The sequence below is a fragment of the Grampus griseus genome, assembly GCF_964374135.1.
Source record: "Grampus griseus genome assembly, chromosome: 18".
NCBI classification, from domain to species: domain Eukaryota; kingdom Metazoa; phylum Chordata; class Mammalia; order Artiodactyla; family Delphinidae; genus Grampus; species Grampus griseus.
This window is the reverse complement of record NC_139012.1, coordinates 59,278,345-59,566,702: the sequence shown is the minus strand read 5'-3', so window position 1 is coordinate 59,566,702 and position 288,358 is coordinate 59,278,345. Positions and strand designations below refer to the sequence as shown.

The following is a 288,358-nucleotide window of genomic DNA, read 5'->3' as shown; positions in this document are numbered from 1 at the left end:
GCCAACAGACTCAGTCCCCAGGCACTGGTGTACCTGAGAGGGAGGAGAGACATAGCCCAATGGTCTTCGTCACAGATGCCCAAGATCCTTTTTCATTTCATGTCTCACAATGGATGTGCGGGCTTTTCTGAAGATTGCTGTACATTTTCCCACTCTGGCCACACTTCCTCAACTGTCAGAAGGTACTTTCCACGATAAGTATTTCAGGCAAGACTAAGCCCAGAGCCCCTTGACCGCTCAGCATGAAATCAGCCAATACCGATGCTGTTGGCTTCTAGCTGGTATCATCTTCTGATTCCGCAACTGCTTTTGAAACTGCCTTCAAGGACTCTGGAGGAGAGATGTGGTACAAGCGCCAGAGCAACCAAGCTAAGATCATTTGAAGATAAAGCGTAGGTGTGAAATCTAGATTTACACCTATCCACACATGTGACATACATACAATTAAGTGTGAATTTTAGACAGTGACTCTAGATAATATTTCATATAGTCTATAGTGGAAATTGGGTTTGTTCCCCAAGATAATTTTGTAAAAGTTCTGTTTTTTTTATTTTCTCCTTCCTTCCTTCTTCCCTCCCTCCCTGCCTCCCTCCCTCCTTCCCTTCCTTCCTTCGCCAAGCACTATTGTATACAATTTAAACACTTTATCTAATTTCATTCTAACACAACTCTTATGGAGTGAGCACCGTGATTGCATTATTAATATCCCCTTTGTACATATGAAGAAACCGAGGCTCAGAAATTTTAAGTAACGTGTATTCAAGCACACAGCAAGAAACGGTTGCATCAGAAAATCCAGCATCTTTTCGCCGTGCCTTGTTGCTTCCTAGTTCATTCTTTTTTATGTATATAGCAAGCTTAATTTCATGAAGGAAGATAAGATCGTTAACGTACAGATGAGGTTTGTGAGACGCCTATGTTGCCTTTTCACACTTGCTTAGACTGGGAGAAAGTGGGTCGTGTTCTAGCACAGGTGAAGCTGTAAACTAAGCCCGTGCTGTTCTTAAAACGAGTGGAAGAAACTCCTCCCCTTGTTCTCTCCATCCACATATTGAAGATGTGAAGTACATTTCATGGATGGTGCATCTCAGGGATTTTTTTTAACCTTTAAGTTGTTTAAATGTTCATTGACTTGTGTTTTTCCCGTACTTTGGTTACACCAAACTAAGCTTCCGGAGGCTCTACTTGTCTTTTCTGACGAGTCACTGACTCACTCTGAGACTTTGGGGAACAACTTCACTTTTCAGAACCCCCATTTTCCCGTTTTCTCGCGCGGCAGGGCCATAATGTCTGAGGCTTCCCCAATTCAGAGCAATGTAACCCTGGGCCAGTTACTTAAATCTCAGTTCCCTCATCTATAAAGAGGAAATCGTCATAATGCCCCATAGAGTTGTGGTGGAATTAAATGTGGTAACGCCTATAAAACATTCAGCACTGGGTAACCACTCAGTAAACATTAGTTCATCTTCCATTTGTCCTTTAGCTATTATTTTCTCTGGCTCCAACATAGATAAACTTCCTGTGGAGAGAATATGGGTTCATCATTCTACATGAATAAGGAAAAGACTGACCTTGAAGCTCTCTCCTCTTCATCTGTGGAAACCCAGGTCACATGTCACTTCTCCCCGGGGCACCACGCGTGGCTCCCCAGGGGAGAGCTGTTTTCCCCATTCCTGTGGATCTAAAAAGTCCCCCAGTATTCTAGTGACGGGTGTCTCTCTCCCCTACTAAACAGGCCAGGACCACATCTTATGTCTGCGTCGCCAGCATCTAACCCACGACCTAGCGTAGAGTAGGTATTTACTTGGCAAATGTTTAGTGAAAGAAGAAACGTACAAATAAATATATGAATCCGCCTAGTGGTGGACATTTAGAATTACCGGAGGATGAATTTCATCGTCCAGATAATGATATGCAAATTACATTCAAGTGAACTCTAACACCCATTCCTAATTCTTTCCTGTGTGTTCCTGGTACATTGAGTTTGTGCATCTCAGCTGATTTTATCCTCCTTTCCGTCCTGCTCTGTCTGCACACCACGGCCCCTTTCCTCCCAGCAGGACTCAGCTCCAAGTCGGACACTGTACACTTAGGTAGAGAGACCTGAGCATCGGCTGCGGCCAGCAGGGTTTACAGAAACTGCCCGGCCCCAGGTTTTGTTACCTCAGCCAGAACCCTCTGGTGGCTGGAGGGTGGGGACCAGGGGGCATCCCCAGCCTAGTTCAGAGACTGCCAAGGGACACTTGCAAAGTCATCTTTCCTGCAAAGTGGTTTTGTATAAACTTGACGCATCCACTTGCCTTGTTCTGTTGTTTGTATATTTCAGTGGGAGGGATATGATAAGTATGTACACAAGAATATTATCGTTAAACTCCTCAAAGAAGGTGATAGTAGACTTCTTTTTTTCATGTTTTTTTATTGTGGTAAAAGTCACATAATATAAAACATACTATTTTAACCATATTTAACTCTACAGTTCAGTGGCACTAAGTACATTCACATTGTTGTGCAACTGTCACCATCATCCGTCTGCCGAATTTTTCACCTTCGTAAACTGAAGCTCTGTCCCCTTTAAACACTAACTCCCCATTCCCCCCACCCCCTGGCCCTTGGCATCTACCAATGTACTTTCTGACTCTATATGAATTTGACTATTCTAGGTACCTCGTATAAGTGGAATCAAACAGTATTTGTCTGCACCTAATGTATATTGGAATGCACTTTTAAGGTTAACTTAATATATGTCCTGCAAACAGATTGTACCTTCTTTTTTTTCCTCCTGTGCTATACAGTAGGCCCTCACCAGCCATCTACTTCATACATAGTAGTGTACATGCGTCGATCCCAGTCTCCCAGTCCATCCTACCCGCCCTCCCACCCTGGTGTCCATACGTTCGTTCTCGATAGTAGACTTCTTAAGCCCTGTATACCATTTGTTTATGGGTTTGTTTGTTCATGGCTACAACTGATTTCCTACGTACTTATACTGCGTGCCAGCCAGGAGGCAGTGCTGTGAGATGATCTCATATAGTTTGTGATCTCATAATCTGCTGGAAGAAATGGAGATGTGGACATGGGGGTCTGAACCAGAGCTCAGAGGAGGAAAGACTCCCAGAGCCCCACCCAACCAACAGAGGACAGAATGTCTGAACCCTTGCTGATCTCAGAACTCTAAGGGTATCATTTTCATATCCATCTATGAATTTGGTGTTTTGTCTTAAGAACATTGTGCCTCAGTGTGAGTTATTTTAATGTGGTTTGCTTTCTGGTTGCTAAGAAATATCAGAGGTCCTTCCTGCAAAGTCAAAAATGAATGTACAGATGAATACAGAGGCCGTTCACCTTGCCTCGGTCATTGTAACCCTGAAGGTGCCAGTAGGATATGTGTGTAGTATTGGGCACGTGTTGTTTGTAGCCCAGACCTGGATGCTGCCTGCTCAATACCCAGATTAAGTTCTCCTTCACGTGTAGGAAATATACATGAAATTATATTCATAAGATATTTGAAATCATGGGGGAATTATACTTTACCATATGTTGAGCAGGTCTTATTTAAAGAACAACATTCCCTCTTAGGTTTGAAAACTTATTATAAAGGAAAGAGGAGAAATAAGGAGCCTTGGACTCCAGTCCCAATGAGCTCGGTGACATTGGTCACATCCATTAACCTGGGTGTTATTTCACTCCTCTGTGACAGGAAGAGAGCGGCCAGATAGAAAATCTGGTGCCTTTACCTCTACATTCTGTGACTCTGTTTTTATTGTGTTATCATTTAAGGAACTTGACATAGATGCAGAAGATAGCAAAGGAAACTATTAAAGATTTGGAGAAAGCCTCCCAAAGCAGGTTAAAAGAATTTTTTTGAAGACCCAGTGGCTGTCACCAACGCACGTGACAGAATTTTTATGAATTGAGCAGCTTCTGTAATTCCCTCTGAGAATAGCCCAAGAGAGGGAGCTTTAATCGTATCAGAAAAGATTTAGGTTACAGGGTTGGGATATGAGACACCAGAGAGGTTGTAGGGTTTCCTTATTTGGATATTTTTGAGAAAATAGTAGATGGCTCTCTTTCTGGGGCAGTTCGCATGCAGTCTTGCCTAGAAACTAGGAGCGAACTGGAGCAGCGGGACTTAAGATGTACGCAGTGACATCCCAGAAAGCTGATCTCACGTGCCGTTCTGGAAACTTCCCTGCTCTGTGCTGAGCAGTCAAGCAGCTGAGCAGTGGGCATCTGCCTTGGTCAGTGAGGAGAATGCATGAGGACAGAGCTTTGCCTGCTGCTGAGGTAAGAGCAGGTGGGGCTGGGAGATGCTGGGTCCACTTCCGAGGAGGTATCTCCCCAGAAGCTGCTTCAGGCCATGGTCACAGCTCCTGATGGCCCCTGGCCCTATTTCTAGGCTCCTCTGAAATACACCTTACCCTGGCTCTAACTTGTACATACACTTGTCAGCTAGTGAACAGACTTTTGGAACTTTTAACGTGGAAGGGACTTCATCTCTCAATTTACAGATGAGGAAACTGAGGCCCAGAGAGGCTAAGTGGAGTCTGACGTTACATAGACAGGTAGCATCCTGGGTCTCCCGACCCCCAGGCGCTCTCTTCTGCCCCCTGCTCGTTATTTTATTCTGATTTCCTTGGAGATGTCCATGTGTATAAATGATCTGATTACTTGTATTGCATGGGCTGATTGAGTTGTTTGATATTTTATTTTTTGAAAAGCTTCTGTGCTAATTTCTTACTCTTATCTGATCTCTTCCCTGCCCCTCCTCCCACCACTGCCCTGTGTTTAGCCTTTCCACCTGTTCATATTTGATCTTCAGAACCTCTTCACTCTATAACCATTTTGCAGTAAGTGAGCTGTAATCTCTGTGTTGCATTTGAAACTTGATGTTTAACGGTGGGTGTCATGAAGCCCCAGTCTTCGTGGCCCCCTTGCTTGTAGCCCAGCAACCAGGGCAGTGCTTTGCACTTAGACTTCTAGGTGGAGTGAATGAATGAATGAATGACGTCTGATATTGAGGTAATGGTGTCACAGTGGATAATCAACTGGCCCATAATAATATTCAGCTTTTTGAAAAGATTATTTTCAAATAATCTTTGGGGTCCCCTGAGCTTTCAGTAGGGGAGGTCTGGATCTTAAGTCCTTGTGGCTGCATGTGAAATGAAGGGTCTAGACATGAACGCCAGGAGTATCACTGTACAGCCCAGGGAAGGAGAGAGAGGCCAAGGCAATGAGGGTCTCCCCAACCCCAGCCTGGAGCATCCCCTTTGCTTGCAAGAGGTTTGCTCTGTGTCCCGTCCTTAATGGGGTTGGACAACTTGGTAGAAAACAGACATCGGGGGGTGCTGGGGGAGAAAACAGGGAGCTGGACACTCCTTAGTTGGGGACAGAGTAGGGCTCTGTGTGCCATGCTAATACAGCTTCAGAAGCCCCTCAACTGAGTGATCAAACCACAGAGACCCCCAGAGAAACATCAGGTTTGGAGTAATCAGTGCTGCTGGCTTCCTTGAGGGGGTGTTTTCATCCCCTGAGATAGACAGCAAACTGCTGAGCCTGTGCTGGGAATAGCCTTCCAAGAGTGCAGAGAGAAGAATTCTCCCCTCTGCAGCAGCCTTGGGAGAATCAGTGTATCTGCAGGGAGAGAAAAGACAATCTCAAAGAGATTTTGACTTGACAGAAGAATTCATAAGAGCCCCCTTAAGTGGCCATCTGTATTTGAGGACATTTATAATTATTTGGTTCTTAAAAACAAAGGCACTTTTAAAATACATTTTGAGAATCGTCCCTTGTGGGAAAGTTTGGAATATCTGTATCCGCAGAGAAATTGTATCCCCAGCATGCATAGTAAGCTATCACCACCACCACCCCGCCTCTGCACAGTGTTCTACTTTGTAAAAGAAAGCGGACAGAATTAACTGAAAGCAAAACTCCTTCCTTATCTAACTGTAGTATGATAGCTTTTAAAAAACATTTATGGGGATTTTATTTGGCTTCGGAATCCTAAGTATTTTATGTTTCACTTCTTTAATCATCAGAGTCTAACGCTAAAGATTACGGGATTCATGATGTTCCAGGTGACACGTTGTTTCGGGTTACTCACTACTCAGTGAGGTGTTCGGAAGTTGTACAATTTTCCCCTGGATACGTACTGAACTTAGGAGGTAAAGGTGGGAATGTGGGTCCTGAGTTTCCAGTTTTACTTTCCCCACTGTGTCAAGTTGCAGGAAAAGTAGGGCACATTCAAAATAGTCCCTTGGCAATGTGATGCCATGTTACAGATGCCACTCTGATCCTAGCAGTTATATAATTGGGTGTCAATCTATCGAATCAAAATACCAGCCCACACAGTGTTACCTCCTTTCAGAAATGATGCCAGTTCAGGAGCCATTTCATTTTGCCAGGTCACCTTTTATCAACCTGTCTACTTCTTTTCATTATCAGTTAGGAAACTCCTCAGAGAAAATTCAGCTTACATTTTTACATTTATTTCAAAGAACTCATTTCCTTCTGTAAATTCTACAGCACTGTGCTCTATAGTAAACTCCTGCAGATTGTTTCTACATTCAGATTTCAGGGAACTTGAGTCAGGTACTTTTATTATAAGAAGTCATTCTCAGAAATTCTCTTTCACTACCCATCTGGAAAATACCAGCCTCCTTGAAACAGAGACTCAGAACTGGCTGACCTAAAGGAATGGACAGGTTTGGTGGCTTTTGCAGTTGGTGGTTATCTGATTTTCTTATGACTTTAAAAATAATCTTATTAAAAAGAACAACTGGTACTTTCTTTGGCCAAATGTCCTGGGATTTTATAATCATTGATTTAATAAATGTAAGTGCTTACAGAGAAAGTAGCCAGACGTGACTTAGATGAATGATTTGAGATGTGTCTTCTTAGATTCATGACTTGGGCAGTGATTCAGAAATGGGGTTCCAAAATTCACCACTGATTTGCAAAAAACCTTAAGATGGTTCTTGGCGAGTCATAGTTAGATGATACAGTCATTGAAAAGGGCCACACTTACTGCAGAAGCAGTAGAGCAGAGCCCAAGAAACTGCTCACTCATGCCCTGAAAGGGACATGCCTTCCTCAGCCACTTCTTTTAAGCTCCAAATGGGAGTATCCAAAAGCCACAGCCCGTCCCATTACTGCAGCGACCTCTCTGGAGTCAGCTGCCAATATGGTGCCGGTAATTTGCAAACAAACCCTTGTCAAGTCTCCTTAAGAATCTTAGTCATATTATAACCCAAACCATCAAACATGCGTGAATTAAAATGGGTGTTTTTTTCAGGTAACCATATTAATAGACTGTGTAAAGTACCTAATACTTGATTCTAGCCCCAGCCATGTCCTTCTTAGAAATGGTCTGATCCACGTGTTTTTCCATCAGTTACCTCCTCTCCCTGCTTCTCTGCTTTGTGAAAATGCTGTCATTTGCACATTCAGTTCAATTAGTTAAAGAGTCTGTTCTCAGTTCTGGATCTTAATGGCCCTGTGAATGGTCAGTCCATCCTTTTCCTGCTCTGCTCTTTCAGCTCTGCATTTACAAACCCTAGCCTGGCAGTGCTTTGAGGACTTGTACATAGACAAAGCATTTCATCTCATTGGACCTTAAGTTTCTTTATTTATAAAATGAGGGAGTTGTACTAAATTATTTCTTAGCTTGCTCTGTCTCTAAAAGTTGGGTTGTGTTTCCAGGACTTACAGCTCACTCTGATGGTAAAAGAGATTCCCTCTCCATATCTATTTGTGTTTGGGGGCAACAAACAACAAACGGTATCAGAGTAATTTAGGCTGGTGAAGCCTTCTTCTCCAATTCACCTCTTAAATTAATTCAATCTATTCTCTTTTCCTTTAGCTATTAAATCACTGGAGGGTTTTGGATTTTTTTAATTTGAAGGCTGTCTCACTATTTGGCTTCTCCCAGTTGATCCTTCCCATTTATGTAAATCTCTTACAAAAATGTGGTTTACCAGATGCTCAAGGTTTTTCATCTTGTCCTACCTGCCATGGTTTAAAAATCACATCGTTTTAAAATAACCCTACTTTCCCTTCCTAGGTCTTTTATTTGAATGGGCCCTGCAATTTTTATTCTAAAATATTTTCTCTGCTTTTTTACTGTACCATGATCTTGAGATTTTCTTTCTTACCCAACACTGTAATTCTTTCCTTTCTTCCCTGGCCCTGCCCTTGATCCTTAAAATACAGTCTCATTCCCTGCCTTTACATATATTTCTCACCAGTGTCTCACAGTGCTCTCAAATCTAAAACTCTTACGTCAAAGGATAGGCCAAGTTTAGATTCGGAGATCCCATTCATTCTCTTTTTTTTTTTTTTTTTTTTCGGTATGCGGGCCTCTCACTATTGTGGCCTCTCCCGGTGCGGAGCACAGGCTCCGGACGCGCAGGCTGAGCGGCCATGGCTCACGGGCCCAGCCGCTCCACGGCATGTGGGATCTTCCCGGACAGGGGCACGAACCCGTGTCCCCTGCATCGGCAGGCGGACTCTCAACCACTGCGCCACCAGGGAAGTCCCAAGCTTTGATTTCTTAACACATGAAAGCGATAGCTTCCTGAGCTAGAACACCTGGATAGAGACCTCATATTATAGTTTTTTAAATCTCCCATAGGCTAGGCATGTTATATACTTAATGAATAATTGCTGAATGAATGAATGAATGGGTGGATGGAATGAGTGTCTAACAGAAATGCAAAGCAACCTAAATAGACAGCATGGGAGAGGAAAAAAGACTTGAGAACTGGAATCTTGCTGCTCCTCTACCTGGCTGTGTGATCTGAACTTCTCTGAGTTTCTGGTTCCTGCTCTATACAGTAGGGCTACATGTACCTATGCCATCAGCCTTCCTTGAGCAACATTATAAGAAACAGAAAACTTGCGTTTACTACATCCCACAAGTGTCCTCTTCTCCAGGCCTAGGTGAAGACATTGTTCTCAGACCTCAGTTCTCCTGCCCTAAGAAGAGTGGTTTGTCTTATGTAAATAGAGTGAATTATGTAACTGATACGTCCTTTCTTCATTGAGCATCTCGAGAACTCAGAGCTAGATTTTCAGCGTACTTCTAGCAAAACGTTCAGTCCTGACCATGTGTTTGAAATATGCAAGCTCTTGCTTGCTGTCCTCTTATTTCACCTAAACTAATTACTCCTTCTCCCTGATCACATGATTTTATTGGTTTACTTCTTAGGTTTGGTTAGATCTTTGTAACTGGGCTCAGATTGTTTTCGGAACAAGGCTTGATTTAAAAAAAAAAAAGAAAGGAAACAAACAAAAAAAAAAGAAAGAAAAGAAGGAAGGAAAGAAGAAAGGAGGGAAGGGGGGGAGGGAGAGAGACAGAGAAACAGACAGACAAAAAAGGAAGGAAAGGAAGTGAAGGCAAGAAAGTCAGAAAGCCAGTAGCTGCCTCTTGAGGGTTATTGTGATGTGTGAGACTGTGTCTCCTTACGCAGTTAAGCCCTCGACAGTTTCTACCTTCCATCAGAGAACCCAATGGACCAGTACATTTTTAGATATAAGGTAAATAATAATACAATAAATCTTTATTGATAATAAAAGATATTTTTAAAGGAATTGAAATAATAACAATATATGTAATTCCACGATTTTTAAATCATGCTCCCTGGAATTCCCACCATGCATAGATGACAAGGAGAAGGAGGTGGAATAGTGGAGGTAAAGTGACCTTCAGGGTCTTTTTCAACCAAAGGCTTTCAGAGTTGGTTTTTTTTTTTTTAATTGAAGTATAGTTGATTTACAATGTTGTATTAGTTTCAGATGTACAGCAAAGTGATTCAGTTATACATATAGAAATATCTATTCTTTTTCAGATTCTTTTCCATTAGAGGTTATTGCAAGATACTGAATATAGTTCCCTGTGCTATACAATAGGTCCTTGTTGTTTATCTATTTTATATATAGTAGTGTGTATCAGTTAATCCCAAACTCCTAATTTATCCCTCCCCAGAGTTATTTTTATTTGTTCGCTGTTATTTACATGTAAGGTTTCTATTCACAGAGGGTTGCTTAGGAAAACAAAAGTTTGAAACTACTGATATATGTGATAAATGGTATGTGACAGGATAGTGAGTTGGTGGATAATGGATGAGGACTTGCAAAATTGAGCATAACGCATTTCTGGCCAACAGGTTTAAGTGCTGAAACTGTTCCCTTTCATGTGTGGTTGTTCATTGTCACTGAGAACAAGTACAGCACTATAAAATGATGTGCAAGTATAGAAAAGGAAATCCGTTTAAAACAGTATCCAGTCACAAATTTTAAATATTTTTAAAAATCAGTAATTTCACGAAAATTCCCCAAATATAATTATGCATAGAAGTACCCCTTCTCCCACACTCTCACCCCACTTATCCCTTCCCCACCAGGAAATCCTATAAGCTTTAATGGAGCTCCTATTTGAAACACGGGCGTGTGAATTAGCTAGAGACAAGAATATAATCCATTTTCTGTTGCAGTCTCTTTCTACCCACTAGAGGGCAGCCGTAAGGCACAGGGAAAGGGAAAATACTCAGGCATTAGCACTGTTTCTCAGCCAACACTAGCCTTTCTGAGAACACATAAAAAGTCCCTCAAATTCCCATATATGAATGATTAGCGAGTCAGATTCCCTTCCTCTTTTCTTAAATATTTAGAGAACTTTGATAACTCCCTTTGAAGTTATAAAATTTATCTGTTGGCTTGGCCAAACATATTCATTTGCAGTATGAACATGAAGATATCTCTTAAAAAGACATTTATATAAAAGTTGTGTTTTGGTTGTATATTTCTGTGTTTCAGACTACTCCAAAACGTGATTTTAAACAACCATCATTTTACCATCTCTCAGTTCTGTTGGTTTCAGAATTCTGGGCAATTCTGCTTCATGTGATGTTGGCTGAGCTTGTGTTCATCTGGGGGCTCAAGTGGGCTGGAATGTCCAAAATGGCCCACTCCGCTGGCTGGTAGTTGATGCTGGCTGTCAGCTGGGGGCACAGCAGCGACTGTTAACCAGAGCATCCAGTTTTCATACTTCATGTGGCTTCTTCCTGTGGCTTAGACATCTCACAGCACAGCAGTTATGTTCCAAGAGGGAACAGCCCAAGGATGAGCATTCCAAAAGGAGGGAGAATTCCAAAAGGCAGGAAGCAGAAGTTTCCAGCCCCAGACATGGCTTCTCCAGCCTTCTAAATGGTCAAAGCAGTCGCAGGATCAGCCCAGATTCAAGGAGAGGGAAATAAGTTCCATCTCCTGATGTGAGGAGAGAATCAAAGGGAGGAGAGAGACTGGTGCAGACCATCTTTGGAGACCACCACAATGAGGGTTAAGAAAAAGGCTATTGCTTACATTTTGGGAAGATAATTATAAGTCATGATGGATGCAGAGGAATATTTCTTTACTTAATAAATGAGAATTGCTTCTCTGTTGTATTTTAAGAAGATACACATCAACCACTCCCTATGTTGTCCCCTCTCTGCAGATCTGTTGCCTAAAGCAATAAAAAAATGGCCAGAGGATCGGTATCTGATGAAGAAATGATGGAGCTCAGAGAAGCTTTTGCCAAAGTTGGTAAGTAAACCTGATACCTCAAGTCACACAATTCTCTTCTTTTTTAGTAGCTTTAGGACAGATGCGGTGACTGGTAACATGAGCAAAATAGCAGAAGGGACAGGAATACAGTGGTATTGGTTAGAGGAGCTGGGAAACATTTTTGAAAGCTGTTCTTCAAGAAGATTACTTCTTTCTCTATCTAAACATGGAATATGGGCCCTTTGTCATCTGTAGCCTTTCCTGGTAATGGCCAACTAAGTCTCATCTTTCATGGCTTGTCTGCTTTCTTTGGTTTCCTTTGTTTTCCTAGTATTCATACTTATTCTTACTCTGTAGCCCCAAACCTGTGATTTATTTTTGCATCTGTTTCTATGAGAGTCTCTTCAGATTCAGCTGTCAGAACCTCTGTTTTGAAATTATGACTCTTGGATGTTGGAAGTGATGCTAATGCCCATATCCAATAGCAACAGGCCTCTTGTGAGATTCTGACTTCGCATGGGGTCAGGCCACAACCCCGAATGACTGCCTCTCCTGCCCGCTCCCCTCCAATCCAGCCTACTCTCACCTCTCTTCATGCTGTGACCCAAATCGCCCCAAACCTTCAGCTCCCTGTTTGCCTTACAGATTCTGACGGCAATGGGTACATCAGCTGCAATGAGCTGAATGATTTGTTCAAGGCTGCCTGCTTGCCTCTGCCTGGGTACAGAGTGAGAGAAATTATAGAAAACATGATGGCTACAGGTGACCTGGACAAGGATGGGAAGATCAGCTTTGATGAGTTTATCAAGGTGAGATCCAAGGAGATGCATTTGAAATGTGGGAGTTCAATTCGGAAAACGTCCAGAAATACATTCCTACCCTCCTTGCTTCAACATTGCTTATTCTTTCCTTTATGGTTTTCTCAATCACAGATGGGGTTTCTAAAGATAAATTATGTTTTTGCAGGTTTTTCTTGGCCTGAAAAGCACAGACGTTGCCAAGACCTTTAGAAAAGCAATCAATAAGAAGGAAGGGATTTGTGCGATCGGGGGTACTTCAGAGCAATCTAGTGTTGGGACCCAACACTCCTATTCAGGTATGTGTACCAGTGTGGGGCGGGGAAGCTGAGGTGGAGAGAGTGTTGGGATGAGCTGAGGGCGGAGGGAGACAGAACCATGTCAGAAGGATCCACGTCTTCTAGGGTTACAGATTCCAAACTCAGTATTCAAACCTAAGGGGTACAAAGAAAGACAGATGTTAACATGAGTTTATTGACTACTGCCTATTTTCCTATGTATAAGTAGGCCAGCAGTTCTGGCTCCAGGTAGGGTCCGATACCAGATAATCTCATCAGCCTTTAAAAAGTACATTAAAGGCTGCCAAAATTCCTTTGTAAATCTTCTGGACAAAAAGAGCTACTCAAGCTTCTACCTCCAAAATGCCTACTGAGCGGTCAAAAAAAAGCTGTGTTTTCATTGATTTGAAGGAAAGTTGTATATTTATTCTGAAGGCTGCCATCCAGCAGCCTTCATGGAAACTTCTCCGGAACAGTACAGTAATCCAATAATTCCCAAACTGAGGTCTCCAAAACATTAGTTGATCTTAAAGATCAGCTCATGGTTAAGCACGATTCTTAATTGCGAAGAAAATTTCACAGCCTCTTACTATGTAAACGTGCGTTAGGAATCTCCAAGTCAATAAAATGCTGTGCGATGTTTCCCAAACTTGTGTGACTTAGGATTCTTCTGAGGGACTCTTTTTTTCAGTGACATGCAATTTGGGAAACACGGTGCTGGGCTGTAAGGCATAACTTGAGGCTTTATTAACATCTCTAAAATCAACTTCTGGCAGCTTTCCTGATAGGAAAGAAATAACATATCACAAATGATTTCATTTCATAGCAAATTTCATTATACAGTTTCCCCCTGCTACCTGAAAGTAGAGTGTTCCTATGAAACCTTTCATAAACTGAAATGGCGTAAAGCAAAGAAGCAGTTACCTTAGGACATATCTTGCTAATGGAATGCACAAAATAAGTTGAGATGAGACAGATGCTCACAGACACAGTTCAAAGCAATGGCCGCTCGATGCTGAGGTGCGGAGTGTAGTTCCCCGGGAAGGAGCTGGGCAGGGCCACTCTCCCTGCTAGGGGTGCCCACCGCCTCTGTAAAACAAACACTGCAAAACAAACACGGACAGCTATTTTTACTTTTAACCTTTTCTCGTAAAAGCAAAAATCCTCTTCGGACTTCTTTTGGTTAACGGAAACAGGTACTGATGTAGGTCTTTTGTAAAAATGAAGTGGCGTACAGCAAGTTTCAAAAAGTGGGGTTACCTGTAATTGTATAAAGAAGCTCAGAGATATTGCAGAGATCGCCTGTGATCATCCCACATTTACATCAGCAGAGCTAGAGCTAAGCATTAAACCACATTCACATTGTATATAAATATAAATAAACATTTAATTATTTATATATATTTACATGTATAAAATACAGATATGTATATATTTACTTCTTTTTAAAAAAATATGTCTTTATTTTTTTAATATTTATTTATTTGGTTGTGCCGGGTCTTAGTTGCCGCAGGTGGGCTCCTTAGTTGTGGCACATGGGCTCCTTAGTTGTGGCATGCGTGTGGGATCTAGTTCCCTGACCAGGTATTGAACCTGGGCCCCCTGCATTGGGAGCGCGGAGTCTTAACCACGGTGCCACCAGGGAAGTCCCTATATATTTACCTCTAAACATAATATATTTGCATATATGTACCTTCTAAATCTGCTTGCTATATATATGTTTTATGATTGGAGTGAACAGAGATTCTGTGCCTATTTCCCCAATCATTTGAGATTTTTAAATGTCAATAAATGTGAGATGATAGGATAATGGATAAGATTAGCCGCACAATGTCTCTCCTAGGCACAAGAATCTAAGATCCATGTGTATAATTTTGTTTGTATCAGATTTTCACTTTGCAAATAAGTCATATTAATCATTTACTTGCAGAGGAAGAGAAGTATGCCTTTGTCAACTGGATAAACATAGCCCTGGAAAGTGACCCCGACTGTCGGCATGTCATCCCAATGAATCCAAACACCAATGATCTCTTCAGCGCTGTTGGAGATGGCATTGTGCTTTGGTAAATAACACAGCCTTCTTGGCTTCTGAAGGTTTCCCTAGAATTTTCTGGAATACCAGCAATTCACTGCATTTATCTTTAGGCTCACTTCCTCTGGTGCTCAGCTGGGTCTGAAATACTTTTCCAGAATTTCACGTGGCAGGTTCAGGAGAGCAAACTGCTTTCAAAAGCAGCTTATAATGAGACATGTAAAACTACCATCACTTGGGTGGAGGAGAGGTATGCACAGCACAGAGACAAACATGAACATAGAGATAGAGTAACACAAGGTCAAAATCAATTATTTTTGGAATATATGTCATTTTGCTTCATCTGAGCATGGCCTGCTGTGAGAGTACATTGAATGATAGAATTGAATGATAATAGCAGCATGATAATTGAAGCATCCAATGCAAATCCTCAAGCAAAAGAACTATTATGTTGAACTACTATTGTGAACTAAATATATGTTGTGTGAAAAAAACAAAAAGAACTATTGAGTGGTGCACAAATGCTGCAGGCGCCTGGAAAAGGAGGGATGTATTCTATGCGGGAACCCTCTCAACACGGTTGGTCAACTCAGGATGGTGCCTTTGAAGATGCCTCTGTGGCTCTTGCTTTGGCAGCCTCTCTGTCATTGTAAGATGTGGCATGAATGAGGAGGCTTGAAAGGCCCGATCTCAGGTGGGCTCGGGAATTGAAGGGAAAGACGTGTGGGCAAGACTTTGAGCCTCCTACCCCTCCTCTGCTCTGACCAGAGCAATTCCACTCTCGGTATTTTGTTTATTAGAGCTCACCATGAGATTTTATTTTTTAAAAGTTCAACGGCTGAAAAAAGACATCAGAAACCTAGCCTGCATGTTCAGGTCCTGACTCTTTAGGTCCTGACTCTTTAAGACCACCCCCTGGTCTTCCCTCAGTCTCTTTCTAGTTGTACCTCCCAAGACCCCCGTGACTCAGGTACCCAGCCCAGGGCACGAGTGAAGGGTTGTAGGAATGATTGGATGCTTCATCAACCATACTCACTCTTCCCCATACACGCCCTGCTTACAACTTGCGACTCTGGCTTTGCCTTTTATTTTCCTTTTTAAGAATGTCCTTCCCCACCCTCTCCTCCTACACAAATCCATTTACTGTAAAACTCCTACCGATCTCTCCCTTCACTGAATTCTTAAAGCACATACTGTTTGTAGTACTTTGGGAGCCATTATAATGTTCTGCTTTGGACTGTTATGTAAATTTTCATATCCATATATTTTGTCTCTGTAATTTGACTCTAAGCTTTTCAAGGGCAGGGATAGCGTATACTTTTTTAAGCCACCCCTCTCTCCTACTGTTTCCCAGAGCTTCTAGTTCACTAGAGTTTCATATTTTTCAAATAATGATTTAGGGGTTTGTTTTGCCTAAATTGCAATAAAGTGCCTTTTATTTAAATATATGTACACACACACACACACACACACACACACAGAGCAAAGTTGTGGAAATACATCTTTATTTAAGCATCTATATGCCTAAAAATTGTTAGAAAAAAAGTTAATGTTGATTTCTCTTATTAAAAAAAGAAATAGTCACTTTCAAGTTTATTATTCTTTGATTTTGTTGTTGTTCCTTTGGATTTTTTCCCAACTTCCTTTCTCTAAATAAGATGGAAGTGACCTAAGGAAATTTATTTTTAATGACCCATTGGAGGTTAAACCAAAGCTAAGTGGGTAAAATAAGTTTTTCATAAATAATAGCTGTTTATTTTGGATGTCTGACCAATGTATTAGATACTTAAGTGGGAGACATTGCTAAAGTACTGATACTATAATGCCTACAGGAGAATATAAAACATTTTATTATATGATCAGTTGAAGGTATAGAGTTTGACCAGCTGTCAAATAGAAATTTAGACATTGTATAAGCTCAAAAGTGTATAGATAATCTTTTATATAGTGGAGCAATTTTCATGGCTAACAATGATGTTGCTGTCCTCTTTGCTTATGGCATTGCTAGAATTTAAACTCAGTGTCACTGGGCTCTTTTATTTAGAAGCCTGCTTTATTTAATTGTTTCTCTTTCAGTAAAATGATCAACCTATCAGTGCCGGACACAATTGATGAAAGAACAATCAACAAAAAGAAACTCACCCCTTTCACCATTCAGGTGTGTCTTCCCTGTGTTACCTTAATGTAGGATTGTGCTTTGAAGAAATGAGTCGCCGTGACTGCTGAGTCAGCCTTTTTCAGGCGCTCAGACATTATTTCCAAAGCCCAGGCTTTGGGCTGGTGATCTGTCATGACTAGTAGGGAGAGGGGGACACATTTCTATTTTGTCTTGTATTAATATAGTGGGGGGGTGAGGGAAGTTAGTGAGTATTAGTAGTTGGGGCAGACTTTGTTCTGGCCACGTATGAATAAAATTCACATCGGCTAAAATTTAACTCAAACTTTCCCTGGCAATTTATCTCGGAGCTGATGCCAACTACACAATATTTTATCTGAAAAGATTAGCCTTTCTAAGAAGTGAGGGGGTAAAAAAAGAGAAGTGCTCTGGCAGCCTTCACGGTGCTATTGGCCACAGACACCCATGTGATAAATATAACTTGCTTTTATGCCTTCAGTTTGTCGATTAACTGGAACAGTGACCGGTAGTAAGTAAGCTGCATTTCTGTCTTATGTTCCAGCATTTTAACATTATTGTAATCTTTTGCTCAGAAACCACATCTCACTTCTTAAATCCTGAGCAATATATTATGTCCTGTTTGGATTTAAGCAACCCTGTGTTCCTAAAAAATGGAAGCCGTGATCAAAGCAAGAGCTATGATTAAACGTACATGAAGGCACTTAACGTCATATATAATCTTGATGTTAAATTTTAGTCTTGGCCGTAAGTGGACGTGATATTTTTTACTTGTCATTTTGAGCTCTACATTAGGGTAAAAACCCAGTTTTCTTCTGATAATCCCCTTCCCAATTCACTGGTGGCCTGTGTTTTGTTTTTAATCTGTCATAAAAACAAGTTCTGTACATCTTTGACTCTGATATCTCCTTCTTTGTGGACTCAAAAATAATAGTAGAGTTGACCCTTGAACCATGGGGGGAAGGGGGTGTGTCAGCCCTCCGCTCGGTCCAAAATCCAAATATAATTTACAGTCTGCCCTTCCTGTACTTGGTTCCTCCATAACCACGGTTCTGCGTCCATGGTGTCAACCAACCATGGATCATGTAGTACTGTAGTATTTACTATCGATAAAAACCTACATATAAGTGGATCCAGCAGTTCAAACCTGTGTTGTTCAAGGATCAACTGTAGAAAGACCCTGGACTGCAAATTTCACTGACCCTATCCCAACTGTATATGAGTTACCTTACATACATTGTTGTTAGTTATAAGAACATATAATCTGTATGCATGTGGATATGCGTGTGTGTGTTTGTGTGTGTGTACTCAAGGTCCCTAGATATTATAGATAATCAATAAATTGTCCTAGTAAAAACCGCTCTGTCTTTTCTAGGAATTTCATTTGAATCTTTTTCATTCCTTCAATATCCAATCTGAATGTCAAAAAGATATTTTGTTACTCTCTTTCATGACCTTGATTTACATCAACAACTGGGTTATTGACAATAGCTAGTCACAAGACAGTGACCGCCCTCAAATGTGCCCCTTCGTTGCTGGCTGATGGAGATGCTGAGAGCAGAGGCTCCATCAGAGAGCAGTATGGAAAGAGAAGACTGGTTAGTTTCATCGGGACCAGGATGAGCCTTCAGCTCAGGGCTCTGGCTTGATGGACTACGCCACTGCCTGAGCCCAGCGTCTGGTTACTGGATTTTACTCCAGTAAAATCCAGGTGTTACTCCCTGCTTTTTTTCAGTGTTAAAAATCTAGTGAAGACAATGCCTATGAACTTTCTAGAAGCAAAACGTTGCTGCTGCCGATCAAGGATGATCATTTGGCAGCTGCAAAGTCAAAAACAAAACTTGCATACTTTTTCCCCTTCAGGAGAATCTGAACCTGGCTCTGAACTCTGCCTCAGCCATCGGCTGCCACGTGGTTAATATCGGGGCTGAGGACTTAAAGGAGGGGAAGCCTTACCTGGTCCTGGGACTGCTGTGGCAGGTCATCAAGATTGGGTTATTTGCCGACATTGAACTCAGCAGAAACGAAGGTACCAGCAAAGCCTCCGACGTTAATAACGGCATGACTTTTTGTTAGTGCGTGTGTTGGGGGCTGTGAGAGGAAGATGTCAGGAGTTGTCAAACTCAGTTTTTGAAACGACAGTTATATCCAATCCATTGTATTAATGTAACACATTCTATCCACACTGCCCAGACTTTTTAAAACAACAGAGCAAAAGCTTTTTTAAGACCACAGGCTTGTTTAGAACCTAGAGCTCAGTCTAGCTGAGCTTGAGGTTGGGACCCCAACCTCAAGAGCTTTTCTGAGCTCACTTTGCCTTTAGACGCTTTGTAACAAATTAGGCTAATTTAAACTTGGATTTTACCAAGTGATTCACATTCGTATACTGCAGTGATAGCACCAGAGTAGAAACTCAGTCTCCTTCTTACCAAGATTATAGGAAATTACATTTAGAGTTTCAGAGTTCTCAACTAAGTATTTGTAGCTGTCATTCTTATCCCACCTGCTGTCAGCGTCCTAAGCATTTAAACAATTCAGCCTGTCCTTTAGACAGTAATAGTAGACCTTGATAAATATACAAAACACACTGTTACCTTTCATTTTTCCTGTACAGATCCTAGTAATATGAAATCTGCAGCCAAAGTCTAACCTTTTATATATATATATATATATATATAAAATTATATTTAATTTACATGTCCAAATCAAAGTAACCAGTGAAGAATCCTGGGGTACCATTTGAAAACCAATATATTAAACAGAATATAAAGAAGAAACAAGCAAATAGGGAACTTAGAACACATTAGAAAGAATATTGATTTGCAAATAATGACGTCAGCTAAATTTAAACCTTCTAGCTGAGCAAAAATGACTTAATTCATCTGGGAAACAGAGGAAAGAGTTAATTACACTTTCTGAGATGCTATAATTAATTATGCAGGTAAGCATTTGAAATATAAAACACCTATGGGAATAAACAAGAGGACATTGTCATGATTATGAAATAGATCTCTTAAAAGCAAAAATGTCATATCGTATCAAACGTGCTCTGACAGACCCCGCAGAGTATTCTGAGTCGATAGTCTGGGTTATTTCCACGGCTCTGCTCCTGTGTTCTGAGGCATAGCACTGATATTCATTGGTGCCTTGACTTCTCCACCCGAAAAATGGGGATAATAACTAGGCTTACAATACCTTACACCTCTTTTTAGGGAATAATAATAAAGTGTTTATTCCATGGGAAAGGCTATATGTCCCTCTATCCCAGAGAGATAACGTGGTATCTTTGACTTCCCAGCAGGGCTTAGTTTAATTTATAACTAATCCCCCCAAATATCCCCTGCATTTATTTTTCTTCGGTTTTTGCGCTTCTTCAGCACTGGCTGCTCTTTTGAGAGAAGGGGAGAGTCTGGAGGATATGATGAAACTCTCCCCTGAGGAGCTCCTGCTGAGATGGGCTAATTACCACCTGGAAAACGCAGGCTGCAGCAAAATCAACAACTTCAGCAGTGACATCAAGGTAGGAGGAGTGGACTTTGTACACGACTAACCACAGGGGTGGAGGGAATTGGGGCATTAACAGAGAAGAGACAAAGATAAAGACAAAGGGGCTTCATCTCTTCAGAAGTTCTGGCGTTAGTTAGAGTGGCCGGTGCTGTTTCGGGGCCCATGCTGTTCTCGAGTCCATGTGCAGCTCCAGCTCAGGGCCACATGCAGACCTGCCCAAGGCCCTAGCAACCACACCACATCAAACGAGATGGGTGTCCCCTGGAGTTTCAACATCAGAACGTAGAGGGATGAGGGTGAGTTAGGGGAAGAGCAAGAGGTAAGACTGATTTTTAGGTAAAGAGAGTCTGTCTAGGATTCTAATGTCTTTCTGATTTTATCAACGGGAGCATCAGATGGGGATTCCTTTAAAAAAAATTAAACCAGGATTACTCTTCTAATTATCCTAATCATAGCAAACAGTATGTACTGCATGCCAGGCACTGTTCTAACTGCTTTATGCATGTATTGACTCATTTAATCCTCACAACAGATCTTTGAGATAAGGATTATTATTTGCTCATTTTGCAGATAAGGAAACCGAGGTAAAGAGAATATAAGTAACTTGTTCGAGTTCACATAGCTGGGGCAGTGGGGTCAGGACTCAAACTGAGCAGTTGACCTCCATACATACTGCTCCTCTAAAACAATTCGTAAATTTCTTGAAAGCTTTTTATTTGTAGAAACTAGAGTGATGTTTAAAAGATAATGATTCTGGAAACCATCTGCAATGAGAATTAACCCCACAAATCGTAGAAGACACAGTTAGTCCTACAACAGCGATCCAGAGGGGGAAAGGCTGAGGGAAGCATGCACTGTAGTTTTCAAGTTTGTGAAAAGTTCCATGCCAAGGTGAAAGGAGCAGCTTGTTAGCATTGATAACAGATGGGCCGACACAGAAAGAGCTTAAGGAGCGGGAAGGAATGTCAGTCCTAGGAGGAAATGGTATGAGATGCTGGAATGCAACATGAGAAAAACATTCCAGTCTCCACTTCCTCAAAAGTTAAAGACATTTTCTCCAAAGAGAAAGAGTCAGAGGAAAGGTCACATGACTCACCAAGTCAACCCAGGCTTGTAATTCTTGAGTGACAACTTCCCCCTGCTGTGGACTTAATGGCTTTTAGAACTCAAGGTCTGCCAGGCACAGTACCAATTAGAGTGAAGCTTCTAGATGGAAAGTCCCCAGTTCCTTAGGACATAAGCTAATAATGCCAAATTTATTTTTTCTAACTACACAACTTTCATTGGTTATTAACATTCTTCTTGCACCACCAGCCAAACTGGGATTAATCAGAAACTGGACAGCATCCCTTTGTGCTCAACACTTAGGTTCTGCAATCATTTCAGCCAAAATTCTCAAACTTTTCAGATAAAATTAGGATGCTTTGTTGGAGCCATAAATTTACCTGAGTTCCTATGACTGAAAGGCTGTGTTCTTTAGACTATGAGATAGGAACTGGCAAGCTGAGCACTTATACAGTGGTTGTGCCTGTTTTCTGGGAGTAGCTGCCTCACCACCAACGTCAGTGCTGTGACATGTAAGTCTGAGCATGTGGCTCAGACTTTGGGAGGGGCCCTTAAATCACACAAAGTCAGCAAAGGAGGGGAGAACCCCCAAAATACAATGAATGAGACAAGTCTCTTAGGGTCTGGTGAAATGAGGTGACTCTTAGCAAAGCTAAACAGATGGGACACATGATGTGCAGATTTTATTCATGCCTAACCCTGCGTGGAACTTTCACTGACTTCGAAATACCTACAGCAAAAAGTAAGAGAAAGGAGAAGGTAGAGAGAAGAGATGAAAATCAGTTTCCCCAGGTACAGCATCCATGGCCGGTGCTCTCTCTTCTCATCTTTCTAATGTCACAGGAGGTGAGCATACCTCTGCTCTCCCTGGGCTCTACCCGGTTTTTAAAAACAAACAGAGCGACAGCTGATTTTTCAGTCTTTAAGAGAAATTAAGATGTCTTTAAATGATTTAAATAAACTACCTGAAAATCTGTATGCTTTCATTGAATGCGAATAAACTTGTAATTTTAAGACTATGATTCAGAAAATTTTTTGTCAATAAGCCTATTTCCAGAATCTAAGAAAACATGAGAATTCAGTATCCATATCTACTCTGCAATAGCTAAACTAAACCACTTTTTCTAGCTTCTTGATAAATAGTAAATGCACTTCCCTTAATATTGCTCCCTTTACATAAAGACTGCTTGTGAATGCTTCAATATTCTGTCTTCGAAATCTTTTTCTTTTGATGATTGTCCATTTAAATGTGTTTTTAAACTCTGCCTTAAACTTCTGCTTCCTTTTTCTGTCACTTTTTTTTTTTTTAACTAAACCTTAGCTGACTGACTTCTACAGCAATATAAAGGTATATATATTTTCCTGTATACAATTTAATACATGTAAACAAATTATTTTTCTCCCCTAAGATCAACAGAATAGCATTTGCCTTTTATGTATGTCCTGTATTTTTAGCTGTTATACTCCTTTTAAAAAGAAAGGCAAATATAATATATAAAGAGATAAATAGAAAATTCAAATTAGTGAATGTTCCCAGCTTTGTTAATTAAGTTGCATTCTTGAATGATAGTTGGATGAGAAATGAAATAGGTTTGCTTTGGGGAAATTATTGTCGTGCTAAGTATGTAATTAGCTGTGCCATTTTGAAATTGTAATTTCCTCATTTCTCACAGGACTCAAAAGCTTATTACCACCTGCTTGAACAGGTGGCTCCAAAAGGAGAAGAAGGAGGTATTCCTGCTGTTGTTATTGACATGTCAGGACTGAGGGTAAGGCCATGCCCCAAGTCGTGTTAGATGTGATGATTCCTCTGCATTGGCTGTTCCATTGCCCTATGTGATGCTGGCTCCAGAGTTCCATGAGTGGACATCTCTGCTTAGAGCCGTGTTAAATTGTTAAAAACTGTTAACAGTTTTGGGTTGTAACTGTGGAAAATTGAATCTGGAATTAAAATTAAGGAAGGAGAGGAATGCTAATTAAATGCCACACACCGTCAGAGGCACTTCTGCATGTGTCCCCTCATTTAACAGGCCCTACAACACCAAGAAGGATTCTTTTTTCCATTTTTAGGTACCTGAATATTATTTCTAGAAATAGACAGGATATTTACACAAATAAATAAATTCCCACTATCACGATGAAAAACAAAATGAGATTCAGAGGGGTTCATTAATATGTTCAAGGTTATGTGACAGATTAGTGGAAGTCATGTGCTCCAAGGCTGGGGCTCTGTCCTCTATTAATCCTAATAAGAGGAAACCCCGCTTGCTGGGTTCTTCCTATGTGCCAGGTGTTATGCTGGGCATGTTGCTTACACTGCCCCTAATCCTTGCAAACATCACTAAAGTAAGTGCTCATAACTCTGTTTTATAATTGAGAAAACTGAAGGTCAGAAAAGTTAAGAATCACCTCATGGCCACAGAGCCAGTATGTGGCATAGCAAGGATTTAAGCCCAGGATGGCTCCGAAATCCACCCAGCCACAGCCCTGCCTCACTACACCCTTGAGGGTCACGGGAGAAAGGGCTGGACAAGACCGTCTGAGTTTTTAGAGGTGTCTGGTATGAGGACCCATTGAAAACAAAGTGGACAGCCTAGAAGAAATGGACAAATTCTTAGAAAGGTATAACCTTCCAAGACTGAACCAGGAAGAAACACAAAATATGAACAGACCAATCACAAGTAATGAAATTGAAACTGTGATTAAAAGTCTTCCAACAAACAAAAGTCCAGGACCAGATGGCTTCACAGGCGAATTCTATCAAACATTTAGAGACGAGTTAACACCCATCCTTTTCAAACTCTTCCAAAAAATTGCAGAAGAGGGAGCACTCCCAAACTCATTCTATGAGGCCACAGTCACCCTGATACCAAAACCAGACAAAGATACTACAAAAAAAGAAAATTACAGACTAAGATCACTGATGAATATAATGCAAAAATCCTCAACAAAATACTAGGAAACAGAATCCAACAATACATTAAAATGATCATACACCATGATCAAGTGGGATTGCATCACAGGGATGCAACGGTTCTTCAATACATGCAAAACAATCAATGTGATACACCATATTAACAAACTGAAGAGTAAAAACCACATGAAAGGATGCTCAACATCACTAATCATTAGAGAAATGCAAATCAAAACTACAATGCAGTATAACCTCACACCAGTTAGAATGGGCATCATCAGAAAATCTACAAGCAACAAATGCTGGAGAGGGTGTGGAGAAAAGGGAACCGTCCTGCACTGTTGGTGGGAATGTAAATTGATACAGCGACTATGGAGAACAGTATGGAGGTTCCTTAAAAAACTAAAAATAGAATTACCATATGATCCAGCAGTCTCACTACTGGGCATATACCCAGAGAAAACCATAATTCAAAAAGACACATGCACCCCAGTGTTCATTGCAGCACTATTTACAATAGTCAGGTCATGGAAGCAACCTAAATGCCCATCAAGAGACGAATGGATAAAGAAGTTGTGGTACATATATACAATGGAATATTACTCAGCCATAAAAAGGAACGAAATTGAGTCATTTGTTGAGACGTGGATGAATCTAGAGACTGTCATACAGAGTGAAGTAAGTCAGAAAGAGAAAAACAAATATTGTATATTAACGCATGTATGTGGAACCTAGAAAAATGGTACAGATGAACTGGTTTGCAGGGCAGAAGTTGAGACACAGATGTAGAGAACAAACGTATGGACACCAAGGGTGGAAAACCGTGGTGGGGTGGGGATGGTGGTGTGCTGAATTGGGCAATTGGGATTGACATGTATACACTGATGTGTATAAAATTGATGACTAATAAGAACCTGCAGTATAAACAAACAAAAAAACAACTAATACTAAACTTTCTTTGGGTTATTTGTATGGAAATATATTAATATAAATGTTTCAGACATTACATGAAATTTCTAAAAATCTTATATGTTCTGGTATAATGTTATAAGTCATAATTCTAGTTATTACTTTAAAATGTATATCTCAGAAATAACTAAATTTCCTTGTCAATTGCATTATTATGAACTTTCATCAAATCTTTAACCGTGGTCATTTTTAAGTCTTTTGTCATTTACAGACAGTTTTGGGTGTACTCTGATGCTTTTGCAAAAATGTTCCTATAAAAGGGTTTCATCTTCAAGGAATTCATGGAAACGACTCTGACAAGTACAGGTTTCTGGTAACTGACTATACTGCTGAACTGAATGAATAAGAGTTTTCAGAACTCTAATGGAAAACTGATGAATTCATAAAAGTACTAACAAAAGATCAAGATGAAAAAAAAATTACATGGGACTGAGTGAACTGATGAAGATGATTATAATTTTTGTGACTTTCTGTTTGAATAAAAAAAAATCCCACAAGGACTCAGAGGTGTAAAAAATATACAAATCAATTTTCACTGCAAGTAAAGGAGCTGTTACAGTGGAGGATTACTGGACTGAATGTCAATATTATGACATAGTATGAGTGTGTTTCGTGTTTGGTAATTGCAATCATTGTTGCTTTTGTTGTGGTCTTCCAAAAAAAAAATTTATTCTTACAGTTGTCTCATCTGTTGTTCAGCCACATTATCTGACACAGATAGGATTTAGAGAGAATAATCTTAGAAAATCAGTATGGTTGAAATCCTCAAGAAAAAAAATCCTGTGGGTCAATCCAAAAGAAAATCTTGATGGAATGTTTTTATCTTATGTAGAAAAACAACTTTGGAAAGAAAATAAAAGATTTTGCCAAAAAAATAAATAGAACCATACAGTATAAAAAAAAAGAAAAGAAAACAAAGGGCACAACAAGGGTCCGATTAAAACTTCAGTTTTGCCAGCACTTTAGTATTGATGTAGAGAAGTTGCCTTACCCATTCTTGTGCCTCATTTCATATCATTAGAGTTAAATCCAATGAGTTAATATTAAAGTTAACTCATTCCTGCATGAGAAGTAGAGCTTCTGAAATGTATAGTGTTATCTAGCAAAGCATCATATTAAGAGATAATTCTAGTTTTAATAAGTTCCAGTTGTCTGAAAATTTGTGGTTTCATACACTTTTAAGAGCGTTAAAGGGCAATGGACCATATTTCAACAAAACTTTAGTTTTCTGGTAAGAGTCTGTTCACAAATGACTGGAGATTCTCTAGAACTATTTGAATAGACTTTTAATACATTAAGGGGGTGATCCTCAATCTGAAGTCTGCAGAAGCCAAATAGATATTATATATTTATCGATGACACTGTGTAGCTTAAATTTATTTTGTCTGAGCTGCAAGTACACCAACTCAGTGTGGGAAAGGCGGTTAAACCAATCAGAAGTTCTTGTTGGCCGATGTAAATAGCTTTGATGAACTGAAAATAGGAATATAATTTATTACTTAATAAATGAACATTTTTCATGAGGTCTATGCAAGAAGATAATAAAAAGGAAACCTAATGGTTGAAAATAATTAAGATGAACTTAAATGACAAAACTGTAGAATCTACTGAATCTCTTTAAAGACAAGACAACCAACTATTCATCTGAAATGGTTCCGTTCTGTATAAAGATGGAAGGACTTGATTACTTAACTTCTGAGATTCCTTTTACTTGTGACTTTCTGATTTTGGTTCAGGCAAATACAAGTGATAATTTGCTGTTTTAAGTGTCCATCTGAGGTTGAATACTAAGGGTTTCAGTAAGATTCCCATCTCTTTTTCATATTATTATCCATGTCTACTTTGTGCCTAGAGAGGCTTTGACCCAGCCTTGAGACGTCCGTCCTTTTTCATTGCAGGAGAAGGATGACATCCAGAGGGCAGAATGCATGTTGCAGCAGGCGGAGAGGCTGGGCTGCCGGCAGTTTGTCACAGCTACAGATGTTGTCCGAGGGAACCCCAAGTTGAACTTGGCTTTTATTGCCAACCTCTTTAACAGATACCCTGCCCTGCACAAACCAGAGAACCAGGACATCGACTGGGGGGCCCTTGAAGGTAACTGGAAATTGGTTGCTTAAATGTTTGGAAAAGCGGTCACAATTCTAATTCAAGGGCAATTCAAAATCACCTCCTACGCAAACATAAGCCCCTCACGTGGAAGATTTGCAAACAGGTCCTCAATTCTCTGGTACATAACAAAGAGAATAAATAGATGAATCAAGTCAGTTACGGACAAACAGGAATAATCAAATACCATTATATCACATCCATTATACATAGGCTTCATCCATTATCAGAATTAAATGTTTTAGGGAAGACAGTGCATTTAATTATCAGATGAAATAAATCCTGAGTTCCAAAAACCTCATTTATGTACTTAATGGACTGAGTGTTAATTCCTAGAGGCAAGAAATTGCAGCCACGCATCATTTAAAAATGATATTTAACTTATGTTAAGAGATGCTCACTGAAATTTTTGTTTTGCTTCTTTGATTTGGATAATGGGGGCCACAAAATAAGATTTTGAGGCAGAATCCATGACCGTTACATTTAGGAGGTTAAAGCCCTAAGACTGGACAAAAAAATCACACAGCTTTAGTCAAGTTCTAATAGGTGATAGTGCCAGAGATGTTTTTCTTTTTTTCATCGTGAATTGTCCCGATATTGAGACAGAAAATCAATACAAAAGTAATAATAAATGAATGTCACCAAAGGAAGAAAATCCAGATTTAAAGAATTGGTTGATCCTTTTCTGCAGTGCTTTACTGTAGCTGGAATGCAAAATCAATCTGTGTTCCAACGCTGCTGCATTTGTATGATTTGATAAACAGTGGTCAGGGGTCTGTGCATTCTGTTGACTACCAAATATGTATGTCAAGCCCTCTAATCACCCGTTTCTAGCTGCCTCTAGATCATCCAGATTTGGGTCCATCGCTATCGCTTGAAATTCAGCATATACAAGACAGAATTGATCATTTCCCCTTCCCGCATTGCCTCTCTACCCCCTGCCCCCATTCCATCTACTCTCCTTTAGAAATTCTCCGTTTCCATTAATCATACCATTTTTTTCTTCAGTTACCAAAACTCTGGGTTCCACTTTGATATCTTCCTCTCCTTCCCGCCAAAATCTCTTGAATCAACAAATACTAATAATTCTTCCCCCAGAATGACCTTTAGATTGTTATTTTTCCTTTCGGCTCTTCCGGACTCTTATTAAATCATACACCAACTATTTCACTAGGTCTTAGGGGCCTACTCCTCCATCCATCAAGCACTTGAATGTGCCCACGTGCTGGTGTCAAACACTATCCCCTCTGTGTGTTTAATTTAAATGCATTTTGCCTTTCAGTAATTCTGCACACTGCTGCTGAGCACATCACAGTGCTGCTTTCGTTACATCTCCGCCTTGCTCAAGAATTTATCATAGTGATAAAAAAAAGAACCCCATAGTGACTGTCATTGTCTAATATATCAACCAAAATCTGCTACCTGGCATCCGAAGATGCCTGATTCTGGTTCCAGCCACTAGACAGCCTTGTCTCTGTGGCCTCTACAACACAGATCCCTGAAAAATCAGTTCCTAATGGTTTTTAAGACAGACCTTGCCTATCGCTCCCTTTGTGTTCATATTTACACAATCTCCTACTTCCACTCCTTACTTATCCCCCCAGATCCTCTCCTCTTTCCTCTTTAGTATCCAGATTTTACTAACCCTCTAAGGTAAAGCTCAGATTGCGCTCCCTCCAAATTTAGCCCATAAAATTCTCTCCTTTATCTCAACTCAAATATAAATATCTACCTCATATTTTAGCCCTCCAGCTTGCATGATCCCTCTTTGATGCCTAAAATACTTGTTTTTCCAGAAAGAATGTAAGCCTTTGAGGGACAGCCCTGAAGAGTTTCCCCACACAGGATCTTGCACCACTAATAGATGCTCTAGAGATACTCATTGAATTGAAGTGGAAAAAAAAAATTAACACAGAATAGCAACCCTCATCCAAATCCATTAGGGTTTTTTTTTCTACTTTCAGTGTTTATTACAGCTTCTTTAGTTAAACTTTGATCATAAAAAAAGGCATATTTTCTAGGTACGTGAAAGATAACTGGTCTTCATTCATTTAGGTGAGACAAGAGAAGAGCGGACATTTAGGAACTGGATGAACTCCTTGGGTGTAAGCCCTCGAGTCAATCATTTGTACAGGTAAGAATATTGGAAGACTCTTCCTTAATATGAGGTACCAAGACCTGGAAAGATCCCCAAGATTTCAAATACCACTGTGGTGTGCAATTCTCTTTACAAAGTGTGTGCACCTCGGTGAGAAGGGGGAAATGCCACGTTGAGCAGCAGATGTGAAGAAACTCACTTCCATACACCAACCTTGCTGTGTATTTAGTACAAAAATCATAACCCAGCAGCCAAAGGACAAATGGAATCCCTGTTGTAAACCCAAGATCTGCTCAGAAGCAGGCCAAACAGTAAATGTTCAGTTTGTGGCTGTGTCTCCTATGCCATTTGTTAGAGCCGTATTTCTTTTTCTGGAGGCTGCATGTTTCTGCTGAAGGAGCAAAGGTGGTCACACCTGGGGGAGACCTCCAGTCAATTCCCTCCCTTTCTCTGAGTCGAGGTTTCTTCACCTCTAAAGATGGAGCTACTGATGCCAGTGTTGCCAATTGCTGGGAATGTTCCTTGAGCTAATATATAAGGAATTGCCTGGCCCGCCGCAGGAGCTTCATAAATGCTGAGTATCTGAGAATTCTTTTGTGTTTGTTTTTGTTCAGTGACTTATCAGATGCCCTGGTCATCTTCCAGCTCTATGAAAAGATTAGAGTCCCTGTTGATTGGAACAGAGTGAACAAACCACCATACCCCAAACTGGGGGGCAATATGAAGAAGGTAAACAATGACTCTTTTTTTTTTTTTTTTTTGGTTGCGTTGGGTCTTCGTTGCCGCATGTGGGCTTTCTCTAGTTGCATCGAGTAGGGGCTACTCTTCATTGCGTTGCGCAGGCTTCTCATTGCAGTGGTTTCTCTTGTTGCGGAGCTCGGGCTTTAGGTGCATGGGCTTCAGTAGTTGTGGCACATGGGCTCAGTAGTTGTGGCTCGCGGGCTCTAGAGCACAGGCTCAGTAGTTGTGGCGCACAGGCTTAGCTGCTCCGCGGCATGTGGCATCTTCCAGACCAGGGCTCAAACTTGTGTCCCCTGCATTGGCAGGCGGATTCTTAACCACTGCGCCACCAGGGAAATCCCAAACAATGACTCTTCTAATGTTCTGGTAGGCAGTTGAAGTCATAAGCCTGCAAGAGTACCTTGTGAATACTTTATCAGGAGGCCAGACTTAGATAACTGTTTATCCATGGATTAAATTAGAGTACTGCAATCAGAAACCTGAATGGTTTTATTAAAGTGAGTTCATTATTTCAGTTGATTACTTAGTTATAATTCCATGTTGGATGTCTTTAAACTTTATGATGTAAAAATTCTAATTAAGATAATTAGAGCAAGCAGAGCTGCAGGGTTGCTTTTGCCCCAGCAAGATCATCATTCTAATTTTCTAAAGAATCGAAGCCTTGTACTAACAGTTTGACTTGTACAAATAGTACGTCTAGTGTCAATGTAATGGGAACACATTGTTTTGTAAAAGCAGCCACGGGGTTGGCACGAACATTTCCCACCATTTCTCATGCCTGTGACCCAATGATGCATGCGTCACAGCCACAGGAATACCTGTCCCACATGTCGGTCTACCGTGTGCGTGTAGGATGGAGAATTCAGATGTTCTCTGTCAATCTCTATGAATTCAGCTATTTTAGGACCATTATAGACAGGTCACTTAGTATGGCTGTCTAGTTCTGTAGTGTGATATAGCCATGAAAATGTTCATCATCATAATTCATTTTGGTTTTGCCCTTAAAGTACACTATGAATATGTTTTTGGTGGGAGTGAGGGGTTCCATTGAAGAAAAGACAGAAAATCATTTGACTAACTTAGCATCCTAGAATTGCAGAACCAGGCAAGGCTGGAGAGATCAATCAATCTCACCTTATTGTTTCATTTTGTGTCTTTATTATCTTATTTTCTCGGGTATTTATCATCATCGAGATGCTGACATTAGATTGTTTCCCTTCCCGCTCATTAACAGCTTGAGAACTGTAACTATGCAGTGGAACTGGGGAAGAATCAAGCGAAATTTTCCCTGGTGGGCATTGGGGGCCAAGATCTCAATGAAGGAAACCGCACCCTGACATTGGCCTTGGTTTGGCAGTTAATGAGAAGGTAATGCAACCCGGGGGAATGACATTTTATTGAATGTATTCTTCATCTAGAAAAATACTTGCAAATTTCAGAGTTGTGATTTAATTTGATAAAACTATATTTTAAGCTAAACTTAAAACCAAAGGAATGTTGGCAGAGCAGTCCTGCTTTATTTTTTTCTTCCATTCAGTTCTGACAGTTCTGTTTCAGGTACTTTGAAACTCTGTTATTAGGTTCGTCAGTGTTTTAGATTGTTATGTTCTCTTAATGAATCACCCTTTTTCATTATGGAGTGACCCTGTTTATGCCTGGTAATATTCTTTTCTCTAAAACCTATTTTTCCTGATATTAATACAGCCAGTCCTGCTTCTTCTTGATTAGTTTAGCGTGGCACATTTTTTTCCATCCTTTAACTTTTAACTGATTTGTGTAAATACAGTCACTTATCTTTTAAAGGGGCTTTCAGAATAAGGGGGGGAATATGCTATATTTACCTACCTATCTGTCATTTCAGGTTCTCTTCTTCCCATGGTGTAGATACAGATTTCGATCTGATGTCATTTGCCTTCTACTTGAAATATTTCTAGCAGTGCGCCATCTGTTGGCGAGGAATTATTTCAGCTTCTGTCTGTCTGAGAATATCTTTATTATATTTTCATTTTTGAAAGGTATTTTATCTGAGTGTGCAATTCTAGGTTGATAGTTTTTTCTTTCGCTATTTTGAAGATGTATTCACTCTCTTCTAGCTTGCATCATTTCCAGTGATAATCTGTTGTCATTCCTGTCTTTGTTCCTCTGTATGTAATATGTCTTTTTTCCTCTGGCTTCTTTTAAGATTTTCTCTTTATCACTCATTTTAAGTAATTTGGTTATGATGTGCTTTGGTGTTTCTTGTGCTTGAGGTTTCTTGAGCTTCTTGAATCTGTGGGCTTACAGTTTTCACCAAATTTGGAAAAATCTTGGCCTTTATTTCTTCAAATATGACTCCTGTACCCACCCTCTAGTTTTTTGGGAACTCCAGGTACACATTTATTTGGTCATCTGAAGTTGTCCCAAAATTCGCTGATGCTCAAATCATCTTTTTCCTTTATATTTCTTTTTTTCCTCTCTCTCTTTCATTTGGGATCATTTCTATTGCCTTGTCTTAAATTCACCACTCCCTTCTTCTACAATGTCTACCATTAATTCCATTTGGTGTATACTTTTTTATCTCCGACATAATAGTTTTCGTGTATAGAAATTTGATGTGGGTCTTTTTGACATCTCCTCTACGTCTTTCCGTAACACGCTTGAACATATAGAATATAATTGTAATAACTGTTATTTCTGGGTCTGTTTCTATTAACTGATTTTTGTCTTCATTATGGGTCATACTTTTCTACTTCTTTGCATGCCTACTGATTTTTCATAGTATGTGAGGCACTGTGAATTTTACCTTGCTGTGTGCTAGATATTTCTGTATTCCTTTAAATATTCTTGACTTTTGTCCTGGGATGCAGTTAAGTTACTTAAGCACAATTTGATCCTTTGGGGGCTTACTTAAAATCTTAATTAATCTCGAGCTAATTTTGTCTCTCAATATTGAGATAATCTCTTCTGAGTACTTTACTTGATGCTCCATATATCATGAGATTTTTCCACTCTGCCTGGTAGGGACCAAATTTATGCCAGCCCCTGTGTGAACTCCAAGCATTGTTCTGCCCATTCATTTCTGAAAGTTCTTTTCCCAGCCTCTGGTAATTTCCTCACATGAATGCTCCAAGTAGCACTCAGCTGAACCCTTGAGGCAAACCCTCTGAAGATCGCGGGAGCTTTCTTTCTAGATGACTGTCCTCTCCGGGCAGCTCTCTTCTCCCTGCTATTCTGCCCCACACATTCTAGCGCCCTGGCTTCCTTAAGTTCTCAACCCTGTCCGCTTGGCTCAGGGTCACTGTCATGCTGTTTGAGTTCTCTCTCCCTGCACTGCAGCCTGGAAACTCTCCATGCAATAATCTGGGACAATCCTAGGGTTTACCACATTTGTTTCCCTTCTCTCGGGGACCACTGTTTTGTGCTTCCTGTTGCCCAATGTCTGAACATCGTTTCATAGTTTTTCACTGTGCTTTATGTGTTTAAGGCAGAAAGGTAAACTGGTCCCTGTTATTCCGTCATGACCAAAAGCAGAATTTCCTGCTACTTCCTTAACAGAGACCTTTAGATACCTTTTCTAGTCAAACATAAAATTGATTAATGTGAGAGCTATGTGGCCATATTATTTAAGCAATAGTCGAATATAATAAGATATACAAATAGAAAATAAATGGTGAGAAAAGTAAACAATTTTGGGTACAAAAGCATGAGCCTGGGAAGAAGTCTAGACAGCAAATCTGTAAGCATGAACTGGTTTACTTTTACATGCTTTGCTCTTTCCCCCTTTACTGATAGCTCTGACCAGGCAGAAGTCTTCCATTCCTTAATTAGAACCTATGTTAGTGTGACTTAATTCATTTTTCTACCTGGAAGGAAGCCCGAGAAACCATATGTCACATTACATTATGTCTAACAAGGTAATGGCAGAGACAAGGGTTTGTCCCTAAGCACTGCCGCTTTATTCCCAGGCCACTGTCTGCAGATCGTAATATTTATAATGGTCCTTGGAGTAATCATGTCAGTGTCTCCAGGTGATGTCGGGTGATCAGAAATGATCATAATCAATTTAACTACCTGATTTACATTTGCTTTATCAAGTATGATGCTCCATTACTCCTTTCTCAACTGGGATCTGTTTAATGATTGAAGGCAGATGTCATAAGGCTTCTCTGGCACAGAAAACTCCAGAGCTAAAGAAACTTTAGCCTCTATTTCACTGCATGTATCTAGAACATCACTGAAAGTTCCTAAGGGCTGTTCTCACTGGTGTATTTGTAGAAACGATTTCTGAACTACTCTCTATTTTCTTTCACGTGTGTTTTTAGTTCTTAACAGACTGGCTTTTGGTACTGATTGCTTTAAAAACCAAAGCAAAAGTCTTTTTAGTTGCAACAGTTACATTGACTCATGGGTTTGAAGATGAAATTATCTTTGATATTTTCTATTTTAGTGACTTTAAAAGGAAAATCAGGGGGGCTTCCCTGGTGGCGCAGTGGTTGAGAGTCTGCCTGTGGCTGCAGGGGAGGCGGGTTCGTGTCCCGGTCCGGGAAGATCCCACACGCCGCGGAGCGGCTGGGCCCGTGAGCCATGGCCGCTGAGCCTGCGCGTCCGGAGCCTGTGCTCCGCAACGGGAGAGGCCACAACAGTGAGAGGCCCGCGTACTGCAAAAAAAAAAAAAAAAAAAATAGAAAAGAAAACTCAGGCCAACTCTATTCTATTTTGAATTTCATAATATCTGAAAATCACTTTGTAATATGATCTTCGTTCTGGAAGTTTTATAAAAATGTGACCCAACATCATAGTTTAAGGCTAGTATATATATGATAAGGGCTAGTTTGCTGCTGTGTCTCTACCTGGTAAATAAGTCATATTTCTCATGTGTCTTTACTCTATAAGAATTGTGCCTATAAGAAAATGGACAGAGAAATACATTACTGTGAAAGGTGATGAAATGACTGACAATTATGTAAATGCCACCAGAAGGATATTTTTTTTTCTCTGTATGCCACACATGAACAGATCTAATAAATTTAGAGCCAGTTCTAGCTGGAATTTGTTTCATTGGGTTTCACAGATGTGCTAATTTGGTCATTTATCTGGACAATAAATGGCATGTCATTTTTCCCTCTAAAAACAAATGAAAGCTTAAACCTCCCTTTCCCCGTCAGTAGCCTGGAAATCATTCTCAGATTGGAAAGGTGGCAAATTGCACGTGTCTAAGTTTGGAGACAAAAGCCTGAGGCAAGCAGGCTGCCAGCAGACAGCCACAATAGTCAGACTCCAACAGATGAATCGAGAGTCTGAGGCAGGCCACGGAGGGAATTCTCCCCAGATCAAACAGGCTGTGGACGGTGAGCTGGGGATAGGTCCCTGAAAAACAAAACACTGAGGTATGTCCCTCTGGGTCACACGTTAAAGAAATAACACAAGTGTTTGACGGCAGGAAATCACACAAGTCATAATCACAGCTTCTCCAGCCCCACACCCCACCCATCGCCTGCTGTTGGATGAGGCCCTGGCTTAAGCTGGAGCTCACGGGGCCATTTCATTTTGACGGAGGGCTTCTCAGCACCGCGTGGTGTGCAAACACCAGAGATACTGGGATCTTGTCTGCAGGGTTCCATTTAATAATAGCACAGTCCCCCCAAAACATGTTTCATGATAAGGAACGATTATCTCACAAGGAAAATCCTAGGAAGACACAAGCCAAATTGATTTTTGTTTTCAGTTTGGAATCTACATTTGGTGCTTGGTGGACTTTCTAGACTGGAGTCTCCAACCTAAATTTTTGCCTTTCTTCCCTTTGTTTTTCTGATGTCCTTACAAGCAGGTGTCTGATTCCTTTTAAACCTCCACATCTCCCTTGAGGTGGCAGAAGGACGACTCTGTGCTCCCTAGCGCTGTGTGCCACCATGAGGGGCTATTCTCAGACCCCTGAATGCAGTCAGCTGCCTCCAGGATGTTCTGTGTCTAAGTTTCCCTGTCCCTTTGTGGCCTTTTATATTTGCATGAATAGACTTTTGTATAAAGATGAGCTTCTCCTCTGCACCATTTTCTTCCCTCACTCAAGGAGTGGCTTGAAAGCACTGCTCCTGTCCACTGGAGAGAGTCAACAAAGCAGCCTGGGCCTCCTGGCAAAGGGAAGTGAGAGTTTGGTCCTGAGATGAGTGAGGCTGCTGGAAGATTAAACCTAGTCTGTTTCTCAGGTTATTTATGGACGTGACCTGACGAAACAAACACTAACCCACCATCTCTTAATGAGCGGACTAGGCAGAAATTCTTACATGGTATAGTAAATGCTGGTAACTTAATGCACATGCTGTTAGGAAACAAGCCGGTTATGACATAAATGATATGATCAAACCTCAGGCCTTTTTCCAAACTAGTAATATTTTGAAAATCTAACTGGAACTTATCCCATTTGTACTCGTTATTCCTTAGAATTTTGGTCCCATCTCTGGGCCCAGACTAAGCATTTCCCATCTTGACTTTCTCCTTGCTTTTCCTGGGAGAAAATCATTCTGTTCGTTTCATCTACGACTCTACTCTTTCATTTGCTAGATGCCCAGTATGTACTGGGCACTCTGCTGACCCGTGAAAGCACTGCGATGAATATGGTCTATGGACTCTGTCCAAGGGCACAAGGTAGGCAGAGAGACATGCACATCAACTCCATGAAAAGCTCTGGGAAACAGGTTGGAAGCAAGTGTAGCAATAATGATTAATATACTGCATGGGTCAGAAAAATGATGCTTGAACTGGGACTTGTTCTCAGGATTAGAAATTCACTAGAGAGGAAGGACATCCAAGGCAGAGCGTGCATCTGAGTCATGGAAGCAGGAGGCAGGAGGATGCATGGTGCGGTCGGTGAGCTGCTGATGGTTCTGTGCAGCTGGGAGAGCATGAGTGTGTGTGACCATAAAGCCTTGAAGAAGGAGGGGAAGGAGGAAATGAGAGAGGCACTGACAAGGGACACTCAGGTCAAATTGCGAAAGGACTCGTGTGCCATTCTAAGGAATTTGATCTGTGTTCTTTGGGCCTCGGAGAGTCACTTTAAATGACATGACCGGAACAGTAGTTTAGAAAAGGCAGAATGAAGAGGAACCAGCTGATGTGAGGGAGTCGGGGGAGGTGTCATTGAGAGGACTTGGATGCCGGATTGGTCCGCACGATTTTACTGTTTTGATAAAGAAAAGTTGCAGAAACCCTCTTCCTCCCCATCGACAATGATAGGAAAGCACTTTCACCTGAAGGAAGCAGGGCATTGCTCCTGTTTCCGAGATTACACTTGGAAACCATTGTGGAAGAACTGTGTTTAGCGCGGAAGCCGTAACTGGAGGAAGATATCCGATGGATTATGTAATGAGCAAAACCCTGGGCACCCAAGTGGAGGGTGACCTCATTTAGGGAGGCCCTCAAGACAGGACTCAATGGCACAATACTAGAGTTTCATTTTGGACAACACACACTGAAATTCTAGTCTTTCGTGGGTAATTTGACTCTCCCCCCGTACAAGACTGAACCGTGAGGCCAGCAGACCTGCCCACCTGCCCTACTGCTTGGCTCTCTCCCTGTGTTTACCCTTTGAGAGAGATTAGCTTGGGGAATGCTGAGTCTTCTCTGCTCCGTGGAATTTTTTTTTTTTGCGGTACGCGGGCCTCTCACTGTTGTGGCCTCTCCCGTTGCGGAGCACAGGCTCCGGACGTGCAGGCTCAGCGGCCATGGCTCACGGGCCCAGCCGCTCCGCGGCATATGGGATCTTCCCGGACCGGGGCACGAACCTGTGTCCCCTGCATCGGCAGGCGGACTCTCAACCACTGCGCCACCAGGGAAGCCCTGCTCCATGGAATTTTAAGAGCTTGAAGCATCTTCTTAATGTTTCCCCTGCACAACCCACTTCTCATAACAGTATGTATCTAAGGCAATTCTTACCCTCAAACTAGAGACTAACTAGAGATTACTGTGTATTCCCAATATTTCTACTTCTGTGATACACAGAGGAAACTCTTTTATATTTTTTCTTTATTATGTTGGCTGCCTGGGCTTTGAAGTATAGCTATTTACAATGTTGTGTTAATTTCTGCTGTACAGCAAAGTGATTCAGTTATATATATATATATATATGTATATATATTATATATATATACATATATATATATTCTTTTTCATATTCTTTTCCATTATGGTTTATCACAGGATATTGACTATAGTTCCCTGTGCTATACAGTAGGACCTTGTTGTTTATCCATTCTATTATAATAGTTTGCATCTCCTAACCCCAAACTCCCAATCCATCCCTCGGTCACCCTCTTCCCCCTTGGCAACCACAAGTCTGTTCTCTATGTCTGAGAGTCTGTTTCTGTTTCATAGACACATTCATTTGTGTCATATTTTAGATTCCACATATAAGTGATATCATATGATATTTGTCTTTGTCTGACTTACTTCACTTAGTATGATAGTCTCTAAGTCCATCCATGTCGCTGCAAATGGCATTATTTCATTCTTTCTATGGCTGAGTAATATTCCGTTGTATATATGCCACATCTTCTTTATCCATTCGTCTGTCGATGGACATTTAGGTTGTTTCCATGTCTTGACTAATGTGAATAGTGCTGCTATGAACATTGGGGTACTTGTAGCTTTTTGAACTATAGTTTTTTCCGGATGTAAGTGCTTGGGCTTTTCTAACGTTGAATTGTTCCTTGATTTTCGTAGTTCCTTTAAGAAAAGCATCACTGGTTCAAATCCTTTATTTCATTTTCCTTTCCCTGCTTCTCTTCTGCTTTCTCTCTGTACAAGGACAGTGGTATTCGCTCTGCACCTGACTCTAAGTATAAAGTTCTATTTTGTTATTTTAAAAGGAACTAGTGTCATTACATATTCTTTTTTCCTCAGATGTAATGGTGTTCATGCCATCTTCTGAGACAGGAAAAAAAAAAAACTTTTCTATGCTGGCGACTCTCTGTGAATAGTGAATTCTTTTTTAAAACATTTTTATTGGAGTATAGTTGATTTAAAATGTTGTGTTACTTTCTGCTGTACAGCAAAGTGAATCACTTATACACATACATACATCCACTCTTTTTTAGATTATTTTCCCATATAGGTCATTACAGAGTATTGAATAAAGTTCTCTGTGCTATACAATAGTGAATTCTTTAGCGACTTTTCTCCAGAAATCATTCTTGATTTTGTTCAGGTACACACTGAATATTCTTGAAGAACTTGGAGGTGGGCAGAAGGTCAACGATGACACTATTGTCCACTGGGTGAATGAAACATTGAAGGAAGCGGAGAAAAGTTCATCCATCTCTAGTTTCAAGGTAACGTGCGTGTCTCCTGCTCGCGGCCATTATGCTTATCTTTATTGCTTCCACTCTGTTTTCAAGACTGACCTTCAGTGTGAGGTCTCTGAGGCTCCCCCTCCCGTTTTGATTTTGCTTGAATGACCCATTATTGTTTTGACATTCATAGGCCATTTCATTGACAGATTTCTTGTCGTTTTCTCCCATAATAATTAATTTAAAAAACCCGATCATGTTTTACACGGGATTTTAGATGTTTTTCTTCCAAAGTAATGTAACATATAATGTTTTTTAAATGTGCATAGCTCCACGGCTCAGATTGTTAACATAATGAGGGTGAAATGTAAAATGCTAAGAGATCTCCCATGGGATGTTTTTTTTTTTTTTCCTGAGAAAAAAGCAGTTGTTTACTTGTATCCAAATCCCATTTTTATTAATAACAGTATGACATTTTATTACATTTCTTCACTCATGTTTTATACATTAGCCGGATCCTTCCTCAAGGGCCCTGTGTACTTGATCGACAGTATAATGTCTGCGTCATATCTTAACTACATTTTCCTGGCTTAAAGGTCAGGGTGGCTGAGAGGGACCCCCTTCAGAGGGTGGGTGAGGCAGTTCATCATGCTATCAATCCTTTCCCTCAAAATCAAGAGAAAAAATGAAAATCTCTCCCCTCCCAGAAAGGGCAGAAGGTATGTCTGTAGGCTGGGCTCTACCAGGAGTGCCCAGTCCCTGTGAGCTCAGCACAGGAACTGGCCAGCTCTGTCCTCCCTCTACTTACCATCCGTTTGGTCTGGAGGTCGAAGTGGAGGCTGGTGACAGATGTGAGCAAGTCCTTCCAGAAGGAGATTTGGGAAGGCGGTGGCGCACAGTACAGTAGAGCGGTGCTCCCACGATGGAGCGTGGTCTCAGTACTAGGGGCTCCTTGTTTGTAACAGGGGGGCTCCTCATTTTCTCTTCACAGACATGATGAAGACAGCTTTACCATTTTCCTGATGTTTTTCTCTTTTTGGCTGCTTTGGGCGGCATGCGGGATCTTAGTTCCCCGACCCGGGATCCCACCCGCGGCCCCTGCAGTGGAAGCGTGAAGTCTTAACCACTGAAGCACCAGGGCAGTCCCAGCATTTTCCTGATTTTATAGTGAGGAAACTGGGGGCTCATCTAACTCCTGAGGTTACAGCTAGTAATTGCAGGTGGTGTCCATCAGGGAGGGGAAAGCACCTTTCACCTGCGAGGGGAGGTTATAGAGTGGAGGGTATCTATAGGTCACTTGACCATGGCTATGAAGTGAATAGCCCCGGGCATGCGTCTCTCTGTAAAACAGTTGCCACTTTACAGGAATGCATCCCATTTCCTTACCCAGCAGCTTCCGGGGTGATCCTGTGGGGATTCACTCTTGGGAATGTTTGGCAATTTTTTTGCTTCTTGTGATGCTCTGGGCTAATTTTCTCCTGTCTTCCCGCTGAGTCACTGCAGAATTGATTAGGTCAAAAGGACCACAGAAGGAAAATGTCAGATTAGCCCCACACTGCTTTTAAGTGAAACCCTTCAAAAACCGAGCACAGCGCACCCCGATTAACCATTGCAGAAACAGTCCTGGGCCCTCCTCACCTATGAACGCTGCCAGCTGCTGGCCATCTCGCTGCCTGTCAGTCCACCAAGACTGTGGGAAGGAAGTGGGAAAGAAGGTGAAACTCAAATCTCTGCATTTTGTTTCCGTTGTGCTTCTTTACCAAAAAGTTCTATGGAGATAGAAGCTCAGGCTAATGGTGGAAATTAGATTACGATTATATGTATATTGGTCTTAATTTTGTGGTAGTTCTTACATAATCCAGAAAATAAATAAAAATGGTCCCGTTCTATCTTTTAAAATAGTATTCTACCTCTACAGAGGGCCAGTGCTGGAGACCTAGCACCTTGCAGGGGTCCTGTGTCTTGTTTCTTTGTTAGAATTGGTTCTGATTTGGACCCGCAAGGTATGAGGTGTTTGAACTTGACTATGCTCAGATGGTGACACACAGTTGCCTCGGCACGTCTGTACTCACAGGTGCAGAGTTTTGTGCATTTACACCTTAAAAGCATCCACAGGGAGTTCCCTGGTGGCGCAGTGGTTAAGAATCTGCCTGCCAACACGGGGGACACAGGTTCGATCCCTGGTCTGGGAAGTTCCCACATGCCGCGGAGCAGCTAAGCCCGTGAGCCACAACTACTGAGCCTGCGCTCTAGAGCCCGTGAGCCACAGCTACTGAGCCCGTGAGCCACAACTACTGAGCCTGCGTGCCTGGAGCCTGTGCTCCGCAACAAGAGAAGCCACCACAATGAGAAACCAGCGCACCACAACGAAGAGTAGCCCCCGCTCGCTGCAACTAGAGAAAGCCTGCGCACAGCAACGAAGACCCAACGCCGCCAAAAAAATAAATAAATAATGTTCCTTTTTTAAAAAAGTCAGGTAGAACCTTAAAAAAAAAAAAGCATTCACAGCTTTGCGTGTGTCCATCAAACTGTTTACAGACGCCAAAGAAAGAGCCCAAGATTTTAAGTCAGAATACCTGGGTTCAGATCCCAGCCCCACCACTTATTAGCAAGCCACTTAACCTCAGAAACTCCCTTTGCTTGCTGTAAATTAAGATTAGATGCCTCCGTCCAAGGCTTGTGGCAATAAGTGAGATAACCTATAAAAAGTGCTGAGCAAACTGTGAGACACCAATGGATATTAGTTGCAGTCATTGCATTTGATCACATAATTGCTGTCACTGTCTACCTGGACCTATGGACCCTTTTCTTTCCCTAAGGTCCCCAGGAAAGGAGCATTCACTGAATCCCATCCAGCTGAGCCCACATCACTCTCCCTGCGTGTCACCTCTGGGATGTCCCCTGAAAATGAATCGGGGTTCCTCTTAATGTCTTTAGTCTCTCTTTTCTGGTGGTTTCTTTTTCAAATCATCCCTTCCTCTACTAATAACCAGTACTTGAATGAAACATACTATATATCAACCTCTCTGCTTTTCTCTAGTTGCTCTAACTTCCTTCCATTCACTATTTGGGAATGACTCCCTGCCTGTTGGCAGACAATGGATTTCCCCCACTTAGTGAACCACCAGGAAGCTACTAGTGATGCCGCTACAGAAATGACGACTGGTTTGAAACACCATGTGCGACACTGTGGCATTTCCCACGCCAGGATGTATATATTCGTACTTAAGAGGAAAGCACCACTTACTTTCCTTGAGCCAAATAGAACTTGGGAGCATATTGTTAAAACCCATGCTTTCTCTCTATGCAGGACCCAAAGATTAGTACAAGTCTGCCCGTCCTGGATCTCATTGATGCCATTCAACCAGGTTCCATTAACTATGACCTCCTGAAGACAGAAAGCCTGAACGATGCAGAGAAACTCAACAATGCAAAGTACGTAAATAAACCTGGGGCCAGGGAGGAAAGGATGAGCCGGCATCTGGGGAGCTGTGAACTCCAGTGCCTGTGCCTTCGTGCAAACACTTCTAGGTTCACTGTCGATGCTTTTTCTTCTCATGACGTACTGTGTCCCATCATCATTATTTTCAATACTGGGCAATAGCAGTTTAAGGCTCCAGGTGTTAGAGGGAACGAGACAAAAACGATTGATAACCGTTGAAACCATTGAAATTGAAAACAGTTGACTTCTGATTGATAAGCAAGCCTGTAATTTCATAAAACCAATTTCCTAATCATAATCTGTGGGAGGCTTCCTGAATAGAGTTTGTACACGGTGAGTGCAAATATAAACATTCTATTTGTGAATATCTGTGGATGTGCCTGGGCAGGGGTGGGGTTCAAGACCAGAGTCTTCACCAGCTTAAGAGCAACTGCTGTTTGCTTTACTTGTAGGATGAGGGTCAGCAGAGCCCAAATTTGGTCTGTTGTCAGCTTTTATACATCAGGTTTTATTTACATAGTTTCTATAGCTCTTTCCTGGATACAGTAGCAGAGTTGAAATAGTTGTGACAAAGCCCACAGAGTCTGAAATATTTGCTATCTGGTCTTTATGGAAAGCTTGCCTTCCTAGAGAGAGAGGCGCCTTTCTCAGAGCAGGCTGTATTAGTTCCTAGGTCTGTCATAACAAAATACCCCAGACGAGGTGACTTCAAAAAACAGAAATTTCTTCTCTCACTGTTCTGGAGGCTAGAAGTCCAAGATCAAGGTGTCGGCAGGGTTGATTCCTCCTGAGGGCCTGGATGGAGAATGTGTCCCACACCTCCCTCATCCTTGGGCTTATAGATGCACCACTCCAATCTCCAACCCTGTCTTCACATGGCCTTCCCTGTGTCTCTGTGACTTCACGTACTGTCTTCTCTGTGTGCGTGTATGTCTGTGTCTCTTCTCCCTCTCTTTTATAAGGACATCAGTCATACTGGATTAGGGCTCCAACCTACCCCAGCATGACCTCATCTGAACTAGCTATACCTTAAATAACACTTTTTCCAAATAGCATCACCATCTGAGGTACCAGGGGTTAGGTCTTCTGCATATGTTTCGTGGGGGGCCGTATTCAACCCATAACACAAGTCCAGGGTTAACGAATGACTAGTGCCCAGCAGCCCTGCTATGTATCTAATCCCAGCAGCGCCCTTCTCTCTGTGCCCAGTTTGGGAAAGTGGGGACGTGCGTTCCTGGTATGCTGATGTCTAGCACAATCTAATGGAGAGAAGGGAAATAATTCAACAGCAGTTACACTAGAGTGTGAGGGATGGTACGGAAGGAGGACCCCAGGGTGCTGTGGAGGGGACAGGAAGCTCTACCAAATAATCTAAGCTGGGATGGATTGAAAGGACAAGTAAGAAGGAGCTGGACCAGGTGAAAGAGCTAGGAAGACTATTCCAGCAGAGGGAAGAACATGGATGAAGACGCAGAAATTAAAAAAAAAAAAAAAAAAAAAGACCTTGAACCTATAGATGTTCAAGAGGGATGTGATTAAGTTTAAGGAACTCGCCCAAGGTTTTACAATTATCAAGTGGTTCAACTGAAATTCAAAGTCTGACCTGAGAGCCCAGGCCCCTAAGCACTGTCCTGTGAGGGCAAAAGGTACAAAATTACTTGGAAAAATGGGTAAAAAGAATTCTATAGAGTCCTAACGGCGGCTATGGTGGCAGGATTGGGCATGGTTTGTTTGGTGTCTGAAGCTCTATTTTCTAACCTTTTCATAATTTTTCCTCTATTTTATAATGGGAAAATTAATTTTATTTCATTAATAATTAATATAGAGGAAGTGATTGAGAGATGGACAAAGAGAAAAAACGGGGTTGCTCTGGCCCCATGCTCTTAAATTAATTTGATCAATAAAGTAAGAGTAAAGTCATTTCAGGAGAGCAAAGGGAGTAGTGGGGCTTTGGGTGGAATGGAGAATCTCTGGAGTAGCCACTGCAAGAAGTGACTAGATAATGAGGAGAAGAAAAGAACTGCCAGGTAATAGTGTGGGCTCATTTGAAAATAGACTGCAGCTAATAAAAATTATCTTCATATAACTATAAACAGAGCAAAACTATTCTGCTACAGCTATGGTAATCTTATGTGAAAAATGTGTAATATAAAACTCTGGTTAGGGGCTTCCCTGGTGGCGCAGTGGTTGAGTGTCCGCCTGCCGATGCAGGGGACGTGGGTTCGTGCCCCGGTCCGGGAAGATCCCGTATGCCGCGGAGCGGCTGGGCCCGTGAGCCATGGCCGCTGAGCCTGCGCGTCCGGAGCCTGTGCTCCGCAACGGGAGAGGCCACAACAGTGAGAGGCCCGCGTACTGCAAAAAAAAAAAAACCAAACAACTCTGGTTATTCTACTATTATAGTATCATAAATAAATACACATACATGTAGGCGAGGATTAGAATGGAACAAGGAAGAAAGGACTTGATGGGTAAGGTCGAGGTATTACAGATGCATTTCCCCTTTTTCTGCCTTGTAAAAACGTTTCTGTAGTTGAAATGGTGTCTGCAGACTTTCCCTAGCACACACTCTTGTTCAGTTCTATGACATTTTCTGCACTGTACAGCCCAAGCGAATAAGCATGCTGTAGGCACCAAAAGTGGTGCTAGCTAGGAAGCTCTGTAAGGACAAATAATAAATTTGGTCATTATCACGAGGCTGGACAGCAAGTCTGATGGAGTCAGGAGCTTTGTCAGGCCAGCATCTGCCCTCGAATCTCAGGAGGAACCCAGTGATTGGCTCCAGCCATACCAGGAATGAGCTCTGTCTAGCAGCTAGTTTATAGTGCAGAGTAGAGAGTATATAGTATAGATTATATAGAATGACTATAACTATGATCCTCAGGGGTCCGCTTCATAATTGCTTGGGCTCCCCTCATTCCCCCTCTTTTCTCTTTTAGGTATGCCATCTCTATGGCCCGCAAAATTGGAGCACGAGTATATGCCCTTCCAGAAGACTTGGTGGAAGTGAACCCCAAGATGGTCATGACAGTGTTTGCTTGCCTCATGGGGAAAGGAATGAAGAGGGTGTAAGGCCCAGAGGGCAGGACTGGAGGCGCGCATGCGTTTCTGACTGCTCAGCACTGGGTGCTCCCGGGAAACACGGGGACAAGTCAAACCATTCCGAAGTTTTCAACTTGGTGACGTTATACAAGGTTCCAAAAATCACGTGTATCTGATCAGCCAAGTAGCCTTCGTGTATTTAACAAAAAGTGCTTTATTCTTTGCAAAAGACCCAGTCTCTTACAAAGTTTTTTTTATGATTGAATTGATTGCTTTGAAAATCTAGAGACAAAAAGAACTTATTTTCCAGGCACCCTTTCTGCTTTTGCCATTATAGCCAAGCATAGAAGCTGTATGTAGTGTTGTTAACTTTAACATAATCTTTCGAACCAGCTTAAATCGGCTGCTTTCTTGTTTAGGGTGAGAACCAGGTGGGGAGAATCATCAGACCAGCCCTAAAACTGGCTTCTGGAGGCCAGCGTTTGATCTGTTACGAGCCTCCTTCGTGTAGCCCTTCTGCACTCTGTCTCCCTGTGACTCTGCCATCCACTCTGTCAGAACTCTGCCTTCTCTGTGGCCGACGTCTGCTGGCCATCCTTCTCTTGGGGCCATTTGGATCATCTGACAAATCAGGCTGTTGGGATCTCCAAGGGTCTCTGGTAACCTGAAGACCCAAGACTCATCATCAGAGCCTTTTCTCAGAACTAGGGTCCCAAATGTCATCAGATTTTATTTTTTCAGCCAATAGGAAGCCCTCTGTTTTTAACCCTACGATTTGGGCTCTGACCAGATCTAACATCTTGAACACTGTGCCTTCAAATAGATTCTTACTTAACTCTTGGTGGAAGGTTCTATCCAAGGAGGGTGTCATTGAGCAGCAAGACACTAGGGGGCAGTGCAGAGCCATAAAAAAAAGCATCTGTTCTTGGGTGCTGCCTCTCCGTGTATTTAGCTCTGTGTGTTAGATCTAGTATGGCTGGATATCTGGTGACTGGGAACCACCTTGCTCTGATTTCATTTGCTCTTAGATCATAGTGCACGTGATTACTGCCAGGCCATAGGACCGATGTTTACTTTTTTGGTACCCTCAAGTTCCCAGGGGCCATATGTGCCAATGACCGGTTACCCGGACCTCACCCCCATACGCCAACACACACACACACACACTCACATACACACATACCTAGCCAGGTGTCAAGCTGGGTAAGAACTGGCTGCATTGCTTTGCAAAGAGCTAATGACTGGATAGTTAAAGAATTCCAAAATAAAACCAGAGGAACAGTGTGAATTTGAGCAGCTCTAATAGACTATGCAATTTCCTTGAAAACTTACCAAAGGCTAAATAGCAACAGAGCACTGGGCACCAACACTAGACCCCCTCTATGGTGGTGGAAGGGCTCGTCAATGAGGTATCTTCTTTAGGGGTGGTATGTAGTGGAACTTAGCCATTTTTCAAAGCAATTGAAATGCATCTCCCCAGATCTGCTCCTTGGCAGTGGGCTCAGGAAGCCGACATGGGGCTTCTCCCAGCCCATAACCTGTGTTTCTGCTGCATCCAAATGCAAAGTGGTTGGCTTTGTCTTAATCTGCACTTCACCATGTAGCCTCAGACAATTCTCCCCCATCTGCCTCCAGGAAGCATGTTACTGCCTTAAAGGACAATGAAAATGAAGTAATGCTCAAGTTCTCTCCAAATAAAATGTTCCCTGTATTGGATGTCTTCTGAAGGTTTCGTAAGAGTGTGCTCTAACTTATTCAGCCAACACGCACTGAGGGCTGAAACGTGTCAGGCACTGCGCACGGTTTTGGGAATACACCGTAAATGAGGCAGGCATTGCGCTCAGCTGATCAGGAAAGGCTGAGGATAAACAACTCCACTGACAGCTGTGATGAGCGATTGACGCGGGCAGGGTGAGACAGGCTTACAACAGAGGAAGCCGTCTAAAGAGAAATATTTTAGCTGAAAGCTGAAGAGTGAGTTGGAGGGGGTTGGACAAAAAGCAGGCCAGAATGAAAGGTTTAAGACACAAATTCTCAGACACACATTGAACCCAGTCATGGGCAAAAGCCAGACTTGGGAATTGGTGCAAAACGGTTTCTAGAATGATTCGAGGAGGAATCTTTAGGGCTGGCGGTGCCTGGGGTTTCCTCTCTAGCCTGTCTGGGCCTCACTTTGGCCGGCACGGGGTGGGAGGCAAGGCGTCTGCTGAGGAATTCTGCTGCAGCCGGCCCCCGCGGGTGGGCTGCTGGGACAGAAAAGCATCTGTTTGGCAGGGTCACATCCTGCGCTGCACAGATGTCACTCGCCCACACAGCTGCTAGGAAGCTGGGCTTTTATGCTTAAGCTGTGCGTCCTGGCTTCACCAGCAGCAGCTCTTTGGAGACGGCTCTTTCCTGGCCTGACATTCCTACAGCTCCTACACTTAGGAGGTAGCGGCCTGCCCTACATATCAAGAGGTTACCAATATTAAGTGTGTTTTTGTGTGTATAAGACTGCACTGATAGGTCCTGACCAGAAAGACTGAACAGGTACAGGAAAGCAGAATACTATCAAGGGAAGAAAACTAAGACTCTTGGAGAACAAGAAGGCTAAAGGAATACAGCCATCTGAACACGATAATTTTTCTAAATTTAAAAGTTTATTGTTACATTTTAGCCCATCCAAGTATGACGTCAGAAAGTAAAATTGTACCAAAGGGTCCACAGTGGGAAGCAGGCCACCTTCCCACCCCCGTGTCTAGTGATGTGCTTTGAAGCCAGCTCGTATTGGCTCCAACTGGCTCCGATGTTAAACCATTGTTATCTTGAAATTGGCCATGGTGGGCGTATTTACAGCATAGAAATAATCAGACTCTACAAATAGGGGTTTTTATCCCCAGAGATCTGGTTTACCAACCCACCACTACCTCTGTCCCGAAACCTCAGTTCCCCTCCTCGTCAGCGACCACTGTTACCAATTTCTTTTGTATCTTTCTAGAAATAGTCTATGCACATGTTACACACACACACACACACGCCCCTTTTTATTGCAAATATTAGCATACCATACACATCATTCTGCATCTCATTTTCTTCACACCAAACCTTGGAGACTGTTCCACGTTGCCAAATATAGACCTGCCTCAATCTTTTCAACAGGTGCACAGTATTCTGTTGAATGGACGTGCCAACCTGTATTTAACCAGTGGCCTATCAATGGGTGTTTAGGTTGTTTCAATCCTTTGCTACAGCAGATAAAGCCACAGTGAATATTATGTCCACTTCTTGTGCTCAGAATGTTCATTTTAATGTAACAGGTACTTAAGTTGCTGCTCTAGCAAAGGTATTAAACACTGTAGCGTCACACATCAATCCTCCTCTGAAGTTTCCTTGAAGGATTTGACAAAGAGCCCTGAGCTGGGATGGGCCCTTGAGCCCCTCCCATCTTCTCCATTTCACATCTAAAGTATGTTAATCCAGTGGGGGGATAATGTGCACATGCAAAATGTACTCAAAAGCAGAATGTGATAAATGCTTTAACAAATTTGTAAAGTATGGGAGCTCAGGGGAAAGAGTAATTCTGAAGGAAGGATTAGCAACATTTTGCAGAAGATCTGAGCCCCGACTAATGAGAAGTGGGCAGGCACCATGCCTCACCGTGTTGATGTCTCCAGCAGTGCCAAGCACTTTCTAGATTTTTAAGGAGAGCTGGGTAACTGAAAAATGGATTTGTATTAGACATGAACAAATGTTTCCTGACTGTGGGAGATTCCAGAGAGAAGTCATTGTGAGAAAAGTTGTGAAACAGACCTACCTGCAGAGTTTTTAGAAGGGGATGGATTCCTGTTTGTTTGGAAATTATGCCATTAGAGCCTGTCTTGAGACAATGCATAGGACTAGATGGGCTCTTCAAGTCTCAGCCAATTTGGCGATTTTATCCACCGAAATGCACACACACAATCTAGTCTGTCCCTTGGAGCACAACTGCGGTCTCGATGATAAAAAGTACAGAAACTCAGCCCACCTTAACACCAGCCCCTCTCAGACCGATACTTAATGCACGAGAGACATTCTCCTGTGCTCCCAGTGTCCCTGGGCGGCTCCGAGGCCCACCTTCCCTGCAGTTACTGTACCTGTTGTCATTCAGCAGCTGCTGAGATAGCATCGACTTTGCTCTCTGTCCCCCCCCAACCCCCCAGGGTACCAGTGCGCTTGGATGAAATGCTGGCGGTGCTGTCTTAGTGAGCCAGACATGGCACGTCTCTGCCGGCCTCATGATCCAGGAACCAGAGCTGGTGCTCAGCACAAGTCAGGAGTGCTGACCGATCCTCTTGTGAAATCTAGTTCCTTTGATGGTTTCCTAACAAAATTCCGGGAATTAAACTCTCGCCTGCCAAGGACTGCTCTTTCCACGGTGTCCTCGCCCCCTATTTTCCAGAAGCCAGAGTTTACCAACTGTGGCTGTGTGTAGGTGACCAAAAAAAAAAAGGAAAAGGAAAATTGTGTAAATGTTTTCTCATGTCTAAAGTCTACATATACTTAATAACCCACCTTAGGTCAGACACAAAAGCACGGATAAGCTAGTCAGCACCCACAGTCTCACCTTTAACAACTCAGAGAGAGGTCGGCAAAACGGCGGGGATTTTTATATTATCTGGCGTGTCCAAAGTGGGGAGTTCCATTTCAATAAGTATTTTGGTGAATAAAGAGCTACCATGTCTAATTTTTGGAGGATTAGAATGCATGCAAATATTTCATTCTAAAGCTCTGTGCAATACAACAGAAAAGTGAGTGATTCAAGCAGGCACTTTTGGATTGGGCCAGACCACGGGCCCACTGTTAAGAGTCGGAATGTTCAAACCTCCTTGCTCTAAGTTTGGGGCCAAGACCAGGGGTGCTTGGAAGCTGGTTAGAGATGCAGCATCTCAGCCCCACCCCAGACCTACTGAATCAGAATCTGCAGTTCAATAAGATCACCACTTAATTCATGTGCACATGAAAGTTTGAGAAATGCTGTCCTAAAAGAAGATCTGCAGTTGATAGTCAGTTGCCTTTGAACCAACTTTAAATCAGATCACACTTTCCCAGTAACACGAGACTTGAGAGATGGAAAAAACCCTCCACTAACATTTCCCCATCATCACTGTTCACTGGAGGTAGCCAAAGTGGCTCTGCCCTCCATCTGGGTATATCCCCCATCACCCAGCCTTGTCCTTTGCTGTCCCTCTCCCCCATGGCCCCTCTCTCCCCTGTGGCACCCACTGCCAGCCACAGGCTCCAAAAGCTTCATGTCCCTGGTCCTGCTGGGTAACTTAAGGTGTCTCCTGGCACTGCCTTCTCTTACCTGCAGCCCAGGGCTGCTGCATTCATGCATCTGACCCAGTTGGTGCACATCACTTAAGTCTTCTCTCTTGTTCCTTCGATACCTCCATCAAACCTACTGACTTTTCTCCCACCATCTCTGGAGCAACCTCTCTATGACTCCCAGTGACAGCTAGCTGACTTAGTAAACCAAACTGTCCCGGGGGAGGGGATTGTGGCCCTTCGGTGCCTACTCTTTTCTCCTCCAAAACATGCACTTTACGATGATTTTCTAGGGCTATAGCTTCATCATTGTTATCTTTGCCAATTTCCTAATGGCAAAGAGAGAGCAAAATGCCTTCCAGATAAACAGCTATAATAGGCAAAGGTCCAGAGGATGGAAGAAGATGGTTATCTTTGAGGAACTGAAAGACTAGTATGGCTGAAGGAAAGGGAAAATTACCATATCATGAGAAACAGATGGACTAGAGAAAGGTTTAGAGCTGATTCTGAGACTCAAGTGTGCTTGAGAATCACCTGGGGAAGTTGTTAAAACACAGACTTTCCAGATCCCACCTTGAGGTTCAGTGCTGAGAGGGCTGGTGGGTCCAGGAGTCTGCATTTTCCACAGATACTCTCAGAGATTCTGGGACTCACAGGCCACCCCTGGAGAAGCGCTAGTGCAACCCAGCTGTTCTCACCTCTGGCTGCACAATGGAATCAGCTCAGGAGATTTACAAGAAGCTGGTGTCTATGCCCCGCCCTCTGAGGTTTTGATATAATTGATCTGATGTGTGGCCAGGGCAGCTGGAGATTTAAAAGATGCGCAGGTGACTCTAATTACCAGTCAAGTTTGAGAACCAATGGGATACAGCCTGGGGTGCTCTTCAAAGGGGCGGCCTGGCTGCAGCATCTTAAAAAGCGGATAGACGCATAAGAGGGAGTAATGGTTAGAAACGGGGAATGAAGGGATGGAAGTATTTCAAGGACAAACCCTGCTTTCTTCACAATTGAACCATCCAGCCGACGAGCATTTGCCTCTCTGGGTGTCTAGTAACCTTCCTGGTGCCACGACTCCCAGGCTCAGTATTTGTAGCCAAAGCGAGGGCATGAGAACCCGAGATGGAGTTCTCTGCCTTGGGGCTTAAATCCCCCTCTTCAATGACTCCCAAGATGGCATCATCTCTCCTCCCCCCTCAGAAACACAGGGGGCCGGATATGCCAACCCTTTGTGCAAATTCTAAAACTGCTTCGCTCTGCATGAATAAACATGAGAGAGAGTGTGTGGAGGAAAACACATTTATCAATTATGTGTCCTCCAAACCTCCCAAGATTATGCAGCTTTAATGGCTGAAAGACTTTGAAAGGAAAACTTGTAAATTGAGCTGCACCTAAACTCATGACAAAATGCCATGAAATTGACTGACTCTCTCAGCGCTTACCTAACAGTAAGCCTGAGCTGCATATCCAAGTCCTAGCCCATCCAGGTCACGGTGGCGTTGCCTTTATCCTCAGCCCACTCCAATTGAGAGAAGGCAAAGCAGCCACTATTCACAGGGGAGGTTATCCTTTTAGGCACCGTCTTAATAAAGGCAGAGGGTTACGGCTCTTGAAGAAACACACTTGCCATATTATTTTTGCCACCTAATGTTCCAAATTGACTGGAGAGCAAATGTACAAATTAGCTGGTCCCTAGGGGACATGATTCAGGGAGATCGATCCACCAGGACCAGATTGGCTTCTGGGGCAGTGACTCATCCCCTAACTCTTTGGGAGCAGCCGAAGAAGAGGACAGCTGTCACCAAGGTTCACCTGACCTGGGTAAGGCTCCGGGAAGAGAACACATTGGCCCCTCTCAGCTCCCTTCCTGGTTTATCTTTTTTTTTAATGAATGGGACATACTAAACACCTGGGGTTTTTTTGTTTTTTTTTTGGTACGCGGGCCTCCCACTGTTGTGGCCCCTCCCATTGCAGAGCACAGGCTCCGGACGCGCAGGCCCAGCGGCCATGTTTCACGGGCCCAGCTGCTCCGTGGCATGTGGGATCTTCCCGGACCGGGGCACGAACCCGTGTCCCCTCCATCGGCAGGCGGACTCTCAACCACTGCGCCACCAAGGAAGCGCTAAACACCTGTTTTGCCGGTCACTTTCAGCTGCTATCCCATTGAATTCCCACAACAGCCCTCAGAGGTAGGTTATCATTAACCTCATTTTTCTGCAGGGGAAACTGCACCTCTGAGAAGCTAAGAGATTTGCCTGTGAGCCAGGATGGAGTCCATCTGATCAAGCTGTTGTGTTCTTCTCTCTCTCTCTTCATGCAATAAATTCAACTTAAGAGTTCAGTTTGAGGAATTTTGCCTGTACACAGCGTAAATACCACCACAATCAAAACAGAGAATTTTCCCACCACTCCAAAAACTTCTCCTGTACCTCTTTGTAGGTTAATCCCTTCCTCCCCAGCCTCAGGCCCTGGCAACAACTAACCTATTTTCTGTATCTGTAATTTTGCCTTTTATTGTGTCATATAGATGTCCAGAGTATATAAATACCTCTACAAATCAGTAATAAGACAAACCATCTGATTAAAAATCAGGCAAACGATTGGAACTCACATACACACACATATGCTTATCGCCAATGAGCACAAAAAAGGTTCTCAACATTCTTAACCATCTCAGAAATTTAAATGAAAGCCAAATTAGACACCACCATACACTTACTAGAATGGCTGAAATGAAAAAGACTGCGTCAGGTAACAAGGATGTGGACCAACTAGAACTCTAATATATTGTTGGTGGGCGTATAAAATGATACAACTACCTAGAAAAAAGGCACAGGAGTTGCTTATAAAACTAAATATCTTTATGACCTAGCAATTCCATTCCTAGATATCTACCCAAGAGAAACAAAAATGTTTGTCCATCAAAAAAGCCTTGTGGGTCTTCCGTGGTGGCGCACTGGTTGAGAGTCCGCCTGCCAATGCAGGGGACGTGGGTTCGTGCCCTGGTCCGGGAGGATCCCACGTGCCGTGAAGCGGCTGGGCCCGTGAGCCATGGCCACTGGGCCTGCGCATCCGGAGCCTGTGCTCCGCAACGGGAGAGGCCACAACAGTGAGAGGCCCGTGCACCACAAAAAAAAAAAAAAAAAAAGTTCACTTTGGTTAGTTTTTCCCCCTCTCCACTTCAGTGTGGTTATGTTATTTATTTGAAACAAAATTACATTCATTTGGTTTGGTTTGTATTCACTTTATTTACTTGACCGGTTGTTTTGAGTATGTGAAAAATTAACACGGTTCTAAAATACAGAGGTATTCAAACAGTTTTACTCGAAGAAATGTCCCTCCCCCCATCTCTTCTACCCGGTTCTTATTCCCTCTTCTACCCACTTCTTATTCCCACTGTTTTTCACTCACCTGCTGGAGGTAACCCATCTCATTGATTTCTGGTCTATCCTGCCTGTGTTTCTTTCTCCACAAATGAGGAGAAACACATGTATCTTCTTTTTTCTCCTTCTTTCTTATATAAAATGTATTGGGTTGGCCAGAAAGCTCGTTCGGGTTTTTCCGTAAGATGTTATGGAATGGAAAAACATGAACAAGCTTTCTGGCCAACGCAGCGTTTCACCTCGATCCATTAAATATGTTTCAATACCTTTGAATCCCAGAGAGAGATTTGAACTCTCAATCCTTTCCTTCTCAGAAGTCCACTGAAGGGAGGATGATTTATTTTGCAAATTTGCCTGCCCTGACCTCAAGGGCATTCAAATGCACTTACCAGTGGGAATGTAGGAAGGGGACCAGGGTCCTTCCACTTACAGAGGTTAGATGTGGCCTCACACCAGACAATATGTTAGATGGTGCTACCTTCAGAATGACGTACGGTAGGCTTTGATTCAGACTGTTATGGTGTTATGGCTGTTATGGTGAGCTTCCCTAAATAAACATGATTCACAACTACCTGATTTTTTTACTTCTCAGAAGAGCTCCCCACACATAGCATTCTTATTCTTTTACGGGTGGAGCATCATTCCACATGGACAAGGAAAACTCTCTTTGGATGGAGATCCTATAATCCTCCATATAATCTCTCCTTCTCAGCCATAAATTTGAAAAACTCACCTTTTATGTCTTCATCTAAGTTGAAAATGTTGCAAAAGAGAAAAGCAACGGAAGACCTAATGAGTTAGTACTCCACAGGAGACCTCGCTCAGCATGGGCTGAGATCCATGGGTCAATACTCTATGTTTTGTTCAACAAACAAGACACGTTTCCACTGTATTACTATCCTTTTATTCTTGGCCTCATCTTCCCTGAAGAGTTAAATATTTTCTAGTTAGTCTACAATGAGAATAACAACTCTCATCATACTTTCTTTTTGAGGGTGGGAATGGAAGCGAAGTCGAATGAGCACAGAAACGACAGGGAACATGCCATTATATTTTAACCAGTGTGCAAAGAAGGCTCTTAAGTAATCAGCTATCTGGACCCTTCTCTTCAGAGAGTTTTGTTTTATAGCAAATCGCTGTGGGGATGAAGCTTTATAGCTTTGGAGTCCTTGTGGCCACCATCCTGTTCTGTGAGCAGCATGCCTTCGCGTTTCAGAGGTAACCCGCTAGAATCCTAGATGGTGGGGGGTCGTTTCCCCCACTTGTTTGCCCCTCACGGAATCCAATCAGTGCGTTGGACTGGGGAGCAGAACATTCAAGTCTGAAGGTCAGCTCTTTCTGAAACTTTCCATGTTGCCCTTCCAAATTGTAGATGTCAGTATAATAAGGCTCTCACTAGATCTAGGGTCTTTTTTTCTTTTCTGGCTCTAGTTTTATTACTGAGAAAATTCTGGATGACATGTATATCCAGTAGCTATGAAAATTAAAGAAATAGACTCTTGATTTTTTAAAATATGTAATTATTTACACCTTAACACTTCACATGATTTATGTTTTTCTTGTCTTCACATGTACTATGCATTGACTATGGATAATTTACTTTTTTCTTGTACATAGAACATGGGAGGGAGAAGAGGATAAAGGTATCAGAGAGGAGGTTTGGGTTGTGCATGGGTGTTCAGCATGGAGTAGGAAAGGAAGAACAGTTGTGTTATAAAGAACACACACATGAATATATCTAGTTCTTATTTTGCTTGGTAGAGTGAATCCCTTAGGATTTTCTACTATAAACCACTTGACAGAACACAAACAAACTCATGCCCTAGCATATATAAAACATGGTGTAAATAGTTTTGAGGCTATATGTATTATTGTAATTCATTAGTCAACTTTTAGGCTTTTCAAAATTGATGTTGTTTCCTTTGGAATTATTTTTTTTTTCCTGCTGTTTTTTTCTATGATCCTTTTCTCCTCCAGTTGTCTCTGAGATGTATTCTTCTCCTCAGTGAATGGCAAAGAGGGAAGGGACATACCAGGGGCAGGGAAAATTCTGCCAAAGAAACTGAGTCATAAAGAGCCATAGGACAGCATTTAAGAAAACAGAGTTTGGGAATTTCCTGGCGGTCCAGTAGTTAGGACTCAGCACTTTCACTGCTGAGGGCCCGAATTCAATCCCCAGTTGGGGAACTAAGATCCCACAAGCTGCACAGCGCGGCCACAAAAAAAAGTTTGACTTGTGAGTTGGAAGCTGTGTTTGCCCATTATGACTAAACTAAGAAGAGTTGGTTGATTCTTTTTTGTTGAATATAATCGCCAAGTATCAAATTTCACGACCAAATGATTGTTACTGAAATTGACACGGGAGACAAATTGCTAGGAGAATTGGTGACTTATGTCTCTATGTATTGTCAATAAATCAGAAGGCTATGATTTCTAAGGTTCTTGCTAGTTCTAATATCCAATTACTTGGCAGTTGGCTTTAATTAAGGGTAAAGGAGAGGGAAGGAGAAAAACTGCTCTCAACATGTTCAACCTGGACACTGTAGGCAATGGCAGTGTCGTTGCCAGAGAGGGAAAGGGGAGGAAGTGAGGGATTATTCAGCATCTGTGTTGTCCCAGGCACTGGGATAGGCACTTAGAAATGTTAACCTGTTAAGTGCCCACAATCCTCCAGTCTTTTTTACTGACACTTTACAGAGGAGGAAAATAAGCCTCAGGGAGAAGAACACCGGCTCCCAATCAAACAACAAATGTTGAGTTTGTATTCAACCCCATTTTCACCTCATTTCTACTCTTTTCACTGCACAGCATTGCCTCTAAAAGTTATAGAAATTAGGAAGAGAGCCAATTTGAAGGGAGGTCAGATTTAGTCACAGTGAATTGACAGAGACAGGCAGTCTGGAAGGCAGCCCGGAAGAGAGGCCGGGGCTGCAAGTCCGGTCTCAAGGTCCTCACTACGGCAGGGCTAAAGGTGGCCTCAGCGGCAGCCTGGCACAAGCATCATAACAGCTGGCTGTGTCAGAGGTTAGCAGGCTCGCCTACAGACCACCATCTGCATCATATAGTAAACTAAACTCCTTGATAAGACAACCACTAGCAAGATATACCAAAGCTTGACCATGTTGCTGCAAAACGAATAAGCTTATAACAGTTCAGTGGAACTACACGTTAGGCAAATAAAGGAAATACACAGAAAGAAAATAGTAAGAAATGAATGAGAAAAATTCCCTCACGCATGGCTCTTCTTACTATTTTTTGCTTCAGCATATGCTTTGAAGTCTGATTGATACCTGTGCTTGAAGAGAGGGGTGAGACTATGACTATATTTTAATCAAATAATATCATGTTGAAAATATTTAATACTTTGTACCTATCGTAATGGTCCCCACGTACTGGGGAAGGGGAACTGCAGCTCTGTGGGCAGATGCATATCTGATTCCTGGGTCCCATTCCCCCACTAGAAATAAAATCGCAAACTCTCTTTCTGTGAGTAAACATATGTATATATATATACATTTTTTACCAAATGTTTCTGAGCATTGCTTTTCCACGACTTGCCTATTACCAAAGCTAAAAGAAAACTCTAATTTTATTCAGGGCAACAGACTTTGATGAATTATTTCTGGGGGTAAAAAATATAACCCCTCCTAAAAAGAGCTGAGGGTCTGGCTTTTTTAAAGCTGCTCTTTGTTATTGTTTTCTTGTCATGATCATTCTCCTAATAGCACTTTGTGTTCAGACAATCAATGGCGGATCTGCAGTTGCATTTTGATAAATCTCATCAGTAAAAGGTTCTGGAATGAAAACAAAAAAAGTTTTAAAGGCATAAATACCATATGTCAAAGAGAAAGACAGCCAAAAAAAAAGTCTCCATGTTCACTTGATTTTAAAGGCCAAACACTATAAAGGGTAAAAAAATACTAGCAAGAATCTTGTAAACAGTCATTAATTGCATTGTGCTCTGATTACCTAAGTGTGGCCAGTCAGCTGAGGCTGTTTATTTGGAAAGAAGATGAAATAGGATGAAAAGAAGGAAAAGGAGTTGGAGGAGAGTAGAGGAGGCTTTTGAATTATTAATAGACCACGGGAAGAGCTCCTTTTGTTGACTCCATATACTGTCTGCCACCTGGAGACCAGCTTGTTCTCTTTGACTTAGCTCCTACTGATATATTACTTTCATCTTAGAGAACAGGGCACTAGGGGCTTTAAAATGCTGTAATGCATAAAACAAAACTGCAGCCTTGGGCTACATTCCATTGTTCAGAGCCATCTCACCAGCTTTTTAAATTCAAAAATCATCTTTCAGAGCTATGGCGAGTGTGACTCATCCCTGTAAACCACAGCAGGGAACAGACCTTGAGGACCATAATCATATTCTTAGAGGGGAAGCAGCAGAGGAAATGTTGCCTAGGTATTAAAAGCTCAGGAGTTGGAGAGTTGAGTTGAAACCTAGGTCTGCTACTTACGAGTCATGCAGTCTTGAACAATTTGAGCCCTCCTTGAGCCTCGTTTTACTTTTTGTGTAAAGTGACCTGTTATCTCACTGTGCTTGTATTTTTAACTTTATTTTTGGTGCAAGCCTTTTTTTTTCCTAAATGGTTATTGGTTACATCTGTAACTGTATCCCTTCGGAGTCATCATCAAAACACATCTTTACAAAACAGAAATAGATACAGATATAGAAAACAAACTTTTGGTGGGGGGGAAGGGGGGGAGGGATAAATTGGGAAATTGGGATTGACATATACACACTACTATATATAAAATAGATAACTAATAAGGACCTACTGTATAGCACAAGGAAGTCTACTCAATACTCTGTAATGACCTATATGGAAAAAGAATATAAAAAAGAGTGGATGTATATAACTGATTCACTTTGCTGTAAACCTGAAACTAACACAACATTGTAAATCAACTTTACTTCAATAAAAATTAAAACAAACAAACAAAAAAAACCCACACCTTTATTTTTCATCTCCCATTGTCCCAATATATTCTATGTGTCAGAGTAATCTTTCCCCGCCCTTGCATGGAAAGTTAGAAAATTCTATGGCTTTTTAGCCCACTCTTAAGTAATTGGTAGTCCTTGGGTCATGTTGAAATGCAAACCTCAATTCAGAAACTAGAATGTCTACTCCAACCAAGGCATTATTCAAATATTTCAATCTTTGTAGGAAAACAACCCCTCACCCCTCTCCACACACACACACACACACACACACACACACACCTGACTCCTTTTCTCATTAGTCCTTTTTCTTGGGTTTTAAGTTCTTAGAGATTTCTGAGATTCTCTTGCTGGGAAATTCTGCAGACCAGGATAGAGGCAGCTGTTTCTAGGTAGCCACTTGTGACTCCATCTTTCATTCTAAGAATTTTGCCTTCACCTCCAGGTTCTTGCTGCTGTGAGCTCTCCACTCCTTTAGGTGGCGCTATTGGACGGCATCTGAGCCATAACGGATACATAACATGAAGTGCCTTTTCTTCTGATATTCATGGCTAATCTAGTCAACTGGAGGCCAGCCCATGCAGGTTTAGCTTTCTCAGAAGCAAGTCAGGCACCGGTGCTTGTGTCAGTTAAACTTGAGGGAACATGCTTAGACTCACCCCTCCCCCTCCCCCACTAGGCTGAGTTGAAGGAAGTAACATCCCCAAACTTCATCCCCTTGGGGAGAGTGGGGATTCAGAGAATCGCAACAATTTGATGCAAAGAAATACACTCACAAATTCTCCCCGTCTCCCCTCTGAACACTTTTCACATCCTCTCTCTGACTTAAGGGGGCACGGAGCCAGGAAACTGATTTGAAAAAATGGTAAGCCCTACATAAGGTGATCTTGTTACCGAATGAGATGTGAGCCCGCCCCCTCTTGGGGCCCCGGCTGAACCGAAGCCCCCCTGGCTGGGTCAGGGAGCTCTTTCCGGCTCAGGTTTGTGCTGCCAATGATGAAACTGTTTGGTGCAAGCAAGACAGGCTTTTACTCAATGGCCAGAGAATGGAGAAGGGGAGCTCGAGCTCTAAAGACACCTTCTCCCAGAAGCGAGGGCAGTAAGGGAACTTTAAGGGTTAGGAGGCAGAGAGGTCATCTGGGCTCGAGGAAGGGGGCGGAGACTTCCAGGGGCAGCCAGGCATGCGCAGTCTTCCATGCTCCTTTGCGCACGGCACAAACTGCTCGCAGAGTACAAATCCCCTCTTAGGGCGGAGATACAAGCATGGTGATGAAGCAAAGCGCATTCTCTGACACCTCCAGATTTCATCTACGTAGGTGTGTTCCTGTGGTCTAGTCAGAGCCGGTTCGGGGCGGTTGACCGTTGTGTATCTCTCAAAGTACAGCTGCAAAACATCTCTGCCGAACACCAGGTACTTTTGAAACAAACACAAAGATAAATCAAGTTCAGGAAAGCGGTGACCTTTAGCCTATTTTGCCCTCTATCTAGGATCTCGCTGGTTCAGTCTGGTTTTGTTGTGGGCCTTTGCAGCATCCTGTTGATAAAACCCAACTAGCCTGTGTGGTTAAAACCAGTTTCTATGCCTGGGTTTCATAGCCTCTGACTGACCCCCATCTCATTATTTGATTATGTTGTGTTGGCACTTTTGTCAAACTTGAGATAGGAAGAGTCCAGCTCACCACAGTTTGAACTTGGACATATTAATATATTTTGGTAAATTTATATCCCCATGATTTTACTCCTCCACATTTCCTAATTTATTTTTTATATTTCCTTAATTTTTTTTCTCCTTAAGAAAGAGACCCATTTAGATAACACATTTTTTACCTTTAATTTTCTTTCCCCTTCTGTTGACTTTGTTACTTTCTTGTCTTCTAATACATATGAAAAATGCCCAAGCATCTTATCTTCTAGTCAACACAAAATTTCCTTTATGCGAAATTGAAATTCAGCCTCTATTTTTTTTTTAACTTTTTATTTTATATTGGAGTATAATTGATTAGCAATACTGTGTTAGTTTCAGGTGTACAGCAAAGTGATTCAGTTATACATATACACACATCTATTCTTTTTCAAATTCTTTTCCCATTTAGGTTGGTACATAATACTGAGCAGAGCTCCCTGTGCTATGCAGCAGGTCCTTGTTGATTATCCTTCTTTTTTTAAATAGATCTTTATTGGAGTATAATTGCTTCACAATACCGTGTTAGTTTCTGTTGCACAACAAAGCGAATCAGCCATGTGCATACACATGTCCCCATATCCCCTCCCTCTTGAGCCTCCCTCCCATCCTCCCTATCCCACCCCTCTAGGTCCTCGCAAAGTACCGAGCCCATCTCCCTGTGCTGTGCTGCTGCTTCCCACCAGCCAACTATTTTACATTCGGTAGTGTATATATGTCGATACTACTCTCATCGCGCGCCAGCTTTGCCCTCCCACCCCATGTCATCAAGTCCATTCTCTATGCCTACCTCTATGCCCTGCCACTAGGTTTATCAGTACCATTTTTTTCTTTTTAGATTCCATATATATGCGTTAGCATATGGTATTTGTTTTTCTCTTTCTGACTTACTTCCCTCTGTATGACAGACTCTAGGTCCATCCACCTCACTACAAATAACTCAATTTCGTTTCTTTTTATGGCTGAGTAATATTCCACTGTATATATGTGCCACATCTTCTTTATCAGTTCATCTGTTGATGGACACTTAGGTTGCTTCCATGTCCTGGCTATTGTAAATAGTGCTGCAATGAACATTGTGGTGCATGTCTCTTTTTGAATTATGGTTTTCTCAGGGTATATGCCCAGTAGTGGGATTGCTGGGTCATATGGTAGTTCTATTTTTAGGTTTTTAAGGAACCTCCGTACTGTTTTCCATAGTGGTTGTATCAATTTACATTCCCACCAACAGTGCAGGAGGGTTCCCTTTTCACCACACCCTTTCCAGCATTTATTGTTTCTAGCTTTTTTGATAATGGCCATTCTGACTGGTGTAGGTGATACCTCATTGTAGTTTTGATTTACATTTCTGTAATAATTAGTGATGTTGAGCATCTTTTCATGTGCCTCTTGGCCATCTGTATGTCTTCCTTGCTGAAATGTCTATTTAGGTCTTCTACCCATTTTTTAACTGGGTTGTTTGTTTATTTGCTATTGAGCTCCATGAGCTGTTTGTATATTTTGGAGATTAATCCTTTGCCTGTTGTTTCATTTGCAAATACTTTCTCCCATTCTGAGGGCTGTCTTTTTGTTTTGTTTCCTTTGCTGTACAAAAAGTTTTAGATTTAATTAAGTCCCATTTGTTTATTTTTGCTTTTATTTCTGTTACTCTAGGAGGTGGGTCAAAAAGGATCTTGCTGCCGTTTATGTCAAAGAGTGTTATTCCTATGTTTTCCTCTAAAGTTTTATACTGTCTGGTCTTACATTTAAGGCTTTATTTAATCCCTTTGGAGTTTACTTTTGTGTATGGTGTTAGGTAGTGTTCTAATTTCATTCTTTTACATGTAGCTGTCCAGTTTTCCCAGCACGACTTATTGAAGAGGCTGTCTTTTCTCCATTGTATGTTCTTGCCTCCTTTGTGGCTGTGGCTAGGACTTCCAAAACTATGTTGAACAAGAGAGGTGACAGTGGACATCCTTGTCTTGTTCCTGATCCTAGTGGAAATGCTTTCAGTTTTTCACCATTGAGTATGATGCTTGCTGTGGGTTTGACATATATGGCCTTATTATGTTGAGGGAGGTTCCCTATGCCCATTTTCTGGAGAGTTTTTATCATAAGTGGGTGTTGAGTTTTCTCAAAAGCTTTTTCTGCATCTATTGAGATGATCATATGGTTTTTACTCCTTAATTTGTTAGTGTGCATTGATTTGCGTATATTGCGTATATTGAAGAATCCTTGCATATCTGGGATAAATCCCACTTGATCATGGTGTATAATCCTTTTAATGTGTTGTTGGATTCTGTTTGCTAGTACTTTGTTCAGGATTTTTGCGTCTCTGTTCATCAGTGATATTGGTCTATAATTTTCTTTTTTTGTGATATCTTTTTCTGGTTTTGGTATCAGGGTGATGGTGGCTTCATAGAATGAATTTTGGAGTGTTTCTCCCTCAGCAATTTTCTGGAAGAATTTGAGAGCGATTGGTGTTAGCTCTTCTCTAAATGTTTGATAGAATTTGCCTGTGAAGCCATCTGGTCCTGGACTTTTGTTTGTTGGAAAATTTTTAATTATGGTTTCAGTTTTGTTACTTATGTTAGGTCTGTTTATATTTTCTAATTCTTCCTGGTTCAGTCTTGGAAAATAGTACCTTTCCAAGAATTTGTCCATTTCTTCACGGTTGTCCATTTTATTGGCATATAGTTGTTTGTAGTAGTCTCTTATAATCCTTTGTATTTCTGCAGTGTCAGTTGTGATTTCTCATTTTTCATTTCTAATTTTATTGAGTTACATCCTCTCCCTTTTTTTCTTCATGAGTCTGGCTAAGGGTTTATCAATTTTGTTTATCTTCTCAAAGAAGCAGTTTTTAGTTTTATTGATCTTTGCTATTGTTTTCTTTGTTTCTATTTCATTTATTTCTGCTCTGATCTTTTTTTTTTCGGTACGCGGGCCTCTCACTGTTGTGGCCTCTCCCGTTGCGGAGCAACAGGCTCCGGACGCGCACGCTCAGTGGCCATGGCTCATGGGCCCAGCCGCTCAGCGGCATGTGGGATCTTCCCAGACTGGGGCACGAACCCGTGTCCCCTGCATCGGCAGGTGGACTCTCAACCACTGCACCACCAGGGAAGCCCCTGCTCTGATCTTTATGATTTTTTTCCTTTTACTGACTTTGGGTTTTCTTTGTTCTTCTTTCTCTAGTTGTTTTAAGTGTAGGGTAAATTGTTTATTTGAGATTTTTCTTGTTTCTTGAGGTGAGATTGAATTGCTATAAACTTCCCTCTTAGAACTGCTTTTGCTGTGTCCCATAGGTTTTGGATCATCGTGTTTTCATTGTCATTTGTTTCTATGTATTTTTAAACTTCTTCTTTGATTTCTTCAGTGATCTCTTGGTTATTTAGTAGCACACTGTTTAGCCTCCATGTATTTGTGTTTTATACAGTTTTTCCTGTAATTGATTTCTAACCTCGTAGTGTTGTGGTCAGAAAAGATGCTTAATACAATTTCAATTTTCTTGAATTTTCTGAAGCTTGATTTGTGACCGAAGATGTGATCTATCCTGGAGAATATTCCATGTGCACTTGAGAAGAAATTGTAATCTTCTGTTTTGGGATGGAATGTCCTATAAATAACAATTAAATCTATCTGGTCTATTGTGTCATTTAAAGCTTGTGTTTCCTTGTTTATTTTCTGTTTGGATGATCTGTCCACTGGTGTAAGTGGGGTGTTAAAGACCCCTACTATTATTGTGTTACCGTCGATTTCCTCTTTTATAGCTGTCAGCAGTTGCCTTATGTATTGAGGTGCTCCTATGTTGGGTACATATATATTTACAATTGTTATATATTCTTCTTGGATTGATCCCTTGATCATTAGTGTCCTTCCTTGTCTCTTGTAACATTCTTTATTTTAAAGTCTATTTTATCTGATATGATTATTGCTACTCCAGCTTTCTTTTGATTTCCATTTTCATGGAATATCTTTTTCCATCCCCTCACTTTCAGTCTTTATGTGTCCCTAGGTCTGAAGTGGGTCTCTTGTAGACAGCATATAGATGGGTCTTGTTTTTGTATCCATTCAACAAGCCTGTGTCTTTTGGTTGGAGCACTTAATCCATTCACGTTTAAGGTAATTATCAATATGTATGTTCCTATGACCATTTTCTTAATTGTTTTGGGTTTGTTTTTGTACGTCCTTATCTTTTCTTGTGTTTCCCACTTAGAGAAGTTCCTTTAGAGCTGGTTTGGTGGTGCTGAATTCTCTTAGCTTTTGCTTGTCTGTAAAGCTTTTGATTTCTCCATCGAATCTGAGTGAGATCCTTGCTGGGTCAAGTAATCTTGGTTGTAAGTTCTTCCCTTTCATCACTTTAAGTATATCATGTCACTCCTTTCTGGCTTGTAGAATTTCTGCTGAGAAATCAGCTGTTATCCTTATGGGAGTTCCCTTGTATGTTATTTGTCGTTTTTCCCTTGCTGCTTTCAATAATTTTTCTTTGTCTTTAGTTTTTGCCAATTTGATTACTATGTGTCTCAGTGTGTTTCTCCTTGGGTTTATCCTGTATGGGACTCTCTGCGCTTCCTGGACTTGGGTGGTTATTTCCGTTCCCATATTAGGGAAGTTTTCAACTATAATCTCTTCAAATGTTTTCTCGGGTCCTTTCTCTCTCTCTTCTCCTTCTGGGACCCCTATAATATGAATGTTGTTGCATTTAATGTTGTCCCAGAGGTCTCTTAGGCTGTCTTCATTTCTTTTCATTCTTTTTTCTTTATTCTGTTCCGCAGCAGTGAATTCCACCACTCTGTCCTCCAGGTCACTTATCCGTTCTTCTTCCTCAGTTATTCTGCTATTGATTCCTTCTAGTGTATTTTTCGTTTCAGTTATTGTATTGTTCATCTCTGTTTGTTTGTTCTTTAATTCTTCTAGGTCTTTGTTAAACATTTCTTGCATCTCCTCGATCTTTGCCTCCATTCTTTTTCTGAGGTCCTGGATCATCTTCCCTATCATTATTCTGAATTCTTTTTCTGGAAGGTTGCCTATCTCCACTTCATTTAGTTGTTTTTCTGGGGTTTTATCTTGTTCCTCCCTCTGGTCCATAGCCCTCTGCCTTTTCATCTTGTCTATCTTTCTGTGAATGTGGTTTTTGTTCCACAGGCTGCAGGATTGTAGTTCTTCTTGCTTCTGCTGTCTGCTCTCTCATGGATGAAGCTGTTTTCTCCTGCTTTTAACACTTATAAGTTTCCTTTTTCTTTCTAACTTATTTTTTTACAAAAATGGGATAATATTTCTTACAATTCTCCACTCACTTCTTGCTTCTTTCTCTTAATGCATCACGTAAATCTCCCCCAAGTTAACTATTTTAACTAACTCTTTCTTTATAATGGCTACAAAACATTCTAGAATGTGGAGACATCACCAACATTCAACAATTCTGTTACTGATAAGCGCTCATGTGGTTCCCAGTTATTCTTACTGTGAATCATCTTGTGATACATATCCTTGGACATATGTCATTTATCACTAGTTGAATAGTTTACGCTTAACTGTACCAGTGATTGGCACCAAATCTCTGAATCTATTGTTTCTGGGAGCTCCTCCTTCTCTTTTTTGATAATCAAGTCTCCATAGGCTCATTTCCAGAGTTTAGAATCTTTTCATCAGGCTTTCCAAAATAAACCATCCTCCACCCTGGCATCAAAATTATTCTTGTAAATCACAAGTCAAATGATGTCACTTTCTAACTCCTAACTGCCTGCTAGATAAAGGCCAAATTTCTCAGCGTGCATTGGAAAACTTCTCTAGGGGAGAACTAACATAAGTTTCCAAACTCACTTCTGTTTGGCTACCATTCTTCTCTTGCCCTAAATACCTAAATCCTACACCTGGCAAAAATAAACAGCTTGCCGTTTCCCCAACAATGCCCTTTTGTCTCCTGCCAGTCTGCCATTACACTGCTTACTTACCCAGTTACCTCTTCCATGAAGCCTTTGCTCATAATGACAAGCAGAAATTATCATAAACTTTTGTGCTTCTGGAGTTCTCAGTACATGATTTTGTTTTATTTTTTAAATAAAATTTTATTTGAAATATTTTTAGATTTACAGAAAGGTTGCAAAGATATTACAGAGAGTTTCTCTATACCGTGCACCCAGTTTCGCCTGCATTTTATATTATCATGGTATGTTTGTCAAAACTAAGAAACCAACATTGGTACACTACTCTTAACAAAACTGCAGGCTTTCTATAGATGACACCAGTTTTTCCACGATTCTGTTCCAAGACCCAATCCAGGATACAATGTTTCGTCATATTACAGATGTTCAATTTCTTGAGTGACATACATTGTCCAGTGTTTTATTTGTTTCAAGCAGGAGGGTAAACTTGGTCCCTGTTTCTCCATCTTGACTGGAAGCAAAATCTAAGGTTATTTTAAAATCTGTGGTGAGATCCTCTTTTCTTTCAACATTTTGTTTCCTTTTTACAATTTCCTAGAAGCCCCTCCCAATATAATTTATCTTATTTTCACTTTTTGTTTAAGATCAAAATCCTGTTTTTTTTTTTCCCCCAGTGGCCAGGTTTTAACTGCTCTTCCTAGAACGTCCAGGCAAGTTCAAATTCTGCAGAATACTACTACAACATACGAGGTAAGTTCTCCCTCATTTATCTTCTTATTGTTTATATTTTATACAAGTCTGGTGTGCCATGTTCTCTCCTATATGTCGTCTGACTTATATACAGCTGGTATAAACCCCTCTCCTTGTAGCCTTCTTCTCCTTCCCATAATCATATGATTTTACTGGTTCCCCAAATCAAACTTTCTTCATTTATGCTATTGGCTTTTCAGCAAATTACATGACAGTACCTAGGCATTGAAAGTGTGAACTTACTGGTTCATTCCTGGGTTTCAGCACCAAAGAATAAAAGGGGGGGGTACTTACAAAGATGCTACAGTAACAGAAATCCAATAGATCTTTGTTTAAAAAGCAATAATACTTAACCAAGGTGTAAGCATCAAAAACACAAAGGAAAATTTATTAAAATTTTCATGCCTGGGACTCAACTCCCCAGAAAATAGAAAACTGATACATTACAAAATATCCTGATAGAATATTGATGGCTCCATGGTTGTTGGGTTAGGGCTCTCTGAGAAGCAGAGGTCAAAACTATATTAGAGATGTGTGAGACTTGTTATGGGGGCTGCTTGTGAAGGATGAAGAGGAGGGAGCTGGAGGTGGCAGGGAGTACCCCCAGACCATCAAGCAGCTCTGACATGTGTGCAGAAAGGAGGGTTGTGTGTGGACAACCTCTAGACCACAGGGCAGTCCCAATGAAGGTTTGCCCGGACCATGATAAGTCCTTAAGCCAAAGACATCTGTAAGAGGAGACCGTAATCTAGCAGGAACGGGGCTGCAATAATACACCCGCAGTGCTCTGTCACTGGCTGGCTGCAGCCCTGGAGAAGCCGGGGGGAATCAAGAGGGACAACGGTGGGGAAGGTTAGTGAACTAAGCCCCTCCCAACAGAAGAGCTGCCCGGCACGTCCTCACAGCCACCACACTGTGGACAGAGGAAATACTGCCAGAGGAAGCATCTGAGATTCAGGACTTAGATCTTGTTCTGCCACTTCTTGGTGTGTGATTTTAGGCGACTTAGCTTCGAGCCTTAATTCCTTCATCTGAACAATGAAAATAATAACACCTGCTTGGTTTATGGCAAAATGTTGTTATAATGATCAAAGACAATGAGTGTGAAAGTGCTTTAAAAAAGCTCAGTAAACTAGAAAAAAAAATGTAAATATTATGTATGGGAAGACATTTCCCAAAGGCAATTAGATTAAAGAAAAGGCATAATAGTATCAAGGATATGGAATTTTTATTAAAGAAAAGCAACATTTAATCAACTTTCTAGACAAACTTTCGTTTCTCTTTAAACATGTGACATACACATCCAGTTCTACAGTTGGGCCATAAATATATTCATTCATGAATTCATTCATTAGTTCGTTGCCTCGCCAAATATTTATTGAGTACCTAGTAAGTTCCAGGCCCTCTTTAGCTACTGGGGTTACAGAAAAGAATAAAACTAGCCCCCTGTAAAATAAATGCTTACACTACCACATGTGTTAATGGGGACCAGTCACCAGGAATGTCTTTTTTACTTCCCTTATAAAAACCCTTTTATGGCTTTAGCTACAGACGAGAATGATGTGAAAAACTGTCTTTGTTTTTATCAATTTTCCTCCTTGAAACTGCAGATTGTCCTCTGGCAGCCAGTAACAGCTGAATTTATTACGAAGAGCAAAGAAGTCCATTTTTTTGTGAATGCGTCTGATGTAAGCAACGTGAAAGCCCGTTTAAATGAGAGCAGAATTCCGTTCAGGTAGAGGCATGATTCCATATTTACTGAGCAGCTATTCTAAGCACCTATGATGCATTTTACTAGTGGATGGTGTCATTGCTTCCTGGAAAAAATATTTACATTAAACATGGCAACATGGAAATCTCTGGAACAGATTGGTGATGAAGCCCAAGGGGCTAGCTCTGTGACCCTGGACAAGTGGTTTACCTCTCATGACCTTGGTCCCTTATCTGCAAAGCACTGTGAGACTCAACGATCTGAGGAGCCTCTTACCATTCCTCCCAGTTGCTTCCTTCTTGTAGTTCCTCTACTCTGTGCCTGGACTCGGGGAGCAAAATTGTCCTTCACTTTAGTAGGCTTTGTGGTATCTCTTGAAAAAGCAGCTGCTGAAGGAGATTTTGCTTCCTTCACAAGGTCAGTGAACATTCTGGAACGTCTGGCCCTAAACTAAAATTTGCATTAGGTATGATTTCTGTTCAGAGTCCATGCCTTCTTCCTTTTGGAGTCTCCTGTCCACATCTCCTTTCTGTATCCATTGCCCAAGCGCCAGTGTCCCTTTGCTGCCCTGACACTTCCTGAAGGCCATGCTCTCTTCTGTGTATCAATGGGCAACCTTTGGATAATACACTATGATTAGTATTAATAATATGTTATTGGTGTTTTCTGCCTTCCTGGAAAGGTGCTGAGCCTTTCTATACATTGTATCATTTAATCCTTATTTAATCCTGTGAGGTAAATACTATCCTCATTGTGTGTATGAAAAAATTTTCAAAGGAGTTTCTCAAGGTCAGCCAGCTGGAACGTGGCAGAGCTAGGAGTCATACTCAGACCTTTCTGATGTCAAAGGCTTGGCTTTTACCCCCTGACCTAAGTAAAAGTAAAGAAAGCTTTATTAGAATGACAGCTAACTTTCAATTGTTCATCCCAGGTAACAGAATGGCTTCAGTCTGTCTTAATTAAGATGTTTGTGCCTAGTTAACTGTGTGATCCTTTGCAAGAGAAATTAAATGAGATCACTTTCCTGTACCTTCCCTGTTCCTCTGTTCTTATTTCTCTAGAGATTTGACCAACTTTGGCCATGCAGAACCTATACATGCATATATATACCTATACATGCATCTGGTGTAGGTCAGTGACTCACAGGGAAAAATAAAATGAGAAGGCTTTCTGCTTCTCCTCGGTCCTTAACTGAAAACAGAATAATACATTGTTCCTCTGGATTGAAGAACATTGTCCATTAACCTGTATGTTCACATAAAACACACTAATGAGTCACAGTCGAGAAATGTTCATAATGTTGGAGAAGGGGTGAGATTTTGGAGGCCCTGAAAACATACCCCATAGGAGCCAGTATCCCTCCAATGCCCATGAGGCTCTACCCAGAGGGCTTGTGTATTTCAGCTCATCATAATGTTAGCTGGCAGTGCTTTCACCTTGTGCTTGTTAGATTTCTTAGTGACTTTTCCCCCTTGCTCACCTGTTGTGTGTGCGATGGGCCATGCAGGAAAATCAGAGCCCTCTTTGGCAACCAGCTCATGCCCTGTTTCATAACCCAGGGTCTTGTTGGAAAATGTGGAAGATCTTATCCGGCAGCAGACTTCCAATGACACCATCAGCCCCCGGGCCTCCTCCTCCTACTATGAACAGTATCACTCACTAAATGAGGTAAGCTGTCACATTTCTCTGGAAAATTCCTATTTTTGTTTAACGAGCTTTGCCATTTCAGCCATGGGAAATTATTAGAGAATCAAAATTGGTGGAAGAGGGTGAAAAAAAAATCACAATGAGGTTGATTATACAGAAGTAATTCATCCTTTTGTAGATATCTTCCCTGGGAAGATTGCATCGTATTTTGGAAATTGCCTCTAAGCAGCCTGTTTGTCCATAGCTAAGAGTATCTCTGTTAGGAGTAACACTGCATTCTAAGGAACAACAGGAAATTAAAAATAGGGCCTTTTTATTGAAACTGCCACAAAAAAATTAACAGTCCAATTAATCATGTCTCCTTAGACCATTATCCTAATTGTACTCTTACTGAATAATCACCATATTATCTCACTGAATTAAAGGAATTTATTCACTTATATTTAGTACACAATAAAGTATTTAAGTGCATTTTATTCCTCTCAGAAAGAACCTATTTAAGTAATAATAGTAATAATAATAATGTTGATAATGCCTGTGTTTTAATATTTAAGAAATTGGGTTTTTTCCTATTAGTACTTATAGGTTCTGATTTTTCTAGAGGGAACCTAAGCAAGATATCAATGTTCAATTGGCCTCAGTAAGCTTTCACATCATACTCTAAGAGCCATTTCCCCATATTTGTTAGTTCAACCCCTTGGAGTACTTTCTTTTCAATATAATATACTCCAAGTAGTACAAATCCCTTGATACCTTCTATTCTTTCATAGGAGTATGCTGCTATATTCCTTAATACAAGTATTTTTATCCTCTTTGGCTAGGTGCCCAGAAACTGTTAAGAACCATATCCATATTTTTAAGACATCTAAGGCTTAAGTAATAAAGTTTTCTATTGAATCTTCAAAAGCATCTGTTCTTTTCCAGTTAGTTAAACCAGAACTCAGTGTGCTTCTAGAATTGATGTACCTGGCTGGTTGACGGGGATCTTAAAATTGCAACCCTCTCCTTTCTCTCTCCTACCTTGCCTCTGTCTATTCCACCTAGACCACCTCCCTCCAGCCTCCTACATCAGCCCTGCATCAGCAAACTTGGGGTCCAGAGTGGAGAGGCTGGGTAGGCACAATTTGCAAATGGAGAACCTAACTATGTCAATGCTGTGTTGGGTTTGGTGGGAAGAGTGGAATGCCTTATACAGAGGTATTTAAAAACATTTTTCTGGGAATTCCCTGGCAGTCCAGTGGTTAGGACTCTGTGCTTTCACTGCCGAGGAGCTAAGATCCTACAAGCTGCATGGTGTAGCCTAAATAAATCAATAAAGGATATGGACATTAAAAAATTTTTTTTCTGGTATATTTTAAATACTTTGTTCAAAGGGCTTATTTTTTTCTTACCCTCACCCCAGGAAAGAGTTGGAAAGACACGGCAGGAAAAAGTATTAGGTTGCCATACACTGTATTAGTCGGTCATAACAAAGTGACATATACGGAGTGGCTTAAACAACAGAATTTTACTCTCTCACAGTTCTGGAGGCTGGAAGTCCAAGGTCAAGGTGTCAGCAGGGCTGATTTATTCTGAGGCCTCTCTCCTTGACCTGCAGGTGGCTACCTCCTTGCTGTGTCCTCACACGGCCATTTCTCTGTGTGTGCACATCCCTGGCGGCTCTCTGTCCATGCTAATCTCCACTGCTTATAAGAACACCAGTCAGGTTGGATTAGGGTCCATACCAACAGCCTCATTTCAACTTAATTACCTCTTTAAAGGCCCTATCTCCAAATGCAGTCACATTCTAAGGTACTGGAGGTTAAGGCTTCAACATATGAATTTGAGGGGGGACACAATTCATTTCATTACAATGATGTTCCAGAAAACAATTTGGACCTCTCCTCGCTCCCACGCCCGATCCTTTCTAAGAGGTTTGTAGGAACCATGGCAATCTTGCTCCCCGGAAATTCTGCCAAGTCCTTTCTTCCCCTTCAACACTGATCTCTCCTTCAGTCCTCACCACATGTTCACTTGAGGGGCAAGAGGGGTTTCTTTTGTCATTGACTCTCACTAGGAAATTTTCAGTAATCCCCTGCAGGGGAGAAAAACAAATGACTGAAAAACATCACTTAGAACAAATGGCAAAAGAAGAGAGTTATTCAAAGGATGTGACCATCATTACCGCAGATTGTGAAATGAATAAAGTTTTCCGTAAAGCTGCCTTTATATAACACAGCCTCCCTGTTGGAGGAAATCTACTGAACCATCAATGCTGTAACACAAAATAGTTTGATGTAGTAGTTCTCTCAGGTGTATGCATGCCTTAGAGGAGTAACACAGTAAACAGAGGCCCAATGAGGAAATCCTGATAGTTAAATTTCCGGCACCTCAGACACTGACAGCACTGGTACTTGGCAGCAGGTAGGCCTTCCAGGAGCATCTGAACTCTCGGCACAAGGCAACCACTCCCACATACCACTCACCCTAGTTATGTTCCTCTAAGAGGATCCAAGGGCAAACGGTGCTCGCATTCCCATCAGCTAGGATTGCTATTTGAAATTACCTCTAGAAAAATTCCCAGAGATAAGGCCATTGGGTTGGTCATTCCCACTGCAGAAGGTGTAAAAGTTTAAAAATCGCCCCTGAGAAGTTAGTCTACATTAAACATGGCCAGACTCCATCATTCAATGCCTGCTTTCAGGTGGGCACTAGCCTAAAATCAGACCCAGAAATTTTTGTTTTTTCTTTCATAATCTTGACAGAATCACAGACCACTAGACTTCCACCCAGGAGAGAGGTCCAGAATCAAACTCCTTCCCTGGGTAGAAGAGAAATTTTTCTTCTCCAGACTGTTTTCCCCTTTGCCTCTCATCATTTCACAGATTTTGTTGTGAGTCCACAGGTCTTCAGTAAGAAATAATGACACCTCGATTTATCCTGTTCAAAGGCAGCGCCCAGGACTTCCTTAGGTTACTCTTGAAAAGTGGATATTTAAAAAAAAATTCCATATAGAAATGAACTCTTGAATGGTAAAGAGGATTTCATGCACAGAGGCAGGGATTCAATGTGATGAGCCTTTAAAAATAACTTAAGGAGCACTGCTTTGAAGATTATCTTTTCCTAATTTGTTGTAAGTTTCTTAGTACTTTTTCCCTAAACCTTGATGTTTTTCAAAACTTTAGTTTTATTGGTTTTTCTAAACAGCAGAAGAAACACCCTACCCCAAGTGTTTTAGTCCCTCATTCTCTCCACATACAAGTGTTTTCGAGGATTGCCCTTCCTCGAAGAAGTGGTCTGTTTCCTTTGTCAGGAAAATGCTTTGAACTTGCTCTGTGACTGCTGGTTTCTGCTCTGATAGATCTATTCTTGGATCGAAGTTATGACTGAGTTGTATCCTGATATGGTTGAAAAAATCCACATTGGATCCTCATATGAGAAGTACCCACTTTATGTTTTAAAGGTATGTTGGGGGAAGAGTCGTTGACCTTTCAACTTTGGGGGATGTGTTAATTCTCCAGCAGTGCTTGTTATTACTTGGATTGTTTTTTTGAGTTCTGGAAATATGTGTGTTATAAGTGTTCCTCAACTTTATTATCCAGCTATTTAGGGATTGGTTATTACCTTTAAATTTTTTTCCTTTACTAATGTAGTGTTGGTCTAACAGTATCAACTCTGTGACATAGATAAGCCATTTAACCTTCCTGGGCTTTAATGCCTACCTTCATAAAATGAGGGGAGTGGTCTAGATTAAATTTCAATCCTGTTTTATTAACACCACCACCTCTGACTAACTGACTTAGGCAAAAAAAAAAAAAAAGAGTAGGGGAATCTGTGATTGAACAGATATTGACATTGATACAGTTTTTAGAAACAAAGAAAGAGTTGAACAGCGAAACTTAGGAAGGGATAGGAACCAGGGCAATGCTGGGATTTGGGGCAGCAGGGCTGATATGATAGCTTTTGCCTCAATCACCACCTGTCTGGTTCTTTATTTTCAGTTGAATAAATTGGCCTTAGTAAAGTCAATGAATGTGGCCACAGGAAGAATATTGGGAGCCGTGAAACTAAACTAATTCCTGCCTGTTAAGTTCTAATTCTGCAGTTCTGTTTTTTTAACCACTCTTTCCCCGGAAGAAAAAAAAATAAAAATAAATGAAAAAGAAGCTCTGGAAAACAATTTAATCATTGGAAAAATACATCCGATTTAGGAACATTTAATTTATACATAGTTTCCCAACATTATCTAAATTGTGATAGGTGGGCCTCTTCGATCATCCAAAGATAAGATTTTGACTCAGGATTTCTGGGTTTTCATCTGTTCTGACAAGAACTTGCAGTGCACACTCAAGGCAGACGTAGGAAAATTGGGTGCTCTTGACAGCTGAGTTGGTCAACCAGACTGGATCCGTGTAATCATGGCCTACCCACTCACGACATTTACTTTCAGCCGTGTTGTGTGTACTCTTCGGAACTTGTGTTCCTGGGACCTAATGTACATGTTGGAGAACCATGCTTTCTGCATGCATTACTCCCAATCGTACTCAACCAAGGATGTGCACATCATGTGAGTCTCTGGGATTCCTCCATCTTCCCAGCGTCAGGACTGGCACCAAGAGACTTTGCTCAGCACAGTAAAACAGAAGGTCGAGTAAGGCAACTAGTGCAGACAACTCAGGATTTCTTTTACACTGAGTGGATTAAATCAGCTGGGTAGTTCTCCTCTTTGTACAATTTGACCCTTTGTGGCCAAAGCCATCTGACTTTCTCACTTGCCTTCTTATTGGATATCACGAGCTCCGGGTTGGTTAAGAAGAACCTCCCTGAGTGGCATAGATGGCAGTTTAAAAATCGAACTCTCTCTTTTTCTTGTTTTGGAATTCCAACTCCACATATTTGTTTGAGTTTGCAACACTCTTCTCCCTTCCCTCCATACTCTAACATGTGTGTCTAACTAATGTTTAAAAGCAAATGAATTATGATTCATTTTGCTTGGAGGCGTTTTTGAGAATTCTGAAGACATCAAAGCCTATCATGGAGGAAAGGTGGGGAGTTCTTATTCCAGGAAGCTGGCAGCTCCACTAGTCCCCCAGATGGTAAATCAGAATGAGGGCCCTGTCCCCAGATCTGTTGGTAATAAATTGGCGTGAAGCTAGATGTGTGCTTATTTTGGGGTGACATAGGGAAATAATCTACACATTAAGGGTGTGCACCCGGGGAAAATGGTGAGGGAATCCAAGTTTATCTTGGACCACTGGCTTTCCTCTCCCAAGCCTTTCTCTGTCCCACCCCTCCCACAGAAAGCTGTGTACCCAACACATAACCACTTAATTCTAACTAGAGTGTGAAGGTATGGCCTGAAACACTAGTTCTCTGCTGTCTACTTCTACACCCACCTCATGCAGCTCTGGTATCGCAGGGGGATTGTGAGGGAATAAAAAGAGCTTTACACAAGACTAAATCAACTATACTTCAATAAAAAAATGTAAACATTAAAAAAAATAAAAGTTAAAGAAAAAAGAGTTTTAAATCGAGTCCTGGCTTCAGACCTCAGTCCCAACCCTCATCAGCTATGTGACCTTAGCTACTATCCTTTAATTACACCAGCTTTTAATTTCCCTTGAGAATTCTCAAAGGCATGCAGAGAATAATGCGCATTTCATAGATTTGCTAAAAGGATTAAGTAGAAGCACTATATATATGGAAGTTATTATCCTGACGCGTCTTATTACTGTTTTTTTATTTCCTCTGTGCAGGTTTCTAGGAAAGAACAAAGGGCCAAAAATGCCATGTGGATTGACTGTGGAATCCATGCCAGAGAGTGGATCTCCCCTGCTTTCTGCTTGTGGTTCATAGCCTCTGTAAGTATTCACATTCTCTTAAGCCAGAGTTTCCCAATATGTGGCCTAAAACCACTTGCATCAGAATCAACTGGCCTGTTTTTTAGATGCATTTTCCCAGGTCACATCCTAGAATTCGTGACTTAAAATGTCTGGAGGTGAGACTCGAGTATCTACAATCTTCACAATCTTCTCAGGTGACTTTTATGCATATTAAGTTTGAGAACCAAGACTTTAAGCATTTAAATTACACTAAAGATTGTCTTATCCTTTCTACATTTCTGGCTGGTGCTAAACACTGGAACATAATTAAGAAATAGTATGCCATTGTGGTATGTTTCCTAAGTAAGAGAAAGAACTGAAGCAATTATCGGAATTGAGTCCCAATGAATTTTTTTCTTTTGATTTGAATCATGCAGATACCTTTTGCCATATTCTGCCCTTAGAAATTGAACATAAAGCAACATTACAGAGCAGATCGTATTATCCCATATATCATAGTAGGGAATTTTGTCCCCGAAGAAGGCCTCGGCATCAAAAACTCCATATATGAGACAAAGAGTACACCATAAAAGTAAAAATTATAATGACTGTAAACCTCTATAATAAAACCGTTCAGAAAATTTTTGCAAATCATATATATGATCAGGGACTCATATCCAAAATATATAAATAACTTTTACAAATAAACAGTAAGAAGACAAATAAAAGACAATTTTGAATGGGCAAAATATCTGAAAGGACAATTCTCCAAAGAAGATATACAAATAGCCAATAAGCATTATGAAAAGATGCTCAACATCATTAGTCATTAGGGAAATATGAATCAAAACCACAATGAGATACCACTTCATACCCACCAGGGTGGCTAAAATTTTAAAAAGACAGATAATAGCAAATATTGGTAAGAGTGTGGAAAAATTGGAACTCTCATCCACTGCTGTTGGGATCACAAAATGGTGCAGACACTTTAGAAAATAGTTTGGCAGTTCCTCAAAAGTTTAAGCATAGAGTTACCATTTGACCCTGCAATTCCACTCCTAGGTGTATAGCCAAGAGACTTGAACACGTATGTTTACAAATGTTCAAAGCAACATTATTCATAAGTCAAAAAGTGGAAACAATCCAAACGTCCATCAACTTATGAGTGGATAAATGGAATACAATGGAATACCATTCAGCAATGAAAAGGAATGAAGTACTGATTCATGCTACAACATGGATGAATCTTGAAAACATTATGCTAAGTGATAGAAGCCAGACACAAAAGGCCATATATTTTATTATTCCACTTACATGAAATGTCCAGAATGGGCATATCCACAGAGACAGAAAGTTAATTAGTGGTTGCCAGGCTGGGGGAAGAGGAGAAAGGAGAAGGGGGGTAATTCCTAATGGCTAAGGGGTTTTTGGTTTTTGGTGTTGGTGGGCGGGATGATAAAAATATTCTACAGATAGTGGTGATGGTTGCATAACTCTGTGGTATAAAATCCAGTGAATTGTGCACTTAAAAATGGTGAATTTTCTGGCATGTGAATTATATCTCAATAAAGCTGTTAAAAGCTAAGCACCCCTTCCTCTGGGATTTCAGCTGCAACCACACATGAAGGTAGGGCTTGACACACAGAGTATAGGCTATATTTCAGCCCTCACTCACCCATTCTGTTCGGAGCCCTGCTTATGAGACAAGAAATTCTCAGACTAACGTTGATCATCTCTCAGAGACTAACTTTTTGCTGAAAGACTCCCATCCAACCATAAAGAGAGTGAAAAGGACAAAAAAAAAACAACCATAGCACATCTATTAAAATTTCAGCAAACATTGTAGAAATAAAAATGATAAATGCTTTATTATTTGAAAGAAAATAAGATCTCCTAATGTTTTTTTTCTGATAATGAATGCCACGTTATTACTGAAAAATGACTCTAACATAAATTTACAAATTTGTAGCATAAAAATGTAATTAACTAGTCGCTCAACTATTTAAAAGATTGCCTCTTTCATTCTATAAAATTACTTCCTTTTCATTAAGTTTTTGTTTCTGACCTATAGTAGATTAAAAAGTAACTTGTACTTTTGCTTTCCTTTCTCCCATATTTACTAAGGGGTTATCTATGGCAAATAATTTAAATTTGACTATTATGGTTGTTCTAGGAAAATATGGATATAATATTTTAAATATTTAAAGAAAAGATGGTAAAGTTTTAGCTATAGCAAAGGTAAGATTTAAAAGACATTTTTCTTGGATATTAGCCCTTTATTGGTCATATCATTTGCAAATATTTTCTCACATTCAGTAGGTTGTCTTCTAGTTTTGTCGATGGTTTCCTTTTTTCTTTTTTTTTTTGTGAACCACTATATTATACACCTGTAACTTATATAAAATTGTACAGCACCTATACTTCAATTTTTAAAAAAGACATTTTCTTTTTATCAACAATGAAAAAATACTTAACAAAGTCTTTTGAGTAAAGTTTAAATCAACAACTAATTGTGAACTAATCCACAAATTAAAATGTAACAATGTTGCCACAAATGAAGAATTTATACCAAAGCTTGGTCCTAGATGAAATGATCTAACTGGCTGAAATTTGTCTTTGTGCTTCTGCTGCGTCTGTATTTGGTCATTTTGGAGTGAACTTCTCAGTCGTTGGAATGTGGATGTCCTTGGATCATGTTAAAATATGTGACCCTAAGCTGGGTATGACTCTAAAGCACAGAAGAGCAGTGTCAGATGATATCTGTTACGAAACTCATAGCCAGTACCTAGGAAAAGCTACCACTGGCTTTAAAGCCAAATGATCTGATGCTTGGGAAACGAACTCGATTCTAGCAGAAATTTAGCTCACAACTTATAAGGACAATGCAGAAAATATTATCTAGACATGTGTGGGAATAAGACAAGGTTAGTCTAAGCTTTGATTGAGATGGCTTATTGTGAAAAGAGTGGAAATATAGGTTTTTGTTTCCTTAAATCTTTGTAGTGGGCTTTAGGCTTTAATAAAGAATTCTTTTTGTTTCTTGAAGGAAGTTTTAGAAAATAGATGGTTGAATTTTCTGCCTCCATAAATAGGAAGACCAATTGTCCCATGTCCAGGGCATTTACCACCACTTGGCAATATAGTACCCTAAGTTCAGACTTTTCAAGGAATTAATACTCGTCCTGAAAGTTGAATCTGCAAATCTAAACATCTGAAAATTTTTTTTAATAAAAAAATAGACTAAGTTTAATGGATATGAACTAGATGGATATTAACTAGACTTATTGTGGTGATCACTTCACTATATAGACAAATTTTGAATCATTATATTATACACCTTAAATTAATACAGTTGACCTTTGAACAATGCAGAGGTGAGGGGTGCCAACCCTCCCTACACTTGAAAATCCATGTATAACTTTACAGTCAGCCCTCCATATCCACAGTTCTGCATCTGTGGATTCAGTGAGCTGCAGATCATGTAGTACTATAAAAATCTGAAAAAAATTGCATACAAGTGGACCCACACAGTTCAAACCTGTGTTGCTCAAGGATTATATGTCAATTATATCTCAGTTAAAGAAGAAGACACAGACTAAGTTTAGAAGGACATAAAAGATATATCATCAAATATACTTGGTTTAATTTGTAGGTAACTCGTTTCCGTGAGCAAGAAAATCTGCCTACCAGTCTTCTGAGGCACATGGATTTCTATGTTATGCCGGTGGTTAACGTGGATGGTTATGACTACACGTGGAAAAAGGTAGGTGAAGGTAAAGAAAACAGAACAGGGGATACAGGATACATAGGCTGAATTATTTATAGAATCCTGGACCCTGGTATAATGGTTTTATTATGAAAAAACTTTTTTAATTCATTATGGAAAAGTTCAAACATATATGAGTGGGAATAATTGTATGGTAAACTCCTATGTACCCATCACACAGCCAATCAACTCATAGCCAATCTTTTTTTTTTTTTAGCCAATCTTTTTTCATCTATATCCCCAACTCCCTTCTATCTTACCCATATTATTTTGAAGCAAATCTCAGATACCATATCATTTCATCAATAAATATTTCAGTATGCCTCTCTAAAAGAGGTCTTAAAAAATAATTGTACAATTATACCTAAAAATGAACAATAATTATTTACTAGCATAAGATTTCCAAGCAGTGTTTAAATTTCCAATTGTAACATAACTTTTTAAAAAGTTTATTTCTTTGGTTCAGGATCCAAATAGGCTAATATATTGTGATTGGTTTATAGCTTTTATTTTTATTTTGATCTGTAGATTCTCTCTCCATCTCTCTTTTTCTCTATTTCCTTGCAATTTTTTCATTGAAGAAAAGAGCTTCCTGTTGTCTGGATTTGCTAATTGCTTTTCCATGTTCCTTTGTCCTCTGTATTTTCCAAAACCTTATATTTGGATTCTAGAAGCTTTATAAGATTCAGGTTTGACGTTTTTGGCAAGACTACTTCATTGTGATAGTGTGGTCTCCCAACAGGAGGTGCACAATGTCTGGCTGTATCTCTTTTTGTGATGTTAGCTACCTTGATGCGCAGTACCTACATCCGTTCATTCTTACTAGGAATCGTTTGAATGGTATTTTGATTGTAAAATCATGAGTTGCAAGAATTAGAACAGCATTCTAACCGAACGTGCATTGTAGCAGAATTGCATTCTAACCAATATGCGAATTTAGTCCTAGTACCCTTTAACTCAATCATGAACATAAGTATGAATATCATGGTCCGTCTCATCTATACTGGAAACCATTACTATTTCTAATCCATCAACCTCATGATTCATGTAAAATTACTCAAGCAATATGAAATACAGTCCTTTCTAATTTAATGAGGGGCACATAAAAACATAGTTGAACGTATATGAAAAACCTTCTTGAATAGCACATACAAACACTAAGGGGAATAAGAATAATTGCAGTGATTAGATACATAAGGAATTATACAGGAATTTTTTTATGTAGAGGGTAATTTAAGCAGAAGAGATAGGAATAGTGAAGGAGATTGATGAAAAAGTCATCTCAGGGAAGACAAATACTGTGAGTAAAAGTTTGTCCATAGGAGTGAGCAAACCCTGAACTAAGTAAGTGAGAAATACCTAGTATAGTACCTAACACAAAATTGGTGTTCAGTAAATGGTCACATTTGTAGGTTGCTGTTACAATAAATTTATGCCTTCGCTGGAATCACAGTGGAATTCAGCCACCTTTTAGATATTCTTACTCCCCAACTGTCCTTTGTATCTTAACTCTGCCAATTAGTCCCTGAAGTGTGAGAACTTGATTTCCTCAGAACAACTGTTGCTACCAGAATCACAGGTCTGGGGTTGGAAGCAGACTGGGAGGCTTGGCGAAAGTGTTGGTGGAATAGGGAAAAGTGTGCCATGTCATCCCAACCCAGAACTTAAACAAAGTCTGTGCAACTGTTTACATGATCAAATTCCCAGATTACCCAAAGAACCCAATGGAGTATTTGCATTACGTTTAAAAACCAGAGTTGAATCAGTACAATCAAAGGAGCCATCAGGCTAGAGGTGTCTGCACAGCTCTGCCTCCTAAAGGTTTTTTTTTTTTTTTTTTTTTTGCGGTACGCGGGCCTCTCACCACTGTGGCCTCTCGCACTGCAGAGCACAGGCTCTGGATGCGCAGGCCCAGCGGCTACGGCTCACGGGCCCAGCCGCTCCGCGGCACGTGGGATCCTCCCGGACCAGGGCACGAACCCGCGTCCCCTGCATCGGCAGGTGGACTCTCAACCACTGCGCCACCAGGGAAGCCCCTCCTATAGGTTTTAAGTGAGTGTTGAATTCAATCTAAAGAGAGCATTGAAACTCATGACTCAACAATTTTGTATTATAATCATCAAGCTTGCTAAAAGACTTGATCTTAATTATTCCCACCACAAAAAAGAGATGATAATTTATGTGACATGATAGAGGTGCTATCCCCCAAATGGCAATCATATTACAATATGTAAATGTATCAAATCAACATGTTGAACACCTTAAATATGTGCAATGTTATATGTCAAATACATTTCAATTAAAAAAATGACTCATAGTTTTAATTTGAGTTGAAACACCAAGTTATTTTACTTTTCACAGAAGGAACTTAAAATGACAATGCATAAAATTAAAGGAAACAAGGCCAAATAAGAAGGCCAGTAAGCAGCCTAGCAAAACCAAATGAAATGGTTTTTTTGTATAGGTCAAAGCTCATGAAATATCACCATTTCAGTTGATTCAAGTTTGAGTGAATCCAGCTGAGACCTGGATAGAACAGGGGCTATGCAAGGAGTACTGTGAAGACAGTGACAGGATAAAGAGATGAGTTGAAGGAGAGAAACACAACACTGTCCACTTAGGCTTTAAAAGTCGTGTCTTTCCTGAACTGCAAACATGGCTGCCCTGGTTACCTGTGTTTTGTTTATTTAGAATCGAATGTGGAGAAAGAACCGTTCTTTTCATGAAAACAATTCTTGCATCGGAACAGACCTGAACAGGAACTTTGCCTCCAAACACTGGTGTGGTAGGTTGTTTGCTTTATTTCTAACAAATGTCTCTTCATTTAAAAGGTGGTATTCCTAAAAGCTCATTAATTCAAACTGATTAGAGGGGAGGCCTATCTGAATCAGAAGATAATTTAGATAAGAAACTTTTTGGTTAAACGTAGTGCTATGAAGTTTGACTCAGATCAGCAAAACACCCTTACCCTGTTCCTCCCTGCCATGTCCATACCTTTAAAAGAAGGAAGTTGGATTAGTTCTTTAAGTTCCCTTCTAGCTTCAAAATTCTAAAATTCTATTTCTCTGAAATCATAAGGAAGTGACCACTAAATTTCCTACTTTCATCAACAAATAACATTCATTATGAGGATATCAAAGGCTAGGGTTGGGTGGGTGCCTCTTATTTTCAATTGCTTTGGAAAATACTGACTTCTATAGTGCTGCAAAACATTTTGTGGGGTTTTTTTCCCTTTGGCTTGTGGGATCTTAGTTCCCCAACCAGGGATTGAACCCATGCCCCCTGCAGTGGAAGTGTGGAGTCCTAACCAATGGACCATCCTGGAATTCCCAGAACATTTTGTTTTGTATTCACTATTCACTTTCTTAAGTTCTTTCTTTCATGAATATCGTAAAGAGAAACTTGTGTCCAGCACTGTGGGAGCTCCTTGTTCCTTGATTCCAATGAGTTAAGACACTCAGTGAACACTGATTTAGGCATTTGGGGATATTGTCTGCTCTCAGGGAGGTAGGTGTTAGTTCACCACCCCCTCACTATGTTTCATAGTTACTACATTTAAGAAACAACTACAAAGCAACACTAAACTTAACGACTGAGCTGGAATCACCCATATTTTTGGAGGTGGGAGCACGTGACAACAAGGGAGCACAGCTATTGAAACCACAGAAACATCCTCTTCCTCCCATTCCTTTACTCTACACAGTCCTAGGTACATGATCTTCTGTATTTCCTTTTAAAAAAAGAAGTGAAAATTCATGATTTTGAACATTTCATCATTATCCCAAAGTAGATATGAAAACTTTTCGGTCGAGTACTTACCTTTTCTCTTCATTTCCTCCTTCCTCTAAGTCAGAAACCCCATGAGGGCAGTGACCACTATCCATTACCTAGTGCAGTACCTGACACACTGAGGGGTCTCTGAAAGCTATTCAAATGAACATGTGCATGAAATTAGTTGTTTTAAGAGAGCTACAGAGAAAGTAAGTAAACAGCTGATCCTGCCTCAGGCTAAAGGGAATCACTTAGTGGTTTCTTCGTAAGAGGCGGTTGTTAAGATTATTCAGTAAAAGTGCCCACTGTGCATTCTTTCATGTGTTTGTTGGCAATCTGTATATCTTCTTTGGAGATCATTAATCATTAGAGAAATGCAAATCAAAACTACAATGAGATATCATCTCACACCAGTCAGAATGGCCATCATCAAAAAATCTACAAACAATAAATGCTGGAGAGGGTGTGGAGAGAAGGGAACACTCCTGCACTGTTGGTGGGAATGTAAATTGATACAGCCACTATGGAGAACAATATGGAGGTTCCTTAAAAAACTAAAGATAGAACTACCATACGACCCAGCAATCCCACTACTGGGCATATACCCTGAGAAAACCATAATTCGAAAAGAGTCATGTACCAAAATGTTTATTGCAGCTCTATTTACAATAGCCAGGACATGGAAGCAACTTAAGTGTCCATCATCGGATGAATGGATAAAGAAGACGTGGCACATATATACAATGGAATATTACTCAGCCATAAAAGGAAACGAAATTGAGTTATTTGTAGTGAGGTGGATGGACCTAGAGTCTGTCATACAGAGTGAAGTAAGTCAGAAGGAGAAAAACAAATACAGTATGCTAACACATATATACGGAATCTAAGAAAAGAAAAAAAAAGGTCATAAAGAACCTAGGGGTAAGACGGGAATAAAGACACAGACCTACTAGAGAATGGACTTGAGGATATGGGGAGGGGGAAGGGTAAGCTGTGACAAAGTGAGAGAGTGGCATGGACATATATACACTACCAAACGTAAAATAGATAGCTAGTGGGAAGCAGCCTCATAGCACAGGGAGATCAGCTCAGTGCTTTGTGACCACCTAGAGGGGTGGGATAGGGAGGGTGGGAGGGAGGGAGACGCAAGAGGGAAGAGATATGGGAACATATGTATACGTATAACTGATTCAATTTGTTATAAAGCAGAACCTAACACACCATTGTAAAGCAATTATACTCCAATAAAGATGTTTTAAAAAAAGTGCCCACTGAGGTGTAAAGACTGCCACAGCAGTGATAATTGGACAGGGAGCCAGAGAAACAGCAGCTAACATAAAAGACCTCTGAATAAATAGAGCTGACAGTTGCTAAGTGCTGAGTTTCATCCCCTGAATTTCATTATCTACACATCGTGGATGAAGAAACCCAGACTTTAAAAGGTTAAATCCCTTGCTCAAGAGCACAGAGCTAGGAAGTGGCAGAGCTGAGATATAAAGCCAGGCCGACTAACTCCAAGTTTGTTGAAATTCTTCTAAGTCTGACAATCACTCTTCAGTTATAAGTTCCCTTTTGGAACTTCTTTCATCCGCAAGCTCTTTTGCTGCTCTATTTTACTTAATGTTTTTCGTGGTAAAACTAGCATTACCTGGGCTTCCCTAGTGGCGCAGTGGTTGAGAGTCCGCCTGCCGATGCGGGGGACACGGGTTTGTGCCCCGGTCCGGGAGGATCCCACGTGCCGTGGAGCAGCTGGGCCTGTGAGCCATGGCTGCTGAGCCTGCGCGCCCGGAGCCAGTGCTCCGCAACGGGAGAGGCCACAACAGTGAGAGGCCCACGTACCGCAAAAAAAAAAAAAAAAAAAAGAGAGAAAGGCAGGCTCTGTAAGGATAATAAGAATCATGGAGTAGCCCATGGAACCCAAGGACTGGGATGCAGGCAGACCTCGGAAACAGACTAGAACTGGGCCTGAGGCACTATAGGGAGCTCAATGGCTCCTTTCTTTCCCCACCTCATCTCTGCAATGCACACTGACCTTCTCTGTGTCCCAATCCATGTGACGATGATGATGATGGTAATGCTGATAAACAAGTTATTAAACACTCAGTATACGCCAGCACTGGGAAAAGCATTTTATAATTTATCCATTTAGTAGATAAGGAAATTGAGGTATAGATAGGTTTAAAAAAATCAAGATTGCCTTGCCTCCTAGGGCATGCCCAATAATTCTACTCTTTCTCAACCACTCTAGAAGATTGATTGAAATGCAAGTGAGTGATAAACAGCTTAAACGCCAAAATAGAAGACTAGAACTTTTTAAAATTACTGTTGAGTCTTAACAATTACAGTGCCTTACTGGCATTTTAAAAAAATAAAATTAAACAGAAATATATTTGAAAGGAAAACTTCCAACATGTTAAGAGTTGACAGTGCCAGATGCCCATCTTGTGCCACAAGTGTTTTGTAAAATGTAAAATTCCCATTGAGTGAAAAGAGTTTGTCTTGCTTGGTTGCTCTGGGAAGCCAGAGAGCATATGGGTATTCAGATTTCCTGCTGGGCCACAAAAGTTCTGTTGATAGTACATAGAATGGGGATTCCAAACAGTCCTTATAATGGAAGTCTAAAAGTAGTGTCCAACGTAAGGCCTCATCTTTCATTACCGCCATTCATTCCTATAAAGGACTAATTTAGATTACATCAACTTTTGACTTATTGGTTAAAAAAAATTACCCAAGCCATATAGCTATTAAATGGCAAAGACAAGATTGAAATCAAGTGATGGGGTTTTTAACAATATGTTACATAGCCTCTTAGTGTAAAGAATGGTTATCACCAATGGTGCCCAATTTGAGTCTCCTAAAATAAGAGCATTTACTTCACAGGTTTGCCGTAAAGATTAAATGAGATATCGCCTGTAAGGCTTAGCAGAGTTCCTGACAGATAGCTTGTGCTCTTTGGATGTCAGCTGGTGATGTTATTGCTGTTATCTTCTTTGTTTTCAAGAGAGTAGCTTGACTGAAACTAGAATCTGCATCTTGATTTCAAGTTATCAGTGGAGGGATTCCGAATGGCGAAAGACAAGTGAGGGACCCAAATCGGGGCTAATAAACGGTTTCCAGGAGGGAAGAATCTTTCTGGGTCAGAGGTGGCTCCCTGGGGCTCTACCGCTGTGAATTAGGTACAGAGGAGAGAAGTGATGGGAGTCAGGCTACCATCCGAAGTGATGTTTTGTATAATTTCTCAAAGGAATGAACACATATTAGTCTAGCACCAAATATCGCCATTCCGTTTTACTTACTAAACCACGTTAGCAAGTTAGAAGTAGCACTGAAAGCAGACTTAACATATTCTGAGTTCTCAAATGAGACTTTTATGAGCTGGATGAATTAGTGATTTTTAAGCTACATACATCAGAAAAAACAAACTTACAATGATGGAAGAAAATGGGGTTTATTTTTCTCTTGAAACCACAAGTTTGGAGGCAGAGCTGGCATTTCTGAGACTCTCTTAGCCACTTTCTCGGGGCTGCAAGATGGCTGCCCTCAGGCAGCAACTGTTGGATGGCTTGCTATGAGGGCATGTAAATATTTGAATTCAAAATAAACACAACATTTAGGGGACATTAGAAATATGTTCTTTACAGAGCTCAAGTGAATCCATTTATCTAAAAATGTTACACCCTGTATATTAGGAGAATACATGGTCAGGGAGATCACAAATTACAATAGGTTGCATTATCTACTTATGATTCCACTCCATCAATTTCACTACAGAGGAAGGTGCCTCGAGTTTCTCGTGCTCGGAAACCTACTGTGGACTTTACCCTGAGTCGGAACCAGAAGTGAAGGCAGTGGCTGATTTCTTGAGAAGAAATATCAACCACATTAAAGCTTACGTCAGCATGCATTCGTACTCCCAGAAGATAGTGTTTCCGTATTCCTATAGCAGAAGCAAAAGCAAAGACCACGAGGAACTAGTAAGTGCTGCTTAATTTTCTCATTAGCATTTCAGAAGTAAAATAATACGTAGTTCAAGAATCAAAAACTGTGGGGGAAAACGTTCTGTAGAGGACAAAGGGGGATAGGTGCTTTATATCTTGATCTAACATTTCTGAGAGTCACCCTAGGTCAGGGTTCATTGAGAGACTGTAAAGGACTGAGCCTTATTTTGAGGACATGAACTTCCGTCTAGCAGAGGGGCTCTCTAGGAAGATGTCAGACTAGCTCTTGGAACCTCAGGAGGGAACCAGTCTACCTTGACCTAATCTACATATGAAGCCATATGAACAAGGACAGGGACAAGGCTTTCTGGAATTATTGGTCTGTTTGTAGGTGCTAGCTTTCTGCAACAGCCCGCCACATATCAAGTCTTAGCACAACACTTATCGATTTGATACTAGCATTGGGAATTGTTTATACACTGACCTTCCTAACTTGCAGGGGTTTGGTCCTATTAAAAGTAACTCCAATTTCAGCATTGAGGCAAGACCTCCCTCCTTTTGTGGAATGCGGTGGATGATACAGTGAGTTCAAAGAGGACTCGCAGTTGGCTACCCCCCCATCACTTTTTGGTCCCAGATAGTCTATGCTTGGGTTAATGGCAAAGGATGCAAGGGTTCTTGATGGATTGTGGCTAGGTTTGGACAAATCCTCATCCCAGATGCTCTCTGGGATGGAAGGGCTATGGCAACACAATGGAAGTGCTATAGCAACAGTCCACTTCTTGCCCAAGGTCTGATCTTTATGTACTGGTTTGTTTCTTATTGACTTGTTTTGGTCTGGTTCTCTTAACAGAATAAACTGTAGCCACATTAGGGGCTAGCAATTCCTGATGACAAATATAAAGTTATTTGCAGTTGCTAAGAATAACTCATTTAGAACAGAAACATCCTTGATACTTATGATTCCTTTTTCCTCTCGAGGGAAAACGTTTAAGGAAAGCTCCTTTATTGGTGTTACCTTTGAAGAAGTGAGAGGATATTCATCGTGATCTGGAAGTAGACTTAGTGTGATTTTGAATTAATTTTGGATTACTATCATCACAAGTGTTTGTTGAGAGTTATTATGTGTAAAATACTGTGTTGATGGACATTGAAAGAAGCATCAGGTAGGACCCTGTCCTTTAAGAGAATATGAAATGGTTAGGGAGCTCAGCCATTAGCAATTGTTACAGATAGCTGTACTGTAAGGTATAGTAACTACTAAGTAAGTGACACAGATGGTACAACTCACTTCTGACTGGGATAACTAGGAGTGGCCTCATTAATTCATTCAGAAGGAAACAGATAAGTGAGGGGATAAAGTCCCTGTCCCGAGGGCTTATAATCTATTAAGGTGTGACATAATGTAAAGAAAAAGGAATGATAAAGTGCCAGTGAAGTGAAGGCACAGGCACAATTTCAGCCAGATACTGAAAGATAGGATTTCTGTAAGTGGACCCGGAGGGGAAGACTTTCTAAGCTGAGGCCAAGGTTCTCCCCACAGGAAGTATGTTCAGGGGAATGTAGGGTCAAAAAAAGGAAGTTGATCCCTCAGAAAGTAGATGAGGTCAGCCTGTGAAGGAGAGGTCACCTTGTCTGAATGTCAGAATCAATTTACATTTTATTCTGTAGATCAGGGGGTTCCGTTAAAACTTTTGAGCAGAGGAATGGCACAACATCATATCCACTGATATTCATCAGGTTCTTCAAGGGAGGGACAGTGAATACCATGATGCTAGTGCCAATTTCAGAAAAGATCTGCATAAGCTAGAAACGAAAATAGTGGAACAGGGGACTTTGTTACTATCCTGCAGCACACCAGGGATATAAACTTTTTTATTTGATGAGTCTTTGGGAGGCATTAGACATTTTACACGAAAAGGAAATAGAGTTTGTGAGAAGAATGAGGAGGGATTCATACATTGCTGACATACGTGTATTGTTTAGAGAAGCTGGGTTTAAAGTTTGGTGACAATTTTGTCTAGTTGTTTGCCTTTGAAATATAGTTAGACTTTGTTTTACAGTATAATTTTGTTACATATACTTTGTTTTACAAAATAAATGAATTCCTAAAAAAGGCATATGAGAATTATTTTTTCTTCAACTTAAATAAAATTTCAATATATTGGAAGAGTCTGTGTCTAAAGCCACCCAACTGTGATTTCCGTAAAGAGAAGAACATTTTTAAAAGTTAATTTATTCTTCTCAATTTATCTCTTGGATAAATGCAGATTTTTTCATATATACAATTCTCCCCACACCCCGGCTCTATTGAGATATAATTAATCGACTTGTAACATTGTGTAAGTACAAGGTGTACAATGTGACGATTTGATACACATATATATTGTGAAATGATTACCACAATAAAGTTAATGAACACGTTCGTCACCTCACATAATTAGTTTCTTCCTTTGTGGTGAGAACACTTAAAATCTACTCTCTTAGCAACTTTCAAGTATATAATACAGTATTGTTAACTATAGTCACCAGGCTGTAGATTCTCAGAACTTACTCGTCTTATAACTGGAAGTTTGTATCCTTTGACCAGCATCTCCACATTCTCCTCCCTCCACCACCCCCAGCCCCTGGCAACAACCATTCTGCTGTTTCTTCATATATACAGTTTGATTGAATAAATATATGATTGGGTTTTTGTGTTTTTTTAAGAAACTTCTACCTGTCTTGTTTTAAAGCTGTACATTAACTGAAATTCCATATCTTATTGATTTCAGTCTCTAGTGGCCAGTGAAGCAGTCCGTGCTATTGAGAATACTAATAAAAATACCAGATATACACATGGCAGTGGTTCAGAAAGTTTATGTAAGTATTTCTTCTTAAGATCTTAGGGGACTGTGAGGTACTAAAGAAATTTGTGTTTGGTTTTTCTGTGTGGATTTAATTTTTCTAAGTGGAATCTTTAAACATGGTCCCATGTAAAACAATTGGATTGTAACAGTTAGAATTGGAAGCATGATAGCTATGACAGTACTGAACAAGGCTATATTAATACATAAATATACTAAAAAGAAACCAAAATGATACTTAAGAAATTATGCTCAGTGCTATAGAGTAGGGATTATAGAATTGGTATCACACTAGTTGAGTGAAACAGAAAAAGTCATAAAGGGTCAAAAGAATGTTTAAGATGCCCAGGGCCACCATGTAAGGTTGTGCAGGTTGAACACTGTACAAATCTAGGAATACCATTTACATTAGATGCTTTTTTAGGGGCAACCTGTGTCCAAGAGTATAGCTCATGGCACACTACAGTTGAATGTCCTTTGTTTGTATCACACTGATGGAACATGTGTGTGGCAAGCTCTTAACAAATATTTTAAATTAATTTCTGCTGGGAGATATTTGTTGAGGGACTCCTTTGTATCCACAGTGGGATAACAGACAATTTTGCTCTTTTTGAAACTGGAAGGGGAGATGGGAGAAGAGAAACAGAAAATAAGCGTGTAACAAGGTATCAGCAAACTATAACCCATAGGCCAAATCCAGCCCACTGCTTGTTTTTGGATAGCCTGTAAGCTAAGAATGGTTTTTCCATTTCTTAAATGGTTGAAGAAAACCAAAAGAAGAATAAGATTTTGTGACATGCGAAAATTACGTAAAATTCAAATTTCAGTGTCCACAAATAAAGCTTTATTCAAACACAGCCACACTCATTCATTTGCATATTGTCTATATAGCTTTCAGGACAGTGGAGTTGAGTAGTTCTGACATAGGCTATGTGGCCCTCAAAGCCTAAAATATTATCTGGTCCTTCACAGAAAAAGTTCGCCAATCTCCAATGTAAACAATTAAATAGTAAAATATAGTGTAATCCCACTGATAAGCGAACAACATAATATTAGCGTATAGGTTTGAAAATGACTGCCTGAGAGAGAGGCAGCTTAGCTCAGGTGGCCTGGAAAGGTCTTCCTCGGCAGGTGACACGTCTGGGAGACCTACCCAGTAAGTGGCTGCCAAACAAAGGTGTGGGAAAAAACCAGGGAGAGGAAATGGCATGTGAACAGGCTTTGAGATAATATGTGCCAAGTCCCAGAGTTTCCTTTAACAGGTATGATTTATAGGGGGATAAAAACACATTCGTATTAATAATCACATCCATATTATTTTCAGTAAATTACTTGAGCACCAAAGGTCTATTAGTAGAAAGTCCAGAATCTTCCTTTTCCTCCTCAATCATCCCAAATTATCTCAGGACAAACTGAGGCCAGATTGGTCCACGTGGTGTCTCTGTCTCTTGCTGTCACTGGTCTATCTCTGCCTTTGCCGACCCAGGTCCTTGCTCTGGGTCACAACTTCCGTTCATAATTCAGAGCTTTCTTGATTCCCATCCTCTCTCTCCTGTTGTTCCCCAAAGCATGACCATAGTGCCTCAGGGCTGGAGGCAATTCTAGAGCAACTTCTTGTTTTGACGAAATCATTCCATCTCCAGGCATGCATTCATTCAATACAAATCTGTGTGTGTGTGTGTGTGTGTGTGTGTGTCTGTGTGTGTGTGTCTGTGTGTGTGCATGCGTGCACACGTGTACATAAGTATAAAAAAAATTCTGGAAGAATAAATGCCAAATATTAATAATAGCTATCAGAAATATTTGCTGAAAGAATAACAGCTAATCCACTGTTGATGGATATTTTTCAATACTTCAGTATAAACAGTGCTTCAGTAAACACCTTTGTCATTAATTCAAGTATAGGTATTGGAAGGAGGAAAAATGATCACTTTGCATATTATATGAGTGTCTACCTGGAAAACACAAAAATAGAGTAACAAAGAGTTGAGTAAGGTGGCTGACTATGAACTAAATGTAAACGAATCTATAACTTACTTATATACCAAAAACAATCAGGAAGAAAGTAAAATGGAAAAAAGATCCTACTGCCCCCCCCAATATACATATATACACATGCAGACGTGTACATATAGATACATACATACATATATAGATTCATTGTTAAATGTATATATGTGTGCACACAAATCCATATGATCTCTATGAAAAACCTAGAAAACTTTACTGGTGTACATAAATGAAGACAAATAAAAGGAGAAACCCACTACGGTTTTGAGTGGAAAAGCAATACAAAAAAAAGTGCTAGTCATTCTAAATTAGTTTGTATATTTAATGCAGTCCCAATGAACACTTAAATGACTTTGAACTTCATTTGAAAGAATACATTTGGTAGAAGAGCTTGTAAAATTCTGAAAAATAAGATTAATAAGAGAGAATTTGCTCCAACCAAGTATTAAAACACATTATAAACCTGTCATAGTTGCAGGGGGTTTTTGTTTTAATTATACTAATTATAAAGACACAAAGAAGCAATTATGGATAAACAAGAAGGTTCAATGTAAAGGAACTGAGCCTGGAAGTGACATCATTACAAGGGAATAGTGAGTACAGAAAGACACTCAGATATATAAGATCTAGTATCTCATAAAGAAGGCATTTCAAACAGTTAAGAATGTTAGACATTGTTCAATTAATAGAGTTGGAAAAACTGGTGAGTTACTTAGAAAAAAATTGTACTTAGATTACTAACATGTCTTTCTCCAAAATAAATTCCAGATACATAAAATATTTTAACATAAAAACACTGCCATAAACCAAGTTGAAGGCTAAATGACCAAATAAGAAAAAAAATTCTCCACATATTACACAGGGCTAATAACACTTATGCTGCTTTTATAAGTAATCTATAAAATGAATCAAGAAGAAAAATGAGCAAAGACAATTGATAAAAATATAAAGATGGTCAATAAATATACAAAAAAATGTTCAACTCACTGATAATCAAACATAAAGACAACTTGATATTATTTTTCACCCACAAAATTGCCAGAAATGTATAATTCACATGGATGGTATGGGAATGGACCATGGGCATATTCATATCCTGCTAATGGAGGTATAAATTAGTTCAATTCTTTTGAAGGCTATTTGGCAACGTGCAGCACAACAGCACAACGTGCAGCTCTCCAAATAAATAATTATTAAAATTAATTACATCCAGCTTTACAGAGCAATGCTATGAGATCATTAAAAATGATAAGGTAGGGCTTCCCTGGTGGTGCAGTGGTCAAGAATCCACCTGCCAATGCAGGGGTTACGGGTTCGAGCCCTGGTGCGGGAAGATCCCACATGCCACGGAACAGCTAAGCCTGTACGCCACAACTACTGAGACCATGTGCCACAACTACTGAAGCCCGCGTGCCTAGAGCCCATGCTCCGCAACAAGAGAAGCCACCGCAATGAGAAGCCTGCACACCGCAACTAGAGAAAGCCCGCGCGCAGCAAGGAAGACCCAATGCAGCCAAAAATTAAAGAAAAAAAATGATAAGGTAGATTTGAACTCATTAATACATAAAGCTGGCCAGGATAGATTATGTTTAGGAATGTTCCTGAATATCTTGTATAGAATGATCTTATTTATGTAGGAAAAATATGTTAAAGTATGCAATGAAAAAGAAAGCACTAGAATATAAATGGTGACCATCACTCCTTGGTAGGGTTATATGGGTAATTTTTATTTTCTTCCTTAACCTGCTTTCCTTCAATCTCTATTTTCTTCCACAAACTTAAGATTATTTAATAATCAGAAAAAAGCAAAACTATTTTCATTTTTAGGGAAAAAAATCCCATCTTGTTAGTTAACTTGAAACATCTGTATTTCAAAAAGTTATTTCTTTTTTCTTTTTGTAGATCTAGCTCCTGGAGGTTCGGATGACTGGATCCATGACTTGGGCATCAAATATTCGTTTACAATTGAACTTCGAGATACAGGCAGATACGGATTCTTGCTGCCAGAGAGTTACATCAAACCCACTTGTACAGAAGCTTTCGCTGCTGTCTCTAAAATAGCTTGGCATGTCATCAGGAATGTTTAATGCCCTTGATTTTTTCACTCTGTTCCCATATTTTAATTTACTGATTCCAGCCAAACCAAATCTTTGTATCAGTTTCTTTTTAAGTTTTATCAGTTTTCATAAAAGGGTTTCCCATTCCTTGGTTTTGTCAAAGAACAAAATAAATGCTACCTTAAAATTAAGGCAGACAAGGATTCACATTTCTTTTTCCTTTTTTTTTTTTTTGAGAGGCTAGGTACTGATTTTTTTCTTTGATTCGCGACATTTGACTAGACATCTCAAGCAATTGTAATACCTACTTTCATGCAGAGCATTGCATCCTGAACAAGAAAAGGAAAGGCTGTCACAAGTATACATTAAAGATTTCTGCTCCAAATTTACAGTAAGTTTCTGCTAACGCCTTTAAAAACACACCCGTGCATTCCGTTTGCTCCACTGTAATAGACGATGGCCGAGAAAGCAGAGGAGTGTGAAAAACAGGACAAATACCGCCTGCCACTCCAGTTCAGCTGCTCAATAAAAACGTTGAGCGAATGAATGCAGTTATCTTCGACAACAAACGTGGCATTTTTGCATATTCACAACAGCTGTCTATTGTAAGAAATTATGTAATAAAAGTAGAAAACGCTTTCTCTTAAATCCACTGTTAATTGGGAATTTTCTCTCTCCCGGGTTCCCGGTTTCTTTTCCAGGGCTAGCTCGTTAGGCACAGGTTTTTTGATTTCGACAGCTCGCCTAGGAAGCGACGTTACGCCCAGGGTGCGCGTCCACAAAGGGGCGGTGCATACGCGCTGACGACTAATCTAGCAGCCGGAAGCTGCCGCGGTCTACAGGGGAACAGGGCGAGCTCTTGATTTCCGGCGGCATTTTGAGGCGATCCTCTTAGCGGCCTGATAGTGTTTTCCTTGTCTCTTCTTACTCTCCAGTCTCTCTTCGTTCCTTTTTTTCCTACGTCCCAGGCTCGCTTGACCCTGGCGAAGCGGCAGGCGGGTTCCGCTCCCCAGCCATCCCGGAGTCCCTCGGTAGCCGAGGACAGGTTCCCGGGAGCCGCGCGCACCTCCTTCTCGCTGTCGTCTTCCCGGGGCCAGGCGCGGGGACAGAGAGTCGCCTCCCCCGCTCCTTGGAGCGGCGGCGGCGGTGCCACCTCCGGACTGCGCTTGCGAAAGGAGCTCAGCGAGGAGGTAAGTTTGAACTCCGTGAATTGGCGTGGGTACCGGGGGAAAGGCGTTGGGTGGGCCCGGGATGGGGAGGCCCTGCTTGTCCTCCATCCCTGCTTGGGTCACGCCAGAATTTTGAGCTCTCCTTGAGCATTCCACCCTTAACTCTGCAATAGATTCCTGTGCTCCTGACTGGTTTCTCGCCCTGGTTCTTATTCTGGCGAGTTTGACTAAGGGGGCAAGTGGATTCAGACTGGAGGCTTTGCTGGGTCACTACCATTTGATGCGAGCCTGGGAACTCTTGCGCGGTATTCGCATTGGTATGAGATGGAAGGGTGCCGGAGTATGGTCTTAGATTGAGAAGCTCCCTCGTTACAAATTCCAGACCCGTTAGGGAAAGGTATCTTACTTTTGGTTATATTTGGTCTTGGTTATTTCCCGGCAGTGATTACGACGCAGGTGCTCGGAGTTGAGGAGTGTTACTTTATCTTCACAGTCCCTAGGTAGTTACTTTTGGCAACTATCTGTCAGAAACCCGGAAAGGTGAATGAAAGGAGAGGCTCTGATGTTTGGCATTGTCTCTTTCTAAATAGCTTAAAATAATTTATGTGGCTGGAAAATTATTCAGAGTCGATATCACGTGAATGATATCGGTAGGATCTTGTTTGTGCAGCGTAGTGTCGAGCCATTCGGTTATATCCCGAGGTTTTCAGATAATTTGAACTACTTTGAAAATTATGGGCGTACGCAACCTCTTCAGGTTTTTGATTGTTTTGAAGAAATAATTTAAAAGTTTGGAAAAATCTTCACACCTCAGGTTTTCAAAGTTTTGCCAAAAATACTGTTGCAGTAAATCCAAATGCTTATGCAGTACAATCCATGCCTATGTATGTGGTGCCGGTTCTCGGAGTCTGGTTCTGCAGTGTTTGAAATTACTGACTTTAGAACCTAAGCGACAATGTTTTGGACAGTTTTGTGGACATATCTCTAGATTTTCGAATAATTTAGAATTTAATGAAATATTTCGATTATAACATGACAGTTTCACAAAGAGACTAAGAATGTAGGTGCAGGTATGTAGCAATTTGTGTCTAAAAATAGTTGTATTGTGAAACTAAGACTTTTACTGTGGGAATCTGGGAGGATCTAGTTTTATCAGGTGCATGCCTCTTACGCGCTTCCTAACTATCGGTGATTCGAAATGAACATTGATTGCGTATTTTAAGGTATGCAAATTTATCTAATTTTCATATTTATAAATTAAAACTAAAATCCCACAGGTGGATGCTATTTTACTTTCTGTACAAGTTATCAAACATTTAATAAGTTATCGGTGTTAAATTGTATTGTAATATGCACTGACATTTACATATAGAAAGCAGTTGTTTAACATTTATTTATAGAATTGGTTTTCAGTAAATTTTAGTCTTTCCTACCTCCCCCAAACCCCACTCTGCTTTTCATATAGAGTTGAGTTGGAGCTTTTTCAGCAGATACTTAGTAGCAGTTGAAATGTTAACTGGTGTTGGTATATATAAAGTGTCTTCTATTCTTTTTTTGGTCGTTTTGTATGTTGCAGTTCTGTTTACTTCACTTTATAGTAGTTGCCAGCATGGGATATTCTCCCTGCATAGTCTTTTTAACAAAATGTATTTTCTGCACAATGCTACAATATTGCCTTCCTCACACCTGTGTAGTCAGTTTAGCGCTGACGATTCTGTTTTGAATTCAGTTTGAAATTGTTTTAGTCTATCTACATATAAGCAATTGGCAAGATTGTTCAAGAAAGTTCTTTTTTTCTTAAAATATGTTAAGAAAAAATTCTCTCACACTATGCAACAAATAAACTTAACTGTTTTTCTTTCAAAACTAAGAAATATAAATATGAAGAGGTCTTATTTTTAATATAACACTTTTAATTTTAGGATGCCAGTGGATATTTATTCTCCTACCAGTTAGTACCAGTAATTATGTAGCTTTAATTGCTTAGTTATTTCACAGTTTCCTAATATTATGGTGCTACTTATCCAGATTAAAGTGTTTTATGCTTTTATTTATGCTACCGGAAGATGAGAACTCAAAAAGATGTAATTGTGGATTGCAGTGAGAATACTAGAACTAATAAGTTTTACTGACAAGATTTTAGTAATCAGGGTTCAGAAATAATTTAAAAAGAGGCCCCTGTGTTTCTCCCTTCTCAGTCATATTTATAGCATGAAGCTATGAGTACATTGTGATATTTGTAAGTTTCCGGGGGAAGGAGGACATTTCCCATTTATTAAGACTTTTTATTGTGTCTTAGTAGATTTAAACTTTGTGTCCCATGTTTTTCATTTTCTTTATGCCGCGCGGCTTGTGGGATCTTAGTTCCTCTGACCAGGGATCGAACCTGGGCCCTTGGCAGTGAGAGCTCAGAGTCCTAACCGCTGAACCGCCAGGGAATTCCCTTCATTTTCTTTTTCATTTGAAAAAATATTAAAACTTCTGATATTTATTTACTCTACAAATGGAGAGGAGAAATAGGAGAATAACTCAACAGAATTTTACCACTGTCACTCTGGCTTTGCTAATAATGCTCGTGTTTGGGAAAGACATGATAATGTGAGTGGGAGTGTGATGGTTACTTAAAACTAAAGAATAAATTGAAAACTGAGGGAAAGCCTTCAAAGTCTCTGAGATAGGGAAGACTTTAATATTTATATTTTTTCTTATTGTTTCTAATTTTTCTCATATTTTGAAGCATTTACTTCTTATTGAAGTCTGTTCAGATATTAATTGAAACAGTTTTCCTCCTCTCATTCAAATCTACATTTTATTCTTTTGTGGTTTATCTTTCTCTTTGGGCCCAAATTTTTAGAGTGAAAATTCTAATCATCATATTAGATGGTAACATAGTTTTAAATTAATATATATGAGCAAATGTTTTCCTCGTGTACTGTAGGTTATGTGTATATATTTAGAAAAATGGGATTTAAAATATTATATTTTGTATTTGCAGGCATAAGGCATTTTATCTGTGCAAAAATCATAAATGTTTCATAATAATATTTAGATAATTTGTTGACTACTGATAGAAGTTCCTAGATAGATGATCAGAAGAATTTCTGTTTCTGTCAATTAGAAAAGTTCAATTTCTACTTTTTCTTTTATTGCCTCAGGGTTTCTTTTCTTTCTTCTTTTTTCCTGTCTAGGACCTCCCTGTAACCTAGACCTGGTCCTCAAACTCAGTGTCATTTTAGGCCAAGGTCTGACACAGTTGGACTCTCTGAGAAAAGAGAATACGTCTTTACTTCATTGCTGTTCTTCCCTGAGTTGGAAGACTCAACAGTAGCAGAAGTAAAACTCCTGGGATAATCACTATGTAGGTGAATCTTGTAGTTCTTGATGTCACCTGTAAGAGCTACTTTGTCTCTGTTGGAAGGAACTTTTTTAGTGTCAAGAATACAAGTAAAGGGATAAGATTGGATCATTAGTCCTCACTTGATTGTCTGTCGCAGTCCAAACCCTTTGAAGTCTTCAAAGCTTATGTTAGGGATCTAGGATGGGAGAGAAGCTGTGAGACCCTGCTTTCCAGCAGTAGGTCAGAGGAGGAGAGGAGTGCTGATTCAAGCAACAGATTATAGGTGGAGAAGAGAAACCGTAGAGTTAATAATACCTGGAGCCCTCAGAAAGACAAGAAAAGAGATATGACCAGTGTTTCAAGTATAATAATAAATAGCTTGTTACCCCAGTTGTGCAAAACACTACTGTTGATTTTTTTTGGAGGAGGGAGGGTGTGTTTGGAGTAGGGGCATGTTGGAGATAGAGATTTTGGGGGCAGACCATTTCCACTGATAGTGGAAGGAAAAATGTAAGCTTAGGGTTACTTGTCTTGATGCAGTGTGGTGGGATGGTGTGCCTGTTTCCCAAGTTGTAGATAACTAATAATAACTAATAAGAAACTTTTAGAACACATTCATTTTTAAGTTTATTAATAAATGTTTTTAAAATTGAATTAATGAATGAGGATTTCAATGTACACCTGTATGTTTTTATAGTAACAGATAATGAGACTTTAAAAATTTGTTTTTGTTCTAACTTTTTCCATACATTTTGTTACATGTTTACTTCTTATCGAATCTTAGTTATAAATTATAAAAAAGTGTTTTTCTCAGTTAATCAAAGCTCTACGTCTTCTAGATCTTTCTCAGCTCCACTTATCGCTTATCTTGGCTTTTATTTATGTTCAGTAAGTCAAATGTACATGTGGAATTTACCAACTTTTCCTTTATAAATTCACATTTGGGCTGAGAATAAGCTCAAGAAAAGTTAAATCAAAGATTATCTTGCAATACTCACTATAGTGTGGAGGGTGGACCTCATAGTTCCTTACTTGATGAACAGTTGATACATAAGTGATTTTATGTTGCACAAATTCTTGTTCACTTATGTGACACTGTAATTTTTTAAAATTTGTAATTACTTTCAAGTTACCTTTTTTGAATCACTAAAAATTGATTGTAATCGTAATTAATGATTACATTGTATATTAGAAAATAAGAATATAAATTTTTCCAATTTAAAACTACCATATTATATCATATCATATTTTCCTTTTGGTTCATTACCTGTTAATTTGTCAAATGTCCATATTCTTTGGACCTTTTCAAAGTGTGACTTGACAAGAAGTATCTAACTGGACCAAACATTGTAATTTTTTTTTTTAAGTTTTGATTCTGTACTACCATGATTTAATTTCCTTTTAAGTGATAGGACCTTACTTTGAAACCACATTAAAGAGCATTTGTGAACTTTATAGAGACCAGTTCTTTACCAAATGGAACTTTTACTTCTTTAGTTGACATCATTCATTCTAGTAACTTTTGACTACTAACAAAATTTCAACTAATATTTAGTGTATAAAGTGTGATACGGTTTAGTTCCTTTTTCTTTCTCTTAGGCAGTTCCTACCCACTTCTCACAGTAGTGTACTCTCTAGATTATTCTAGGTCTAGAATTTAACATTGTTTTCTAACATATATCATAGTGCTGTTATCTGATATTTTCATTTCTAGTTGAATCACCTGATTGTATATTTTAGTTTCTAATGTTTTATTTACTTTTGTAAAATATTTTTATAATTCATCTTTCTTTTCTTGTTAATAATAATGGTAAATAGCCTGTTTATTTCTTTTAGCATCTTTGACTTTTATGTCAATTCAGTGCAGTATAGATTATCAAAACATCTTCACTTTTTCTAGTTCTACAGCCTGTCATATTTTGAAAGAAGGTCACTTATCAACATTGAGGGTTTTGTTTTTTGTATTATTGCAAAATAAATTTCCTGATTATGCTGTTCTTCTTTGGCTTCTGTAAGACAAAGGAAATATTTAAATAGTATTTTTCTCCCAAGCTGATTTTTGGGACATAGCTGATGTTATCACTTAAACTGTGTAAAACATAATTTCTACTCTGACTAAAATTCTTACCTGATTTTATTTTTGGCAGAGCTTTCTTTAACCATTAACTAGTTGATGGAGAATGATAGCACAACTTTCTTTAAAAGACAGTTATTAAATTTTGAAACAACTTTTATAAGGAACTTAGAAACTAAACATTTTATAGTGTGTTTTCTGAAATTGAATGTACTATGGAAACTTAACTGTGTGAGTAGAATCTCACTCTGTAGAAGAGGTAAAATTCTAGGCAAAAGATTCAAAATTGTTCTAAATTCACTAATAAGGTATGTCTTAGAAGATAGTTTCTGTTTACCTCTGTTTACTTGTGACCTCTCCTATGGCTTTTTTCTTCTGAGAAAAATCCCCTGTAATTTTGCAGTGTTATCTTATCTACCATTTTATCTACTTGTAAGTTATTGGCTCAGTTATTTAAAACTGAAGAATTTTACAGTTTGCCTCTCTCTTTTTTGGTTAAAGTAGTACAAAATGTCAAAAATTAGAAGGAAGGTCACAGTGGAAAATACCAAGACCATATCTGATAGCACATCCCGAAGACCCAGTGTATTTGAGAGGCTTGGACCCAGCACTGGCAGTACAGCAGAGGTGAGTTGTCACTAGTACAGTCACAGGGGTTCTCTTGAATTCCTGTACTTCAACTTCTTATTTATATCACAAAAGTGAATAGGTTGTATTGTAGGAATATCGGTTTAGTAAATTTTTTAAAATGTGTTTCATAAAAAAGGAGTGAGATGGGCATTAGGGTTTATGGGCTTTTTTTTTTTTTGATGTTTTTATTATTTGGGGAGTAATATATCTCAGGTTAGTTGGAATTTTGATAGCATTTATTTAAATTTTGTCCCACTAGCATCTTTTTTTCCAGAAATAAATATGACTAAATATGAAATTTACATAGTAATATCTGTCTCTTAGACACAGTGCCGTAACTGGCTGAAGACTGGCAACTGCCTCTATGGAAACACATGTAGATTCGTACATGGCCCTTCACCCCGTGGTAAAGGTTATAGCAGCAATTATAGAAGGTAAATTGAGAACTTTGAATTGTTCATATACTATTAGAAGATGGCTTTTGTAATTTATCTAGTATAAAAATCTGAAATACTACCATATGTTTGGTCAGATTTTCTATTTTGGTGGTAGTCTTATCAATAGCAAAGATCGACAGGATCTTTTTAGTTGTTAATTTCAAGATTAATAGAGATGTTTGCTTTAAAATTAATTTGCTCAAAAATTTGTTTTTGTAATATATGTATGGCTTACTTTCGTGCCCTGCCCCGCAATTATGTATTAAAGTGCTGTTTAAGACGGCAGAATTTCATGGATTTGCTTTTAGTGAGGAGAGACTACATTCAACTCTTAAAATAGTAGAATTTAAATAAGTATAATTTTAGGTTTTTAAGATGTTCTAAATTCAAATCGTAATTACAAAAGATAATCTAATGCAAGCTCTGTAGGTTAAAATGCATTTGCCAAATCTCTTATCACAATATATTGAGGTAAATGAAAGTATGTATTTATATGTGGATAAATGTACTACCTATTTAGAATATCATTTTTCCTTTAATAAAGGCAAGGCTAAATTAGACTTTCCTAACAAAAATCTTTTATTTTTCTTTTGGCTCCCTCATGATGATTTTGCTATGGTGTTTAAAGATGTAACATACATAAAGATTGTCACAAAAGCAGTTTAAACTTGATTGGTAAACAACTGATTTACCTAGTCCTAAAATTGAATGTGCTGATTGCTTTGGCTTCAGCGACAGTGTAAAAACTGAACATTAGCATTTGGAGATTTCCTTTTTAATTGGGTGAATTTTTGTGTATGTGTATGGATTTTGAAGTTTAACAGAACTTAAAATTCAAAACCTTAACATTAGCTGACTTTCTGTTCACTTAAATGTTGTACATTTTTAGGTTATTTGTGATGCTGAGTACTCTGTTTTATTTGTATTTAGATTGTCATCTGTCCCTTCTGTCAATGTGGGAAAGTTAGTCTTTATAAGTTTAATACCTGTATAAACAAACACATACCTGGGGAAACTGTTTCAATAATTTTAATGTTTTGCTTATATTATTACTGTACTTTTAATACATGCTTTACTTCATCTGTGACATTAACATACTCAAAATTTTTATACAAGAGATGGTTGTGAGGCAAATGGGCAGAGAAATTTGTCTAAAATGGAAAAAAATAGTGTCATTACTAGATTTAGAATAAAGGATTTTTTGTTATAATTTTGCTATTTTGTGCATTTTTCCCCCAATAACTTCCTTTGTATTTGTGTATTTTCCCTTTTTTTTTATAAGGAAGAAAAATATATTTCATAATGTGATTCAGAGATGGAAAGAAAAGTAATGTATTTCAGAAATGCTTACTTAGTCACAAATCATTTAAGTCACTGAGCATTCACTGTATGTAGAGCATTCTGTTAGGTACTGTTTAGGATAGAAACAAGTTTATAATACACTGTCTTATTATTTAAAGGAAACTAGGGCACATAAAATTTACATGTGCATCATAATTATAATTTAAAGCATTTAAATGCTTGTCCTTAATAAGATCCGTTTACCAGTTCAGCTTTAACTGTTAAAACATTTAATATAGATCTATAAAATGTGCATGTAAATGTTAATGAGCTCCTTTAAAGTGAATTGACTGAAATTATTTTTTCACTAATCATGTGATTTGTATTAATGATTGATAAAGGACTCGATTTGATTGAACAGCTATTACTTGAAATAGATGTCAATATTTTTGTAATCTGTTTATATATTTTAAAAACATTATACACATTTTTTTTTGGTGGCTAAAGAGGGACATATCATTCCTTAACAACTGTTGCCCTCTTTTAATGGTGCTCTAGGAATAGTCTATAAAGGCAGTGTGTTTTCTACCTCTGCTTTATTTTTCTCACTTAGTGATGGTGTGAAAATAATTGAACATCCATTTATCAAATTGCTAATATAAATTATGAAGCTTTACCAGTGTTAAATATAAATATGTATATTTTTCCTTAATTAAAAACAAGAGTATAAAAGCAGAGTATAAACTCACTGTTGAAAATCTTGCTTTGAATTTTTCAACTACTTTCTACTCTGAAATAATTTCAGATTTAAGAAGAATTGTAAGAATAACATTATTTGCTTTCCTTCTTGAGATGCATAAAATATTTTCACAGTTGTTGATGTTGCATCCAACCGTATACATGTATATGATAATACTGTTGTTTCTAGATTAATTTTGCAGTGCTGTGGTTTAAAACTTTACCTTCCTACTTTTTGCTTTCAAATATAACTAATATATTTATGTGATTCATAGGAAAACAAATTAAGCTATTAATTACAAATTCCTTTCTCTCAACTCACGTATAGTTTCTTATTAATATCACCAGTACCTGCCACCCCATGGAGTTTTAGTGTATGCATTTTGGTTGGTATTGGGAGAAAACTTGTAAGTGATGCTTATATTTTTTTATATATTAATATATAAACTGAAATTTATTAATTGTTTTTCTGAACTTTAGGAGCCATGGATAGTAGAAAAACTATTTTGAGATTTGTGAGGTTATTTCTGTAAATATATTCTTATAAAATGTTATATAAATATAGATTTTTGTTGTTTTGTTTTGTTTTTTGTTTTGTTTTTGTTTTTTGGTTCAAAGGTCACCAGAAAGACCTACAGGGGATCTTAGAGAAAGAATGAAGAACAAGCGCCAAGATGTGGACACTGAGTCCCAGAAACGAAATACAGAGGAGTCATCCTCACCTGTTAGGGTAGGAATGAATTTCCCCAAAGTTAAATTTCAGTAGTGATTTATTATTTATGTTCTATTTTAAATATTATCTTGTGTGCTAAATATATGGTAAATGTGTAATATTGCATTACAGTGTTCTATATGGATAATGTAATTTAGAGGGAAAAAGTCCTCTGGAAAAACATAATTCTTACCGTTTTAGTTCTTGGTGGTAGTTAAAATGAAGGGATCTGGTTGGCGGAGCTCAAGCTGAACTTCATAGGGTTTCTGTGCCATGGTGGACATCATGAGTATTTAAATGTATTCTTAAGTTTTTGGAATTCAGCCAGCCATCATTTCCTGCTTGCTTCCAAGAAGAGTTGAAGTGCCTTGCAGTACAACACTTTTAAATTAAAACAGTGAAGGCAAGGCATGGTGGTGACAGAAACTGAACTAGAAAGCACATATGATCACAGAATTTAGTGGTGAAACCAAAAGAGAAGCACAATTTATGATGTAGTTTATTGATTAAAAGAAAACATAGATGTTTGTCAGGAATGGAAATTTCCCAGATCTAATTTTTTTTTTAAAGAAATTTATCGTGCTCTTGTGTGTGCATTTGCAATGAATTTATTGAGATACAGTTCATCCATTTAAAGTGTACACTTGGGCAGCTTTTCACATACTCAGTCATGTATCCATCACCACAGTCTATTTTAGAACAATTTCATCACCCCAGAAAGAATACCCATAACCTTTAGCAGTCATTTCCCTAGCCCCTCAGTTGACCACCAGCCCTGGGCAAACACTATTCCAGTTACTGTCACTGTAAATTTGCCTATTCTGGATATTTATATAAATCGAGTCATACAATATGTGAGTTTTTTGGTCACTAGTTTCTTTCACTTAGCATAGTGTTTTCAAGGTTTGTGAAAGATTAGGGGATGTATCAGTATTTCACTTCTTGTTTTTGCCAAATAATATTCCATTGTATTGAGATATCACATTCTTTTTATCCATTCATCAGTTGATGAATGTTGGGGTTGTTTCCATGTTTTGGCTCTTGTGAATAATGCTGCTGTGAACATTTGTATACAAGTTTTTGTGTGGCCATATGTTTTTATTTCTCTTGAGTTTATATCTGGGAGTGGGATTGCTCAGTCATGTGGTAACTATGTTTAGCCTTTTGAGGAACTGCTAGGATGTTTTCCAAAGCAGCTGCACCATTTTAAATTCTTTACATCAGTGTGTGAGATTTCCAATACTCCACATCTTTGCCAGAATTTGCTGTTAATCTAATTTTTTGATTATACCTATCGGTAATCTCATTGTAGTTTTGACTTGCATTTCTCTGATTGCTAGTGATGTTGAACATCTTCTTGTGTGCTTATTGGCCATTTGTATATGTTCTTTGGAGAAATGTCTATTCAGATCCTTTGTCCATTTTTAGATTGGGTTGTCTTTTTATTGTTGATTTGTAAGAATTCTTTATGTATTTTGGATCCAAGTCCCTTATATATATGATTTGCAAAAATTTTCTCTATTCTGTGGGTTGTCTTTTCATGTTCTTGATGGTGTCCTTTAAAAAATGTTTTTAATTTGATGAAATCCAATTTATCTATATTTTTGTTGTGCTTTTGGTGTCACATTTAAGAAACTGTTGTCTAATTCAAGGTCAAAGATTTATGCCTGTGTTTTCTTCAAAGAATCTTAGAGCTTTAGCTCTTACATTTAAATCTTTGATCCATTTTGAGTTAATTTTTATTTATGGTGTGAGGTAAGGGTCCAACCTCATTCTTTTGCATATGGATATCTAGTTGTCTCATTATAGCCTTTTTACGAAAGTTACTGAATTGTATAAGCAGCAACCTCTTTGATAATTTTCGATATATAGAAGCTTTCTTTTGGCTATTTTGATCCTTGAAAAAAAGCTGTGTCACAGTTTTATATTATAGTTTGTAAACATCTTTGGGAACTTAAAGTAATGCAGTTTTAAGTATGTAGCTTTCTAATGTCTGATATGATACGTAAAACCGTTTTAGAAATCTCAAATGGTAGTTCTCAGCTGGCGGTATGTATCAAAATCCTTTTGGAGGAGAAATGGTCTTTTTCAAAATACACACGCAGGTACTTTACCCTTAATCTACTGAATTAGAATTTCTGGGTAGGGGCTGAGCATGTGTATTGCATTTTGAAATAACTTTTTATTTCAGAATAATGAATGGACTCCATGGTTTGCTGGTATATGTTTAACAACCACTCAGAAAAAAAGAAAGCCATACTTTGTAGGATTTACCAATTTCTTTGGTGTAAATACTCCCATCATGGTCAGTTTCAGGCTACTAAAATGGTATCACTGAATACAGAGTTGGGAAGTGTGGGAATACACACACACAATAAATGTAATTAACCACAAGAGTAAAGTGTACTAAAATATTTGGGAAGTGAGTTTTGAATAATTAGTACTGTTGGTTTTAATATTACTTATTTAATTGTTTTTATGATTTAATTTTTAGTTACAGCTTGTGCAGTTCCTAAAAATTTAACAGTTAGCTCTTGTGAGTCAGTGTGAACTGGCTCCAGCATACCACTAGGTAGATTGTACTTAATGTAAAGGGCAGACATCTGGAATTCATATTCTGAACACGTTACTTTAGGAATTGTTATTTAATGCTACTGTCAGTTTCTTTATCTGTAAAATGGAGATGATAGCTATATTATTGTGTTGCTGTGAAGAAAATATATGTAAAACAAGTATCATGACTGACTCTTCCAATGTGACAGCCTAATAAATGGTATTAGAATAGCTCTTAGCCTTTTTTCTCAAATATAAATTGGTTTTAGGCTCTTAATAGGAGATGAATATCGGCATTGGAGATTGAGGTTTTTAACAGATATCTAAGTGTAAGTAGTTGTTGATTGTAAAGGTTTATATGTTCAGCATATCGTTTTAGTAGACAGCAAAGTTGGTATTTTGTTAAGACATTTAAAGCCTGGTTCTTGCTTTCCTTAGATGAGATAGTCCTCAAAGGCACTTAACTTCATGCACACCTAAGGGATAAAGTCTCAAGATTCAAGAGTAGTCAGGTTTTAGGGAATTCACTATCCAAACTTAGAGAAAACTGTTAATAAGTTAGGATAGCAGGTATTAATTATTTTGAGTGCTATATCTGGCACGAAAACAGGTGCTGATCATTTCTGTGGTACATTCCCTATTGTAACATGTGTGACTCTTGATCTTCACATAATGAATTTCTATGGGAAAATCAGATGTAGTTTATGTAGGGGCAAGTATCGCATAGATAACATAGCATGGCTAAGATAGGATGTGTGTGATTTTCTGCAAACTAATCCCACCGTTTCTCTGCTATTGGCCTCAACTCCAATGTGTCTGAGGTTGATAAACCCTGAACTTGTGGAGAGACCAATTCATAAATAGGTAAACTGTAATGCTATAGACTGTGGTAGTATGTCAGAGAGAGAAGAGCAAAGCTCACAATGGAGGGAATAAGTAACTGCCTGGGGAACCAGAGGAAAATGACATTTGCACTGGATATTGAAGGATAGATGGGATGAAGGAGGGAATGGGTGAGAGTCTAGGAAGAGGAAGAAAACCAACACAATAACAATATTTTAAAGGACTTGTGTGTTTGAGAACCTGTGAAGCTGTGCACCTAGAGTGAAAGAATTAACGGCATGTGTATGTGAGATGAGGGCTGAAGAGATCTATCTTGTTTACCAATTCATCTCCAGACCCTGGAACTAGTAAGTTCACTTACTGAATAAATGAAAAGTGATTCTGATGTGCAGCCATTGTTGAGAACTCCTGATGGTCTCAGGTCTGCGCTGTCCAGTGGGGCTGTTGAGCACTTGAAGTGTAGCTAGTCTGAATTGAGATGTGCTGTAAATATAAAATACATACTGAATTTCAAGGACTTAGTATGAAAAAAAGAAAGTCAAATATCTTGTTAATAATTTTTTATGTTGGTCATATGTTGCATTGGCAATATTTTGGACATGTTGTTTGGTCTAGGTGATCAGAACCATGCTTAACATAATGGAACTGAATTTAACATGGTGAGAGGCTAATTTGAGGTAGTGTCAGTAAGATTTGATGACCAAAAGAATGAGTGGAGGGGAGGTGTTAAGCCTAACTACAGGCTTTCCATGCTATTAACTAAGATGGAAAGGCCCCTTTTGTACGCTAGACTCATAGCATCACAGACTACTAACTTTTGGCACTGTTTTCTGTATTTGCACAGATACTAATATGTTATTTTAGAACAGTTATGAAATAATAAACATATTTTTATGGTACTGGATGCTTCTCACCAGTCTGTAGAACTTTTCAAATGCAGTCATTGAATTGTGTTTTCTTCTTCTATAACAGAGACTTGTTATTTTACATAATTCGAGCACACAATTAAAATAGCTTTGAAAGCAAAATTAGACCTGTGAATATAGAGTCAGGAGGAACATTCAAGCATTTGTTGATGATTAGGGCATGCATGTGCTATAGGGGATCTCTGTCTCTTAAGAGAAGCTTTGTGGCCACATTCAAGAAAGTATAAAATAATTCATCATTGTGGGAGGATATCTAATAGTTTAGGATTTAGAGGTGCACTGTGAGCATCTCTTGCTCACCTGAAATCTTACCTTAGAGCAGATGGGCAATGGTCTGAGTTTATTTGTATGAATTGATCTTTTAAAACATTTTTTTCTTTTTTAAGTTATAAAATACATTATACATTTACCATTTTAAACATTTTTAAGTGTACAGTTCTGTGGCATTAAGTATATTTACATTGTTATGCAATCTTTACCACCATCCATCTCCGGTATTTTTCATGATCTTTGTTTTTAATGTCTTAATCTTTTTTGTCAATCTGCTTTCTCATATATGAAATTAAAACCATTGGAATAATGTTTCAACTGATCTGTGTAATATATTTTAAAATATGTTTTCTTAATCATTTTAATGACCTTCTCTGGTTCCAATAATAAGTCATTTTCAGAAGTTTTTCTTTTGAGACTTCAGAATGATGTTCCCTTTTCCTTGTCCAGTATTTTTTCAAAGGTCATTTTTATCATTTCCTACCCCACCTCAACCTGATGACTTATCTTCAGAGAATCTATTTAGACTTGATATTTATCCTCACCTCCACTCTGGATCTATTTAAAATGACTACTATGCAAATTACTTTTTCAGATCTCAGTCTTTAGCTGAATCGTAAGTTGATTATCCAACTTCCAGCCTCTTTCAGATATTTTATAGGCTACCATTGATGTTGACTTTGCACACTACAGTTGATTTTGACCTACCCTTAGTGCTTGGTTCTCTGGTTTTCTGAATTGAGAACTAATTTCTAGCATGAAGCTTTCTGTCTCTGGGAACTGTACCTCCCAGAATGTATACATAATTATTAGCTTTGCTTTGTAGTCCCCTACCCAGTTCTATTCCTGTCCCTCATTTCCCTCCCCCCACCACCTAAAAAAATTCCCTTGTTCTTTTTCTACATCTTGATATTTTTGGCTAGATGAGGAAAAAGTTTCACTGATAAGGAAGGAGATAGGACTATATGTGTTATAAAAAGCTGACTCATGCAATGGAGGACTTTAACTTAGAAGGCCTTATTAACAGTTTTAAAACTATCCTGAGTAAGTCTCTTGCACCAGTATGTCACAAGTTATAGTGAGAACCAGGTGAGGACGTACATGTGAAAATTCTTTGGAAAGAATAAAACACAGTAAATGTAAAACAGCAAGAGTAGAGAGTCACCAAATTAAAAATTTGAGAATGAGTATAGGATTAAGTAGAACAGAGGAGTGTTGTTTACCCATTTCAAAGGAAAAGGTTTAGAAGAGAAGGGGAAGGGTATAAGTGGAGATACAATATATACTACCTGGTAGGAATTTGATAATGTATATATAGTACATGATTGATTACTGTGATTTTTAAATGTAGATTAAAATGTTCATTTTATATAAAAAATATGTCTTTACCCTTGTATGATCTGCAAATACATAATATTTTTTGATAATATTAAAAGGAGTTCCAGTTGCCAAACCTTGGCGTATAACAACCATTTATTTTGTTCATGGATTCTGTCAGGAAATCAGAAAGGGCACAGTAGACATGGCTTATCTCTTCCTTTATGTCTGGAACCTCAGCTAAAGTATTAGGATGCTGGAGGCAGGAATCATTTGAAGATTTTTTCACTCTCATGTCTGGTTGTTGATGCTGGAAGTCAGCTGGAGGCCTCAGTTTCTATGTGGACCTCTTTGTATGGGTAGCATGGACTTTTTCTCTGATGGCTAGGGGAGAGAGAGAGAGGGAGAGGGAGGGGGAGAGAGAGAGAGAGAGAGAGAGCGAGCTGAGATCTGGTACTAGGTGTGCTTGTTCCTACTGGGGTGCTGTTTTTTTTTAGGCCCTCTCAGCTGACAGAGCAATGAAATAATATGAGTGTATACTAATTGGTGTATATGCATATATCTATAAGTATTACAAGCAACCGTCTTTATCTGTATTGAGCTAAACATGAGTTCTTATTGATGTCTCTTAACTCTAATCCAGTACCACTATTTTTCTTTTTTTTTTCTTTTCCCTCAAATGTCCCTTCCTTAGCTTGTGGGAGGTCTTTGTATTAGATCCTGAGCTCTGTTTAAAAGTTGACTTTATAAAATGTGTTCATTTTAAGTGTACCATTTGAGTCTTGACAAATGTACACACCTGTATAACCACCACCACAATGAAGATACATAACATTTCCATCACCCAGAACATATCTTCATGTCTTTTTAGAGTCAGTCCCCTCTCAAACCAGGCTCCTGACAACCTCTGATCTGTCACTATAATGGAATCAGATATTATATATTCTTGGGTCTCGGTTCTTTTAGCACAATACTTTTGAAATGCAGCCATGTTGTAGTATGTGTCAACAGTTTGTTTTATTGTGGGTTACTGTTTTATTATATGGATATGTCAAAATTTGTTTATCCATTCCCCAGTTGATGGACATTAGAGTTGTTTTCTGGTTATTATGCCTATTGGCCATATGGTTTTCTGGTTATTTTGGCTATTATGAATAAAGCTGCTATGAACATTTGTGTACAAGTCTTTGTGTGGGCATAGTTTTCTGTGGGTAAATACCTAGAGGTGGAACTGCTGAGTCATATGTTATGTGTATGTTATGTGTCTTAGCCTTATAAGAAACTGCCAAGTAGTTTTCCCTAGTGGTTATTCCATTTTACATCCTCAACCCACAGTGTATGAGAGTTTCAGTTGCTCTACATTCTTGCCAACACTTGGCATTGCTCTACTGGGTATATAGTGGTTTTAATTTGCATTTCTTTTTTTTTTTTAATTAATTTATTTTTGGCTGCGTTGGGTCTTTGTTGCTGCGTGCAGGCTTTCTCTAGTTGCGGCGAGCAGGGGCTACTGTTCGTTGCAGTGTGCGGGCTTCTCATTGCGGTGGCTTCTCATTGCGGTGGCTTCTCTTGTTGCTGAGCAGGGCTCTAGACGCAAGGGCTTCAGTAGTTGTGGCGTGCAGGCTCAGTAGTTGTGGCTTATGGGCTCTAGAGCGCAGGCTCAGTAGTTGTGGCTCATGGGCTTAGTTGCTCCATGGCATGTGGGATCTTCCTGGGCAGATTCTTAACCACTGAGCCTCCAGGGAGGTCCCTTAATTTTCATTTCTTGATGATTAGTGATGTTGAGCATCTTTTCATGTGTTTATTGGCCTTTTATAATTTTTTTGTGAAGTGTCTGTTTATGTCTTTTGCTTATAAGTTGGGCTGTTTGTCTTATTACAGAATTGTGGCTCTTATATGTTCTGAATACCACCAGTCATTTGCAGGATATGTGTATTTCTCAGTATGTGACTTGCCTTTTCATTTTCTTTGTGGAGTCTTTTTTTTTTTTTTTTCTGCACCGTGCAGCATGCGGGATCTTAGTTCCCCGACCAGGGATCGAACCCATGCCCCCTGCAGTGGAAGCACGGAGTCTTAACCACTGGACTGCCAGGGAAGTCCCTGTGGTGTCTTTAAAGATATCCTTTAATTTTGATGAAGTCCAATTATATCCTGCCTGTATTGACACAGCTTCAGTAGTCCTTGATAGTTTCTTTGTTTCTGTTAAGATGTTCCCAGCTCATTGTATATATTTTATATCTATCCTCTACTTGGAGTCAGCCATTTTCCCCTACGTACAGCGCTGGTTCTTTTATTGGGAGATGGTATTTCAGGACCACTACTTGGAAACCACTAGTTTAGTTATTTTTAGGGCTTTTCATTGTATTTCGCCTAGGAAATACATATGTATCTTCTCTTTAAAAACATGCACGCAAACATGAGTTCAAATAGTTCAAATTTAGAATTGCAAGACTTTTACCTAATTCTTTGATTTTATAGTTGTATCACTTTTCTCTTATGCTGAAAATTTTAGTCCCTGTTGACATTCATTTGCATTATCTTACATTTAATAGTTCCAGAATAATAATTAACAATCGTATTACTAATAATATGATTACTTCGAACAGTTTAAGATGTCTTGGTAGTTCTTAGGATATATCCCATGAGGGAAATATCTGTGATATATGTTTCTTAGGAAGAGATAGTCAAATTATGTATTTTTTAAAAATTAATTTTTATTGGAGTGTAGTTGATTTTCAGTGTTGTGTTAGTTTCTGCTGTATAGCAAAGTGCAAATTATTGTATTTTAAGTCACTTGAACAGTTGTCTGTGTGGTTAAACCACAAAATTGATGAAGTTGGGTTGATTCATTTGATTTTAGTTTTAGGGATTTTTAAAAATACAATTTTGTTTTCTAAGTATATAAAACATTTTCATGGTTTCAAAGTTATGAGACTGATGCCTACTGGGCTAATGAGGTATCTTATGTTTCAAAGTTAAATCTACAGAACAGGTTACATTCAGGAAAGTCTACCTTTTATCTCTGGATCGCTCTATTTTTTTCCCTATAGGTAACCTAAAAACTAAATTATTGGATTATCCCGCTACTTTAAAATATATATACACAACTATTTGCAGGTGACATGATACTATATATAGAAAACCCTAAAGACTCCACCAGAAAAACTTTTAGACTAATAAATGAATTCAGTAAAGTTGCAGGCTGTGAGATTAATATACAGAAATCTGTGGCATTTCTATACACTAATAATGATCTATCAGAAAGAGAAATCTATTTACAGCAGCCTCACAAAGAATAAAATACATAGAAATAAATTTAGCCAGGGAGGTGAAAGACCTGTACCCTGAAAACTGTAAGACACTGATGAAAGGGATTGAAGATGACACAAATAAATGGAAAGATATACCGTACTCATGGATTGAAAGACTTAGGATTGTTAAAATACCCATGCTACCCAAAGCAACCTACAGATTTGTTGATTCTTTCAGAATTTCTACATAGACAATCATGTCATCTCTGAACAGACACTTATTTCTTCCTTCTCAATCTGTATACTTTTTATGTCCTTTTCTTGTCTTATTGCATTAGCTAGGACTTCCATTATGATGGTGAAAAGGAATGGTGAGAGGGGACGTCCTTGTTTTGTTCCTGAGGTTAGCAAGAAAGTTTCTCACCATTAATTATGATATTAACTGTAGGTTTTGTATAGATGTTCTTTATCAAGTTGAGGACGTTCTCCTCTGTTTCTAGTTTGTTAAGAATTTTGATCATGAATGAGTGTTGGATTTTGTCAAATACTTTTTCTTTGTCTATTGATATGATCATGTCTTTTTTTTCTTTTTTAGTCTGTTGATGTGATGAATTACCTGAATTGACTTTTGAATGTTGAACCACCCTTGCATATCTGGTATAAATCCCACTTGGTTGTGGTGTATAATTATTTTTATATATTGTTGGATTTCATTTGCTTATATTTTGCTAATGTGTTCAGGAGTTTTGCATCAATGCCCATGAGAGATCTTGGTCCTTTTTTTTTTTCTTGTAGTGTCTTCATCTAGTTTTGGTATTAGATATTTAGGTATTAATGCTGGCCTCAGAATAATTCTGTAAATATTCCCTCTGCTTCTGTCTTCTGGAAAAGACTATAGAGAATTGGTATAAGTTGTTTCTTAAATGTTTGATAGAATTCTTACATGAACCCATGTGGACCTGGTGCTTTATGTTTTGAAAGGTTATTAATTATCGATTCAATTTCTTTAGTAGATATAAGTCTGTTCAGATTGTCTATTCTTGATGTGTGAGTTTTGGCAGATTGTGTCTCTCAAGTAACTAGTCCATTTCATCTAGGTTATCAAATTTGTGGGCATAGCATTATTCATAGTATTCCTTTATTATCCTTTAAATGTCCTTGGAATCTGTAGTGATGTCTCTTCTTTTGTTTCTGATATTGGTAATTTTTGTTTTCTCTCTTTTTTTCTTAGTTAACCTGCGTAGAAGCTTGATCTTTTCAAAGAACTGGCTTTTGGTTTTGTTGGTTTTTCTCTGTTGATTTCCTGTTTTCAGTTTCATTGATTTCTGCTCTAATTTTTGTTATTTTTCTTCAGCTTACTTTAGATTTCAGTTGCTCTTCTTTTTCAAGTTTTCTAAGGTGGAAACTTAGATTATTGATTTTAGAGCTTTCTTCATTTCTACTATATGGATTCAGTACTGTAAAATTTTCTCTAAACACTGCTTTCACTGCATCCCACAAATTTTCATAAATTGTATTTTATTTTCATTTAGTTTGAAATATTTTAAAATTTCTCTTGAGATTTCTTCTTTGACCCATGTGTTAAGTAGAAGTGTGTTGATTAATCTTCATATATTTTGGGATTATCCAGCTATCTTTCCATTATTAATTTCCAGTTTAATTCCATTGTGATCTGAGATTAGACATTATATGATTTTTGTTCTTTTAAAAGTGTGTTTTATGGTCCATAAAATGGTCCAGAATGTTCCGTGTGAGCTTGAGAAGAATGTGTTTTCTACTGTCATCAGATGAAGTAGTCTGTCGATGTGAGTTATATCCAGGAGATTGAAGGTGCTTTTGATTTCAACTGTGTTCTTGCTAATTTTCTCCCTGCTGGATCTGTACATTTCTGATAGAGGGGTGTTAAAGTCTCCAAATGTATTAGTGGATCAGGTATATCTCCTTGCAGTAATATCAGTTTTTACTTCATATATTTTGACACTGTTGTTAGGTGCATATATGCTAAGGATTGTTATGTCTTTTTGAAGAATTGTCCCCTTTATCATGTAATGCCCTTTTGTCCTTGCTAACTTTCCTTATTCTGAAGTCTGCCTGTCTGAAATTAACATATCTACTCCCACTCTCTTTAGCATAGTATATCTTTCTCCGTCCCCTTCCTTTTAATTTATATGTGTCTTTATTTTTATAGTTGGTTTCTCATAGACAACGTATAGCTAGCTGGGTCTTGTTTTTTGATCCACTCTGACAATCTGTGTTTTAATTGGTGTGTTTAGTCTATTGATGTTTAAAGTAATTATTGATACAGTTGTATTAATATCTACTGTAATTGTTACTGTTTTCTATTTGTTATACCATTGTTCTTTGTTCCTATTTTTTGTCTTCCACTGTTTTTGTGCCTTTTATGGTTTGAATTGAGCATTTTATACTATTACATGTTCTCTCCTTTCTTAACATATCAATTATACTTGTTATTTTTACTTTTTTAGTGGTTGCCCTAGAGTTTGCAATTACATTTACGATTAATTCAAGTCTACTTTCAAATAATACTATAGCACTTCACAGGTAGTCCAAGTACCTTATAATAACAAAATATTCCTAATTCTTTGCTCTGGAATATCTTAAGTGGTATCAGGATTTTCTGCTCTTGAAAGGTTTGGTAGAATTCCCATGTGAAACCACCTGAGTCTGGTACTATTTTATGAAGAAGTTCTGTAAGTAATTTATTTTTCCAGTGGAAATTAGTAGACTTTTAACTTTAAGTCAGTTTTGTTAATTTTTTTTCTAGAATATTATGTACTTTGTCTAGGTTTTTAAACTAGTTTGCATAGAGTTGTGCAAAGAAATCACGTTTTTCTGTTTTCTCTGTTCTAATGGCTACTTTCACATTGTCATATAGGATTTTGAATACTTGTGCGTTTTCCCTTCTTTCTTCATTAGCTTAGTCAGTGGTTTATTTGCATCAGCTTTTGGATTTATATATTAGTTCTTTCTCTTTTCAACACATTTATTTCTCTTTATTAATTCCCTCCTTGGTTTATTGTATTCCTTTTCTTTTTTGAATTGGTGGAATATTTATTTATTTATTTTCATATACACACACATATTTAATGCTATAAGCATTTTTCTGATAACTGCTTTAGCTGAATTCCATGGATCTCATATATCATGCTTTCATTGTCATTATTTTTAAGGAATTCTCATCTTTAGGTTTGTATTTCACCTGTGGTCCAATAATTGCTTAATGGCATGTTTAAAATTTTTCAGATTGAAGAGCCTTTTGTTTGTTTTATATGTGTATTCTTTTGATTTTTTAAAAAATAACTTCTATATTATTGCATTTTGTATTTCTTTTTCTCAGATTTGATAAGATTTTCTTTGTGGCCTAAGATATGGTCCGTTTTTCTGAATTTTCTGTATATGCTTAAAAAGAAGGTATATTTTCTATTTTTTGGCTTTCAGGTTCTAAAGTATATCTGAAACATCTGTTGTTTTGATCTCCTGTAGTTTTCATATCTTTGTCTACTTGATCTATCTTGGTTTGAGAATGTCTTTTAAAGTATCTTGTTAGTAGTATGCTTCTGTCTAGTTCACTCCCCATCTCCTGTAGCTGTGCTCTTCATTGCTGTATAAATCGGTACGTAGATACAGAAATATTAATAATTGTTCTCTCTTCATTGTAATTTTTAAAATATGGTGCTTGGAGATGACCTGATTTTTGTTATCTGTTGACTGTTTTTTGAAGTTTATAATCTTATTTGTTTTTTTGTGACTCTGCTTATTCTGAGATGAGCTAGTATAATTTTTGTGACCACCTCATAAAAGAAAATCTCTGATAACCCTATTAGGGGATTTTTCTTCAGTATAGTATAAACAAAATAAACTACAGTTTCCTTAGTGTAGATCTAAGTTTCTTTACCGTCTGTGTTTCTGTAGTGTTGAAAGGATCTGAAATTGCACATCTGTGAATCATTTTAAAATTTCAAAATGTCAGTTATATCTGTCCTAAAAGCTATATACTGAGCTCAGTTGTTGGGCTAATATTCAGACCAAAAAGCCACAATAAGCATTGTTCATTATTTAAAAGTTTTTAGCCTTAATCAGAAGTGTCCAGTTGAAAAGTTTTGAAAACATTAAGGTGAGAACCATAATCTTTTAAAAATTAATAATAGCTTTTTGAATTGTTAATAGCTTTGATATAATATGTGATAGTAAATGACAGAAGAAAACTTTGGATTAACATTAACTTTAACTCGAGCTGCTGAGAGAAGGGTTTGACGTGCTTTCTCAAGAATGTAAACAGCAGCAAAACAAAGACAGAATTGAAACCAAGGATTGAGCAGCAAGTGTGAAAGCCGGTAGTGACTTTAAGACTTTTACAGGTATTAGAGCTAGTCAGACACTAAGCCTTGGGCCCATCTGTGAAGAGAGAACTGGTGACTTGGAAGATGGAGTTGAAGAGTTTATCCAGAATGCAGCACATAAAAACGTTATAGAAAACATTGAAGAGGTTCACAAATGTGGAGGAAAAACTTAGAAAACCTAATGTACATCTAATTGGAATCCCAGGAAAAAAATAGAAAATGGGAAAGGCAATATTGAAAGAAATAGTGGCTGAGAATTTTCCATTATTGATGAGATATAAGCCTGCAGAAAGCACAATACATATCAAGTAGATATTATATCATAACTGCAAAACATGAGAGGCATAGAGAGAATATTGGAAAACCCAGAGATAAAAGTCAGATCTTTCTACAAAGGAATGATAGACTGATACCATCAGTAACAATAATGGAAGCCAAAATACAGTGGAATGATATTTTCAAAGCTGAAGTGAATGTATGAACCCATAGTTATGAGCCCAGCAAAACTGCTTTTCAAGAATGAGGAAATAATAAAGAAGCTTTCTGGTAAAATTGAGAGTGTTGACTACCAGGAGACCTTCATTACTCAGAGAATGTCTAAAAGGATATACATCAGGATGATGGAAAATGACCTTAGAAGGAAGGTCCAAAATGCAACAGTAAAGGTGAACAGAGAAAACGTTTACTAGGTCGGAAAGTGTCTTTTTTTAATGGCCTATTGCAGTTGTCAGAAGTGTGGCATTGTACTCTGAGGAGGTGAAGTGTAGTACCAAAGGTATAGTATGTTACTTTGAACTCCCCAGAATCCATTCAGTTGTTTTCATTTTGAAGCTGCATTTTGGTTTGGGGAGTTGACCCCAGATTCACTGCTAGACACTCATTAGTCTAGTCTAGTCATAATAATCCCATTCTCCTTGCTAATTCTGTTGATTCAGGAACCAGGCCTAATTCATTTAGCCTGTGGCTACTATCTTGCCATCAGTTATTGATTCAGATGTGGCCATGTGACTGAAGTTGGCCTACTCAGACTGAAAGAAAAAATTCTTATTTTGTGATTGGAGAGAGGCACACACTGGGTGAACCTAGATTGCTTGTCATCGTGGTAAAAGAAATATGCCTTAATGTGAAGTCAACAGTAGGAATAGCAGAGCTGTAAGAAAGGAAAAAAACAACAAGAAAATTTGGTCTCCAGTGATTTCACTGTGTTACTACATCACCCAGCCCTGAAGTTTACCCTATTTCTAGACTTCATTTTATGTGAGATTGTAATTTAAATTTATATAGCTTATAAGATTATAGTTTCTTATTTAAATTCTACCCCAAACTCCCCACCCCCCGCAAAACAAGTTCATTAATGCAAGAATAATTTCAGTTCTATACTAGGAGAGGTGGAAGCTATATGCTCTATGCTGCTCTGGCAGGACTAGGTTAATTTTAGTTATCACATTTTATTGAAGCAACATTGGCAAATTAGTGTGCCCAGAGAAGATGACAGAGCAGTGAGGGGTATGAAAATTGTGAAATATTTATGTATGATCAGTGTGTAGAGTATCTTTGGCCTGATATAAGAAGATATTGAAGAGATTTAGTGACAGTGTTGAAATATTTAAATAGCTATCGTGGAAGAATTATTAGATTTGTTTTGCACGATTCTAGAGGTCAGAACTAGTTCCAATCAATAGAAATTCTGAAGAGGTATAAAAGAGTTGTGATCAGTATAAGAAATAATTTTCTAATATTTAGAACTTTCTGAAAATGGGAGCAAAGAATGCAACATTGGAGAGCTATCAGTGGAGACCTTGGGAGTAAATCTTTTTTTCTGTGAAATTATTCTATTAGAGGACTTCTATAACTGTACAATATTTAGGAAAAACATTTCAGCATGGGGTAGGAAATTGAATTATATTACTTCAAAGACCCCTAACATTTTATTATTATGGTTGCTAATCCAGTTAATATTGGTTTTCAATTCTTTTTGCTTCAACACTTCTTTTTAGATCGTATTCTTGGTAATGCCTCCTTACTATCTAAAAATAAAATTTATAATAAATATAATCTGTCCATACATATAATGTTTAAGAAATAAATGTGAATGTAATATAAAGTAGAAATAAAGTGAAAGTAAAGTTCACAATTATTTATTGCATTGCTGAAATGTAAGAGACATTTAAAACCAAACATTTTTCCTAAGTTAGGCATAGACTTATTTGGCAGCAAAACCTGATTTTAATTGATATGAAGCTTATTATACAGTCTTTACCCAGTTGGTGAATTCATATGTTTTGCTGCAAAAATATCAGTATATTTGATTATAGGTTGCTGCTCCAGACCCTACTGGCATTGTTACTTAATATATTTTGAAATCCAAATAATTCTGAATTCATAAAATATCCCATGGGTACTGGCTAAAATATTGTGGTTCTTTAACAAGTACTTGAACATGTACATGTTCCAGAATGATTAATTTAGAATACATAATGATCATATGGTTGTACCTCTAATTAATATGTTTGCATATAAGAGCAGTAAGATGATAGTCCATTCTATTCAAGAAATTACAGGAAGGTGAAAGAGCAGACCATGCTCTACTACATGGGACAAGTAATACCAGACCCTTTATATTTGAATATGATCAGAGAAAGAGGGAAATAATTTTATTTTACAAGGAATAACATGCCTAAACAAGTTATACACTACTGAAGTGGAAAAATGAGGAAATACAACATTTTAAAAAATGATCTAAGCCTTAGGTGTTATCAAAATAATTTCCTCTATTATGATTTGAGGTGGGATAGTGACAAAGTATTAGGAAAAAACATATCTCCTAACTTGAAATTCCACCACATATTGAAGCCTGCATTCAATCTCTAGTACTTAATAATAGAAGTTATATGTGATCTCTGGGGGCAGTATTAGAGTCATATTGGAAAACAATAGGTAATACAAAAATTATATAATTTCAATATGTAGGGTAAATATTATGAAATACATAAATTATTAATGAAATTTATTGAGATTATTATATCTGTTTCTAAATCTGTTAAAAATATTCTGTTACAAACTTGCAGATTATTTTGTTTTCCAGTACCAGAATTACTGCTCTGAAACCCTTTTCAACTACATTTGTAGTTGGTATTACAACTACATATAGACAAATGTAGTCTGATACCTTATAGACAGAAAAACCCAGAATATATTATTCAGTAATTTGAAGATAACTTTCTATGAAAATTTTTTGATATAGCACATACTAATGTATATTTATAGTGGGTGTAATCTACAGAACATTCAAAAGTTACCTGGGATATAGAATAGCTCTTCATAGATACTCCACAAAATGGGTTTTAAGAATAAAAATAGATTGTGTTCCTTTTTCTCCTTTGTCTTATGTACAAATAGGAGTGCATTTCTTTTTTCTTTCTCTTTTTTTGACCTTTTACCGTTTTGTCATGGCTGATACAATTATATAATCTTTTAATGATATTTGTCAGCCTCTGTTGTCGTACCAGCAACTATATATGTCGTTTAGCAGTAATACTTACAACATGACTTCATACCTAAATAAGTAAAATTTAGGAGCAGTTATATGCTAGAGTTCTTTAAAAAGAAGACAAAGAGAAATTAATTTGTGTTTTAAGCAGCCAAATTTTATGTCTGGTAATGCCCAGAAAGAACTCTCAGCACTTAATGTCCTTGTGTGTTAGTGTCTTTCATAGTCAGGATTTAGTGTTAATAAAAGTTAGACATGGTGGGGGGAAGATAACAATTCCATGACACTGGTTATTTTCTTACCACCTAGTAAAATGTGGTTTAGAGTCTTCATCTTATGTAACAGGATATTTAATTAAATTTTACGAGCTGAATCACTGTTGTCCTGCTTTGTCTATAGGCTACTGTTATACCTGGAATAAAATGTAAAACTTTTTGGTTTTTAGCTGAAATGTAAAGGTAACTTTTCTAACTATTTTAGTTACCATTTTGGTTTCATCAAAATAGGGAAAATCTCCCCTTTTAAAGCATTTATAAAATTATTAGATGAGTTTGGATTTATCTTTAGCTGTAGGTAAATGCTTTTACGTTAGTATATGACAAGTCTTAGATCAGCAATTATATTTGAGAATCTACTGTGAACGGTGTAACCTTTTTAAGTCATTTTAAAATAGTCACTTACAATTCCTCCAGTTGTACTTTATCCGTTTTAAACTTTACCCCTGTAATTTTCACGTAGAAACTGAGTATGTAGTATACTACCAAATGCTTATTATTCAATTTTCGTTGTATCTTTTAAAATCTTAGTTACTTCAAACATTTACCAAGTTGCCGTTCTTTAGTAAAACAGATAATAGTACAGTCTTTTCATCGTGATACTCTAGAACGTGTTACTTCCTCTACTTACTGGATGCGTGATTATTTGCAAGACTGATTCTCTAATAAAACAAAGATGAAGTTAGAAATATTCTGTATTATAGTAACTACCTCATGTAGTTTTTATAAATATAATAACCCATGTGTATGTATGTACTTTTTAGAAAGAATCTTCAAGAGGGAGACATAGGGAAAAGGAAGACATAAAAATCACTAAGGAGAGAACTCCAGAAAGTGAAGAAGAAAATGTAGAATGGGAAACTAATAGAGATGGTGAGTTTCAAAAAATCTTTGTTTATATAGTCAATTTATTGATTATTCACTTTGTAGACTTCCTGTGGGCTTCAAAACACTTTCCAGCTATAGTTTCAGAATTGTCTAATTGACTTGTGTCTATCTTACTGAGCTATAAGGCAGAAAATGGCATATAGTAGCAGAACAAAAGCAAAGAAAGCTATTCTCCCTAGAACTTACTGTACAGCATCACAGTCCTTTGGAATTTTATTACATTTGTAAATTTTTAAGTTCCTCAGTACCAAGATTTAAAAGAATCTAAATTTATGTTTATTGTTTTGCATAAAATATTAAAAGTGAGATTCTTCTTAAAGACATAGGAAAATTATTTCTAAAACATTGTTGGATTTCATCTTTCAAGAAATTGAAATCAGATGATAATTGAGACCTGGAATTTGTTCGTAAGAAATTAGCAAAATTATTTTTGAGTCATTGTCTTTAACAAGTAAGCATTTACTTTCCACACCATGAATGTTCTCTCTTCTCTACTTCTGTGATCTGGTATGTGAGCACTGTAGCCTCACACTACCAAATACAGAGAAGGGGAACTCACATTTGTTGAATGTGTTGGGTGTACTGGGCATTTTAATATAACATATAATTACCTCATTAAATCAGTAGCTTTGTTACTCTGCTTATAGATGACAAAACTAAAGAGTTTAAGGATGTAAGCAGCTTCCTCATCAGATAGCTGAAAACTTAAACCAGGGGCTAGAAAATTATAGCTGTGGGCCTGCCACCAGTTTTTGCAATAAAGTTTTATTGGAGAACAGCCATGTCTGTTGGTTACATATTTTCTGTGGCTGCTTTTGAGCTACAATAGATGAATTGAGTACCATGACAGCCAAGAGCCTGCAAGCCTAAAATGTTTACTACTATATTTAAGAACTATCTCTGAAAACTTACTAATACTTGAAAAGTACCTTAAATGGCTGTCCAGTAATTTGAACATCAGTACTTTTTAAGGAAATCCATTCCATCTTTATACAGTATTGTCTGTTAAAACGTTGCTTCTAAGAACAAGTAGGAAACTTCTCTATGATTACTTCATGGGACTTCATAAATAAATCTAATACCTCCTACAAAATAGCAGTAAATAAAATATTACAAGCCTTAACTGTTCAAGGATGAATGGCTAACTTTTCCTAAATTCTAAGGGATTAACTCTTAACACACTCAACATTTTTTTTTCATCTTAATTATTTTTGTATAAAATACATTCCAAAATATATTGGCTGCTTATTTTTCAAAATAGAAACTTCTATTCCCATTACAATAATGCATGCTAATTGTTGAACATTTCAAAGGTTCAGAAAAGCCTAAGTTAGTTTGCTCCTTTTCTTTATAGTAGCTCTTTCAAACCCTCTCCTTAAATCTCAAACCTTCCAGCCCCGCCTCTCACTGTTGTGGTCTCTCCCGTTGTGGAGCACAGGCTCCGGACGCGCAGGCTCAGCGGCCACGGCTCACGGGCCCAGCCGCTCCGCGGGCATGTGGGATCTTCCCAGACCGGGGCACGAACCCGTGTCCCCTGCATTGGCAGGCGGACTCTCAACCACTGCGCCACCAGGGAAGTCTTCTTTATCCACAGACTCTTTTCAACTTCCTGCCACCACACCTATAAACTAGTCTTTCATTCACATCTAAACTTTTTCACTTCCCTCTTTTTCTTTACAAGGGGCCTCCCTCCTGCTGCATAAAGTTATATTCCCCTGATTTCCTCCCACCTCTGCAGTCTTGTTCATTTATTTTGCCTTGTCTTTTACAGCTTTAACATCCATCTTGGCACATTTTCTCTTTTCCCCATATTATTTAGAGCCATCACCCTGCTTATTCCCACTTTACAACCAAATTCTACTTTTTCCCATCATATTTATTCAGTCTTCTGACGCTTGTCTTCACTAAAACTGTTCTTTAAGGTCACAATAACCTCCTCTTTGCTGAATAAAAGGAGACATACTTGTCTCCTTCTTCTATAACCTTTCTGCAGCATGTGACACATCCCAGAGGCTCTGTCTTCTTGAAACACTTTCCCCTTGGCTTCCATCTATCATTTGTCAGGTTTTCTGTTCTCCTGTTGAAGCCCTTTGGTCTTACATAGAGGCTCCTTGTATGCTGTCTATCCCTTAAATGTTGATTCCCAAGGCTTCGCTCAGACTATCATCTTTAAAAAACGAAAGTGATTTTACTACAAGAGGCTTTTATATGTGAAATTCTTTTAAAAGGTAAGTAAATGTCTCTTATAGTAGTTTTACATACAGAATACATTGCTGTTTCTTACTCTTTCTCTTGAGGTTCTGATTGTTGTGTATCTCTGTGGTTTTTCTGTTTTAAGGAATATTGAAGCATGGAGTTAGACTGAGCTCATTTAATATATTTACCTTCTGCATTTTCAGTCTAAAGTGAATAGCAATTTTAGCTAGACTCAGAAGAAGTCGATCTGTATGAGTAATTGTCAAACTTTTAGGTCTCAGGACACTTTTCACTCTTTTTATAGACCCCAAAGAACTTTTGTTTTGTGGATTATCTGTTTCAGTAGTCTCCATATTAGAAGTTGGTTCTGAGAACATTTTAAAATATTTATTAATTTATTTAACAATGACAGCAGTAAACCTAACAAATACTTTTATGGAAAATAGCTGTGCTTTGCAAAGCAAAAATAGAAATTGGAGGAGGTGGCAATGTTTTACATGTTTTTGCACATTTTGGGGTTTTTTTTTGGCTACACCGCTAGGCTTGTGGGATCAGTTCCCCAACCAGGGATTAAACCTGGGCCACAGCAGGAACGTGCCGAATCCTAACCACAAGACCACCAGGAAACTCCCTGAAAATCTTTTTAACTTCTTAAAGTGAACTCTTAACTGGCTTAATGAAAGACCTCTAGATTTTCATATCTGCTTCTGCATTCAATCTGTTACTGATATCACATATCATGTGACTTCTGGAAAACTCCACTATATACTCAAGAGAGAGTGAGTAAACCAGGCAAATAATGTAGTATTATAGAAATAATTTTGATCTTCTGGAACTCTAGAAATTGTCTTGGGAATCCTTAGGAGTCCTCAGACTACTCTTTGAGAACCACTTGTCTCTAGAAGCAGCTTCTAAAATTTTTAGTTGTTTCCCCTTTACCAAGACTTCTTTTTTTCTCATTTTCCATTTTTCTCTCCAGATGAAATCATGCCCCCAGGGCATCATTAACATCTATGTATTAATGACTCCAATATCTGGAGCTCTTAATTGAGGCATCTACCAACTGGATACCTCCATCTGAGTCCCATATCTTAAGGGCACCACTTTCTTACTGGTTTCCCAAAAGCCTGAGAGTCATTGTTTCGTTGTTTTTTTTTTTAATTATCTACTTTATACATATTAGTGTGTATATGTCAATCCCAGTCTCCCAATTCATCCCATCCCCACTTTCCCCCCTTGGTGTCCATACGTTTGTCTCTACATCTGTGTCTCTATTTCTTCTTGCAAACCGGTTCATCTGTACCATTTTTCTAGATCCCACATATAAGCGTTAATATATTTTTTTAATATTTGTTTTTCTCTTTCTGACTTACTTCACTCTGTATGACAGTCTCTAGGTCCATCCACATCCCTACAAATGACCCAATTTCATTCCTTTTTATGGCTGAGTAATATTCCATTGTATATATGTTTATCCATTCATCTATCGATGGGCATTTAGGTTGCTTCCATGACCTGGCTATTGTAAATAGTGCTGCAGTGAACACTGGGGTGCATGTGTCTTTTTGAATTATGGTTTATCCATTCATCTGTCTCGTTTATCCATTCATCTGATGATGGTCATTTAGTTTGCTTCCATGACCTGGCTATTGTAAATAGTGCTGCAGTGAACACTGGGGTGCATGTGTCTTTTTGAATTATGGTTTTCTCTGGGTATATGCCCAGTAGCTGGATCATATGGTAATTCTATTTTTAGTTTTTTAAGGAAGCTCCATACTGTTCTCCATAGTGGCTGTATCAATTTATATTCCCACCAGCAGTGCAAGAGAGTTCCCTTTTCTGAGAGACATTGTTGATACTACTTTTTCCCCTCAACCCAGACATTTATGGAATTCTGAACATTTCTATCTACTGAATGTCTTTCAGAACCATCTGTTTCTCTAAATTACTACTAATATTCTAGTTCTTAAGATATTTGTTGCCTATAAATATATTTTATTAAATAACCTTCTAACCTCATGCCTTGAGATTAGCCTTGTCTCCTAAATCATTCTTCACTTAAAGGCAGAATACGCTTCACAAAAATTTTTTTTACTGAAGTATAATAATATGTTCAGAAGAGTGCATGATTCATGTGTACAACTTACTGAATTTTCATGAACAGAACAGCCTTGTATAACCAGCACCCATAAATAAATAGAAAATTATTAGTATCCCATAAGCCCCCTTGTACTCCCTTTCCAGTTACTGCCTCCCAGCCCCCATCTCCCAAAGATAACTGCTGTCCTGATTTTCTGCCACCATGGATTAATTTTGTCTGTTTTTGAGCTCTATATAAATAGAACCTATAGCATGTACTCTTTTTGTGCTTAGCTTCTTTTTATTTTTTAATAAATTTATTTATTTAATTTTTGGCTGCGTTGGATCTCTGTTGCAGTGCGCGGGCTTTCTCTAGTTGCGGCGAGCGGGGACTACTTTGCGGCGCGCAGGCTTCTCATCGCGGTGGTTTCTCTTGTTGCGGAGCACAGGCTCCAGGCGCGTGGGCTTCAGCAGTTGTGGCTCGTGGGCTCTAGAGCACAGGCTCAGTAGTTGTGGCGCACGGGCGTAGTTGCTCTGCTGCATGTGGGATCTTCCCGGACCAGGGCTCGAACCCGTGTCCCCTGCATTGCCAAGTGGATTCTTAACCACTGCACCACCAGGGAAGTCCCTGCTTAGCTTCTTTTGCTTACAGTATGTCTGTGAGATTATTGCGTATGGTTATAGTTCATTAATTCTTACTGGTATATAGTATTTCACTGAATGTACCATAATTTATTCATTCTGTGGATAAACATTTGAGTAATTTCTAGTTTGGGGCTGTTATGAATAAGTTGCTATTACTATTCCTAATCAGATCTTTGGTAAACATGTACCCATTTCCCTTGAGTTTATGCTTGGGAGTAGGATTGCTGGGCCATGGAGTTTTCATATGTTCATCTTTAGTGGATAATGTCAAGTCAAAAATGATTCTCCTTTCTCTGTTGTTTTTTGCCTTTCTCATCTTAGCCATTCTGGAGGTGTGTGGTAGTATCGTTTTGTGGATTTAGTGTGCATTTCCCTAATGAGTAATGAAATTGAGAACTTTTTCACATTTTTGGCCATTGTACAACCTGTTTTATAAATTCTACTCTCGACTTTTGCCTACTGTTTTATTGTGTTACTGTTTTTTTTAATTGAATATTCTTTATATATTCTGAATATGAGATCTTCATCAGATATATGTATTGCAAATACCTCTCTCATTCTCTGAGTTAGAGTGAGCTTTTAAAAGAATAAATTGGTTCATTTCATTCCCCTATTTAAAATTCTCTGATTTCCCATTGCCTTGAGGGTCAAGTACAAATTCTTTTGTACCTACAAAACTTTTCATTATCCGATTGCTTTCTGTGTTTCCAGCTCCCCACTCCCAAGTCTTTGTTTTTATTTGGTTCCCTAAATTTATCATATTTTTTACCATAAGGACCAGTGCAGTAATATAAAAAGCAAAAGTATCATTTCAGTAGAGGAGAAAATGAATGAACATATTTTGGCAATCTTGGTGGTATGTACATCCTCCTAAAATAAAGCATAAAATCCAGAAGCTGTAAAAGATTTGATTATATGAGGATTCAAAATTTTTTGTGAAACTAAACACGCAAGTGATCTATTAAAAATAGATCACTGTAAGAAAGTATTTGACATGTGTAATGTGTAACCATATAATAAAAGCACTGTATAAACCTATATTGAAATTCCACAAATATATAAGAAAAAGATAGTCCAGTTGGAAAATAGGGAAGAGAAACAAAAATTGGTTACGAAATTCATAGAGGAAATAGAAATGGACAGTAAATGCTCAGCCTTACTACAGGGAAATGCCAGTGGAAATAGAAATAGCATTCTTCACCCATCAGATTGGCAGAAATGAAAACTACTAGTATTATCAAGTGGAAGTTTACATTGGTAAAGCTATTTTGGAGTATAATTCGGCAATATTAAAAATAAAAATCATACTTACCTTTGTCCAGCAAATCTAGTTTGTTCTAAAAAAAATACTTGCTCCTGTAAACTAAGGTAGGTATCAAGATGTTCATTGAAGTCTTGTTTATAATAGCAAACTATTGAAAACAAAGTAAATGTCAGAAGGAAAATGGTTAAACTATGATATGTTCATATCATGAAATGCTTTGCAGATGTTAAAATGAAGATGTTTTACCTTTGTGTATGACATGGAAAAACCTTTCTATGGGGCAATGTGTGTAGAAGAGTATAAATATAAAGCCTTATTTTTATATCTGTTGAATATGATTACTTGCATACGGTAGATTGCTGGAAGTAAATTTGTCATATTAAAGGGTATGAATTCTTAAAGCTTTTACCTATACTGCCAAATTATTTTCCAGGCTAGAAATATTAGTTTACATTGCTACATCCAAAGAATGAACATGCCTGTTATCTGTGCCTTTGCCAGTACCAAATATTATAATTAGGGAAAAAATGGCTCTTTAATACATGAAAAAGGCTTATTTATATATCATTTGTGTTTCTTTTTGTGTTTATATCTGTTCATGTCCTTTGCCCATTCTTTTAATTAGTAAGAGTTCTTTATATATAAAGAATGTCAACATTATGTACTAGATGTATTTTTGTTACATATTCTTAAAAAATCTCTGCCTGTTAAATGTGCCATTCTAATTATATTTAATATTTTCCTGATGACTTATAACAGCTGATTCATATAGATGATTCTAAGGTAATTGTAATGATAACCTTAAGCTGTAAGATACGAGAGACATTTTCTAAACTTATTAAATGGTTTGACTCCTTTTTTAAAATAAAATTTTGTTGGAGTATAGTTGATTTACAATGTTGTGTTAGTTTCAGGTGTACAGCAAAGTGATTGAGTTATACATATACCTATATCCACTTTTTTTTTTTTTAGAATTCTTTTCCTATGTAAGCCATTACAGAGTACTGAGTAGAGTTCCCTGTGCTATACAGCAGGTTATTATTAGTTATCTATTTTATATATAACAGTGTGTATATGTCAGTCCCAATCTCCCAATTTATCCCTCCCCTCCTCAGACTCTGTTTTTGAGTCCTCTCCTAATGTTTTGTGCTTTCTGATTTTTCTTTTGTCAGACTATCAGTTGCATTGTGCCTACTTCATAGCCCATCTCTTATAGATTGGGAAAACATCTTATGTTTGATTATAACAGATATGCGTAAAGTTAGAATAAGTAGTTTCTGAGTAAAGACTTGAGAGCTTTCCCTCTAAGCAAAATATATTAGCTATAGTACCTTGACTTCGACATATATTTTAACTGCTCAGGTCTCTCCCTACCCACACTTCTCCCTTGGTTGAGTGGTTAGGGATTAAAGACTGAAAGCCAATTTGTCATTTTTTTACATGTGTTCTGTATGGGTGATATTCCCAGAGAGCAGTTTTTAGATGAGCAGAACATTATTGATAATACCTTCAGAAACACTGTAAATCATTCTTCTCAATTAATTACCCTTTCCTTTGTTTTACCCTTAGTATGTGGTAATGAAATTTTATCTGTTAATAATTTAAGAACACAACAAACTGGATCATCGAACCCTACTATTCACTGATGTAAAGTGTCTCAACGGAGTGTAAAATCATAACTAGAGATAGCCACTATTCATTTAATTAAATTCAGTATCTTTAATTATTTTGTGTAGTAAAAACTGCATGCCCATAAATATTTAGTAATTGCTTGCTGACTGAAAAGCATGATTTAGTCAGTGTTATGTATTTACTGAGAAATTATCATCATACACCAGTATAAGATGAGTAATCAAGTTTTGTGACACAGATAATAAGATATGTAATTACCCTCTTAGTCCCCAAGCATGAATGGATAGTTTTCATTCTAATGTATTTACCTGTACATGCCAATGATGTCCGTTTGTTTTGTGCTTTAAGCAATCAAGTAGGACTCCTTATCTTTATCGTTTTTTAGTTCTTCATTTTATTTCTCTACCCCAGGTTAGGAAGTGATGATCTTAAGTGCTAAAAGTATAGCTTGAGAAGGCACCTCAGTTTATAATCGGTCAAGCCCAGTGTGTTCATGTGTTAGAATAGAAGTCAGTGAAATTTCCTCCTCCAGGCTTTTGGCATTATTAGCAAATAGGTAGCAGTGCCAGGAGCCTCTGAAAACTACATGTTGTAATGAAATAGTTCTTCACACCACTCTTCCCCCACCCAAACCAACCCTCAGATTCTTTTCCTTGGAAAGGATGAATAGAAATAGATACATGCTATCAGATCCATTGAAGAGATGGACAGTTCTAGTCTAAGAAACTAGTACAAATCACTTATAATGAAAATGTTATAGATCCTTCAGAAATTAGCTCATGTACACATTAGTATTAAAATTACTTAACTTTATTTTTAGATACAAATTAGTTAGGATATTAATTTTTTAAAAAGCAACAAAACTGGAAACAGTATTGCACACCTAATGTGACCTTAATTTAATACTGAGTCTTTAAGAAAATGAAGAAGATAATCATATCATATGCAGCATGAAATATTGAAGGCTTTGGTGCCTTTAATGCTTAGAATTTATAGCTGAGTGTTTTAATTGTATCTTTTTTTTTTTTTTTTTTTTTTTTTTTTGCGGTACGCGGGCCTCTCACTGCTGTGGCCTCTCCCGTTGTGGAGCACAGGCTCCGGACGCGCAGGCTCAGCAGCCATGGCTCACGGGCCCAGCCGCACCGCAGCATGTGGGATCTTCCCAGACCGGGGCACGAACCCGCGTCCCCTGCATCGGCAGGAGGACTCTCAACCACTGCGCCACCAGGGAAGCCCTAATTGTATCTTTTAAAAATTCCGTCTCCTAACCAAAAACCCAAACAGCCCAAAATCACTTCCAGAAAACCCAGGAACCTTAAAAATGTTTGTTTTCATAAAGAAATTAGCCATATTGATTTTAATTCTTTACAGAAACAGTGTATATTTCTTTTATCTTTTTGAAGTATGTTGTTCTTGTTAAAGAATCTACCATTTTAATTTGTATCAAAAATAGTTGAAAATTTTTCTCTAATTTTTGGTATAGATAATTATAGTTTCCGACAAGTAATGGAATTTTTATTTTAAAGATTCTGACAATGGAGATATTAATTATGATTATGTTCATGAGTTGTCATTGGAAATGAAGCGTCAAAAGATACAGAGGGAATTAATGAAGCTGGAACAAGAAAACATGGAGAAAAGAGAAGAAATTATTATTAAAAAGGAGGTATGCTATTTATTGAAATTTGTTAGTAATTAACATCAAAATGAGTACTGATCAGAGAACTCATTAGCTGCTTGCTACATCTTAAGTTGTATTAGGATATCGATACTTCACATATGTTAATTAATCTTCACATTTCTCTATTAGATAAATAGGACATATATTTGTTATTGAATAAACAAAACTGAGTTTCTGTTGCCTGGAGTCACCAGCTAATGTAAAATGGGACTTGAATCTATGTACATCTGGTTTTTAGGCCCATGCTATTTCTAGAATACTTGTTTCTTTTTTAAAGAGTAGAAAGATACAATATATTTGAATATAATTTTTTTTTCTGAGGAGATTTTGAAATTTCATAATTTTAGTTTGCTTTATTGATATTAGTGTTATGTTGGGGCAGTTAGTATTGGTTAACAGCATAGGTTCAGGAGCCAGACTAATATTAATATGTGGTCGCTATCATAACACTTAATACTTCATCTGAAGTTTGGTATAATTTAAAAACACGTGCTTTGTTGTCTGATTATAACAACCATGATTGGAAGAGTTTCTGAATTGAGTTACTGAATTCTTTTGGAAGGTTTCACCAGAAGTGGTTAGATCAAAGTTATCTCCATCACCTTCTCTAAGAAAGTCTAGCAAATCTCCAAAGCGAAAATCAAGCCCTAAGTCGTCATCTTCAACTAGCAAGAAAGACAGGAAGACAACTGCAGTATCCTCTCCCTTGCTGGACCAGCAGAGGTCAGTAGGGTGATAAATAGTGCCAGAATGAAATAGCTTTTTCTGAAGTGATATTCAAAAGAATTACTTGGTAGATTACATAAAGATACTTTTAATACATTCAGTATTTAATGTAAACTTTTTTCTTCTAAGAAAAAAGTGTGAAAAGTTTCCATTTAAAAGAAAATTATAGAGAACAATAAAGCAAAGGTTTGTGTCCCATCTGTATATGCTTCAGAGCTTTTTATTTTTTAAGAATAAACAGCTATATTTCTGGTCCTTCCCTCTTGAATTTGTTGTTTATGATACCTATGCATGTGTGTTTATACTTCCATAATACGTATTATCTTATAATATATAGTATTACTTTCATCTATTTAATCTTAATATAGATACAACTTTTCTTCTGTAACTTTTTCACTTAGCATTTTTTTTACATTTATCTATATCGATGTATGTAGCTGTAGTTCTTTCATATTAGTATTTATGTATTTATCTACTTTTCTTTTGTTGAACGTTTAAGTTGATTTCAGGTTTTAGCTCTTACAGATTATGCACAATGAACATTCTTGTCTCCTTGTGTACATGATCAAGAGATTAAATTCTTTATAGTATGTATGAAGCAGTATGAATATATTATTTAGAATTATTGTAGTAGTCAATTGAAAGAATAAAGATAGAAATAAATTACATTGAGGGGTTGAGAATAAGGCAGGAGATACCTTTTCATTTAATGTCACTGTGGACTATTTAAATTTTATTAAAGGACATACACTAATTGATTATTTAAGAAAAAGGCTAAACTAAAAACCTCTTCCCAATATTTGACCAGTTGGCAAATGTCTATTTGAACCCATAATGAAACTCATAGTTGTCTCCTTCTAGTTTCTAGAGGCTTTAACCCTATTCTAGATTCCATTTACTTTTTACCTAGTTTATTATATCATCCTACTAACTCTATTTATCTAGTGTCCATTCTGCCACACATATAAACATTTTCATTCAGCTGCCATAACCGTTCACTTTACAGATGTTGTGAGAGAAATCTTAAAATAACAATTACAATTAATTTATTATGCCATTGAAAAATTTAGTAGTTTGACTGAAATTCAGATTTTTTAGAATAGCATTCATACTTTGACCTTTCCACTGTTTCCACTCTTGTTCATATTTTTGTCCAGCCTTCTTCCTACACTCATCACCTTCAGTCCATCTATGTCTAGCTCAGATTCTGTCTTTCCATTAAGTTTTCCCATTTCTCCTTACTGAACATAATTTCTGTTCCCTTTATGTATCAGATTTTATTTATACCTCTCACTTAATACTAATTGCTATTTGTATTATATTTTAGCTGTGGCACATATGTTTTACAACCTCTATTAAATTTAAGCTCCTTGAAGATTGCAGTCTTCATGGTTCACTGTTCTATCTCCCCACAGCACCTACTCTGCAAAGAGCTTTGTATTGTAATAAGGCACTCTGTACAGTTGACTTGATTCTCTCCTTTGTGCCTAAGATTGAATAAAGGGATATGAAAGAAGCTGAACTATACAGTGATATGATTTACCCCACTTGCTCTTTATTCTTTTGATTAACCAATTATATAATTTTCCCTCAATTCCATTCATTTCCCAAAAAACTGCCAGCATACCAGAAATACTCCTTTTCATTTTCTAATCCTTTCTAAATATTTATAAAATCTTCAAAACTTAATCTCTTCGTAGAAAGTTTCTATAACTATTCAGATGAAGGGTTAGTTTCATCCTGTTCGTTTTCATGTAGTCTTCTCTTACTGCTTTGTTAGTAACTCACTTATACTTTGATGAATATTGAGCATAATAATTACTCACATTGATTTAACTACTATATTTCTGTATCATAAGATATTGACTTTAAGATGCACCATTAATTTAATAATAGAAGCAGAAGGATCTGGAAAACAGTACATTAAAGGTACAAAGAAAACACTGAATTGGATATAGCATTTCTGTAGTTGTGCAGTTTACATTGCCTAGAGTGGGTCAGACCGTCAACTTTTAGTTACATTGTGGATCATACTATAAACTGAATACATTCAACAAGTTAAGGATTGGAATCAGTTAAAATTCAATGGAATGTTGCAGCCAATGCCAGTAAATCAACTGAGGTGACAGTCAGGTAAACAAACTCCTTGGTTTTACATGATTATCATATTGAGTAGACAGAGATAATCACAGACAAATTAAGACTCACACTTCTCTGTGAAAATTGGCAGTTTTCTTAGACATTTATTGTGAGAGAGAGCCTGATGGAAAGCTTTAAGCTGAAACATGTGAAGTATGTCAAAAGCTATTCAAAAAAAATAAGTTTTGGGGAGAGAGAGAAAAAGGCTCTAAAAGTGATAGAAGTAGATAATTGAGCTGTGTGCCACAAATAGGAAGTGGGCTCTTTGCCACTAAAGAATAATCATTTGACTTAAAAAAAAAAATGTTGAAAGATCTTGTTGACTTCAGAATGCACAAAATCAACTTTGGCCCATTCTGTTGGAAGTTCCTTGCAAACTCTGTAACACAACTATGTTTTCCAACTACATATATTTTTTAAGGTATTTGAAGAAATTCTGCACTTTAGTGAGTGTACTGGCATAATCCTGGTGGTTATAATAGCTTAATCCCAGAATGTGAATTTAACACAACAGAAGTTTATTTCTCACTCAAGTAAGAAGTGGGTGTTTCTGATTAATACGTGACTCTTCTATACATGCAGCTTCAGTACCTAGGCTCCTTCTGACCATGGCTTTACTTTCTTAGGTTTTTGAGGACACCAAAGAAGAAAAAAATTAAGAGTATTGCACTTATTTAGTTACATAGTTTACAATTACCTGGAGTATGAGAGTCTTATTAGTTAGGCCTGGAAGTGGTGTACATCACTTTCACTCACATTCTTTTTGGCCAGAGCTTGGTCATTTGGCCACATCTAACTTCAGAACGGTCTAGACAGTATGGTTCAACAGTATGGCCAGGACAAAAGTGTAGTAAACACCTAGCTAGTTTCTGTCACAGGCAATGATATGAAAATACAGTCTGTGTCAAGAACTTCTCTATCATTTTATCTTGAAAATGGTTTTTTAAGTAATTTTTGTTACTATCTACCAATTATTGATCAGTGTGTGTCTTTTAAGTGGAAAAATATGTAGAAATGTAGACACATCACTTATCTGTTAAATACATTAAAAATTTGAGTCACTTCATAAATATGCAGTGAGATATGTAACTAATAATCGTTTTGGCAGAAGACAAAGATGAAAAGTAGATTTGGTCATATTTTAATAACTTCTGATTTGCTAGATGGTTGACCCTATCTATGACAATAAGAAGTAGGGATAAGGACTAAGAGAGGTAAATTTTCTGAATACCTGCTATGAGTCAGTTGCTTTTATCTGTTTTTAATCTTACCAGCAATTTTGAGGAAGATACTGTCCGTTACCTTTTTTACAGCTAAGGCATCTTGGGATTAGAGAACTCTAGGTCACAGGAAGTAAGTTCTAGGATTTTGGCTTAAGTTGTCATTTATAAATAACAATAACTAGTGAAATAAGTAGCTGATGAAAACTTACCAGATGTGTGAAGAGAAAGGGCTACTTAAAAACTCCGTACCAGGCTGAACATTCAATGTTGCAGAAAACAGGAACAAATTTAAATAAGAAATTAATTCAAAATTTTAATATGATTTGAGAGGATATTGATTGATCTGTTGAGAGCAGTTGATCGTGAAAATAAAAGCAATCTGTGAACAAAAATATTTTGGATGAAAAATGATTTTTAAAACTGGAAATAGCAGAATAAAGAGATTGCCAAATTTAATATTAGTAGAATGAGTGCAACCTAAAAGAAAATTTACTGAATTTGAAAACACATTTAAGATATTTCCAATATTTTAAGATATTGGAAAGCAAAAGGAGAGATGGAATAATGGAAAACAATGGAGGAGTGATCTAGGAGATGCAGTGACTATAATAAAGCAAACCAGAGAGACTCGGGTCACATGGAGAATTGATGAAATAAAAATAGAAAAAAAAGTGAGTAAAAGACTAGGGTTTCAGATTGAAGCAGCACACTGAGTGATAGAAAAGGTTAAAAAAAGAATGTATGCTTATCTTGATGAAATTTTTAGTTTGCAAGGAATAATATAATAATGCATACAGTCAGAAAAGCTGGGTAACCTGCATAGGAAAAGAAATTAACTCTCTTTGGACTTTTCATCCAAAACACTAAATGCCACAAAATATTGTAACAATATTTATAGAGCTCTGAGGGTAAAGGATATGACACCAAAATGCTCAAACTGTTGTCAGGGTAGGAAGTAAAGACAGACAATTTGTAATGTGTAAAGGCTCAAAGTTATAGCATTTAGATAAAATGCTTTTAAATGCCAACTTTTAAAGAGGATAGTCTAGACCCAAAAAAACAATCCCAGGTAGATTAACCGTGAAATACAAAATTCTAAAATTTAAAGGATCAATCTCTGTAATCTAAGAGTTGGGAAAGATTTAAATGAATGTTTAAGATTTAAAACAAAGATTTAAAAGAATATTTACTAACAGTGCTTAAGGTTTCATTTATAGTTGATGTAATTGTTCTTTATAATGCTGAAAACATGGAAACCACCTGAAAAACTTATCAATGTGAAATTGTTTAAAGAAGTTATGGAGCATATCTATTAAAGGAAATTCTGTACAGTCCATAAGAATAATTATCAAAATCGACTTTTTTGGGCTTCCCTGGTGGTGCAGTGGTTGAGAGTCCGCCTGCTGATGCAGGGGACACGGGTTCGTGCCCCGGTCCGGGAAGATCCCACATGCCGCAGAGCAGCTAGGCCCGTGAGCCATGGCTGCTGAGCCTGTGCGTGTGGAGCCTATGCTCCGCAACGGGAGAGGCCACAACAGTGAGAGGCCCGTGTACCGCAAAAAAAAAAAAAAAAAAATCCACTTTTTTGTTATAGAAAGATACCCATGCTATATTTAGTACAAAAAATTTTACAAAACATTGTTATTATGACTGTGTGTATGGGGTGGCAGGGAGGGAAGAAGGGAAAGAGACATGGAAAAAGTGTGGACATATATCCAAGGTGTTAACATTGGCTATACTTGGGTAATGGAATTATAGGTGATTTTTACTTTTTCATCTACTTTTCTATAATAAGCTTTAAAAAAAAAATTCAGTTCATGCAGTTGTTTTATTTTATGATATTTTCCTTCCTGAAAGAATCTCTTCCTATTCCACCTCTTATCTTTTCTCAGAAATATACCCTTTAAAATTATATAATAAGCAGTATTAATGAAGTAGGTAGCAAGTAAATTTTTTTTGATATTGATTGCTAGTATATAAAATAGTAAATGGCAAGTTATTAAAAGGAATGCTACCATTTTTTAACAGTGCTTTGTTAAAATGAAAAAAATATTTGACCTTCTAAAAGTCTTTAGACTTCTGATAGCTTTGTGTTACCTTCAGGAATTCAAAAAGCAACCAAAGTAAGAAGAAAGGACCTCGTACTCCTAGCCCACCCCCTCCTATACAGGAAGATATTGCTCTGGGGAAAAAATATAAAGAAAAATATAAAGTAAAAGACAGGATAGAAGAAAAACCAAGAGATGGAAAGGACAGAGGACGAGATTTTGAAAGACAAAGAGAAAAAAGAGACAAGCCAAGGTAAGTAGGATTGTATATTTTAAATAATCTTACTTTCTTAGAATCTAAACTACTATTCAGAAGCTTTTAGGCATTACTACAATGGATTACTTAGTGTTTTTGAACTATGTATAAGTATTTAATACTTACCATATTGAAATATCAATACTTCAATCAATGTTAATATGTTTATAAAACATATAAATCATTATGATTTAAAAAACATAAAATTTCTTAATTTTAACCATTTTTAAATGTCAATTTGGTAGTGTTTTTTATATATATATACTATATATATGTATATACAGTATATTCACAGTGACATGAAATAGATCTTCAGAACCTTTTCATCTTACAAATCTGAAACTCTATAACCCTTAAACATCTCCTTTTCACTCCCCCACCTATCTCCTGGCTCCCCAGTCCATAGTAAACATCGTTCTACTTCTCTGTTTCTTTGATTTTGACTCCTTTAGATACCTCATATAAATGAAATCATTTTGTCTTTTTGTGACTGGCTTATTTTACTTAGCATAAGGTCTTCAAGGTTCATCCATGTTGTGGCATGTGACAGGATTACTTTCCTTTTTAATGCTGAATAATATTCCATTGTCTATATACCACGTTTTGTTTATCCATTCATTTGCTGATGAACGTATAGGTTGCTTCCACCTCTTGGCTATTGTGAATAGTGCTGTTATGAACATGGGTGTGCACATCTCTTCAAGACCCTTCTTTCAGTTTGTTTGGCAATGTACTCAGAAGTGGGATTGCTGGATCATATGGTAGTTTAATTTTTAATTCTTTGAGGAACTTTCATACAGTTTTCCATACAAGCTGCTGTACACCATTAACAGTGTACAAGAGTTCCAATTTCTTCACATCCTCACCAACACTTATTTTCTGTGTTTTGGATAGTAGCCATCCTAACTGGTATGAGTTGATACTGTGGTTTTGATTTGCGTTTCGCTGATGATTGATGATGTTGAACATCTTTTCATTGCTTTTTTTTTTGGCCACTCGTATATCATCTTTGGAGTGATGTCTATTTAAATCCTTTACACATTTTTTATTTATTTATTTTTTTGCCGTACGCGGGCCTCTCACTGTTGTGGCCTCTCCTGTTGCGGAGCACAGGCTCCGGACGCGCAGGCTCAGCGGCCATGGCTCACGGGCCCAGCCGCTCTGTGGCATGTGGGATCCTCCCGGACCGGGACATGAACCCGTGTCCCCTGCATCGGCAGGCGGACTCTCAACCACTGCGCTACCAGGGAAGCCCTCCTTTACACATTTTTTAATTGAGTCCATTTGATTTTTGTTGTTGAATTATAGGAATCCATTATAATTATGGATGTTAACCCCTTATCAGATATATGATTTGCAAATATTTTCTCCCTTTTCATAGGTGGCCTTTTCATTCTCTTGATAGTGTTTTTTGATGCACAGAAGTTTTTAAAGTATGAGGTAGTCCCATTTGTCAATTTTATGTTGTTGCATGCGATTTTGGTGTTGTATCCAAGAAATCATTGCCAACCCCAATGTCATGAAGATTTTTCCCTATGTTTTTTTGTAGGAGTTTTATTAAGTCTTAGATCTTATATTTCAGTCTTTAATGCCTTTTGAGTTAATTTTTTGTATGTGGTGTAAGGTAAAGGTCCAACTTCATTTTTTGCATGTAGAAAACCACTTTTCCCAGCACCATTTTTTGAAGGAACTCTCCTTTCTCCATTGAATGTTCTTGGCACCCTTGAAGATCATTTGACCATATATGCAAGGATTTATTTCTGGGCTCTCTTTTACTCCATTGGCCTGCTTGTCTGTCTTTCTGCTAGTACCACACTGTTTTGATTACTGTGGCTTTATAATACATTTTGAAATCAAGAAGCATGAATCCTCTTTGTTATTACTTTTTGAAATTATTTTGGCTATTTGAGTTCCCTTGAAATTCCTTATAAATTTGGGATGAATTTTTATATTTCTGCAAAAACTATCTTTGGGGTTTTGATAGGGATTGCATTGAATCTGTAGATCTCTTTGGATGATATGGACATCTTAACCATATTAAATCTTCCAGTCCTTGAGCATGGAATGTCTTTCTGTTTATTTGTATCTTAATTTCTTTCAGCAGTGTTTTGTAGTTTTCAGTATACAAGTCTTTGACCTCCTTGGTTAGGTTTATTCCTAAGTATTTTTTACGTTAAGTAATTTTTATGCTTTATTTTGTTCTTTTTTATACTATTGTAGATGGAATTGTTTTTTAAAATTTCCTTTTCAGATTGTTCATTGTTGTATAGAAACACAACTGATTTTGTGTGCTGATTTTGCATCCTGCAACTTTGCTGAATTCATTTGTTAGTTCTAACAGTTTGTTTTGTTTTGTGGAACGTATAGGGTTTTCTACATATAAGATCATGCCATCTGCAAGTAGAGATAATTACTTTTTTCTTTCCAACTTGGATGCCTTTTTAAAATTTTTTTTGACTAATTGCCCTGGCTAGGACTTCCAACACTGTGTTGAATAAAAGTGGTGAGAGTGGGCATCCTTGCCTTGTCCCTTAGAGGAAAAGCTTTTAGTCTTTCACCATTGAGAATGATGTTTGCTATGGACTTTTCTTAAATGGCCTTTTTTTATGTTGCGATCATTCAGGATAAATTATCCATCCAGTAAGCAGCTGATAATAGTTTTATGATATATAAGTTCAACAAAACCCAGTCTTTTCCCCAAAAAAGATTTTGGTGATAAGCTTAGCCCTTTCTTTGTCTTGGTAAGAGATCATCTTGTCTAACTTATTTAGATGAATCAATTTTTTTTCCTCTCCTCCCTGTGGTGACTTAGAAGAACCAGAATGATTCTGTCAGCTGTTGCTAGGACCTAGCAACATTATTATGTCTTACTGGAGCAATAAAAACTGGTTAACTGGAGCATCCATAATTCTTGAACATATTTTCCTAAAATACACTCTTTATCTTATTCAATCTGGTAGGTTTGTTTTTGAAAATGACATGTAAATCAGATATAAATTATGTTAAATGTTCTTGCTGATTTACATTTTAAGAAGTCTTTATTCTTCTCTAATGGTTCTTGGTGCTCTTGTCTTGTTATTTTGACCCAGAAATCTTTGAGAAGTGATTCTTAACTTATATCCCTGGGTAGTTCACCACTGAAATGGTAACACATTTTGTATTATGAGGAATTGAATATTACAGAGATTGATTCTTCATTTTTCATTTTTTTCTCCCTGGCCATCTCTACCAGGAGTAGTAAGGTATGCCTAAGATTCACCTGTTGCTCAGTGTACAGAAAAATCTGAACTTGGTTTATTTCTTCTCTCTAAGGAAACTAAGCAGCAGATTACTGAAGGACTGCATGGGTACCTGATTGTCACTGGAGTTCTAAAGCCATATTTGACAAGATTGAAAGGGGGCATTTTGATTTAGGAGGAGTTGATTTGATTTCCAGGTGTTTTTTTTTTTTTAAGGCAGATTCATTAATTTAATTTATCTCCATTACTGTGAATAAAGAATTCTAAAGCCAAACAGTATATTTAAGAATCTTTGTCATTGCTTTCAGATTCTGGGGTATGTAATCAAAGGTTAGTATCTAAAATCCTTTTGGAGAAAATTGCCATTTAATATTAATTTAGATGTTATAATGGGTTTATTGGGAGTATTTTGGTTATCAGGATGTGTTGTGCTTAAGTGAAAGTATGCTAATACATTTATTATTTATTAGGTTACTGAATACCTAGTGTGTGATGGACACTGCTTTAAACATTGGTGATGCAGCAGTGAACAAAAATCTTGTCAGAAACTTTGTTACTACAGGTGGAAGTAATACAGTAATCATGTGTGTTCCCTTCCAAGTAAAGTAAGACTAACTAGGCCTATTGTATATAGGGGATTGCTTACGTTTCTTAAAGGGTGGTTCCCAAATGCATATGCATACATGTGAGACAAATGATGTAACAAAGCCACATGATCCTATGACTTTAAGTCCTTTTCCCTGTCTTCTGTGTCTCAGTTCTTCAACTTTCTACACCAGGAGCTACTAACCTGGATTTTAGAGGTCTGATTTGTGAGTTAAAATTTGCCTGTATATGTTTTCCTGAGGGGTAGAGTGTCCATATCCTCCCAGAAAAATTCATGATTTCCCCATTCTCCAAAAATTCTTAAGAGTTATTAATCATTCTTTAGGCCTTTGCCACTAATCTGGCATCGAGGATTTCAGTACTCTCATCCCAAACCTTTATTGGCCATGTCAACCTAGTGAAGAATATACTCTCTTCCCAGAATATTTGTTAATTTGAATAACACTAAATTCTGTTATGTAGTTGCTTTTGAAGCGAGTAGTTTCCAGGCCATAGTTCTTAAAGGAATTCTGTATCAGTGTCTTACAATTTGACTGGTAGACTTCACTCAGCAATGATTTATTTATGCAACATTGATCAAAGCCTGCATACCACTTATTTATCCAAAAAAACATGCCTTATAGATTTATTTTATTACTCTGCTTTTAGAGAATGTAGCAATTTCCCGTAATACTTTTAAAAATACTTGATTACTTGGAACTCAACTAAACCGTTTATATTCTGTAATTTGTTTTAGAAGATATGAGCTCACAGGAAAATTAAGTTTGAGTTAGGTATTTAGTCAGAAAATCACTTGTGAAGGGAATATTTTGTATCAGTATTCCTAACCTACTGTATCTAGATAATCCTAAACTAGATATTTCAGCAGTGTTTCAGTGGACCTCTAATATCATCTTTATCAATGAAAATCTGTATTCTATATTCTTTGCTGAATTAGGAATGACCAGTATATTAGTGTAGTTTAAGAACAAGGGCCTAAGGAAACACAAAAACTTTTTGGATAGTAGTTAACCAGAGAAATTAGCTAACAAGTGCATATAGTTCATTCTGCTGGTTAAATATGGTTTTATGATAGGTAATATGTTTTGATCAAAATACTAATCAAAATGCAGAATTTTGTGGTTTAATAAGATAGTATTAAGAGCATAGTAAGTTGTTGTATTTTTTTTAAATCACTTTATTATAATTACCTGAATATGTCTTGATAAGAGTATAAATGCCTACATGAGTCTTCCTCAGATTTTAAAGACAGATGTGATCATTCAAAACTTACTGACTGGGCTTCCCTGGTGGCGCAGTGGTTGAGAGTCCACCTGCCGATGCAGGGGACATGGGTTCGTGCACCAGTCCGGGAAGATCCCACATGCTGCGGAGTGGCTGGGCCCGTGAGCCATGGCCGCTGAGCCCGTGCGTCCGGAGCCTGTGCTCCGCAACGGGAGAGGCCACAACAGTGAGAGGCCCACATACCACAAAAACAAAAGCAAAAACAAAAAAACAAAAACAAAACAAAAAAAACTTACTGACTTTGACATCAGCTTAGAATAAGCAAATTACCACCAAATTGACAGTCTTATTTTCTTTCAGTGATTGCACACATCTGAATAATTAAAATCAGAATGTTTCAGATGTTTGACAAAGACTATTACCTATTGGATTAATTCTTTAATTTATTCATTATCTACCATTCATGTTCAAATACCATGGTCTGGACTGGTGAATCTTATTCTGTGGCCATGAAGGACAGGACAGGGAGGAATCCATGTGTGAACTAAGCATTTCTGTAGACTGAATTGATAGTTTCTTGAATCAGTATGTACCAGTGTTACTCAGTTATATATAGAGGATGGAAGAATTACATGTTAATGTTACATTAACATTATTATGGAGCATTTCACAACATAAAAATAGAATAGTATAATGACCCTCATATCCATAGTTTCATCTGTACCCCTATCCACTTCCCCCATCCAGTGTTATTTTGAAGCAAATCCCAGACTTCTTATTTCATTTCATCTGTATATATTTTAGTATATATCTCTAAAAGAGAAAGACACTTAAAAATATACAATTACTATCTATATCTATATCTATATATATATACACACACACAATCAGTATATATATATAAGTGAATCACTTTGCTGTACACCAGAAACTCACACAATGTTGTAAATCAACCATACTTAAAAAAAAAAAAATACAATCACTATACCAGTATCCCATCTAAAAGGAAAAAAGGAGAATAATGTAATTTTAAAATTCAGACTTTAAAAACATTGATGAATTTGTAATATCTTTTATAATATTTTCCCAATTAGTCGACATTAGCACAAATATCATGAAGGATATGCAAATCTTTTAATATTAATGTGGAACCTTTGTATTCAGATTGGGAGTTGCTTGTCTGAGGCATTGTCTTTTTTCTGCATTTAATTGAGCCCTGTCTATAGACCTAAAAAGTATTTTTACATGAATACTAATTTAGGCTAGGGATATAAAATTAAGACACTTAAAGAAATATGTAATATAGCTGAACATAATTGTATAATATACTGAATTCATGGTAGACATGTTAAAAATGAAATCGTTTTATAAATATCAAAATAACTTCATCAGGGGGCAAAAAAGCCATTTACATTTAGTCCAATTGATCAAGGCTTGGACTTCCTTTTATAGGTGTGATATTGGGAAAATCTGTTGAACTCAGAAAAGCTCCTGTTTTGCAGCCAAAATCTAGAGTGGTATTTACGTTCCTAAAAAGTGTGCTCTTAACCCTTTGTCTGTCATGCCTGATGGAATTAGAGACTTGAGAGGAAAATGGTTCTTCGGGGAGGTTTTCAGTAGCAGGAGGTGGTTGGGAAGTTTAGCCCTGTTTAATAATTGGTCCAATCAGAAATGCATAACACGGCATACAAAGGCCAAAAGTTTAATCTGGTAAAAATATGGGACTGTGTAGTATGTAATGAGATTAATGAAATAACAGATACCCAGCCACACTATCAAAATCCATCTCTGTCTGGCTGTGGTTTGGTGTTATCTGGTGGTAATTTTCTACTGACAGTTAAATGACCTGTGACTGGATTGAACTTCCAGGACAGTGGCAGTGATTTCAAGAATCTCCCTTATTTGACATCCATTTTCTTGGCCTGACTGAGGAGATTTGGGGTCTGAGAAGTCGGACTAGGGACTTGAGAACCGTTGTTTACCTCCCTCTTTCCTAAGACTGGATTGCTTGCTGTTCCTTGGCAGGGGCTGGGCCTCTCCGTCTCCTCATCACCCCATCCTGTCCCAGGAGAAAGTGATAAGTTTAACTTCTTCCACCAGGTAGAAGATAGGAGCCAGCTGTCTTAATATTTGTTATGCTGGTGTATATTGTTTCTGGGCTTTATTGCATTTGGAATACCAACTCTCTTAGAGCTTAAAAACAATCTCCCCATGTGCCAGGGATACTGGATATTTGTCTCTTCTGACTCTTGATCACAACAATAGGTACAGTTTTTAGCTCACTCAAGTCATGGGATTGAACAAGTTCATGTAAGGCTTTTGAACCAGATTCTGGAAAATTATTATAATTAAATGGCACATAATTCTGGACTTGAATATCATTGAAGGATGTGCTAATAATGCTTATGTTAACATTCTTCTCCATTCTTAGACTGAGGTTTTTGAAATTAATTCATTTCTACATAAATGCAAAAATGAAATTGAACCAAAATTATTAGTACTTGGCTTAGATTTACTTGTATTATGTACTTCTTACTAGTTTGCTTGAATCAAATCTGTTTTTCAAGTACCATTTATTTATGGAGGAGACATCTTTCAAAAGATTCCCACAACAAAAGTATTCTAGTTTCTGTAGATCATTCGGTTAGAAATGATTCCCCTTCTGAGGAGTATTTATCACCTGCTGCAAAGGGAGAGCAAGCTACTAGGTCTAAAACAAATCATCACACAGAAGCATTTTCTTTCTCTGTCTTACATATTTATTTAGGCAAGTTGCTCAATTTCTGAATGACACTTCCCTGCCCAAAACTCTCCAGTGATTTCTTTTATACTTAGAATAAAATCTGAACTTTTATCATGACCTAGAAGACTCCGTATCCTCTGTCCCCTGCCTGCTTTCTGACCCTCTCATGAACTTTCCATTCTCCCATGAATCATAGTTATACTTGTCTTCTTTCTGTTCTTTTTATATATCACCATCCCTCCTGCCTCCTTTATGGTTGCTGAGTCCTCAGCATGAAAAGCTCTTACCTCAAATTTTCAGCTCTTGGCTCAAAAGCTAGCTTCTTAGTAAAGGCCCTTTCCTTACCAAGCACCTAATGTAGTCCCCTGATGTACTTTTTTTGGACCTAACAGTTTACACTTCATTACTCTGTTGTATAGACTTGTATGTTGCATTAATTAGCTGAAATTGGCCTCTTTGTTGTTGGTGGGCTACTCCTGGACTCTACAACTAAGACAGACTGTTTTTCAGTTCTCTCTGTCTCAGTTACCTCATAGGGTTGTCATCATGAAGATGAAATGAGTTAATATACGAAAGCACTTAAAACAATGCTGTGGACATAGTAACAGCATATGTTACCTGCTATTGTTAATATTATTATAATCATCATTATTGTTAGTGATTTTGTCTGTCTTCTTCATTTCTGTATCCTCAGTGTCAAAAATAATGCTTAGCATAAAAGGTACTCACTTAACATTTGTCCAGTGAATCAAAATGACTCTTTTCCTTCCTCCCTCCCTCCCTTCCTCCCTTCCTTCCGGCATCCCATTGGAGGTTAGGGCCTCAACATATAAATTTGGCGTGGAGGGTGGACACAAACATTCCTTTGATAATGGATGATTAACTCAACAAACTTATTTTTTCCCTGAAGGATAAGTAGGAAGAAAAATATGGTTAAAATGCTGAAGCCGTAATGTGACAACACATTGGTGCTCTGTCCTTAATATGACAGCTTGATTATGTAAGCTTGAACCGAAATTTTTTCTTCCATGTTATAGACACCAAATTGGAATAGACATGTGATTAGACTGTAATGTGTTTTAAAAGATAGTATTATGAACTATTTTATTTAAGTTTTGTGAACAAATCACCAAAGGGTATTGCAGACATTCCTGAAATAATTTTGAGTATACTCCAGAAACAAACTCAAAACTAACCAAAATGTCAGTTCAGTGGAGAGCCACATTCTTTATTTTTTCAGTTTAGGTATTTCCAAACTGACTAGAACCTAATGAAATTGAAATTGGAAAGCACCAAATGATAGTCAAATTAGAATTTCTCAGTCTTGCAGTGATTTTTCTGTTCAGTATTTGAATAGCCATTGGTCATAAATGGTTTTCCAAATTTGGGCAAGACCCATTGAGCATTTGTACTCATATCTGTTAGTAAATAAATTTCAGTTTAGACTCAATTAAGCTATGGTGGTTTATGTCTTATTTTTTTTATGTGAGAAAGGAATAACAATTTTTATTAAAAGTGTGAAAGTACTGCAGAATCGTAAATAACTATAATGTTTAGGATAATGTGGTGTTCTAGTTAGCTGACTTTTATTTTTTAAGTCAACTATTATCCAGAAGGTGATTTTGTTTTTTTGCTTAATTTCTTGTTTTGTAAAATTCTTTCCTATATATCTGACCACTTTCCTGACTCAGTAACATGTATTTTATAGATTTAAACCTTTTATTGATAAAAATTCTACTAAGGCATCATTTATAAACAGCATAGTTTAGAGCAGCGGTTCTCAACCAGGGTTGATTTTACCTCCCTGGGGACATTTGGAGATACCTGGAGTAGTTTTTTATCGGCATGAATGGGGATGGGAGGGAGATGGTACTGGCTTCTAGTGGATAGGGGTCAGGGATGCTGCTCGACCTCCTACAATGTACAGGACAGCCTGCCACCACAAAGAATTACTGAATACAAAATGTCAATAGTGTCAAGATTGAGGAATCCTGGTTTAGGATTAATAATGATTTTGCCAACATTGTGGAAGTTAAAAAAATATTTATCATAGGCAGTGAAGGTAATTCTAAAATATTTTGACAGGAACTCATAATTTTTTTGAACAAACATCTGTCCTCAAAATGATTACTTTGAGAAATATGATACTTATTTGAGCATGTGATGTCTGAAGTGTTGTTTTTTAAACATTAGTCCTGTTTCTTTTTAGTTATTGCCCAAATGTGTGTATTCTAGCTCTCCGTCACACACACCTTTTGCATATTCATTGTAGACACAGCCCAAGACATAACAGATTATAGGAGTGATTCAGATGTGCTTCATGAGTTTATAAGTTATTTCTCTGGCAGCAAAGAAGATGATTTGAAGGGAGCAGAGGAAGCCTCAGTTAAACCAAAGCTTATGAACTAAATTTCAGTTTGTGCTGCCCAAGAGTGAAGGCAGGTTATTTAAGATAAAGACAGTATAGACAGTATGTCCTTTCCTTAACTCTAGCTTTCTTTCCCTATCCTAAGTGTCAGCCCAGGCAGTGCAAACTTTCGTTTGGCGTAGCTGGTGATAGCTTTTCCCGTCTCCCACAGCCCTGAATTATAGACGTTCTTACACCCACTTTCCTAGATCTTAGTATGTTTTCTCTTTAGCTCTTTGTGGGTTCCCTCCTCCAATACCTATTTACACTGTCAGAGATTATCTCTGGTAAGAGTGAGTTCCAGACTTTACGTGAGAGTAAGAACCATCTGTGCTCAGGGAGGATGTTACCTGGAAAAGGGAGTGTGCCTTGGAGCCAAAGTTCAGGAGAAGGGCAGTGCATGTCTCATCTAGAACTGTTGTCTCAAGCTGACTTCAAAATCAGTCAGATCTTTAAAAATCAACTTGTTAATGATTTTACATCATTGTGAATTAAAATTTATCTTGGAATTATTACACTTTTAGCTTTAACTTTTACATTCAGGTTTTTTTGTTTCTTTGTTTTTAAAGAAGATTTTCCTTTGGCTAGAAATGAAAGCTCTTGAACATATTTTTTTATTGTTGTTGCTTTCTTTATAGGTCCACTTCCCCAGCAGGACAGCATCATTCTCCTATATCTTCTAGACATCACTCATCTTCCTCACAATCAGGATCATCTATTCAAAGACATTCTCCTTCTCCTCGCCGAAAAAGAACTCCTTCACCATCTTATCAGAGGACAGTAACTCCACCTTTACGCCGCTCTGCTTCTCCCTATCCTTCACACTCTCTGTCTTCTCCTCAGAGAAAGCAGAGTCCCCCAAGACATCGGTCTCCAATGAGAGAAAAAGGGAGGCATGATCATGAACGCACTTCACAGTCTCATGATCGGCGTCATGAAAGGAGGGAAGGTAAATACTCCATTGTGGTTTTTTTTTTTTTTAGAGTTCTTTAAGTGGATATTTTCTTTATTAAAAATAATGGACTTTCAGATTTATTGTTAAAATAAGAGACAGGAGAGAACTGTGTTATATTATGTCTCTGTAACACATGGGTGATAGCTCTTGAGGGCAATAGGAGGTGCTTAAGGACACGGAAATGTAAGCTACTAAATAGATGTAAGTGGGCATTTATATGTATGCTAAGTTGGTCCTTTCTTTAGTTATGATGTTTTACTTGAGTACTTTCAAGTTCTAGAAATTTGGGATGGTATGATTCTTAGAGCGTCAGTCTAACTGCTTAGCTAATTCTTCAAAAACAACAGAGGTGAAGGAAAGAAAGGCAGCAAACCAGGGAGCAGAGTTTGAACATACCAGAAATATTTTGACTAAGAGGTGAGGGCTGGGGGAATGTTCAGAAAGTCAGTGTGAACCAAGTGATCAATATTCCAGGTCTAACTCAACAAAGAAGTCAAGCAAAGCAGTTTTCCTTTCTAGATCCCTGAGAATTATGTTAACTTTGAATTTGCTATTCCCGGTTCACGCTGAGATGTTATTATCATCAAAACTTGGCAGTACAATCTAATAGCTCTCATCTCTCTCTGTATTTCTTATCTAAGCTTCTTGTCCTTATTTATTTAACTTAACAAGTCTTTTTCCTGACATTTCCTGAGTTAGTTTTTTAACATAATGAGTACTCAGGAAATACAATACTTGCTGACTTGCAACAACATTTCTGTTTAACGTGCATTTTTAAAGCATCGTACAGCATGCTTCTGCACCCCACACAAGACTGACAAAAAGTCACAATTTGAGTATTGTATAGCAGTCGCCTATGAAACATGTCGAAGTTAGTTTTTTCTCTTCCAATCAACAGTGCAAGTTATTTTATTCAAGAAATGATGGATGCATAGGTAGGGACTGGAGAGAGCACCTATTTTAAAGAATTATTCCTTGTGTACATGATTTTGGAACCAGATCAGCACAGCAGTGTTTATGGAACATTGGTAAGATGGGAAAATTCTCTTATACCTATCTATGAACAACTAGAGTTGACTGGGAATATAGTATATATTTCATGACTACTTACTGAATGAAAACTATTATTTCAAAACATAATTTATTAAACACACTAATGAAGGGGAAATTTACTATGCAGTTGAGTCTCATAGGAATGCTTTTTTGTAGTAAGAGGGGTTTGTGTTATAGGAGGAATCCTTTTAATAATAAACCATACATTTTTAGGTTCTTTGTGAGGAGAATGTTTCTTTAACCTTCCATACAAGAGATGTAGTAGGCGTTTATTCCTCTCTATTTAGAGGTCATTTTTTGAAATAAGAATAATTTCAGTGAAAGGATGGGGAGGTAGATAAAGAACAAAATATAGTAACTAGATGTATTCGTAAAGACAGCTGTGGGTATCATAAAAAGAGAATCTAATACTAAGTGAACAAATTTCTAGGCACATTTGGTATTGGAGGAGGACTGGAAGGGATGGATGTGCACAAAAAGAGAGGGGGATGTTGTCAGATTCTTGCCTAGTGCTTCTATCCTTATATGGCATTTATGGATGTAGGCATATGGGCAAAGTTATTTTGCAGGGGAGATAAATTATTGATGAGAATCTAGGGGGTCTTGTGGATACTGGGCGGAGAAAGTCTGTGGACCTAGCCATAGGTAAATTTATAATGTCCTCGACCAAGAGCTGCTACAGTTGCTTAAATAGCCTCAGATCTTGGGGTTGTTGCAGAGTGTAAGAACAATTTATGAAGGAATCTGATAAAAATTACAGGGTTTGTTCTTTGAGGGTCTCTTGTTAATTCTTTCAGTTCATATCAGATTTATGCTGTAATCAATTTATACTTTTCTAGGCATCTCTAAAGAACAGTTTCTAATCTTTGCAAATTCCTATGATGTACGGGGCTGACTAAACCATTTAAGCTCTGGGCCTCTGTTCCTTCATTTATACAATAACAAGGTTGGGTTAAGTAACTATTGAGGTTCATTCCAGCTTTTTTAAAACTGAAATTATTTTTTAAATTTTTCTATGAAATGTTAGAAAATGCCTTAAGTAGAAAAATCTTTAGAGACAGGAGTGTGATTTCATTAAATAGCTCAAAAAATAAATAAATAAGGGGGGGGGGAGAGAGAGAGAGAGAATAACAGTATGTGTTTACCAGCCAGCATACTAATAGTAGGCTACTCTCAAGTGCTTAAGTACATTGGAGGTAGTCATGTGTGCTCTAGTCTGGCCTAATACTTGGTAGAGATGATTAAAATCACTTGTGCCTCTGGATCTAAAAGTGATTTCTAAAAAGTAGGCCATCATTGATAGATCAACTTAACTTGTTTCAATTGTTTAAGATTTATAAGTATGGGTACGTTGATGTGAGAAGATCGTGTTCAAAGTTTATCCAATCAAGACAAATAATCCAGATGTTAATAAAATTACCTTTGGAATTTTAGTTTACAGATAGTTTTATTTTTCTCATTTGCCCATGTTTTCTCCTTTTATTTTTTGTTAAGAGTAGAAATTATACCATTGTATTAAAAATTTTAAAGCTCTGTATTAAATACATCGTCTGGTTTCCTAAAATTTTGTGAAAGGAATTACAGTGTATTTCCAAAATTGCGTTACAGAGACTAGAGGAAAAAGGGATAGAGAAAAGGACACAAGAGAAGAACGAGAGTATGAACAGGATCAGAGCTCTTCTAGAGACCACAGAGATGACAGAGAACCTCGAGATGGTCGGGATCGGAGAGATGCCAGAGATACTAGAGACCGAAGGGAACTAAGAGACTCCAGAGACATTCGGGACTCCAGGGAGATGCGAGACTACAGCAGAGATAACAAAGAGAGCCGTGATCCCAGAGATTCTCGGTCTACTCGTGATGCCCACGACTACAGGGACCGTGAAAGTCGAGATGCTCATCGAAAGGAGGATGCATATCAGGAAGAATCCCGAAGTTATGGCAGAAACCATTTGAGAGAAGAAAGTTCTCGCACTGAAATAAGAAATGAGTCCAGAAATGAGTCTCGAAGTGAAATTAGGAATGATCGGATGGGCAGAAGTAGGGGAAGAGGTCCAGAGTTACCTGAAAAGGGTAAGGTTTTTGACTTGTCAGTGAACTGTATGTTGTATGTTCATAGAGAAATTATTAACCTCCTAAGATTTGTTTTCTAAAGATATTATTTCTGACGTTCATTATCACTTTGTCAAAGTAATTTTCAATTAATTGAGTTTGTGATTTTCCCTATAAGTTCTGAATAGGAATTATTAGCCACAGTAGCAGAAGATAGATGGGGCCTGACTTAGACCTCCTGTTTGAATTATGTCCAGTCATGCCTACCATCTTGTTTAATGTGGAACACTAAGAAAATTGCTATCAGGCAAAAAAGTAGCATCAAAAAGAAATAATTTCTAATAAACAGGTATATAGATAAAATGATCATTAAAATGGGATTAAATGGTGGGCTTTCAAAATTGGTGGTGTCAGAAATGACTGACTTGTGTATTCATCAGTACTTGTGCTTGCTTCAAAGCCACCTCAGAACATCACATATCTGCATCTTGAGCCATTTTTCTCATCTTCCTCTAAAAAGCGTTTGCCATCATCATTGTCATCAATAACTACCTACCTATATGTTTTTGACTGTCTCCGAACTGCCTTAACTGAGTTAGCTTTGACCTCTCTCTTCCTCCGCCCACTTCGCTCCCCTTCCCCAAAACACTGCTGCAGAATTCTGACCACTCTTATTCTTTCCATAGGCCTGTTGGTTTATCCTGGTCAGTATTACAGTTTCACATTAAGATGAAGGCCCCTCACCTTCTCCTCCATAGTTGTCTTGGCTTTTCTTGGCCCTTTGCTTTTTCATATACATTTAAAAAATGAGTTGTCTTTTTTTTTTTTAATTTCATGAAAAACTGTTGGATTTTTATTTCACGTACATTAAATTTATTGATTTGTAACTTTTTCTGTTAAGGTCTTGTACATGTTTTGTTCCTGTGTACCCTCTATTTTTGTTGCCATTGTAAATGGTACTTAAAAAAATTCTCTTTTTAATAATGCATTCACATGGTTCAGAATTTCAAAGCTGCAAAAGGATGTATAGTGAAAGCCTCCCTTCTATCCCTGACCTGGTTTCTTCTTTCGCCAATTTTGTATGTATCCATCTGAAAAATATTCTACACAAGCAGATGTATATGTCTATTCATTTTCTCCTCTGGTTTTCCAAGTATAATTAAAAAAATTTTTTTTATTTAAAAAAAACACACAACTATATACTCTATACCCTGCTGTTTTCACTTAAAAAATATCTTGGGGACTTCCCTGGTGGCACAGTGGTTAAGAATCAGCCTGCCAATGCAGAGGACACAGGTGTGAGCCCTGGTCCAGGAAGATCCCACATGCCATGGAGCAACTAAGCCTGTGCACCACAACTACTGAGCCTGCATTCTGGAACCCGCGAGCCACAGCTGCTGAGCCCGTGTGCCACAACTACTGAAGCCCGCACACCTAGAGCCCGTGCTCTGCAACAAGAGAAGCCACTGCAGTGAGAAGCCCACGCACCACAACGAAGTGTAGCCCCCACTCGCCGCAACTAGAGAAAGCCTGTGTGCAGCAACAGAGACCCAACACAGCCAAAAATAAATAAATAAATAGACTTATTAAAAAAAAAAATCTTGCAGATGGTTCTATATCAGTCAACTTGGTAAATAGCCACCTCCTTTTGAAAGAGTGCATAGTGTATGTTGTAGGATATACCATAAAGTTAATAAATCCTATGTATTAGGTGTTCTAATCTTTTTTTTGTTTTTGAATACTGTTTTAAGTGAATAACTGTGTACAGGTACACCAAATAATATATTTTAAAACATTTTTTTTTATGCTTATTGCTGGTGTACGGAAATGGTAATTAATATTTTTATACTAATCTTACATTGTGATGTTGCTGTATTTTCTTAGTAGATCTAATTAGATTCTCTTAAACATTTATGTATGGGAACAGACAGATTTGGCTCTTCCTTTCTGAGTATTATTTATTTGCTGTCAAGTAACCTGCTGAGCTGCTGTTTCAATGAACTGTTTACTACAAGTGATATAATGGGCTTCTTTGCTTTGTTTCAGATTTTAAAGGATTATTGCTGGCATTTCACCATTAAGCATGGTGTTTGTAAATTTTTAGCAGATGCATTTTATTGTGTTAAGGATGTCTCCTAATTTCCAAACTTAGCTGACAGCTTCTATCGTGACTGTTTTTCTGTATCTTGAGATCATATAGTCAGTCTCTTTTACCTTGTTACTTATGTTAATGTATTTTTTAAAATTTAGAACTATTCTTGCATTTCTAAGATAAATACACATTTCATTTTTTAAAAAAGTTCTAAAATAGGTGTGTTAAAATTTAATTTTGAATTAAGTATCTTTGTTTTTAATTGAGATTGGCATATAATCAGTGGTATGATGGTAAACATTTAACAACTTACTCATCAGGCAAAACGCCCTGGCTTGTAGCTAATGCCAATTTCCATGGTATAAATTACTCCTGCCATAGCAGATTTTGAGCTACTAACGTCACTCAGTGTGGACATGGGAAGAGGTGCACACAGTTGGCTCTTCGGAGCCAGTGTTAACCAGTTCCACCATACCACTGCATAGCTCTTGCTTTTTATATTGTCTTTGTTTGGTTTGGTGATCAGAGTTATAGTAGCCATATAAAATGTGTTGGAAGTGTTGCTTCTTTTTTTCTCTTCTTTGGAACAATTTATGTATAAATAATTAGTTATCTTTTTTTATATATATAAATTTATTTTTGGCTGCGTTGCGTCTTTGTTGCTGCATGTGGGCTTTTCTCTAGTTGCAGCGAGCAGGGGCTACTCTGTTGCGGTGCGCAGGCTTCTCCTTGTGGTGGCTTCCCTTGTTGTGGAGCACGGGCTCTAGGCGCGCGGGCTTTAGAGCGCAGGTTCAGTAGTTATGGCGCATGGGCTTAGTTGCTCTGCAGCATGTGGGATCTTCCGAGACCAGGGCTCGAACCCATGTCCCCTGCATTGGCAGGTGGACTCTCAACCACTGCGCCATCAGGGAAGCCCTACCACTTTTTTTTTAACCACATTTTTTTCCCATTCATCTGTCATTGGGCATTTAGGTTGCTTCCATGTCTTGGCTATTGTAAATAATGCTGCAGTGAACATGGGAGTAAAGATATCTCTTTCAGATCCTGATTTCAGTTCCTCTGTCTCTATACCCAGAAGTGGAATTGCTGGATCATATAGTAGTTCTGTAATTTTTTGAGGAACCTCCATACTATTTTCCACAGTGTGTGTGTATCCTTGTATTACCATCGCCACAATCAAGATACTCAGCTGTATCATCACAAGACTCCCTGTGTTACCTCTTTATAGCCACACTCAAATCCCCTCCCCTATCCTTGACCGCTGGCAACCACTAACATGTCCATCATTTTATAATTGTTATTTCACAGATGTTACATAAATGGAATCCTGCTGTCTGTGTGCTGTTGAGATTGGCTTTTTCACTCAGCACAGTTTCCTTGAGGTTCATCCAAGTTGTTGTGTGTATCAACAGTTTGCTCCTTGTTGTAATATTCCATGATCCGGATGTACCACAGTTTGTTCAGCCTTCACCCACTGAAAGACATTTGGGTACTTTGCAGTTTGGGGCTATAACTACTGTGAACATTCATTTCCCAATTTTTTAATGAAAAATTTCAGGTACCACCTACTGTCAACAAAGTACCTTGGTTCTGTATTGGAATGTTTTCACTATAAACTGTAGTCAATGCAATATATCCATATCCTGAATTATTTTTATGATATTTCTGTGATTTAGATATGAATTAATAGATTTTAGTTTTTGTTTCATTGTTATTTGGCTTAATTGAAATGAGTCTCTTTGCTTTATGATTCCATTATATGTCCTTTTTCATAGGTAGGGAAAACTGGTACTTAGCTTACCCAAGTCAGTCATTAGACACCTTGGGTGTTCTGATCCAACATTTAATATCCTTTTTGACAATGAATACCACACTTTGAAATATAAAAAAACCCACCAAAACCAGAAAAACCCCACATATCTTTATATGTTTTGGGGAGGAAAGATTGTGACTGCCAACTTGTTGAATAAAGTGTACTTGTTAAATATTTGTGTGAATATCCTTTGTTTAGGAAGTCGAGGCACAAGAGGTTCTCAAATTGATAGTCACAGTAGTACTAGCAACTATCATGACAGCTGGGAAACTCGAAGTAGCTATCCTGAAAGAGACAGATATCCTGAAAGAGACAACAGAGATCAAGCAAGAGATTCTTCCTTTGAGAGAAGACATGGAGAGAGAGACCGTCGTGACAACAGAGAGAGAGGTTTGTTAAATGAAATATTATTAAATAGTGACCGACATTGATTGGGAGAATTGTTTTTTTTCCAACCATTATCAGTTTACTTTTTAACATAAAATATCTTTTAAGACTTTTGCTTGTTGACACATTTTAAATTATTATACTTATTCATATAATCTTCCATTTTTACTTAGTTTAGGAGAGATTATGTAAATAGCTAGCTACCAGTACCTACTTGGTAACAGAGCAGGTGCTGAATTAGTAGGTACTTGCATACTGCAAGAGTTAAGGTGCCTTGCTGTATGTCTCTTACCTTAACCAAACAGCTCACAACGTTTTAAAGAATATAGATGCTTGGGTGACGTTTCAGGTATTTCTGATTCAGGAGGTAAAGTTTCTCATCTGAGTATCCTGGCCACTCACTCACTAGCTGTGATACACAGTCTTGTAAGGACTGCCAGGGAGAAACAAGAAAAAACTGATAAAGATAGTGCTGGGGGTTGTTTAGAGAAATGTTTTATTCATGTTCCTTCCTGAGAATATGTAATACTTGGTTTAAATTTAAATTCTTGTATATTTTAAGCTAAAAGTGTTCTGTTACTACTAGATGATCTCTTAAATCAGTTTTTTTTAAAATAAATTTATTTATTTTTGGCTACGTTGGGTCTTCATTGCTACGCGCAGGCTTTCTCTAGTTGTGGCGAGCGGGGACTACTCTTCATTGCAGTGCGGTGGCTTCTTATTGCGGTGGCTTCTCTTGTTGCGGAGCATGGGCTCTAGGCACATGGGCTTCAGTAGTTGTGGCACGTGGGCTCAGTTGTTGTGGCTCGCGGGCTCCAGAGCGCAGGCTCAGTAATTGTGGCGCACGGGCTTAGTTGTTCCGTGGCATGTGGGATCTTCCCAGACCAGGGATTGAACCCATGTCTCCTGCATTGGCATGCGAATTCTTAACCACTGTGCCACCAGGGAAGTCCCTTAAATCAGTTTTGAAGCAAGATACTAGAAGGCATTTAAGAAGGGTTATGAGTACTTTCTTTAACAAGCTTTTATTCTGTACAGATTAGGGCCTTTAAACATTTATGACCTTATGAAGGTCTTACTAACCTTGCCTGCTTACTAAAGTAAGGTTTGCTGTAATGCTGAGGTTAATATAGTACAAGACTTGATGGAGTAGGGAATTGAGTATTGATGCTTCACAGTGGGCTGAATTAAATCAAATATTCTTTATAATATTAAGTCAGAGAATGTATATTTTAAATCCTTTATCTTTCAGTATCCATGAGTTTATGTATGATAAGAGAATCTATGTTTCATATTTTAGGAGATTTGGGCTAAGAGAAGGGTAGTAATTTTTCCAGTGTTAGAGAAATAAGTTCTAAAGCTAAAAGTCGAACTCAGGTCTTCTGACTATAAGTCTTATTCCCTTTTTATTTTATTTTACTGTAACTACTTCAATAAATATCAGTTGTATGATTGAAAGAGAAATATATTTTTGATAATGATATATTCTACAAATGTTTATTGAGTACCCATGCACTTTGCTAGGTTTTTGGAGTACAACACTTGTGCTTATAGAACTTTATAAAGGGGACGATATCCCCCCTGAAAAAAGAAAAGTGATTGTTGGGTGCTGTCAAGGAAACATACAAGGGATCCAGATAGAAATAAAGGATGAGAGGGACCTACTTTATTCAGATAGTGTGCTTATGAAAAATTTGCGATGACATTTATGCAGAGGCATAAATGCAAGGGAAGAAGCTAGCATTGCAGGTATTGGAGGGTAAAAACATTCCATGCAGAGGAAAGAATGTGTGCCGATTCCGAGACAGGAAATAGCTTAGTATGTCCTAGAGTTTGAAATAAGATCATTGTGACTAGAATGTGGTGAGCAAGGGAGATAGATAAAGGTTGAAGGTAGAGATGTGTTCAGGACCTTGTTCTGTGCTCAGGAATTTAAATCTTCCCGTTAGTTCTTCACAGCCTAATTAGGGTACGAATAGACAGTTAAATATGATAAATACTACTACTATATAAAGTTCTGTGAGAAGACAAAGATGCAGACAGAATACTGAGGCAGTCTATAAAAGCTTCCTAAAGAAGAGACATCTGAATTAGGGCCTGAAAGATAAATAGGAGTTGGCTAGAAGGAATCATGGAAGAAACACTGCAGGGAGAGGGTGCAGCATGTGCAGACACACAGGACTAAAAGAAACATATACTTTGGTGTAGTAAAGAGTTATGAGGTTGGAGTAGAGGTGTGCTGTAATCGGTAGGGAAGGAAAGAAGCTAGGAAGAAGGATGGGGGGGTGTGTGGTGAGAGACTATAGACCACGTTGTAAATGGCCTAGTAAGTCAGGCTAAAAATTTTGGATTTATTTGCCTTTTTCATTGCCTAGGAGATAAGTGCTTTTAAGCAGTTTTTTTGTTTGTTTGTTTAGCAGCTGGAAAAAAATATAGAGTTTTCCTCAGAAAAAGAAAAAAGGTATTAAGGAGTCTGGCAAAAGACGGAAGACAAGGATACCAACCAGTTAGACCATTGATAACATGGGCATCTAAGAAGAGCTGATCCAAGTCTAAGTTAACTATTAATTGTAGGGATTGAGAGAGGAAATAGAATAAAGAAATATTTTGAGAGTGAAATTGATGGTACTCGAATATCATGGTACTTGGAAAAGTCAGAGGTTTCCAGCTTTCATGATTGGGTATCATTCATTAAAATAAGGAAATACTTGAAGAGAAGTATGCTTTTGAAGAACACATTTTTGGGGAAAGATAGGGAAGATGGTTGAGATGTGTTAAAGTGGTGTTCCTTTCCATTTTCTCTGAAGTAAGTAACCTTGTCATTGTGGTTGGGAAAATAGACTTTTTATTTGTCAAAAAAAGCTTGCCTGAGTAAAGGAGTCTGTTCCCTAACATTGCTATAATCAGGAATTTCAAGTATGAATTGCTGTAAGTTGCAGTATTGAATTTGTTTGAGGTTGTTTTCTAATCATTGTGACATTAGTATGATCCCCAAACGAAGAATTTAGACAGTCTAAGACATGAGTGTACACCCTTCCAGGAATCTAGAGTGCAGTACAATAGAACCATTTTAAATTTAAACTGGTTTCAGCAAAAGTAAAAAAGAATTTAAGAAAATTGACTTCTAGTCCGGATGTTCCAAGTATCTACCATCTCTGTGACTTTGACAAATCAACTTCTGACCATAAATTCTAAGAAGAAAAGGGGTAAAGGGGCTGGACAAGGTTTAGCTTTGTTTTGTTTTAGCTTTAAAATTCTGTGAATTTTCATATCTTGATCTAATAAATATGGATAATTCTTAAATTTTTCATCTGTGATAAGAAAGGAAATTCAAATTATTAGATTGAACCCTTCACTAAAAATATCCTAAAATTATTCTGCTTAATAAGTTGATGTCAGAGATTGCACTTACAAACCTGTTGGCCATATTGTAGTATGCCTTTTATGACTAACTAGTAAACAGTACTGTGTAGTGTGAAAATAGAGATATCGCAGTAGCCTAGATCATAGCACAGTGACCTACTTTCAAAAATGGCTATCTGTGTGGAAGAGTTCATGCCATTTTCTTAGACATCTTTTGATCCCAGACTAATTTCTTGCTCAACTGGGCATACTGGGTAGCATGCATTCAGTTTGTGTTTATATGATTCATGTATTAAAAAATATATATATATATAAATGTGATGGGGTTATCATTTAACATTTTAAGAAAACAGCTCTTCATCTGAGTAATCAGTTATATGATTAAATAAAATTTTTAGTCGATTAGTAGTTATTAATTATAAATATATATCACTAATATGAAACACTTTTTACATTTGATTATTTCAAGATTGCTAAGCATCAGTACCCTTAATATTCTAGTTTATGATAAATTGATGTTGCAGCAACAAATATTGACAGATGTTTTGTTCTACTATATTTTCCTCACATAATAGCTGCACTTTGATGTGTATATATTTCGGCCTGAAATTAGAGGTGTGACTTACGAGGGAAATTTTTTTTTTCCTTCAGCTCTTATCTTCTTCACCTCCTGCTGCCCCTATCCTTTGCCACCAGTGTTCTCAGGTCCTGCTGGGGGGACAGAGAAGATCAGAGGTGAAGGGTAGAGATGGCAGAAAGTGGGGTTGGAGCAGTGGGCTGGAGGTAGGGTAGGGAGCATGCAGAGAAGGATCCAAGGTGGATCAGTGGGAGGCGGGAGGGGGGTTATGGGGAGCAGAAAACATGGTAGTTAGAGGGCAAATAAAAATTACCTTTAAGAAAAAGAAATGTTTTTAAACATCTAGTGGTGATTATTTGGATGATTAAATTAAAAGTAAATACAGTACCTGATTTATATTTGTTGCCGGTGTGACCCTATACACAGATAAAATGTAAGATTTGCCATACTGTCATCTGTGAAATTAATCACTGACAAAACTTGGTTTTCATTGTAGATCAAAGACCAAGCTCACCAATTCGACATCAGGGAAGGAATGACGAGATTGAGCGTGATGAAAGAAGAGAGGAACGAAGAGTAGACAGAACGGATGATAGAAGAGACGAAAGGCCCAGGGAAAGAGATCGGGAAAGAGAGCGGGAGCGGGAGAGAGAGAGGGAACGGGAGAGGGATCGGGAGAGAGAGAAAGAAAGAGAACTAGAAAGAGAGCGCGCTAGGGAACGGGAGAGGGAGAGAGAGAGGGAGAAAGAGAGAGACCGGGAAAGAGAGAGAGATCGGGACCACGATAGAGAGAGGGAAAGAGAGAGGGAGCGAGACAGGGAAAAAGAGCGGGAGCGGGAGAGAGAAGAAAGGGAGCGGGAGAGAGAGCGGGAGAGGGAGAGAGAGCGAGAGCGAGAAAGAGCGAGAGAAAGGGAGAAAGAGCGAGAACGCCAGAGGGAGTGGGAAGACAAAGACAAAGGACGAGAGGACCGCAGAGAAAAGCGGGAAGATATCCGAGAAGACAGGAATCCAAGAGATGGGCACGAGGAGAGAAAATCAAAGTAAGTGATTGTGAACCAGTTTTTTACGTGTCAGTGAGGAATTCAGAAAGTTCCATTTAATGCTTCTCGGGGGCCCCTAATATCCTCTTAATTCTTTTTCCTCTCCACATTTTCCTGTATTTTAGTTTTATTATATGTATTTGGTGTTCAACATCTTTTGAATTGTCTAGGAAAAAAGTTTTCTCATTCTACTATTTCTGTATCCAAGAGATATAGTTAATAATTCTTGTTTACTGTTTGATTACAGCCATTTAAAAAAAATTAAGTTATTTATTTTTGGCTGGCTTGGGTCTTTGTTGCTGTGCGCGGGTTTTCTCTAGTTGTGGTGCGTGGGGGCTACTCTTAGTTGTGGTGTGCGGGCTTCTCATTGCAGTGGCTTCTCTTGTTGCGGCTCATGGGCTCTAGGTGCGTGGGCTTCAGTAGTTGTGGTGCACGGGCTTATTTGCTCCGCGGCATGTGGAATCTTCCCGGACCAGGGCTCGAACCCGTGTCCCCTGCATTGGCGGGCAGACTCTTAACCACTGTGCCACCAGAGAAGCCCAATTACAGCCATTTTTGATGGTACATTGGTTTATTTGACTGCTACAGACTTGTTTTTAACAGGAATCCAACCTGAAAGTGGTAGCATCAGTGGGTTTATGTCCCATCATATCCACTTTATAAGTAGTTAATGGAGTTGGCTTGTCACCAAGACATAATGCTTGTGCTATTCCTGATAATCCTTTATGAGTTCTGTGTACGTATAAGTCTAGAGTCACTACCCCCAGGCTGCAGAAGCATTTACAGTGTCTTAGAACAGAGGAAATTCTGGAACCACTGCATGGCTAGAAGGAGATGAGAGATAGAGAGGTATCCTCTCTTGGGTTGTGGAGTTATAGTAGATTATTGGAATAAAAAGATGTGTTCTTATTATCTTATATATCTGAGGGCATCTTCTCTCTTCTTTCTTTTCTCTCTCTCTTTGTTTTTCTTTTATTTTAATATCAGTAAGAATTTATTTGCTCTGGTATCTGGGAAGTCCAGGGTTAGTTTTTGTTTTGATGTGACTATATCCAGATTCTCAAACAAACATAGAGTGGTGTATCTCCACTGTTCTTTTTCTGTATTAGTTTTAGACTCAGAAGGCTTTTACCGAAATGATGGCTAGGATGACCCCAGGGTTATACCTATCAGCTCAGTAGCCCTCTCTGTGCTGGGGCTCTCATCAGTAGAGGAGTTAGATAAGAGAGCTAAGCCAATCACTATAGCCATGAGAAATCTGGATTCTGGTCAATTTTGAGGTTTTATAGACATAAAAACAAACGTATCAAAATTGTTTTTTTTCCCCAAATACCAACTAGAATAGAGGGTATATTTAAGTTTGTTAAGACAAACTGGAAATAATTTATATATCCTCAATTTCTTTGCCTCTACCTCTACCTTATTTGCCTCATGGTGAATACACTCTCTGCTTTAGGCTTTTTTCATCATTGCTCTTATGGATTTTGGTTATAAACAAACAACGTAGCACAGAAATGGAGGCTTCTTCCATTAGGTCTTGCCTTCCCTTCAGTCTGCAGCCAAGGTTTTCTGTAGTTCACTCTCTCGCTTCCCTCTCGCCACATTAAAAAAAAAATCTCACATTAACATAAAATTGATAATACGTTTCACACATGCAGGCACACAGTACATTATTATTTCTCTTCTCTCCTCTGACCTCTTTAACTCTCTATCTTCTAAGATTAAAATTCTGAAATCTTTGCTATTTATTTATTATTATTTAATCCTATGCTTTGATTATATTTTACATGCTTCTGATCTCAGCTTACAGTAGCCAAAATTTCTTCTAGTTTTTCGTGGCTAGACATTCCAAGCATTGACAAGGGCCCCAGAAATTTAGGAGTCAACAGCTCTATAAAATAACTAGTTATATGAGGTTAACATCTTGATGTTTTCATCAATTATATTGTCATCTCAGTAGCTGAATTTATCCAGCACTTTCGTTTTTAACCATGGTTATGAGGAAGGTTTGTTGAATTGCCGTAGTATTTATTTTACTCTAATTTTGTTTCTGTAGATACTTCCTTGAAATTAAATTTCGTTTTTTTGCATGTTTTATATTTTCTTATGTTATCAATTAACCTCTTGCTGTGTATCAAACCACATGAGAAGTTAGAAGTTTAAAACAACCACCATGTATTTGGTCATGATTCTGTGGGTTAGCAATTTTGTCTCGGCTCAGCAGAGTGGCTCTTCTCCTGGTCTCACTTGGGATCACTCATGCTTCTCCAGTCATTCTGGCAGTTCAGCTGAGTCTGAGTGACCCACGTGGCCTCACTCACATTTCTGGCAGTTGGTGCTGGCTGTTGCTTAGGGCATCTTATTTTCTCTTCCATATGACCTCTCATCCTCCAGTAGTCTAAACTCTACTTTTGCATATGATAGTAGAAACATACCAAGAAGGCAAAAGCAGAAGCTGCAAGGCCTCTTGAGTCGTAAATGTCCAAACTTAAACTGTCATTTTCACCACATCTTCCTGTCATAGTAAGTCACTGGGCCAGCCCAGATCCAAAGAATGGGGACAGAGACTGCCTAACGATGGCAGGAGCTTTTGATAAGGAATTGCACAAGCTTGGGCCTGTGAGTTGTCATACTACATCTGGGGTCTCCTTTTCCACCTGGTTACTCATCTATATGAGTGAGCTGTCAAGGAGAAAATGTGCTCATGTGCTGCAGTGTTTCTCAACTTTTAGCCATAGTATTTACAAACATTGCTGGCTTAAAAAAAAAAAGAGTGGTCAAAATTTAACAAAAATATAGGAAAACACTAGAATAACTTAAGTATCCAGAGATATAAATCACTAGTCATTTGAAGTTTAACTGAAGAACAAGAAATATAGTGAACATATGAATTATTTTATTAATTTGTCACCAAGCAGATGATATAGTTCTAAGAGATGAGAAGAAACCGATTTTTACAGTGTACCCACAACATGACTGGCACTGGGTTTATGACATAACGAACTTATTCCTCATTGCAATTTTATGAGATGGACCCCCATTTTTTCAGCTATTTTCAGATGAGAAAGCTAAGAATGACCTCAAGGAATTTACCTAAGGTTGCATAATAAGTAACATGACTAGAAGTTGAACTCAAGTCTTTTTTGACTCCAAAGCCAATACTAGATTTTCTCGTTTGACTTCCCAACATAAGGTATTTCTATACCATAAAAAGGTAAAACTAATGAATAATTTTCAGTAGAGGGTACATTGATTGCTCTGCTATATGTTACCACTTCGTAGTAGTTAAATCTGGTGAATTTCAGTGAGTTATTCTACATCTACATGAAAAAGATAAGAGGTGGTGCCATGTATTTGAAGTCCACAGTTGTAAGTCTTAACAAATGAAGAATTTTATCAAACATGCCGAATGCCCTTTGTATGATATAGATAGCTCTGAGAGTATTGGGTTTGTTTTTTTTGGTTTTAATTGTGTTCTCTTTATTTTTTGCCAGTGTTAACCTTTATTTATTTTTAGTTTTTATTAGAGTATAGTTGATTTACAATGTTCTGTTAGTTTCAGGTGTACAGCAAAGTGAGTTGGTTATACATATACATACATCCACTCTTTTTTTTTTTAAGATTCTTTACCCATATAGGTCATTACAGAGTACTGAGTAGAGTTCCCTGTGCTGTACAGCGGATTCTTCTTAGTTGTCTATTTTATATATAGTAGTGTGTATATCTCAATCCCAGTCTCCCAGTTTATCCCTCCCCACCCTTATCCCCTGGTAACCATAAGTTTGCTTTCTACAAACTCCCGTTTTGTGAATAAGTTCATTTGAGTGTTATCTTTACTTAGATTGCTAATTGTGACGGGACATTTAAAGTTCTGGATGAAGCAGGAATACACTATTTTTTGAGACCTAAAATTCATAATTTATTGATTATTGGATATTCATTCATTTATATAATAGAAAATTACCATAGAATTTCCATCACTACCATTTTCTCATTCTATTTTTTTTCTGTTTCTTTCTTGCCATACTCTGTCACTCTTTTTTTTTTTTTTCTTTTTTGCGGTACGCGGGCCTCTCACTGCTGCGGCCTCTCCCGTTGCGGAGCACAGGCTCTGGACGCGCAGGCCCAGCGGCCATGGCTCACGGGCCTAGCCGCTCTGTGGCATGTGGGATCTTCCCGGACCGGGGCTCGAACCCATGTCCCCTGCATCAGCAGTCGGACTCTCAACCACTGCGCCACCAGGGAAGCCCTCTTCTTTTTTTTAACATCTTTATTGGAGTATAATTGCTTTACAATGTTGTGTTAGTTTCTGCTGTACCACAAAGTGAATCAGCTATATGTATACATGTATCCCCATATCCCCTCCCTCTTGCGCCTCCCTCCCACCCTCCCTATCCCAGCCCTCTAGGTGGTCACAAAGCAGTGAGCTGATCTCCCTGTGCTATGCAGCTGCTTCCCACTAGCTTCTGATAGTATTATAATCCTACAATTATACATTCTAGTTACAGCAAAAAATAATAGTAAAAATGTAGTAAAGAAATCTTTTTCATCCCCTGGAATTTTATAAATTACATTTGTCCAATTTAGGAAGCGCTATAGAAATGAAGGGAGTCCTAGCCCTCGTCAGTCACCTAAGCGCCGGCGAGAACATTCTCCTGACAGTGACACCTACAACAGTGGAGATGATAAAAGTAAGCAGGATCTGTTTTCCACATTTCTATAGTCATATTCATTTGTAACCACGAGACCATTCTTTCACATCAATACGAAATGATGAATTGAGATTTAAAATGTTTTCTTGCTCTACTGCCTTTGAATATCTCCCATTGTGACTAAAGTATGTGTTAGAAATAGTCATTCTACCATAATGGCACTGTCATTTCCTACTAGTTGTAGTAAAGCCATAGTTTTATTTTTACTGAAGTTGTTATTTTTAAACTTTTAAAATGAAAAGGGAGAAATTGGTTTATTATTTATAGGTAGCATGCAATATTGTTAACATGGTGAAAGTGTGATTACTTTTATCTTTTTGTATAGATGAAAAACACAGACTCTTGAGCCAGGTTGTTCGACCTCAAGAATCTCGTTCTCTTAGTCCATCCCACCTTACAGAAGACAGGCAGGGTAGGTGGAAAGAGGAAGATCGTAAACCAGAAAGAAAAGAAAGTTCAAGGCGCTATGAAGAGCAGGAGTTCAAAGAGAAAGTTTCTTCTGTAGATAAGCAGAGAGAACAGACAGAAATCATGGAGAGCTCAAGAACTCGTTCACAAGACATGATAGGACACCACCCATGTGAAGATCGAGACACATCTGATCGAGCTCATGATGAAAATAAGAAAAAAGCAAAAATTCAAAAGAAACCTATTAAGAAAAAGAAAGAAGATGATGTTGGAATGGACAGGGGTAACACAGAGACAACGTCTGAAGATGGTCAAGTATTTTCACCAAAAAAAGGACAGAAGAAGAAAACCGTTGAAAAAAAGCGTAAAAGGTCCAAAGGTGATTCTGACATTTCTGATGAAGAAGCAGTCCAGCAGAGTAAGAAGAAGAGAGGCCCACGGACTCCCCCTATCACAGCCAAGGAGGAATTGGTTGAAATGCACAATGATAAGGATGGCACTATGGAGGATCCTCAGAAGAAAGAAGATACAGCGTTCAGTGACTGGTCTGATGAGGACGTGCCTGACCGTGCAGAGGTGACAGAAGCAGAGCACGCTGCCACAGCTGCTACTCCTGGAAGGACTCCTTCCCCGTCTTCTCTTCCTCCTCCTCCTCCTCCTCTTGCCACGACGACGACTCCTGCTGCCACCACCTTCAACACGTTGACCGCCACCATTTCCACCTCTTCCACCCCAGCCAACACCACCAACACTTTTACCAGTGAAGACTCACATAGAAAATGCCATAGAACACGAGTGGAAAAGGTAGAGGCACCTCATGTTACTATAGAAGATGCACCACATCGCAAGCCAGTGGATCAAAAGAGGAGTAGCAGCCTTGGCAGCAATCGGAGTAATCGTAGTCATACATCTGGCCGTCTCCGCTCCCCGTCCAATGATTCTGCACATCGAAGTGGGGATGACCAAAGTGGTCGAAAGAGAGTACTGCATAGTGGCTCAAGAGACAGAGAAAAAACAAAAAGTCTAGAAATCACAGGAGAGAGAAAATCTAGGATTGATCAGCTAAAGCGTGGAGAACCCAGTCGAAGTACTTCTTCAGGTAATGAAAATGAAGTATAATCTAACCACTGTTTCCTATGTTAGTATATTTGTATATTTTGTACAGTTTTTTGCTTTGTTCAAATCATAATTTTAAAGTAAATGCTAAATTGGTTACTTTATGTGCTGCCTTAAATTTCAAGGAACCTAAAAGCTTAACCATCCCGCCAAAATGTTACCTGTTATCACATTACTAGCAGCATTATAGTAGAGGTACATTCAATGAAGTCAGTTTAATATCAGGATTTTAGTAGTATATCTTGGTGGAAATACTTACGTATTCAAGTCCTTTATTGATGCCTAAAATTTTAACCTTCTGCCTCTTCTTCCTGCAACCAATACTTTCTCTTTTGACCACAGAAAATAAGGTAGGGGGATAGGAAGAGGTCAGATAATGAAATGATCATTTCTTTTACTGCTTAAACAGTTTATGTATTTATTTCTTTGAAGATATTTTGTGGTTATAGTGGAAATAAACAAGGAAACATGCTTTTTACATATTTTAATTAACACTTTGAGAGATGGAATTTTTCATTAAGATGGGTCCTTTGGATAATTTAAAATAAATACAGAAATAGATAAATTGTCAGTTTTAAAGGGCCTTAAAATGAAGCCTTTTATTTCCATTTTATCACGTGTTAACTCTTTGTATATGGTGTATTTATTTTAGATCGCCAGGATTCAAGAAGCCATAGTTCAAGAAGAAGTTCTCCTGAGTCAGATCGACAGGTCCATTCAAGATCAGGGTCGTTTGATAGCAGAGATAGGCTTCAAGATCGTGATCGTTACGAGCATGAGAGAGAGCGGGAGAGAGAGAGGAGAGATACACGGCAGAGAGACTGGGAGCGAGATGCTGATAAAGATTGGCCCCGGAACAGGGACCGAGATCGACTACGGGAACGGGAGAGAGAACGAGACAAAAGGAGAGACTTGGACAGGGAAAGGGAGAGATTAATCTCTGATTCTATGGAAAGGGACAGGGACAGAGACAGAACTTTTGAGAGTCCTCAAATAGAGTCTGTAAAACGCAGTGAAGCAAAACTGGAGAGTGAACATGAGAGAGACCTAGAAGGCACTTTCCGGGACTCTTTAGCTTTGGATAAAGAAAGAATGGATAAAGATCTAGGATCTCTGCAGGGATTTGAAGATACAAATAAAGCTGAGAGAACAGAGAGTATGGAAGGTGAGTGTCACGCCTTTTTGTCGGTTTCAATGCTCCATTCCTTTTCAGATTTCATAGCAAACAAATATTTCCTTTTGAAAGGTCATCTGATACACATATTGACTCCATTGTTTTAGGGAAAATAGAGTTTATAAGGAAAAGCCTTATAATACTTAAAAAATGTGTTCCACTCATTAGTACTATCAAGGTAGACTTGGTTCAAATAAGCCTAAATGAAATAAATGATTACAGTCGTCCCTCAGTCCCTCAGTATCTGCAGGAATGGGTTCCAGAGCCCTCAACAGATAGTAAAATCTGGGCATGCTCAGGTCCCTTATTAAAATGATTTCCCGCTCCTAGAATGAGGGACCCTGAGAAGGCCACATCCACCCTTTTGCCCACTCAGAGCCAACCTCAGCTATGGACATCCACTCTCCAATCCTTCACCCCTGATAATGCTATACAAGCTGGCTTAATGCCTCTGCACTCTGAATGAGCTTCCTTCTCTAGGCTTCTCCGTACCCATTGCCTGATAGACCTTTTCCCTTTTATCTTCTCTTATTCAAACTGCAAGTCCCAGTTTATACATTATTTCCTCTACGAAGCCTTCTCTGCTAAAGGTGCTTTACTCTTTCAAACCGCCGTAGCACCTTGTTTATACATCTTTAATAGCATCCCTGTGCCATATTATAATTATTTTTCCATAGTTTTCTCACCACTATACTGTACTCCTTTGTTAGGCACCATAGCTTTTCATTTCTTTATCATCAAGACTCTAGTAAGGACACAATAAATGGCTGATGAATGAAAATATGTTCTGCTGTGCATACATGTTCTGCATCTTATTCTTTGGTGAATTATAGCCCAGGTTAACAATAGTAATGGCCCCCCTGAAAATTCTTCTGGAAGTTCTGCCTCCACTACACCATTGTTCTGACATAACCTCTCTACTTCAAGCCCCCAAGAAACTTCTGGGATACTTAGTACATAAGCAGTAATATTTTATATTCTTTTTATTTGTTGTATTGTAGCACTAGTCCCAGAATAAAGTTCACATTCTTTTAAAACTATAAACATCCTTACATCTTTTGGTTATTTGGTTAGATATATTCCAATACACCAACTGTTAACATATTTTTTCTACTTGACAAAAACATTTCTGCCTCAGTGGTCTTCACATTTTTATCTCAAATTTGAATTTTAATGGCATCAATTTGTGACCCATAGTACTATTAGAGGTACAACCTTGGGGTATAATTGAATATAATTTTAACCAATCATTGTAATATCTCTCTTGTGATAGGAGTTCTTGCCCTTCATCCCTAAAATATACCATTCATTGGTTGTGATCACAGATAACATAGCATAGAAATTTAGAGGTGAATTACCTATTGTGAAATGCAAAATTTTATCCAGTTAAAGTAGGACAATGAGTTTGATAAAGCTTGAAAAGTTAAAAATCCTATTATTTGCATTTATGTTTAGATGTATATCTGTGTAATGAAGTTATTAAAATTGTTTACTTTAGAAGTGAATGGTGGGGGTATGAGGAGATTACTACAGAACTTAATAGAGTAGAAAATTAGTAGAATGACTAGAAACATCTCATAGTTTATTATATTTTATTTGCTGTAAGTTTTATAAAGCATGCTGTTGCATTTTGAAAACTAATGTTGTAAACTCAGTAAAGTGTATGGATAACACCTGATTAGAAATATTAAGTGTACTGTATAGTTTTATGATAATTCAAGTTCACAACTAAGTCACCAGGAGACAAAGCTTTAGCCTAGGTAGTTGAGAAAAGTTGGTAAATAAAGAACTGGAAGGTACGCTAGTGGTTAAAGTTTCAAATTTTACTAATTAGTTTGCAAGTTCTTTAAAATTAATGAATTTATTTTGATAAAGAAATTAATGCATCCTTTTGAAATTAGATTTCTCTGGACTTAAAGTTTTATTATAAAAAATTAACAACATAATATCAACATTAACTTGTTAGTGGTAGATTTTCTCATATTTTAATTGTAATCTTATAACTTATTTTGATATTGCTGTCCATATTGTGTTCTTGGCATTAAAACTAAATTTAATTTTTAAGTTTTCTTCTGGAGGTATCAAGTGTTTTAAATAATTAAATATAGTTTTCAAATAAAAAAATGCTTTTCAACTTTTCTTAGTGTGCACAGCCTCTCCTCTTTGTTTTCACTTAGATAACCCTTTCCCTTAACACTCTCTTTGGCATGAAATTAATTTTTCTGTTTAGCAGGAGATGACGAATCCAAGTTAGATGATGTGCATTCGTTAGGATCTGGTGCTGGAGAAGGATATGAGCCAATTAGTGATGATGAACTAGATGAAATTCTGGCAGGTGATGCTGAAAAGAGGGAGGACCAACAGGATGAGGAGAAGATGCCAGGTAATCATTTGCAGAGGTGGTTGAATGTAAGAAATATTTAATTATGGTATAGTGATATTCTTTGTTCCCTTTCATGATGTAAGAATTGATAAAATGCAGTTAGAATTTTCCCATTTTAATTAAATGTTTTAATTAACATAGAAGTGCCAATAAAATGAAAATTATAGTTAATATGCTCTGCTCATTTTTAAGTAGACATTGCCTATAAATTGGAAAGGGCATTATTTAAAATAGCACAATTGTAAGATTTCCTATCAAACAGTGATTGTCTAGCAGTGTTCTAGATGGTAGGTGTATGGTACAGAGCTTCACAACTGTGCTGCCACAAACCAACTTTTGAAATGACCATTCAGAAATTTCCAAAGGTCAAGGTTATATTTGAACACTGTTTATATACTTCTCTCTCTCAATTTTCTAAATTCAGTAATCATTTCCATTTATAGTACTTCATTCATTGCCAGAACTTCCTCCAGTGACTGTACCATGAAGCAGCTACCTTCAGTGTTCTTGTTGAATCATCCCAATTAGTCTAATTGTTACTAACAATTTTTTTCTTTTATCATAGGGTCTTTGCTTTGTTTGGGTATACAGAATATTAAATTCTTATTTTGACTTAATTTGCTTACATTTTACAGTTTTTTCTAATGTATAATATATATATGAGTGTTATCTTTATTATTATCAGCTATTAGATATTTCTGAATAGAACATTATTTTGTTAATTTCCTAAACTCTGACTTATCAGTGGATAGATTATTCTCAATTTTAATCTTAGCCACTGCCTGATTCTTAAATTTATTTCATAATGAATCATTTGTTTTTAAAAGGTAAACTGTGTCTGTGCATTCATGCACACATGCAAACTAAATACACTCCTGGATTTACTTAATTAACCCTTGAAATGACTCTGGTACCAAGCTTCAAAATGTCAGACCTAATATAGTGAAATGATGGAGTTCTTTCATTGAGGATCTCTCAAGCAATTTAAATGCATTATTTGTAGGAATGGGTTTGCTTAGGTGTTTGTTTGCTTGCCTTTTTTTTTTTGGTTTTGGGGTTTTTTATTGAAGTATAATTGACATACATTAGTTTCAGGTACACAACGTAATGATTTGATATTTGTATACATTGCAACATGATCACCACATTAAGTCTAGTTACCATCTGTCACCATGCAAAGTTACAAAGTTTTTTTTCTTGTGATGAGAACTTTTCAGATATACTTTCTAGCAACTTTTAATGTTGAAATACAATATTATTGACTATAGTTACCATGCTATACATTACATCCCCATGATTTATTTATAATTGCAAGTTTGTACCACTTGATACCCTTGACACATTTTGTCTAAACTTCACATTCCTTCCCCTCTGGAAGCCACCGATCTCTGTATCTATGAGTTTGGTTTTCTTTTTGTTTGATTCTTTTCATTTTAGATTCCACATATAAATGAAATGGGGGGGGGGTGGAGGCACTCGCCTGTGACCTCTTCGCCTCTTTTCCTTTGGTGAGAAAGTTATTTGTAGAGGTCCTTAAGATTCTAAATTTTAGCTTATATAGAAAATCTTTTAAGAATGTGCCTTTTTTGATTTATATTGTTATTTAATGCTTTCTGTGGCTTGGAATCTGTATTTCTCTATAGATAACGAGAATGTATTTCTTGGTATAATAAAATTCTGTTCTTTAACTTTTTGTAGATCCATTAGATGTGATAGATGTGGACTGGTCTGGTCTTATGCCAAAGCATCCAAAAGAACCACGAGAGCCTGGGGCTGCACTCTTAAAATTCACGCCTGGAGCCATTATGCTGAGAATTGGGATCTCTAAAAAGTTGGCTGGTTCTGAACTCTTTACTAAAGTCAAAGAAACATGTCAGAGACTTTTAGAAAAACCCAAAGGTAATTCCGTCCCACTTTGACTATATAATGTTTAATATAAACATTAAGGTGCCTTTGAAAAGGATTCTGTTCTCATGTAGCAGTTACAGTATAAGAACTTTTTCTGTTTTTGAGGACTCACTTATTTTCAGTATTTAATCCTCATGGTCAAAGTTTGTTTTAATTTATTTTGAGAAAAATTTAAGCCTACAGAAAAGTTGTAAACATAGCACAATGATCTTACTGTATCAAAGTTACTTTTTAACAGGTAAGTTCTAATGTCAAAGTGCTCAGTGGTTTACCCAGGGCTAAATGAAGTAGAGCCTGGGGAAGTGAACTAGATATTGTTCATATCTAAGCAAATTGGTTATCTTGGCAACCCTTTCCCCCGGGAAATGGGGAATTCTACTCAAATGCAGATGTTTAGGTTGAGCCTTTAACAAAGTGGTTAAGAGCTTAATCTCTGGGCCAGATGGCCTGGATTCCAACAGGCACACCACTTACTAGCTGTTATTTAATTTATGTGTTACTGTTATCATCTACAAGCTGGGAATAATTACACCACCAATCAATTGTTCCATATGATTGTTAGGAGGAACAAATGAGTCGTTACAAGTAAAACACTTAGAATAGTTTCTGACATACAGTGATGCTCAGTAAATATGAGCTGCTGCTATTTAGTTTAAAACATTTTATCGCATTGATTTTAGACCTTACCGCTACAGCTTTTCATTATTCCAGAACACTTTTAGTTTATAGGGTCCTTGTTTTCTGTTTCTCTGGTACCTCGCTTATTATGTTTTGGCAGCTCATTAAGACTTTATTAATGGGGAGGAGGAGTGTGTTTTAAAACAGGAGGAAAGGAGGTAAAAGGTGAAAGCACTAAGATTATTTAATGTTTTGTCACATTCATTAGAGTAAAAAAGTTTAGGAAAAAGAATTGAGCTTTTACTAAATTGAAAAAAATTGTTTTATGTGTTTCATGATCCATGTTCTTTCTTCGACTGTTAGCATAAGCAGTAAGACTCTTGATTTTAATATGGCTTAGTATACATAGAACGTATGTGTAAGAAACATAAATTATAATGGTGAATATGTGTTAACCTGACAGATGACCAGTGTCTTGAGTTCTTGCCCCACTCTTTCTACTTTGATTGGTTCTGTGATCTTAAGTAACTCTTCTGGGCATAAAATGATGTAATGAAATCCCTAAGTTCTTATCCACATCTACAGCTATTTGCTCCTGTGTCTCTTGCTAATGGCATTTCAAGTTAAAATCTATTGCGTAGTTAGCAAAATCAGACTATAGTTTGTCCCTGACTAATGATCACTTACTTTAAACAATGAAAACGTACACTGTAAAGAAGGATTTGATTGTCCTTACCAAGTAGTCCTATTTTTTGGTGGTATGATAGCTTTGTTAGAGAACTAATATATGATACTGAATATAAGTTCCCTAAGGAATAGGACTGTTTTGTTTACTGCTGTATTGTCTAGTGATCTATTCTTACTAATTATGCCATTGCCTTGAAAAGTACCTGACACATAGTAGGTATTCAATAAATATTTGTGAAATAACTGATTTTTTTCTAATCTATTCTGTCTGTTTCTGTGCCCCAGTGCTGAAGAAAGTATATCTCCACTCCCTATGTAATTTTTAAATTCTAAGGCTTAAAACAGAAAACTTGAATATGTACTGAAATTTAAATTGCTTTTGTCCAGGTTTTCTGATTATAGTATGATTAAGTTCTTTGAAGCTAAATTTTCCCAGTTATTTTAGTTCCTTTGGTTTACTTGTACTTATATACGTGTTTAATCTGTCTCGAGTTATTTGGTGCTGGTCAGTTCAAAACCGGAAAAGACTAAGTTTAGCCATGTTATACGTTCTAGGGAGGTTTGCAAGTGTGTTTTATAGTCTACTGTTGTGAAAGCAGAAAAGATTTAAATAAAAAGTAATTTGTCCTAATGAGCAATTTTCAAGGAAGTGCATGGACTCAATAGAGATTTCTTTATTTGTATCTATAGTAGAATGGTGGTGAATGTTTGATGCTATTTTTTTTAATAGTCTGCATTATATGACTGTGTCATTGGTTGGCTCAAACATTGGTATGGCTGAATTACCTGAGGAACCGCCTTTTCCCCCAACGGGATACCCACTAAGGTATCCTAGTTCCAACTCTGGAGAGTCTGTAGGTCTGGTGGTAGAGCCCTGGCACTGTATTTTTAAAAACTGCTCAGATGATTCTGATAGACATCGAAGTTTGTGAACTATTTCTGAGTTTTTATTTACATTTATTTTTGCTTTTGTTATAAACCTATTCACTAGGTGTATAACTTACCAACTAGGTATATTACATGAGACAGGTTTCTTGTTAATTATCTAATCTATTTATGCTCTGCAGTTCAGGAAATGAAATATGTAATGCAATTTCATTAATTCTCAAATGTCTGTTTTGTTTTTACCTAGGTGTTATTTACTATTTCCCTTTGTGGGCTCTAGCAATAAACTGTTTGATCATGTTGCTACAGAAACACTACCTGATACCATTCATACTCTTGGCCAACTCCTGGAATGTTAACTTTGAAGTTACTACTCTTTCTGTTATTTATTTAGATTAATGACTGACCCTATTCTGTAAATTTTGATTTCTTGTCTATTTTTAACTCAATCTCTATTTTTATTAAGTGTTTTCTCCCTACTGTGCATGTTATGACTTAAAACTAAGTGATTTTGATACATTGTCCCAGGTTTTTACTGTGACCAAATATTGGATAAAATTTGCAGATTATCTAACAAACAGCTAATCACTTTCCTAAGTTTTTTAGGGTTCACAGAATGTAGTCACATTACTACATTTGAATCTTGCCATAATAAAGTGCTGAATCTAGAACTTTTAGTTGATGGTACACAATATATTGAATTTGATTTTACTAATTCTTAACTTGAACTTTTTTCCCATAGTAATCCGTGTCTAAATTCTGTCTCCCAATTCTGCTTTTCTTATATCTTAAAGTGGCTATCAGAGTATTTATTTTTGTTTGAGCCTAGCACCAAAACTACATACTGGAGTTCTCTCACAGAGAACATATTGCCTTTATATGAAATAGTTTTCACCACTGTTGGTAACTTTGATAAAGTATAGATAAACTTAGTATAGATAGACTTTGTGGAATATTCATCTAAGCAGTTGATAACACTTCTATTTTCAGAAACCTTAATGTGTTTATTTTTTATTGAAAGACGCAGACAATCTTTTTGAACATGAATTGGGGGCTCTCAACATGGCTGCATTACTACGAAAAGAGGAAAGAGCAAGTCTTCTTAGTAATCTTGGACCATGCTGTAAAGCATTATGCTTCAGGCGGGATTCTGCAATCCGGAAGCAGCTTGTTAAAAATGAGAAGGTACTGTTGTTTCCTTAGAAAAATTGGAACATGTCTGTTGAGTAGTATGGATGACATAGTCTTCATTTGATTGCTTTAAGGTGAAATTAAGGTCTCATGATCTGCTTTTATGAGTTTGGTTTCCCAGTCTTTTACACATGTAAAAGAAAGAATTTTATTAGAATTTATAGTACTTTTTATTTTACTTTAACAGTTTTGAATAACATTTGTTTTGAATAACATTGTTATTGGTAGTGGAAAAAAAAATTTTTTAACATCTCTATTGGGGTATAATTACTTAACAATGGTGGGTTAGTTTCTCTTTATAACAAAGTGAATCAGTTGTACATATACATATGTTCCCATATCTCTTCCCTCTTGTGTCTCTCTCCCTCCCACCCTCCCTATCCCACCCCTCCAGGCGGTCACAAAGCACCGAGCTGATATCCCTGTGCTATGCGGCTGCTTCCCACTAGCTATCTACCTTACCTTTGTTAGTGTATATATGTCCATGCCTCTCTCTCGCTTTGTCACAGCTCACCTTTCACCCTCCCCATATCCTCAAGTCCGTTCTCCAGTAGGTCTGTGTCTTTATTCCTGTCTTACTCCTAGGTCCTTCATGACATTTTTTTTCTTAAATTCCATATATATGTGTTAGCATATGGTATTTGTCTTTCTCTTTCTGACTTACTTCACTCTGTATGACAGACTCTAGGTCTATCCAACTCATTACAAATTGCTCAATTTCGTTTCTTTTTATGGCTGAGTCATATTCCATTGTATATATGTGCCACATCTTCTTTATCCATTCATCTGATGATGGGCACTTAGGTTGCTTCCATGTCCTGGCTATTGTCAATAGAGCTGCAATGAACATTTTGGTACATGACTCTTTCTGAATTTTGGTTTTCTCAGGGTATATGCCCAGTAGTGGGATTGCTGGGTCATATGGTAGTTCTATTTGTAGTTTTTTAAGCATAGTGGCTGAACCAATTCACATTCCCACCAGCAGTGCAAGAGTGTTCCCTTTTCTCCACACCCTCTCCAGCATTTATTGTTCCTAGATTTTTTGATGATGGCCATTCTGACTGGTGTGAGATGATATCTCATTATAGTTTTGATTTGCATTTCTCTAATGATTAGTGATGTTGAGCATTCTTTCATGTGTTTGTTGGCAGTCTGTATATCTTCTTTGGAGAAATGTCTATTTAGGTCTTCTGCCCATTTTTGGATTGGGTGGTTTGTTTTTTTGATGTTGAGCTGCATGATCTGCTTGTAAATTTTGGAAATTAATCCCTTGTCAGTTGCTTTATTTGCAAATATTTTCTCCCATTCTGAGGGTTGTCTTTTGGTCTTGTTTATGGTTTCCTTTGCTGTGCAAAAGCTTTGAAGTTTCATGAGGTCCCATTTGTTTATTTTTGTTTTTATTTCCATTTCTCTAGGAGGTGGGTCAAAAAGGATCTTGCTGTGATTTATGTCATAGAGTGTTCTGCCTATATTTTCCTCTAAGAGTTTGATAGTTTCTGGCCTTACATTTAGGTCTTTAATCTATTTTGAGCTTATTTTTGTGTATGGTGTTAGGGAGTGATCTAATCTCATACTTTTACATGTACCTGTCCAGTTTTCCCAGCACCACTTATTGAAGAGGCTGTCCTTTCTCCACTGTACCTTCTCGCCTCCTTTATCAAAGATAAGGTGACCATATGTGTGTGGGTTTATCTCTGGGCTTTCTATCCTGTTCCATTGATCTATATTTCTGTTTTTGTGCCAGTACCACACTGTCTTCATTACTGTAGCTTTGTGGTATTGAAGTCAGGGAGCCTGATTCCTCCAGCTCCGTTTTTCGTTCTCAAGATTGCTTTGGCTCTTTGGGGTCTTTTGTGTTTCCATACAAATTGTGAAATTTTTTGTTCTAGTTCTGTGAAAAAATGCCAGTGGTAGTTTGATAGGGATTGCATTGAATCTGTAGATTGCTTTGGGTAGTAGAATCATTTTCACAATGTTGATTCTTCCAATCCAAGAACATGGTATATCTCTCCATCTATTTGTATCATCTTTAATTTCTTTCATCAGTGTCTTATAATTTTCTGCATACAGGTCTTTCATCTCCTTAGGTAGGTTTATTCCTAGATATTTTATTCTTTTTGTTGCAATGGTAAATGGGAGTGTTTTGTTGATTTCACTTTCAGATTTTTCATCATTAGTGTATAGGAATGCAAGAGATTTCTGTGCATTAATTTTGTATCCTGCAACTTTACCAAATTCATTGATTAGCTCTAGTAGTTTTCTGGTGGCATCTTTAGGATTCTCTATGTATAGTATCATGTCATCTGCACACAGTGACAGATTTACTTCTTCTTTTCCGATTTGGATTCCTTTTATTTCCTTTCCTTCTCTGATTGCTGTGGCTAAAACTTCCAAAACTATATTGAATAAGAGTGGTGACAGAGGGCAACCTTGTCTTGTTCCTGATCTTAGTGGAAATACTTTCAGTTTTTCACCATTGAGGATGATGTTGGCTGTGGGTTTGTCATAGATGGCCTTTATCATGTTGAGGAAAGTTCCCTCTATGCCTACTTTCTGCAGGGTTTTTATCATAAATGGGTGTTGAATTTTGTCAAAAGCTTTTTCTGCATCTATTGAGATGATCATATGGTTTTTCTCCTTCAATTTGTTACTACAGTTTATCACATTGATAGATTTGCGTATATTGAAGAATCCTTGCATTCCTGGAATAAACCCCACTTGATCATGGTGTATGACCCTTTTAATGTGCTGTTGGATTCTGTTTGCTAGTATTTTGTTGAGGATTTTTGCATCTATGTTCATCAGTGATGTTGGCCTGTAGTTTTCTTTCTTTGTGACATCCTTGTCAGGTTTTGGTATCAAGGTGATGGTGGCCTCGTAGAATGAATTTGGGAGTGTTTCTCCCTCTGCTATATTTTGGAAGAGTTTGAGAAGGATAGATGTTAGCTATTCTCTAAATGTTTGATAGAATTCACCTGTGAAGCCATCTGGTTCTGGGCTTTTGTTTGTTGGAAGATTTTTAATCACAGTTTCAATTTCAGTGCTTGTGAATAGTCTGTTCATATTTTCTATTTCTTCCTGATTCAGTCTTGGCAGGTTGTGCCTTTCTAAGAATTTGTCCATTTCTTCCAGGTTGTCCATTTTATTGGCATAGAGTTGCTTGTAGTAATCTCTCATGATCTTTTGTATTTCTGCAGTGTCAGTTGTTACTTCTCCTTTTTCATTTCTAATTTTATTGATTTGAGTCTTCTCCCTTTTTTTCTTGATGAGTCTGGCTAATGGTTTATCTATTTTGTTTATCTCCTCAAAGAACCAGCTTTTAGTTTTATTGATCTTTGCTATTGTTTCCTTCATTTCTTTTTCATTTATTTCTGATGTGATTTTTATGATTTCTTTCCTTCTGCTAACTTTGGGGTTTTTTTGTTCTTCTTTCTCATTGCTTTAGGTGCAAGGTTAGGTTGTTTATTCGAGATGTTTCCTGCTTCTTAAGGTGGGCTTGTATTGCTATAAACTTCCCCCTTAGAACTGCTTTTGCTGCATCCTATAGGTTTTGGGTCTTTGTGTCTCCATTGTCATTTGTTTCTAGGTATTTTTTTATTTCCTCCTTGATTTCTTCAATGATCACTTCATTATTAAGTAGTGTATTGTTTAGCCTCCATGTGTTTGTATTTTTTACAGATGTTTTCCTGTAATTGATATCTAGTCTTATGGCGTTGTGGTCGGAAAAGATACTTGATACAATTTCAATTTTCTTAAATTTACCAAGGCTTGATTTGTGACCCAAGATATGATCTATCCTGGAGAATGTTCCATGAGCACTTGAGAAAAATGTGTATTCTGTTGTTTTTGGATGGAGTGTCCTATAAATATCAATTAAGTCCATCTTGTTTAATGTATCATTTAAAGCTTGTGTTTCCTCATTTATTTTCATTTTGGATGATGATCTGTCCATTGGTGAAAGTGGGGTGTTAAAGTCCCCTACTATGAATGTGTTACTGTTGATTTCCCCTTTTATGGCTGTTAGTATTTGCCTTATGTATTGAGGTGCTCCTATGTTGGGTGCATAAATATTTCCAATTGTTATATCTTCTTCTTGGATCAAGCATATCTTCTTCTTGGATCAATTCCTTGATCATTATGTAGTGTCCTTCTCTGTCTCTTCTAATAGTCTTTATTTTAAAGTCTATTTTGTCTGATACGAGAATTGCTACTCCAGCTTTCTTTTCATTTCCACTTGCATGGAATATCTTTTTCCATCCCCTTGCTTTCAGTCTGTATGTGTCTCTAGGTCTGAAGTGGGTCTCTTTTAGACAGCATAGATATGGGTCTTGTTTTTGTATCCATTCAGCCAATCTTTGTCTTTTGGTGGGAGCATTTAGTCCATTTATACTTAAGGTAATTATTGATATGTATGTTCCTATTCCCATTTTCTTAATTGTTTTGGGTTCGTTATTGTAGGTCTTTTCCTTCTCTTGTGTTTCTTGCCTAGAGAAGTTCCTTTAGCATTTGTTGTAAAGCTGGTTTGGTGGTGCTGAACTCTCTCAGCTTTTGCTTATCTGTAAAGGTTTTAATTCCTCCATCAAATCTGAATGAGATCCTTGCTGGGTAGAGTAATCTTGGTTGCAGGTTTTTCTCCTTCATCACTTTCAGTATGTCCTGCCACTCTCTTCTGGCTTGCAGAGTTTCTGCTGAGAGATCAGATGTTAACCTTATGGGGATTCCCTTGGGTGTTATTTGTTGTTTTTCCCTTGCTGCTTTTAATATGTTTTCTTTGTATTTAATTTTTTACAGTTTGATTAATATGTGTCTTGGCGTATTTCTCCTTGGCTTTATCCTGTATGGGACTCTCTGTGCTTCCTGGACTTGATTAACTATTTCCTTTCCCATATTAGGGAAGTTTTCAACTATAATCTCTTCAAATATTTTCTCAGTCCCTTTTACTCTTCTTCTTCTGGAATCCCTATAATTCGAATGTTGGTGCGTTTAATGTTGTCCCAGAGGTCTCTGAGACTGTCCTCACTTCTTTTCATTCTTTTTCTTTATGCTGCTCTGCAGTAGTTATTTCCACTATTTTATCCTCCAGGTCACTTATCCGTTTTTCTGTCTCAGTTATTCTGCTATTGATTCCTTCCAGAGTATTCTTAATTTCATTTATTGTGTTGTTCATCATTGTTTGTTGCAGCTTTAGTTCTTCTAGTTCCTTGTTAAATGATTCTTGCATTTTGTCTATTCTGTTTCCAAGATTTTGGATCATCTTTACTATCATTATTCTGAATTCTTTTTCAGGTAGACTGCCTATTTCCTCTTCATTTGTTAGGTCTGGTGGGTTTTTATCTTGCTCCTTCATCTGCTGTGTGTTTTTCTGTCTTCTCATTTTGCTTATCTTACTGTGTATGGGGTCTCCTTTTTGCTGGCTGCAGGTTCGTAGTTGCCATTGTTTTTGTTGTCTGTCCCCAGTGGCTAAGATTGGTTCAGTGGGTTGTGTAGGCTTCCTGGTGGAGGGGACTAGTGCCTGTGTTCTGGTGGATGAGGCTGGATCTTGTCTTTCTGGTGGGCAGGTCCACGTCTGGTGGTGTATTTTGGGGTGTCTGTGGCCTTATTACGATTTTAGGCAGCCTCTCTGCTAATGGGTGAGGTTGTGTTCCTGTCTTGCTAGTTGTTTGGCATAGGTTGTCCAGCACTGTAGCTTGCTGGTCATTGAGTGAAGCTGGGTGCTGGTGTTGAGATGGAGATCTCTGAGAGATTTTTGCCATTTGATATTATGTGGAGCTGGGAGGTCTCTTGTTGACCAGTGTCCTGAAGTTGGCTCTCCCACCTCAGAGGCACAGCACTGACTCCTGGCTGCAGCATCAAGAGCATTTCATCCACACAGCTCAGAATAAAAGAAAAAGTAGAGAGAAAGAATTAGTAGAAGTAGGAAGGAAGAAAGAAAAAGAAGAAGGAAAGAAAGGAGGGAAGGAAGGAAAAAAGAAAGAAGATACAGTGAAATATAAAATATAATAAAGTTATTAAATTAAAAAATAATTATTTAGGAAAAAAGGGACAGATAGAACCTTAGGACAAATGTTAGAAGCAAAGCTATACAGACAAAAATCTCACTAAGAAGCATACACATACACACCCACAAAAAGAGAAAAAGGGGAAAAAATAATAAATCTTGCTCTCAAAGTCCACCTCAATTTGGGATGATTGGTTGTCTATTCAGGTTTTCCACAGATGCAAGGTACATCAAGTTGATTGTGGAGCTTTAATCCACTGCTCCTGAGGCTGCTGGGAGAGATTTCCCTTTCTCTTCTTTGTTCTCACAGCTCCCAGGGGCTCAGCTTTGGATTGGGTCCCGTCACTGCATGTAGGTTGCTGAAGGGCGTCTGTTCTTCACTCAGACAGGACGGGGTTAAAGGAGCTGCTGATTCAGGAGCTCTGGCCCACTCAGGCCGGGGGTAGGAAGGGGCGCAGAGTGCGGGGTGAGCCTGCGGCAGCAGAGGGGCAGCAGAGGACGTCAGGACGTTGCACCAGCCTGAGGCCTGCCATGCATTCTCCCAGGGAAGTTGTCCCTGGATCCCGGGACCCTGGCAGTAGCAGGCTGCACAGGCTCCCAGGAAGAGGGGTGTGGATAGTGACCTGTGCTCGCACACAGGCTTCTTGGTGGTGGCAGCAGCAGCCTTAGCATCTCCCGCCCGTCTCTGGGGTCCACGCTTTTAGCCGCGGCTCACGCCCGTCTCCGGAGCTCCTTTAAGCAGCGCTCTTAATCCCTTCTCCTCACACACCAGGAAACAAAGAGGGAAGAAAAAGTCTCTTGCCTCTTTGGCAGGTGCAGACTTTTCCCTGGACTCCCTTCTGGCTAGCCGTGGTGCACTAACCCCCTTCAGGCTGTGTTCACGCAGCCAACCCCAGTCCTCTCCCTGCGCTCCAACCGAAGCCTGAGCCTCAGCTCGCAGCCCCGCCCACCCCAGCAGGTGAGCAGACAAGCCTCTGGGGCTGGTGAGTGCCGGTCGGCACCGATCCTCTGTGTGGGAATCTCCCTGCTTTGCCCTCCACACCCGTTGCTATGCTCTCCTCCGCAGCTCCGAAGCTCCCCCCTCCGCCTCCCGCAGTCTCCACCCGCAAAGAGCCTTCCTAGTGTGTGGAAACCTTTCCTCCTTCACAGCTCCCTCCCAGTGGTGCAGGTCCCGTGCCTGTTCTTTTGTCTGTTTTTTCTTTTTTTCCTTTGCCCTACCCAGGTACATGGGGAGTTTCTTGCCTTTTGGGAGGTCTGAGGTCTTCTGCCAGCATTCAGTAGGTGTTCTGTAGGAGTTGCTCCACGTGTAGATGTATTTCTGGTGTATCTGTGGGGAGGAAGGTGCTCTCCATGTCTTACTCTTCTGCCATCTTCCCCTCCACCTGGAAAAAAATTTTAAATAGTCTATTCCTGTGAAATATTTTTCATTTGCAAAGTTTCTTTAGATAATGAAATATACTAGAAACTTATTTAAATTGAAGTTCAAGGAAAAAAATTTTCCAGAGTGGTGAGGAGATTATATAGTGTTTATGAGAATATACCAAATTGAAGAGGAAATAAACACAAGTGATTATATGTAAACATTTCCTTGAAGAATAAAGGAAATTGAAGCTCAGCTTATTTTTTGTTTGGTTCAGGTAAGGAACCCCAGTTGAGAAAGACAACAGAGGAATTTTTTTGAATGATGACACTTCTGATTGCGGTCGTGGTTTCTTGAATATATACATGAGTGAAGACTCACAGAACTATACATAAAAAGCCAGTTTTACTGTATCACAACTTATAAAATATTTTTTATAATGCAAATGTGGTCAAGGCATCACTCTTCCTTTAAAGATCTAGAAGAGAAATAGCAGAATGCTGGAGATATTCAAATCTTTATTTCATTCTACACATGGTTGGAGAACATTTAACAAAATTTTATGACAATAACTTTCAAAACTGCTAAGGTCGCTTTAAGTTCCAATAATAGCCATCTACAGCTTAGTTTCTCAGTAGACTGCACTGATCAGCTGTCTTCTTTAGAATTTGTTCAGTTCTGGAGCCTACATCTTATGTCATATCAACAGACCAGTAAGGAGTATGGAATGTTCGGTGCTTCTCTTCAGAGAATTGATTGTCATGTGAAAGTAAGACTGAATTAGTGTGTAGCTCCATAGAAGAGATTTTATTTCAAAACATGGAAGAAATAGTACCATTCAACAATAGAATGTGCAGTGTTTTTCGTTGTTTTGTCATTGGAAATAATGAAGTAAAAACTACTTGATTACCTGTCAGGGATTGTTGAGAAGGTTCCTGCTTTGAGCAAGAAGTTAGACTAGGTGCCCTCTAAAGATTGCTTTCTTTTCTAAGATTCCTTGAGTCTGCAGACATTTCTTAATTTTGCTTTTAAATATCCAACACAGCTAATTTAATATTCATCACTAACGAATTTTTCTTATAACTGATATTTTTGTTAGCAGTTAACCTGTCTTTTCTACTGTCAACTAATAATGTACATGTTTAATTTGTTTTTGTTTTCTCCAAATAGGGCACCGTAAAACAAGCTTATACAAATGCTCCAGTGGTAGACAATGAACTCTTACGACTGAGTCTTCGATTATTTAAGCGGAAGACTACTTGCCACACCTCAGGACCTGAAAAGACTGAAGATAATAAACTCTCACAGTCTAGTATCCAACAGGAACTGTGTGTGTCTTAAGACTGAAGTCCAGGCACATTTTCGGTACTATTTCCCTTTATCAGTGCATATTCTTTTTCAAAGTTCTTTGGTTTGACAAGTGTTATTAGTGACAAAGGCAGAAAAAACTTATCAGCCATGCTAAAAGAGTGACAAACTTTGATTTAAAGACAGTAGTTTGGCTAACAAGATTTTACAAAAATTTTTACACAGTACTTGATACTCATGCAAAATAATGTGAAAGCATCTAGATTTAGTAGTTTATTCTGTACCTTTTGTTAAAACTGAAGACTTTGAAAACGGTCATCCCTGCTCTTCCTGCCTACACAGATTTTTTTATGAAATGGAGCCACTAATTTATGTACTGGATCATCCTTACAGAAACGGCGATTTTCTCCAGAAACAGTGTGTTCACTGAATGAACACACACGCCATGCACCGCTGTGCTGCACAGGACACAGAAAGTGGGGCTGGGCCTGCATGCTGTGTGTAGGCTTTCCTTTCTAAAATTGTAACAAAACTACTTAATGGCTCTTCGGTTTTTTTAATATATGTGCATTGTTACAACGTCTATTGGATCTATTTCGAGTCTGAATGGTTTTGTTTGTTATCAGAGACTGTCGACTATTTTTATTTTTAATAAACGTACCTTCCCTTTTCTTGTTGTAGATTTACTTTGCTCTTCATTAATCTTACTCCTGATGTTCTAAAACATTTGTCATCAACATTACATGTTTCATACTTAAGATATTTTACTGCTGGAGTTATTACTGGACAGCTGTGAATAATGCAATAATAGTTGAGGATGTACTTCAAATATAGCTCAGTAATACTTGAAACAAACCAAGAGTTAACCAACCTATGTAATCTGAGTTTTAAAATCCTACCATCATACTTTTCAGAGCTATAACCTTTGATTACATTAACCTGCCTCCAGATACAGAGTGGTGAGGAGATTATATAGTGTTTGTGAGAATATACCAAATTGAAGAGAGGAAATAAATACAAGTGATTTTATGTAAGCATTTACTTGAAGAATAAAGGAAATTGAAACATTATTTTCTGTTTGGTTCAGGTAAGGAATCCCAGTTGAGAAAGACAACAGAGGAATTTTTTTGAATGATGACATGGTTACCTGAATATATACATGAGTGAAAACTCACAGAACTATACATAAAAAGCCAGTTTTACTGTATCACAACTTATATTTTTTATAATGCAAATGTGGTCAAGGCCTCACTCTTATTTTAAAGATCCTAGAAGAAAAATAATATATAAAACAATTTACTTTTTATAAATAATATATCTGCTTTATTTTGTATGTACATATTTATCTCATGAAGTGGACTCTTAGAAGGATTTGAAATGGACTCCACTGCAGAATTTGTGGGCAGACAGTAATGATGATAATGAAGGAAACCAATGAAAATTGTAATTTGATGATTGCCTTTCAGAGGTTTTTGTTAAAACTGTAATCCTGTTACCTGTCTCAGTAGTTGTGTATCCTTTTCCTACAGGTAACCTAATGTTACTGGTTGAAAGGTTATATTCATTTCAAGAAACAGTCATTGTGCACTTAATTTTTACAAAATACTTACCCAGCAAAGGAAATAGTCTTATTTCCAAGTGACCTGGAAAGCATGTATAAGAAAATTACCTTCTTGGGTTTTGTTTTGCTACTTGTAAACAAAAAGATTCAGGTGTGTTTCCTCTTCCAATTGGTAAATGTTTTGAATAAAAAAATAAAATTCTTTAATGACCTGGAGAATGAATAACCTTTAGAAAACTACTTCCTGTTTTAGTGGATAATATCATTCTCTGTAGCATAAAGATTTAAAGTCATAGAACCTCTAATATTAGTTCCAAGAATTGTGGAGTGTAACAGAAATAATGGTTTTCCTGTTTTGTGCACTGACTTTAGGAATATTTCACAAGTTATTTCTTTACAGAAATGAAAACTCTGTAGGTAGGTTTTGCTATATAGTCAAATCCGTTGCCATTTTAGTTTTGAATATCTTTTTGTTAGGTTGTAAAAGAAAATGTTAAAACCGTTTGTTTGCTTAGTCACAGTATTCAGAGCTTTATGCTCCCACTGGGAATGTCCTGTTAAGTCTCATAATTTTTAAAAATTCAAACATTCTGTGTATTGCTAATCATATACCCATAAAGTTCTTCTAAAGCAGATCTTCTTGTTGAATTTTCCATAAAAGCTCTTGGACCATAAAATCTCAAACCAGTATTCCTGGAAACATCTTCCAATCTATAAATTGTTAGTACAGTTAATGGTTTTCTGTCTCATAACTGATGATGAACTTTGTCCATTTGCCATAACTGCACAACTGGACTCCAGCTGCTAGTGATAAGGAGTTGTCTGTCTAGAGAAGAGGCAGAGAGTTATGTCTGCCATCCAAAGTAAATAAAATGGGAGTTAACAGATACTTATATTTTGTTGAGTCAGTTGTTTGATTTTTTTTTTTTGGCAGATGTCCTCACTATTTAGTAAAGTCTTATACTAAACTTATAATAGTTGGTAGCTTCTTCACAAAAATTTGTAACTATACTCAAGTAGTACCTTAATATGTTAAAATCTGACCCATCACTTCTCTTTATTCTGATCAGTAACTGCAGGTTATTGTCTCCATCCTTCCCCATGACCACTTATGACTTATCCTTATTAATTTGAAAATCTGTGGCATCAGCAGAACATCCCACATTATTCCTTACTGTAAGATTATGGTAAATAGTATCTATATTGTCAATGATGCTTTTAAATCTCAGAAGAGCCAGCATCTGAACCTCAATTTGTTATTTTAAAAGGTGTATGGGTTCCAGCACAAGATAGCTACATAGGAGGATCCTAAACTCACCACTTCCCATGGCCACACTGAATCTACAGCTGCATATGGAACAACTTCCTCTGGACAAAACCCAAAACTAGCTGAGAGACCCCTACAAGGAAGAACCCACATCTAAGCTAGTAGGAGAGGCTGAGACAAAATCTCACCATAAATCCCACTCTCAGTATGGAGACCCCCAATCAAGAGGGAACTCGCAACTTTGAGGTTCTCCCTGAAGAGTGAAGGGTTTGAACCCCACATCTTGCACCCCAACTTTTAAAACTTGCCACTGAGAGACAAGCCCCCCAAACAACATCAAGAGACCCACACTGAGACACGTTGTAAAGTTCAAGTTAAAGACCACGAGAGTATCTTAAAAGCAGCAAGAAAAAAACAACTTGTTACCTATAAAGGAACTCCTATATGATTATCAGATTTTGTCAACAGAAACTTTACAGACGAGAAGGGAGTGGCATGATATAGTCAAAGTGCTGAAAGGAAAAAACTGCCAGTCAAGAATTCTCTACCTGACAAAGTTGTCCCTCATAATTAAAGAAGAGATAGAGTTTCCTAGACAAGAAAAGCTAATGTTGTTAATCACCACTGGACTGGCCTTACAAGAAATGTTAAAGGGGCTTCTTTAATCTGAAATGAAAGGGTGTTAATTACTAACAGGAAAACATGAGAGTACAAATCTCACTGGTAAAGGTAAATGTATGGTAAAATTCAGAAAAATCTAATGTAACAGTGATGGGTTAATTACTTATAAGGCTAGTATGAAGGATAAAAGACAAAATTAGTAAAAATAACTACAGCCATAATGATTTGTTAATGGATATACAAGATAAAAAAAAAACATAAATTTTAACACTAAAATACAATGGTGGGGATTAAATGTAGAGCTTTAGGTTGAGTTGATACTTATGTTTTTATCCACTTAAAATTGACTATGATAAATAAGTGTTGTAAGCCTCATGGTAACCACAAAGCAAAACCCTACAATAGATTTACAGAAGATAAACCTGAGCATACCACCACAGAAAATCATCAAATTACAAAGAGAGGAGAGGAAAAAGGAATTACAAGACAGCCAGAAAACAATTTAACAAAATGGCAATAAGTACATACCTATCAATAATTAGATTATACGTAAATAGACTAAATTCTCAAATCAAAAGACATTGGCTGAAAGGATTAAAAAAAACCAAGACTCATCTAATATGCTGCCTACAAGAGATTCACTTCAGATGTGTGGACACACAGCTGAAAGTGAAGGAATAGCAAAAGATATTCCATGCAAATGGAAACCAAAACAAAGAGTAGCTATACTTACATCAAACAAAATAGACTTTAAGACAAAAACTGTAGTAAGAAGCAGACATGGTCACTGTATAATGGTAAAGGGGTCAATCCAACAAGAGGATATATTACAATATTTATGTACCTGACAGAGAAGAACCTAAATAAAGCAAATATTAACAAACCTACGGAGAGAAATTGACAGTAATACAATAATAGTAGGGGACTTTAATATCCCATTTCCATCAGCGGATAGATCATACAGATAAAAATTAATGAGGAAACATTCGCCTTAAAAGGACATATTATACCAGATGGACTTAGAAACATACACACAACATTCCATCCAAAAGTAACAAACATTCTTCTGAAGTACACTTGGAATATTTCCAGGATAGATCATATGTTAGGCCACAAAAAATCTTAATAAATTTAAGAAAATCAAAATCATATCAATCATCTTTTCTGACTTTACAATGGTATGACTAGAAATCAGTTGTAAGAAAACTGGAAAACTCACAGGTATGTGTACAGAGGCTACTGAATGACCAATGGGTCAGAGAAGAAATCAAAAGAGAAAATTTAAAAACCTTGAGACAAATGAAAATGGAAATACAACATACCAAAAGTTATGGGATATAGCTAAGCAGTTCTAAGAAGGACATTCATGGCAATAAATCCCTACATTAAGAAAAAAGAAAGACCTCAAATATACAACCTAAATTTACACCTCAAAGAACTAGAAAGAGGACAACAAACCCCAGAATTAGTAGAAGGAAGGAAATAACAAAGATCAGAGCAGAAATGAATTAAATGTAAATTTAAAAGCCAGTAGAAAAGATCAATGAAACTAAGAGCTGGGGGGGTGGTTTTTGAAAAAAATTGACAAACCTTTAGCAAGACTCACCAAGAAAAAAGAGAAGATTCAACTAAGAAATGAAAAAGATGTTACAACTGATACCACAGAAGTACAAAGGATCATAAGAAACTACTACAATTATTCAGCAAATTGGACAACATATAGGAAATGGACAAATTCCTAAAAACACAATTTTCCAAGACTGAGTCATGAAGAAACAGAAAATCTGAACAGATTCATACTAGTAAAGACATTGAATCATTAAGTAAAACCCTCCCAATGAAGTCCAAAAGTCCATGAGCAGATGTTTTCACTGATGAATTCTACCAAACATTTAAAGAATTACTACAAATCCTTCTCAAACTCTTCCAGAAAACTACAAGAAGCAACACTTCTGAATGCATTTTATGAGGCGAGCATTACCCTGATACCAAAACCAAAATAGGATACCACAAGAAAATTACAAGCCAATATCCCTGATGAACATAGTTGTAAAAATCCTCAGCAAAATATTAGAAAACCAAATTTAACAATATATTAAAAGGATCATACACCTTGACCAAATCAGATTTATTCTAGGGATGCAAGGATGGTTCAACATCAGAAAATCAATCAGTGTGATACACCCCCATTAACAAAATGAAGGATAAAAAAGTATATGATAATCTCAATAGATGCAGAAAAAGCATTTTACAAAATTCAACATCCATTCATGATAAAAAGTCTCAACAAAGTTGGTATAGAGAGAACATAACATACTAAAGGCCATATATGATGTGCCCACAGCTATCATACTCAATGGTGAAAAACTGAAAGCTTTTCCTCTAAGATCAGGAACAAGACAAGAATGCCCACTCTCACCACTTTTACTCAGCATAGTATTGGAAGTCCCAACCAGATCAGTTAGTCAAGAAAAAGAAACAAAAGTCATCCAAATCAGAAAGAAGTAAAACTCACTATTTGCAGATGACATGATACTATATAGAGAAAACCCTAAACTCCATCAAAAAACTATTAGAACTAATAAATGAATTCAGTAAACTTGCAAGATACAAAATCAGTGTGCAATAATCTGTTGTGTTTCTATACACTAACAACAAACTAACAGAAAGAGAAACTAAGAAAGCAATCCCATTTATAATTGCATCAAAAAGAATAAAATACTTAGGAAAAAATTTAACCAAGGAGGTGAAAGACCTGTACACTGAAAACTATAAGATGAAAGAGATTGAAGATATAAATAAATGGGAAGATAATCCATGTTCATGAGTTAGAAGAATTAGTGTAAAAATGTCTATACTACCCAAAGGAATCTACAGATTCAGTGCAATCCCTATCAAAATTCCAATGGCACTTTTCACAGAAGTAGAACAAACTCCTAAAATGTGCATGGAACCACAAATGACCCCAAATAACTGAAGCAAATTTTGGAAAAACAGAATAAAGCTGTAGGCATCATACTCCCTGGTTTCTAACTATATTATTGTACAAAGCTATGGAAATTAAAACAGTATGGTATTGGTATAAAAACAGACATGTAGGTCAATGGAACAGAATAGAGAGACCATAAATAAACCCATGCATATATGGTTAATTAATATATGACAAAGGAGTCAAGAATATACAATGGAGAAAGGACAGTCTCCTCAATAAATGAGGCTGGGAAAACTAGACAGCCACATGCAAAAGAATGAAACTGAACCATTATCTTACACCATAAAAAAATTTTAACTCGAAATGGATTAAAGACTTGAATGTGAAACCAGAAACCATAAAACACATAGAGGAAAAAATAGGCAGTAAGCTCCTTGACATCAGATGGCAATGATTTTTTGGAACTACAAAAAAAAAAAAAAAAAAGCAAGAATAAACAAGTGGGACTATATCAGACCAAAAGCTTCTGCACAGCAAAGGAAACCATCAACAACATGAAAAGGAAACCTACAAAACGGAGAAAATATTTGCAGATCATATATCTGGTAAGAGGTTAACATCCAAAACATATAAAGAACTCAGAGGACTCAAACCAAAAATCTCACACAGAAAAAAACCCCCAAACAATCCCATTATAAAATGGGCAGAGGATCTGAACAGACATTTTTCCAAAGATGACACACAGATGGCCAATAGGTACATGAAAAGGTGTTCAACATCACTAATCATCAGGGGAATGCAAGTCAAAACCACATGATATTACCTCACACCTTTTAGAATTGCTGTTCTCAAAAAGACAAGAAACAACAACTGTTGGTGAAGATGTGGAGAAAAGGAAGCCATTTTGCACTGTTGGTGGGAATGTAAATTGGTGCAGCCACTATGGAAAACAGTATGAAGGTTCCTCAAAAAATTAAAAATAAAATTACCATATGATTCAGCAACTACACTTCTAATTATCCAAAAAAAAATAAAAACACACACAACTAACTGCTGAACATTCATTGACAGGAAGACACTGGAACTCACCAAAAAAGATACCCCACATCCAAAGACAAAGGAGAAGCCACAATGATATGGTAGGAGGACTGCAATCACAGTAAAATCAAATCCCATAACTGCTGGGTGGGTGACTCACAAACTGGAGAACACTTATACCAGAAAAGTCCACCCAGTGGAATGAAGGTTCTGAGCCCCACGTCAGGCTTCCCAAGCTGGGGGTCCAGCAACGGGAAGAGGAATTCCTAGAGAATCAGACTTTGAAGGTGAGTGGGATTTGATTGCAGGACTTCGACAGGACTGGGGGAAACAGAGACTCCACTCTTGGAGGGCACACACAAAGTAGTGTGTGCATCGGGACCCAGGGGAAGGAGCAGTGACCCCATAGGAGACTGAACCAGACCTACCTGCTAGTGTTGGAGGGTCTTCTGCAGAGGTGGGGGGTGGCTGTGTCTCACCGTGAGGACAAGGACACTGGCAGCAGAAGTTCTGGGAAGTACTCCTTGGCATGGGCCCTCCCAGACTCCGCCATTATCCCCACAAAACAGCCCGGGTAGGATCCAGTATTGGGTTGCCTCGGGCCAAACAACCAACAGGGAGGGAACACAGCCCCACCCATCAGCAGACAAGTGGATTGAAGTTTTACTGAGCTCTGCCCACAAGAGTAACACCCAGCTCTACCCACCAACAGTCCCTCCCATCAGGAAACCTGCTCAAGCCTCTTAGATAACCTCATCCACCAGAGGGCAGACGGCAGAAGCAAGAAGAACTACAATCCTGCAGCCTGTGGAAGGAAAACCACATTCACAGAAAAACAGACAAGATGAAAAGGCAGACGGCTATATACCAGATGAAGGAACAAGATAAAAAACAGAAAAACAACTATGTGGAGATAGGCAACCTCCCAGAAAAAGAATTCAGAGTAATGATAGTGAAGATGATCCAGGACCTCAGAAAAAGAATGGAGGCAAAGATCGAGCAGATGCAAGAAATGTTTAACAAAGACCTAGAAGAATTAAAGAACAAACAAACATAGATAAACAATAACTGAAATGAAAACTACACTAGAAGGAATCAATAGCAGAATAACTGAGGCAGAATATCGGATAAATGACCTGGAGGACAGAATGGTGGAATTCACTGTTGTGGAACAGAATAAAGAAAAAAGAAAAAGAAATGAAGACAGGCTAAGAGGCCTCTGGGACAACATTAAATGTAACAACATTTGCATTATATGTGTCCCAGAAGGAAAAGAGAGAGAGAAAGGACCCAAGAAAATATTTGAAGAGATTATACTCAAAAACTTCCCTAACACGGGAAAGGAAATAGGCACCCAAGTACAGGAAGTGCAGAGAATCCTATACAGGATAAACCCAAGGAGAAACACACCGAGACACATAGTAATCAACTTGGCAAAAATTAAAGACAAAGAAAAATTACTGAAAGCAGCAAGGGAAAAAAGACAACATACAAAGGAACTCCTATAAAGTTAACAGCAGATTTCTCAGCAGAAATTCTACAAGCCAGAAGGGAGCGACATGACATATTGAAAGTGATGAAAAGGAAGAACCTAAAACCAAGATTACTCGACCCAGCAAGGATCTCATTCAGATTCGATGGAGAAATCAAAAGCTTTACAGACTAGCAAAAGCTAAGAGAATTCAGCACCACCAAACCAGCTCTACAGCACCTCTCTAAGTGAAAAACACAAGAGAAGAAAAGGACCTACAAAAACAAACTGAAAACAATTAAGAAAATGGTCATAGGAACATACATATCAACAATTACCTTAAAAGTGAATGGATTAAATGCTCCAACCAAAAGACACAGACTTGCTGAATGGATACAAAAACAAGACCCATCTATATGCTTTTTACAAGAGACCCACTTCAGACCTAGGGACACATACAGACTGAAAGTGAGGGGATGGAAAAAGATATTCCATGCAAATGGAAATCAAAAGAAAGCTCGAGTATCTATACTCATATCAGATAAAATAGACTTTAAAATAAAGACTGTTACAAGAGACAAGGAAGGACACTACATAATGATCAAGGGATCAATCCAAGGAGAAGATATAACAATTATAAATATATACGTACCCAACATAGGAGCACCTCAATACATAAGGCAACTGCTAACAGCTGTAAAAGAGGAAATCGACAATAACACAATAATAGTGGGGGACTTTAACACCTCACTTACACCAATGGGAAGATCATCCAAACAGAAAATTACTAAGGAAACAAGATTTAAATGACACAAGAGACCAGATAGTACTGATATTTATAGGACATTCCATCCAAAAACAGCAGATTACACTGTCTTCTCAAGTGTGCACGGAACATTCTCCAGGATAGATCGCATCTTGGGTCACAAATCAAGCCTCAGTAAATTTAAGAAAATTGAAATCATATCAAGCATCTTATCTGAGAACAATGCTATGAGATTAGAAATCAATTACAGGAAAAAAATGTAAAAAACACAAACATATGGAGGCTAAACAATACATTACTAAATAACCAAGAGATCACTGAAGACATCAAAGAGGAAATCAAAAAATACCTAGAGACAAATGACAATGAAAACACAATGGTCCAAACCCTATGGGATGCAGCAAAAGCTGTTCTAATAGCGAAGTTTATAGCAATACAAGCCTACCTCAAGAAACAACAAACATCTCAAACAATCTAACCTTACACCTAAAAGAACTAGAGAAAGAACAACAAACGAAACCCGAAGTTAGCAGAAGGAAAGAAATCACAAAGATCAGAGCAGAAAGAAATGAAATAGAAACAAAGAAAACAATAGCAAAGATCAATAAAACTAAAACCTGGTTCTTTGAGAAGATAAACAAATTTGATAAACTCTTAGGCAGACACATCAAGAAAAAGAGGGAGAGGACTCAAATCAATAAAATTAGAAATGAAAAAGGAGAAGTTACGACAGACACCTCAGAAATACAAAGCATCCTAACAGACTACTACAAGCAACTCTATGCCAATAAAATGGACAACCTGGAAGAAATGGACAAATTCTTAGAAAGCTATAACCTTCCAAGACTCAACCAGGAAGAAACAGAAAATATGAACAGACCAATCACAAGTAATGAAATCGAAACTGTGATTAAAAATCTTCCAACAAACAAAAGTCCAGCACCAGATGGCTTCACAGGTGAATTCTATCAAACATTTAGAGAAGAGCTAACACCCATCCTTCTCAAACTCTTCCAAAAAACAGCAGAGGAAGGAACACTCCCAAACTCATTCTATGAGGCCACCATCACCCTGATACCAAAACCAGACAAAGACACTGCAAAAAAAAAAAAGAAAATTACAGACCAATATCACTGATGAATATGGATGCAAAAATCCTCAACAAAATACTAGCAAACAGAATCCAACAACATGGTAACAGGATCATACACCATGATCAAGTGGGATTTATCCCAGGGATGCAAGGATTCTTCAATATACGCAAACTAATCAATGTGATACAGCATATTAACAAACTGAAGAATAACAACCATATGATCGGAGGGAGCTTCAAGATGGTGAAAGAGTAATATGCGGAGATCACCTTCCTTCCACAAATACATCAGAAATATGTCTACATGTGGAACAACGCCTACAGAACACCTGCTGAACACTGGCAGAAGTCCCCAGACCTCCCAAAATGCAAGAGACTCCCCCACGTACCTGGGTAGGGCAAAAGAAAAAAGAAAAAACAGAGACAAAAGAATAGGGACGGGACGTGCTCCTCTGGGAGGGAGCTGTGAAGGAGGAAAGGTTTCCACACTCTAGGAAGGCGCTTCACGGGTGGAGACGGGGTGGGGGGGTAGCGGAGGGGGGGAAGCTTCAGAGCCACAGAGGAGGGCACAGCAACAGGGGTGCAGAGGGCAAAGTGGAGAGATTCCCACACAGAGGATCAGTGCCGACCAGCACTCACCAGCCCAAGAGGCTTGTCTGCTCACCCGCTGGGGCAGGCGGGGCTGGGAGCTGAGGTTCGGGCTTTGGAGGTCAGATCCCAGGGAGAGGACTGGGGTTGGATGCGTGAACACAGCCTGAAGGGGGTTAGTGCACCACGGCTGGCCAGGAGGGAGTCCGGGAAAAAGTCTGGAGCTGCTGAAGAGGCAAGAGACTTTTTCTTCCCTCTTTGTTTCCTGGTACGTGAGGACACGGGATTAACAGCGCCACTTAAAGGAGCTCCAGAGACGGGCACAAGCCGCGGCTAAAAACGCGGACCCCAGAGACGGGCATGAGACGCTAAGGCTGCTGCTGCCGCCACCAAGAAGCCTGTGTGCAAGCACAGGTCACTCTCCACACCTCGCCTCCCGGGAGCCTGTGCAGCCCGCCACTGCCAGAGTCCCGGGATGCAGGGACAACTTCCCCGGGAGAACGCACAGCGAGCCTCAGGCTGGTGCAACGTCATGCTGGCCTCTGCCGCCACAGGCCCGCCCCGCATCCGTACCCCTCCCTCCCCCCGGCCTGAGTGAGCCAGAGCCCCCGAATCAGCTGCTCCTTTAACCCCGTCCTGTCTGAGTGAAGAACAGATGCCCTCAGGTGACCTACACGCAGAGGCGGGGCCAAATCCAAAGCTGAACCTCAGGAGCTGTGCGAACAAAGAAGAGAAAGGGAAATCTCTCCCAGCAGCCTCAGGAGCAGCGGATTAAATCTCCACAATCAACTTGATGTACCCTGCATCTGTGGAATACATGAATAGACAACGAATCATCCCAAATTGAGGAGGTGGACTTTGGGAGCAATGATATATATATATGTATTTTTTTTCCTTTTTCTCTTTTTGTGAGTGTGTATGTGTATGCTTCTGTGTGTGGTTTTGTCTGTATAGCTTTGCTTTTACCATTTGTCCCAGGGTTCTGTCTGTCCGTTTCTTTGTCTGTTTTACTTAAAAAATTATTTTCTTAATAATTATTTTTTAATAACTTTAATTAATTTTACTTTATTTTTTTAATTTTATCTTCTTCCTTCCTTCCTTCCTTTCTTTCTTTCCATTTTTTCTCCCTTTTATTCTGACCCGTGTGGATGAAGGGCTCGTGCTGCTCCAGCCAAGCATCAGGGCTGTGCCTCTGAGGTGGGAGAGCCAAGTTCAGAACACTGGTCCACAAGACACCTCCCAGCTCCACATAATATCAAATGGTGAAAATCTCCCAGAGATCTCCATCTCAACGCCAAGACCCAGCTTCATTCAATGACCAGCAAGCTACAGTGCTGGACACCCTATGCCAAACAATTAGCAAGAAAGAAACACAACCCCATCCATTAGCACAGAAGCTGCCTAAAATCATAATAAGGCCACAGATACCCCAAAACACACCATCAGACATGGATCTGCCCACCAGATAGACAAGATCCAGCCTCATCCACCAGAACACAGGCACTATTCCTCTCCACCAGGAAGCCTACACAGCCCACTGAACCAATCTTAGCCACTGGGGACAGACACAAAAAACAACAAGAACTACAAACCTGCAGCCTGCAAAAAGAAGACTCCAAACAAGAAGTCAAGAAAAATGAGAAGACAGAGAAACACACAGCAGATGAAGGAGCAAGGCAAAAAAGCACCAGACCAAACAAACGAAGAGGAAATAGGCAGTCTACCTGAAAAAGAATTCAGAGTAATGATAGTAAAGATGATCCAAAATCTTGGAAGTAGAATAGAGGAAATACAAGAAACGTTTAACAAGGAACTAGGAGAACTAAAGAACAAACAAACAGTGATGAACAACACAATAAATGAAACTAAAAATTCTCTAGAAGGGATCAATAGCAGAATAACAGAGGCAGAAAAAGGGATAAGTGACCTGGAAGATAAAATAGTAGAAATAACTACTGCTGAGCAGAATAAAGAAAAAAGAAAGAAAAGAATTGAGGACAGTCTCAGAGACCTCTGGGACAACATTAAATGCACCAACATTCGAATTACAGGGGTCCCAGAAGAATAAAAGAAAAAGAAAGGGACTGAGAAAATATTTGAAGAGATTATAGTTGAAAACTTCCCTAATATGGGAAAGGAAATAGTTAATCAAGTCCAGGAAGCAGAGAGAGTCCCATTCAGGATAAATCCAAGGAGAAACATGCCAAGACACATATTAATAAAACTATCAAAAATTAACTACAAAGAAAAAATATTAAAAGCAGCAAGGGTAAAACAACAAATAACACCCAAGGGAATCCCCATAAGGTTAACAGCTGATCTCTCAGCAGAAACTCTGCAAGCCAGAAGGGAGTGGCAGGACATACTGAAAGTGATGAAGGAGAAAAACCTGCAACCAAGATTACCCAGCAAGGATCTCATTCACATTTGATGGAGAAATTAAAACCTTTACAGACAAGCAAAAGCTACGAGAAATCACCACCACGAAACAAGCTTTAAAACAAATGCTAAAGGAACTTCTCTAGGCAAGAAACACAAGAGAAGGAAAAGACCTACAAAAACAAACCCAAAATAATTAAGAAAATGGTAATAAGAACATACATATCGATAATTATCTTAAATGTAAATGGATTGAATGCTCCACCCAAAAGACATAGACTGGATAAATGGATACAAAAACAAGACCTGTGTATATACTGTCTACAAGAGACCCACTTCAGACATAGGGACACATACAGACTGAAAGTGAGGGGATGGAAAAAGATATTCCATGCAAATGGAAATCAAAAGAAAGCTGGAGTCGGGCTTCCATGGTGGCGCAATGGTTGAGAGTCCGCCTGCCGATGCAGGGGACATGGGTTCGTGCCCCAGTCTGGGAAGATCCCACATGCCACGGAGCGGCTGGGCCCGTGAGCCATGGCCGCTGGGCCTGTGCATCCGTAGCCTGTGCTCCGCAATGTGAGAGGCCACAACAGTGAGAGGCCCATGTACAGCAAAAAAAAAAAAAAAAGGAAAAAGAAAAAAAGAAACCTGGAGTAGCAATTCTCGTATCAGATAGACTTTAAAATAAAGACTATTACAAGAGACAAAGAAGGACACTGCATAATGATCAAGGGATCGATCCAAGAAGATATAACAATTGTAAATATTTATGCACCCAACAGAGGACCACCTCAATACATAAGGTAAATACTAATAGCCATAACAGAGGAAATCAACAGTAACACAATCATACTAGGGGACTTTAATATCCCACTTTAACCAATGGACATATCATCCAAAATGAAAATAAATAAGGAAACACAAGCTTTAAATGATACATTAAACAAGATGGACTTAATTGATATTTATAGGACATTCCATCCAAAAACAACAGAATGAATACACATTCCTCTCAAGTGCTGATGGAACTTCTTCAGGATAGATCATACCTTGGGTCACAAATCAAGCCTTGGTAAATTTAAGAAAATTGAAATCGTAACACGTATCTTTTCTGACCACAACGCTATGAGACTACATATCAATTACAGGAAATAATCTGTAAAAAAAAAAAATACAAACACATGGAGACTAAACAATACACTACTTAATAACCAAGAGATCACTGAAGAAATCAAAGAGGAAATCAAAAAATACCTAGAAACAAATGACAATGAAAACATGACGACCCAATATCTATGGGACGCAGCAAAAGCAGTTCTAAGACAGAAGTTTACAGCAATACAATCCTACCTTCAGAAACAAGAAACATCTCAAATAAATAACCCAACCTTACACCTAAAGCAATTAGAGAAAGAAGAACAAAAAAACCCCAAAGTTAGCAGAAGGAAAGAAATCATAAAGATCACATCAGAAATAAATGAAAAAGAAATGAAGGAAACAATAGCAAAGATCAATAAAACTAAAAGCTGGTTCTTTGAGAAGATAAACAAAATTGATAAACCATTAGCCAGACTCATCAAGAAAAATAGGGAGAAGATTCAAATCAATAGAATTAGAAATGAAAAAGGAGAAGTAACAACTGACACTGCAGAAATACAAAGGATCATGAGAGATTACTACAAGCAACTCTATGCCAATAAAATGGACAACCTGGAAGGAATAGACAAATTCTTAGAAAGGCACAACCTGCCAAGACTGAACCAGGAAGAAATAGAAAATATGAACAGACCAATCACAAGTAATGAAATTTAAACTGTGATTAAAAATCTTCCAACAAACAAAAGCCCAGGACCAGATGGCTTCAATGCTGAATTCTATCAAACACTTAGAGAAGAGCTAACACCTATCCTTCTCAAACTCTTCCAAAATATAGCAGAGGGAGGAACACTCCGAAACTCATACTACGAGGCCACCATTACCCTGACACCAAAAACCAGACAAAGATATCACAAAAAAAGAAAATTACAGGCCAATATCACTGATGAACTTAGATGCAAAAATCCTCAACAAAATACTAGCAAACAGAATCCAACAGCACATTAAAAGGATCATACACCATGATCACGTGGGGTTTATCCCAGGAATGCAAGGATTCTTCAACATACGCAAATTATTCAATGTGAAACACCATATTAACGAATTTATGGAGAAAAACCATATGATTATCTCAATAGATGCAGAGAAAGCTTTTGACAAAATTCAACACCGATTTATGATAAAAACCCTCCAGAAAGTAGGCATAGAGGGAACCCACCTCAACAAAATAAAGGCCATATACGACAAACCCACAGCAAACATCATTCTCAATGGTGAAAAACTGAAAGGATTTCCTCTAAAATCAGGAATGAGACAAGGATGTCCACTCTCACCACTATTATTCAACATAGTTTTGGAAGTCCTAGCCATGGAAATCAAAGAAGAAAAAGAAATAAAAGGAATACAAATTGGAAAAGAAGAAGTAAAACTAGTAAAACTGTCACTGTTTGCAGATGACATGATACTATATATAGAGAATCCTAAAGATGCTACCAGAAAACTACTAGACCTAATCAATGAATTTGGTAAAGTAGCAGGATACAAAACGAATGCACAGAAATCTCTAGCATTCCTATACACTAATGATGTAAAATATGCAAGTGAAATTAAGAAAACGCTCCCATTTATCACTGCAACAAAAAGAATAAAATATCTAGGAATAAACCTACCTGGGAGACAAAAGACCTGTAGGCAGCAAATTATAAGACACACTGATGAAAGAAATTAAAGGCAATACAAATAGATGGAGAGATATACCATGTTCTTGGATTGCAAGAATCAACATTATGAAAATAACTCTACTACACAAAGCAATCTACGGATTCAATGTAATCCCTTTCAAACTACCACTGGCATTTTTCACAGTACTAGAAAAAATAATTTCACAATTTGTATGGAAACACAAAAGACCCCAAATAGCCAAAGCAATCTTGAGAAAAAAAAAAACGGAGTGGGAAGAATCAGGCTGCCTGACTTCAGACTATACTACAAAGCTACAGTAATCAAGACAGTATGGTAGTGGCACAAAAACAGAAATATAGATCAATGGAACAGGATACAAAGTCCAGAGATAAACCCACACACGTACGGTCACCTTATCTTTGATAAAGGATGCAAGAACATACAGTGGAGAAAAGACAGCCACTTCAATAAGTGGTGCTGGGAAAACTGGACAGGTACATGTAAAAGTATAAAATTAGAACACTCCCTAATACCATACAGAAGAATAAACTCAAAATGGATTAAAGACATACATGTAAGGCCAGACAGTAGCAAACACTTAGAGGAAAACACAGGCAGAACATTCTATGAAATAAATTACAGCAAGATCCTTTTTGACCCACCTCCTAGAGAAATGGAAATAAAAATAAACAAATGGGACCTCATGAAACTTAAAAGCTTTTGCACAGCAAAGGAAACCATAAACAAGACAAAAAGACAACCCTCAGAATGGGAGAAAAAAATTGCAAATGAAGCAACTGACAAAGGATTAATCTCCAAAATTTACAAGCAGCTTATGCAGCTCAATATCAAAAAAAAAAACAAACACAATCCAAAAATGGGCAGAAGCACTAAACAGACATTTGTCCAAAGAAGATATACAGATTGCCAACAAACACATGAAAGGATGCTCAACATCATTAATTATTAGAGAAATGCAAATCAAAACCACAATGAGGTATCACCTCACACCAGTCAGAATGGCCATCATCTAAAAATGTACAAACAATAAATGCTGGAGAGGGTGTGGAGAAAAGGGAACACTCTTGCACTGTTGGTGGGAATGTAAATTGATACAGCCACTATGGCGAATGGTGTGAAGGTTCCTTAAAAAACTAAAAATAGAACTACCATATGATCCAGCAATTCCACTACTGGGCATATACCCTGAGAAAACCATAATTCAAAAAGAGTCATGTACCAAAATGTTCATTGCAGCTCTATTTACAATAGCCAGGACATGGAAGCAACCTAAGTGTCCATTGACAGGTGAATGGATAAAGAAGATGTGGCACACATATACAATGGAATATTACTCAGCCATAAAAAGAAACGAAATTGAGTTACTTGTACTGAGGTGGATGGACCTAGAGTCTGTCATACAGAGTGAAGTGTGTCAGAAAGAGAAAAACAAATACTGTATGCTAACACATATATATTGAATCTAAGAAGAATAAAAAATGGTCATGAAGAACCTAGGTGCAAGATGAGAATAAAGACACAGACCTAGTAGAGAATGGACTTGAGGGTATGGGGAGTGGGAAGGGTAAGCTGTGATAAAGTAAGAGTGGCATGGACATATATACACTTCCAAATGTAAAATAGATAGTGGGAAGCAGCCGCATAGAAGAGAGAGATCAGCTCAGTGCTTTGTGACCACTGAGAGGGATGGGATAGGGAGGGTGTGAGTGAGGGAGATGCAAAAGGGAAGAGATAGGGGAACATAGGTATATGTATAACTGATTCACTTTGTTATAAACAGAAACTAACACACCATTGTAAAGCAATTGTACTCCAATAAAGATGTTAAAAAAAAAAACATGATCATCTCCATAGATGCAGGAAAAGTTTTTGACAAAATTCAACACCATTTATGATACAAACTCTCCAGAAATTAGGCATAGAGGGAACCTACCTCAACATAATAAAGGCCATATATGACAAAGCCACAGCAAACACGATTCTCAATGGTGAAAAACTGAAAGCATTTACCCTAAGATCAGAAACAAGACAAGGAGTCCACTCTCACCACTATTATTCAACATAGTTTTGGAAGTGCTAGCCACGGCAATCAGAGAAGAAATAAAAGGAATACGTATTGGAAAAGAAGAAATAAAACTGTCACTGTTGGCAGATGACATGATACTGTACATAGAGAATCCTAAAGATGCCACCAGAAAACTACTAGAGTTAATCAATGAATTCAGTAAAATTTCATTTGGTAAAAATGATGAAAAATCTGAAAAAGAAATTAAGGAAACACTCCCATTTACCACTGCAAAAAAAAGAATAAAACACCTAGGAATAAGCCTACCTAGGGAGACAAAAGATCTGTATGCAGAAAACTATAAGACACTGATGAAAGAAATTAAGGTAAGAAAAACAGATGGAGAGATATACCAGGTTCTTGGATTGGAAGAATCAATATTGTGAAAATGACTGTACTACCCAAAGCAATCTACAGATTTTATGCAACCCCTAACAAATTACCAATGGCATTTTTTACAGAAATAGAACATAGAATATTAAAATTTGTATGGAGACACAAAAGATGCTGAATAGCCAAAGCAGTCTTAAGGGGGAAAAACGGGGCTGGAGACTCCCTCCCATCAAGCCTCTTAGGTAGCTTCATCCACCAGAGGGCAGACAGCAGAAGCAAGAACTACAATCCTGCAGCCTGTGGAAGGAAAACCACATTCACAGAAAGACAGACAAAATGAAAAGGCAGACGGCTATGTACCAGATGAAGGAACAAGATAAAACCCCAGAAAAACAACTAAATGAAGTGGAGATAGGCAACCTTCCAGAAAAAGAATTCAGAATAATGATAGTGAAGATGATCCAGGACCTCGGAAAAAGAATGGAGGCAAAGATCGAGGAGATGCAAGAAATGTTTAACAAAGACCTAGAAGAATTAAAGAATAAACAAACATTGATGAACAATACAATAACTGAAATGAAAACTACACTAGAAGGAATAGCAGAATGACTGAGGCAGAAGAACGGATAAGTGACCTGGAAGACAGAATGGTGGAATTCACTGCTGTGAAACAGAATAAAGAAAAAAGAATGAAAAGAAAGGAAGACAGCCTAAGAGACCTCTGGGACAACATTAAATGCAACAACATTCGCATTATGGGGGGTCCCAGAAGGAGAAGAGAGAAAGGACCGGAGGAAATATTTGAAGAGATTGTAGTTGAAAAATTCCCTAACATGGGAAAGGAAATAGCCACCCATGTCCAGAAAGCGCAGAGAGTCCCATACAGGATAAAACCAAGGAGAAACACGAGACACATAGTAATCAACTTGGCAAAAATTAAAGACAAAGAAAAATTATTGAAAGCAGCAAGGGAAAAAAGACAAATAACATACAAGGGAACTCCCATAAGGTTAACAGCTGATTTCTCAGCAGAAACTCTATAAGCCAGAAGGGAGTGGCATGATATACTTAACGTGATGAAAGGGAAGAACCTACAACCAAGATTACTCGACCCGGCAAGGATCTCATTCAGATTTGATGGAGAAATCAAAAGCTTTACAGACTAGCAAAAGCTAAGACAATTCAGCACCATCACACCAGCTCTACAACAAATGCTAAAGGAACTTCTCTAAGTGGGAAACACAAGAAAAGAAAGGATCTACAAAAACAAACCCAAAACAATTAAGAAAATGGTCATAGGAACATACATATCAATAATTACCTTAAAAGTGAATGGATTAAAAGCTCCAACCAAAAGACACAGACTTGCTGAATGGATACAAAAACAAGACCCATCTATATGCTGTCCACAGAAGACCCACTTCAGACCTAGGGACACATACAGACTGAAAGTGAGGGGATGGAAAAAGATATACCATGCAAATGGAAATCAAAAGAAAGTTCGAGTATCTATACTCATATCAGATAAAATAGACTTTAAAATAAAGAATGTTACAAGAGACAAGGAAGGACACTACATAATGATCAAGGGATCAATCCAAGAAGAAGATATAACAATTATAAATATATACGTACCCAACATAGGAGCACCTCAATACATAAGGCAACTGCTAACAGCTGTAAAAGAGGAAACGACACTAACACAATAATAGTGGGGGACTTTAACACCTAACTTACACCAATGGACAGATCATCCATAATGAAAATAAATAAGGGAACAGAAGATTTAAATGACACAATAGAACAGATAGATTTAATTGATATTTATAGGACATTCCATCCAAAAACAGCAGATTACACTTTCTTCTCAAGCATGCACGGAACATTCTCCAGGATAGATCACATGTTGGGTCACAAATCAAACCTCAGCAAATTTAAGAAAACTGAAATCATATCAAGCATCTTTTCTGACCACAGTACTATGAGATTAGAAAGGAATTACAGGGAAAAAAACGTAAAAAACACAAACACATGGAGGCTAAACAATATGTTACTAAATAACCAAGAGATCACTCATGAAATCAAAGAGGAAAGTTAAAAATACCTAGAGACAAATGACAATGAAAACATTGTTATCCAAAACCTATGGGATGCAGCAAAAGCAGTTCTAAGAGGGAAGTTTATAGCTATACAAGCCTACCTCAATAAACAAGAAACATCTCAAGTAAACAATCTAACCTTACACCTAAAGGAACTAGATAAAGAAGAACAAACAAAACCTAAATTGGCAGAAGAAAAGAAATCATAAAGATCAGAGCAGAAAGAAATGAAATAGAAACAAAGAAAACAATAGCAAAGATCAATAAAACTAAAACCTGGTTCTTTGAGAAGATAAACAAAATTGATAAACCATTAGCCAGACTCATCAAGAAAGAGAGGGAGAGGACTCAAATCAATAAAATTAGAAATGAAAAAGGAGAAGTTACAACAGACACCTCAGAAATACAAAGCATCCTAACAGACTACTACAAGCAACTGTATGCCAATAAAATGGACAACCTGGAAGAAATGGACAAATTCTTAGAAAGCTATAACCTTCCAAGACTCAACCAGGAAGAAACAGAAAATATGAACAGACCAATCACAAGTAATGAAATCGAAACTGTGATTAAAAATCTTCCAACAAACAGAAGTGCAGGACCAGATGGCTTCACAGGTGAATTCTATCAAACATTTAGAGAAGAGCTAACACCCATCTTCTCAAACTCTTCCAAAAAACTGCAGAGGAAGGAACACTCCCAAACTCACTCTATGAGGCCACCATCATCCTGATACCAAAACCAGACAAAGATACTGCAAAAAAAAGAAAATTACAGACCAATATCACTGATGAATATGGATGCAAAAATCCTCAACAAAATACTAGCAAACAGAATCCAACAACACATTAAAAAGATCATACACCACGATCAAGTGGGATTTATCCCAGGGATGCAAGGATTCTTCAATATACGCAAACTAATCAATGTGATACAGCATATTGACAAATTGAAGAATAAAAGCCATATGGTCCTCTCAATAGATGCAGAAGAACTTTTCAGAAAAACTTTTTTCTTTTCAGATAAAACTTTTCAGATAAAAACTCTCCAGAAAGTGGGTTAGAGGGAACCTATGTAAATATAATAAAGGCCATATATGACAAACCCACAGCAAACATCATTCTCAATGGTAAAAAACTGAAAGCATTTCCTCTAAGATCAGGAACAAGACAAGGATGTCCACTCTCACCACTATTATTCAACATCGTTTTGGAAGTCCTAGCCATGGAAATCAAAGAAGAAAAAGAAATAAAAGGAGTACAAATTGGAAAAGAACAAGTAAAACTGTCACTGTTTGCAGATGACATGATAGTATTCATAGAGAATCCTAAAAATGCCACCAGAAAACTACTAGAGCTAATCAATGAACTTGGTAAAGTTGCAGGACACAAAATTAATGCACAGAAATGTCTTCCATTCCTATACACTAATGATGAAAAATCTGAAAGAGAAATTATGGAAACACTCCCATTTACCACTGCAACAAAAAAAGTAAAATACCTAGGAATAAACCTACCTAGGGAGACAAAAGACCTGTATGCAGAAAACTATAAGACAGTGATGAAAGAAATTAAAGACGATACCAACAGATGGAGAGATATACCATGTTCTTGGATTGGAAGAATCAATATTGTGAAAATGACTACACTACCCAAAGCAATCTACAGATTCAATGCAATCCCTATCAAATTACCAATGGCATTTTTTAACGGAACTCAAACAAATAATCTCAAAATTTGGATAGAGACACAAAAGACCCCGAATAGCCAAAGCAGTCTTGAGGGGAAAAAATGAAGCAGGGGGAATCAGACTCCCTGACTTCAGACTATACTACAAAGCTACAGTAATCAAGACATTATGGTACTGGCACAAAAACAGAAACATAGATCAGTGGAACAAGATAGAAAGCCCAGAAATAAACCCATGTACCTATGGTCAACTAATCTACGACAACGGTGGTAAAGATATACGATGGAGTAAAGACAGTCTCTTCAATAAGTGGTGCTGGGAAAACTGGACAGCTACATGTAAAAGAATGAAATTAGAACACTCCCTAACATCATACACAAAAATAAACTCAAAATGGATTAGAGACCTAAATGTAAGACTGGACACTATAAAACTCTTAGAGGAAAACATAGGAAGAACACTCTTTGAGATAAATCACAGCAAGACCTTTTATGATCCACCTCCTAGCATCATGGAAATAAAAACAAAAATAAACAAATGGGACCTCATGAAACTTAAAAGCTTTTGCACAGCAAAGGAAACCATAAACAAGACGAAAAGCCAACCCTTGGAATGGGAGAAAACATTTGCAAATGAATCAACGGACAAAGGATTAATCTCCAAAATATATAAACAGTTCATGCAGCTCAATATTAAAAAACCAAACAACCCAATCCAAAAATGGGCAGAAGACCTAAATAGACATTTCTCCAAAGAAGACATACAGATGGCCAAGATGCACATGAAAAGCTACTTAACATCACTAATCATTAGAGAAATGCAAATCAAAACTACAACGAGATATCACCTCACACCAGTTAGAATGACCATCATCAGAAAATCTACAAACAACCCATGCTGGAGAGGGTGTGGAGAAAAGGGAACCCTCTTGCACTGCTGATGGGAATGTAAATTGATACAGCCACTATGGAGAACAGTATGGAGGTTCCTTAAAAAACTAAAAATAGAATTACCATATGACCCTGCAATCCCACTACTGGGCACATACCCAGAGAAAATCATAATTCAAAAAGACACATGCACCCCAATGTTCACGGCAGCACTATTTACAATAGCCAGGTCATGGAAGCAACCTAAATGCCCATCAACAGACGAATGGATAAAGTTGTGGTACATATATACAATGGAATATTACCCAGCCATAAAAAGGAATGAAACTGGGTCTTTGTAGAGACATGGATGAATCTAGAGACTGTCATACAGAGTGAAGTTAGTCAGAAAGAGAAAAACAAATATCGTATATTAACGCATGTATGTGAAACCTAGAAAAATGGTAAAGATGAACTGGTTTGCAGGGCAGTAATTGAGACACAGATGCAGAGAACAAACGTATGGACACCAAGAGGGGAAAGCAGCAGGGGACAGGCGTGGTGGTGGTGTGATGAATTGGGAGATTGGGATTGACATATATACACTAATATGTATAAAGTGGATAACTAATAAGAACCTGCTGTATAAAAAAATAAATAAAATTCAAAATAACAAAAACACTAACTCAAAGGGATATGTACACCACTATGTTTACTGCAGTATTACTTACAATATGCAAGACATGGAAGCAACGTATGTGTCCACTGGTAAATGAATGGATAATGAAAGTGTGGTATGTGTATAAATACATATACAATGGAATACTACTCAGCCATAAAAAAAATGAAATCTTGCCATTTGCAACAACACGGGATAGACCTTGAGGGCATTATGCTAAGTGAAATAAGTCAGTCCTATAAGCACAAATACTGTATGGTCTCACTCGTGTGGAATCTAAAAAAAAAAAAAAAATTCTTAGATACAGAAAATAGATTGGTGGTTGCAGGAAGTGGAGGATAGGGGGTGGGTGAAACGGATGGTCAAAAGGTACAAACTTCCAGTCGTAAAATAAATAAGTCCTGGGGATGTAAAGTACAGCATGATAAGTATAGTTAATAATCTTGTCCTTACATATTTGAAAGGTGCTGAGAGTAGATCTTAAAGTTTCTCATTATAAGAAAAAAATTGTTAGTACCTGTGGTGATGGATATTCATAAGACTGACTGTGGTGATCACTTCACAGTATACACAAATATTGAATCATTAGGTTGTATACCTGAAACTAATATAATGTTATGTCAATTATATCTCAAGAAAAAAAAATTCCTACATGCTGAAAAAAAAAAGTATATGCACCCCTCCCACTTTCAAGGGGTGTTTCCTTTTATTTATTTCCCTAGCTAAAATTATATAGCCATATTTCTAAATATTGTATTTAAATTTGAACTTGGACTTGCCTTATTATCAGTTCGCTTTAAAAATTTCTAAACTATATAATAAACTGCATTTATTCATTAATTTTTTAATCTATTTGAGTATTTTGAAAGCAATGGCATACTCCAGGGGAAAACTGTACCTGGAGATGTGAAGTAAGATTTTTTAAAATAACCTATGTGGATCTACAGATATAACTTCCCAACTTTATTAAACTGTTTCGTCTTTCATATTTCCTATCATATTGTCTTGATATGCATTTTTGTGGACTTAGTCATTTTGAATAACTCAGACACATTCTTTTCCGAACTAACGCTCTTTTGGTCGTGTTAGAAATATAAGTGGAGTAGCTTCGGCAAAGATGGGGAAGTAAAGAGACATATGCATAAAATAATTGTAAACTGCAATAATTGCAATGAAAGGAAAAACCAGTCAGTTCCAGTCAGCTGGAAAATAATGGAGTGAAGGTTGGGGTAGGGTATTAGTTTAGATTGATGGCTGGAGAAGGTTTTATGTATATAATGACACCTAAAACCTAAAAAACAGCTAGCAGGACAAGGAATGGGAAGAGAATTTCAGGCAGAGGGATTGCAATGTGCAAAGCCCTGAACTAGGAAAAGAGCTTTGGTCCATTACAAGAACTGAAATCCTACTGTAGCTCATCTTTGGATGGAGTGGGGGGAATTGGGTGGGGGAAATGCCAGAGGGAGGGTCTAGGACAGTGCTATTCAACAGAATTTTCTACAGTCATGGAAATGCTCTGTATATGCACTGCCCAATATAATAGCTTTACGTGGCCACTGAGTATTTGAAATGTAGCCAGTGTGGGGGGTTTTTTTGTTTGTTTTTTTGCGGTACACGGGCCTCTCACTGTTGTGGCCTCTCCCGTTGCGGAGCACAGGCTCCGGATGCGCAGGCGCAGCAGCCATGGCTCACGGGCCAAGCCGCTCCGCGGCATGTGGGATCTTCCCGGACCGGGGCACGAACCCGTGTCCCCTGCATCGGCAGGCGGACTCTCACCACTGCGTCACCAGGGAAACCCTAGCCAGTGTGTGTTTTTAAACTTTTATGCAACATTAACTAAATTTAAACAAGTATGTGTGACTAGTGGTTACCATTTTGGACAGTATTAGAGTGTTTCCCAAAGCGGTACACAAGACCTTTCTGTTGTAACTATTATATTTAATGTTTGTTATTTCTATTTTGGGCAAGTGGTACAGATTTTTTTTAATTAACTGTAGCAATATGACATTTCCTTTTAGGATAAATGGCTGAACAAATTAAGTAGAACAGGTGGTATGGAGATAGGACAAAAATTATTGGTGCTCAAATAACTGAAGTTTAGAAAGTGCAGGCTACATACGAAATTCGAATTTTACCTCAAGGCGAACATTGAGAGGGATAATGGAACTGTATAGGGCTCTGCCTCCTCTTTCTCTGAGCCAGACCATGTCCAGGAGGACTTCTTCAGCCAGTCTTGCTCTTCTGCATCTCCTAAACGGTTGTTACAAATCAGGGACACAGCTTTTGCTTTTCAGAGGGGAACGTTTCGTGTCCAGAAAGAGTATTTTTTTGCTGAGATCTGGTGCTGTCAGGTCCCTGTTGACTCACTGCACTGCCTCCTTTCACTTTCTCCCCACACTTCTGCTCAATCTCAGCCCTTCTGGAAGCCCTTACGTCTGCTTTGGCATTTGAAGATCATATCGGTCTCCTAATTTGATGGGAAATAGAACTTGTGGAATATTTTTACCATCACTTTGCTGATTCAGTACAATTTAAAGGAGGAAAATCGGGATCAATATTGATTTATGCCACCATGTTCCTACTGAAGTCCTCTCCAAACCAAAACTGAATCCAATGGGCACTTTAATTCTCAGCTCATACAGTTCCATCGGGATGCATTCTGTCTTAGATGAACACCAATAATAAATACTTGGAATTATTATATCAATATAGACCAAATAAATGAAGGTTAGTTCATTTTATTGATGTCATTCTGATGATAGGTGGGAATTATATTTCCTCTCTTTGTCCTTATTTCCTTTATCATAATTAACACATGGCCAACTCTAGAAGCAAAGGAAGCTGGGAAATTGAGTATTTCAATTTTCTAGTCCTTATATTAGAAATGACCAGAGGAGATGAGGGTTGGATATAGATGTTAGGTTTGCCAAAAATGGTGTCTTCTGCAATTTCAGTAGTAAGGAGGAACATGGACACAGGTTCAGTCCTGTTGAAACCTCTTAAAACTTAACAGTAGTCCAGAGGCCTGGGTTCTAATCCTAGTTCTGCCACAAACTGGCAGTGGGACCTCGAGCAAGCCATTGTACCTTGGCTTTCTCATCTATCAAGTAAGCAGGTGCTAGAGAATCATAAGATTTAGACAGAAAGCTGACATACAATGGCTCAGAGACAGGCCAAAGATGTGTCCGTTGGCTTGTCGGGAACTAAGAGCACAGGATAGGAAAAGGTCTCACTGCTTAGCAATGAGAGTGAGGAATAGGACAGCATTTTGACTATGAAAATCCTCCAATGCTTCTCAATCTTCCTACATCACAAAGTTAATTCAGGTTATGGCTTCTGAAAAAAAAAAAAGTTATGGCTTCTGGGTCAGATTTTCCTCCTGACATTAATATAGATTAAATATATCTTAGCTAGCCAGCTAGACAGACAGACAGACAGATGCTCTATCTACTTATCTACTTCTCCAAGTAATAATTTAGGGAACAGAATGGGAGAAAAATATTTGCAAACGATGCGACTACAAGGGGCTTAATTTCCAAAATATACAAACAGCTCATACAACTCAACAACAAAAAAAACCAGACAACCCAATCCAAAAACGGGCTGAAGACCTTCATAGACATTTCTCCAAAGAAGAAATACAGATGGCCAATAGGCACATGAAAAGATGTTCAATGTCGCTAATTACTAGAGAAATGCAAATCAAAACTACAACGAGGTACCACCTTACACCAGTCACAATGGCCATCATTAAAAAGTCTACAAATAATAAATCCCGGAGAGCATGTGGAAAACAGGGAACCTCCTACACTCTTGATGGGAATGTAAATTGGTACAGCCACTATGAAAACCAATATTGAGGTTCCTTAAAAAACTAAAAATAGAATTACCATATGAACCAGCAGTCCCATTCCTGGGCATACATCCATAAAAAACTAATTTGAAAAGATACATGCACCCCATTTTTCATAGCAGCACTATTCACAATAGCCAAGACATGGAAACAACCTAAATGTCCACTGACAGATGAAAGGATAAGGAAGATATGGTACATATATACAGTGGAATATTACTCAGCCATAAAAAAGAATGAAATAATGCCATTTGCAGCAACATGGGTGGACCTGGAGATTACCATACTAAGTGAAGTAAATCAGAAAGAGAAAGACAAATACCATATGATATCACTTATATGTGGGATCTAAAATATGACATAAATTAACCTATCTATGAAACAGAAATAGAATCATGGACATAGAGAACAGACTTGTGGTTGCTGAGGGAGTGAGGTTTGGGCGAGGGATGAAGTGGGAGGTTGGTGGTAGCAGATATAAGCTTTTATATATAGAATGGATAAACAACAACGTCCTACTGTAGAGCACAGGGAACTATACTCAATATCCTATGATAAACCATAATGGAGAAGAATATTTTAGAAAGAATGTACATATATGTAAAACTGAATCACTTTGCTGTACAGCAGTAATTAACACAACATTGTAAATCAACTATACTTCAATAAAAAAAATAACTAAGGGAACTCTTCTTGAACATGGGCTAGACTTGATGACTCATCTCTAACAAATGGAGAAGCATGGATGGCGAAGGTGAGTGACTACAAGCCTAGGTCATAAAAGGCATTTTGGCTTCTTATTTGCTCTCTTGGATCACTTGCTCTGGGGAAGCCAGCTGCCATGTCACAAGAACATTTCCAACCACTCTTTGGAGAAGTCCATGTGGTGAGAAACAAAGGAAGGTTTTCTGTCAATAGCCATTTGAGTGTTCCATCTTGGAAACAGATCCTCCAGCCCTAGTCAAGCCTTCAAGCCTTCTTTCCAATTCTTTAGCTTAGTTCAGTGTTGTTAAACTGGATTTGTTCCTTCATCAGAAGAGGTAAAAGATATGTCATTTAAATCACACCTTTTACATTTGTCTGTTTACATATTATCTGCAAAATAAGCTGTATCTAGAGAAAGCTGGGATTTGAAGATTACTGGAATATAATTTGCAGATCTTTCAACCTGCATCCTTTAATCATTCCACATAAGCTCTAATTATCAGCAGAATTCTTCTGTAGGTACAGCTATATCCAAGGAAACACTGGACCAAATAACAAAAGTCTATTCAAATTAAATGAGATAAGCATTTAAAATTGCTGTGTAAACTGTAATTTACTATGCAAGCGCAAGATACCTGCAGCTATCATTTTCATCTAACCAATTCTTTATAGAATAATGTTATGGGCTGAACTGCCTCCCCCTCACCAACTTCATATTTTGAAATCCCAATACCTCAGAAGGTAACATATTTGGAGATGAGGTCTTTAAAGAAGTGATTAAGTTATAATGAAACAGGATGGGACCCTAATCCAATATGACTGATGTCCTTATGAGGAAGAGACACCAGGGGTGTGTATACACCGAGGAGCAACCATGTGAAGAGGCAGCAAGAGAGACAACCGTCTGCACACCAAGGCGAGAGGAAGTCAACCCGGCCAGCACCTTGATCTGGACTTCCAGCGTCCAGAACTGAGAAAAAATAAATTTCTGTTTTTAACCCACTCTGTGATGCCATGCTATGGCAGCCCTAGCAAGTGGATACAGCTGGTCCCTTCTCCATCCTGTACATCCTTACAGCCACAGTTCAAGTGTAGGAGGTTCACATCATTATCTTTAAAATACTCAAAGAATAAAGTTTTTTATTAAACATTGCAAATTGCATCCAATAACAACCATTAAGTATACCATACAACAATCTATCTACAATTAATCGAGCCCAACAGTAGTTCATTCTTGCATAACCAACAAATGAGGGCAAAACACCCTGCTATTTATACGGGATTCCTAGCACTTGCAGGCAGGCAACGGGGAATTCCACTTTATTTAACGAGTGATAAGAAGCATCGGGAGAACTATATGAAAATGAATATGAAGGTTGATTCTGATTTAAAAGCACATTAAGTTTGGAAACTAAACAAAAACATCAAAATGACACAAAAACATCCATTAATACTAAATCCTTGGTCTCATTTCTTGATTTGGACCATGCTTATCATTCAGACGCCCCCATTCAGATCCATTCTCCCCACTGCCACCAGAATAATCTTTCTAAGTTACCCTAAAATACAGATGTGATCGACCTGTTTTCTAGCTGGGGTCTTGGCACTGTCAAACAATAACCTTAAGCAAGTCAATTAGTCTCTCTGAGTGTCACTTTCTCAAGCTATAAAGTAAGGGAGTTGGGTTGTAGGCTGTTTTAAGTTTCCAGGAATTTCTCTGTCACTCCTCCGCTTAAAATTCTGTGAATGCTTCCTGTTTTCCATGGAAAAAATCCAAACACACGCTTGGTCTGTAAAGGCCCTTCACAGTCTCACCCCAATCTACCTTCTAGCTGCATCTCCCTCCCATTACGACCTCCAATGGTTCCGTGTGCTTGTTCATCCTGTGAGATTCTGAGCATCTTGGATACTGTGTCTTCATCCACCTTTGTGTGTCCGATGTAGGACACTGACAGGGTTCAGAACAAGCTACCCCAGGGCTTACCTGGTGGTCCACAGGTAAGGGAAGATCCCACATGCTGCGCGGCAACTAAGCCCACGCACCACAACTACTGAGCCCATGCACCACAACTACTGAGCCCATGTGCCACAACTACTGAAGCCCGCGCTCTGCAACAAGAGAAGCCACCGCAATGAGAAGCCCGCGCACCACAACAAAGAGTAGCCCCCGCTCGCCGCAACTAGAGAAAGCCCACGTGCAACTTTCAAGGACAAGCTACCCCAAAATATGGCACCTTGGTGTGCTATTTTAGGCTGAAGGAATTTGAGAAAAACAGCAGCAGAAAGATCTCTGACCTTCTCCCACCCTTTTCCCTTGAAATAGGTCACAAGAGCCTCATGTGAGAGGTGTCCTCCCTTCTCTCCAAGACGGTGGGATGCCGAGAAGCGTCCAAGCAAGCAGGTCTTGCAGAGTTTCCCCCAGCTTATTACACTTAGCTGCTACCCCCTTCGTCCCATCGTATTTCTCCACAACCTTCCACTCTTCATCAAACCTAGCAGAAAAGCACTCAAGTTTAACTGCTGCTTCGAGTCTTCATTTTCTTATGAGAGCTCCTATGTCATATAAATCTATATCAAATAAATCTGAATGCTTTTCTCCTGTTAATCTACCAGTTTAATTTTCAGACCTAGCCAGGGATCCTAAAAGGGTTGAGGAAAACTTTTTCCTCCCCTACATCCCAGTGCCAGACATAGAAATACTTTCTTAATAAATGTTGGATGTTGCTTCTGCCCTGAGTACCACCTGCCTACTTATCACTCCAGTGCCTCCTTTATTATTTATCAGATTTCTATTTATCCTTTAGATACAGTTCAAACGCCACTTCGGTGAATTTTTTCTTTTCCTGTTCCAAATTAAACACTCTGTCCTCTCTGCACTTTTTTTTTTTTTTTTTGCCTACCATAGCACATCTCCACTGTACATTATTAGAGTCCCTATTATGTCACTACTGCGGTTGTATTCTAGTTGGTTGGATATGTGTCCAGATTATTTTCCAGATTAGGGACAACTTGTATTCAGAGACCATTTTTTGCTTTTGCTTTTTTTTTTTTTTTTTTTTGGCCACACTGCTCGGCATGTGGGATCTTAGTTCCCCGATCAGGGATCGAACCCGTGCCCCCTGAAGTGGAAGCACGGAGTCCTAAGCACTGGAACGCCAGGGAATTCCCCCAGAGACCATTTTAAACTGAACTTTTTAGTCCCCATTCCCATGTCGTTCCAGTGCTTTTTCACTTGAACATAGTGTTAAATTAATTCAACAAGGAGGCCATTAGACTGAGGCGGCTCTAACACCTTAGCAGCCTATGCAGGCAAACCAAAGCGTAAGCCTGAAATGCTTCAAGGTTCAGAAATCAAAACCTAAGGACATATCATATGATACCACTTATATGTGGCATCTAAAATATGACACAAATGAACTTATCTACGAAACAGAAGTAGACTCACAGGGAACAGACTGATAGGTGCCAAAGGGGAGAGGAGATGGGGGAGGGATGGATTGGGAGTTTGGGGTTAGCAGGTGCAAACTATTATTTATAGAATGGATAAACAACAGGGTCCTACTGTATAGCACAGGGAACTATAGTCAATATCCTGTGATAAACCATAATGGAAAAGAATATATGTAACAATCACTTTACTGCACAGCAGAAATTAACACAACATTGTAAATCAACTAAACTTCAATAAAATAAACTAAAAAAAAAAGAACAGCAAAAACAAAAACAAACCTAAGGACAAGCAATCACAAGCAGCCAATGAAGCTTCAGGTGAGGCAACAGATTAAGCTACAGCCAATCAAATAAGTTCCTTGCTTTGCTTCTTCCTCTTCTCTATAAAAGTCATGTTGCAGCTCCCCTTGGAGAAGGGGCTCCTAACCACTTCCGGTTTGGTGCTGCCCAATTTGAAACTCTTAAGATTCTTTTTATTTTTTATTGAAGTACAGTTGAATTACAAGGTTGTGTTAGTTACTGTACAGCAAAGTGGCTCAGTTAGACATATATATTCTTTTTCATCGTGGTTTATCACAGGATATTGAATATCATTCCCTGTGCTATACCGTAGGACCTTACTGTTTATCCATTCTATATATAATAGTTTGCATCTGCTAGCCCCAAACTCCCAATTCATCCCTCTCCCATCCCCCGACCCCTGCCTCGGCAACCACCCATCTATTCTCAGTGTCCCTGATTCTGTTTCTGAAACTCTTAAGATTCTTAACATGCTTCAGTTTATCTTTTAACAACAGTGGACGTAGATGTTTACTGAATCCAGTTGTGGTAGGTTAAAATTTTCTACTCTGTCATACAATATTTTTCCTTTGGATTTATTCAAGTAAGGACAGGAGTTTTGTGATAGAACCATTATACTTGGTCAGGTTCTAGTTAACTCCACTTAAAATTTTCATCCTTTTAGTGCAGGGTTTTTTTTTTTCATATTAACATGCAAATATAGGTCATAGAGATTTCTTAGGCCTCATTAATTTTTACTCTCTAGTTGCCAGACTTTCGTTCTCTGCATTATTTTTGCATGTCAATTTCATCTGTGATGGGGAAAAAGGACAAAATGATTAAAAATAATAATTATTTTAAAATGAAAACTAGGATACAGTTTTTACATTTGTGGCAGCAATCCCATTTCAATTATTATCTTCATTCTTGCTGTCTCAGGCCCCCCCGTGGATAAAAGCCAATTTTTTCCATCTGCACTGCTGTCTCGTGTAATATTTATAAATTCATTACAACTGTTCCAAACCATCAAGGGCAATTGAAGGTAGCAATAAACTTTGTCAAAACTGTTACTGTGGTTAACCAGTTGCCTAGGACATTCACCATCATGGATTTAGCTTCAGGAAGTTAACTAGCAAACCTGGTTACAACCACTAGTGAGCAGCCTTGAAGAGATTATTGCTTAATTAATCTTTGTATTGTGCTAATGAAAATGTTCAATAGGTTCATGCTTGAATTGGATGGTTCAGAGAAAATGTGAATTCCCTGAAGGGCAAATGTGGACAGATCTCCCATTAAAGTCAGTGGTCCAACCAAGAAGCTCTTTTAGTCATTTTGAAGTTAAAAGGGCTAGTAGATAATTTCATAATAAGTCGATGACGTTTCTAGTGGCTACATGGGAGATATTACTACCACCTCTCCTGAAGATCTTTGCCTGTTCCTTTGGAAAAGAATCTCATTATTACAATTCTTAAATAGATACTGGCTTTTATTTTCCATCAGACTCCACAGGAAAAAGCATAAATTAAACTTGGAGCACTTATCTTTAACAAGCAGACTTGGGTGGGGATGGGAAAATAGCACATGCTGGTGGTGTCATTGTTCAATCAGGAATCCATTAAGTTAGAAAAATTCTATCCAAAACTATATAATTAAACCAGAGGAAGGCCCTGCTGGATAGGGTTTTTTTTTTTTTTTTTTTTTTTTTTTCGGTATGCAGGCCTCTCACTGCTGTGCCTCTCCCGTTGCGGAGCACAGGCTCCGGACGCGCAGGCTCAGTGGCCATGGCTCACCGGACGCGGCATGTGGGATCTTCCCGGACCGGGGCACGAACCCGTGTCCCCTGCATCGGCAGGCGGACTCTCAACCACTGCGCCACCAGGGAAGCCCTGTTTTGTTTTTTTAATGAGGGGACTCCTGTTTACTTTGCATTGGCCTGTCACGTGGGGTTCACGTGTGGGCAGGAGCAGCCCCATTGGTCACGGCTTGTAGGTGCGCTCCATGGACACTGGTAACTAGTTAATCACTAGTGTGTGTCCCAGGACGGCTGTGCTGGCTTTCTTTCCCCTGCGAAATGTGAATGAAATAAAGTCATTCGTGGAAACATGAAAGCACCCTGCCTCGAGGGTCGGGTGTGTGCAGGGAAGGAGATTATAAGCACAGGTTAAGATGCCTATTTCTCAAGGGGCTGGTAATTGCTGGTCATTAATACCATTTCCCCCACCCACACTCCAAAAACCATCTGTGTGGGCATTTCTTTCCTCTTTGTCCGTGTGGGAAAAGAAAATTCCTCTGGTGTATGATACAGCGGATGGGTAGCAAGCACTTCCTTGATCTTGTGCGTGTTTTGTATTCATAAATTGAGAGTTACTTCAATTATGAAAATGGTTTTTTTTCCTGCTGTTGGTACATAATGTCGAGTAAAGCCTTTTTGGTATTTTAACTGCGAGAAGAGCTTAAATACTGGGAATTGAAATAAACCTGCTGAGCGTAAGTCATAGCAGACTTTAATGACTAACAATGAGTTTATAAAATATAAGTTTAAATAATGAACTCTGAAATCTAAGTGCATACATACTTCAAGCTGTAAGTAACTTAGGCTGGGTAAAGACTTATTCAGTTGGAAACAGTTTTTAAACATTGAAAATTGAGACCTAACAACATCTGCATTGAATCAAAAAGATTTCAACCTAATCTTAAGCACAAGCGGGCTGAAATTATATTTTTATTTGAATGAAAATCCCAAATGCCAGAGGCTTTATGGATAACACTGAAATGTAATATTATTGTTTCATAACTCAGATATTATTGTCTTAATCATGACGCACGTTGTCTTAGATGCACACCCTATCTAGTACTTAGCGTTATGGTGTATTAAAATAGATCAGAGAAGTGAAAGTTAACTGTTGATGTCAAGTGTTATTCTTTCTCACATTCCTGTTATTAGAGGCATTTTACATAATTCTTGGTATTCGGTTGACAGTGTTGAACTGAGCCTTGCCCTGTGTGTCCCAGAAATGGCTTACTGCAAAGAACCACCCTTCCCCACAGACTTAGAAAGGACTCGTGGATGACCCTTTATCTATGACAAGGCTAGAGTGACTAGCCTTATCATGGGTTGAGTGACCGCTATGTGCCAGACCGTTTCCCATTCTGTTCATTGAATTCCTATCAACCTCTAAGAAAGATGTCATCAACTTCAGTTTTCTCATGAAGAAAGGGGGGTTCAAAACAATTACATGATTGCCCAAGGTCAAACAGCGACAATATCAGACTTCAAAACATATTTTCAACCACTATGCCATGCAGACTTCATGCATGAAATATGCCACCATCAAAGCAAAAACCAGTGTTGAAAAGAGGAATCCACATGTTAAAAGGATTCATTTTTGTGAAACTGCCATTCAAATTCTGAAGCCAGTCTTGTCTTTCCTCTCTTGCCCCCCAAACCTCCCTTTTTCCTCACTCACTCTCTACAGTTCTTTTCTTTACGCCAAACTTCCAGCTGCCTCCCTTTTTCCATGCTTGCAGAATTATACCCTCAACTGTTTATCAACTAATCCTCCATAAGGTATTAGCTGACGATAGAGTGATCCTTTGGGAGTCATGAAGCCATTGACCCAAATATTTACTTAGTGCCCGTTAAGTACCAAGCAGTATTCAGTGTGCTGAGAATAAAATGTTGAAGGAGAAAGACAAATTCCCTGTCTACGAAAGCTTATAATCTAGTAGTGTCAGCTGACAATGAACAAGTCAATCAAATCATCATAAAATACATTTTTACCATAATAAGTACTATGACGAAAAGTGAAGCTGTGTAAAGAGCAGGGGTGCCATTTGAAAGTAGTAACCTCTCTGAGGAATAGAGGCTTGAATACGAGATAAGGTTACTTTGGCAAAAACATTTCATGGGTGGTGGTGTGTACTTCCAAGAGGAAGCACGTACTATCCGCTTATCTCTTTTTGTGATGGTACCATCTATTGACTGTTATCGTCTACATCCATTACTTCATTATATGTTGCAAATATAATGATTTAATTACATTCTATCATTCTTTATCCATTTATAAAGTGGAAGCCTTTTATAAGGAGAAACTTTCCTCATCAATTATTTGGTTACAATAAGGTACGATTCATACAGGAGAAAACAAGATAAGCACTTATTCTTTTCCTCTATTCACCAGTCACCCCTTTCCCCCAAAGGTAACTGAGGGGTTTTTTCTTAATTGAAGTGCAGATAAGCAATTCAGTTATACATATATATACATTCCTTTTTCATATATATATTCTTTTCCACTATGGTTTATCACAGGATATTGAATATAGTTCTCTGTGCTATACAGTAGGACCTTGTTGTTTATCCATTCTATATATAATAGCTTACTTCTGAGGGTTTTAAAAATATAATCAAATACTCATGCATTTACACATATCTGATCTAACTAAATCCAATGCAGTTATTGATAGTGTTTCTACTGATGCCACAGTTATACCATCTCTGGCCAAAGGGAACCATTTTTTTTTTTTTTAGGGAACCTTTTCCAAACTGGCTCCTAAACTTTTTTTTGACACAACTCGGTTCTTTTTTTTTTTTTTTTAAGTTTCCCTATTTTCTAGTATAAGATGTTTCACCAATTATTTTGTACATTTCTTGCCAAGATCTGGAATCAACCGTTTCTCCAAAGATCCTGTTTCTTTTTCTGGGGGTGGGGGTGGGCGTATTTAAGACCAAGATCTTGCCTCTGGGCCTTTTCAATGGTGAGATATAGGAAATACATATATTTCTTTGTTAAGATATAACACATTATGAGTTCATGCTGGTACAACTGATGCTTACAATTCAATTCAGAGCTATGAAGTTATCACTTAATCTTTTCTATCTTACATCAGTATCTTTTTTCTTTCATATTAAAAATTCTGCTTTCTCCCACTCTAGCCACTTTTATTCAATATATTTTTGAAAGTCCTAGCAAGAACAATTAGTAAAGAAAAAGAAATAAAAAGCATCCAAATTGGAATGGAAAAAGTAAAACTGTCTCTATTTGCAGATGACACGATAGTACATATAGAAAACCCTAAAGATGCCACCAAAACACTGTTAGAACTAATAAATACATTCAGTAAAGTTGCAGGATACAAAATCAATGCACAAAAGTCAGTTGCATTTATATATAATAATATATATAATAACAAACTATCAGAAATAGATTTTTTAAAAATCCCATTTATAAATGCATCAAAAAAGAATAAAATATGGAATTTCCTGGCAGTCCAGTGGTTAGGACTCCACACTTCCACTGCAAGGGGCACAGGTTCAACCCCTGGTGGGGGAACTAAGATCCTGCAAGCTGCATGGTGTGGCCAAATAGATAAATTAAATTAAATACGTACAAATAAATTTAACTGAGGAAGTGAAAGACCTATGATATGCACTGAAAACTATAAGATATTGATGAAAGAAACTGAAGGCACAAATGGAAAGATATTCCATGCTCAAGGATTGGAAAAATTAATATTGCTAAAATGTCCATACTACCTTAAGTGATCTATAGATTCAATGCAATTCCTCTTAAAATACCAATTGTATTTTTCACAGAAATAGAACTCCTAAAATGTGTATGGAATCACAAAAGACCATGAATAAGCAAAGCAATCTTCAGAAAGAAGAACAAAGCTATAGACATCACACTCCCTGATTTCAAACTATATTATAAAGCTATAGTAATCAAAAGAGTATGTTACTGGCATAAAAACAGACACACAGATCTATGGAACAGAATAGAGAGCTCAAAAATAAACCCATGCACATATATTCAATTAATTTACAAAAAATGAGCCAAGATTATACAGTGGGTAAAGGATAACAGATTAAAAGACTTGAATGTGAGACCTGAAACCATAAAACTCATAGAAAAAAACCCAGGGGGTAAGCTTCTTGACATGAGTCTTGGTAATGACCTTTTGGAATTGACATCAAAAGCAAAGGCAACAGGGCTTCCCTGGTGGCGCAGTGGTTGGGATTCTGCCTGCCGACGCAGGGGACGCGGGTTCGTGCCCCGGTCTGGGAGGATCCCATATGCCGCAGAGCGGCTGGGCCCGTGAGCCATGGCCGCTGAGCCTGCGCGTCTGGATGACTGTGCTCTGCAACTGGAGAGGCCACAACAGTGAAAGGCCCGCATACCGCAAAAAAAAAAAAGCAAAGGCAACAAAAGCAAAAATAAACAAGTGGGTCTACATCAAACTAAAAAGCTCTGCACAGCAAAAGAAACCATCAACAAAATGAAAATGCAACCCATCAACTGGGAGAAAATGTTTGTAAATCATATATCTGATAAGGGGTTAAAGTCCAAAAAATATAAAGAAGTTATATAAATCAATAGCAAAACCCCTAAATAATCAGATTAAAAAATGGGCAGAGGATCTGAATAGACATTTTTTCAAAGAAGGTATGCAAATGGCCAACAGATACATGAAAAGATGCTCAACATTAATCACCAGGAAAATGCAAATCGAAATCATAATGAGATATCATGTCACACCTATTAGAATGGCTATGATCAGAAAAACCAGAAATAACAGGCGTTGGTTAGGATTTAGAGAAAAGAAAACACTTTTGCACTGCTGGTGGGAATGTAAGTTGGTACAGCCACAAAATATTAAAAGTATAGGGCTTCCCTGGTGGCGCAGTGGTTGGGGGTCCACCTGCCGATGCGGGGGGCGCGGGTTCGTGCCCCGGTCCGGGAGGATCCCGCGTGCCGCGGAGCGGCTGGGCCTGTGGGCCGTGGCCGCTGGGCCTGCGCTCCGTGGAGGGGGGAGGCCGCGGCGGTGGGCACACAAAAAATATATATATATGTTAAAAGTATAAATACCATATGACCCAGCCATTCCACTTCTGGGTATTTATCTGGAGGAAATGAAATCACAATCTTGAAAAGATATCGCCCCCCCATGTTCACTGCAGCATTATTTATAAGAGCCAAGACATGGAAACAACCAAAGTGTCCATCAGTGGATAAATGGCCAAAGAAACTGTGATATATGTAACACAACTGAGTAGTAGTCAATCATAAAAGAAGTAAGCCCTATCATTTGCAAAAACATGGATGAACACTGAGGGCATTATGCTAAGTGAATGAGGTCAGAGATTAATACTCTATAATCTCACTTATATGTGGAATCTTTAAAAAAAACTCATTAAAACAAAGAAAAAACTCATAGATACAGAGAACAGATTGCTGGTTGCCAGAGGCAGGGAGTAGGTAGGGGTGGGCAAAATGGGTGAAAGTGGTTGAAAGGCACAAACTTTCAGTTATAAGATAAATATAAGTCCCAAGTGTCTAATGTACAGCACAGTGACCACAGTTAATGATACTGTAGTGTATATTTGAAAGTTGCTAAGAGAGTAGATCTTAAAAGTTCTTGGGCTTCCCTGGTGGTGCAGTGGTTAAGAATCCACTTGCCAACGCAGGGGACATGGGTTTGAGCCCTGGTCCGGGAAGATCCCACATGCCGCGGAGCAACTAAGCCTTTGCGCCACAACTACTGAACCTGTGCTCTAGAGCCCAAGCCCACGAGCCACAACTACTGAAGCCCACGCACCTAGAGCCCGTGCTCTGCAATGAGAGAAGCCACCGCAATGAGAAGCCTGTGCACTGCAACGAAGAGTAGCCCCCGCTCGCCACAACTAGAGAAGGTCGCACACAGCAACGAAGACCCAAAGCAGACAAAAGTAAATAAATAAATTTATTTTAAAAAAAGTTCTCATCACACACACAAAATTGTAACTATGTGTGGTGTTGAATGCTAACTTACTGTAGTAGTAATTTCACAATATATATTATATATCAAATCAGTATGCTGTACACCTGAAACTGATACAATGTTATATGCCCATTATATCTCAATAAAAAATTCTGCTTCCCAACATCAGCATAACTACTCACATCAACATAACTAGTCATTTACTCCCCACCCCCAGTAGCTCATGTAATAACCTCAGAATACTGATACAAACACTACTACCAATAACATGATTACTAAAATAGGTTTGCAATTTTTTTTCAGCTTTCACCCTTTTATTTTTAACCTATCTGAATCTTTGTTTTAAATGAAATTCTTTAATACAGCATAATTTTTATTTTGCTTTGTTAGTCAATCTGAAGATCTTTTTATTTATTTTTGAAATATTTATTTATTTTGGCTGTGCTGGGTCTTAGTTGTGGCACGTGGGACCTTCCTTGTGGCATGTTTAGCTGCAGCATGAGGACTTCTTAATTGCAGCATGCATGTGGGATCTAGTTCCTCGACCAGGGATCGAACCTGGGCCCCCTGCATTGACAGCATGGAGTCTCACCCACTGGACCACCAGGGAAGTCCAGGTCTTTTTATTTTTATAGGTAAATTAAGCTCATTCACTTTTATTGGTATGATTGATACATTCTGCCTCATATTCTTTGGTTATGTGACCTCCTGTCTTATTCTCTCTGATGTATCTTTGTGTTTAGGAAGGTTTGTATTTTTTGTCCTTTAAACGAATGCTTCCTTTTAATACCCTTATTCCACTTTCTTGGATACCATCTATTTTTTACTTTGCCCAGTCTTGACAGTAGCAAAGTAACCTTTCTCCTCCTTTCCCTATCATCCAGCATTTAGTCTGAATATTATTTTTACTCACAGTAAATATTATAAAGTTGTCAATTAGCTTTTCTAGCTTCCGTACGCTCTCCATCTTCTCTCTTTATATTCTGATGGTTGAGCTACTCATTGTCAAATCATAGTTCTTACTACCCTCCCATATTTCTATCATTTAATATTAGTTCTATACATAAATATTTAATATTCACCATCAGTCCTTATGCCTATGTCTCACCCATCCTCTTGGTTGGTTCAAGCTTGTTCTCAAAAAGATTCCTCATGGGAATGATAGTCCCTAAATTCTAGTATGTTCATAACAGTGCGTCTGTGGATGTTATACTTGAAGGCCAGTTTGTCTCAATATATAGTCCTTGGCTTACGTTTTCTTTCCTTGGGGGTTTTAAATTTCCTACCCCTTACCTTCTGGTATAAAACATTGTAGTTCCAAACTCTGATATTAGTGTTATGTGTTGTCCTTTAAAAGTGACTTGACTGCCAGTCTCTGGTCAGTGTATAATTCTGAAAATAACACTGTCTTGGCAAGCTTGAGAGATGGGTTACATCCTTCTTCCTCTGAATTACAGCTGTGTGACCTCAGCTAAGTTATTTAAACTTTATATGCCTCAGCTGCAAAGTGGGGATAGAAATGGCAGTAAGATTATTCTGAGGACTGGATGAGGTCATGTTTGTAAAGGACCCCAGTCTTTCCAGGAAGCCAGCTGTACCAACAGGTTCCTTTCGAATAGCACTTCTTTCTCGGTAGAGTTTAAAAACTTAAGGCTGAAGTTTTTGCAGCCACCGACAAAGGACAGTCAATAGCGACTCACATTTCAGTAACTTTGTAAAATGCTTTTGCGACTGGAAGCAGCTTAAAGAGAGCAATTAGTTTAGTATTGAAGAAAAATGGCATTATCTTCCTGTCTGTTATAGTCCTTGTTTTTTAATAGGATTTTTTTTTGTTTGTTTTAGGCCTTGCTGCTTTCAACTCTTGCCTTTCTCCACAGTCAGAAAAGGCATCTCAATTAGTGTGGTCCCTTGAGTTCTTTAAATAATACTGATCAGATGATCAATATTTAACCAGCTTTATCAGTTCTTTGGACAGACCCATTAACTAATGAAAACATCTGTTAGCATGAAGGGTGGTCCAACAGTCAGAAGAAATTTGTTTGCTAGATTCTCTCTCTCCCAGGATTTCTCACCAGTTATCTAAATTTCCAATCAAAAATGCACTCTGCCGGATGTTCCCTAAGGATGCATGTCTATTATTCAGAACAAGAATAATCTCAGAATGTGTTTCTGGTGAGCAGGGTTTACTTTGCGTGGGCTGACACACAATGACAAGCATCTGGGAACTGATAGCATCACTGATGCCCTGACGTAGCGTCAGGGCTTTTACAAAGCTGGAAAGAGGAAAGTCCCTAATCCTGGAAGGATGCGACAGCCCCTCCCTGACTGTTTTTTTTTTTTTCTTGCTCTAGACGACCTTTTTAAAAGTTCTCACTGGGACTTCCCTGGCAACCCACTGGTTAAGACTCCATGCTTTTACTGCTGAGGGCCTGGAGTTCGATCCCTGGTTGGGGAACTAAGATCCCACATGCTGCGCGGCAAAAAAAAAAAAAAAAAAAGTTCTCACTGGAGCTATAATCTTTCAAACAAGCAAGCGGGGCACTGATTGGGCACAGGGGTTGCAGATATACTCTGCCAATTGCTTTTTTCATGCCGGAATAAACCCAAACCTGCCCCGTCCATTTGTGAGCCCAGCATACATGCGGATGGACTTGGTTTTGCTGAACGCAAACTTTGCCTCCCCTTTAATTATCCAAGGCGCACCACTGGGTTTACTGCTCCTTCTTCAAACACCCTTGCCCTGTGTTTTATATGCACACCTGAGGGTTAAAGAGATGTTCTGTGTGTGGTTCCTTTGCTTATCAAATGAAGCTTCTGACATTCAGCGACCCCAGCAAAGGATCTCGCTGTCTTGAGTGGGATGAACCCTGAGGACACGACTGCCAGAATAATTCTTTTCACACAGTTCTGAAGTCATTTCCTGCCTGAAACTCTCCATGGTTCTACACAGCTGCCAGGACCAACTCACTTTTTGATGTAACGTCCTAGGCCCTCACGCTCTGCCCCCCCACCCCTCAGTGTCCTCCACACGCCTTTCCCTCTGGTCCTTCCTCTGTTCATCTTTCAAATGCTACACGTGGCCCCTTTCATAGCCCTGTGGTGGTTTCCCACATGCCACCCTTCTGCCTGACGTCACTTCCCCGATACTTTAAATAATGCTTATTTTTCAAAATGCACCACATCCAAGAAGTCTCCTGGGATCACTACCTCAGACCGAATTTTTAGATAGCAATTTTCTGTGCCGTTGGACATTTTGGACATGTTTGGCTCAAATGCGTGAGGATAAGCCATGACGCGTGGAGGACCCATGAGCTGGGTCCAGCTAGAAGAGGGATCTTGGTAGTGTGTAAGCAGCTCGCAACAGCTGCTGCACCAGCCCCGGGCGAGTGCAGAGATGAAGGGGAGAAGAACGGTGTGCGTGGGGAGCTTGAGGGGAGTGGACACTGCATTCCAGGCTCACTTTGGCTTTGGAAGGTTCCAGGCAAGTTAGGCCAAGCTGAAAAGGATCTATGTGCTGGACTAAAAGCAGGAATTGCTCCAGGTAGATTTGCCAGGGGAAGAGGCAGGCAGCTCTGTGCATTCAACAAGGAAGGTTCAGGCACAGCTGGATCCAGGAACTCAAGCAATGACATCAGGGTTTTCTCTTCTCTTCCATTCTCTCTCCAGCTCCCCCGTCCCTACACCTGCCCCTGAGGTCTTGCTTGTCTCTGCTAGTCTTTGCTCTGCCTGCAGGCTCTCTGCAGTTGCAGGAGAGATGTTTTCAGAAGCCCCAGGCTCATTCTTAACTTAGCCATCATGTCTCTCCTCTGAGGTCCACAAATCAAATGCAAGGAAAATTTTCCTTGGCTGGCCAAAAGCAGGAGGAAACTGTTCGACTTCAGGGATCTACCCAGCACCCTTGGTTCTTATCTGATTCTATTTAAGACCCATTCATTCAAAGACCCATTTCTTGAACATGTACTCTGTGCCAGACATGGGATACAGTGGTAACTAGGGAGAGCAAAGGGAAGAAGTTGAGTGGTTTCAGGATGGAGTGGGGACGAAAAAATTCACTGTTGCTATTTTGGTGATACTCACTGGTTGATGCTCTGAATGATGTTGATTCTAAGTAGCCGTGACAAAGTATGTTGGGGAGCATGTGATCCACCAACGTCTCCTTGTCAAGTCCCACTGCACCCCTACAAAAAAAGACCAGAAACAGAATTTTTTTTAATTGACATTTTCCCCAATAGCTAAAGAAACAGAGAATAGACCTGAGAACCAAAGGCACAGTGAGTATGAACCACTGTCTCGTGCCCAATGAGGAAAGTACCCTGAGTTGACATCCCAAAGAGAGGCCAGAAATGCTGCTCCCCCGCGGAGCCGTTCCCTGGCTGGGCGGGGGCAGGCCTCCAGGGCTTTATTCCCCTGAGGGACCTTCTGGGGAAGACCTTTGATTTAGAAATAATTTAAGATTCAAAAGAAGTTGCAAAAAAAAAAAAAAGCATCGAGAGTTCCTGTGTACCCTTCCCCCAGCTTTTCCCCAATGATAACATCTTACACAACCATAGTACACTTCCACAACTAGGAAATTGCCATTGGTACAATACTATTAATTAAACTATAGGTCTCAGATGGCTAACAGGCACATGAGAAGATACTCAACATCGCTAATTATTAGAGAAATTCAAATCAAAACTACAGTGAGGTATCACCTCACATCGGTCAGAACGGCCATCATTAAAAAGTCTACAAATAACAAACACTGGAGAGGGGTGGAGAAAAGGGAACCCTTCTGCACTCTTGGTGGGAATGTAAATTGGTGCAGCCACTACGGAAAACAGTATGGAGTTTCCTCAGTAAACTAAATATAGAGTTGCCATATGGCTCAGCAATTCCACCCCTGGGCACACAGCCAGACAAAACTCTAATTCAAAAAGATACACGCGCCCCTATGTTCATAGCAGCACTATTTACAATAGCCAAGACATGAAAGCAACCCAAATGTCCATCGACAGATGAATGGATGAGGAAGATGTGGGGTGTGTGTGTGTGTGTGTGTGTGTGTGTGTGTATGTATATATGTATATATATATATATATATAAAATGGAATACTACCCAGCCATAAAAAAGAATGAAATAATGCCATTTGTAGCAACATGGACTCAGAGATTATCATACTAAGTGAAGTAAGTCAGAAAGAGAAAAGACAAATATCATATGATATCACTTATATTTAGAAATGTAAAACATGACACAAATGAACTTATCTGTGAAACAGACTCACAGACATAGAAAACAAACTTGTGGTTTCCAAGGGGGAGGGGGTGTGGGGAAGGGATGGAATGGGAGTTTGGGGTTAGCAGATGCAAACTATTATATACAGGATGGATAAAACAACAAGGTCCTACTGTAGAGCACGGGGAAATATATTCAATATCCTGTGGGAAGCTGTAATGGAAAAGAATATGAAAAGATGATATATACGTATAACTGAATCACTTTGCTGTATAGCAGAAATTAACACACTGTAAATCGACTATACTTCAATAAATTTTTAAAAAGATAAGACGGTAGGCCTCATTCAGCTTTCGCCACTTTTAATATGCACGCGTGTGTGTGTGCACAAGCACGTGGTACTATGGAACGTTAGCACACGTATAGACCTGTACGACCATGACCCCATCAGGACGTGGAACCGTGACGAGATACTTCTGCAATGTCAATGTCTTGAATGTCAATCCTGAAACAGCTCCTGGCAAACAGGGAAGACTGGGCCCCCAACTCCTCTGCTGTACCTCCCTCATGGCAAGGAACTTGAGACAGTTTCTGGTGGTAGAGGAGGAAGGATCATTTCCAACAAACACTGGGAAGCACTGGCCTCCCTGTCCCTGTCTGGGCTCAAGGTGGCTGTAAAACAGGGGTGCAAATGCCAAAAGCAAGGCCACAAATCTGGGGAGTCTGGTAACTGCTGCTCCCGTTCAATAGAGGAAAGTGGTCTCATCAGCACCGGTGAGGGCAGGAAAGGTGACCCAAGGCCCATCCGGTGAGGTCACCTCACCAGCAAGCTCTGCAGCTGGAGGTCACCCCCCCCCACCCAAACCTGGGCTCAGAAGGAGCTCTCGGGGGGCATTACCAGAGTCTGTGTCCTTTCCCGCCATCGCCCCCAGGGAGCGGTCAAAATTACAAGGGTAAAAAACGAAAGTGTGAAAGTTGAGGTGTTCTCTGAGCTTTGCCTGACACCCCGTAGGCTGCTGAGAGCTTTTTCCCTCCTCTCTGAAAGAAGGGAAGTTAAAAGCCCTAGGGGTCTTACTTTTGTGAGGAAACACTATTTTCTCCAAAGTACTGATAAAGTGTAATCGTTTTCCTTCACAAAAAATTGGCTGAAAACTGAAGGCCAAACTAGGGCACTGCAGAGAAATGTCTAAAGGAAAGAAAGCACAGGAGGCCTCAGATGAGAAATGATTTCATGGTGGGAGGCGGGAGCTCCTGACCAAGGATCTTGGAGGAACGTGGCGGTCAAGGTCACAGCTCCTCCCAGGGCCCATCCCAAGGCGAGGCCGTGTGTGATCCTCAACCGGCTGGTCAGGCAGATGCAATGGGGTGGCCCAGAGTAGCCCCGTGGGGTCTCCTCTCCTTGTTGGCAATGATGGGGATGCTCTCTCTGTTCCTGAGGGATCGTCCTCCCCTCACTCTCTGTGGAAGTGCGGGGTCTGCATCAGATCAGCTTATCATCTGGACACACTAGGTACCAGTCTGGTGTCAGCCACAGTGCTTTTCTAGGGCCTCTGGTCTAAGGAGGGAACTGCCTTGATTTTTTCTCCCAGAGATTTTGGGCTCAAAACACCTCCATTTCCCAGAGCACAGTACTGGGAGATGCCATAGATGGTTAAAACTTCAGCTCTCTGAAGGCATCACGTGTCACTGTAAATGCCATGAGTACCATCAACGCAGGCTCTGAGGACAGGAGATAAATGTCTGTTCCTTCCCCTCTTTAAGACCTCACTGTGTGCCTGGCACAGCGCCCGGTGCAGTATCTGCTATAGCACGAAATTCTCATAAAGCTGTGTTGATGAAAAATTAATCAGTCAACCTAGGAAAGAAATGGAAAACTCTATTTGAGCCAAATTGAGGATTATAACTTGAGAACAGCCTCTCAGAAAGCTCCGAGAACAGTTCTACCCGTTAGGTCAAAGCACAGTTATAAGTTTTGGTGACAGGACTGTACATTAAGTGACGCGTTATTGATAGTTTATACAATCTAGCGAGTAGTAGGTCATCGTGGCTTCTTACAAGATTAAAAAGGAATGTTCTTTTTTGTTTTGTTTTTTTGTTTTTTTTGCATTACGCGGGTCTCTCAGTTGTGGCCTCTCCCGTTGCGGAGCACAGGCTCCGACGCGCAGGCTCCGCACGCGCAGGCTCCGCAGCCATGGCTCACAGGCCCAGCCGCTCTGCAGCATGTGGGATCCTCCCGGACCGGGGAATGAACCCGCGTCCCCTGCCTCGGCAGGCAGACTCTCAACCACTGCGCCACCAGGGAAGCCCAGGAATGTTCTTTTTTAAAGAGCTGTCTTGCTGATGCTGGGAGAATGGTGCTCTTTATGGCTGAGCAGGTATTTCCACCGATGGGGAGGTCTGGTTGATGCACAATGCAGACGCAGTGTGGGGAGAGAGGATGCCAAAAGGCAGAGAAGAATTATTATTATTATTTTTTTTTGCGGTACGCGGGCCTCTCACTGTTGTGGCCTCTCCCGTTGCGGAGCATAGGCTCCGAACGCGCAGGCTCAGCGGCCATGGCCCACGGGCCCAGCCACTCCGCGGCATGTGGGATCTTCCCGGACCGGGGCACGAACCCGTGGCAGAGAAGAAATTTTATGTTTAAATTTTTCTTGTCTTGCCATAAAACACGAATTCTATTTCCCAGCTGCAATGGGGGCTTTTACCTCCATTTTCTACCAGGCAAATGGAGGTGAAGGTACAGGCCCAACATCTTCCAGCTAGAAAGCAGAGGCAACAGAATTGAACCTGGGTCAGCCTGGCTGCAGGTCTGCCTGCTGTCCACTGCCGGGCACGGCTCCCGGGAAGCCACTTCAGCTGATCAGATGGGAAAGGCAGCTGTCAGACACAAGGAGGGAGCAAACCTCCCGCAGATCACTGCTTTCAATTTTCCCAACACTCACGTATGTCTCCTCCCTGGAGGCCTTACTGGTGTGCACCCAGGCCAAGGGCAGGAAGGTGAGTGTTCAGGTCTCCTGCTCAGGCCTCGATTCTGGCCAGAGACGTGTCCTCTCAACCTCGCTCTCTGCCCCCAGAGGCCCCTCCCTTTCTCTCCCAGTCTCCTCCAAGTGCCCAGATTTCCAGCGACCTTCAGATTTGATATATTGAACGTCTCCAAAGGATATTCCCATTGACATTGAGCATGCCGCTGTGCGGAGCTCAGCCATAAAAGGGGGAAATTAACAGGCATTTAAATTCTGAAAATTAATGATGAGAGGTCAGAGATTTCCGAACATCTGTTTCCAGCATTTTCAAGGGGGCCTTCAATTTGCAGGCAGCACTGAGCCACGCGGTTATCAGCAGTTACTTCACACAGTGCCGCGTCCGGGAGCTGGGAGTGGATGGTGGGACCCAGCCACTGCACCCACGTGCTTTGTGGCTCGATCCAAGCAGTGTGTCCACTGAGGTTCAGGGTCCCGGCCCTGCTTGTAGGATTCTATACACCCATCTGAAAACCCTGAGTCTGGATTTCCCCAAGTGTCAGAGTTCTGGAAACTGAGGATTCAAAACAGAAGTCCTTGTGCCAAGGAACGGAACGGAATGTTTCTAGGGCTGCACCATCCAACAGGACAGCAGTAGCCACACGAGGCTGTTAAGTATCTACAATATGGCCAGTCTGAACTGAGATGCACTCTGAGTGTAAAATATATACTGGATTTCAAAGACTTAGTATAAAAAAAGTAATTATCTTTTATGTTGCTTATGTTGGTGAAATGATAATATTTTGGCTAAACTGGGTTAAAGAAGATATATTATTAAGTCAGTTTCATGCAAAGTATTATATATAGAATGGATAAACAACAAGGTCCCACTGTATAGCACAGGGAACTATAGTCAATATCCTGTGATAAACCACAATGGAAAAGAATATGAAAAAGAATGTATACATATATATATATAATTGAATCACTTTGCTGTACAGCAGAAATTAACACATTGTAAATCAACTACACTTGAATAAAATAAATGTGGAAAAAAGTCAACTACTTTGTTTCATTCTACTTTTTTCATCAGATCTATGACAACTGAAAAGCACATTATACGGCTCACACACTTCTATAAGTCACCATTGCTCTAGAGTTTCTGTAGCTTGGTGTTTCTTGGGCAGTGGGGAGCTGTTGTCACCCCTAGAGGGCCTTCTAGAAACTCTGGAGGATCTATGGTGTCACACTGCCTGGGGGAGGTGCTCCTGACATACAGTGTGCTGGGCACGAGGAATGGGTGAGTCCCGTAACTACCAGAGCAGTTTGACGCAACAGAAGAGTTATTCATGACTCCACCTCACTCTGAATGTCCCACCAGACACGAAAGATGAAAAATTGGTTATAATGATCTGAGCCTAAACCAAATCCCATTTTACATATAAACACAGGTATTTGGTTTTTGCAAACTAAGATTTCCAAGGACACAGCTACTGTGTAAATCAAACAAAGATTGCACTTTGTTTCATCTGGAACATTACCAAACACCGTTCATCATGTGTTAGAAATTCCCAGCACTGTTGGCAATACTGCTCACGGTGTTGGAGTTGCCGACATAACATGACCGTCTTCGTCATTCACTGTCATTCCACGGAGAGGTGTAATTTTCTGCCTGCTTCACTCTATCTCCTTCCTAGTGCTTGAGCACTTGTAAACGGAAAGGCATTCCATTTTATTTAAACTACTTTCCCTTTGTTTCTTCTATATTACAATTAGGACTTTATATTGGTTTAAAAAATTATGCGTGTAGGTAAATTACAACTGAAAGGGGTCTTGCACACAATTTTGTTTTAAACAGAAAATGGCATATTGCATCTGATAGAATTACAAACCATCACTCAAACCTACTCATGCCGCTCTTGACTCAGAAGAGTTGACACTTTGCCTCTTAAACACCTTCTCATTCTTTTTTATTTATTTATTTATTTATTTTTGGCTGCATTGGGTCTTCATTGGCGCATACAGGCTTTCTCCAGTTGCGGTGAGCGGGGGCTACTCTTCGTTGCGGTGCGCAGGCTTCTCATTGCAGTGGCTTCTCTTGTTGCGGAGCATGGGCTCCAGGCGCACGGGCTTCAGTAGTTGTGGCACACGGGCTCGGTAGTTGTGGCTCGTGGGCTCTAGAGCACAGGCCCAGTAGTTGTGGCGCACGGGCTTAGTTGCTCCGCGACATGTGGGATCTTCCCGGACCAGAGCTCCAACCCGTGTCCCCTGCATTGGCAGGCGGATTCTTCACCACTGAGCCACCAGGGAAGTCCCCAACAACTTCTCATTCTTTAGGTTTCAGATGCAGTGGCCCTTCCTCCAAATAGCCAAGATGTCACCTGCTCTGTGCTTCCCTGCATTCTGCTTCCCATCACCCCATCCTTCAGCACGCAGATGGTACTGCCTGTGCAATTATCTTCCTCCCTGGACTGTGGGCTCCAAGAGGGCAGGTTATGTCCGTTTGGTTTATTGCTCTACACCCAGTGCCTAGCTCATGGCTGAGCACACTAGTACATACTCGATACTTAGTGAGTAAATGAATTAATAAAGATCAGGGAGAGCTGGTGTCTAGAGATCTGTAAGGGTGCATGGGAATGAGGGCCAGCAGCAGGGTAGAAATAGATGACAACAAGGGAGCCCAGTGTCTTGGACGCTGATAAAATGCAAAGCCTACAGCGCGTAGAGTAATGCACTTTGAAATCAGGTAGATTTCACTTCGAGTCCCAGCTCTGCCTTGTACTACCCTTGGTCATCTTAGGAAAGTCCGTTGACTTCTCTGAAAGAGTGATAAGGGTACTTCCCTCATTTGTTGGGCGACTTAACTGAGAACTGCTTGGAAAGCACTTCCTGCCGTGTCTGGTAAATAGTAAGAGCTCAGTACATGTTCTTGTTATTAAAACTCTTTCATAGAGGCTGGGTGTGCCTCTAACAGAGGCCCTGGTTGCCCCAGTGTCGGTGCCCATCACCAGTAGGGAACTTCTACAATTCAAAATCAAAAAATCAAAAACAAGGACAAATGACCTGATTCTTAAATGGGCAAGGGAACTGAAGAGATATTTCTCCAAAGAAGACATGCAAATGACAAAGAGGTGTGTGGAAAAGGTGCTCAATATCAGTTATCATTAGGGAAATGTAAATCAAAATCACAATGAGATTTCACCTCAACAAGTTAGGATGGACACACACACACACATATATACATCCAACCATCATCTGAGCCTTCAGTGAGTCAATCTTTTTGCAATAGTAACAAAGATCACTGATCATAGATCACCATAACAAATATAATATACTTGAAAATTTTGAAGTTTGAAATATTGCTACAATTACCAGATGTGACACAGAGAGAGGAAGTAAGCAAATGTTGTTGGGAAAATGGTGCTGATAGATTTGCTCAATGCACGGTTGTCATAAACCTTCAATTTGTAAAAAAACAGAAAACAAAACAAAGAAACACAGTATCGGCAAAGCGAGAGAAAGCAAAGCACGATAAAAACAAGGTCTGTCTGTAGAACTACCATATGACCCAGCAAGCCCATTTCTGGGTATATACCCAAAGGAATTGAAACCAGGATCTTAAAGAGATATCTACACTCTCATATTCACTGCAGCACTATTCAGAATAGCCAAGACACGGAAGCAAACTCAATGTCCACTGATGGATGGATGGATGAAGAAAGTGTGGTATATACATATGATGGAATATTATTCAGCCATAAAAAAGAAAGTTCTGCCATTTGCAACAACATGGATGAACCTGGAGGAGAATATGCTAAGTGACATAAACACGAAAAGGACAAACACTATTATACATGATACCGCTCGTATGAGAAGTCTAAAATAGTCAAACTCAGAGAAGCAGAGAAGAATGGTGCTTGCCAATGGCTGGGGGGAGGGGAAAACAGAAGTATTCAAGGGTACAAAGTTTCAGTTACGCAAGATGAATGAGTCTTAGAGATCTACTCCACCAGAAGTGCCTATAGCTAACGACCCCGTAGTGCATACTCAAAAATGTGGTAAGAGGGTAGAACTTACGTTAAGTGTTCTAATCACACACAATAACGATGGGGTGGGAGGAAACGTTTGGGCATGACAGATACAGTCAGGGCATAGATTGTGTGACGGCTTCATGGGTATACACTTATCTCCAAACTCATCAGGTTGTATACATTCAATTTATGCAGCTTTTTGAATATCAACAATACCTCAATAAAATGGTTTTAGGAAAAAAATAACAAAGATCAGTTGACTAAAAAGATGTTACCTTCATCCAAAAACACCCTGACAGAAACACCCAGAATAACATTGGACAAATATCTGGGCACCCTGAGGCCCAGTCAAGTTGACACAGAACCAACCATCACGGTTTACATAAACGTGTCCCCACTAAACTGAGTTGAGAACTGGTACTAGTGTCTTTAATCTGAATCTCAGGGTGAAGCACAGACCATCTTATTTACTGACCACGTGGACAGTGGTTCTGGCCCTGATCAGAGGACTCATATTTCTAGGTAAGAAAATGCTACCTCCTCACAGATACCCAATTTTACAAGTCTTCCTTCATCCGAAAGTCATTAATTCTGAGGTCTAACAGGAAGCCTTGAACTGTTCGTGCTGAAATGTAAGCCAATTTTGTATAACCTTCAGTGGAAGAGAGAGAACAGCCTATCATGGCCCCTCAGTGTTATAACAGCATCACCTCAAGCAAAGTAGGACAAGCTTCCCTGTTCAGCCTTCCTGTTCATCCAAGATCACTACGCCCCCCTCATGGTGGAAAGTCATCTGACGGACACATTTATACAAAGAAAGGAGCTAAGATTTCCTGAAGGATAACTATGTGCTACATACTATAGGTATCTTATCAAATTTAATCATAACAGCCGTAAGTAGTATTCTTTACTCTGACAAGTGAAGAATTTCACAGAAGTTACTTAATTTATAGTCCAGTGGCACCAAAGGCTGACCCTCTATTATATGGTGGGAATGGGCCTTGGTGGGAATCCAGTTTTAGCTGGTTCTGTAGCTCCTGGTCTCTCCAGGACTCCACGCTGCCCCCCTGAATTGTGGCACAATTGTCCTTGCCATCTCCAGAAACAAACAGGATTGCCTGGAAAGAGCCTTAGGACTCTCCCCGGGGGGCCTGCAATGAGCCAGCAGATACCAGAGGCTTCTCTTTCCCCAGAAGATGGACTGAGCCAAGCTCCCCCAAGGTCTCCAGATGTGCGCAGGTGACTTTCCCCAGCATGGCTATAAATAGCTGGTACCCAGGCTCAGATCATTTGCTGCCCAAACACAGACTGGACTTGAAGCTCAGGGCAAAACCATTCTCAGGCTTCTTCCAGTGAAAGGGAGTGCGTTAGTGGGAGGAGTATCCTCTGCTGACCACCACACCTGTGCACCTGGGTCCCAGTGTGCCTCTCCCCAGGCTGTCAAGGGGCAGGGATGCACGAAGACTGGCCTTTCCACTGGTCATTCCCGTGTGTATCAGTGAGGCCTCCTGGCGTACACCTGACCCTGCTGTGTGCGGCCTCTTCACCTCGCCGTCCCTTACTTTTTGATAGCACTTTACAGTTTATTTTCACAACCATTTCTTGCTTCCTCTGCTAAATCAGGAGTTGGCAAGCTACCGCCAGTGGGAAGAACCCTGCTCACTGCCTATTTTTGCTACTGGAATACACCCAAGCCCATTCTCTCGTGTTCTGTCTATGGCTGCTTTCCCCAGCATGGCGCAGCTGAGCAGTTGCTGCAGAGACCATCATGGTCTGCAAAGCGTAGACTATTTACTATGAGGCCTTTGACAGAAAAGGTTTTGCCAGCCCTGCTTTAAACAATCCCAGGAGGCAAATGCAATTACTATCATTACTAAAGTGACAGGTGGGAAAAAAAACCCGGGATGAAACCAAGTGGCTCAGAAATGTTTTCTTAAGGACATAGAACTGGTTGGCAGAGCCGAACCGAAAGCCAAACGCCTTTCCTCCATGTAAGGTTCACTCTGAAGCCAGTCGGACACGGGCGAGGCTCGGCACCAGAGGGCGGTTCTTTGGGAAGGTCTTTCCGGCCAAGTGACACTGACTTGGAGAAAAAAGAGAGGCAGCTTTGTTCTCTAAAACATGTCGGACAATCAACACTCAGCCTGTGGATGTTGAGAACCAGCCCTGAGCTAGAGGCTGCAGGGACTGAAATACCAGCCAAAAGGGTCTGGAATATTCAGAGTTGATACATCTTTTTTTTTTTTTAATTTATTTTTTGCGGTACGCGGGCCTCTCACTGCTGTGGCCTCTCCCGTTGCGGAGCACAGGCTCCGGACGCGCAGGCGCAGCGGCCATGGCTCACGGGCCCAGCCGCTCCGCGGCATGCGGGATCCTCCCAGACCGGGGCACGAACACGTGTCCCCTGCATCGGCAGGTGGACTCTCAACCACTGCGCCACCAGGGAAGCCCTGACCTAATATTTCTTGAAAAATCAAGACTCCAATATAGTAAGAGGCTGCATAGCTAAGCCACATCCTCCAATCCAGCTTTTACTAATAATAAAGCTGATTTTTTTTTTTTTTTTTTTTTTTTTGCAATACGCGGGCCTCTCACTGTTGTGGCTTCTCCCGTTGCGGAGCACAGGCTCCGGACGCGCAGGCTCAGCGGCCATGGCTCACGGGTCCAGCCGCTCCGCGGCATGTGGGATCTTCCCGGACCGGGGCACGAACCCGTGTCCCCTGCATCGGCAGGCGGACTCTCAACCACTGCACCACCAGGGAAGCCCTTAATTATTTTTCTTTGGCTGCGCTGCAGGGCTGGCAGGACCTTAGTTCCCTAACCAGGGATTGAACACAGGCCCCCGGCAGTGAAAGCACAGAGTCCTTACCACTGGACCACCGGTGAATTCCCCAGAGTTGATATTTCATTAACTTTTTATCTTCCAATTTAAAAAGCAAACAAAATGCTTACAAACCATAGGTATGCGAGAAATAAATGTGAAAAAGATACACGTGAGGAAGGAAGCCATAAGCTCTTCTGGTGTCACCAGGGAAGCAAAGTTCCAGGGAGTGGTTTTTCTTACGTAAGATTTTCTCCTCCCTCCCACTCCGCCCCTCCACACACACGCCATTTGAGTGACAGTCAAGGTCAGAGTCATCACCTCCCCATGCTGTCCAGGACCAGAGATGCTTCTCCTGGGCTCTTTCTCATGATGATTCATGTTTATAACACAGACTTGGAGGCTTCTGTTTCTGGTAAGAACCCATCATTTCCTAACGGTATTTAGTAGCAGCCGGATGCCATCTCCTTGTGGCTTTAACCCAGGACAGTGTCACTCTCCCCTATCACCCTGGGGTATTTAGAATGGTCTGGGAATGATGGGGAAGGGTGAGAGGGCCCACAGGAGACTTTGTGCTCAGTCCTGGAAACCAAGGGTCTGTGGAGCTCTGAGCAGGCAAACCTAACACTGTGTAGTAGAGAGAAGGGCTTCTGAAGAGGAGGCAGCCCTCACTCCTGAGGCAAACGTTTAAAGCAAGAATGCCTTGGAAGAGAGAGAAAAAAAAAGGAAGGCAAGGCCTAGGCTAGAGGGCGAGGCCAACCAGGGAGAGAGAAAGGAGGAGGTGGTTGACAGGAGTCAGCCCTGCTGGGCCAGGTGAGTGGTTGCATCTGTAAATAGCACCTCCTGGATTGTGCAGTGCACAGCCTGTGCAACCATACACGGCGGCTCTGAGAAACACCAACTTGGCTCAAAAATGTCCAGAAATAGATTTTGGAAATATAAGGTTGAGTCAAGCTTGGGCGGGTCAGGGGTGGCCGTGCAGAGAGAGAGAATACACACATGCATGCATACACATATACATGGATCTTTTGTTAAATAAGTATGAAAGAAACCGAATAAAAATAAAATAAAATGAGCACCTCCAGGCTCTTTGAGCTGAGCTGCATTGATTAATCATGAAGGCCTTGCCTGGGAGACAGCAAAATAAGACATTTTAAGAAGTCATTTTGCATGAGCAGGTCAAAGGTGAGGGGCCAGAAGAAGGCCAATTTGAGAGCCAGGTTTCTCCCCGGCCCCTGTGGTTCCTCTTCTCTCAACCAGAACCTGGAGACAGATCTGTGTCTCCCCAGCCAGCCCCAGCTGTAGCCGAGTTCATGCAGACGTTAAGGAAATGAAACACTGGCTTGCTGGAAGATATGAGGGAAATGGTTCTCAAACTTTCATGTGCTCAGAATGCCCTGGAGAGCCTGGGAACACACCAACGATGGGCCCTAACCTCCGAGTTTCAGACTCAGTAGTTCTGGTGGGGTTGTGGGGGGAGGGGAAGAATTTGCATTTCTACTGTATTCCCAGGTCAGGCTGATGCTCCAGAGACCACACTTCGGGAACCACTGGATGATAGACTAGTCAGTTTAACAGCACAGACTCGGGAGCCAGCCTGCCTGTGTGCAAGTCCTGGTCCCGCCCATCACCGCCTGTGTGACGGTAGGCCACGTTCATAAAGCGGTCACAGGACAGGGTGGCGGGGCTGGCCTGAGGGCACTCACTGGGGCCCAGGCAGCCATGCAGAGGTTTGTCCCTGGTGTTTGGAGAGAGAGGGGTAGGGCGGTAGCTGTGAGGCCAGGGAGGCCCGAGTGTTTCAGGCTCGGAGTTCCACTGCCCTGGACCACGCTCAGGCTGGGGAGGCCTGCCCCATTCCATTAAGCGGTGTGTGTGTGTGATGGGCAGGGAGGTGGCAGCGGAACCCGGAACCTTCCTCCTCAGGTCTACCTACTCCGTCAAGGACTCTCCCTGCCCCTCCTGCTTTGCCCCAGGCTTCAGCCCTCACCTCCGTTTGTCTCCTCTCTTCCTGTCTCACCATTGCTTGGGCCCATGACCACCTGGCAGTTGACCTCCCCTCCCATGAACTGGCCCAAGGGCAGGCCCGGCACACAGCGGACTGGAGGTCAGGCAGGCCGGCGCCCGCTGCTCCAAGGCTCACTCTTTCCATCTTTGCTTGGTGCACCCAGAGCGAGTAGACAACTGGAACGTTGGGGAGATCCTGAGAAATTTCCCAAGTCTGACGCTACACCCTGTCCGTATCTCCTGACCCACTGCCTTTCTGTTTAGAGACAGGTGTCATTTTCTTTCCAATCTGATTTCAAACCAAGTAACAATATCATCAGAGGGACTTGAAATGCCCAAAGCCACATAGGCTGTCATTATGAATCTCTCTCTGCCCCAGTCAACCCAAAGTATGATTCCAAGGAACGTTGTAAATTGCAGCTAGGTGACAGCTAAGTACAACACAAACATGTCACAAACCTCATAAGCGCAGTGAGAATGACAGAAACAGGCTGAAAAATTAATATGTCACACACACATCTCTGACTTGTCTGTTTTTTCTGATTTAACCACACTTATGCTTTTATCAGCATTAGATAACCTTAGCCACTAAATTGTCCTTTTGGGATTGTAAATGTCTTTGAAGTGAACATTTCCACACAGAACTCCCCTGATGTATCAGAAGAGTTTGAAGGAGCTTCATGATGTGATTTGAAAAGTGCTAAAAGGCACCCCCATCCCAGACCTTCTTCATCGCCACAGTGACTGAAATTCCCACAATTAAAGGGATATGACATTGAGTTCAGAAGGCACCTGCTAAAAGTCAATTCCATTAACTAAACAGACCAAAAGGGCTCTTAACTGAGGTCCCAGGCCTGCCCTTCAGTGGTTTGCTGACAAGGTCTGTCACTTCAGTGCACGTGTTACGTGCACATAGCCCTCTAGAGAGAGGTCTCTAACTCCCATTGTATTTTCAAGGCGGTCCATAACTCCCCAAAGGAGAGGGGAAGACTCATTAAATTTGTTGTTAAATTTGTTGTATTTGACATTTTAAAAGGTTAGCCCAGGACCCTAAAAAAGAGAGACAACCACCAGGTGACCTGGAACGAAGGGACTGCCAGGAAGGGCAAACCAGTTGGAGGACCACACAGCAGACCCCGGGGAAAGGGGTCAAGGTCACGTTTGAACTTCTTCGTGATTACACCTAAAGAGGGCCTCTTACGTCCCCATCTCTCCTCCTTACCCTCCCGCCAGCAACTCCATGTACACTCTACAGAATAACGCTCTATAATTTTTTATGTGCATACAACACGACAGGTACTATGCTTAGCACTACTTCTGTTATCTTATTTAATCCACAAAACAAACTTTTGAGATCCGTGCTATCACTCCCCCATTTTACAGACGGTGAAACTGAGGCTTAGAGTATTGGGTACCTTGGTGAGGTCACCCAGATAATAGTCAGCCAAACTGGGCTCAGGTAGCCTTAATCCAGAATCCACGCTTTTAACCACCATGTGTGTGGTTCTCAAACATGAGTGGGTCTCAAAACCACCTGGAGGGCTTGGGAAGCACTCAGATATCCGGGCCCTACTCTAGAATTTCTGATGAAGTAGCTTTGGACCCAAGAACTGGCATTTCTAACAAATTCCCAGATTTTGCTGATGCTGCTGGTCTGGGGACCCCTTGCCACATGGTGAAGCTCCCTCCCTTGCACAGGTTCCTAAAAGTGTGTTCATAAGATCACATATTTTTGTAAAATTTAAGAATACAAGACATTTGTGTATTATCTTCTTAGAGCAGATCCTTAAACTTGTATAAGCTTTGGGCCGCCCCCAAACCTGGATTTGCCCTAGAGCCTGGAGCCTTCCTTCGATCACGTTGATCCTGATTGTATCTCAGACCTGCCTCGTGTTACAGTCCACACCCAGGAGCATTAGCTACCCCCAGTCCAGCAGGCTAGGATTTCGCCAAGTTCTTCGGTCTGTCAGAGTCTTATCTGTGAACACGATCTGTCTGCAGCTTTCAGATAAAGACAGGAGGAAGGTAGTTTTATGTATTAAAGTGACCGCCTCAGTCATCAAGACACCCTGGGGGGAGTCGGAGTTGGGATCTTAAGGATGTCACACATGTCCCTGCAGGAAGGGAAGGGAGATGGGGAGACCCCTTCTGGCGCCTGGACTAGGGAGAGTAGTGAGAGAAGCCCTCCTTTAGTACCGGATGGTGATGGGGGGAGTGGGTGTTCACACAGGTTGCTTCAAATCTCCCCCTGGCAAGAGGTCAACACCACCCCACAAGTCAGTGAGCATGGTGTTTGGGAAGCAGGAAAAAGAGGAAGGGGAGAAATGAAAGCCGGACCGGACCTTTCTACAGCGACTCAGGCCTGGGAGATCCCGCAGGAGCTTGGCTGCCCCCATCCCGTCCCCACCACTCAGCAGCGGCCAATGGAAACACAATCGGAGTCACAGATGCAATTTTACATTTTCTAGTAGCCCCATTAAAGAAGGCCAGGAACAGGCAAAAATCAATTTGGAATATATTTAATCTAACATATTTGAATTCTGATCACATCAACATAATCAATGAAAAAATCATTAATGAGACCTTTTCCGCTTTTTCATGGTAAATGTCAGAAATCTGTGTCTTTACACTCACAGCACATCTGCTCAGACGCAAGATTTTCAACAGATAAAGTGAAACGTGGTTCTAACAAAATAACGTTCTGTGTTTAATGGAAAAATGTTTTATGTTGCTCCAGTTTTCAAATTTATATCTAAATAAGTTAAAACTTCAGAGCCTCAGTTGAACCAGTTGTATTTCAAGTGTTCAATAAACACATGTGGCTAGTATTGGAACAAACTGACTTCCTGGACCTCCTGCAAGTTTATACAGAGTCCAGGAGAAGTTCTATGTCCCTGAAATAGTGGTAGTAATGGTACTAGCTGCCTGGATGCGTCACAGGGAAGCGGGAGGGAGGGATTTTGGAATTTGGAGAACATCAAAAGGAGAAAATCCAAGATGGTTAGGATTCCTGACATCGAATCTCCTGTCTCTGAAATAACTCCTTGTAGCAGTAATTACCACATTTATACGTTTTGTGATGGGTTGTTTAGAATCTGACTCCCCCACCAAGCCGTTAGCTCCATGAGGGCAGGAAGAGTATCTTACTCACTACTGTATCTAGTTATCACAGCTCTCAGTTGAAAGAAGACATGAATCACACTAAATCTTTGAAGGACAGCTGGGGGTGGGGTGTGATTCTGCCCATGCATAAGCAAATCAGCCCAAACAGAGGTGGTCATCTGAGCAAAGGCTGGCAAAGTCAGCATAGAGCCTACCGTTGAGCTAAAAACAAACTACCAAACTGGGCTGAATGTCTCCATTTTGCAGGTGAAGTAGTTTGACGTATTAGTAGGTGACGGGAAGTAGTCCTGCATCTCCACAGAACCTGATGCGCTCCCATCACACATGGCCTGAAGCCACTCTCCTTCCCATTCAGATCCTGTTTTCTGGGTCCTTCTTTTATTTCCTGCAGTTCCAGGGATATCAGAGCCAAGCAGTTCAGACTCTTACTGAGCAATGAGGAAGGGCTGCTTGCAAGTGGGGAGTTGTCTTAGTTTGTGACTTTTAGGGCAAATGACAGAAATCGAATTCTGACTTCCTTAGGCGTAAAGGAGGACTCATTGCAAAAGTCCCGCAGGGGACCCTGCAGGAGACCCTAGACAAGAATGGAACTAGGGTCAGGTACAGCCAGAACCAGACCGGCCACACTGTCTCTTCCCCTCTCCACCTCTCTCTCCCTGTGCCCCCGCCTCTGTCCTGTCCCCTCCACCGTCTCCTTCTCCCCCATCCCTTGCAGGCCAGCTTCTTCTCCGTTCTGAGCCACATGTCAGTAAACACTCAGCCACCCATAACCAAGCTTTAGAACTTCCATTTCAACCACCAGAGGGAGGCTGGCACAACTCTTGAATCCAAATTCTAGAAGCCCACTTGGGGGCCTCTTTGGCCCTGCTCGCCCAGGTGTCCTGCCCTGGATAAATCATCGTGGCCAGGCCTGGGAAGTCACAGTACATACTCGAGTGTCAAAGGATGTTGAGGAGAGTTTTCCTGTTGCCTAGATTTGGTGAATTCAACTCCAGTTTTTTTGTTTGTTTGGGTTTTTTGTTTTTTTGTTTCGTTTCTAAAGGAGGCATTAGTAGTCGCACTTTGTGAAGAGTGTCACCTCCAGGAGGTTGCCAAGCTGACCCTACCATCATGCTAGATGGGCCCTCCTAACCCCTGTAAGATGACTGCAGAGAGACAGAGGGGCTTTAGACCTTGTATGGAGTGAGATGATTCAAGGAGAGTGGTGCTTTCCTGCCCTCGAGCCAAGGGAGAAGGGAGGCTCTGAGAGAATCATGCTGGAGAGGTGGGCCAACGAGGATGGGAGCCTGGCACGCAGGGCCAGCTTCGTGGGTGTGGGAGCTGTGCAGTCACACAGGGCCAGCACCCAGGAGGGTCCCACACTTGGTTTAATGTTCTGCTGTCACCATCTTGGAATTCTTAATAGTTCAACAGTTTTGCACTGGGCCCCGCAAATTAAGGGGCCCAACCTGAGGGCAATCCACTCTCTATGGGGACGTTGCCCAGGCAGTGAACTTCCTGTTCTATCCTTGTGCCTCCATGAACAGGAGAGAGATGGCAGGACCGAAAGGGTGGCACTAGGGCGCTCAGTACTTCCCTCCATTGGAGGTGGCAAGGATATATGGGTTTCCATTGGTCAAGGAGACACAGTGATAGAGAGCTAAGAGTAACCCATCTTGCTGATATCCTAACAGAAATCCATCTCCATGCAAAGGGACCCTGGCAGCAAGAAAACTGGGGCCTCCTGATGGTGGAGGCTGAAGTGGGCTAGGGAACGGTGTTGGGCTTAGCAGGCCCCCCTACACCAGGGAACCGAGCCATGGGGAGGCCCTACAGGATCAAGGAACTCAAAGTCTTCCTGTGCCTTGTGAGAGGGCCATTGATGGGACGTCTGCCTCACCGAGGGCATCAAAAGAAGTAGTGCTGGACCCCGATGAGAAGGGGACTGCAACTGAATCCCAGTGCAGAGTAGTTTACCTCCCCTTCTACTCCATCCATCTGCCCTTCACTCCCTCTATTCCTGAGAAGAGAGATGGAGGCGGCCACTCAAGGGCATATCATGCTGCCCTTCCTACTTCCCCACCACAGGTCCTGGCGCTCCGGGGAAAGGACAAGGTGAGCTAGGAAATGCCCGTGAGACCGGAAGTTTCAAACTGGGCTGTAATGAACATCTACAGTCACCTGAAAGTTACGGCGGGATCTGGCCTGGATGTCCTGAAGGAATCCTCTACCCAACAGGGGTACGGTGAGCGTCCACATAGCACGGCTGGGACAGCAAGTGGAGGAAAGACGCATCTGCTTTATGTATACAGGCGGCTGAGTTGAGATCGTTATGCTGACACGGCAGCACCACAGCACCCTTGATGAAGGGGCCCTGGCAGACCTGGCCAGATGCGCCCACACCAGGAGACGGTGTGACGCAGGCCCAGGTCACCTACTTGGGCTGACAGCCAGTCACGCCTTCTGATGCCCTTAGGGTCCTAGCATCACATAGGAATGGTGCTCCCCGAGATGGCCTGCTTTGTGTCCCCTATTGCACAGTCTGGGGCTCTGCATTCAGGAGGTGCTCACTAAGTGCACTGAGTTACGACCCAGAAGAGCATCCAGCTCTTTCTGTAACAGCTGAGAACAGTGGTTCTCCAACATCAGCACCTCCCACAGGATGACTTGTTAAAACACACACTGCTGGGCCCCATATCTGGCGCTTTGGATCAACAGGTCCAGTGTGGAGCCTAAGAATCTGCATTTATAGCATTCCCAGGGGACCACCCTTTGAGACCCACTGGGTTCAGTACTGACTTCCTCTACCTGAAAGCCACACCAGCCACCAGAAGGGGTTGGAGGTGCTGACAGAGGTGGCAGGTGGGCGAGTGGTTCTCTTCCTGGTCTGCAGGGCTGGCATGCTGGTGGGTAGGGGACTCAGTCTGAGGTTTCTCTCCCTCCCCAAGCTCCTTTTCTACTCTGATGGGGGCTGCAACGTCTGTCCTGGAGGTGCCAGGGGTGTGGGATAGGAGGCAACCTGAGAGTTGCCTGCAGAGACCCGGTGTGATTCCCCTCAGCCTCCACACCTCTCCGGACTATTTGAAATAACATCTAAGAGCAAGGTTGCCACTGCCTGACCAGTCTCTTCTCAGTCTCCCATGGGCTTTTTTTTTTTAAATGTGGTAAAAGATACATAACACACACTTACCATTTCAATTGATTTTAAAGTGTGTACAACTCAATGGCAGTAAGTACATTCACATGGTTGTGCAACCATGACCACTACCAATTTCCAGAACTTTATCTTCCCAAACAGAAATACTGTACTTAAACAACAACTCCTCATTCCACTCCCCTCCATTTTACTTTGTATCTCTATGAGTCTGCCTACTTTAGGTACCTCATATAAATGAGATCATACCGTATTTGTTCTTTTGTGTTTATTTCACTTAGCGTAATGTTCTCAAGGTCCATCCGTGTTACAGCATGTGTCAGAACCTTATTCTTTAAAGCTGAATCATATTCCATTGGATGTATGTACTACAGTTTGTACATCCATTCATCTGTTGTTGGGCATTTGGGTTGTTTCCACCTTTTGGTTACCATGAACGCTGCTGCTATGAACAGCGTTGTACAAATACATGTTATGAGCCCGTACTTTCAATTCCTTGGGCTATATACCCAGAGGTGGAATTGCTAGAGGATATGTTAATTTTTTGAGGAACCACCCTACTGTTTTCCAGACTTTAATCTACCTAAGAATTGTTCACCAGGAGCAGGGATCTGAGAACCTCACCAGTATCCTCCACAGAGGATTTGAGGCTGGCCTCTGACAAGGGGCTTATTGCCCTGAACTGCTATTGGAAGTGGCGTAACCAACCTCCTTATTTAACACAGCCCTGTCACCCAAGCACCCTCACTCTATGAGATGAACAGGTTGTAGTCAAGAGAGGTGAGGCTGCTCTATAGCTTGGCTGGCTCTTCACTCCCCAGGGTTTAGCCCAAACACCACCTCCGCAGAGACCCTGGCCACCCCTCCCCCTAAATCATTTTCTAGCCTTGTTTTACTTTCTGCACATGATAAGCTAAAATTACCTTACGTATTTGTCTCCTTGTTTATTCTCCTTCTCTTCCAAGTAGACTTAAGTGAGGGCAGGAACCTCGTCTGTCTTAATCACAGCACAGCCCTAGCATCTAGAACTATTCCTGGCACATTGTAGGCACTGAGTTGTAGGCACTCAATTTGACTGATTGAATAAAATATAAATACCCTATAAGGATGTATATATAACTCTGATATATGTAAAAAATCTTCTGTGACCTTCACAATTCTCCCAAGCATATTATCTTCCCCATAAAACCAGTTTTGTTTTTTTTTTTTTTAGACAAAGTCACACTGAGATGCTTGCTAAGTGACTGACTCCGGCTCACCAGTTCTTGCAGAGAGTCTAAGACTCAGATGTTAACTCTGCAAATGCCAGGTTCTCCGCTCTTTCCACAGTCGTGGGATGGTCAGGGAAGGGTTACTATTCCATTAACCAAGGTCTCTGGTTGTGATCACACTAGTAATTTTCTTTCCATTAAGATGTTAAAGCCCTATGATTTTCTAAGTAATGGTTTCTCCTGGTGTAAAAACAAAAATGCTCTAGGTAATGAGAAGAAAGGAAAAAGAGAGGAGCTTGACTACATAGATGGGGTGAGAGGCCAATCAGCATTGCTGTCCTTGGTTCTGATGTTTTCATAGGAACACACCACAAATTGGGCAGAATTTCTAGGAATGCTACATGATTTTACTATTTTCATGTCTACTGGTTGAAAACTGAACAGAGAAAGGTGAGACCTTGTCCTGAGCCTGAAGTAGAGCTAACTGACAGGGCGGGGGGGAGGGGGGACAGGAAAGCACAGCCACGAGCCATATGACACAGACCCTCAGGTTCATGGTGTTTGACCCAGGAAGTAGGAATTTCCATTTGTGGCTTGGAGCTCCCCTCGGGTTCCCACAGCCTACACATGACACACAAACTACGTCCTGGTCTCTGAGTTTCCTGTGCTCTACTGTGCCTGAGTTGCTTGCGCTTTGCCAGGCTCAGCTGTTCACCTTCCCTGCAGTAGCAGTGGGATTAGACAGGAAGCAGGGGCAAGAGATCCAGCCCAGAAGAGGTCAGTCAACAGGACCAGGGTGTGGCCTTGCAGAGGTTCCATCTGGTGCCACTAGGACGGTACTTGTCAATCACACCTCCTTTCTCAGTGTGGTCTGTCCTCCCCGCCACTCCTCTTCACTAAGCCATAGGCTCCCTCCAGAGTAGCCTCCTTCTAATGAATCTATCTGACTTAGATTACCACATTCCCTCTGTGATTTTATTTTTCAGGTTTTTAAGATCCCATATATTTATTTAAGATGGGCCTGACTTCTTTGAGGACAGTATCTGCCTCTTCCACTTCCTCATAAGCCCTTCCTGTATTCAATAAAGTACCAGAGGGGTCATGGGGAATTGCAGCAGTAGAGAGTGAAAGGTGCTGAGGAAGAAGAGGGCTTCAAGGGGAGGTGAGGCAATCAAACACAGCAGACACACACACAGAGAGAGAGAAAAGGCACAAAAAGGGGGATTTTGGATTCAAGAATTAGAAACTCACCTGAGAACTTGAAGAGCAATTTTGGCATAGTTTCAAGAAAAAGCTAGATTAAAAGGCATTAGGAAGTGAATGAAGGATGGTATCCGGTGCTCGTAAGATTTCAAACACAGCTCAACAAGTATAAATTCATGTAACCATGTTTTGAGAGCTTTAAAAATATTCATACCTTTTGGCTCAGAATTTCATTTCTAAGCATGGCTATAGACAAAGATGCAGGCATAAGAATGTCTATCACAACAGTACTTACAACCATGAGAAAATGAAAACTACCTAAATATCCAAAATTGGATACCAAAGATGAAATATTAGTCATTACCACTAGTATGTGTACAAAGGACATTTAATCACCTAGGATTACAACATCAATGTTTAATCAAAGCTCAGAATATAAAACATATTTAGTATGAGTCAAAGTTTGTAAAATAAAAAATTGGTATCTATTGATCTATTTACATACCTATCACTTATGCACCTAGTCTCCCAGATAAAAAGACTAAAAAGGAAACTTGCTAGAACGTTGGTAGTCATGGTTATATCTACACTGTGGACTTATGAGTGATTTTCATTTTCTTTTTTATAGTTTCTGTATTTTCCAGATTTCTGTACTAATTATGAGTCATGCTTACACTCAGGGATACTGTAAAAAGTTTGCTGTAAAAATAAAATGAGACTGTGGTGAGGAAGTAGAAGGAAGGAAGGAAGATTATCTTTTAAAAAGTTCAGGAGAGGCAAGAGGGTTTTGACTCGATGTCAACACAGGAGGCTCCTGAATTAACTTCCTTTCAAGAAGCACCACATCTACAGCTACATATGGAACAAGTTCCTCTGAAATAAATCTGGAAACTAGCTTAGTGGCTCTTACACATATGGCAAATGAGGAAAAGCCCACAGTAGGGTTTAGGTAGGAGAGGCTGAGAAACAGTCTCACCATAAACTCCACCCCAAAGGCAGTGACCCATAGCTAAGAGGGAACTAACACACAGCTTCTCCCTAAAGAGTGAAGGGTATGGACCCCATATCTGGTGCCCAAACTTTTAAGACTGCCACCTGAGAGATGGACCCCCAAAACATCAAGCTTTGAAAGCCAGTGGGGCTTGCACCCATAAAACACAAAGCTATGGGGAACTAAGACACAGTTCTTAAAGGGCTCCTGTGAACACGCTGTGGCTAAGCCCCCGGGACCCAGGGCAGAGGCAGCAGACTGAAAGGAGCCAGTTTTTCTGTGAAAGAGACCTGCTTGCTCATCTTAAAAGCTTAAGCCTGACAGCTACATGTAAAAGAATGAAATTAGAACACTCCCTAACACCATACACAAAAATAAAGTCAAAATGGATTAAAGACCTAAACGTAAGACCAGACACTATAAAACTCTTAGAGGAAAACATAGGCAGAACACTCTGACATAAATCACAGCAAGATCTTTACTGACCCACCTCCTAGAGTAATGAAAATAAAAACAAAAGTAAACAAGTGAGACCTAATCTAACTTAAAAGCTTTTGCACAGCAAACGAAACCATAAACAAGACAAAAAGACAACCCTCAGAATGGGAGAAAATATTTGCAAATGAAGCAACGGACAAGGGATTAATTTCCAAAATATACAAACAGCTCATGCAGCTCAGTAGCAAAAAACAAACAACCCAATGAAACAATGGGCAGAAGACCTCAACAGACATTTCTCCAAAGAAGACATACAGATGGCCAATGAACACATGAAAAGATGCTCAACATCACTAATTATCATAGAGATGCAAATCAAAACTACAATGAGGTATCACCTCACACTGGTCAGAATGGCCATCATCAAAAATTCAACAAACAATAAATACTGGAGAGGATGTGGAGAAAAGGGAACCCTCCTACACTGTTGGTGGGAATGTAAATTGGTACAGCCGCTATGGAGAACAGTATGGAGGTTCCTCAAACAACTGAAACTAGAACTACTATATGACCCAGCAATCCCACTCCTGGGCATATACCCAGAGAAAGCCATAATTCAAAAAGATACATGCACCCCAATGCTCACTGCAGCACTATTTACAATAGCCAGGACATGGAAACAAGCTAAATGTCCATCAACAGAGGAATGGATAAAGATGTGGTACCTATATACGATGGAATATTAATCAGCCATAAAAAGGAACAAAATAGTGCCATCTGCAGAGACGTGGATAGACTTAGAGACTGTCATACACAGTGAAGTCAGAAAGAGAAAAGCAAATATCGTATAGTATCACTTATATGTGGAATCTAGAAAAATGGTACAGATGAACTTATCTGCAAAGCAGAAATAGAGACACAGATGTAGAGAACAAACTTTTGGATACCAAGGGGAGAAGGAGGGCTGGGATGAGTTGCGAGATTGGGACTGACATATATAACTACTATGTATAAAAGAGATAACCAATGAGAACCTGCTGTATAGCACAGGGAACTCTACTTAATGCTCTGTGGTGACCTAAATGGGAAGGAAATCTAAAAAAGAAGGGATATCTGTATACGTAGAACGGATTCACTTTCAGGTGCTGTCCACCAGAAACTAACACAACATTGTAAATCAACTATACTTAAATAAAAATAAATTAAAAAAAAGAGCTTGAGCATGAGGGGAAGGCTTCTAATTTAACACACATTTAGGGGACACCACAACACTCTCCAGAGACTGGGGAGGCCAGTAGGCACCATCTTTGTGCTCTCCCTCTGCCTTGCTCCAGGTCATCAGTATCTCCTGGAGAGAAGCCTGTGCACATGTCTGGTACCCTAATTTTTGCTGCTGCTTCTTGAGGGATACCCCTAGATTGCCTGGCTCTGGTGGTCAACAGGGCTTACATTCTCAGGTCTCAGTGGACTCTAACAAGCAGAGAAACAGTACTTAACTGGCCATCCCCTCACCCCCAGGGCACAGCAGAGACAGCAGACAGAAACATCCATCCCCAGTCTCCTCCTGACAGAAGTATATTAGCATACTTTAAAAGTTGCCACCTAAGTGTCCAGCTTCCAATCAGCCTGCATCTAGGTGGTGACTGAGGTCCTCCCCTTTAGTACACTGACAGATCTTGGCATACCCTCAACCACTGGAGCCACTAAGAACAAAGAAGGCTGCTCAGACCATCACAAAGGTTTGAGAGACAACTAAGAGCTAGGGCAAGGTTGAAGAAGTTTTTTTTTTTTTTAACTGAAGTATAGTTGATTTACAGTGCTGTGCCAATCTCTGCTGTACAGCAAAGTAACTCAGTTATACACATATATGTATAATTTTTTAAATGTGATGTTTGTTTTTATATCCTTTTAGAAAACTAAGAATAACTTGGAGGGCTCACATATCAACAGATTCAACATCTTTTTTTTTTTTTTTTCCCAGCATGCTGCATGGCTTGCAGGATCTTAGTTCCCCAACCAGGGATTGAACCCATGCCCCCTGCAGTGGTAGCATGGAGTCCTAATCACCAGACTGCCAAGGAATTCCCTATACAGTCTTTTTTAAAAAAATATTCTTTTCCATTATGGTTTATCCCAGGAGATTGGATATAGTTCCCTGTGCTATACGGTAGGATCTTGTTGTTTATCCATGAATGATAAGTTTTATCTCCTAAATGAGAGCACTCCATCAGGACTGGGAGAGGTGGCTGTTTTATCTAATGCAGAGAAACCAGCACAGAGAGTGAAGGAAAATGAACAGAGGAATATGTTTCAAATGAAGGAAACAGATAAAACTTCAGAAAAAGACCTCACTGAAATGGAGATAAGGGATTTACCTGATAAAGAGTTAAAAATATAAAGATGCTCCCCGAGGTCAAGAGAACAATCCATGAACAAAGTGAGAATTTCATCAAGAGACAAAGAATATTAAAAAGTAAAATGTAAAAGCACAGAGCTGAGGAATATGATAACAACTGAAATATTTTAAAGAGGAGTTTAATAAGACTATGTGAAGTGGAAGAAAGGATCAGTGAACTCAGACAGAGCAGCTGAATTCATCCAATCAGAGCAGCAAAAAGAAGAATGAAGAAGAGTGAAGATATCTTAAGGGACTTATGAGACAATATCAAGTGGACCAATATTTGCTTTATAGGGGTCTCAGAAAAAGAAGAGAGAAAGGGGCAGAAAGCTTAGTTGAAGAAATAACAGCTGAAGAACTTCCTTAATCTAGGGAAGAAAAGATATACAGATCCAGGAACCCCAGAGAGTTCCCAAAAGGATAAATCCAGTAGATCCACACCAACACAAATTATAATTAAACTGTCAAATTTACAAACAAGGAAGAATCTTAAAAGCACCAAGAGAAAAACTACTTGTTACATGCAAGGGAGCCCCATAAGACAATCTGCAGATTTTTCACCAGAAACTGCAGATGAGAGAGAAGTGGCATGATATATTCAAACTGCTGAAACAAAAGAACTGCCAACGAACAGTACTCTACCTGGCAAAGTTGTCCTTCAGAATTGAAGGAGAGATAGAGTTTTCCAGACTAGTAAAAGCTGCAGGAGTTCATCATTAGACAGCCTTACATGAAATGTTAAAGGGACTTATTTAGGCTAAAATGAAAATGTGTTAATTAGTAACAGGAAAACATATAAAAGTATAAATCTCACTGGTAAAGGTAAATATATCATTAAATTCAGAATAATCTAATGTAATGATGGTGAATAAAATCACTTATAAATCTAGTATCAAGGTTAAAAGACAAAAATAGTAAAAACTATACAATATATTTCATAAATATACAAGATAATAATACAGCAAATGAGAACCTAAAAGAAACAGATAATTTTCTAGAAACATACAATCTACCAAGACTGAATCATGGAGAAATAGAAAATCTAAACAGACTGATTACTAATAAGGAGAATGAATCATCAACTAAGACTCTCTCCCCAAAAAAGTCCAGGATCAGATGGCTTCCCTTCTAGCAAACATTTCAAGAAGAATTAATACCAATCCTTTTCAAACTCTTCCAAAAAAATAAAAGAGGAGGGAACATTTCCAAAACTTATTTTATGAGGCCAGCTTTACCATGACTCTGAAACCAGACCAGGACACTACAAGAAAAGGAAATTATAGGCCAATATCCCTGATGCACATAGATGCAAGAGTCTTCAAAATACTAACAAACCGAATTCAACAATACATGAAAGGATCATACATCATGATAAAATGGAATTTATTTCAGGGTGCAAGGATGGTTCGATATCTGTAAATCAATCAGCATGATGTACCATATTAACAAAGTGAAGGCTAAAAATCATATCATCTCAATAGATGCAGAAAAAGCATTAGACTAAATTCAACACCCATTCATGATAAAAACTCTCAGCAACCTGGGTATAAAGGTAAAGTACCTGAACATAATAAAAGCCATCTATGACAAGCCAACAGCTAACATCATATTCAATGGTGAAAAACCGGAAGCTTTTCCTCTAAGATGAGGAAAAAGACAAGAAAGCCCACTCATGAATTCCACAGCGCTACCTATGTTCTCTGTTGCCTAACGCTTGTAGGACAAGGAGATGCACACACATGATCACCAACATAAAAATTTTAAATGACTCAACTAGTCAACCAATATGGCAGCTCATTGGTGGTGAGAAAAGCTATTTGAACCAGAAATTTTCAGCTCTTTTGAATACCTTCTGGTTTAGTTCAATTAAATGGAAGAAAATTGCTTTCCTAAATGCAGAATTGCTTAATACTTGGGAGATCACTGGTGTACCTAAGAGGTCACCAAACCAAGACTGGAAGTCATAGTGGTTATATCAGGACTTGGCTGGAGTGGGTGGCTTTAGTCCAACAGTTCATACCTGAGGAGGATCATGTGGAATGTATTGAAGTGGCCAATTGCTCCTAATAGGGAGAGATGGGTTTTTTGCCCCTATATATTTGTTAAAAGCCTATAGATACTAAAGATTATGGTGAAATGTAGTTCTCAGGGGGTCCCACAGCAAGTATAGGTTCTTATAAAGAATCTGAAAGGACCCATACACCATGCCGTTTACACAAGATTGTTTAAAGTTGTCTGAGGTAGTCCTGCAATTCCAGAGAGGCCAAATCAGAGCCCCTGACCAGTCAAGATCAGCCTTCATTTCAAGAGGAAGCCAAGAGACTGTGCAAAAGAATGGTCTCAGTTCCGGGCAGACGCAGCAAGTGTCACTCTGACCTTTCCCTTTACTTTTCTTTCTACTCTCCCTCCCCACCCCACATCCAGCCTCCTGCTCTGGTGGGTTTATTCTATAAAGTGGAAAAAAAAAAAAAAAGGTCATACAGAGACCCTGTTCCCAGTGCCGCTATCAGTGGCACCTACCCATCACTGACTCACAGTTTGCTTTTTGGCAGTTTGCGTTCTGTGGCTACTGAGCTCTCCAACCAGCTCCTGAGAATCACTGCAGCATGACCCTCTAGGTGAGGAAGCCGACACCGCTGCTGTTCCTATGATTGTTTTCCAAAAATAAATAACTGTTGAGTTCCATGTAAAAAATAAATGGCAGGGCTTCCCTGGTGGCGCAGTGGTTGAGAATCTGCCTGCCAATGCAGGGGACACAGGTTCGAGCCCTGGTCTGGGAAAATCCCACATGCCGCGGAGCAACTGGGCCCGTGAGCCACAACTACTGAGCCTGCGCGTCTGGAGCCTGTGCTCCGCAACAAGAGAGGCCGAGATAGTGAGAGGCCCGCGTGCCGCGATGAAGAGTGGCCCCTGCTCGCCACAACTAGAGAAAGCCCTCGCACAGAAACAAAGACCCAACGCAGCCAAAAATAAATTTATTTATTTAAAAAAAAATAATGATAAATAAATGGCAGTTACTCTTGTTGTATAGAAAAAAAAGCCTGAAGGAAATATACTAAACTATTTTTGATGACTTATTTTCTTCTTTGTGCTTTCTTACATGTTTTACATTTTTTTTGTTTTAAACAATAAACATGTCCTTTTCTCAGAGAAAAGAAATAAACGTTGCCACAAAACATTCAACCCTAACACAAAAGGAAATAGTATTTAAATGCTTCCTGGTCAAACTTCTATTAAAAGCATGGCTGTGCATTAGGTACTGAGGTGAGTCATTTCCTGCTTTGGTCATGCTATTTTTTTTCTACTAACTCTGGAGCCTTACTCCAAACAAATATAGGGTTTTTTGCCTCACTTCAACTTCTCCTAGCTTCAGTTTTCCCTGAAGGAGTTAGATTAGCTGTTTCTAAGGTCCATGCCAACAATAAATTCTGTTTCAAGAAATGAAGTTCTAACCAGCAGAAAGTTGACAATACCTACAAGAGGATTTTCCCAGTAGAAAAACTGTTTGACTTATTCTTTTTGCTGACATAATACTTCAATTTAGTATCAATTTAGGGTCTACTTTTAATTTGAACAATTTTTCTAACCCCCAACATTTGGCATTTTGTAATAAACCTGCCAGTTATTTTTATACTGGTCGTTCATTGTGAATATAGAATAAAAGTAATGGTCAAACTGTCAAAAAAAAAAAAAAAAAAGGAAAGAAAGCCCACTCATGCCACCTGTATTCAACAAAGTCCTAAAAGTTCTAGCCAGGTAAAAAAAGAAAAAAGCATCCAAATCAGAAGAAGTAGAACTGTCTCTACTTGCAGATGACATATTATACATAGAGAACCATAAAGACTTCCCTCAGAAATTATTAGGACTAATCAATAAATTCAATAAAGTTGCAGAATACAAAATCAATATACAAAAATTAATCATTTCTATACACTAATAACAATCCCATTTACAATTGCACCAAAAAGAATAAAATACCTAGGAATAAATTTAACCAAGGAGGTGAAACTATGACATTAATGAAAGAAATTGAAGATACAAATTAATGGGAAGAATATTGTAAAAATGTCCATACTACAAAGCAATGTGCACATTCAATGCAACTCCTATCATAATTCCAATGGCACTTTTTTTTTTTTTTAACAGAAATAGAACAAACAATCCTAATCCTATATGGAACCACAGAAGACTCAGAATATCAAAAGCAATCTTGAGAAAGAAGAACAAAGCTGGAGGCATCACACTCCCTGATTTCAAACTGTATTATAAAGCTATAGCAATCAAAACAGTATGGAATTGGCATAAAAACTGACACACAGATAAATGGAACAGAAAAAAGAACCCAGAAATAAACCCATGAATATATGGTCAATTAATTTATGACAAAGGAGCCAAGCCAATAGGGAAAGGACAGTTTCTTTAATGGATGGTGTGGGGGAAAATGTACAGCCACATGGAAAAGAATGAAACCAGACCACTATCTCACACCACAAAAATCAACTCAAAATGGATGAAAGACTTGAATGTAAAACCTGAATCCATAAAACTCCTAGAGGAAAACATAGGCTTCTTGACATTGGTTGGTGATGATTTTTTGGATTTGATGCCAAAATCAAAGGCAAAAAAAGCAGAAAATAAACAAGTGGGACTATATCAAAGTAAAAAGCTTCTGCGCAGCTAAGGAAACCATCAACAACATGAAAAGTCTACTGAATGGGAAAAATATTTGCAAGTCATATCTGATAAGGGGTTAACATCCCCCCAAATATAAAGAACTCACACACTCATTAGCAAAAAAACAAACAATCCCATTAAAAAATGGGCAGAGGATCTGAACATTTTTCCAAAGATGACACAGATGGCCAACATGTACATGAAAAGATGCTCAACATAATTAGTCATCAAGCAAATGCAAATCAAATCCACAATGAGCTATCATCTCACACCTGTTAGAAAGGCTATTATCAAAAAGACAAGAAATAATAAATGTTTGTGAGGATGTACAGAAAAGAGAACACTTGTGCATTGTCAGTGGGAATGTAAATTGTGCAGCCACTATTGAAAATAGTATGGAGGTTCCTAAAAAAATTAAACATACAACTACCATATGATCTAGTAATTTCACTTCTGAGTATTTATCCAAAGGAAATGAAATCACTGTCATAAGATATTCCCAACCCCATGTTCATTGCAGCATTATTTACAATAGCTAAGACATGGAAACAACCTAAGTGTCTACTAACAGTGCATAGATAAAGAAAATGTGGCATATTTATATAATGATTATTCAGTCATAAAAATGAAGGGCTCCAGCCGTTTTCAGCAATGTGGATGTACATTAAGGGCATTAAGCTAAGTGAAATAATTCAGACAGAAAAAGACAAATATTGTATGCTATCACTAATATGTGGAATCTTTTTTCTTTTTTTTTTTTGTGGTACGCGAGCCTCTCACTGTTGTGGCCTCTCCCATTGAGGAGCACAGGCTCCGGACGCGCAGGTTCAGCAGCCATGGCTCACGGGCCCAGCCGCTCCGCGGCATGTGGGATCTTCCCGGACCGGGGCACGAACCCGTGTCCCCTGCATCGGCAGGCGGACTCTCAACCACTGCACCACCAGGGAAGCCCTGGGGTTATTTTTAAAGATGGTACAATAAACCATCATTTTAGACAGAAAAGAATAAAATAGGGAAGGTGAAACTGAAGACCCAAAGGGGAGAGTAATTCATAAGAATGACCAGAGCCACAGGGACAGGTCAGTAGCACAGGGAGAGGTGGTCTTAGAGGGAAGAGGGCCCTTTCTTTCCTGAGATGATCCAAGGTAGAGAGGAAGAAGGGGGGAAGAGCCTGGAGCGACCTCAAAAATGACCTTGTTCTGCTCTGGTGCAGAGCATAGGGCCCAGGGGTCGGGGTGGGCTTGGGCTTTAGAGGGAGGTAGGCACTGCTTTGTCTGCATATCCACACCTGGGACCAGAATCCTTCCCATCTTCCTATTAAAACAGGTCCCAGGCATCCACGGCTCTGTGCTCCCACTTTTCTCCCTTCTAGAAAAGGGAGAAAAGATTCTTGCACAAGGAAAATATATGGACAAAGTCTGTTACTGGTTGTGGGTGTACTGCACTGGGCGGGTGGCTTCTCGGGGGAGTCCGGAAGAACAGTCTTCTCCTGGGAGCCAGTGCAAACTCAGCGGGTCTGAAGCTGAGGCCACTGCCGCCTGCCCAAGCCAGCTTCCCTCGCAGGTCGCTATTCCTGTTAGAGGCATTGATGTCCGGACAGCACTGAAGACCAGAGCTTCCCCCCTCAAGGGTCCTTTCACCTCTTCCTTGGGGTGTCTCCTGTGCCCACCTGGGGAATATCCTCACTCCCACTGTTGGCCTCCCATCCTAATCACCTCTCAGAAGGATGACAAAAGTACCTACCAGCTGGTCTCCCTGCCTCCAGCCTGTTCCCACTGCCCCCCAGCCAAACCCCGTAGTGCCCTGTTCTCCTCAGCTTAGGGGCCTTTGGCTATGCTGTTCCCTCTTGGTGAAGTGCCCTTCCTGCCTTCTCTTGGCCAACGCTGGTCATTCTCCAGACTCAGCTCTGACCCTCTCACTCAGGTTCAGCCCCTCCCTGGCACCGAGCCGACTGCACTGTGCAGTCTGGAGGGGTGTGTGAGGGCAGGAACATAGTTCTATTTAAGCCACAGTCATGTTATCCCAGCATCTAACCTGGTATCTGACCCTGAGTGAGTGCTTGGTAAGTGATGGAGGAGCTGAAGTGAAGAGTGATGCTCACAGCTTATACCCCTCAAGTTGGAGGACTAGGGAACTAACATCTGTGTCATGTCTACTCCAGGAATCTCACCTAGTTATCCTAAGTGCTTTGAATATGCTATTTCGATAAGTCTCAGATCAACACAGAGGCAGAGGTTATTATTAGTCTTTTGCAGATGAGGAAATGGGCTTAGAGAGGGAAAGCATTTACTCCAAGTCATCCTGTTAGCACCCACCACCGTCTAACTCCAAAGTCCCTATAATCAGTCAATGTATCATCATATTCTCTCTCATTCCCCAGCTAAACTCCCTAGTGATTGCAAAGCTTAGGGAACGAGGCAATTACTCTTTTCCATAGAAGTTTAGGGCTTCTAACAAATAATTTTATGCCATCTATACATCTTTCAGTGTCTATTTCTTATCTTTACATCAGGCTGAGAGGTCCCCGCAGACTAGAACTATGTCTCATTCATCTTTTTTTTGTTTTGCAGTACGCGGGCCTCTCACTGTTGTGGCCCCTCCCGTTGCGGAGCACAGGCTCCAGACCTGCAGGCTCAGCGGCCATGGCTCACGGGCCCAGCCGCTCCGCGGCATGTGGGATCCTCCCAGACTGGGGCGCGAACCCGTGTCCCCTGCAGCGGCAGGCGGACTCTCAACCACTGCGCCACCAGGGAAGCCCTCATTCATCTTTGTACAGCCTACAGTTCTCAGCAAGTTGTAGGTATTTTATAAATATGTACCGAGTTGATAATCAAATTGTTGATTTATTAAATGAAGTTATGATGGTGAGTTTTCTGGAGTCGGGGCAGGAAGTTTTTTTGAGCACCTGGCCCATTCTGGCACCCAAATGATACTACATCGGTCATTTTCTAAGTACAGGGCCAGCCCTTGGGGCTGTAGATAGAACAAATTTAAATTCATGATGACTTCATTAAAAAAAGTCCAGGGTAAGAAATCTTTCAGGAGCACTAATGACACCATTTAAAACTGAATTAATTCTGTATGGTTTAAATGTTGTTACAGTGAAGTGCAAACGGACACAGTTGTGATGAGGCATTGCTTTGGAAAAAAGAATCTGTGAAGTGAGTCAATCATCATAGCTTAGCTGTTCATTAATACTACTTGACATTTTCTATCTTACATCCTTCTTCAGTTCATTTATTCCTCTCGTATTTACAGAGCACCTGTTTAAACAATGCAGGGGGCTGGGTGCTTGGGAACTGGCACAGAAATGTAAGTCTGCCCTGTAGGTCTTCGCTGCTCCAAGAAGAGCAGAGATCCAGCATGTGGAGAGTTCAGCTAAACTGCTCCGTGATGTTGCTGCCTTGCCATCCACCTTGTGTGGCCAAGTGGCCCACAAGGGCCTTAACTTGACATTAGCCTCTCATGCAAGTGCATGCCCTGGATTACAGCCCGTAGATTCACAAGTAAATTTAAGTTCCCTGTGACTTCTCTGATGACGCTTGTGATTAAAATAGTGTCTCTGCCTCCCAGGGCCTTCCCCTTGTGTGCCCCTTAGATAAGACCCCCAAGAAGCTTACCAAAACTCTGCTCTTTTGGTTTAAACTCACCAATCTGGCCTTAGCCACAGAACCCCAAAGCACTCCACCCACCCACTCTTAAAAAGGCCTGTGGCCCAGGTCCTGCCACTCTACCCACACCCCACCTTGACTTCCCTGCCTGGCCCCGCAAGGCATGCTGGGTACCTCCTCCAGGACCTGTGGGTAGTAAACCCGTTTCAACTTCCCCTGTGGTCTTTTGTTGAACCTCACCATCGACACCCTGTGGCTCTACTTAACGTTGATCTGACAGACACAACGCAGCGGCAGCAGCAGCTGGGAGCTTGTTAGAAAGGCAGGATCTTAGACCCCATCCCAGACCTACTGCATCAGAATCTCCAGTTTAACAAGACCCCCAGGTGATCGGAATGGACATTAGTTTGAGAGGCACCATAAAACTCGCCAACATCCCACTGGCCATATAGGACAGTCAAAGGAGATGATTTCTCAGTGACTTAAAACCTTTTGAAGCAGGTCTACTCTATACATGTATTAAGTCATTTTGTTGTGCACTTTAAACTTACACAATATTATATGTCAATTATATCTCAGTACAGCTGCAGGGGGAGGGGAAAGGCCTACCCTGACCACCCTATTTAGTCCTACCACCCGAATCCCTGACGCCACCACCCTCATAGTCTGCTCGCCTGGCTCTATTGTTTTTTGCAGGGTATTTATCACCTAACACGTAATGCAAGTTTATTTTGGATACAGTTCACTGTCTCCTACTGGAATTCAAGTCCACAAGGGCAGGGGTGCTTCTGATCCTCCTCTAGCCCCCAGCTCAGCCTGAGGCTAAGCTGAAAACAAATGTTTAATCATCAGATGAAGAATAGACGGCTGCTTCCAGGGCCCAGAGACCGTTCCTAGTGCATGGCTTCTAGGCTGTCTACCGGTTCTGAGTCAGTGAAGAACAGCCTGGAGTCCTCGTGCCTCGTGGGTAGCATGGCCATGGCATTTAAACTGGGATGCTTCTGAGATGGGGAGAGGAGCCACTATTAATAACTCTGCAGATACAACAGGTACAGAACTGTGACCTCCCTTATGGGGCCCACTCTGTTGCAGCTACAATCCAGTTCTAGGGAAGGGATCATGTCATGTATTTTTGTCTTAGTCTGGAATCATCGAGTTGCAAGAAACAGGATCCAACTCAAACTAGGTCAGGTTGAAAAGTGCCTTATTGAAGGTTATAGGAACATCTGGCAGAACCAAGTACAGGAGTTGCAGGCAGGCCTGAGTGCAATGGGAATGGGGGAAGCACTCCCTTGCTACTCCACGAGCCCACGGTCCCCTCATCACTGTGCCTCTGTCTCCCTTCTTTGCAGCTGCTTCCTCTCCACGCCTGTACCCCTGAGTCCTAACCAATTCTTTTTTATACTTTGTGTGGTTGTCCTATGGGCATACCCCTGGCAGCTTGGGTGGGACAATTTTTTCGGTGTATTTTTATTTGTAATATTTTTTGTGATTTAATTTGTTTTCTTGTGGTAAGCACACACCATGAAATCTACCCTCTTAACAAATATCTAAGTGTACGTTACTGTGTGGCTTACTATAGGCACATCAAGAACTCATGTCTTGCGTAGCTGCAACTTATTAAACAGAAACTCCCTGTTTTCCCTTCCCAGTTATTTAGGTGCTTAAATCTACTTTAGATCTTCTCTACTTGCTGATTCTCCACCAGGTGCTGAATTATTCGCTCACAACCTCACAGTCATTCACAGGACGGATACTTCTTGATGTATGGCTGGGTAATAATACGGTTCAAGTGTGGAGTTACCTACAGAGACCTGGTTTTGGCTTCTGACCATCCTGGGTTCAAATCAGAGTCTCTCTGCCTGTGAGTTGTTTGGCTTTGGGCAGGTCGACTAGCCTGAGTTTCAGCTTCTTCATCTATTACAAAATGGGGAATAAATATTTACCTGGCCGGGCTGTTGTGAGGATTGAATGTTACAACATTTGTAGAGTACCCAAAAGTTTCTGGCAAACAGTAGGTGCTCAGTGAAAGGTCATTTCTCCCCATTTCCCTTTCTCTACCTGGAAGCCTGCTCTAGCTTAGGTGTGAAAAGAGAAAAGCATTCCCTGGGATATTTCTGGCTTACGGCAGTTTGGGAAAGCTAAGTAATCTATGGGAGTAAGGGAGAGGGGAGAGGATGCTATGATATTTTTGGCATGTGTTCGTGGTTTGGCATGGCCTAAAACTTGGGTCAATTAATATTCCTTTAATATGGAATGTTTTTTCTTCCCTGTCCCTTTAAACAGTCCATGTCTTCCACCAAGCCTTTTCTTGTAGCACTTTGGGGGTGGGACAATTCTTTACTGAGCCCGTTGGCCGGTGCAGAGTTGCTCGTTATTTAGCATCTCCTGCCTCTGCCCAGTAAATGCCAGTAGCACCTCCTTACCTATTCACTGTTACAACTACACCCCCAACTACATGATAATATAGGTGTAGCATCCACTTCCAACAGAGTGTCAGTTCAAACTCCCAGGAGAGAAACTGATCACTCTGCAGCCACTGAATTGGACCCTGGTCCATCCAGCCACGACTGAAGTGTGAACAGTCAACCGCAACCACAGGATACACGCAAGGCTGCCGAGCCCTGCCCCCTCCGTGGAGAGTGAGGGCAGGGATAATTCCCAGAGAGGGGACTGTGCCTAATCAGCCTGTTAGATTAGCTAAGGATGGGGCCAATGGAAGGAGTTCTCAGGGATAATTACACTTGCTCAGGGGGCTCCAGTTACAGCGTTCAGTATCTCACCATGCTTTTCGAATCAAAGCCTACAGGTCATCTATTTTCCCTTCCCTTCTCCTTTGAACGCAAACCTCACCCCACCTTCTATTTTCTCCCTTTCCACTTTCTCCCATCTTGTACTCGTCTATGCCTCCTCCGACCTTTACGTCCATAAACATGTGATCTCAGCGGTTCTGGCTTCTCCTGAATACCAGATAACGTTAGTTTACTGAAACCTGAGCGAGCTATTTCATAGTGGTAAGAACGCAAGAAAATGCCCTAATTTACCCCCAATTCACACACTTTTGGTGTATGTATTTGCCTTGCACAGCTGTTCACTATTTGAAGAGGCCATCACAATGCTCAGAAGATAATCAAAGCTACTTAAGAATGACATGCTGTCTTTAAAAAAAAAACAAAAACCACTGCCCAGGCTGAACTCAGAATGGTAATGAGCTCAGACAGGAACCCAGCTGAGATATTTGCGTTTTACACGAACCTTTTTACGATACTATAAATTTCACATTTTTACAGTTACAGGTCTTAATCATCATGAAAACCATTCCTGCACGTATCTTTGGTAAACGGAATTCAAATTTCCACATGATCTGTAAATACTAAATTGTTAATAGCTTCTCTAGGGTCTTGTGGCTTGTTCCGACCTCTTTGATGATTGCATCATTGTTTATGCATATAAAAATCACAATTAGACTCACACGCCTAATGTTAAGTCTCCCAAGCATTTTTCAGCCCATTTTTGCTTTTTGATACTCTTTAAGATAGACGACCAGGGGTTTGAAAAGCAATGAGTGTATTGGTTAAGGCTTCTAAATCCTTCTCACAAGTTTTTTCAATAAGCAACACAAAATAGCACAAAATCACGGAGATACAATATACGCTGGGCTTACTAACTGTAAATACCACCGTATCTACTGTTACACTCTAAAGCATTCATTTGTAACATCAATCACAAGGTCTGACCCGTAATTTTTAGTTGTTTCACTCAGTATTTAGCTCTTACATCTGCTTTTCCATTTATAATCTTTTAAAACATTGCTTTAACCTCATTCATTTGAGGTTTTGAAACTGCTCTTTCTACATTTGCTTACTTCTTAGGGCACAAAGCTTTTTGTAGCAGACTCAGATTTCTTGGATCTAAGAAAGTATTTGATTTAAAAGTTATCTTTGAGCCGTTTAGCAGCGACTTATGGACATTGTAGGCTACCCTATGGGAATTCTGAATGTTTCATTCATTTGTATTTTATCGGTTCCATACGTTTGGGGGTAAAGGACATAAAGTAGGGGATGTGGTCACAAGACAGTAAATTTAACAAGCTGTTTTTTGATTTAACCATACAACAAAAGTTTGTGCTGCCTCAAAAACATCCTTCACATAAAATGAAGGCCTTTATTCCATTGCTGTTACCTGCCAGAGATGATCAACAGATCCGTGGTAAACGCTGTCCAGACTGGCTCCACGGTCACGCCTCCATCCAAGCTGCCATCTTGAAACCAGCCTTGAGAAGCAGGGAATGCATTGGTTGAAGCTTATAAACCCCTTTCTCACACCAGGTGTGTGGGGTTAATGGTGCGATGGGGGCAATAGAAAAAGCACTAAGTTTCCATGGGAACAAATGGAAACTGAAGAATTTGGACACACCTGTAAAGGATCTGATGGGTCCTGCCTGGGTGTCTGACAAAGCCCTCTTGTCCTGGCAGTATTGGGCCATAAGAGATGCCGGGTCTGTCTTTTGAATTAATGTAAGAACTTCCTACCGGATCTTCCCTGCTTCAGCCTCAGCAACGCGGCCCCTGGTTTATCCTTCTCAAATGTAAATGGGATTCTATCGTGTCTTCTTTGAAACTCTTCGAAGTTTTCCTATGGCTTGCAGGGAAAACATACAAATGAGTTGGCAAGACCTCTAAAGCTAGCATCCTTTGGCCCCAGCCATCCCTCTGGCCCTGCCTCAAAGCACTTCCTCTGAGTCTAGCCCATTCCGGCCCTGTGGAGCCATTTTCCTTTCACGTGTACATAGCTGTCTAAAGGGACTCTCCCACCCCAACCCTCTTTTACCTGCCCTGGTAACCCCCTAGCAAACTCCTATTTATCCTTCAAGACCCAGTTCAAGCATTACTTCTATGAAGTTTTCCCTGACCACCAACCCCCTTCCAACAACTGCATTGGTAGTTCCCTCCTCGCTGACACAGCTCTGTGTTCATTTATTACATACTGTTGTAACTATCTTTTCTCCAATGGGCCAGTGGTTGTCTCGATTATATAACAAAGTCGCTTGAGAAGATTTTTTTTTCATAATACCTATGAAAAAGGTATTTTAGGCTGCACCTTTGAAGATTCCTGGGGTGGGACTCAGGAATTTTTTTTTTTAAGTGCTCCAGGTGATTCTTTTTTTTTTTAAACACTTTAAAAAAATTATTTATTTATTTGGCTATGTCGGGTCTTAGTTGTGGCGCGAGGGATCTTTTGTTGCGGCGTGTGGGCTTCTCTCTAGTTGTGGCACACGGGCTTAGTTGGCCTGTGGCATGTGGGATCTTAGTTCCTCAACCAGGGATCAAACTGGCGTCTCCTGCACTGGAAGGCAGATTCTTAACCCCTGGACCACCAGGGAAGTCCCAAGTGCTCCAGCTGATTCTGATGTGCACAACGAAACTCACTGTCGAGATTGTTGAGAATTAGCATACTCAACTGTGAGCTCTGGGCAGGCCAGGACTGGGCTTTGTTCATTTTTTACCACGCATCTCGCCGCCCCCCCATCTATGGCAGAATGGTACCTACTAGACTCTCAGTTGATACTGGGTGTGGGTGGAGGGAGAAGGGAAGGAGAGGGGAAGAGAGGAAGGAAGGAAAAGAAAAAGAAAAAAGGAAGAAGGAAGGAAGGTAGAAAGAAAGGAAGAGAGAGAGGGAAGAAAGAAGGAAAGGGGTAAGGGAGAAAGGAAAGAAAGAAGAGAGGAAGGATGGGGAGAGAAATAGAGAGGGAAGGGACAGAGAAAGGAAGAGAGAGAGGGAAGAAAGAAGGAAAGGGGTAAGGCAGAAAGGAAAGAAAGAAGAGAGGAAGGATGGGGAGAGAAATAGAGAGGGAAGGGACAGAGGAAGGAGGGAGAGAGAGAGAAAGGAAAAAGCAAGGGAGTTCTAGGCTTATTGGAAACATCTTACCTCTGGGGGAAAATACTGCAAATTAATACAGGTTGTTTTTATAAAAAGAAACCTCCTGGTTTGGCCATAAGCACCAGGTCTATCTCTCAAGAAGAAACAAGCCAGAAGATATACACTTAGAAAGGTGAACTGTGGGCGCAGTTAACCATGGGAGTTATTAATGGGTTGGCCAAAAAGTTCATTCGGGTTTTTCTGTAAGATGTTATGGAAAAACCCGAACGAACTTTGTGGCCAACCCAACATAAGCCCCTTATAAGCACCACTCTGAACCACCTGTAGAAGACACATCAATCAGCCCCTTGAATTTGGCCCGCTGTACATCACTCCTCTGATAGCCTGGCATCTGGCTTAAAAGAATCTCCCCCTTCTGTGAGTCACAAATTATTCCCAAGACCAGCCAAGTGTTTCCATTCTCAAACCAGTTTTTTGACCATCAGGTGGTCCTCATACCAGAAAGTAGGATCAGCCTCCTGGTTCCACTGGTCAGCCCCGCCCCCGCCCAGAGCCATGGCCAGGCTGCTTTGGTCTGGCGGCAGAGATCTGCACTCAGCAGGCATCTTGTACAAGAGGACTGGAGAGACAAGAGAAGACTCCAGAGCGGGATTGGAAGGGAATCTTCCCCAGCTCCCAAGGGGTTTGCCGGCAGCAGGATTAGCGCGTCATTTCCCCCTGCACTGAATACCAGGATTGGGGCTAAGCATCGTGCAAAATCAGCCCCCCAGGGCTGCCAGACTGGTACAAAGGCAGACCTTTCCCAGCTTCTGGGATAACCCTTTCACACTCCTGGTTCTTGTAATTAGTGCAAAACAGACCTCAGGACTTTAGCAACCAGTCAGAGCTGACGAATCGCTGATGACTGCGGGTTTTTGTCTTTAAATATATGCCCTGGTTAGGGAAGGAAAACTCATTGTGCAGGGCGCAGCATTTCAAGCACAAACGTGATCTGGGGAAGAGTTATGATTGCAGTGACCACTGCACGACTCTCCTTTGGGGCTCTGCCAGAGTTCCCATAAAACCCTCCTTTTTCTGGCGTCTACACCACGAGCTCTTATGTAATCAATTTAAGAGGCTTTTATGAGATGCCAGAGCATGTTACTTAAAGCATTCCCATTTATTTTGTCTTACTTTATGTTTTTATTACATAGAATTTGAATTAAATCCATTTGGCAATGTTTTACAGTGGAAGGAGGTGGGGTCCGTCAGGAAGAGAAAGGGAATTTGTCATGAGGGGAAAGTTCTAGCGGTCAGGCTGTTCAGACTCCCTGGAGGAAGCAGAAGTAAAGGTGCCTCAGGTGGGAAGCACACCCTCCCTGCAACTTGGTGAGAATGGACAGTTCCTTAGGCATCACTAGGCTTCCGTCTCTCCTACAATCAGTGGTAATTTTTCCAAAGGCTCTCTCTGCCCACCACTGTTCTGTTCAAAGCCCTCCAGTGACGTCACGTTGCCTTCAAAATAAAGCCCAGATGCCACAGTGTGCTGTTTTTCATCATCTGTGATCGGCCCTCAATCTGCCTCTCCAATGTGACTTAGCTCTTCCCTTCTCTTGCTTCTCGCTCTACGTCTAAACATGAACTCCCACTCACTCCCACTCACCAGCCTTCGAATCCTACCCGATGGTCAAGGCCCAGACAAGACGTCATCCCAGACTCAACATTTCACAGAATATTTCTGGAAGGAAGTAGTTGCTTCCTGTTCTGAATACCTGCGGCATTTTCTTTTTATATCTGACAATGATCACTTTTTATCTTGTGCATGCATCCCTTTCAAAAACTTCTAAGTCCAGGGCAACAGTTGCCCACATGTTTTATCTCTGAATTATGCTCAGCACCTAGTGGCCTAACCTGAACGTCCGAGGGACCCAATACATACTCCCTGAATGCCTATGTCTATGCTGGGGGCCCCAGTAAGCAATTTCAGAATTAAGAAGCATTTGCTACTTAAGTGTAAATGGGCCCAAGGGCTTGATTCAGAGGCTGTTCCCAGAGCCACAGCTGTTCACACTCCCACCCAAGAGCAGTCCTGGCGATCACACAGATCAGCCTCACGGCGCCATTGGTTCAGCTCCGCCCCAGCCCAGAGCCAAGGCCAGGCTGATTTGCTCTGACGTCAGAGATCTGCACTCGGACGGCATCCTGCCGAAGAGGACTGAGTTACCGAGGACGAGGATTGTTCCACCCGGTTGCAGTAAAGAGGAGTCCTCTTAGGTATTACATAAAATCAAGCTCAGCTTGAGGATCCAGACGGAGCTGTAATCAGGCCAAGCCCCTCGTGGACACACCTAGGGTCTGGATCGGGGGCCCTCCATTCTGGTGCCCCACCTTGGTCAGACACCACCTCACCTCGGTTTCTACCTGCTGAGTCACCCGCAGGCCCTCCACCTAGACAAGGTCTCCCCATGTCTGACTCCACTGCATGGCCTTTGAGCTGGAGCTCTTGCAACCAGCCGTCTCTCTTTTTTTTTCTTTTTTGCGGTACGCGGGCCTCTCACTGTTGTGGCCTCTCCCGTTGCGGTGCACAGGCTCTGGAGGCGCAGGCTTAGCGGCCATGGCTCACGGGCCCAGCCGCTCCGCGGCATGTGGGATCTTCCCGGACCGGGGCACGAACCCGTGTCCCCTGCCTCGGCAGGCAGACTCTCAACCACTGCGCCACCAGGGAAGCCCCCGTCTCTCTTGTTTTTAGTTTAGAGTTCTGAGTAAAGGCATTTGATTGGTCTAGTACATCTCTGTAAGCCAGATGACCGTGGCCCTTAGGTCAGGTGCCTTCCGTGGAGTCCGGGGACTCACGTGCATCCCTGGGTGTGTGCAGTGGAAGCTACTGGTCAGGCAGGCACTGCCACGTACCTGTGGAGGATCGTGCCCTGCCTCCACCGTGACCTTGCGCCTCAGTGAGCGTGGGAAGCACGGCCTCTGCTCCCTGTCTGAGCAGCAAAAGAAACACAGTGATCAAATGTGACCCCTAATTTACCCAGATGTCCAGGCTTTGATGAGGTGAAGTGAGAACTGGGGGCAGTGGTGTGGGGAGAATGAAATCACCACAAGTGACCCCAGACTTGTTAGGAAATAAAAACTAAAAACATACACAAGGGAGAAAGAGAAGACAACACCACAGTTAGCAGCTGAAGCCCGAGGACAGTCTTCTGTACTAAGTGATAAACTCCATGCCTTATTTAGAACCTTAAATAGAGCTCATTTGGTCCTCCTGTATTTTAGACTCATATTCTATGCCGGGTCCTCATTTTTAAGACATTTGAGGTTGTCTGTTGGATATTTAAAAAGCAAAAAAAATCATAAGCCATTGCCTGATTAATGCCTAAGACACAGCCGTTTCTGATGTTCATTGCGAGTTGCGCCTCTAGAAGTGGCTGATGCTGGTTCAATTTTTACCTAACAAGCTCTCCGTTCTGAAGTCTCTGGTACTTTATAATCACAGATGGAGAGCCATGATTAGCTGTGCAACCTGGTGACCACAAAAAGCACTAGTTATTTCTTTTAGCACACTCAGGCCCTGATGTATCTCTGAAAAGAGTCTAAGATCTGATTACAGGGCACTAATGGTCACGGAGGCCCTATTGCCCTTCCCCTCCCACCTCCCAGGCTTCCTTCTTTTTCTTCCTTCAGGAATCCTTTGGCTCAGAGGATGAATCCAATACCGATCTTAAGAGCCAACATCTATTGAACGCCTAATCTACACCAGGCACCCTTGTAAGCGCGTCCCATAATTACGTCACTGAATCCTCACAACAGCCCCACGGGGTGGGTACCATCCATACCTCTAATTTTCAGAGATATTTTCAATGGTCTCCTTCCAATCTGGGCTGGGGATGAAGTGGGGGTGAGGAGGAAGGAGGGTACATGAGAAAGGCGGGGCGCATGCGGCACAAAGCCGACCTGATAAAACTTACTAGGTTGTGAAGTAGAGCGAGTGACTCAACGTCTCCATGCCTCAGTTTCCTCATGTGCAAAAGGAGAATAACAGCACAGACCTACCTCACAGAGAAGTTGGGAGGATTAACTCATGCCTGGAACAGACAGAGAGCTCTGTTATTGGCAGTGGTTATAAGTATCCTATCAACTCATCATGCTCTACCCCAATGCCAACTGCGGCCCCTCCCAGTAGGGCCTTGCTTCCCAGAGTTCTAGGAAGCAATCTGAATGGTTGATTTCCAAAGAGATGCACTAGGGGGAAGCTTCCTGAGGATGGAATTCCTGGACCTACAACGAGGTGATGAAAATAGGTTGTGGCACATAATATTAGTTTATTTCATTTGCACAACAGCTTCTGAGATAACAGATGATTTCATCCTCATTTTACAAGTGAGGCACAGTAAAATGAATCACTTTGCCCAACATCAAAGTTGGGTGAGCGGAAGAGCCATCCTTCCAGCCTGGGCACTGCACCAGTGGCCACCCCATCTCACCACGCTGAGTTGCAATGAAAGGAAGAGGGAGTGATGGGAACACATCCTAATGGGACCTGCGTTTAATCAGTGGGCCCCCTGAGGGTTTTTTTTTAAATCAGGCAGACCTGCCACCTCTAGCTCCCAACCCTGGCATATCTGCGGCAGCGGGAAGCCCAGCTCTCCCTGCCCACGGGCACCCTCCTGTGTGGCTGCAGCTCCATTTCTCATCCCCCATCATCACCCCAATGCCACACGCAGAAAAAGACAGGGGAAAGATATCTTCTGTATGGCCTGGAAGACTTAAATTTAGGAGTTAATTCTGCTTGAGTACTAAGACAACAGAAATATGGAATGCTTACGGGATACTTTCTTTCTTGTCAATTGATTGTTAATTTCACGTGACTTTTTACTTACTTTCTTGGGGAAAATCCTACACTCTCCCCCTCCACCCTGTAGATGGATGTCTTGAGATCTCTCTCATGTCCCTCATTATTTTCACGTTTATGCTTTCTTTAAAAACTATTTTTTCACTTTGTCACTCCCTGGGGCTGCCATTAAGTCCTACAGCCTCATTTATCTCTTCAGCAGCGTTAAAATGTAAACCTGAGTTCCACCCCTCACCTGACCTCTGCCGTGGGGTTTCTCAGCTCCTTCCAACGAGGGCTAGAAACTCGCCCCAGCTCTGCTGACAGGAAGACAAAAGCGGGGAGCCTGAGCCCCTGAAGTCCAGCCACAGTCCGTGGGCAGAGCGCAGCTTGGCTGCGGTGAGTTTTTAGATAGTTGCGCACTGTTTAAAACAATAAACCTGGACAGTTATTTCCATCCCTAAAAAAGAACTAAACTTTAACAAATTCCCAGTGTTTTTTATCTCCCAATAGAAAGATCCTTAGGGATTTTGCCCTGGGCATTTCAGACTGAGGCTAGTTCTGTTTCAGACATAATCTCCTCAAAACTAGGAGACCCTCAGCCAATCAAATTTGAGGGCTTCACCTGACCACCCCCCCAAAGCACATTTACTAAGGGGTCCATGATAATGGGTGTGCTTTGCATTTTTTCTATAGTAAGGGAGGAAAAGCAGCAGCTTCCTATCCCAGAATCTTGGACTACTTCAATATGCAACAAATAGTGAGCACCTACGAGGTACCAGGCAGTGACTGTGCTAGGGTAGAAAAGAGACCCTACGATGGTTCTAGGAAGGAAAAAAATCATACACCAGTTTCCATCCTCTCTGATCTCAGATCCAATGAAGAGATACATTCAAGAACCTGACAGGAGGAGATTAAAATATCAGCTTTAGGGCTTCCCTGGTGGCGCAGTGGTTGAGAGTCCGCCTGCCGATGCAGGGGACGCAGGTTCGTGTCCCGGTCCGGGAAGATCCCACATGCCTCGGAGCGGCTGGGCCCGTGAGCCATGGCCGCTGAGCCTGCGCGTCCGGAGCCTGTGCTCCACAACGGGAGAAGCCACAACAGTGAGAGGCCCGCGTATGGCAAAAAAAAAAAAAAAAAATCAGCTTTATTATTAGTAAAAGCTGGATTGGAGGATGTGGCTTAGCTATGCAGCCTCTTACTATTTCCCACTCCTGCCCAACCCACCCCTGGAGAGCCAGCCTCCCGCAAGGGGCAGAGCGTGTACGCCCAGGGAGCTGGCCCCAAGCTGAGAGCTGACAGGCAAACCTCCACGGGGGCAGATCTGAAAGAGAAAGGACCGTATCAGTCTCAGGCCCTTTTCCAAGCTCACAGGTTCCATGCACCAGTTACTCCTCTGCAAAGAAGGAAGAGTGAGGGCGGGAGGAGGGCCAGGAGTGTTGCTCTGGCTGAAGCCCCCGCACCGGGAACTAGCCACGCCCCTCATAAACACGTTCCCTCCTCTCATGGAGAAGACAGCCCAGCGGGGAAAAGGAAAAGAAGTATACAACGATGGAGGCAAGATCATTGCTTTACACAGTAAGGGGGTCTCTGGGCTAAGGCCAGAAGGATGAGCGGGGCCCCTGCCAGCTGGGCAGGTTGCGGAGGACTCAGATGCACTAAGGCTCAGAGCCTGATATAAAGCGCGTGAGTGCAAGATGAGGGCGGACGTGGGGAAGCGACCAAGGTGGACTTCCCCCTCCTGGCTCTGTAAGGACCAGCTTCCTCCGCATCCATGACTTTTGCACTCAAGGAATAAGGAAATGAGCACAGGACCCAGGACGTAGATGCTCCAAGGGCAAAGGAAGGTTTGCTCGTGTGCCTGCAGCAGCCTCGTGCGTGTAGGTGCTCTGCAAGTATTTGTTCTTTGAACTCACATCACATCCCTCCAGCAGCTCTCTGCTCAGCCTGCAGCAGGCCACTTTTCCTTTGAGACTGTTTCTTTCAGCTGAAGAGACCCCAATCCGAGTCACCTTCCCACTTCCTCAGCCTCTGCTGTGAACATTCCAGAAGTGATGTTTGCATAAGCCTGATGCTCTCAGGAGCATCTGTAAAACGGTAAATACAGTTTTATTATTAGAAGACGATGAATTTTTAAAATGCCAATTCCAGGCTTTTCATTGTGACAGAGTGTAACTCAAGTCTGCATAGACTTTGTTCTTTCTTCATCAGAAACCTTGCAGGTCTCAGCTCTGGGCTGAGGACACGACTCTGGGCAACGGTCAAGGCCACAGGTGCCCAGGGGAGACGGGGCGGTCCTGTGAGTGATGGAGCTTGCCCAGTCGGAGCACGGCCGCCCAGCTCCTAGGAATGTTCAGGAATATAGGTCCAGCCATAGCTTGTCAACATTTTCAGCCTTATACTCATTTTTCCTTTCATGGTTCCAATTGGAGGACTTGTCCTAATTAAGGTTTATGCCTTATAGCACTGCTTCTTAGCCAAACAGGGTTGGGGCCACACAGGGCAGAGCCTGTGACGTCACACCAGTCTTGGTTCAAATCCTGATTCCGTCGCTTACTGGCTGTGTGATTTTGGCAAATCATTTAATCTTTCTGGACCTCATCTGCAAAACAGGAATGTTCATAATCCCTATTTCAAAGGATGACTGTGAGAGATACCACAGGTAAAGCACGGAGCACCCTCTTCTGGCAGAGCAAAACCCCAGAGAGAGGTTTCCCTGACCCTCAATGCCTCCTGCTCCCAACAGAGAACCCAGGGGAAATGGAAAGCCAAGTGGGCATCTCCTGGGGAGAGAAAAATAAGACCAGAATCAGCCAGCATCTGGGGCACTTCCTTAATTCTCAGCGGGTTGCTGATCTAACTGGGAAACAATTTGTCACACACCCTTACTGATGGGATCAAATAAGCTTGCAGGGCAAAGTCTGAGGCATGGAGGCCTCTTAAACCCTTGGCAATGACCCTCGGGTCCTGCAGGGGTATAAAGCGGCTCCTTCTCTTGGATGAAGACTACTTCCCAGCCTCCTCCAGGACTTGACCGGAGAGCTTGATGTAACTCACTTTCATGGCATTTATTATTCTATCCCGTTTCTCACTGTCTGCGGGCAGGTCTCTTCCCTGTTAGAATGCAAGCCAGTGGGAGGTAGGTTGGACGGCGGGCAGAATCTTCGTCTCCTTCATCCTCCACCAACTTGCCCAGTGACTGCCAAGTAGTGCTAAAAAAACCCCAAAACCCGAACCAAACAACTCTCCTAATGAAGGGCTGAGCCACGCCCACCACAGTGCCACAGGGCCTAAATTCTCTGCTAATCCCATGCCAGCTTTTATCCATTGATAGTTTTCACGTCCTTTTCCACTTCAAAGCTCTCAGTGATATCAATTATTGCCTCCACCATAAGACTGTTGTCTGTCTTCTCCTTTACCTTATAGATTCTTTGGGGGCCTGTACAACTTTGAACATGAAACTTTGGAAATAATGGACTGTGGAGAATAGGAACTAGGTCTTTAAAAAAATTTTTTTTGAGGCAAAATTCACATAATACAATTAGCTATCTTAAAGTGTACAATTCAGCAACATTTAGTACATGCATATGGTTGTGCAACCACCACCTATATCTAGTTCCAAAAGATTTTCATCACCCAAAAGGAAATTCCTGGGACTTCCCTGGCGGTGCAGTGGTTAAGAATCCGCCTGCCAATGCAGGGGACACGGGTTCGATCCCTGGTCTGGGAAGATCCCACGTGCCGCGGAGCAGCTAAGCCCTGTGAGCCACAACTACTGAGCCTGTGCTCTGGAGCCCACGAGCCACAACTACTGAAGCCCACGTGCCGCAGCTACTGAAGCCCGCGCGCCTAGAGCCCGTACTCTGCAACAAGAGAAGCCACCACAATGAGAAGTCCGGCACCGCAACGAAGAGTAGCCCTTGCTTGCTGCAACTAGAGAAAGTCCGCACGCAGCAACGAGGACCCAACGCAGCCAAAAATAAATAATTAATTAAATTTTAAAAAAGAGAGAGAGCTTTGCTTTAAAAAACAAAAACAAAAAAACCTGAAGGAAATCCTTACCCATCGAGCAGTCACTCCCTCTACCTCCACCCCACCAGCCCCCGGCATCAATCAATCTGCATCTTGTCTCTGTAATAGATTTACCTATGCTAGATATTTCATAAATTAAAGGCAATCACATAACATGTGGCCTTTTGTGTCTGCCTTCTTCCATGTTTTCAAGGTTCATCCATGTCGCAGTAGGCATCAGTACTTTATTCCTTTGTATAGACTGAGCAATATTCTATTGTGTATACATTTTGTTTACCCATTCATTCGTTGAAGGATATCTTAGTTGTTCCGACCTTTTGGCTATGATGACTAACACTGCTGTGAATATTTGTGGGGAACTGGGTTTTTTAAACCATTGTATTCTGGGTACAATGGCCCTGCAATAAATATCTATTAAATAGTTGGATGGATTTCAAAAATGCTTGTGAAAAAATAGGCCAATGTCATAGAATTTAAGGTGGAAGCTTAAAGGGTCCTGTTACCTCGTCTCCAGCTCCAAGGAAAACAGCTCACACTGTTCAGTGCTTGGCAAATGTAATGGGTGCTGACAGTGATGACAAGACGGGCGGTAACAATGAAGAGGAAACTCAGGATGATCGTTATAGACCTGGTCCTGGCGGTAGCGCCGGCTTTCATGGACTCATAGATGAATTCATTATGGCCACACTGGATAACTTAAAGATCGGTGGCCGGTGTTTTAGATGTTCCTCAGCTCCTGCAGAAATCCAGAGAAAGAAATCAAAAGTTCTGAGATTGGACAAGAACTTGGTATTTGCTCCACGTCTGCCCCAAGAAGCAGTGGAAACACCGTCCCGAGAGTGGAGCCGTGACATGCCGGGACGCCAGAGTGACAAAGGGACAGGCCTGCTGTGGGATGGTGGGCCGGGGCTGGCTCTTTTGAGGGAGGAGAGCAAACTGACCCCGAGCCCAAGAGAAAAGGCTGTGCCAGGCCCAGGGAGAAGAGCGATATGGTTGCACATCAAAGAGCAATGACATCGTGGAAAGAAAAATGGCTCCTACAGTGGCCTTGTCAGTGGCACCTGAACAAATAGTCAGTAATTATGTTCAAGGTGTCGGTGTGACTATAAAGTACGTCCTGGATCATGGCACATTTGGAAGAATAATGAATGGTACAGTTTTGTTGTTAGGGTGCCACTTCCCAGTTGTGTGGTGAAGAACTTGAAATAGCCAATGATCCCACGTTCATTCATTCATTCGTTCGTGCATTCAGCAAACATTTATGGCATAACGTCCACGTGCACGGCACTGTGCTCCGTACTCCAGGATTACTGTCAGCAGCTCATTCATCAATGAGCAGGGGCAATTTGGTCTTAAAGGCTGAACAGAAATTTACCAGGACGGGCATGGGCTGGGGAGGGGAAGGCACAGGCCTGAAAATCTAACCTTGAGGAAGATGAAAAAATATGTCCCAGAGACAAGGTTTTTTCAAGTCCAGATAATGCAGTTATCACTCTGAAAATCTTTGGCATGATCTATCATCGGGCAATATCTGAAGAAAGTGATTTTGGAGTAAAATATCTTTCTTACTCATCATTTATTAGACAGTGGTTACCTGCCAACGTTCAAAAGGAACTGAAGTGACTTACAATAAAAATTCCTTATTCTCAGTGTGAGAGAAAGCCCCGCTATCTGCGGTTTTAGCAGACGCTGTGGCCCTCACGGTTCCTGCAGGCAGCCACCTCCACTTGCCCGGCTCCGGCTCTGCCCGAGGGCTTTCCCAGGAAATGGAAATGCTAGGAGGCGATGCCCCAGCAGCCCCAGGCCAATGACAGAAGAGGGTTGGAGGACAAATACTCCAACCTCCTCGGGTGGGACATTCTCCATGGTCATCGGAAGCCCCCTTTCCCTGGCAGGACTGAATCCCAACCTCATGCCCTCTGTATTGCCGTCCTTCCCTTCCCTTCCTCATTTCTCCGCCTACTCACAGCGCTTCCTGGGATCACCTCCCGAATTTGCATTCAAAACTTTGCCTCAGGGCTTCCCTGGTGGCGCAGTGGTTGAGAGTCCGCCTGCCGATGCAGGGGACACGGGTTCGTGCCCCAGTCCGGGAAGATCCCACATGCCGCAGAGCGGCTGGGCCCGTGAGCCATGGCCGCTGAGCCTGCGTGTCCGGAGCCTGTGCGCCGCAACGGGAGAGGCCACAGCAGTGAGAGGCCTGTGTACCGGAAAAAAAAAGAAAAAAGAAAAAACCCCCACAAACTTTGTCTCAGGGTCTGTTTCACGAGGAACCCAGCTGTTGCAGGTTGAACTGTGTTTCCCAAAAGACGTGCGGAAGCTTTAACCTTCCCTCCCCAACCTGTGCACGTGACCTCATTTGGAAATAGGATCTTTGTAATTGAAATCAAGTTAGGATGAGGTCCTCCTGGATTAGAGTGGGCCCTAATCCATTATGACTGGCATCCCTATAAGAAGAGTCATAGACAGATGCAGGGAGAAGGCCACGTGAAGGTGGAGGCAGGGATTGGAGGGATGTGTCTACAAGCCAAGGAACATCAGGGATCGCCAGCAACCTCCAGAAGCCAGGATAGGGGCATGGAAGGGATTCTCTCTCTCAGGACCTCCAATAGGAACCAGTCCGGCTGATACCTGGATTTTGGACTTCTGGCCTCAAAAACTGTGAGTGAATAAATTCCTGTTCCTGTAAGCCACCCAGTTTGTGGTCCTTTGTTATAGGTTCCCTAGGAAACAAATACACCAACCTATGACAAAAGTGAATGTTTCATTCTTTTGAATTTTCCAGGAGTCTGGGGTTCTTTGACCATGTGCTTCAGAGACCCTTACTGCCGGGGTCCACACTGTCCCTGCTCTGGGGTCAGACTGTGATGACAGGAGGGCTCAGGCAGAAAGGACGGGAGGAGGAGGCTAGTGGACTCTGCTGGGGTCCTCCTGGGTGGTCACAGCCAATGAAAATAACGGTGTGACCAGGTTTAACAAACAGGAGGGATTGGAAATGCCTGATGCCTCTGTAACATTTACAGGTCTTTTCTATACTCCCCCACAAAACCCTACACTCACATGTAACTGAGCTTGTACAGCTGTTAAATGCTACAGTATGCTGTTTGCCAACATCAGATGGATCACGGCACTAATTAAGTCCTGGCAGGGGAGTTCATATAGCTGTAAAACTTGTTTATGTCAAAGTATACATTCCAAATCTCTTGACTGCTTACATTTCTATTCCATTTCCAAGAAAGGAAGGAAGGAAGGAAGGAAGGAAGAAAAGAAAGAAAGAAAGAAAGAAAGAAAGGAAGGAAGGAAGGAAGGAAGGAAGGAAGGAAGGAAGGAAGGAAGGAAGGAAGGAAGGAAGGAAGGAAGGAAGGAAGGAAAGAAAGAAAGAAAGAAAGAAAGAAAGAAAGAAAGAAAGAAAGAAAGAAAGAAAGAAAGAAAGAAAGAAAATCATTGACCTCTTTTGGAAATTATCTTAATCCTTTATCAAAACCCAATTCCAGTTTTCAAACCTTCAACTGTTTCTATCTTCTTTATCTTTATTGAGCCAGCTGCCTCTTCCTTAACTTGCATTCAGTCCTTTTCTGTAAGAAATAAATCTGCTTTGAAGTGTTTGCCCTTGAGCCCTGAAGACAGAGGAAGGACAGAGGAAAATCGGCACAGCCTGATAAAGATGCTGCAAGCCCTCTCCTGAGGCTGGGGAGACGCTTCCTGCGTGTCTTTGGAACCCTGGAGTTTTCCTCCTGGTCTTTTATCCCTTAGGCCAGAGATATCAGGTTCCCAAAGCAAAACCCAGTGCGGACCTGTGGCTGGAAGTGGCCGTAGCAATTTGGAATCTCTTTTAAGGATTCCCTCCCGCTCTTCAGCAGACAAGCGTTGCCATGGTAACCCTCCGGGGGGCATTTTCAACCAGACAGAGACATTCCAACTTGTGAAGATGGTTGGTTAGGAAAATCTATCTTGACAAATAGTTGGCGTTTTAATTTGAGGCAGAGTCAGAAACTCTGCCTACGGCTCCGAGTGACCCTTTGAGCAGGAGAATGCAAGTGATCAAAGTAATCTGAAATGTCTGTAATCAGACTCCCAACTGGGGAGAGCAGGGCCCGGAAGCCCTTTTGGGGAGGTCTCTCCATAAGAAAGAGGCCCGGCTACTGAGATATCCTGTGAGTGTTGTTAAGAGCAGAAGTCAATGGTGTTGATTCCTCCTGGAAAGAGAGACGGGCGCTCTTTTCTTTTACACTCTTACTTATTCACTCTCCCCATCTCCCTCCTAGAATCTTCCTGCCTTTCCGGGTTCCATTTCTCTTAGGCCACATACCGTATTGGATTTTGAATTCATTTGAACCTGGAGCTCAATCCCAGCTGTGTGACCTTGTTCCTTAACCTCTCTGGGCCACAGTTTCCTCATTTGTTAAATGGAGCTAGTACGGTGGAAGATACTTGTAAACACTGAATGGGATGACATCTGTACCTGGGTTAGCACAAAAGCAGCACAGAGCTACCCAATAAACATTGGTTCCTTCCCCTCTTATAACTTTTCTTTTTCTTTGTATTCTTTGTGCAAAGAAGAGTGACCACGAATTAGAGAGAGAGATGCCTTCCTTCAGTTCAGTGGGTGTTTGGCGAAAGCAAAAGCATGTGATCGTACCTACTGTTCAAATGGAGAGACCCTCACAGGATGAAGGCACGATATCCCAAGAGAGCTGGAACAGGACCAGCAGAAGTATCAATTAATCAACAAAATCTTGCTATGCCACTTCTAGTACGTCCAGACTGCTGGGGGTAGGGGTAGGAGGAGATGCAAAAGTGTGTCCAATAGCACACTATGAATGTAGTTAATGTCACTGAACTATACTCTTAAAAAATAGTTACGATGGTAAATTTCACGTTATGTGTCCTATCACAATTTTTTTTAAAAAAGTGTCACTAGTGGGCTTCCCTGATGGCGCAGTGGTTGAGAGTCCGCCTGCCGATGCAGGGGACAAGGGTTCGTGCCCCGATCTGGGAAGATCCCACATGCTGCAGAGTGGCTGGGCCCATGAGCCATGGCCGCTGCGCCTGCGCGTCCGGAGCCTGTGCTCCGCAATGGGAGAGGCCACAACAGGGAGAGGCCCGCGTACCACAAAAAAAAAAAAAAAAAAAGCCACAAGCTCCATTCAGCACCCTCGGAGGAGGGACCACAGCAGCTTGCGAGAGAGGAGGTTTGCAGCTGGGGTGGAGCAAAGAGGGGCTGGAAAGAAGCAATGAAATGCAGTGCTGCTAAAAAAATAGCAGGAAAAACCCAGTCATAGCCAAGTCCTGGGGGACTCTGAGTGCTGGAGGGAGGCTCACTGCCCATGTTGAGTCATTAATGGGGAGCCACTGAGGAACGTGAGGAAGGGCGTGCCCATACCAGATCTTTAGGAAGGTTCCTCCAGCCTCGATCTGGGGGTCACACCCAAATGGAACGACCCCCTACATACGAACGAGTTCTGTTCTGAGAGCACGTTCGTAAGTCCAATTTGTTTGTAAGTCCAACAAAGTTAGCCTAGGTACTCAACTAACACAATCGGCTATACAGTACTGTACTGTAATAGGTTTATAATACTTTTCACACAAATAATACATAAAAAACAAACACAAAAAATAAACAGTGTTAATCTTACAGTACAGTACCTTGAAAAGTACAGTAGTACCAGCTACATCACTGCTGTTTTTTTAAAAATAAAATTTATTTATGTATTTATTTATTTTTGGCTGCATTGGGTCTTCGTTGCGGTATGTGGGCTTCTCATTGCGGTGGCTTCTCTTGTTGCGGAGCACCGGCTCTAGGCACGTGGGCTTCAGTAGTTGTGGCATGCAGGCTCAGTAGTTGTGGCTCACAGGCTCTAGAGCAGAGTCTCAGTAGTTGTGGCGCATGGGATTCATTGCTCTGTGGCATGTGGGATCCTCCCGGACCAGGGCTCGAACCCGTGTCCCCTGCATTGGCAGGTGGATTCTTAACCACTGAGCCACCAGGGAAGTCCCTCACTGCTGTTTTTAAGCTTGCTTCTGGACATCCTGGGCTTGAAATAAAGATACTGTACTACTGTACTCTATACAGTGCTGTACAGTAGAGTACACAAAAGCACAACCACTCGTAGAGGATGCACATACGTGACAACGTACGCCAGACACGTGAGCTAACTTACGTGACTGGACATGCGAACACATGTTCGCATCTTTGAAAGTTCACAACTCAGAGGTCCATACGTAGGGGACTTACTGTATTTGACGGTGATGTCGGCCTCAGGGTTAGTCTCTCCCTATTTTCTGAGCAGGTACACTTTCTCCCTTTCTGTGCACATCTCCTCGTGGGAGGAGGAGGCAGAGTGAGGTGGTCGAGAGCTCTGCTAAGCTCTGCCTCTTTGCAGCAGTGTGTCTGGGGCAAATTACTTTCCCTCTCTGAGCTGAGTTTCCTCTTCTGTAACATAAGCATAATACTGTGCACCTCAGAGGGTTGCTGTGAAAGACACAGGAGAAAAAGGTTATGCATCACATGGCAGAGTGTTACACGTCTCTGAATGACACTCGTTATTATCACTATTAGGACACGTCAAAGTGCCCTGCTTCTTCAGTGCAAGCAGGTCTGACCAGAATCAAGACTGTGAAGAAAGGGCCATTAGCCTTTGGTCTCCTTTTATCTGTACCCACAATTCCCAAGCTGCAAAAACTCATTTGGTGGCAAAACCTGCCCTGGAGTCGAGGGAACCTAGTAACAGACTGTATCTCACTTCGTGCGGGACATACCATTTGACTGCTGAAGTGCTCGTGTGCTTGATGATGCGAGGCTTGGCTACGGTGCCCACCTGTTTAGTCACACAATAGTCTAGCAGTTGCTGTGAAGGTATTTTAAAGACGCAATTAACACCTGCTATTAACTGACTTTCAATAAAGAAGATTGGCCTCAAATGTAGGTGGGCCTCTGTTTGCTCTGGCTGCCACCAAAATACCATAGACTGGGGGGCTTAAACAACATACATTTATTTCTCACAGTTCTGGAGGCTGGAAGTCCAAGATCAAGGTGTTATCAGGTTTGGTTTTTTCTGAGGTCTCTCTCCTTGGCTTGAAAACCTTCTCTCTGTGTCCTCACAAGGCTTTTTCTCTGCACGCCCCTCCCTGGTGTCACTTCCTCTTCTTATAAGGACCAGTCATGTTGGATTAGGACCCCACTCTATGACTTCATTTAACCTTAATTATCTCTTTAGAGACCCTATCTCCAAATATAATCACATCAGAGGTTAGGATTCTAACATGTGTATTCTGGGAGGACAAAATTCAGTCTGTAACCGTCTCATCCAATGAGCTGAAGGTCTTAAGAGCAAACACTGGGATTTCCTGGAGAAGAAGAAATTTTGCTTCCAGACTGTAACACAGAAATCCTGCCTGAGTTCCCAGCCTTCTGTCCTGCCCTACAGGTTTTGGACTTGCCAGCTCCCAAAATCACGTAAGCCAATTCCTTGTATCAAATCTCTTTATATACAGCATAAGTATATGGTATATAATATATGATCTAGAATGGCTAAAGAACATGTGATACACACACACACACACACACACATATACACAATGGAATACTACTCAGCCATAAAAAAGAATGAAATAATGCCATTTGCAGCAACATGGATGGACCCAGAGGTTATCATACTAGGTGAAGTAAATCAGAGAAAGGTAAATATCATATGATATCACTTGTATGTGGAATCTAAAATATGATACAAATGGGCTTATTTACAAAACAGAAACAGATTCACAGACATAGAAAACAAATGTATGCTTACCAAAGGGGAAAGGGAGGGAGTGATAAATGAGGAGTCTGAGATTAGCAGCTACAAAACACTATATATAAAATAGATAAACAACAAGGCCCTACAATATAGCACAGGGAACTGTATTCAATATCTTGTAATAACCTATCATAGAAAAGAATATGAAAAAGAATATATGTACATGTATATATATACATGTATAACTGACTTTGCTATACACCTGAAACTAACACAACATTGTAAATTAACTATACTTTGGTTTAAAAAACTATGATCTATAATAGGATACATATATCACATGTGGTATATAAAGGATGAGCGCTGTGCACGCCTGACTCCTAGCTTCTCCGTCAGGGCTCTCCGTGCCATGCTGTCCAGCAGCTGAAGGTCCAGGACCTGAGGCCTCAGGGCACACTCCTGGAGTGGACTAGAACTGAAGAGAAGATGGGAGTAATATAGGTTCTCCAGAGTACCTCGCTGAATGTAAGTCCCTATTCTGTAGGGACTGGCCCTTTGAACGTGAGCCCCATTCGATGACATGGAAACTCTTTCAGTTCCCTAGATAACATGTTTTCTCAGTCTTTAGTGATCAGTCCTTCCTGTCACCTCATCTTGTCCATTTTCCTTATAAA

The 288,358-nt window shown here is 39.8% G+C and overlaps 3 protein-coding genes across 5 annotated transcripts in view; all 3 read left to right on the top strand.

Moving 5' to 3' along the window:
• LCP1 (lymphocyte cytosolic protein 1) overlaps positions 1-47,622 on the top strand; it is a 54,927-nt gene extending 7,305 nt beyond the window's left edge. Inside the window, exons 2-16 of the mRNA XM_082675659.1 lie at positions 11,492-11,580; positions 12,187-12,350; positions 12,508-12,637; positions 14,547-14,679; positions 16,725-16,806; positions 18,646-18,811; positions 20,160-20,302; positions 23,028-23,123; positions 27,136-27,331; positions 29,399-29,477; positions 30,056-30,170; positions 31,417-31,550; positions 39,361-39,484; positions 42,753-42,877; positions 45,821-47,622. Coding sequence (XP_082531785.1) covers positions 11,517-11,580; positions 12,187-12,350; positions 12,508-12,637; positions 14,547-14,679; positions 16,725-16,806; positions 18,646-18,811; positions 20,160-20,302; positions 23,028-23,123; positions 27,136-27,331; positions 29,399-29,477; positions 30,056-30,170; positions 31,417-31,550; positions 39,361-39,484; positions 42,753-42,877; positions 45,821-45,953 — 1,884 coding nt within the window. The 5' untranslated portion in view covers positions 11,492-11,516 and the 3' untranslated portion in view covers positions 45,954-47,622. The remainder of the gene's footprint in view (positions 1-11,491; positions 11,581-12,186; positions 12,351-12,507; positions 12,638-14,546; positions 14,680-16,724; positions 16,807-18,645; positions 18,812-20,159; positions 20,303-23,027; positions 23,124-27,135; positions 27,332-29,398; positions 29,478-30,055; positions 30,171-31,416; positions 31,551-39,360; positions 39,485-42,752; positions 42,878-45,820) is intronic.
• Positions 47,623-55,588: 7,966 nt separating this feature from the next.
• On the top strand, positions 55,589-95,567 carry CPB2 (carboxypeptidase B2). The gene is made up of 11 exons (XM_082675601.1): positions 55,589-55,804; positions 67,754-67,829; positions 69,440-69,564; positions 71,100-71,208; positions 74,528-74,629; positions 76,923-77,027; positions 80,641-80,751; positions 83,446-83,539; positions 88,297-88,499; positions 91,238-91,325; positions 95,222-95,567. The coding sequence occupies exons 1-11, from the start codon at positions 55,731-55,733 to the stop codon at positions 95,404-95,406; spliced, it is 1,272 nt and encodes a 423-aa protein (XP_082531727.1). The 5' UTR covers positions 55,589-55,730; the 3' UTR covers positions 95,407-95,567.
• Positions 95,568-96,445: 878 nt separating this feature from the next.
• On the top strand, positions 96,446-187,784 carry ZC3H13 (zinc finger CCCH-type containing 13). Of its 3 annotated transcripts, none has more exons than XM_082675494.1 (19): positions 96,446-96,566; positions 102,458-102,583; positions 102,911-103,020; positions 105,661-105,772; positions 123,802-123,910; positions 133,268-133,407; positions 133,985-134,145; positions 139,614-139,811; positions 150,672-150,982; positions 153,650-154,114; positions 158,197-158,388; positions 162,822-163,365; positions 167,953-168,056; positions 168,403-169,584; positions 170,254-170,766; positions 173,009-173,158; positions 174,857-175,057; positions 178,278-178,441; positions 186,976-187,784. In XM_082675494.1, exons 2-19 carry the CDS (start codon positions 102,467-102,469, stop codon positions 187,144-187,146), a joined length of 4,944 nt encoding a protein of 1,647 aa, XP_082531620.1. In that variant the 5' UTR covers positions 96,446-96,566; positions 102,458-102,466; the 3' UTR covers positions 187,147-187,784. The 3 variants fall into 3 exon arrangements, with proteins under 3 accessions (XP_082531620.1, XP_082531618.1, XP_082531619.1); XM_082675492.1 differs by having other exon boundaries at positions 173,006-173,158; XM_082675493.1 differs by lacking the exon at positions 96,446-96,566 and adding an exon at positions 99,774-99,903 and having other exon boundaries at positions 173,006-173,158.
• Positions 187,785-288,358: the final 100,574 nt, after the last annotated feature.

Coding starts and splice junctions, on each gene's coding strand:
- ZC3H13 (XM_082675492.1), top strand. CDS start 102,467: ATGTCAAAAATTAGAAGGAAGGTCACAGTGGAAAATACCAAGACCATA. Junction 154,115..158,196: donor TCCAGAGTTACCTGAAAAGG/GTAAGGTTTTTG, acceptor TCCTTTGTTTAG/GAAGTCGAGGCACAAGAGGT. Junction 170,767..173,005: donor GAGAACAGAGAGTATGGAAG/GTGAGTGTCACG, acceptor TTTTCTGTTTAG/CAGGAGATGACGAATCCAAG.
- CPB2 (XM_082675601.1), top strand. CDS start 55,731: ATGAAGCTTTATAGCTTTGGAGTCCTTGTGGCCACCATCCTGTTCTGT. Junction 55,805..67,753: donor CATGCCTTCGCGTTTCAGAG/GTAACCCGCTAG, acceptor TTTTTCCCCCAG/TGGCCAGGTTTTAACTGCTC. Junction 67,830..69,439: donor ATACTACTACAACATACGAG/GTAAGTTCTCCC, acceptor TTGAAACTGCAG/ATTGTCCTCTGGCAGCCAGT.